Here is a 241287-nt window from a genome sequence, read left to right on the forward strand (position 1 = left end):
AGCCCCATGCCAGCTCCTTCTGCAATCCCCCACTCTGGCGTCCCCCAATAGTAGTGTCTTACTCCTAGCTAAATGCCCTGGGCCAGGGGCTGCTGGGTACTACGGTGACCCTAGAGAGGAGGAATTGAAAGCTTGGCAGGTGGGGGTGCTGGTCACCTGCTGATTAGGCCCCTGCCTGGCCCTCAACCCTGGGCCTGGGGGGTGGCTGGTTGCTCCCAGCTCATCATGGCCAGCATGGTTCCAATGGGGGCAGCGCCAGTGCCGAGGTCTCTCCTGTGACACTCAGACCTGAGCCAGCATCTGGGGACAAGGATCCTGTCAGAGAGCAGGGCCCAGGCAGCAATGACTCTTGTTTCCAGGCAGGGGGCCAGGAGGCCTGTGGTCACATTCTGCCTGGGGCCTGGGCTGCAGCCAACCATCAGCAGCCGAGATTGTTGGGTCATTTTTATTTTAAATGAAAAAGAATTTTGAGTGGAAACACGTGTACCCCCATCTTTCTTTCTCTGTCTCATCCTCAGATATTTCTCTTTTGTGTACCTCCCTTTTCTCTGTTTTTCTTCTCTCATTCTCTGTACATCTTTCCATCTCTCTCACTCCCTCTCTCTCTCCATCCCCTTGTGAAAGAGATCGTAAAGGAAACAAGTTTCCTCTGAGTTTTTTCCTGCAGTTGTCAGGAGTCAGGAGAGGTACCAGATTACCTTCCTTGGTGTGTGGCCCAGGCCCCTGCCATAAAATCCCAGTCAGGCCATGGCCCCGTTCAGGGGCTCCATCCTAGCAGGGTAAGGGATGTCTGAGTAGAGGCCCCAGGACTGGACCCCACCTCCCCCGAAGTCCAGCTGCCCCTAGATCTACCCCTCTTCACTCTGTTTTCTATACCAGTCATCTAGAAAATAAGTCTGCAACTTAAAACAAGTCTTTAAACACTGGTCTGGTCCAAACCACCCCATTCTGTCGCCAGAGACTTATGCCACGGGAGTTCATGACCTACACAAGGCCACTAACTGCTCACAGAAGCTGGACACTCCTAAGCAATGTTACACTCAAACTCACTGTCACTGCACTTCTTAGGTCCTCAGCAGAAGGGTGGTTTGCTTCTTGGGAGATGAGGTCCACTTCTCTAAGGTGGTCACCTGGGGTAAGGGTCCCCTGAGAACTGTCAGGCCTTGGCTGGTCACCCTTCCCACCAAGACAGCTATGTGGTTGGACCCCCACCTTTCAGCCTCTTCTGCCAGGCGGCAGAGAAGACAGAAGAGAGATGGCCATCCAGGGACTGAGTCTAGGTCTCAGCTCAGCTGCTCAGTCCTTTGTGTGACTGTGACATGACCTTTCCCTGGCTGGCCTCGGTTTCCCCATCTTTGTAACACAGAAGGCTTGCCTTTGCCACTGAGCACCTTTCTGCTCTAATATTTTACTATGTTCTCCTCTCCTTTCAGAAAAGGAATTCTGTCTCCCTTCCCAATGGGAGAACGAGCCTCTCCAATGTGACCAACCCCCCTTAACGTTAGGTACCCTATCTCTTGCGTGCAAGGGCCCTAGATGCCACAACCAAGAGGTGAGATGCCACTGTGATCTGGCACCTTATCAAAAGTGGACCCTCGGGCGGCGCCTGTGGCTCAAGGAGTAGGGCGCCAGTCCCATATGCCAGAGGTGGCAGGTTCAAACCCAGCCCCGGCCAAAAACCACAAAAAAAAAAAAAAAAAAAAGTGGACCCTCTTCAGTGCCCAAGGTCATGCCAGGGCTCAGGTAGGGAGAAGAGGGGCTGCCTGGGTGGTGAAGGGGAACTTCCCCCTCCTCCCTCAGTACCAGGAGTTAAGTGAAGGTAAAGGAGTGAGATTAGTAAGACCAGGGCAGGGAAGCCTGTCTTTCCAGGCTTATGCAAACCTTGCCTCCAGCCCTGGCTGCTTCCTCCTCCCTCCCCTCTACCCTGTCCCTGTTGGGCTTCTGAAAGTGGCCAATAAAGAAGGGTGGGGGGCTTCAGTGGACTAGGCTCCACTGGTCAGGAAAGAAAAATAAGTTGTTCAAGAGCCCAGGACAGAAAGGGATGAGCCAGTGGCCCACAGTGGGCAATGCTTATTTCTGCCCTCTGGGACCCCTGACATCTACCTCCCTCAGGAGCTGGAAGATGGGACCTTCCAAAGTCCTCACCAGCCCCGGAGGTAGGAACCACTGTCGCTTACTTCACAAGTAGAAAAATGAGGCACAGGAGGGGGAGGCTTGCCTGGACTCACACAGACCCTGCCTATGCTGAGCCACCTCTTCCTGGCTCGCAGACAATAGATTGTTAACTTTTCATGAATTTTGCAAGCCTGGGTTCCTTGAAATCAGATGTGGTGAGAGTAAGTTACACCACAGCAATCAGCAAATGATCCAAACCAGGGCTTTTCTATTCTTTTTTCCTTTCAGAGAGCAGATTGTTAAACATTTATCAGCTCACCACTGGCTAGAGGCCACAACGTTTATAATGTCTGCAGGTTAGAAAGTCTGAGAGCTTAGGAAGACCTGTGATAGGATTTGTGATAGATTGCAAGACTCCAAAACCAAAGCAATTCATTCCTTCCTTCACAATGCCAAGACTTAGCTTCCCTTTCTACTCCCCCATGAGGAGTAGAATAGAGTGGACCCTCTTTCTTGTCCAGGGCAAGAAAGTGTCCTGACTGTCCCTTTGGGGCAAGGATTAAAGGTAGCAAAGATTGGGGCGGCGCCTGTGGCTCAATGGTGTAGGGCACCGGCCCCATAGGCTGGAGGTGGTGGGTTCAAACCCAGCCCCGGCCAAAAACTGCAAAAAAAAAAAAAAAAAAGGTAGCACAGATTCAGAGCTCCCGGCCAGCGCACCCTGCCCTCTGACAGTGCATGGTCCACGTCACAAATATTTACCAAGCACCTCACTTAACCTCCCCAAGCCGGTTTCTTCCACTCCAGAATGGGGCTTGTCAACCTGACTGCATTTGTTCACTCATCCATCCATCCCTTCACTCAGTGGCTCCCCTGTGCCAGGTGGCATCTCAGAAAGATAATGGAATTTAGATTCTATTATCATTACTATTATTATTTTTGAGACAGAGTCTCACTTTGCCACCCAGAGTAGAGTGCTGTAGTGTCAAAGCTCACAGCAATCTCAAACTCCTGGGCTCAAGCAATGCTCTTGCCTCCGCCTCCCAAGTACCTAGAGCTATAGGTGCCCACCACGATGCCCAGATAAAAATAAGAGATGGTGTCTGGCTCTTGCTCTAGCTGATCTTGAACTCCTGAGCTCAGGCAATCCATTTGCCCAGGCCTCCCAGAGTGCTTGGATTACAGGTGTGAGCCACCACACCTGGCCCAGAATTAGAATTCTTGCTTTGAGTTCTGCCTGTGCCAATGGTCTCCTCATTAGCTTGGGCCTCAGCTTTCCCATCCGTACAATGGCATCTGTGTAAGGGTCCCTCTCAACTCCTCTTCCTTTCTCGGTTGGGGGGTGTTGTAAGATCTCAGGGGGGAGGGCTTTGTTCCTCAGGGTAACCAGTATAGCTGGGACAAAGTAAGACTCTGTCTCAGCTCACACCCTGGTGACAAAGAACACCCATGTGATTCACACCAGCAGTGGACTCTATTTCTGCTGCCTGGAATGGGGCACAGTCTGATCACTGCAGTGTTCAGAAAAACAAGGAGGCTGTAATCCTAGCACTCTGGGAGGCCAAAGAGGATGGATTGCCTGAGATCACGTGTTCAAGACCAGCCTGAGCCAGAGTGAGACCTTGTCTCTAAAAATAGCTGAGCGTTAGGCAGTGCCTGTGGCTCAGTGGGTAGGGCGCCAGCCCCATATACCGAGGGTGACGGGTTCAAACCCGGCCCCAGCCAAACTGCATCAAAAAATAGTGGTTAGTCCCAGCTACTCGGGAGGCTGAGTCAAGAGAATTGCCTAAGCCCAGGAGCTGGAGGTTGCTGTGAGCTGTGTGATGCCACAGCACTCTACCAAAGGGGGATAAAGTGGGACTCTCTCTCTACAAAAAAAAAAGAAGAAAAATAGCCAGGCATTGTGGCAGGCGCCTGTAGTCCCAGCTACTTGGGAGGCTCAGGCAAGAGAATCACTTGAGCCCAAGAGTTTGAGGTTGGCTCAGCAGCTGTAGCTAAGTGGTTAGGGCACTGGCCACATACACTGAGGCAGGCAGATTCAAACCCAGCCCGGGCCTGCTAGACAACTGCAACAACAACAACAAGAATAGCCAGACATTGTGGCGGGTGCCTGTAGTCCCAGCTACTTGGGAGGCTGAGGCAAGAGAATCACTTAAGCCCAAGAGTTTGAGGTTGCTGTGAGCTATGATGCCACAGCACTCTGCTGAGGTCGACAAAGTAAGACTATGTCTCAAAACAACAACAACAAAAGAAACACAAGCAGGTGTAAGATACTCAGGCAAGACTTCCTGCTTGACACGCCAAGTTCAGCTGGTATTATTTAGGTAGTGGCTCACAGGAATACAGGAGTTAGGAACAGGTCGTGTTTTTTGAGCTCTCACTGTGTGCCAGGGCTTACGCTAAGAACATGCTTTATCTCAATTAATCTTCATAACAAGCTTGCCAGGTGGGAACTGGTATAATACCCATTTTATAGAAGAGGAAGCTGATGCCCAGACAGCGGAAGTGATTTGATCCAGGTTATTCATTTGTTCACAAAATATTGACTGATGGGGAGTTGTTTGTGGGGACAGAGTCTGTTTAGGATGACGGTGGTGATGGTTGCACAATAATCTCAATGCACTTAATAGCCACTGAGCTATACACTTTAAAATGTTTAAAATGGTCAATTTTATGTCGTGTATGTCTCGCCACAGTAAAAAGACAAACTAAAGAGATATATGGCTCCTCAGTGTTTCCGGCACTGCGCCAGATGCTGTGGATACAGCAATGAACAGACCAGAAAAATATCTCTGCCTTTGTGGAGCTGACATTCTAGAACAGCACTGTCCAGGAGACCTTTCCAGGAGTGAATGACGGGTGGATGGAAATGCTCTCTTGTGCCTGGCACAATAGGGTAACCTCTGGCCACACGTGGCTGTTGAGCACTTGAAACGATGACTGGTGTGACTGAGGGCCTGACTTTTATTTTATTTCATTTTAATTAATTTAAATTTCAATAGCCACGGGTAGTGTCTACTGAACTGAATGGTGCAGTTCTAAATGGTCAGTCACATGCGAACCGGAGAGCCAGGATTAGCACCAAGTTTACCCGGCCTAACTTGGTGTTCTTCAAGCTTTCATGCACGGTCTTTTAGCAGTTTGGACTTCCTGCTTTAGAATCCCCAAGGAAGCTAAGACTTCAGGTCACCGGGTTCCTCTCAAACCTACCAAATCAGAATCTCAAAGGCTGGGGCTCACTGGTCTGTGTGTGTTTTAATTTGTACTTTTTTGCAGTTTTTTTTTTTTTTTTTTTGGCCGGTTTGAACCCACCACCTCCAGTATATGGGGTCGGCACCCTACTCCTCTGAGCCACAGGCACCGCCCCTATGTGTGTGTTTTTGTCAGACTCTCCAAGTGATTCTTTTTTCTCATGGTGGGGGTAGAAATGGGATCTTGCTCTGTTGCCCAGGCTAGTCTTGAACTCCTGGCCTCAAGTGATCCTTCTATCTTAGCCTTCCAAAGTGCTGGAATTATAGGCATGACCCACTGTTACTGCCTCCAGGTGACTCTGATGCACAAGAGGTCAAGTTTAATACCCAAACACTGCTGTATTTGTTCAACTCTCCCAGCTAGGGAGAAAACTTGAATGAGGTCTGACCTGCGTGGGACCTCTTGGGCTCAGACCAGGCCTAGTCAGGGGAGTGTATCCTCTTCAGGATTCTCCAACTCGGCTAGCCCAGCCTTGGAGATAACTAGCTCTAGTTACCAGCCTGCCCTGGTAAGAGCTGGCATTTCCATCCTCCATCCAGAGAGGCTGGGAGGGCTCCTGAGTGGTCCTGTACCATTCCCCTCTACTCTGGGGCTTCCAATCAGCTGCCTCAAGGTCCTGGTTCTCATTGATGGGCAGTAGAAGAGAGACTTGGCTTGGTGCCCACCCCAAAGACCAGCCTAGTACAGCAAGCAGAGGAAGGAAGCAAAGGCAGCCGGCCCGGCAGACACAAGAGTAGGGGTGACACAGGGCTCAGGAATTTGAAAACAAACATTTAGGCAGGGAAGGAAGAGGCTGCTGCTGGTTGCTGGGCCAGGGCCGGCTGGTGCCCTCCCTCCCAGGGCAGAGGTGAATCCCAGCCCTGGCGACAGTGGCCTGGGCCTGGAACCAGTGCCTGGTGGGTTTCCACTCTACTGAAGAGATGGGACAGGCACGGTGGCCGTGGCAGCCCCAGGTTCTGCCCAGATACCAGAGCATCCTGGTAGGGGATGAGGCCATGGTGTGCGTGTATGTGTGGGGGGGAGAGCCTAGCAGGAGGGTCAGCTGTGGCAGGATTCCTCTTCAAGCATTTAATGAGCACCCATGGTGTTCCAAGAATTCGGAGCTGCCTGGCTGAGGAGAGCAGGAAGAGGAGAGATAATGAGGGAGATAATAGTGAGAGAGGCCCAGGGCCTGGGGGCCCTCCTGGAGGAGGTGACACCTGAACTGAGCCCTGAAGGGCAAACTCTGACACGGTAGGACAGAATCTTATTAATCTCATCCCTTTCCATTTCCAGAGCCAGCGCCCAGTGAGTGGATGAGTATGTGGGTGACCGGCAGATACGCAGAATGAATGATGAAGGGAGGGATAATGTGAAGTCTGAAGTCTCAAGGCCCAGACTGCAAAAGGGGAGAGTATCTTCCTATCCCCTGAGCTATTAACTCTCTTCACTTAACCTGAAGAGACTCTGAGGCCAGGCTGCCTGGGTTCCAGTCCCAATTCAGTCACCTACCAGCTGTGTGGCTTTGGACAAGTTACTTAACCTCTCTGGACTTCTGTAAAATGGAGTACTAATACTGCCTACTTCGTGGGGTCTTTGTCAGAACTGAGAGGGTTCACACAAGTAAAGTGCTTAGAACAATGCTGGGCATACAGCGAGAGCTACACCAAGTGTTGGCTGGTATTATTTAGGTAGTGGCTCACACATTTGTTAACTCACGCGCTCACTCACTGATTGGCTCCTTAAGCAACCCCAGGCAGTTGTTGCGCAATCCCCATGTGCCAGGCTTTCTCCTCCCTGACTTCCCATCCCCCCCGCCCCCGCCAGACAATGGCCGCAGTGCTGACAATTACTGAAACAATTTTATTAATTCCCCCCAAGCTCAAAACAAATAAGAAAGAGCTGTCTGGAGCAGGGATGGCATGCCACAACCAGAACCAGGGTGTGACATTAGACTTCTAGGAGGGACTCCTTGGCCAGCCAAGGGCCATCCCAAAGATGACCCAGTACCCTTGCCTGTAGGTGCCCCGTGGATGCCCTCTGTGGCAGCCTCGCCCTTTCCCCTCTAGGACAGGCCAGATTCTCCCACATCCCCACCTCCTCCTCCAATACTTTAGGCTTCATGCCTGCCAGGAGCCCCAGCCCTGGTGCAGGAGCCAGCTCTGCCAAGCCAGGAGCCCACGGGCTGGCTGAAGTGAAAGCCCCAGAGCTCAGCCCATTTGTCCAATGAACAATTAGAGCTGGGTGATGGTGAGATGACTGCAGGTTGATTAATGTCAAATAGCCAAGCAGAAGATCCCACATTCTTCCCCGGCCCAGGAGAACAGGTCCTGCTGGGCAATGGTCGGTCTATCAGCATCCCGTAAAAGCCATTTCCTGAACACCTTCTGAACACCTCCTGCCCGCCGGCCCCTTGCTAGGCAGTTTATAGCCTTTAACAGCATGACACAGTGTGAAAGCTGACTTGCCTCTCTCTCATGATGGGAAACAGGCTCAGAGAGGTAAAGAGCCTTGTCTAAGGTCATACAGCCAGTAAGTATAGTCCTGGAACTCAAACCTAGGCCTCCTGACACCTCATCCCACCCCCAGGGACAAGGGAGGGCAGCATCCATGGAATTGGAGAGAGGCTGGAGTTGGGCATGAGGTGATGTTTGGGCCACAGGGTGGGGCAGGAGACAAGGAGAGTGAGAGAGGCAGGAACAATGATGCAGGGCAGGGCGGGTAACGGGATCGGAGCCAGGTCCAGGGCTCCTGGACAGGCCCTGCAGGCTCACCCTGTAGAGCTGCCAGGGTGATACCAGCCTCGATCCCCTGACTCAGCGATTATATCGGCCTTTTCCTGGAAAACAGGAGACGCGACAGGGGTGTCAGGGAGGGAGGCACCTGTTTGGGAAAGCGTGTGTGGCACCCTTGCCTGCCCTCAGCTTCTCCACCAGCCAGTCTGCAGGTACCCAACTCCAGGTGCTCCCAGAGCCTCCTACCCTGTTTCCCCGAAAATAAGACCGTGTCTTATTTTAAGGTGTGCTCCCAAAGATGCGCTAGGTCTTATTTTCAGGGGACGTCTTATCTTTCCTGTAAATAGGTCTTGTTTCGGAGGATGTCTTATTTTCGGGGAAACAGGGTACTACACACCCAGAGCCACTGGATCCAGAAGTGAGAACCAGCTGTGGTACTGAGTCCAGGCTCCAGGCTGCCACCAGGGTGCGGGGCAACCAGTGCACCAGCCACCACCTCCACCAAGCAGCACAGCCTCGCAGGGCACGTCCCCACTTGCCTCCTGCAGAGCCTTGTTTTGCCCCACCCTGAAGGGGCCAGGTGTAGATAGGCATGGAAGCAAGGTCTATGTGTCACTCTTCTTTGAGGCAGTATCAGTGCCACTCTGCCATGGAGCACAGCTTTAGAGGTGCCAACAGCCTCCACAGAATTGGGTCCAAGGCGTCCTACCTCCCAGGTGGGTTCAATAGAAGGGCTGTACTCAGGAGCACCCCCAGTCCTCAGGCACAAAGTCGGGGGACAGTGGGCCCAGAAGGGCCTGTCACCCACATTTGTCACACCCTGGAAAGGATAATAGGATCAGCTCTCAGCTGCCTCAAATTTCATCACCCCACGCCCAGGCAGAGGGAAGGCAGAGGCTTCGGTTGGGCCAAGCAGAGGGCCTGAAACCCTGCAGGGGATGCAGTGGGGGATCTGTGGGCATTTTGGTACCATCACTGCTCTGCTACGTCGCAGTGGCTCTTATTCACACTGCGGTGAGCTGGTGAAGGATTCGCAACCAGTTTTGGGGTCAGATGGGACAGGGATAGGGGAGCTGATTTCTGTGGTGTTAATGCCCCCACTGTGGTACCAGGTCCCGAAGATGGCAACGTGACTTCACCCCAATATAGTGCTGGGAAAAGCCACCCGTGAGAGCTCATCAGAGTGCCTGCATGGCACTTGACACATCCTGTCCCTGCTCTGACTGCCTGCCTCACAGTGCTGCAGGAAAGATCTCGAGGGGCTGGTAAATGTGCATGTGCTTAGAGCTGTTCACTGCAGAACCAGGAGGAGATCTTGTGATAGCAAAAGCCTTTAGACTAGGCCCTGGGTCAGATGGGCCTAGGATTCAAAGAGGCTCTTCCCCTTACTTGCTGTTCGACCTCAGGTAAGTCACTTCCCCTCTCTGAGCCTCGAGTTTTTTCTCCTTTGTAAAATTTGGATGATACAAATAGAACCTACTCATAGGGTTGTTACAGGGATTAAAAGAAGTAATCAGTGCCAATGAAGTGGTCAGCAACACTCAGTACATGGTGGTGGCCATTTTTTTTTTTTTTTTTTTTGTAGAGACAGAGTCTCACTTTATGGCCCTTGGTAGAGTGCCGTGGCCTCACACAGCTCACAGCAACCTCCAACTCCTGGGCTGAAGCGATTCTCTTGCCTCAGCCTCCCGAGTAGCTGGGACTACAGGCGCCCGCCACAACGCCCAGCTATTTTTTTGATTGCAGTTCAGCCGGGGCCGGGCTTGAACCCGCCACCCTCGGTATATGGGGCCGGCGCCCTACCGACTGAGCCACAGGCACCGCCAACATCTTTCAGTCTTAAGAACCCTTAGCGCTGAGCCCAGGACTGGGCATGTGCTCCTATTTTTCGGGTCTGTGCCCCTTGCTTGCCCCTGCCTGGCCCACTGCCCTGTGCCCCTGTCCCGTGCCTCTGCTCCCCCAGCACAGCCATTGGGAGAATGGGGAATGGGCAGGGCACCCCTCCCCGACCCCTCCATCCCAGCCCTGGGCTCTGCTGCCCCCTCGTGGCTGGACTTGGAAGGGTGCTGCTCCCACTTGGGGAAATCAGTTAAAGAACAAACAGCAATTATACCCTAAAAAGTCAAGTGCTGCTGGGGCTGGTACACATCACATTATAGTTCCCAAAGTAGTACCTTCTCAGTCAAACTGAGGGTGCCCCACACAGGGTGCAGGGTTCTGGACTGAAATGAGACGGGAATTTAAGTCCTGAGTCAAGTTCCAAGTGATGATGTGACCTTGGCAAGTCATGTCACCTCTGTGAGGCTCAGACTTCTCCTCTGTAGCATGGGATGGCAAAAATAGGGTTGTTGTAAGGTTTAAATGACCTAACGCCTGGCACATACGTTGAACTAAAGACGATACACCGCTATGGTTACTTAATGACACTTGCCTGGTCTGTCACCCTTGCTTCATACGAAGTTCTTTCCCAGGGGTGGGGAGCTGATTTCCAGGGCATAAGGGTGTTGCCTTCTTTAGTTTGCATTATTGTGCCCATGTAACAGATGAGGAAATTGAGGCTCAGGAAGGGAAGTAACCTGCCTGGAGCATCATGACATGTAAAGCAGAACTCGATCCAGCCCCCTGTGCTCAGCTTCCCCATATCTTGCTTTGGAAACTCTAAGGTACCCTAGAAATCCCCATGTCCTTACTGTTTCATTAAAGTAAGCAGGCCCAGCCGCTGGCCCCTTCAGCACCCCTCTCTACTCCTTCTCCTCCCATGCCCACAGCAGCACCTGGAAGGCCAGACCCCTTCCTTCTTCCTGATCAGCTCTCCTCAGGGCAGCTCTTGCGCTGAGAGCTTGTGAGCGGCTTCCTGAGGTCACCTTGTCTGTGCTGTGCACCCCACCCAGGCAGATGACTGTTCATCCTGCTCTTCATGCTGCTCAAGGGGAGATTCTGTAATTCTGTTTCCTCCACCGCCCAGATGTCTGAGACGGTTCCCACAGTTGGCAAACTCTACTTGATGTCCAACCAGAGTCCTTCCTGCTGCAGTTTCAGCCCATTTCTTTGTGTTTTTCTCTCCCAGTAGAAATATGATCTGGGGAGGACACTTGAGGCCCAGAGGGAAGAACCCTGGAACGGGGAAGGGTCACTCAGGGACAGGAAATAAGAGCTGAGCCCAGGTTCAAATCCAGGTCAGGTCAGCAAGAGTGGCCCAGCAGGTCTCCTGGTGCCCAGGGCAGTGTCAGCCCAGGTGGGGCAGCTGTACCCATAGCCTGAGGGTAGCCAGGCCCACCCTCTTGCCACACTGGTACCAGGTGGCTTATGGAGGGGGCTGGCAGGGGATTGAGGGAGCAGAGAGGGTCTGAGGGAGTGCTGAAGAGCTTGAGCTCAGAATTCTTGCAGAACCAGTTTCAAATCCACCAGGAAACATTCACTGAACCGCCCCTGGGTGCCAGGTCCTGCAGATGGCAACAAGGCCACAGCCCTGGGAAGACAGCCAAAGTTCCTGCCTTCATGGGCCTCATGGTCCAAAGGGGGAGATGTCAGAAAACAGGACAACAAATGAATTAACGAGGCATTGCAGAGTGGTCACTCCACTGCCACCACCATTTTGGCCTTCAGGATGTAGTTTCAGTGGTACCACCTCCAAGAAGCCTGCCCCGATCTACAGGGAGAGCCAACTGCTCCCTGATTTGTGCCACAACAGACCCAAGATTTCCCCCACCAGGGCAGTGGTATGCTTTCCACTGAAGTTTAACTCACATGCATAAAAGCCCACAGATCTTAAGTGCACAGCCCACTGTCCAAAGGGAACAACCCTGTGTAAACAGCATACCATCCCTCCCTCACATGTTCCTCCTCCCCACCCCCATCCCGCCCCAGGCCTTCCGCTCCCTGGCCTCTATTCCAACAATTAATCTTGCCCGTTTTTTTGGTACCATTATGCAAATACAATCACCTAAGAAATAGCCTTTTTTTTTTTTTTTTTTTTGCAGTTTCTGGCTGAGGCTGGGTTTGAACCCGCCACCTCCGGCATATGGGGCTGGCACCCTACTCCTTTGAGCCACAGGCGCCGTCCAGAAGTCTCCTTTGTTGTTTGGCTTCTCACACGTTACGTCTAGATTCCCCTGGGGCAGACGGAGATCTATTCTCATTACGTTATGGTGTGCTGCTGTGTGAATACACCAGGATTTTCATTTTGCCACCGATGAGCATTTGGGTTTTCTCTGGTATTTTAGCTATTAATGTATAGTACTGAGAACAATGCTAATTCATATCTTTCGGAGCACATACTGATTCTGCTGGGTGTCTACCCAAAGAAGGCAGTGGAATTTCTGGGTCATTGGGTAGACATGCACTCAGCCTTAGCAGAAGCAGCCAAACTGTTTTGCCAAGTAGTTGTGCCAATTTACACCCCCGCTGATGGTACAGGAGCCTTCCTGATGCCCCACGTCCTAACAACTCTGTCTGGGGTCCTGTACTTCACCTGTTTACTTCTCTGTTTCACCCTTTGGGGAGTGGCACTGAGGCTGGGGATGCTGCCTGTGTCCCTGGGCCCATCGTGGACACGGATTAGAGAGGAGAATGAAAGAGACTGGAAAAATGGAAAGAGGAAGGAAGGAATGAAAGAAAGAAAAAAGGAAGGAAAGTAGGGAGGGGAGAAGGAGAGAAGAGGGAGGGGATCAACAGGTCAATGCACAACCGTCCTGGCAGGCTGCCCAGAGGTTAAGTGTCTGCTGGGGCTGAACTTGGGCTCACTGGTTCTCACAGAAGCTTCACCGTGCCCTGAAATAAGTTTCTTCTTCAACAGTTTCATTTCAGGGCAAAATCTTCTAAACAATAGTTTAGAGTTTGGGGACAAGGGATGGGGGAGGCAGGGTGCTCTTGGTCGCCACAGAAAAGCGTGTCAGCACTGGGTGAGGAGGGGGGTCCTGAAGGTCTGTGGCTGGGAGGCTGGCTGGGCAGACAGCCTGAGAGGCCAAAACCTCAGCCCCAGACATGCCCGCCTCCACTACTGCCCTGCTCAATACCACCCCACACCATCCTCCTCCTCCTGCAACAAGCATGGACAGGGCCCTGGGTCTGTGGCCAAGGCCCTGCCAGTGCAAGGCAGCCCTGAGAGAGGGACTCCTCCAAGATACCTGCTCTGGATCTACCCCCTGGGCAGGTGGGGAATGAGAAAAGTGGGCCTAATGAGACTTTGTGCCACCCTCAGCTCTTTGCTAACAGCACAGCCCCAAAGCCAGCCCCTGTGGCCCCTAGCAGCCTAGTCCAGACTCAGGTGCCAGCCAGAATCCAGATGCGTCAGGGCAGGCTGGATGCAGGAGGAAGGCTTGTTTCCTCTGCTTTGCTAACCTTGGCTCTCCCCATGCAGACTCAGCGCTGGAAGGAGCACAAAAGCCCCTAGGTCTTTACGCAGTTCAGGAATCCCATTCCCAGACTTTCTGAGTCCCTTAAATCCCCATGCTCCATACAGCTCTGATACAATAAAAGCCACCACTTCGTTGTGACTTCTTTTTTTTTTTTTTTGCAGTTTTTGGCGGGGGCTGGGTTTGAACCCACCACCTCTGGCATATGGGGCTGGTGCCCTACCCCTTTGAGCCACAGGCGCCACCCTCGTTGTGACTTCTTATGGGCCAGGCACCACGTCAACTGTTTGCAGACTTTATTTCACAGTGGCTCCGTGAAGTAGGTACCATTATTGCCATCCCCATTTGCAGGTGGATTAACTGAGGCTTATAGCCTTAAAGAGACTTTAAACGGGCTTGGTGTCTTGCCCATAATCACAGGGCACCTCTCCCTGGTGAGAGGCCTTGGAGAGGTGACACCTCAGGAGCGATGAGCACACCCACACCCAGATCTTGGTTTCTAAACACCATTCTCCAAAATAAAGGGAATCACTCTCCTAAGAGAAATGGCTGACTCTACGTAGGAAATACACAAGATAAGTCTGGAGCATCTTAAAGTGCCAGAAAGCAAAGAAATGCTCAAAACACAAAAGAATGGAAGCACGTCACACAGACACAGGAGCTAATGTGAAAGAGTTCCTAATGGCCAACAGAAATGTGAACAATAAAATAAGTAACATAATATTGGATTACAATGCAAAGTATAAAATAAATATTTGCGTAGGTCCACGCTGGTAGAAATGTAGACTTGCACAATGTAATGACATTTCAGTCAATGACAGGCCATATGACAGTGGTCCCATAAGATTATCATGGAGCTGAAAGATTCCTATGGCCTAGTGATCCGTGTTACCATTGCCTGCAGTTCTCGGTACAGTAATGTGCTGTCCAAGCTTGTCCAAGTTTCTACCCTAGGAGCAATAGGCCAAACCATCAGCCTAGTTGTATAGCAGGCTCCTCCGTCTAGGTCTGGTAAGTGCATTCCATGATGTTTGCATAGCCATGAAATCTCCTAACCCCATTGTTAAGCTATGCATACCTGTAAGTAACTAATCAAAGAAATGGAGGAAAAGGAACCAAAATTTCCTTACAGAAGAATTCCAAATTTTACATAGATGTAGATACTTATATTCCACCAAGAAGTGAAGTATACCCCCCCTAACTTGAGTGTGGGCTCCACTTGCTTCCAAAGAACAGACGGAAAGGGGAAAAGACCAACTTCACGAGGAGAAAAACCTCAGTCAAGTCATTGAGGCTAACATCACCAGTGATGAGTCACGTGGACATCACATACTTCCTAATGTCATGTGACCAGAGGCATTTTATTTACCTCTGTGGTATTCTTCCCTCAAACCCGTTAACTCCTGTCTAGTCATGAGAAAAATATCAGATGAACCCAAATTGAGGGATAGTCTATAAAATACTGACCAGAACGCCTCAAATTGTCAAGGTCATGAAAACCAAGGAAACACTGAGAAACTGTCACGGACCAGAGAAAGACCTAAGACGTGACAACTAAATGCAATGTGGGATCCTGGACTGGGGCCCAGAACAGAAAAGGACGTTAGTGGGAAACCCGGTGAAATCTGAATAAAGTCTGGAACTCAGTTAATAGCAATGTTCCAGGGTTGGTTTCTTCGTTTTGACAACTACACCATAGTCATGTAAGATGCTAACAATGGGAAAAACTGTAAGAGGAGCATATGGAACTTTCTGTACAATCTTTGCAGCTGTTCTGTAATAATAGGTTCAGTTTTTTAAATCATGTGGGGTATCAATGTCAGAACCAATTCAAATTCAAATGCGTCTACTCCCTAAGCCCGTACACCCCACACCTCCCTTGGAGAAATGGTCACATCCCTATACTATTCCATGTTCAAAAGTAATTCCCAAAGAATCCCTGATCTGAGCTTTTCCCCCCTGCCCCTGGAACCACCCTGACTCATCTGTTTTCTTTTCCCTGCGACCTGTTTTTGAGGGCTGAAAGATGCTCCCATCCCCTAGTGTTCACATCTCATTATTTCCAGGTCTTTCCGCTGACTTGAGTAAGTTGTATTTCAGTAAACATCGGCCTCTCTGGCAATGCCCCCCACCCCCCTTTTGCAGCAGCCACCAAATTCCACTTGGGGATCCATGAGATTCCAGAGAAGACAACACCCCAGTCTAGTTCCAGGGATAGAGCACATGACTTAGGCCAGGCCTATCAGCACACACCATCCTCTGACTGCCATGATCAGCCCAGAAGTCCAATCAGAGAGAACCCCAGGACTTGGGGAATGCTGAGACAAATTCTCTTCTTCCATGTTTGGTGTTTGGAAGCCTTAAGATAAAGACAAAACTAAGGACAACAGAGTAGAGAAATGGAAAGAACTGGATCCTCAATGACATCAATGGGCCACTGGATCACGCCTTACCTGAAGCCCACATTTCCTCTATGCTTCTCAACTACGAGACCTGTAGTAGGCTGAAAAATGATCCGCAGAAGATAGCCTCTAATCCTTGCAATCTGTGTTACTTTTATGACAAAAATGATGGGGTGAGCTTATGTGATTTAAGGATCACGAGATGGGGAGATTATCTGGGTAGGCTCTAAATGCAATAACTTGCTTATAAGGGGAGGCAGAAGATTTGATGCAGACACACAGAGAAGACAGTGACCACAGAGGCAGAGATTGGAGTCATGTGGCTGCAAACCAAAGAGTGCTGGCAGCCAGTGGAGGCCATGAGTCCAGGAACGATTCTCCCCTAGAGCCTTCAGGTGAAGCGCAGTCCTCCCAACATCCAAATTTTGGCCCAGTGATACTGATTTTGGACTCCTAGACTCTAGAACTGTTTTTTCTTTTCTTTTCTTTTTAGAGACAGAGTCTCACTTTCTCACCCTCAGTAGAGTGCTGTGGCGTCGCAGCTCACAGCAACCTCTAGCTCTTGGGCTTAGCGATTTTCTTGTCTCAGCCTCCTGAGTAGCTGGGACTACAGGCGCCGGCCATAATGCCTGGCTATTTTTTTTGTTGCAGTTTGGTAGGGCCTGGTTCGAACCTGCCACCCTGTATATGGGGCCAGCACCCTACTCACTGAGCCACAGGTGCTGCCCAACTCTAGAACTGTTAGAGATATTTCTGTTGCTTTAAGTCACCCAGTTTGTAGTAATTTGTTATAGAAGCCGTAGAAAACAAATATAAGAACTAATAACATTTGTTTAATATTTAAGCCTATTTGAATCTGACATTTTCTTATTGTAGCTGGAAGCAGACTAACAGATATTTTGCCCCCAGTCTCCCTCCTATGGTTAAACTCTAGAGAAAGCCGACCCCCTGGGAAGCAAAACCCCATTCCCCCATCTTTACCTGGGGAAATAGGGTTGGCAGGGGTGGGGGCCACAACACCAGATGGCTCACAGACTCTAAGCAAAGGCATTATGAGAGTTTATTTACAGACAAGTCACAGCAACCAGTACCCTCTCAGGGTTCTGGCCAGGAGAGGTGGTAGTGAAGACCCCACAGACATATAGGTCCCAGCATCTACCACAACCAGAGCACTCCCTGGCCAGGCCCCTGCCAGAGAAACCAAGAGTCATCCAGGGTCAAGGGCATGGAAGAGAGAGGGCCCCAGTCCTTGCCAGATATCAGCAGTCACCTGTTGTGGCCCCCATGCCAGACGAAGAAACTGCCCTCGGCCCTGAAGTGAGGATGTTTAGAGCATGAGGACAGGGGAGACCCTTTGGAGCCCTCCATGCCAGGGTCACTGAACAGAAGTGCAGGCAGCGGTGGCCTGGAGCATGGAGACTGCTGACCCCCTCCAGAGCTGCTGTCCCAGGCCATAGCCACCCATCAGGCAGGGGGCTCCCCCAGTTTGGTGGTGGCACTCGTGATCCGTTTGTTCTCCCGGAGGTTTCGGAGGCGGGCACTGAGGCTGCTGATCTCTTCCACGTAGGCTTGGGGTACCCACCCTTTCTCGCCATCTGCCAGGCGCACCCCTTCCAGCCAGCCTACGGACACACAGGCCAAGAGCAGCATCAGTGGCATCAAAGGGGCACCAGGGCCCGAACTAGGAGGGAACACCTCGGCCCCTGATGCAAGCCTTGTCTGCACCCCTGGGGCCAAGGTGACAACATCTCAGCATCTCCCAGCTCCAGTAAGGACCCTGCCTCTAGCTGTCTTGTAGATGAACTTCTGACCTGTTTTTCCTGACATCCCCTGAGAAGGGTATTTCCCACTCTCCCTGTCACTGTTCATCCTACAACTTTACAAGCAGGAAGTGACTCCTCTTGTCTAACCTGATTCCTGCATGCTGTGGTTGATCAACACTTACGTAACTTTTCCCTGTGATATCTTAGGCATCAAACTCCCTCCTGTTTTTTTTAATCACCCAGTTTATAGTAACTTGTTACAGAAACCATAGGAAATAAATACAGAACTAATTAAATCACTTCTCCTGAGGAGCCCCTTTGGGGAGGCCTCTCCAGAAGGCCCCTCTTACCATCACTAGTCCGGGTCCTCACGGCCAGGATGTCAGTCTTTTCCAAGGTCAGCTCATCTGGCTGCAGTGCCTTGTATGTCCTAACACACTGAACCTGGGGGTGGTCTGACAGTCCAAGGGCAGGGTCAGGTAGTCGCAGGGGCAGGATGGGGCAGGGAGGAGCAGTAGTGGGCAGCACTGTAGCTTCTTCTCCTCTGCCCCTCCCACGCTGCAGGTCCACATGCAGGATGTCAGGCACCTTCTGCCCACCCTGGCTGCTCTTCTCCCCTCTTACCCTAATCACAAGTGCTAGAGGACCCCAGTCCCAGTTTCAGTTGCTGCCTCTGCCCCAATGGTTCTCTCCTGCCCAGATGAATCTAACACCTTGATTTTGACCTTCAGTTCCCAATGTCCAACTGCCCCTCATCCCACACAAAATGCAGTAATGGCCCCTCCTATGCCCTCTGCTGCTCTCTCAGATCCATCCTTCCCTACTAGGACTCAAGCCACATCAACTCCCTGTTTGAAACCCTCTAGGACTTCCCATCCTCTTGGGAAAAAGTCCAAAGTCCCATCCCTCCAGGGTCCACAAAGCTCTGCAGGGTCTGGCACTGTCCCCTTGCTAACTTCACTTCCTCCCTTCTCCCTCTCTCCCCTCACTCACAGAGCTCCTGCCACTCTGGCCTCCCTGCTGTTCCTCAACACTCTAAGCTCCCTCCCACCTTTGCAGGGTCTTTGCATTGGCTGTTCCTCCTGCCAGGAGTACCCTTCCCCCGATTTTTTCATGACTACTGTCTTCTCATTCTTCAGGGTCAAGTGTTATTTCCCAGGGGTCTTCTGACCACCTGTCTGAGACAGGGAGCTCATCCTAGCCCAAATGGAACTCCCAGCTTGAGCCAGAGAGACTGCCTCATTCCAGACATGACCAGGTGGGCTGGCCCTGGCTTGAATCCAGCTTGGCCACCTATTGGTTGTGTAACCATGAGCAAGTTAGCAAGTTACTTGAAATTTCTGAGCCTCCATTTTCTTTTTCTTTTCTTTTCTTTTCTCCCTTCCTTCTCTCTCTCTCTTTTTAACTTTTTTTTGTTTTTTTGGCCGAGGCTGTGTTTGAACCCACCACCTCCGGCATATGTGGCCGCCCCTTTGAACCACAGGCACCGCCCCTCTCTCTCTCTTTTTAGATGTTGCCCTAGGCTACAGTGCCATGGCATCAGCCTAGTTCACAGCAACCTCAAACTGCTGGGCACAAGTGATCCTCCTGCCTCAGCCTCCTGAATAGCTAGGACTACAGGCACCTGCCACAAATGCCCTGCTAATTTATTTTTTCTATTTTTTTTTTTCTTTTTTTTGTGGTTTTTGGCTGGGGCTGGGTTTGAACCCGCCACCTCCGGCATATGGGACCAGCGCCCTACTCCTTGAGCCACAGGCGCCGCCCTATTTTTTCTATTTTTAGTAGACACAAAGTCTCACTCTCACTCAGGTTGGTCTCAATTTCCTGAGCTCAAGCAATCTTCCCACCTGGGCCTTCCAGAGTGCTAAGATTATAGGCGTGAGCCACCACGCCCAGCCTGAGCCTCCACTTTCTCAGATAGGAAAAATAAAGACAATGAGTCTACCTCATAGGGTCGCCATAAGAATTAAATAAAATAAATGCAAATAAAAAGCCCCTAGGCCTGGGCCTGGCACAGGGCAGGTGCTCAGTGGTAATGAGTTCCCTTCCTTCCCCTTCACTACCTCCCTTCAGCCCTAACTTGCTTAAAAACCTTCACTAGTTGGGCGGCACCTATGGCTCAGTCGGTAGGGCGCCGGCCCCATATGCCGAGGGTGGCGGGTTCAAACCCAGCCCCGGCCAAACTGCAACCAAAAAATAGCCGGGCGTTGTGGCGGGCGCCTGTGGTCCCAGCTACTCGGGAGGCTGAGGCAAGAGAATCGCTTGAGCCCAGGAGTTGGAGGTTGCTGTGAGCTGTGTGAGGCCACGGCACTCTACCGAGGGCCATAAAGTGAGACTCTGTCTCTACAAAAAAAAAAAAAAAAAAACCTTCACTAGTGGGCAGCGCCTGTGGCTCAAAGGAGTAGGGCTCCAGCCCCATATGCCGGAGGTGGTGGGTTCAAGCCCAGCCCTGGCCAAAAACTGCCAAAAAAAACCCCTTCACTAGTTACCTAATGCCCAACAGATCAAGGCCCTCTATGATTAGGGTCCCACTTCACACCCCAAGGAGAAGCCTCAATCTCTATTCAGCAGATCCTTCGTCCTGCAGCACTGTTATCACCAGCCCTCCCACCCTGACCACTCTCATCCTGCCCACTTTGTACCTGACACAAACATAGAGATAGACCTGGGCTTCAGTCCCAGCTCTGCCACTTACTAGCTGGTTGAACTTGGCCAAGTCATTTCACCTCTGGATCTCTGTTCATGGGGATGAAATGGGTGCCTATAAAGGCCTTTATAATCTCCAGAGTGCTGTTCATGCACATGGGGTTGACTGTCCTTTGTAAATCCTGCCCAGCCTTCAGGGTTCCTCAGAGCCATCCCTGCCTGCTCACTGCCCTGCCAGCAACACAGCACCCAGGATGGGAGGAGACAGGGAGCCAGGCAACCCAGCCCAGGGAATGGCTAGGGGTGGGCTGCTACCTTCCCCCTCACTGATGACCTCTTCATCCTCCTGGGGGCTCGAGGGGCACAGGGCTGAGATCCATCGCTGCTTCTCACTTCTAGGGAAGGGGGGGGACTGAGTTGTCATAACATGCAAAATGCAGTCATCCAGGGAAGGGTGCTGAGAATTGGGTTTAATGTCCAGACCTAGCACCACCCAGGTTACATCTGCCCCACACTGTGGCCCATCTCCCATCCTTGTACCCAAGTCTGTCCCCTGCTCAGCTGAGCATAAGAACAGGCCCTGTCCTGCCTAACACCTCTATCCTAAAGTCTGAGGTAGAAGGGTACAGGGGTTTATGTCCAAGAGAGATGTCCAGAGGCTGAGGAGGAGATGGACAGCCCCTGGGTACCACCTGCAGGGTACATACTATTGTTCTGACCACCCAACCTTCCATCCCTGCTCATGTTAGGGAAGAGCGGGATACTTGGGGAACACATGTAGGGATTTCACAGGCACCTCTAGGCCTTGTAAGTACGTTGGGGGGATCCTCTCCCCATACCCAGGCCTACTCACTCAGTCCGGGCCCTCAGTAGGAACTGGTGCTTTGTACGTTGCCCATGGAGAAGCTGGAGGAGGAACACGTGGCCAGGGATGCCCTGCAGCTTGAGGCTCAGGTCCCTCACCTGCAGCTCAGCCATCTTGGCGTGGACAAAAACAGCAAACTTCCCTAGCCTGGAGGATCAGGACAGGGAGGTCAGCCCAGCCCGGGCCCGGCTCTCAGGGCCCACCCTTGGGAGGCAGGTTCTGATGGAAGGGAGGAGATGGGGTTGCCTTCTCCTCCAGTGGCCTTCCCAGGGTTGTCCTTCTATACAAGGCACTGCTTCCCCAGTGGCCAGCAAAGTCTCCATGAGGATCCAGAAGCTCCTTTCCTGCTGGCTCACTGACAGAGGCAGGAGGGGATGGCGCAATCTCTGACCCCCAGGCATACTTTCTAATTCTCTCTGAACCTCTCCCCCAAGATCCGGTTCTGAGGCCAACTAGACAGCTCCCTGGCCTGTACATAGGCCCCATGAAAGATGAACCTTGATTTTTGCTGCTGTATCTCAGGGTCTGATGGTGCCTGGCCCCAGTTTGGGTTCAAACTGGGAAGGACAGGTGGATGGCAAGTGGAGGGTGCTCCACAGCTTCCTTCATCTCAACACGTCTAAACAAAGCTCAAACTGATCCCCTTCATGCCTGTCTCTTCCAGCGACAGACTTCACCAGTTTGCCCAAGAGGAAACTCAAATGACATGTACACCCCTTTCTATCCCGTCCCCCAACACTCAACTGGCAGCTCTTTCTCCATATTGGTCCTGGAATCCACCTATCTAGAAGCATCCTATCACCTCTGGAGCATCTACCCTCTCCTGAGAATGACCTTCTGATTCTCCCCCTCCCATCCATACTCTAAACTGGCCAGGAGTCATATGCCACCCCTCTGCCTAACTCTCTCCAGGCTCCTGGCTGCCCTCTGAAAAACTCCAACCCAGAGGAAAGAAAAAGAGAAAGAAGGAAAGAAAACATCTAATCTCTCTACCATGCCTTTCAGCATCCCATTCCCTCTCCTGCCCGGCTTCTTTACAAATCCAGCCACATTAGGCTTCATCATTCCCCAAAGACAGTTTGCTCTTATATGTTATTATGGTTTCACTGTACCCCCCCAACCCCTCCTCCAAACTACCTCTCTACCTGTAAAACTCCTACTCATCCTTCAAAACTTAGCTCAAATGTCCCTTCCTCCATGAAGCATTACTGATTTTCGCCCCACACCAGGAGCTACCATAGTACATCCTCCCATCAAAACCCTGATAATGTGGCTGTCAGGATATATTCTTACTGGTCTGAGAGCTCCTGTGAGCAGAGAACATTTCTTATTCATATTTATGTCCTCAGCACTCAGCGGATGGCTTAGTACAGAACAGGGATTCAACAACAGGTTATTGAATGAACAAATGAATCAGGTCTCAAACTCCTGGCCTCAAGCAATTCTCCTGCCTCGAAAGGCTGGGATTACAGGCACAAGCCACCAAGCACAGGAAGCAAATAAATTAGGAATAAATTCTTATGGCATAAGATGTCCGTCCTTATCCCATCCAGACTTAAGACTTACCTCATCCTGCAAGACTTCCTCCTCCCTCACTTATAATATTCACAGCTACATGTTCACTATACATGAGGCACTGTGCTAAATTCTTTTGATGTGTTATTTTATTATTATTATTATTTTTGTAGAGACAGAGTCTCACTTTATGGCCCTCGGTAGACAGCTCACAACAACCTCCAACTCCTGGGCTTAAGCAATTCTCTTGCCTCAGCCTCCCGAGTAGCTGGGACTACAGGCACCCGCCACAACGCCCAGCTATTTTTTGGTTGCAGTTTGTCCGGGGCCGGGTTTGAACCCGCCACTCTCGGTATATGGGGCCGGCGCCTTACCGACTGAGCCACAGGCGCCGCCCTTGATGTGTTATTTTCACACTGAATCTCTGTATGTGGTGGTCTCTACACACGGAAGGCAGGATAGTACAGTGAGTAAGAGCTTGGGATCTAGCTTCAGACAGACGTGGCTTCCTCCTGGATTCCCCCACCTATCAGATCCACGATCTGAGAATAACAAGGGAGTCTACTTCCTAGGGAGGTATTTGGAGGATAAAAGAGGATAATGTACACAGCATGCCTGACATAGAATAGGTGCTGAGTAAATGTTGGCTGTCAGCATTGCTATGACTCAGCGCACAGTTGGGACTCCAGGGTCGTGCTCTTAATCTCTGCTCTAACTGGCTTAAGCTCAGAGCAGCTTTAAGTCATCTGCACACAGTCCAGCCCTTGACTCTCATCCGGAAGATGGACCTTCAGCACATTTCTGCCTTTGCGTCAGGAGACTTCTAGGTTCCCTATGCCCTGGCAGCACAGCCTGGCACAGGCTAGGGCTTCCATGACCAGTGGTGGGGAAGAAAGGAGCCTGGCTCTGATCTAGCTACTCCCATCCCTGCCCCGACTCACTCCTTCCGCCGAGAGAGCAGCAAGCAATCATTGAAGAGGTGCAGGTAGACTGCCTTGCTGGACAGCTTCAACTTGGCAGGGGGTGCTGCGGGTAGTGGTGCTAGCTCCACCAGCTCCCCATGCCGAACCAGCCAGCGGGCCTGAGAGATGAGCGGGAAGATCTGGGGGGATGAGAGGAGTGGGTAAGGGGAGAGAGGACAGGTCAGACTCAGAGGCACCAGGCAGACAGCACAGGGTGGGAGATTGGAGGGTGTGGGCAGTGATGAACTGGCCTGAAGTCCCCCCGGCAAGGAGAGAACAAGAGCTGTCCCTTCATGTGCCCCATCCTGAGTGCACCTTGCCCTCAAAGTGGATCTTCTTGCTCAGGTGGATGAGCTCCTCTGTCCTCTTCATGGACTGTACACTGGCGTTGCACTCTTGCACCAGCTGCAAGGCCATGAGTGGGTCACCTGCAGCCCCTTAACTCAGGCTCCCAGAGCCCAGCCTCAGACTCCTACCTAGGGACCAGAGACTGATGGCTGAAGGGTCTCTTAGAGATATGCTAGGGGTCCAGGGAGGCCCTCAGGAGCCAAGCAGCCCCTGCGCTGCTGAGCTCACCTCCTTAAGAGCATTGAAGGCCTTGGTGGCCATGTCTTCATCTTCAGAGCCCTGTGCTGTCCTCTTCAGAATGTTCTGGAAAGTGGGATCAATGCAATGAGGCAGGCACATCCTCCCCCTATGACCTTGCCCATGCCCACCGTGGAGGTCACCATGGCACAGCTTGCCCAGCCATCACTGTAATCTAGTCCTCCCTAGTTACCTCCACCAGCATCTTGAGCCGGGTGATCCTCTGAAAGGGCAGGATGAGGAAGGAAGTGAGGGGTAGGCGTTGGCACACAGGAGACTCCTCCAGGCGAGCCAGGATGCTGGGGAACCTGGAGTTCTCTAGGCTGGAAGATGGGAAGGGTTCTGGAGTCACAGGTGGGCCTGAATTCCTGGGACCCATAACCTCAGCTACTCACTGGCTCTCCAGGTACCTTCTCAGCACATCCTTTCTACCGCTTGGGGTTGGTCTCACCTTACCCTGGTTGCAGAGACCCTTTCAGGGACATCTCCCGTCCTAGTGTCACCCCTCCTTACTCAGTCTTCTGTGCCTATACCTGCCTGAGACTCCCTCTATCCTCCCCTCTTCAGATCTCCCAGGCCTACAGCAGGCGTTGGTAGGTGCGCTCCTGGTAGGCCTGGTTGGTGACATAGGGCAGGTAGACTCGGCGGAAGGCTGGGCAGTGGTCCAAGACCACATCGCACACACTGAAGCACAGTACATCTGCCTCCAGCCGCTGCTCCAGGTCCTGCAGGAACCTGCAGGGTCATCGAGGAGTCAGAGCCAGGACAGAGGTCCCAGATGTGAGAGCTGGTCACCAACAGCCTTGGTTCCGGCCCTCGGCCAGGCCACACTCCTTCCTCACCTCTCGCTGGTGCTCTTGACCTCAGGCAGTTTGGAAAACAGCCACTGCTTGTCCTGGGCCCCTAGACACTCACTTAGCTCAGTAGAGCCTAGGAAGTGTCCCACGGCCACTGACAGGCTGTGGATGTAGGAGGCCTCGGATGTGATCAGCTCAAACTTGGCCTAAGGGAAGGTGGACACCAGGTTGAAATGGCTGAACCCAGCCCACCCCAGACGCCCTGGCTTCGCATCCTCTAGACACAGCCACACCCTGCGTCCCCGCCTCTTCTCTAGCCTCCACCCCTAATCTGGCGCAGGGCGAGTCTGGGGATCCATTTCTAGACGCGGGCAATTGTACAAACCCAACTGGAGTCCTCGACCTCGCCCCTTACTCTACTTCCAAGTCACCCTGGTGCCTGCCCCGTCTGCGGTGAGCCCTTCCATTAGCCCCGCCCCTGATGCCCCGCCCCGCCCACCTGGTCTCACGCCCACCAGGCGTTTGCCCTCCCAGTGGCTCCGCCCCTGGCCCTGCCCTACCCTAGGCCACGCCCCATGGACCCGCCCCTTTCCCACCCCTGCTTAGTTCTCCACTTGCTCTGGGCGCCCCTGCTCTGCCCTCGCTTCCACCCAGCACCAACTAGTGAGGTCCTAGCATCCACTCTCCCAATCGACAGGGCCACCGGTGTCCCCTGTTTGTGGCCCCGCACCCTCCTGGCCCGGATCCGGATAAGTCCCCCATTAAGTACTTACCCCCCGCCCCTTCAGTTGCCCCCACCCTCATCTGAGCCCCAGGACCACACCCTCTTCCAGCCTTGCCCTCCGTGGCCCCGTCCCCTTATGCCCAGTGTCGCCGCTGGGTCCCGGGATCATATACTCCGGGCCGGTCCCTTCTGTAGCCCCACCCGCTCCGGGCCCCAGGACCGCCCCCCGGCTGGTACCCCTGGAGGCCCCGCCCCGCCCGGTCCCCGCGCCCACCTCCTGCAGTTTGCAGTCACGCAGGCTCAGCGTGGCCAGCACGCCGCTGCCGCGCACGTCGGGGATGTCCTGCCACAGGGAGAAGGTGGAGCCGCGCGCCGACCGCTGCGCGCGGAAGGAGCTGCTTGGGGAGAGGTTGGCGCGAGGCGGCCCGGGCCCCTCCTCCGCGCCCTCGGCCTCGTCCCCCGGGCCCTCCTCCTCGCGCTGCTGCCGCCGCAGTTCGCGGGCGCTGGCCACGTCGCTGTATTCCTGGTAGAGTACGGCTGGGCGGGAAAAGGAGAGACGCGGCGGGATGGGGCCGTGGGGCGCCCGTCGGGCCTCCCAAGGACCCACCTCACTTAAGCTTTTGCGGAAGTTCAGATATCTCGCCACAGTGAATTCATTCATCCCATAAACATTAATTGAGCAACTGCATGCTAGTCCCTGTGCTAGATACTGTACTGAGACTTCCATTCTCTCCTCATACGATCCCTACCTCTTAACTTTCCAAACCCCAGTTTCCCCGTTTCCACATCCCAGCCGGTTCCTCTGTGACCCCCTCCCACGTACAGTTAAGGAGGAATCGTGACTGGCGCCGTTCGCTGGCGCTCCTGGTACCCAAAGAAGGCTCTTCTTGCGTGTCTAGCCTAGGAAACAGAGAGCGTCAGGGCCCTTCTTTACCTACACCCTGCCTGGGACCCAACCCCAGAGAGGGGGGTGGTACCTGGAGCGCTCGCTTGAGTCGACAGGGTCAGGCAGCGACACACGGTCCAACCGCATCTCTACACCTCGCGACTCCCTTCCAGATGCTTTTCCTGGAGAGAGTGAGGGCTGGATGCGGGTAGTCCAGAGAGTGGCCCTGGACACGGGGGCACCACACCCCAACTGACCAGCACCCTGGCGGTGTCGGGGCCCCGGAAGGGAGCTGGTACCTTCCCGGGCTGCTTCAGTGCCAGACGCAGGAGTGGGTGCCCTGGATGCTGAATTCCGCCCCAGGCGCAGCGAAGAGTGCAGACGGGTCATCAGCTCAGACGCTGAGAAGCGCCTTCGCTCAGGCCCTTCGAGGCTCGGTCGTGTGCATGCAGACAGCTCCCGGGGTCTAGGCTCATCTGTGCTTGGGGCCTGCTCCTGCAAGGTCTGGCTGGGCTCCAGGAAGACATCCTGAGCCTCTAGGCTGCCCTCGACCTCCTCACGCTGGTACACCCGCATCTTGCGCCCTGGGGGTAGGGGTGTGTGAGAGCACAGGCCACCCACTGGGGCCCTCCAGCCTCCTCCCTGAGCATCTGAGGTTCACCTATCAGGCCTGGGGAAGAGGCCGGGATTCTGCTGGCAGCTGGTCCCCAGAGCAATAGGGTTAAAAAAGGTGTGAAGAGAGCAGTCCCTACTGCAGTGGGCAGAGGGTGGGTGAAGAGGGAACCCAGGACAGTGACTTGCTATGTAAGTTGGACAGGTCACTTGCCTTCCTGAGCCCTAGTTTCCTTGTCACTAAAACCTACTACTTGTCCTGACTTTGGAGGGAACTTAGGACTTAAAGGCGTCTAAAAGAACCCCCCAGTGCCTCCCTATCCATCCCATGGGGCCACACCTCCCCCAAGGTGACTCACAGGCTGACTTCTTCTCAGAGCCATGGCTGGCCCGGCGCTGTGGCTGTGGATGCTGGGGACTCCAGGGGCCCTCCAGAGCTGGGGGCGGGGCAGCAGGACAGTGTGGCCAGCTGCCAGCCCTGCTGGGCCGTATTCCTCCACTGGTGGAGATCTCTGCCTCTGCACCTCCTAAGGATGCTGGCCATAACAGCCCTTGGAGGGGGGCAGGGGTCCCCAGGGACCAGCGGCTGCCAGGAGCCCACAGCTCCTCTGGGGCAACAGGGAAAAGGTCCAGACACACAGGGTTTGGAGGCTGCAGGGTGGGCAGCTCCACAAAGGACAGACTCTCTTGCTGGCACACAGCTACTGGGTGGCAGGCAGTGCCAGGTGGCCCAGCCAGGTGGGGCTGGAGGGTAGCAGGTGGCCCACAGTCCATTCCTCCTTTGCTTAGCCACCCACCTGGGCCTGTAGGAGAAAAGGGATCAGACCCTAGATATAGGACAGCAGGGCTGGCCAGTAAGCCACTACATCCTGGAGGCCTGGATGAACGCTTGTTTACAAGTGTGTACATACATTTGTACAAGCACACTCACACACTTAGTTATATAATAATAGCTCATGCTTACCTGGCACTTCTTGAATGACATGCCAAGTACTTTACACGTATTATCTCATTTCATCATCATGAAAACCCTATGAGTTGATGCTGTTATCACCCCTATTTTACAGGTGAGGAAAGTGGGGCACAGAGCGCTTGTTATTTGGGAAACAGCAAAGCCAGGATTCACATGCAGCCATTTCAGCTTTTGAGTCTATGGTTTTAACAACCTTGTGCATTCTCTAACACACAGACATGCAATCACACATGCAGATACATACACTGTCACATAAATTCATGTTCCAAAATATATAAGCACACATTTTCTCCCAAGTACACATATGGACATGCACATTTTCACAGATACACTCAGACATCTCAACCTCAGGCTCACACATTCACAGACACTCATTTTTATACAACTAAATACACTTTCTCACAAACACACACCGACTCATTTGATATTTGTACACATATACCCCAAGCTTTCTCACACTCCGTTCTATTTACATACACACACCAGAACACACAAACACACAGGCCCACAAGTCCTAGCTTGGGTGATGCCCCCCCTACCATGCCCAGAATTGAGGCCTTCAGCGCTGAGTGGTGCCCACACCCATGCCAAGCTGGCTGGGAAGGTCACAAACTGGCAGGCAAGCCACCACCCAGATCAGGCTGGGCCCTCCCAGAGAAAGGCAGGGATGTCACCCAGCCCCCCAGCTTGGAGGAAAAGAGGGGATTTTCCCTATCCCAGCTCCCAGCCCCTGTGTGGACCAGGCTGAAAGGGTCATGCTCCCAGGGGGATCAAGAATCAGGAAGGGACTGATAATCCCAGAGTGGTCCAAGCCCACAGCCTTTGCTGTGTGGCCTTCCTCTGGGTGCCCTCCAGTAGCCCCTCACCTCTCCAGCCAAGGCCCGCTGCTGATCGGCTGCTCCGGCAGGGGAAGCCCTCTCTCTGCCCAGCTGGCTGGGGGAGATCCCACCCAGACAAAGAGTTTGATTCATCAAACCCTGTGGTGAGGCAAGCAGCAGGGAGGGAGGGAAGGAGGGAGCAGGCAGCGGGCTGGGCGGGGGCCTACCCTAGCCTGGCCTCGCTGTGGGCAGGCCGGGCAGCAAGGACCCCCCCCCCCAGAGGCTCTCTCAGGCCACAGGGGCAGTTCCCAGCCTGGCAGGGCCAGGAGACCTAGGAGACAGAGATTGAGACAGACCTAGAGAAAATAGAGATCATTTAGACACCAACTCAGAAACCGAGACCCCAAAGCACTCCAAAACAGAAAGACCACAGATGCTAAGACATTCAGGGACCCAGAGATGGAGATGGAGACGAGAGACACTGAATATTTCATCCAGACCAGATATTCAGACACAGACATGAAGCCCAGAAAAACCCAGGGAGACAGATGGACAAACATTTCAAGAAAACAAAAATTTATAAATTCAGGCTGGCAAGAGCCAAGCCAGAGGAGCCATCAGAGTAGGACACTGGGCTCAACTCAACCTGAGGATTCCAGGAAGGCTTCCAGGAGGAGGTAATAGCTAACTGCTGCCTGGCTGAAATGCCCAGGGACTCAGTGCTCATGGAGGGAGAGAGCCTTGGCCTGAACAAGTCAGAGACCCATGGAGAGAGAGAGGAAAGAGAAGACCCAGTGAGGGACAGCTGCTGGGGGCTGTACTCTCTCTACACGGCCCCTCAACTGCTGGGAAGTCCAAAGAAGGGGCTGACTGCTCCTAAGGGGCCCTCCTTACAGTGGGAGCTCTAGGTAACCTTGTACCTTTAGCCTCTGCCCCTCAAGCCTGAAGAGTACCCATCTGAGCAAGCTTTCCTAGCCTTAGTTTTCTCATCTGGAAAAAGGATGGTCAGCCAGCTTCCCAACACGAATGTGAGAGTTGCCATTAATGCATATAAACATCTGGTGCATGCTGGGAGTTTGTCATTGATAGTCACCCTTCAGAATATTCTTAATATCCTCAGTCTTCCTCTAGTGGGGTGGGGCAGTGGCTTGGGTCTTCACACAGGTGGGGAAGATGAAGCAGTGAGGGAGAAACACACACTGCACCATAGGAACAGGTGGAAGGAGGCACAGGAGGCCACTACCCATCAGATAGGTCTTTCTCTCTCCAGGAATCAAAAGTCCCACTTACTTCTGTGGGTGCACGTGTGCAAGCATGTACACGTACCCCTGCTCCCTGTATTCTTGCAGATTCTATGTGGGATCTGGAAGTCCCTGGAGGGCACAGAGGGATCCCCATCATTGGCAAGGGTAAATAAGCAAAACAGTGAGCCCTTGGGGCAGGTGCACCTCCATTAAGGTCTCAGAGGAGAGGGCTAGGTGAGTGTGGGGAGAGGGTAGGAGGAAGCCTCTCTGAGGAGACAAAGCTGGAGGCAGGTCTCTAGTGGGGGAGGTCAGGAGTATATTGACCTCCACCTATGCCCAGGCCAAGGAGCAATGAGAATGACCCATCTCGCTGGGATGCCTGCCAGGGACGTGGCCCACCTTGCCTCAGTGTTGGGAATTTAGGTGGGGCAAAGCTGTGTTCATATTGTGTGTAGCTCATCTCTGTTAGAAAACAAAACAAAACAAACCTGAGGAAGAGAACGGGCTCCATGTACAGGGACATAATCACAGGACATACTCTAGTGCCCACGAGGTCATTCTAGAAACTAAATGGAACCTGCCCCAAGTTCAAGGCCTGGTATTGACAATGACCAGCTGCATGGCCTCAGGCAAGTCCTAGCCCACCCCTTAGTTTCATATCCCTATCTGTAAAGTGGCTCCTAAGGGACCACCCCCCCATGCCCTGTCTAAGAAACCTGTCATCCTAAGTGTCCCTATAAGCCCAGAATGGGGGCAGGGGCTGAGGAGAGGACCACCCAGTTGGCACTGCTAATTATAGAGGACAGTGGGCCCACTTGGCCAGTATGCTAGAGAGGGTCCCTGAACACTGGGTCCAGAGAAGTGCTGCTGGCCTTCCATACTCAGCTTTTCCCTGCACCCTTCCCTGGTGCCCCTTGCCCTGCTGCCTAGAGGAGCAGAGACCCTGCCAGGGTCCCTCTGCCCCCTAACAGACAAAGCCAAGTGGGACGTCATGGCTAGAGAGGAGATCCAGATCAAGCAGTCTACAGAGCACCAGGAAGCCACAGGGGATCAGGGCCAGGATCAGAGGCCAGGCAAGCAGCACAAAGGACTTTGAGAAAATTGGCAGTAGGAAAATGGGGCTGCTGGCACCCGGTTGGGGCCCTACCTCAGCCAGGGAGCTCCGTCCAGCTACCAGCACGGTCCAGGGCTTCAGGACACCCTGGGGGCTCTGGGGTTGCAGCCAAGTCCTCAGGGGGCGATGTCAGCACGGCCCTGAGCAGGGCCATGCAAGCTCCTGGTATTGTGTGGGGCAGGGAGGGGGTTGGTGAAGGTGGAGGGAACCTCGCAGAGAGGCAGGCGGCTGTCTCAACGTGCCTGCTCCCCGCCCCCCTTCCCCAGAACCGGTTTGGCCAGTCTGGGGTACAAGAGGGGGGCTGGAACAATGGGAGTCCTATGCCCTGGTGAGGCTCTGAAAGACCCTGGAGCTCTATCCTAAAGATGGGGAGGAAGACTGCTCCTGCTCCTAGGAGACAAGTCACCCCTTTCTGGAGCTTCCCAAATGTGAAGCATGCTCAGGGGACTTCTTGGGACTGGAGAGCATCCTGGGAGCTTCACGGAGAACCTCCCACATCCTGGACACCTTAGGGACCCTGAGAACTCTAATGACTCTGAGCCTTTTACTGCATCTGTAAAATGGGAACACTCATCTCTATGGTTGGGAAATGGAAATCAAATCTGAAAGTTGGCGATATGACATAGGGCATCATCCTGGACGGCCGTTCCAGCACAGCCACTCCTCACAAATGACCCATGCTTTCCTGCTGCCTGGAGTGACCCTACCATCTCCAGCAGCCTCCTCTACCGTAAAGCCTTCCCAGAGTCTAGTCCACACTGACTGAGCCCTCAATAAACCAATGCAAATAGCTGCTCTGTCTGTGCCTCAGGCAATCTTCCCAAGCCCAAGAAAGGGGAAGCTGCTTTTCCCCTAATACTACCTGTCATTTATTTGAACAGCTGGCAATTCCAGACACTTAATATAAATATGTATACAAATATCAGTACTTGTAGAGCTAATAACTCTTCTTATACACTTACTACCTGCCAGGCATTGTTCTGAGCACTACACATGTATTTATTCATTTAATCTCCACCATGACCCTGTGGGGTAGACACTGTTACGGTTCCCACTTAGCAGGTAAGTACAGTCCTCTCTTGGTATCCATGCAAGATCCGCCCCAGGACAGCCTCTGTACCAAAATCCTTGGATGCTCAAGTCTCTGATATAAAATGGTGGCGTATTTGCACACCACCTACTTACGTCCTCCTATATGCTTTAAATCATCTTTAGATTAATTACAATGCCTTACACAATGTAAATACCGTGTACATAGTTATATTCTATTGGTTTTTCATTTGTACTTTTTAAATTTTTGTTTGTACTATTGTTTTCTATTGTTTCTTTCTTTCTTTTCTTTTTTTTTAGAGATAGGGTCTCGCTCTATCACCCAGGCTGGAATGCAGTAGCATCACCAAAGTTCACTGTAACTTCAAATTTCTGGGCTCAAGGGATCCTCCTGCCTCAGCCTCCTGAGTAGCTGGGACTACAGGTGTGTCCCACCACACCTAGCTGCTGATATGTCTTGTTTGTTTGCAGAGATGGCGGGGGGGGGGGGTGTCTCACTATGTTGCCTGGAATGGTCTTAAACTCCTGTCTTTAATTGTTTTTCCTGCCCTGGTCTCCCAAACTGTTGGGATCGTAGGCATGGGCCACCACACCTGGCCTCTTTTTAAAACTTTTTTCTTTTTCAGGCGGCACCTGTGGCTCAGTCGGTAAGGCGCCGGCCCCATATACCAAGGGTGGCGGGTTCAAACCCGGCCCCGGCCAAACTGCAACCAAAAATAGCCGGGCATTGTGGCGGGCGCCTGTAGTCCCAGCTACTCGGGAGGCTGAGGCAGGAGAATCGCTTAAGCCCAGGAGTTGGAGGTTGCTGTGAGCTGTGTGAGGCCACGGCACTCTACCGAGGGCCATAAAGTGAGACTCTGTCTCTACAAAAAAAAAAAAAAAAAAAAACTTTTTTCTTTTTCTTTTCTTTCTTTTTTTTTTGAGACAGTCTCAGTTTGTCGCCTTAGTAGAGTGCCGTATAGTCAAAGCTCACAGCAACCTCAAACTCTTGGGCTCAAGCGATCCTCTTGCCTCTGCCTCCCAAGTAGCTGGGACTATTGGCACCTGCCACTACACTCACCTAGTTTTTTTTTAGAGATGGGGCCTTGCTTTGGTTCAGGCTGGTCTTGAACTCCTGAGCTCAGGCAATTCACCCACCTCGGCCTTCCAGAGTGCTAGGATTACAGGCATGAGCTACCATGCCTGATCTTTTTAAAAAATATTTTCTATCGGGCGGCGCCTGTGGCTCAAGGAGTAGGGCGCCGGTCCCATATGCCGGAGGTAGCGGGTTCAAACCCAGCCCTGGCCTAAAAAAAATATATATATATATTTTCTATCCAAGGTTGGTTGAATCTGAGGATGTGGAACTCAGGGATATGTTAGGTCAACTGTATAAGACACTTGTACAAGCTAAGTCATGAGCATTATCTTTAAATCTCTCATCAGTTCTATGACGTCCTATTTTACAGATGATGAAATTGAGATTTGAAAGGGGTTCAGCAGTGTATCCAGAGACCAGGAGAAGCTCAGGCCAAGTTTAATGAAAGGAAATTGAGATGGAGGCTGCAATGAGGAGAGTTCTTTTTATAGTGAGTGTAGGAGGAGGAAGATTCCACAGGTTGCTGAAAGGCTTTAGTGGGCTAGCATCTTTCCTGCAGAAATCTTAGGGCGCGGGGCCAGGGAGGCCTTTTGTTTTGGGAGGAAAGGTGGGAGTAGGTTTAGGCTGCTAAGGTTCCCAACTCTTGTTTAAAGGGGTGATGGGGTTGAAGGTCAGTCTTCCAGAATTGCTTCTTGCTGGATAGGGCCATAGTTGTCCTCAGCAGGATGAATCAGATGTTAGTAGCCCTGCACGGGTTTGGGGTACATTGGGAGAGGGTTTGGGGAGTAATAGGAATAGGATTGCAACTGCAGCTGACACCTTTTTTATCCTGTCTTTAAAAGATGAGGACAGGAATCAGATGATATAAGGGGCAATGGTTGGGCGGCGCCTGTAGCTCAGTCGGTAAGGTGCGGGCCCCATATACCGAGGGTGGTGGGTTCAAACCCGGCCCCGGCCAAACTGCAACCAAAAAATAGCTGGGCGTTGTGGCGGGCGCCTGTAGTCCCAGCTGCTTGGGAGGCTGAGGCAAGAGAATCGTTTAAGCCCAGGAGTTGGAGGTTGCTGTGAGCTGTGTGAGGCCATGGCACTCTTTCGAGGGCCATAAAGTGAGACTGTGTCTCTACAAAAAAAAAAAGGGGGCAATGGTTAATAACAGGATTTCAGTGAGGGACCTCCCTACCATCCTCATGGGCTGTCAAATCAGGATCCCTCATTTTAGGGATTAAATAACTTGCCCAAAGTTACACAGCTGATAAGGGGCAGAACTAGTATTAAAACCAAAGTCTGTCTGACCCCACCACCAACCTGTGTCCTTAACTACCGCCTGGTACTGCCTCAAGAAGCTTTCCGCAGGATCAGGTCTCATGTGTGCCAATCTGCCGGGAGATGTCTCAGCTACTCTAATCCCTTTCATTAGGCACGGCCAGGTGGCTCATGCCTGTAATCCCAGCACTATGGGAGGCTGAGGCAAGAGGATTGCTTGAGCTCAGGAGTTCGAGACCAGCCTGAGTAAGAGCAAGACCTCATCTCTACTAAAAACAGAAAAACTAGTCATGTGTAGTGGCGCACACCTGTAGGCTCAGCTACCCAGGAGGCTGAGACAAGAGGATTGCTCAAGCCCAAGAGTTTGAGGTTGCCATGAGCTATGACACCACAGGCAGGCTTGATGAGCATCCACAGCCCAGACCCCAGGGAATTCTCCCCCAAAAGTAGTTCCTTCAGCCACCATATGATGACCATCTAGTCCAGAGTAATTAGGGTCCTTCTGTTCTCTAATATGCACCTCGGCTGCCCAGAGCATCATCACATAGTGAGGCCCCACTCACCTGGGCCCCACCTACCATCTGCACAGGGTGGGTGGGGACCAGGCAGCCATGGAGAAGTGGCACGCTGGGGCACAGAGACAGGTTTATTGCCAGCATTGCACAGAGGATAGGAGGCAGAGAACACGGAAATGGAAGCAAGGGAGGACTGAGATCTTCAGAGAGCTCCAATCTTCTCATGCCAGCTCCCAGGCCAGCTTTGGAGCACTGCCCAGACACCTAGCAGGAAGCCAGAGGACTCCAATCCCCAATCAAAGGCACATCCTGGGAATTCCTAGGGTCCTGCAAGGATAGTCCTGCCTCACTCACCTCTGCATCGTGGGCTCCCAAGACAGCGCCCATGCTGCACAAACAGAGAGCCAGGATTGGTCACGCTGATTAGACTAGGCCACTAAAGCAAAGCCCTCCCCAGAGGCGTGCAGATATAATGAACAAAGGGGGCGTGGTGTGGGCGGAGTTTGATGAAGGGCGGGACCAGGCAGAAACTACCGGAATCAGACCAAGCCAGAGAGCAGAGCTACAGGGAGGGCTGAGCTAAGGCCTGCGGGCGGCTCAGGCGGTGTGGGTCAATTTAGAGGGGCGGGGCCCGAGTCTTCCAGTCTAGGCGACTGAAAATAGCACCTCCCGGTCGTCAGCCAGCGCCTGCTAGGCCAGGTAGCGCTCGCGCTTTTTCTTGATAGCCAGGGTGGCTGGCTCATGGGCATGAGCCAGGCGATGAGGCGCCGGAAGAACACTACGTGCTGGAGAGAAGGGAGGCTAGAGAAAGAATAATTGCTTTAGCAATCTTAATTTATGGAGCACTACTCTGAGGGTTTTCCGGGCAGTAATTCATTTCATTTTTACAAGAACTCTATGAGATGGGCATAATATAATTCTGTCCTCAGTTTACATGTGAGGATACTGAAACGTAAAGAAATTGTCATTTGCCTGTAGTCCCAGCTACTCGGGAGGCTGAGGCAAGAGAATCGCTTAAGCCCTGGAGTTGGAGGTTGCTGTGAGCTGTGTGAGGCCACAGCACTCTACCGAGGGCCATAAAGTGAGACTCTGTCTCTACAAAAAAAAAAAAGAAATTGTCATTTGCCCAAAGACACAGAGGTATGATTGGTATGATTCGAATCCTGTAACAAAAGGAACTCTGTTAGAGGCAGGGCTAGGGAAAGAGGGTCTTAAGCAAAGCTGAAGGGAGAGTGCTTCCTGTCTTTTCTCCAGGTCTCTTGTCAAGAGATAATAATAATAATATCAGTGATATGATTTCACTGAGCACTACAAAGTGCTAGGCACTGTGCAAGTGCAAAGTAAATCCTATTATATTATATTATGTTCCCCCGTTTCCAACCAGTCCACTGCAGAGCGTGAACTTGAAACCGGGTCTGTCCAGGACCGAAGATGATGATGAAGCCAGCAGCTTCCAGCAGAAAAGGGTGAGGTTCCCGTGAGCGTCGCAAAAGGCCTTTTACTTGCCTTGCGGGTCCAGAGAGGTTCTCTTGACTCCCAGCCCAGCACTCTTGCCCCTACACCCCTGCTCTACCCGCTTCAACACTCACCCCAGCCGGCTCTGCGCAGTCCCCAGACTAAGCTTACCGCCCTTCCAGCTAGGCCCCGCCCCACCCTCACTCAGGTCACCACCCTCCCTATGGCCCCGCCCATTTGGCTCAGCGTCCCGCCCCTCCCTCCAGGTCCCGTCCTCCAGAGCTCCACGCTGGGTCCCTCCGCCGCTCCCCTCCAGGTAGAAGGCTGTCCTGGCATGAAGTTGTCACAGCCGCGCAGCGGGTACAGGAGATTCGGCAGAAGGTCCGAGGTGAAGGCGATGAGGAAAGCCTCCAGGGCGGGAGGGCGTTCAGGGCCCAATCCCCTAACTCACCCCTACTCGGGTCCAAACCCACTCCCACGACTGGATGAGCCTGTGGCCGGAAGCCCAGCACTCTGCTCCCTGTTTTCCAACCTCTGACGCTGACGTCCAGCGCCAGCTCCCTATTTCCCTAGTCCTGAGCCACCTTCCCCAGTCTCTGACCTCTATTTCCCGGACCCCGTATTCCCCTCCTCTACAGAGCTCACATTCACCATAACTGAAAGGTGGACCGTGGCCTCCAGGAGGAGCAGCCAGATCCTGATGCCCTGTGCCTGTTTACCTACTGGTCGCTGGTGCTCGCACATGAACTTGTGGGCATCCAGTCGGATCTCCACCCAGTTGCTCATCAGAATGAACAGGGGCGCCAGCAGTAAGGCCACCATGAAAATGGTGATGAACCTAAACTGCAGCACTGTGAGGCCCCCTCCCTTGCTGTGCCAGTCTCCCAAGGGCCCCTCTCCTGCCCAGGGCACACGGTCATCCTTACATGTTCATCCTTGGTCTCTGGAATCCCCTTCCCTCCACAAAATCGTACTAGAAAGTCCTCCATTTACAAGCTCTTTCCTGTTCAACATCTCATAATCCTTTCAACTCTCTGAGGGGGTATTATCATCCCTATTTACAGATGCGGAAACTGAGCCACACCTCTGTCTCCTGAATCCCAGTCAGGGCTTTTTTCTTGCTTTGCTCACATAAAAGCCCTTCCTACAGCAGACACAATGTACTTTGGTTGAGGCTTAGGAGCAGCCTAGGGGTGACCCCCCACCTCCCCACCAGCGCGTGGAGCTGGCCGGAGCTGGCCACCTACTCCTGCCACCCATGCTGACCTCTACCAGACCTGAGAAAGGGATGACCCTCCACCCTCCCCCAAGAGCCAGCTACCCAGGGATACTCAACCTTCTCATTCCTCGTGCTGAGCAATGTGCTGCTCTGACCAGGCTATCCCACAAACCTGAAAGCCCACTGCCTCTGTTGAACCTCCCTAACTGGAGCCAAGCTGCAGCTAAACTCCATACTCAGGCTGCTCCCCTCTGCTACCTTGCTCCTGATCCTCTGGCCTCCCCCTCACTGAGAGCTAACCCTGCTAACAGCTGATGGAAGGCCTTACCCACCACCCCGAAACTTCCTCAGCCCTGCTATGAACATGGCCTATATCTCCTGCTCAACCTGTGACTCGCCAGCGGGAAGATGGAGTCATGTGCTGGTGAATGGGCTCTCTTGGTGAACCTCCCTCCCATTCTGCCAAATGACAATGGCATTACACAATAACATCACCTACTGGGACTCCAACCATTCCTGATGCCTAACTTGTCCTCAACAAAGATTGGAAGCTCCTGGAGGGCAGAGACCAGCTCTGGTCCATTTTTGTGTCCCCAGCACCCCACCCAGGGTATACAGCAGGAAGTCTCCCCGCAAAAGATGGTGGTGAACTCAAACTACAGCACTGGGAGTTGATGCTGTCAGGCCTGGGACCACTCGGTGAGGGCCGAATCGAGGACCAAATGCAGAGATTAGATTTTCACTCTTCCTAGTGATTTTCTGGTAGGTTACAATTGAGAAAACTCTAACTCAGGGAAATCAAGACCTAGTTTCAAGGATGGGTTTGGTGGCTCATGCCTGTAATCCTAGCAATCTGGGAAAGATCTCTTGAGATCAGGAGTTTGAAACCAGCCTAAGCAAAGTGAGACTCTGCCTCTACTAAAAATAAAAAAACTAGGCCAGGCACAGTGGCTCACATCTATAATCCTAGCACTCTGGGAGGGTGAGAACGGTAGATCTCTTAAGCTCAGGAGTTCAAGACCAGCTTGAGTAAGAGGCAGACTCCATCTCTACTAAAAATAGAAAAACTAGCCAGACATAGTGGTGGGCACCTATAGTCCCATCTACTAGGGAGGCTGAAGCAAGATCCCTCAAGCTCAGGACTTTGAGGTTGGTGTGAGCTATAATGCCATGGCACCCAACACAGGTAACAGAGTGAGACTCTGTCTAAATTAATTAATTAATTAATTAAATAAAAATAAAAATAGAAAAGCTAGCTAGGCACCGTGGTGCATGCCTTATAGTCTCAGCTACTCAGGAGGCTGAGCTAGGATGATTGCTTGAGCCCAGGAGTTTGAGGTTGCTATGAGCTAGGCTGAGGCCATGGCACTCACAGAATGAGATTCTGCCTTAAACAAAAAGAAAAAGAAAAAGAAAAACAACACAGTTTCAAGGCCAACAGCAAGACCTGGGTAAAGAGAGATCTGAAAGCCAAAGGTTTTGCTGGTCTACAGCAGCCTTGAGGTTGAGGTTGGAAGTGGGCCTCACCTGCCTTTGAAGAATGCCATGTAGAAGGAAAAGGAGCAGAAATTGACAAGCTGGAAAATGAAGACTTTGTTTTTTTTATTTTTTAATTTTTTGTAGAGACAGAGTCTCACTTTACTGCCCTCGGTAGAGTGCCATGGCGTCACACGGCTTACAGCAACCTCCAGCTCTTGGGCTTATGTGATTCTCTTGCCTCAGCCTCCTGAGCAGCTGGTACTACAGGCGCCCGCCACAACGCCCAACTATTTTTTTTGTTGCAGTTCGGCCAGGGCTGGGTTTGAACCCACCACCCTTGGTATATGGGCCAGCACCCTACTCACTGAGCCACAGGTGCCGCCTGGAAAATGAAGACTTTGAAGGTGAATGTGTCTTCGTGGGTTGTATGCATCTCTAGCCAAAGGGAAGAGCTGGCCAGAATTCTTTGGGTCAGCCCCTGTGCTCCTGTGCCCAACTCACTATCTCCTAATGTCAGCCATGTGCCCCTGGCTACCCTCATTTGAGGATGGCTGGGGACACCAAGGCTGGAGCTGAAGGCTCTTGAGAGGCAGGTAGCCCTGCCTTAGGGCTCCTAGCTCCCAGATGACACCAAGACAGCCCTACTACCTGTCACCTTCACTCACCCCATCTGGCGAGCTGGCCCAAGAAAAGGAGTAGCACCTGGCTGAGTGTGGTGCTGCTATTGGCAACTGTTGCCAGCCTGGGTAGAGCAATAGGCTGTCACCTGGAGCCCACCCACGTGGAGGGGTGAAAATAATCTGAGGGTGTCCAAATCAGACCCGGAGTCTGCAACAGTCCTCTCACCCTCCATCACCCCAAGGGACACTGACTTGGGACACTCACGGAGTTTCCAGTGTGGAACATTACAATGCTGATGATGCCCCAGTAAATTATGACAGATACCAGGAAAATCGTCACCATGCAGAGATGGAGGACAGCAGAGAGGACTGTCAGAGCTGAAGGGTGGCTACCAGGGAGGGTCCCAGCACATCTTAGAGTGGCTTGTCCTTCCCAAGCAAGGGCCCAAAGCCCCCCTACTACAATAAGGATGGCTGCAGAACTGGTGAGCCGGCAGGGAAGGTGGCTGTGGAGTGGGAAGGGCTCCTTCAGAACTGTCATCGATTTCTGGGCCATCTGCAGGGCCAAGGCAGCAAACTCTGGGCACTCCTGTGAGAGGAAGCAACAGAAATGTGCATAGGGCCAAGAGGCTGGTGTCATGACCAGGTAGGGAAGGCTCCCTGCCTTTTCCTGTCTGCACAGGGAGCTCTAAAATGCAGGAATGAGATCTGGCTTCTTTTTGGTGTTCTAGGGCCTGGGTAAGCGGCTGCAGTGCAGATGGATGGCTAGGTGGGCGGGTAGATACAAGACTGGTTAAATGGTCAATGAACATGGCCATCCGTATGGGGGGAGCATTGAAAGTCTATTTGGATGGTTGATGGACATGAGGATGGGCAGATGGGTGGATGAGTCGGTGGATAATTTGCTTAGTCAATAACTATTAACTGACTATGTACTATGCTGTGGTAGATGCTTGATACGCCATAGGGAACACGCTGGACAACACGCACAGGACTTGCTACATAATTTGCAGGGGTCAGTGGAAAATGAAAATGCAGGGCCCTTGTTCAAAAATTATTAAGAATTTCAAGATAGCAAGAGCAGAGCGTTAAACCAGGCAGGGGCCCCTCTGAGTGCACGGCCCCATCTGACAGTGCAGGTCACAGGCAATGACGTTGCCTTGAGTACAGGCACTGGCCACACACTCTTCTCACCTACTCTCCACAGGGCCTGCCCGAGAGGCATAGCCATGGGCTAGTAGAGGAACTAAGGCTCTGCCCAGTTCTGCTCTGTGGTGGCAGCCCCTGGGGGGTGGCCTGCTAAACACTGAAGTGGCACTGGGGCTGGGCTGGATAGAGCCCCTGATGGCAGGTGGTTGGTGGCTTTCTACCTTATCTTCACCCAGGGAGACACGGAGGGAGTCATTCACCTCTTGGTTTGGGGTAAAGGTGGGCAACCCAGCAGTAGCTGGAAGAAAGCTGGCCTGCCTTACACTGGCTCCAAAGTAGCTTTTGGGCTCTGGGCTTTTGGGCTTACTCCTCCAAAGTAGCTTTTGGGCTCTTGGCTGAGCTGGTGCCAAGAATGGGAAGCCTCCTTCCCAGTGGCTGGGATGTGAGGTAGCTGGTGCTCAAAACACAAGCACCTGTAGCCACAGGTTTGCAGCCGGGCCAGGATGCATTTGCCAAGCCTTCCCCTGCATTGTGGCTGCCCAGGTAAGGCAAGATCCACTAGAGTTAAGGATGAGGGGAACCTCTGGACAGTTGTGGTTGGAAGCAGGCCTGAGGGCTGCAGCGGGAAGGCCTGAGAGCAGGAGCAGCCTGCAGACCCTGAGGCAAAGGTCCTGCGCCCGGCCCTTCCTTCTTGGGATACAGGATAAACTCTGAGCCTGGGTTGGAAGTGAGGAAGAGCTGAAATCAATCCTGCTCCTGGCCCAGATCTTGGAATGGTTGATAAACCTGGGGGCAGTGCCCAGGGTGGACAAACTGGTGTTTGGATGTCACGACAGGTGACATGGCGCCATGGGAATGAAGAAGGTGAGCCTCTGCGTGCTATGCAGTGCTGGTGCTGGCGTGTGTGAGCTGGTGATCACCCTGTGGGGTGCGGGCCGTGTAGAGCAGCTGGGCCAGCTTGGGTCACCTGGCCTTGGGGTCACTATGCTTGGGGTCAGACTCAGGCCAGGGTTCAGCCCAGGGATCCATCTATAGGGCCAAGGAGAGTGTGAGGGTGAGAGTGCAGAGGTGCCCTCACCCATACACCACTGGCCTCTTGCACCAGTGTCTCCACTGAGTCCCCCTGTGCAGGCCAGACCCAGGCTGGGACTGCTCACTCACCTGCTGGCTCCTCTCCTAGCTTCCCAGTGTTGCTTTCTTTTTTTTTTTTTTTGTAGAGACAGAGTCTCACTTTATGGCCCTTGGTAGAGTGCCGTGGCCTCACACAGCTCACAGCAACCTCCAACTCCTGGGCTGAAGCGATTCTCTTCCCTCAGCCTCCCGAGTAGCTGGGAATACAGGCGCCCGCCATAACACCCGGCTATTTTTTGGTTGCAGTTTGGCCGGGGCTGGGTTTGAACCCACCACCCTCGGTATATGGGGCCGGCGCCTTACCGACTGAGCCATAGGCGCTGCCCCCGGTGTTGCTTTCTGATCCCTGGGCTGGCAAGGTCCCTATCCTAAGCCAGACCTGACAGCTTCATGACCTGGCAAGGCCTGGCAGAGGGAAGGCTTTGCCTCCCAGATCCACAGGCACACTATTTCCCAGCCTCCCCACAGCTCCATGTGACCATGTGGCTGGTGCTGGGTGGCCTTTGGGATATGAGCAGAAATGAGGCGCCCCCACCCCAGGCCTGGTGCACAAAGACATCCCAGGTGACTTCCCACTTCCCCTTGTCCCAGTCTGTTGACTGGACACTGATGCCCCAAGGCAACCTGGGTCTCTGCATGAGTGCTTGCAGCAAAGCCCCTCACCCACCCTTACTTCCTCCTGAGATGAGACCTGAGCAAGAAAAACATTTCTGTGAATTTCAGGTTTATCTGTTACAGCAGGTGGTTTCACCTCAACTAATTCAGGGCCTGGACTGAAGCTGCTAGAGGACCAGAGGCCTGCTGAGGCACCCAGCTCCCTAGGTACCCTCCACGGTGCTGATGAAGGTGAAAAGGCAGCAGGAAGAAAGGAGACCCCTGCCCTGGGGGCTGTGCCCCCACCTCACTGCCAAGAATTCTGCAAGGAAAGCATTGCTGGGGCCAGAGTCTTCTTAGGCCATAGCCTCCTCTGGCCAGTCCTCAGCATGGGGTCAATATTTCTGCACCAGCCTTAGGCCCTAGGCCCTGCCCTTCATCCTGAGTCACCTGAGGATTGACAGTGGGGCTCACTCATGATGCCACCACTCTTCACCTAGGGGCATTCTCTGGAGGGTTGGGCAGCAGGCCAGCTGCCACTTGGTCCTGGTGCCATAGTTGCTCAGCAAGGCCATTGAGCACATGAGCAACATCAGCCAGCCCAGCCCGCCCATCCAGTGTGCGCCCATCAGCCAGCCGCCGCCCTGGCACACTCTTCACCCGCAGCAGGGGCAGCTCCCAGGCCTGCCGGAAGGCCGTGAGGTCACGCTCTGGCACATCTGTGTGCATGTACTGGTCAAATCTGAAGGATGGTCAAGGAGCCTGGAAGGGCGCCTCTGGTCAACTCCTGCCAGACCCAGCCTTCCATCCCCCTGCAGCCCCACGCCCATGGGAGACCCCTACCACATGGGGTACAGCCACACTGTATCCTGTATATAAAAGCCCATGGGCTGGCCCCCACAGCTGGGCAGAAGCCAAGTCCTTGTTCTTGTGCCTTACCAAGGGTGGCCTCTGACAGTCCCAGGGGTCACTCAAAGGATACTTGGTGCCAATGACCATCCTGACAACACCAGGGGCCTCACCGGCTACGCGGGCCAGCTGCCCAGGGAGGTCTTCGAAGGACGCACGGTCGGTGAAAGAGAAGAGGAAGAGGAAGGCATCCGCGTTCTCCTTGCAAGCCTGGGACAGAGACACATGTCACCATGTGCCCATAGGACCAGAATCCTCCTGTTAGCTATAGGGCCCTAAGAAGGACCAGTAACAGATCCCTTTCACAGATCGGGAAACTGAGGCCTTGATCAGGGAGTGGTAGATCATAGGGTGGAGTATCGGCTGGACTTAGTTCCCAATGCCAGCTTAGAGCTCTACCACCCAAGGCAGTGCCCTTGGCTCACTAGCACCCAGCTCAGGTCCCTGCACACAAGGTGGGCCTGATTTAGACATCTGTACTCAGTCGCTCACCTCGAACAAGCAGCCCCTCCTGGAACCTACCCCCCAGGCCCCGTGACTGCTCACCGGGAGCATGTGATTGAACTTTTTGAGTGCAGACTCCCCACAGTCCCAGAACTCAAAGCGGAACATGATGACACAGTCGTTGGCCCGCAGCTTGGCCGGCCAAAATACCACGGTGGTCTGGATGCCTGAAGAGAGTCGGGGGTCAGCCACTCAGCATGGGAGAGGTGGACGTGGAGAAGGGTAGGGGGGTAGGAAGGAAGAGGATGGAGGGGTATATCCCTGCCCTGGCGGGTTCCCAGTCTGATGAGGAAGGCATAGCCCTGATGTGGGAGAATTCATAGCTTACTAGGGAAAGAGAGACCCAGCCTGGAGGAGCCTTGGGATACCAGGAAGATGGCCCTGGGCATGACAAAGCATTTGTCATATGTATAGGGAGACCCAGAGGCCTGGGATACTGGGCATGGTGCAACATGATGGATCTATGAGCATCAGTGGAAAGAAACAAGAAAGGAAGACTTGCACTTCTTGAGCACCTACCTTGTGCCAGCTGGATGTCTGGCATGTGAACACCACTACTCTGGTATCAACCCCACAATGGCTTCATGCGGTTGGTCCTATCATCCCTTTGGGACAGAGGAGCCCATGTAGGCTCAGAAAGGTGAAGTGACTTTCCAAGGCACTAAGTGGTGGATCTGGGCATCAAACCTGCTTGTGTGGGCCAGGGCCAGGTTCTTGCATCTACCCAAGGGAAGCCCTCCCAGGATGGGAAAGGGTTGGGGCTGTGCTCACCAGTGGTCTCATGGTGCACCACAGGCACCTCCAGGCCAGCCAGCTTGGCCACCATTGCTGTCTTGCCCACACCACTCTTCCCAGACACAAAGATCTTGTAGCTGGCAGTGTCTATGGCCACAGGTGGGGGCAGCACTGGCCGCTCAAGTAGCCCTGGGGCAAAAAGAGAGCCAGGTGGGGTCAGAGGGTGCTATGGTTAAAAAATACTCCTCAAAGTCCATGTGTTAGAAACTTAATCCCCAATGCAACAATGTGCCTAATAAGAGATGGGAGGTCAGGAGGACTCTGCTTTCACACTCACAAATGGATTAATATCATCTCAGGAGTAGTTATCTCTCTCTCTCTTTTTTTTTTAAGAGAGTCTCACTTCATTGCCCTCTGTAGAATGCTGTGGCGTCACAGCTCACAGGAACCTCAAACTCTTGGTCCTAAGTGATTCTCTTGCTTCGGCCTCCCAAGTAGCTGGGACTACAGGCACCTGCCACAATGCCCAGCTATTTTTTGGTTGCAGCCGTCATTGTTGTTCGCGGCCCGGGCTGGATTCAAACATGTCAGCTCAGGTGTATGTGGCTGGCACCTTAGCCACTTGAGCTAAAGGTGCCGAGCCCTTCTAATTTTTAAAATAAAAAACAAAAACAATTATGGGGGCAAGACATGATTGCAAGAGGGACTTTACCTAACAATTGCAATCAGTGTAACCTGGCTTATTGTACCCTCAATGAATCCCCAACAATAAAAAAAAAAACAAAAACAAAAAACGAAGAAGTGGCTCAGCTCCGTAACTCAGTGGTTATACTTGGGGTGTCAAGTTCAAACTCAGCCCCAGCCTGCCAAACAACAATGACAACTACAATAAAAAAATAGCCAGGTGTCGGGCGGCACCTGTGGCTCAAGGAGTAGGACGCTGGTCCCATATGCCGGAGGTGGCGGGTTCAAACCCAGCCCCGGCCAAAAACCACAAAAAAAAAAAAAAAATAGCCAGGTGTTTTGGCAGGAGCCTGTAGTCCCAGCTACTTGGGAGGCTGAGGCGAGACAATCACTTAAGCCCAAGAATTTGAGGTTGCTGTGACCTGTGACGCCATGGTACTCTACCAAGGGCAACATAGTGGGACTCTGTCTCAAAAACAAAACAAAACAAAACAAAATGAAGTGAATTGTTCACAAATATTGGTCCTTTAGCTGTCTCATTTTCTGGTCTTAAGCCTTCTGCCGGTTTCTCCTGGCCTGAGCTGAGTTTCACAGCTGAGGGGATTCCAGACTCCTCTTCTGGCCCATAAGCCAGGCACTGCCTGGGTGAGTTGGCTTCTTAGACAGCAAGGTGTGGAAGAGTCTCCCCTCTGTTTACAGGACGGGTAGTGTTCTTGGCTAAGGCTGCGAAGCGTGCTGTGGAGAGGTTAAATGGGAGTTCATTGTGTAAAGTGCCCAGCAGAGGGCCTGGCATCAGGTGAGGGCTCCACCAACAGCATCTCTTGTGACAATGGCTGCTGGCAGGGTTTCGGCTGTTTCCATGTTGGTGGCTCTGATGATGCAATTAGCTCTAAAGAGCTTTGGGGCTGGGGGCCCCAGGTACAGGGCTTCCAGGAGTCCTCAAGCCTGAAGAGTGCAGTGGAGGAGGCCCTCATCTCCCAGCTTCTCTGCTCTCCCAGAGAGCAACAAGTGACATTATTCTCCCCTGGGAGAGACAAGTGACAGTCTAGGGGAGGGGCACTTACCGAACACCCGCCGGCGGTTCTTGCGCAGGATGCAGACCAGGTACTCCTTGCCTTCGGCACTCTCGTGCCAGTTTGGGACAATCACTGAAGCGGGCGCGGGAGATCTGGCCATGGCGGAGCACTCCGACGGGGTAGGAAGGTGGCAGGATGCTGAGAGCAGGGAGTGGAAATAGAGGGTAACTGTCTCAAGCCGGGCCTGTGATCCCTCTTAACCTCCAGTTCCGTGGAGCCCCAGCTCCCCCCACCCCCAGAAGGTGCAGTTCCAGAGCCCCCTCTCCCGTACTGGTCCTCGGACACTCATTCCATTATTGTCCTAGGAGGGTATTTACACAGCCGGTCTCCCCCGGCCACCTCCGGAGGCTCAGCCTGCTTGTCCTCTACCTTCTCGATCCCGACTCCTGAGGCTACCCAGCCCCCACTGTCAGCAGTTCCCGCGGGCCAAACAGCCCCAGCGGAGAAGGTCTCTTTAAAAGTCCGCCCCGCGCTCGGGTCGCCCAGCCCGCCGAGGCTGCTTCCGCCAGGGTTGCGTCAGGCTTCGGTGGGCACCGCCAGCCCCCGCGCGGGTGCAGCTGCGCATGTGCAGAGGTTGTTGCCATGGACACGCTGGGGGCGGGGTTGGGTTGCCGGGTTCGGGGGCGTGTTCGACCCTCCTGTAACATCCGCAGCTGGTACTGCGCGGCTACGCGGACCCCGGGCCTTACCCTCTGGGCGGTGGGTCTTCTTCACTATCGCCTCCGAGCCCAGTCTTTCCTCCAAAACTTAATCAGATGCCCCCCTTCTCCTGGAGCCTTCATCCCACTGTGTCTCAGTTTCCTCTTTTATAAAGTGGACCTGCAATGCTCTTCCCTCTTATGGTTCATTACAACAGTGCCTGGACCATAGCAGAACTCAATAAATTTGTTATCCTTGTTGCTATTATTAATATCATTGCTTTATTAATCCTGCTTGGCAAGACCTCGAGACGACTTTAACATCTCTGGCTTCCCGGATGGGGAAACAACTCAAAGAGATCAAAGTCTTAAACATGAGTCGGTGGCTGCCTGTTTGTACCTTCCATTCATTCAGACATTCATTCATTTGTGCATTCATTCGTTTGTTCTTTCAACAAACAATTACTGAGAACCTACTATGTGCCCAGCCTGTCCCGGTGCTGGGGATACAATGGTGAAGGAGAAGTCCCTGTCCTCTAGCAGCTGGTTTTCCAGTACTGAGACCATTGAGCCCCCACCTCTGTTTCAGCACTGGGCACTGGGCCTGTTGCCCAGAAGGTTGGGTGCTCAGTAAATACCAGTTAGTGGGACAGGGTGCAGCTGGGTCATTACTGAGAGGCCACCTATTACATTTAATTTTTACCATTGTTTCTTGCATTGCCTTCAAGTAGGACAAATTGTGGTTTTATAAGGAGTAATCCATGAGTTAACCTTTACTAAAGGCCGCCTGAGAGCCAGTGGGGACTTAAATAGAGGTTACCTCCCTTAATTCTATAAGCAAACCTGTGTAAACGGTATTCTTCTTTTCTTTCTTTTTTTTTTTTTTTTTTTTTTTTTGTAGAGACAGAGTCTCACTGTACCGCCCTCGGGTAGAGTGCCGTGGCGTCACACGGCTCACAGCAACCTCTAACTCTTGGGCTTACGCGATTCTCTTGCCTCAGCCTCCCGAGCAGCCTTCTTTTCTTTCAAATGAAGACACTCAGAGATGGGACATGACTGAGCTGAAGTCACACCGCACTGCTAATCAGTGGGAAAACTAGACTCAGGACCCAGGGTTATCTGGCTCTAACATACATCTGTTTTGCCAGATTGAGTTTTGTGTTTTTAAAACTTTGCACCCAGCCACTAAAAGAACTGTTCCTAGTGAAGCAGAAAACAGCCAGAGGGCCATGAACCCACAGATTTTTGAGGCCCATTATGTTTAGGGGATCAGGGAAGAGACAAAAATGTAAGGGACAGGGTGCTTTCCCACCACTTGCTCACACTGAAGATAGGCAGAAGTACAATGAGATGAATAGCCGTCCCTACAGGATTCTGCACCTAGAATCCGCTGCCCACACTCTCAGGTCATATGGTTCCTCTTCCTACAGCTCTTACCGGCATCTGCCCAGAGTCAGGGTTATTCACAGCTGTGCACAGCTCTCTCTGTGGGCCAGCAGTGCCTCAGTTCAGGGCTCAGATCTGAATTATCCCTGAGTTTCCAGACTTCATATCCAGCCCTGCCCTGGGTTGGCTTATGGAAGTTTCGGTGAGGGTGTGAGAAAATGAAACGTGGCAGGATGAGCTTTTTTTTTTTTTTTATTGAGACAGAGTCTCACTTTGTCATTTTCCGTACAGCCCCGTGGTGTCATAGCTCACAGCAACCTCCAACTCTTGTGAGTCTCTTGCCTCAGCCTCCCAATAGCTGGGACTACAGGCGCTTGCCACAACGCCTGGCTATTTTTTTTTTTTTTTTTTTTTGTAGAGACAGAGTCTCACTTTATGGCCCTGGGTAGAGTGCCGTGGCCTCACACAGCTCACAGCAACCTCCAACTCCTGGGCTTAAGCGATTCTCTTGCCTCAGCCTCCGAGCAGCTGGGACTACAGGCGCCCGCCACAACGCTCGGCTATTTTTTGGTTGCAGTTTGGTGGGGCTGGGCCTGAACCCACCACCCTCGGCATATGGGGCCGGCGCCCTACCGACTGAGCCACAGGCGCCACCTTTTTTTTTTTTTTTTTTAATTTAGCAGGCCCGGCAGGGTTTGAACCTACCAGCCCCAGAGCCATGTGGCTGGTGCCCTAACCACTGAGTACGTGCTCCCAGCCAGGATGAACTTGCTAGATAACCTGGACAGTGGATGAGAAGTAATGTCCTCTTGAGCACAGAGAGGGAGGCTAGTGGTCAGAGGAGCTAGTAGCCAGGGGTTGGGAGACTCAGTATTTACTACTCAGTGGGCTCATGGAGAGGACAACTGACAGCATCAGCCTCTGACCCCCAGAGATTCTGCTTCCGGAGTGGAGAGGGGGCTGTAAGCCTGCACAGTTAACAAGAGCACTGCAGTTACAAAGCTGAGATCTGTATGAGTCAGCCCAGACTGCCATAACAGAGTACCATAGACTGGGTAATCTAAACAATACAAATTTCTTTCTTTTTTTTTTTTTTTTTTTTAGAGAGTCTCACTTTGTCACCCTGGGTAGAGTGCCGCAGCATCACAGCTCACAGCAACCTCCAGCTCTTGGGCTCAGGTGATTTTCTTGCCTCAGGCTCCCGAGTAGCTGGGACTACAGGCACCCGCCACAACGCCTGGCTATTTTTGTTGTTGTTGTTGTTGCAGTTTTGCTGGGACCGGGTATGAACCCTCTACCCTTGGTATATGGGGCCAGTGCCCTACTTACTGAGCCACAGGTGCTGCCTCCCTCTTTCTTTCTTTTTTTTTTTTGTAGAGACAGAGTCTCACTTTATGGCCCTCGGTAGAGTGCCGTGGCCTCACCCAGCTCACAGCAACCTCCAACTCCTGGGCTTAGGCAATTCTTGCCTCAGCCTCCCCAGAAGCTGGGACTACAGGCACCCGCCACAACGCCCAGCTATTTTTTGGTTGCAGTTCAGCCGGGGCCAGGCTTGAACCCGCCACCCTTGGTATATGGGGCCGGCGCCTTACCAACTGAGCCACAGGCGCCGCCCTTTTCTTTCTTTTTTAACAGAGTTCTACTTTGTTGCCCTCAGAGTGTGGTGGTGTCATAGCTCACAGCAACCTCAAACTATTGGACTCAAGTGGTCCTCTTGCCTCAGCCTCCCACATAGGTAGGACTACAGGTATCTGCCACAGTGCCTGGCTATTTTTAGAGACAGGGTCTTACTCTTGCTCAGGCTGGTCTCAAACTCCTGAGCTCAGGCAAGCCACCTGCCTTGGCCTCCCAGAGTCCTGGGATTTTAGGCGTGAGCCACTGCACCCAGCCTAGAAATTTATTTCTTCACAGTTCTAGAGGTCAAAAGTCCAAGATCAAGGTGCCAGCAGTGTTGGTTTCTGGTGAGGCCTCTCCTCATGGCTTGCAATGGCCACCTTCTCAGTGTATCCTCACATGGCCTCTTTTCTGTGCTTGCCCACTCATGGTGTTGCTTTTTTTTTGAGACAGAGCCTTACTATGTCACCCTCAGTAGAGTGCTGTAGCATCACAGCTCACAGCAACTTCCAGCTTTTGGGCTTAGGTGATTCTCTTGCCTCAGGCTCCTGAGTAGCTGGGACTACAGGCACCTGCCACAACACCTGGCTATTTTTTTTTTTTTTTTTTTTTTTTTTTTTTTTTTTTTTTTGTTGAGACAGGGTCTCACCCTATGCCCCTGAGCAGAGTGCAGTGGGCGTGGTAGCTCACCACAACCTCAGACTCGGGCTGCGGGCACCCCGCTGCCTCAGCCTCCGGAAGCCGCTGGGATTACAGGCGCTCGCCGCGGCGCCCGGCTGGGTTTTTCCATTTTTTTCACGAGTCGGGGTCTCACTGTCGCTCAGGCGAGTCTCGAACTCCTGAGCTCAAGCGATTCTCCCTCCTCAGCCTCCCACAGTGCTGGGATTACAGGCGTGAGCCACCGCGCCCGGCCTGGCTATTTTTTTGTTGCAGTTGTTTAGTTGGCCTGGTCCGGGTTCAAACCTGCCACCCTTGGTGTACGTGGCTGGTACCATAACCACTGTGTTACAGACATGGAGCCCATAGTGTTGCTTTTGTATGGACACCAGTCCTGTTAGGTTAAGGACCCAACATTATAACTTCATTAACCTTAATTACTCCTTTTTTTTTGAGACAGAGTTTCGCTTTGTTGCCCTGGGTAGAGTGTTATGGTATCATAGCTCACAGCAACTTCAGACTCCTGGGCTCAAGTGATTCTCTTGAATCAGCTTCCCAAGTAGCTGGGATTACAGGCACCTGCCACAATGCCTGGCTATTTTTAGAGATGGGGTCTTGCTGTAGCTCAGGCTGGTCTCGAACTTGTGAGCTTGGGCAATCTGTCCACCTCGGCCTCTCAGAATGCTGGGATTACGGGCATAAGCCAGGATGCCTGGCCCTCTTAATTACTCCTTAAAGGACCTGTCTCCAAATACAGTCAAACTGGGAGACAGGGCTTCAATATAGGGATGAGGGGGGCACAGTTCAGTCCGTAATAGGGTCCATAGGCCTCAGTTAGATAAACACTGCTGCTGGGTACAGGAAGCCAGCCAATTACAGGGGTTGGGGAATGACATGATCAGAACTGTGTTTCAGAAGGATGCTGCAACACACACACACACACACACACACACACACACACACACACACACACACACGAGCTGGGGTGAGGGCCGGTGAGACTGAGGCATGGGGAGCTCTGCTTGAGGATCCTAGAGGGAGGTATAGGATGCCAGGCTTATAGCCCTCTGGTGGCTTCTCATTGCATCTAGAGTCCAACCCTTCCTTCACCATGGCCTGGCACAGGAGTGCTCATAAATATTTGCCGAATACTCCTCCTCCTACACACAAGCCTAGAATGCATGCTCTGCCTCCTACTGGTCTGTCTATCAGGCTCGCCCCCTTCAGGCCATTCTGCAAGCTGGAGCCACAGCCAACTAGTCAACTCAGGTCAAGGGCACCAACCTTGTTGCCAAGTTCAGTGGCCAATTCTCAGTCCCGAGATCGCCTGTCACAAGGATGACTCCTAGGTGACTAGACAGATGACAGTGCTGCTAAGTGGCAGGGAAAGCATGGAAGAGTAGGCCAGAGGGTCAGAGGAGGAGCCCTGGGGGTGTGAGGGCTGATTGGTGGGGGCTGTTTTGGGGCTGCCTGGAGAGGACACACAGATGTTGGCATGTAAAGCACAGGTGATTATAATTAAAACAAAGCATCATGAGAAGCAAAAGAAACATTTTAAAGTTAAAAAACAATAAAAGTAAAGCACAGGTGAGGGCCTGAGCAGAGTTGAACGCTTATCAGCACTGGAGAGAACAAGCCTGAAGCGATAGGTGTGGGTAGATGAGACCCCCAAATGGAGGTGAACAGACAACAGAAGTCCGGATGCTGTCCAGGCAACGACAGCCACTAGGTGGGCCTGGGAGGGGTAGAGAAACCTGAAGCCTCCTCCTGCAGTCCTGGGGCTTATGTTCAGTGTTGGGGGAGGCTTACACAAATGCCAGGGAAGGATGACTAGGGAGGGGGCACCCACTCCTTGGATGCTGTCTCCCGTGGGCCATCTGCTGCAGATAGAACTCTCCTCTGGATCTCCAACCATGGTCCCATCAGTGTCAGTCTCTGTAAGTGCTCTCTCCTCTATCATGTGCTTTAGTCAGAAGTTTCCTTCCTTGCTACAGCTGAGGGGAAAACCTTGTCAAATCCACACAGGTCACTCTGCATTCTGACCAGTGGCTGCTGAGACCTGTAGGCTTATCAACACCTGCATTGCTGAATGCCAGAAGGAGGCCTAGATCACACCCACCTGAGAGCCTTGGAAAGGCCCTCTCATCTGCCTCTGTTATAGTTTAGCAGGGTGAGGCCAAGTGCTATGTACCTTAGGCATTGACTTAAGATGTTTGCTTAGCTTTGTGCAGCTGGCAGGGCCTACAGAGCCTGGCCTCATAGGGGAGACGCTGACTTTCCCACAGACAGGGGCTGGGGCAGAGAAGGCAGGTGGGTCAGCCGGGAGATGGTGCTGGACAGAGGTCAGGGAGTGGTGCTACCGAGGCTTTGCTGACAGGGGAGAGATGGGCAAGCATTTTCCTCCTCCTGCCCATCCAGTTTGCTTCTCAAGACTGCCTCTGATCACTCAGGCAGACTTGAAGCCTTTTAAAGAGTGCCCCTCATGGCCTTTTGGGGAACCACATCCATGAAATGGATTAATAATTCTTGGCTGGGGTGGTGCCTGTGGCGCAAAGGAGTAGGGTGCTGGCCCCATATGCTGGAGGTGGTGGGTTCAAGCCCAGCCCCAGCCAAAAACTGCAAAAAAAAAAAAAAAAAAAAAAATGGCTGGTTCCAGCTAAATTGCTAACCTGTGAGGCTCAAAGAGGTAAAATGACTTGCCACAGTGCAAAGCGACAGTGCCAGCTTTTGATCCCAGCTCTATCCTGGTCCAAAGCCTGTGCCTATGTCCCCACCCTGCTGCCTTTCTTCTAAGTCCCTTCCAAGTCCAAGAACCATGTCTCAAGAGTGGAAAGGACTGTAGGAGATCCTTGGTCCCCTTTGAGATCTGATGCATCTATCAGCTCTGTCGTCTCCCATGCAAGCAATCAGTCCCTGTATGACACTTCCAGCCATGGTGAAACTGTCCCTTCACACAGTGTCCCCAAGAGTGCTGGCAGTACTGGGGCAGTAATGGCCATTGACAGTAAAAGGAAGACCTTAGCTGGGGACACTCTCTTGTGCTTCAGAGGAGGAAAATAGAATTAAGGGTAAGCCCCAGTCAGGACTTTTTTTTTTTTTTTTTTTTTTGCAGTTTTTAGCTGGAGCTGGGCTTGAACCTGCCACCTCCAGCATATGGGGCCGGCACCCTACTCCCTTGAGCCACTGGCACCTCCCCACCTCCCCCTTTTTTTTTTATTTTTTATTTTTTTCCCAGTCAGGACTTTGGTGGATGCCTCCTAACCTGCCTGGACTGAGGGTGCTCAAAACCCACCACTTCCAGGGGACTTTTTATTTTTGGAGACACTGTCTCACTTTGTACCCTTGGTAGAGTGCCATGGTGTCATAGCTCACAAACTCTTAGGCTGAAGTGATCCTCTTGCCTCAGCCTCCTGAGTAGCTGGAACTACAGGCGCCCGCCACAACGCCCGGCCATTTTTTAGAGGCAGGGTCTCACTCCTGCTCTGGCTGGTCTTAAACTCCTGAGCTCAAGCAATCTACCCACCTTGGCCTCTTGAGAGTGCTGAGGTTATAGGCGTGAGCCACCATGTCCTGCCCCAGGGGACCTTCTTAAGGCTCCTCAGGGGAGGGGTGCTGTGGGGCTGGGTAGTGACATGGGTCAGGGATTCTGGCACGGCACTGCCTGCCTCCATAGCCCTGGCAAGGTTCTGTAATTTACACTTAAATGTGTGTAGGCCTCTGGCCCTTTATTATTCGGAGAAACAAAACTCTGGCTAGAAAGTGCTGAGCTGGGACTGCAATGGAAGGCAGTGGCTGCCAACTTACCAGGCACTTTTCAGGAACAATTTCGAAGAATCCTCATGGTCCTTTAAGGCAGAAGCAACCACTTTTATCCAAGGTTAAGTGGTAAGAAGGGGAAAGGGTTTCAGACGAGTGTCCTCAACCACCATTTGCTATGCTACTTCACCACCATGGGGCTCTGTGTCCTCATCTTTGCTTAGAAGGCCAGGGACAGTGCAGACCCTGGGCCTCTACTTTAAGCTCCACACCTCTCTTGGGTCTCCATCGCAGATGGTACGGACGCTCTGAATCATCAACCCTTCAAGCATGATGGAGAGAGCTGCTTTATTTATTTTTCCAGACAGTCTCACTATGTCACCCTTGATAGAGTGCTATGGAGTCACAGCTCACAGCAAACTCAAACTCTTGGGCTTAAGTGATTCTCTTGCCTCAGCCTCGAGCTGGAACTATAGGTGCCCATCACAACGCCCAGCTATTTTTTTTGTAGAGACAGAGTCTCACTTTATGGCCCTCGGTAGAGTGCCGTGGCGTCACACAGCTCACAGCAACCTCCAACTCCTGGGCTTAAGCGATTCTCTTGCCTCAGCCTCCCGAGTAGCTGGGACTACAGGCGCCCGCCACAACGCCCGGCTATTTTTTGGTTGCAGTTTTGGCCGGGGCCGGGTTTGAACCCGCCACCCTCGGTATATGGGGCCGGCACCTTACCGACTGAGCCACAGGAGCCACCCAACGCCCAGCTATTTTTTTGTTGTAGTTGTTATTGCCAGTTAGCTGGCCCAGGCTGGGTTCGAACCTGCCACTCTCAGTGTTATGTGGCTGGTGCTATAACCACTGTACTATGGCCGAGCCAAGAGAGCTACTTTATGGTGGTGTCCTCAGCGAAGGGCAACTCTCCACCTCTTCCCTAAAACACAGCCCTTCTAGAGGAGGAGTTTCTTTCCAATTACTTTGCTTCTAACTCCAATTTCCAACCTCAATTGCTTCTTATCACTAGAGTTTTTCTTACTAATAAAACAGTTAAGACATTTGTCCATTTTCTTTTATTTGTTAAATTGCTAAAAAGTCATTAGGGGAAAACATTAACAAAAAATGAAATTGACAGATTTAAATATCAATGAAGTTCATTTTCATTCCTATATTGTTATGTGCCTAAAATGACTATCTCAGGGTAAGCCACCTGGCATCCCTGAGTCGTATGGGAAACATCACTCACAGCACCAGCTTGGCCAGGGCACAATGGGCGTGCACTGCCGTGAACCCTGGTTGATGGGAGGGGAGCAGAGCGAGTTAAGGAGTACAATGGAGCCAACGCCTAAGATTTGCGCTCATTTGACAATGAACATGGTGAGAAGGAGCCACATACTGGTGACCATGCAGAACATGCCTTCTGCAGTTCATGAGGAGGCTATGTGGGACACAGGCCTCGAAGTTCAGCTTCCTTGCCCCTGGGTGTGTTCAGGTCCTCCCCACTGACTTGTGCGCTGGTAAGAGACCACAGATAATACAAAGCAGAGCATTTCACAATGCCAGGATCATCACAGGACAAGATCAGACAGACAGACCAACCAGGATTATCACTTTTAAGGGGAAGGGAAAAAGCAAAACAGAAGGAAACCCAGAAAGAGAAGGTGGAAGGACAGGGAAACATCTCTTTGTTCTCCGTGGGCTGGTAGATTTCTGTCCTCCAAAGTCAAGACTTCTTAAGTTGGCTTTCTTTCTTCCTCTTCCCCTCTTCTTTAAAGAATTCCAACACAGTTCCTAGATAGTTCATGGTTTCAGCTTTCGCTATAAAAATTCAAAAATTAAAATTAAATAAATCCACAGAGGGCTGTGAGGAGAGTAAGCCCAGTACTGCCTTAAAATGAAATTTTAGCTTGTTTCAATACCTAATTGGTGCTCCCAAAATAGGGTAGGGTGGAGTTGTGTAGCTTACCACCCAAGCGTGGAAGAAGGGCAGAAATATGAATGAAAAAACAGAAAACTTTCTGCTGCATAACCTGTGAAATGAGAGAACAGGAAGCTCTGTCCAAGAGAGTAGTAGGAAGAGACTAAAATTCTTACATGAGGTCAACAAGGAGGCGGCCGGCGGCGAAGTCACTGGCTCTCCAAGGCACACTTGCAGGAATGGAAGGGGTTTAAAGCTTCAAGTAGAAACAAAATGCATTTTAAATACTTAAATACTGACAAGTATTTGCATTAGGTGCTCCTGAGGGTTTAAAAAATTTTTTTTGTCTCATTTTCTCAGTTAAGACAAAATTGGTATCATGTCAAAAATGAGACTGTGTTTAAATTTGATCTAACTGAAGCATCCACATGTTGTGGTAATGCTCACCTCAGATGAGACACCTGAAGTCTCATTGCACATGTGGCTTCATAAGGCCTGAGGAGAAATCAGCTTGACAGTGTTAAGTTGCTTATTCAAGGTACACACCCATAGTGCCTTGGAGCTGCCAAGACCTACACCACCAGGTGTAGACAAGGCAGACTTTTCTCACAGAGATATAAGCAGTGTGGGTCACACTGGAATGGCAGAGTTCCGAGGAACCAGATGACTTCCTAAGAGAATCAACATCTCTGTTACCTGGCCCCTCGGGGGAAGAAGAAGGAATCAACAGGTTAGCAGCTGGCTTTAGAAGGCCACAGGACAAAGGGAAAGACTATGAGATTGAGATTCTGGACTTTCAGGCTTCCGAGTACAATATAATATTGAAATAGGAACTGAGTTTAGAGGCACTGGCCATGCACAAATGCAATGTCATAAAGATCAAACAACAAGAACGCCTACATTGCTAACCTTTGGGGCTAGCTTTCCTTTGTAAATAAGGACCCCAACATGATTGAATAGTCTTTGCCAAGCAAGGGCTGGCAACAGTGCCAGAGGACCAGAGTCTGGGAAGCAAAGTGTGAAGCTTCAAGCAGCTGGACACAGCAGTAAGCAGGCACAAGGTTGTTTCCTCATCTAAGGGAGCATGAAGAGCAGCTTCTGGAACACAGATTCCCCCCGTGAGCTGGCCCTTTCCTGGGCTTGGCACCACGGCTGCTTTCCTACCAAGACTACATGGTAAAAGCTAATGGCTTCCTAAAGGACTTAGCATGATGTAATGGGAGAAAACACACTCATGGGACAGACTGCTAAGTGCTGGCTGAAAGCCAGGACCCAGGGCCAGATGCAGCAGACTGGTGCCTGGGAGCACTAACAAGGAAAAGGGAAGAATGGATGGGAAACGTGATATTTCAAAATTTAAATCCTGATGGCAAAACAAGAATCCACTTTCCACTGATGAGAAATCACCCCCCCCCCAAAATCCATATTTAAATGGTGCCATTTGGAATAAACTTATTTTGACATCTCCTATGTCCAGGCTGTGGTCTGGAGACTAGTAACTCATAACTTTCTGTATCACCCAAAGCAATGCTCAATTTGGCTATACCTAATCCCAGAAATAAAGTGAAGGTAAAAATCTAGTCCCTGTTTGGATGACACATGAACAAGACAAACACAAAGGGCAGAGCTGCTCCCAAGGTCAGCTATGCATCATAAAGGTCAAGTACATGATATTCGACCTCGTCACCTGTCAAACAGCCAGGAAGAGGAATATATGTCACAAGGGAAGAAAAAATCATTTCTGGAAAGAACGTTACTGGGATTCCCTTCTATGATCAATTCCACATTCCACAAATATGGGATGGGTGTGCCCAGTGTGCTTTGGAAATAAAAAAAAGCCAACAAGGAAAAAACAGTATCTTTTGATGCTTCACAGACATCTTTTTTTTTTTTTTTTTTTGTAGAGACAGAGTTTTACTTTATGGCCCTCGGTAGAGTGCCGTGACATCACTCAAACTCCAACTCCTGGGCTTAGGTGATTCTCTTAGCCTCAGCCTCCCGAGTAGTTGGGACTACAGGCGCCTGCCACCATGCCCGGCTTTTTTTTTGTTGCAGTTCGGACAGGGCCGGTTTGAACCTTGCACCCTTGGTATATGGGGCTGGCGCCTTTACCGACTGAGCCACAGGCGCTGCCCTGCTTCACAGACTTCTCACAATACTGGCATCTTGGTGATATACCTACTGGCCCGTAGTGATATCAGAGAAAGGGTTCCAGAATTATTTCTAAGAAGCATCCAATTTCTTTAGGCACATGAGCTTTGTAAAAGAAATAGAGAGCGAAAAAGTTTTAGGGGCAATAAAACTCAAAACAAAAACAAAACAAAAAACTAGAAAGAAAGAAAAAAGAAGTAGACTAAATGGAAAAGCAGCTTCCAGGGACCAAGTTCTAAAGGAAAAAAGGAGAACAAATATGGTTTTGGCAACTTGCAACCAAATACGATTGTCAGAAAATTCCACAGATACCAAAATGTTTTCTGAGATATGCAGGAAGCACTCCAAAGACCAAGTAGACAGCTGATGGTTTCATACACATTATCTCATGATGACCTGGCACACAAACATGGATAACTTTTCTTAATGGAGATTTGGTCCCTCACTGGGTAACTTTCCTCAACCGTAAAGGGCAAAAGGGGGCCAGGCACAGGCATTTCTTCAGCGTTGTAACAGGTTCTCTTGGTTTTAAGAGGAGAAGGGGAAGAACACTTTTTTGTAGGTTACTTTCACCCTACCAGCACCTGAAGCATGAGACTAAAACCTCCACCTTTGCATCTTATATAACCCTTTCGTTTTTTTAATTCTGAGAAGGCCACATAGAAATTTACAGGGGGCTCTTCAGTTTCTTTTGGAAAGTTAACTGATATTAGTCTGTTCCTTAACTTCTTGGTCTAGTTACCAGCAAAGTAGAAAAAGGCAGCACAGCCTCTGCTAAAACACAGCAACAATTTTATCTGAACCAGGACAGAGATCTCTCCCTTTTTGTAAACAGAGTTGGCTATATAATATATATATGTACATATATATATATTTATATATAATTTTTTTCTTAATGGAGATTTGGTCCCAGCCTGGAGTGACTTAGGTTGGGAATTACAGTTTTAATTTATGGGAATAATTTTGTTGTTTTCCCAATTCTCAGTCCAAATGCTTACACGCTGGAAAATTCCAAAGTAAAAGCCACAGAAAGGGAAAGGGTGTAGAACACATTATCTCTTTGCTCGCACAAAGTACAAGGCATTTGTTTTTGGATAGTACTTCACATTCTGTTTCTTATCCATAAGTCCTCCGAATATGATGAGTTCACCTCTGCCTTGTACCACTGTGTGTAGGCTGGTTTCGGGAGGCCCGACCACTGAACTACTATTAAATACTTTCCATTTGACCCGCCCCTTCTCCTTGGTGTCTTTAATGTCCAGCACGTACATCTGCATCGGCTTGCAGTTCATACTCTGGTAGAGGGGTTTGCCAACATTTAGGGACTGTGGAGGGTGATGGCCCAGGCGGCGGGCAATGGGAGGTAAGGAATGTCCATCTCCTTGGGCAGGCCCTGGGCGGGGGATGGGCACTGTTTCTGCACTGCTCAGGCTCTGGCTCCCAGGGGACCCTGGAGACGAACCAAGAGGAGGACTTAGTGCTGCAGAGGTGGAGGGGCCTTTGGATGACATTGCTTTGACAGCTTCTAGACTCCGACGCAGGGCACCTGGGGAGACAGCCCCTGCAAGGGCACTGGCCACGTGTGGTGGAGTATGCACACCATTCATCTGTTCAGGAGGGTGTCTCACACTCCCCCCGACTGTCCTGTTGTCCATGCCATCCATATGATTGCTACTGGAAGCAGGTTTCAGATCCCAATTCAGATCTATGGATCCTAATCTCAGATCTTTCTGATCTGGTAGTGACCCTCTTCGAGGAGCCACAGAAAGTCCCATTTTTAGGTCATATCCTTCAGCAGCAGACGGAGTACTTGGAGATATGGCCTGTACAGGACTGTCCAAGGAAGACCCAGTGACAGCTGCTGTTCCTGGAGATAAACTCCCACCATTGAGGATAGGAGAGCCATCTCCTCTGGCTGGGGAAAGACTCCCTTCCCGGGAACCTGAAGGAGTCTGCCTTTGAGCCCTGGGCCTCAGTGTTCCCCAGCGGCCGTTAACACAAGGAGCTTCATCCATACTTCTTACTGGAGATTGAGAACGGTACTCTCGGGTTTCAGGAACCAGGGCTGGAGGAGTAGCACTGATGGGTGATGGACGAGAGTTCAAACTGGGGCTTAGTGGGGCTCTCCCACTAGGAGCCTGGCTGAAGACCACCACACACTGTCCCACCTGGAAGACAAAGGATCTTTCCTCACAGACTCTTCGAAAATTTGGATCACTCATTTTTATTAAACATTTTATCACGAGCAATCTGAAATATGCCAGGCATTTTGTAGGTACCTGAGACATACAATGAAAATGATATAGTCTGCACTCTAGGCTAGAAGGGAGACAGGCACAGGAATAATTGTCGCTTTAGTGTGAGAGACATGTGTTATCATTAGAGCTACCTGTATGAAATAGGGGTGAAATATAGGGAAGCATCAATTTTTGTTTGAGTGACTCCAAAGACAGTTTCACAGATAAAGAGATGTTTGAAGTTGGGACTTACAGATGAGTGGGATCCACATAAATTTCCCCATCTAATGGTTCATTTATGTGAAAAATGCCAAAGGAGCTATGGTTAATATCCACCTTTTTTGTGACACAAAGGTGTTTTCTGTTTTTCTGCAAGTTTCCTTAGAGATCTGATAAATTAATATGGTTTTCCAGTTTAGGACTTCTCTTCCTTCTGGCCTGTCAGCTCTCTGCTTACCCGGCAAGCTGGATGGCACCACAGTTCTGGGGCCCCATGCTCTTCGTTTTCTACCTTGAGTGGCTGCCAAGCCCAGGGTCCTGAGTGCATGTGCAACAACCAAGCATCCTTGAACAACTGTAAGAGAGGAACCAACAACAGGACTCAGGTATGACACATGTTTCAAAACACAACACAGCTGCAGTCTCCAAGCCACGCTGTCTAGTCCCTGGAGCATGTGGACTCTTCAGAAAGAACATCAAATCCTCAGTTAATCATTCGGTTGTGCGTGCCTTCATTTATGCTTTCATTCATTCATATATTACTACTTGCCTGCTACACAAAATTGTGCTTGTGACTCAAAAATCAACTGTAGGGGGTTTTGAATCTTGCCCACAGTTTTATCATGTGTGAGTGTTTCGGGGGTTGAGAGAGAGTAAACAATGCATATCCACAACTTTCTGAATTTGCACCCTTAACTTCCACGTGCACTCTGACAGTTACCAACTTGCTTTCCTGCCCCAGTGCCCGCTCCCCTTTGAAAGAATGATAGTGGCAAACCTTACAGCCTAAAGAGGAAGTAGGAAAAGGAAGAACATAAAGAGAATATTCAAGAGACAGATGTCTCTGATTAAAAGCATTTCCCAATCCTAAAAAAAAGGTAGAACAAAAGGGCCAGAAAAATACAAAGGCTATATATACCCAAGGTAGAAAAGGTATTCCCTAAATGAAAATGCCATGGAAATAGTCTTGTATACTCCCGTAAAATAAGATAGGGGAAGTAAGTTTTGGACACTCAGCATGTGCATGGGAATGCCACATAAGCAATACTCACAGCATTGGGGCCGCCACACCCTCCGAGAATTAAGATAGTTGCATCATCTATGACAATCTGGGGAATGGAAGAAATTAAAAATAAACCTATGAAGACACAGGTATTTGACTTTCTTTGGCTCAGTGGTATATGAAAATAGCCTACCTAGCTCCCAAATGAGAGTGTTCTAGTTACCACAAGCTCTCCATTCTGCCAAACCATGTCAGTTCTGAGCCCTGTGAACATATTACTGATAATTCATCTAAAGGATACATTCTCTGTTGATCAAATACTAAGAAGAGTTAACCATATCAAAAGCAGTTTCCTTAGGCTGGGCGTGGTGGCTCTTGTCTGTAATCCCAGTACTCAGGGAGGCTGAGGCGGTTGGACTGCCTGAGCTCACGGGTTTGAGACCAGTCCAAGACAGAGCGAGACCTCATCGCTAAAATAGCCAGGTACCTGTAATCCCAGCTACTCAGGAGGCTGAGGCAAGAGATCGCTTGGGCCGAGGAGTTTGAGGTGGTTCTGAGATATGACACCACACCACTCTACTGAGAGTGACAAACTCAGACTGTCTCAAATAAAAAAAAAAAAAGGCAGTTCTCTTGAGAAATGAAATAGCAAAGGAAATACTTTGGGAAAAGACACAATGTAAAGCCACTACAAGTAATATGACCCATTAGAAGCTGAAAAAGTAAATATCAGCAAAAAAGAATGATAAATTTTCTTTGGCATAGTGCACATTGGCATCTTCCCTGACTCCTTCCTCCCTCCCCCGTCCTAACTGAAAGATGCTACAGTGTTTGTTGAATAGTTATTTTAATTCCTGAGCACCTGAGATTGGCCACCTCGAGGATGAGGACTGGGGCCGGAGATGTTCGGTTTGGACCACGCCCACTGCTCAAGGTCAAGGACCCAGACATCGTTGCTCCTGTGAGATAAGGACAGAAGGATGAAGGGAAGTGGGAACTCCCAGGGACCACAATGGTGGCTGTGGAGTTCCACATTCCTGTGCCCAGCTGACAAACTTGAACAATTTTCACTTTCACACAGACCACCTGGGCTGAGGAGGTTCAGAGATGGCCTACTTAAGGTTCGGGGACTTCAGAACCAGAAAGATCATGTTGCCGAATCCTAGCTCTGCAGCCAGAATAAATTACTTATGTGTGAATGCCACATAAGCAATACTTAAATTTCTCTAACTCTGGATTCCTTATCTAAAAAAAGAAAATAGTGCTATTAAAGAGCTGATACAAATGAAGTCACCTTTATAAAGATGCCCAGCAGAGTACCACACTCCTAGTTGGCCCTTACACTGCCTTGTTTTTCTCTAACTTTTTTTTTTTTTCCTCTAACTTTTTTAGCAGTCATCTTGAGACCTTTAAACCTCTACTCTTTCCACTGACCCATAAAGCCTCATTTGAGCTATGACTATAGCCACACAGTAGTACCCGAGGTAAAAATTGATGACAGATGGAAAGAGCTACTGGTCAAGTTATAGTCTTTCAATGACAAAACACAAGGAAGAGAAAAAAAATGACTTGAAAGACACCTTCATCATGGTCCGGGATTTAAAAGCTTTATCGATTCCAGCTACAAAGAGTAATTTCACAATAGCTAATGAAAGCTGCAGTTTTATCAAGGATAAACTGGCATCTCCAATTCTCAAGGCAAGGACAAACTCTTGGATGGCCATCTCTTTTTTTTTTTTTTTTTGGCCGGGGCTGAGTTTGAACCCGCCACCTCCGGCATATGGGACCGGCGCCCTACTCCTTGAGCCACAGGCGCCGCCCAGGCCATCTCTTTTTTATGGTCACCTCCCTAAGGTCATTTATTTATGCACAGGAATACAGGAATAATAGCTCCAATATCTTCAATCTTAAATGCTCTCATCTAAAAGCTAGTTCCTAGGGTCTTGCTCCACAACATGTTTCAAAGTGTAAAGATAGTGTTACTCTAAGAGAGGACAGAGTTTGGTCTGGAGTGGCCAGAACACAGAGGGAATGATCATGACTGTTGCTACCATGAAATCAGAGAGTGATATACCTAGAATGCTCTGGCTCTTAATTCTAGCCTGGGCTGGCCAGTTATGGCCAGAGGTAGGGGGATAGCCTCATCCTATCCACTCCCCAGCCCATCTCAGTTGGAGTGCCTATGATTTCCACCGGTCCTATCAGTCACCCTCTTTTCCCCTCTAATGCCCAAAGGGCTGGGTAAAAGAGCAGAGCAAGTACAAGCATCGCCTTCCAGAAGCAGACCTTTGGGTCTTCTGTAAGAATTTGCTCCTGTTAAATAGAACCACAAGGGCTGGGCATGGTGGCTCATGCCTGTAATCCCAGCACTCTGGGAGGCCAAACGGTTGGATTGCCTGAGCTCAGAAGTTCAAGAGCAGCCTGAGCCCAAATAAAACCACATCTCTTAAAAAAGAAATAGCTAGGAATTGTGGGGGCACCTGAGGCAAGAGGATTGCTTGAGCTCAAGAGTTTGAGGTTGCTGTGAGCTATGATGCAATAGTGCTCTGAGGGTGACAAAGTAAGACTGTCTCAAATAGAAAATAAAACAAAAACGGAAGTACGTGTCACACAGGAATTCTCATAACCTGGATTTTATGGAGTCAGTTTTTCAACTTACTGGTCTGTACCTTGGGGATCAAAGAACAGAATGCTAGAGTGAGATAACTAATTGGATTAATTAGACTCATGCTCAGGAATACTGACCCTGACTAGTTCACTTTGCTGACTTTTTATTCCCAGAAGTATTTACCTTTAGGTTAATACAGAGCAAACCAAATATACTTACATTTGTCGGGATCCTAAAGATCCACCAAAAACAATCATTTTATCGTCTATCACACATGAGGAGTGGCCAGCCATAGGAGGTGGCCCATGGGTTGTCACGATGCAGTTCCACCTAATGTAAGAAGATAGGAGGAAGCCAAGAAGTCAGTACTATCTTTTGTTTTTTTTAAATTTCAGATTAATGTAAGGATACATACAATTGGGTTACATTGTTTGCATTTGTTAGGTAGCATCCAAGTTACAGTTGAGTCCTTCATTTAGGATGTGTGCCGTATTCGTATGCCTCTACACCGTACCCATTAGATGAGAGCTTACTAAGTAAGCCCCTTACTGTATAGCACCATCTATTTCTTTTTGTTGTTGTTGTTGAAGTTTGGCTGGGGCCGGGCTCGAACCTGCCACCCTTGGTATATGGGGCCGGCACCCCACCCACTGAGCCGCAGGCACCGCCCACCATCTATTTCTGATCTCATATGTTTAAGGCAAAAAAACAGTAAGAAGGCATCCATTTAAAATGACAATCCTATTATTTCCAGAACAAGTATTGTTACGATAATAACTAGAAGATGACAAAAGGTTTTTGTGCCTTTTTTAACATACTTGCTTAAAGTTACATTCACTTTCAAGTTCTCAATATCAGATGGTTTAGAAATAGTGTAGAGAGATGACAAGACAGTAAGAAGGGACAAGATCAAAGCCTCTCGCTGCTTCAGCCTGGTCTGCACCACCTGTCACTTCTCACTACAGCCCTGATCAGTAGCAGCTTCCAGGAGCCATGTACTAAGTATTCCATTACAAGGAACAGGGGTATCTGTCATCTAAAAAATACATGTAAATTACAAACAATGGGAGTCAGTCTTGGTGAGAGAGTAGGGAGTAAGGAATCATCCAGATCTATAATACTTCTGTGGAATTAGCAGCTAAAGCTGAAGAACTCCTTGTTCTTCGGCTGGCTCATTTATTTTTCTTGGAAGAGGAATAAATCTCTTCTACTTTTTCTCTTTGGAATAAGGGTTTTGAATTTAGGGTGGTAGTATATGTACCTTTTTCTACTTCTGGGAAAAGAGTCCATAGGCTTTCATCAAATACTCAAAGGGATTCTTTTTTTTTTGTAGAGACAGAGTCTCACTTTATGGCCCTGGGTAGAGTGCCATGGCCTCACACAGCTCACAGCAACCTCCAACTCCTGGGCTTAAGCGATTCTCTTGCCTCAGCCTCTCGAGTAGCTGGGACTACAGGCGCCCGCCACAACGCCCGGCTATTTTTTTGTTGCAGTTTAGCCGGGGCTGGGTTTGAACCCGCCACCCTCGGTATATGGGGCCGGCGCCTTACCGACTGAGCCATAGGCACCGCCCTCAAAGGGATTCTTGATACACAAAAAGATAAAGAATCCACTGATTTAAAATCTTTTCTTCCAGATTTAAAGGAGCATATCTTCATGACTTACCAATTTTTAGAGGGTGAATAAGTGTGTATTTCATCAAAGAATCTCTCTGGTTGGTGTAGGGGATAAGGGCTTGGCCGCGTCCAGCCACCAAACAGCACTAGCAGGTCCTTGTACACAACCAGAGTCGCTCCAGCTTTGGGAGAAGGATAAGACCCTAGGAGAAGTTAATAACATCATAGTTAGGATTCAAGATCTCGCAACAATCCATAGGTAGGCTACCTATAGATCACCTTTCCCTGGAAGAGTGACAAACTGGGAACCAATACTAGAAAGCTATAGGGGAAAGGGAGAAATAAAACTGGGTTTGCAGGTCTGAAGAAATTGCCACCAATTTATATATTTATTTTTAATTTTAATTTTTTGGGAGACAGAGTCTTATTTTGTCACCCTTGGTAGAGTGCGTGACATCATAGCTCACAGCAACTTCAAACTCTTGGGTTCAAGCGATTCTCTTGCCTCAGCCTCCTGAGTAGCTGGGACTATAGGTGCCCACCACCATGCCTGGCTATTTTTAGAGAGGAGGTCTAGCTCTGGCTCAGACTGATCTTGAACCTGTGAGCTCAGGCACTCCACCTGCCTCAGCCTCCCAATTTATATATTTTCATAGCTAACACAGAAAAACTGGAGTTAGAGAAAAGTTACTTAGCCACTCACAGGTTTAATTTGCTAACTGGAAATTAGGGATGATAGTACCTGTCTCAAAAGACTGTTTAGAGTATTAAATAACACATTCATAGATCAGCTTTGGCAAGAATTTTTCTTTTTTTAGACAAGAGTCTCACTTTGTTGCCTTGATAGTGTGCCGTGGTGTTTTAGCTCACAGCAACCTCAAACTCTTGGGTTCAAGTGATCCTCTTACCTCAGCCTCCCAAGTAGCTGGGACTACAGGTACCCATCACAACGCCCAGCTATTTTTTGTTGTAGTTATGGTTGTTGTTTAGCAGGCCTGGGCCAAGTTCAAACCCACCAGCCCCGATGTATGTGGCTGGAGCCCTAACCACTGAACTACAGGCACCAAATCAAGAAAAAAAATTTCTTTAAATACATTCAAAGCACCAAACACAATGCCTGACACATAGTAGGTGCTCAATAAATGTTGACTTTCTTTTCTATCCCTTTAGCTAACAAATGACAGAAGGGAAAGAATGTAAGGGGATTCAGGGATCCCCTACAGAAGATAGCAACCTGGATGCAACTTAAAAATAACTGCTGGTTGGGCGGCACCTGTGGCTCAAAGGGGTAGGGCACCAGCCCCATATGCCGGAGGTGGTGGGTTCAAACTCAGCCCCAGCCAAAAACTGCTGGCACCAAACAGCGGTAAACAAGAGGCAGAATACAGTTCTTATTTCTTCTGAGTCCAATGTTAACATTGTGACCTCTAGGCCCCTAGCTATGGACCTCACATGGCCAGACAGCCTCAGACCTCAGACTAGCATAAATGGGGCAGACTTTAAAGGCTTAATGTTAACAAATTTCAATGAAATTGTAAGCCTTACACCAAGGGTTACTAAGGCCATCCAGGGCTGGACCTCTGAGCTACAATAACCAAACTTTGAAGGAAAAAAACCCAGAAATTTGATTTATGCTAGAAAACTTTAGGAATAACAAATACCTCATAAGAGCATAATTTTCCAAAATCTTTTGTCTTCAAAATAAGAATCTATTTCCCTCAATTGGTCACTCTGCCTGTCACCTTTAGTTTATTCAAGACCAAAGTAATGCCAGGCGCGGTGGCTCACACCTATAATTCTAGCACTCTGGGAGGCTGAGGCGGGTGGATTGCTTGAGCTCATGAGTTTGAGACCAGCCTGAAAAAGGGTGAGACCCCATCTCTACTAAAAATAGAAAAACTGAAGCAAGAGGATTGCTTGAGCCTAAGAGTTGGAGGTTGCCATGAGCTATGATGACACAGCACTCTACTGAGGGTAACAGCTTGAGACTGTCTCAAAACAAACAAACAAAAAACAAAGTAATTTGATCCACTATCCAAGTGTCAATAAATACTAGAATATTAAAACTTTTTTTTAATAAAGCTGTAGGTTTCATTTTCTTTTTTATTTTTAATTTCAGTGTGCTTGTTCATTCTTCTTTGTTTGAAGTACTCCTTTTTTGTTGATTTTCTTCTTTCTCCTGCGGTGCTGGCTGTTTTTGATGTTGTTGGTAGAGACGGGGTCTTACTCTGGCTGACTGCTGCTCATATGGGTTTTGAACCTCTGAGCTCAGGCAATCCACCTGCCTCGGCCTCCCACAGCGCTGGGACTACAGGCGTGAGTCACCATGCCCGGCCTGTAGGTTTCATTTTCAAAGGATACTTAGCAGAAGGAATCTGAAGACTATGTTAACCTAATAGCAGCTGAGGTGTGCCAATTTAGGTGGCCAGCTTAGTTTCCCCCCTCAGCAAAGGGCTACGGGAACATGGTTTGAAAGCTCTGTTTGGACTGTTTCAATGGTATCACTTACAAAGTCTCAAGGTTGAGGAGGTGGGGCAGAGGAGGACAGTTTTCCTTGTGATCTAATTTAAGCATAACTTCATATTTTGAGGTACCACTCCTCAAAGTATAGAGCGAGCATCTAAGAACACTGTGGCATCATCTATTTTGAATACTCTTCTTTTTTTTTTTATTTATTATTATTCTTTTAAATCATTTTATTTATTTATTTATTTTTTTTTGTAGAGACAGAGTCTCACTTTATGGCCCTTGGCAGAGTGCCATGGCATCACATAGCTCACAGCAACCTCCAACTCCTGGGCTTCAGCGATTCTCTTGCCTCAGCCTCCCGAGTAGCTGGGACCACAGGTGCCTGCCACAACACCCGGTTATTTCTTGGTTGCAGTTCAGCCTGGGCCAGGCCTGAACCTGCCACCCTCGGTATATGGGGCCGGTGCCTCACTGACTGAGCCACAGGCGCCGCCCGAATACTCTTCTAATAGAACAGAACAATCCAGTCCAAAACACGGGGTCTGACCACAGAGCTGAGTCTTCTCTATCTTGTGTCAATCCGCACTGGCTGAGGTATTCCATGAGTTAGTTCTCTCTATTCTCATGTCCCGCCGATATCACCACTAAGAGGACTACTTGTGATCTGTTGTCCTTCACACGATCTTACTGTTTTTGGTTAAAAACTTTTGCCTTGGGCCAGACGTCAGTACCTCATGCCTGTAATACTAGCACTCTGGGAGTCTGAGGCGGGAGTTGCCTGAGCTCAGGAGTAAGCCTGAGTAATACTGAAAACCCCTTCTCTAATAAAATAAAAATAGGTGGGCATTGTGGAAGGCACCTGTAGTCCCAGCTACTCAGGAGGCTGAGCCAAGAGGATTGCTTGAGCCCAGGAGTTTGAGGTAGTTGTGAGCTATGATGCCATAGCACACTACTGAGGGCGACGGAGTGAGACTCGGTCTCCAAACAAAACAAATCAAACCCCCAAGACTTTTGCCTCCTATTGGGTACAATGTATTCTGGTGACAGGCATGCTAAAAGCCCTGACTTTAGCATTACACAATTCATCCCCTTCAGGAACACTTGTAGCCCCTAAACTTTTGAAATAAAAATTGTTTAAAATATCAAAAACCAAAAACAAATTTTTGCCTCCTTAGAAGATCTACCTCCAAATTCAAGTAGAAAAGCTAACATAATCGGCTAGTTAAAACACTAGTGTCACTCTAAAATGACTTAATTTGTGAAATACCAAACAAAGCTTCAAGTTCTTGCTCCTAACTTAGAGATCTTAAGTACTATAAAATAGAAAGAACAAAACAAGCTGTGCCAGGGATGGTGGCTTGTAAATTTAGCACTTTGGGAAGCCAAGATGGGAGGATTGGTTGAGCCCAAGATTTTAAGACCAGACTGGGTAATAGCAAGATCCCATGTATACAAACATGGGAATGTGGTATATGGTGGTATATGCCCAAATCCCAGCTACTAGGGAGGCTGAGGCAAGAGGATGACTGGAGTCCATGACTTGGAGACTCCATGAGCTATGATGATGCCACGCATTCTAGCCTAGCAATGGAGCCTCTTGTCTTAAAAATAAACACAAAAACAAACAAAAAACCCCCACAAAACAAATAAAATGAAATATACAAGGGCTGTCTGGAAATTATCTAGCTATGCACTTGAAAAATATGAAAGATAATGGCCAGATACCTTCTGGACAGCACTCACATAATAGGCTTCAGCAAAGTAGTAACATAAACCTTCTAGACCGTGGATTTGGATTTGAGATACTACAAACCCTGATTTTTAAAATCAAATGTATAGGCTTAGAGCCCGTGGCACAGTGGTTACAGTGCCAGCCCAAACCTGGTGGGTTGGAAACCGGCCCAGGCCAGCTGAACAACAATGACAGCTGCAACAAAAAATAGCTGGGCTTTGTGGGCACCTGTAGTCCCAGCTACTTGGGAGGCTGAGGCAAGAGAATCACTTAAGCCCACGAGTTTGAGGTTGCTGTGAGCTGTGACGCCACAGCACTCTACTGAAGGCGACACACTGAGACTCTGTCTCAAAATGGTAATAAAATAAAATGTATAAAGCAGAGGTGTCCAACCTTTTGGCTTCTCTGGGCTACACTGGAAGACAAGTTGTCTTGGGCTACATGTTAAATATATAAACACTTAACAAAAGCCGATGAACAAAAAACAGAAAGGGCTGCGCATAATTTTTGTGATATCTGCCACACAGATAAGCAAAAAAAATCCTCACAACCTTCTTAATTATGCAGCAGCCCGTTCAGAGTCTTTTAAAATTGTTAAGCAGGTCCCAAGTTCGCAATCACCAATATAGAAAATGGACAATATTCAAGTAATAAAATAAACATCTTTGGGGCTTTTCAATATTTTTTATTATAAAAGTAAAAAAAAAAAGTGGGCAACAAACATAAAACTAGTGAAATATCTGACACTGTCTTTGAAAAACATGCATTAATACCTAGGTTGATGGAAGTAGTTGCAATTCTTAGTGAGTTCTCAAGGTACTCATCAGATACTCTGGTTCTTTTTCTTTTTTTTAGAGACAGAGTTTCACTTTGTTACCCTTGGTAGACTGCTGTGGCGCCACAGCTCACAGCAACCTCCAGCTCTTGGGCTTATGCGATTCTCTTGCCTCAGCCTCCCAAGTAGCTGGGACTATAGGCACCCACCACAACACTCGGCTATTTTTTTGTTGCAGGTTGGCTGGGGCTGGGTTCGAACCCGCCACCCTCGGTATATGGGTCTGGTACCGAGCCACAGGCGCCGCCCCAGATATTCTGGTTCTAATTCTATTTTTTTTTTTTTTTTTTTGAGACAGTCTCATTTTGTCACCCTGGGTAGAGTGCCATAGCGTTATAGCTCACAGCAACCTCAATTCTTGGGCTTCAGTGATTCTCTTGCCTCAGCCTCCCAAGTAGCTGGGACTACAAGTGCCCACCACAGCGCCCGGCTATTTTTAGACAGGAGGTCTTGCTCTGGCTGAGGCTGGTCTCTAACTCCTGAGCTCAGGCAATCTACCTGCCTTGGCCTCCCAGAGTGCTGGGATTATAGGCATGAGCCACTTCGCCCAGCCTCTAATTCTACTCTCTTAACACTCTTCATTCTTGAAAACAGTTGCTGACAAATATAGGTGCCGCCAAAAAATGATAACATGAATAAGGCATGATTGTGAAGCAGGAAATATTTGTTTCTGAGAAGATAGGACCTATAAAAGTCCAGTAAGGAGACATGATGATTTCTTTTTTTTTTTGAGAGTATATCTCACTTTGTTACCCCCAGTAGAATGCTGTGGCTTCATAGCTCACAGCAACCTCAGACTCTTGGACTCAATCGATTCTCTTTCCATAGTGTCCCAAGGCACTGGGACTATAGATGCCCACCACAACACCCGGCTATTTTTAGAGATGAAGTTTCACTCTTGTTCTGTCTGGTCTTGAACCTGTGAGCTCAGTCTACTTTGGCCTCCCAGAGTGCTGGGATTACAGGCATGAGCCACTGCGCACAACTGATCAAATTTTTCTTTAAGATAAATGTCAGATAGCTCTAGGCCTTCCATTTGAAAATTGGTAGGTAGCAAATTTCTGTACACTGAAAATGGAGTCACAAATGTACCAAAATATTATTTTCCTGGAAATCTTGAAATCTGTTTTCAGAATCTTGAATCAAATTGAAAAGCAAGGTTACATATTTTTCTTTCTTTCTTTTTTTTTTTTGAGACAAGAGTTTTACTTTCTCACCCTCAGTTGAGTGCTATGGTGTCATAGCTCCCAGCAACTTCAAACTCCTGGGCTCAAGCAGTTCTCTTGCCTCAGCTTCCATAGTAGCTGGGACTACAGGTCCTATATGCCCAGGAAGCTAAGGAAAGGTCACTTTAGCCCAGGAGTTTGAGGCTATAGCGAGCTATGACTGCAACACTGTACTCTATCTAGCTCAAGTGACAGTGCCAGACTTTGTCCCTAACAAACAAACAACCCAACCAGGATTTTAATCCACTTAGTCTGGCTTTAAAGGTCATTCTTTTGACCATTATACTATGCTGATCTTCATGCCCACAGATACGCTGCCTCTGAGCAGCTGCCACAAAAAGTCAGATATCTTAAAGGTCTGAGTGTTTCAAAGCTGAAGCTCTTTCCTAAATCTTAATCAATCAGGTATACTGAAGACCTAGACTAGTCAGAGAGATAAATAAATTGAACAGAGGACCTCTTTTTATCTGTGAGGCTTTGGGACACACTCCACCTCTAATATAGGACCATTTACTTATTATTATCTAGACCAGTGGTTCTCAACCTGTGGGTCACAACCCACAGGAACTGTATTAAAGGGCCGCGGCATTAGGAAGATTGAGAACCACTGCTCTAGACTCTAAGGAAAGGTTAGACCGGTAATAATGATAAATTAATATAAAAGATGCTTAAGGATTACCTTAAGTAAGAGCTTTCCAGAAACATGTTTCAAATATCTTGACCTTTTAGAAAGCCAAACTCTTCCTTCTACTTATTATAAGGACTTCAATATCTTTTTTTTTTTTAATTGCCCTCGGTAGAGTGCCATGGCCTCACACAGCTCATAGAAACCTCCAAATCCTGGGCTTAGGTGATTCTCTTGCCTCAGCCTCCCGAGTAGCTGGGACTACAGGTGCCTGCCACAATGTCTGGCTATTTTTCTGATGCAGTTTGGCCAGGGCAGGGTTTGAACCCGCTACCCTCAGTATATGGGGCCGGCGCCCTACTCACTGAACCATACGCGCCGCCCAGGACTTAAATACCTTGACAACTAAGTAGGGTCATACTAAAAGTTAATCTGGCCCCCTATCTGAGTTAGTTAAGTGGGAAAAAATTCTAAAACAACAAGTTGGGGTAGAGTTGGAATTCAACACACAACCTTGTCACAGCTAGTTCTGCAGCCAAAAGTCAAGGGTACTGAGGTATCAAACCAATTATGCATATAATGTTTGACTTCTTTGTTGCAAACTGGATACTTTTTTCTTTTTTTTTTTTTTTTTATTGTTGGGGATTCATTGAGGGTACAATAAGCCAAAAACTGGATACTTTTTTCATACTGCTATTTTAAGAATCAATATTATAGGCTGGGTGGCAAAGAATCAGTATTATAGACTGGGTGGCATGGCTTATGCCTGTGATCCTAGCACTCTAGGAGGCTGAGACTGGTAGACTGCTGGAGCTCAAGAGTTCAAAAACAGTCTAAGCAAGAGCGAGACCCTGTCTCTACTAAAAAAAGAAAAACTAGGGGTGGCGCCTGAGGCTCAGTGAGTAGGGCACCGGCCCCATATACCGAGGGTGACTGGTTCAAACCCAGTTCCAGCCGAATTGCAACAACAAAAAATAGCCAGGTGTTGTGGTGGGCGCCTGTGGTCCCAGCTACTCGGGAGGCTGAGACAAGAGAATTGCCTAGGCCCAGGAGCTGGAGGTTGCTGTGAGCTGTGACACCATACCAAGGGCAATAAAGTGAGACTCTGTCTCTATAAAAAAAAAAAGAAAAAGTAGCTGGGCATTGTGGTGGGGTACGTAGACCCAGCTACTCGGGAGGCTGAGGACAGAGGATCTCTTAAGCCCAAGAGTTTGAGGATGCTGTGAGCTATGACGCCATGGCATTCACTCTACCTAGGGCAACAGAGGGAAACTCTTGTCTCAAAAAAAAAAAAAAAAAAAGATAAAGAAAAAAATCAATATTGTAAAGTCTTTATAAAGTGCTAGTTTACCATTTCTAAAAACTACTTATTTCATATTTTGAATTTGTTTAAAAAAGATAGTCCTTAATTGCCTCCCAGTTGTCTTAACACAAAGTCTCCAAATAAAATGAATTAAATTTAGGGTGAGGTTAGAGACCATGGGGATCCATGAACTTTGGCAATTTCTATACCTTAGACTAGAGAATAAATGTACTCTTTAACCAAGTGGAATTGTGGAAAACAAACAATAAGGCTTAACTAGAATTTTGAGAAAAACACGAAAAGCTGCATTCAAATGATATATCTTTATTCATTTTTTAAAAATTTCAGGAAAAAGAGAGAAAAAAAAAATTTCAGGAAAAGCAAGCCATTTAAACAGTGCTTATAAATTTTCTTTTAAAATACATGACCATATAGTATTAGACTAGGGAATACCTTTTAATTGGCTAGTCCGAGATGAAATGTCAGATCCAACTTTAAAGAACTGCCCCTATGTGTATATAATTCACTTCAAATAGCAGCTACAATGATACCACATAAATTCAGTAGATTTTGATTCAAACATACCCATGTACCATAGCAGTAACTGATTAATTAGAAATCTAGTATAATCTAGCAGACACTCACAGTTAAAAAAGGCTCATCATCATCCTGGTGATAAATGATGAAATTAAATACCCCTTCCTCGAGAAAACAGAAGCTTTTATACTCATTAGTACTTTTCTTGGCCTGTCTTCAAAATAATGAGCCCCCGGAGCTCTAAAGACAGTCTTAAGTATACATTTTTCCACAAAGGTGATCGAAGAAAGAGTGCCACTGCAGTTGAGGTTCCCCTTAAGTAGCAAAGGACCAAATGTGCCTTTATAAACAAGCATGGAAGGATGTCACTTGATCCTTTTCCCCCAGAACAAATAGTCATCCTCACAAACTTCATTCCCCAAACATACCAAAGGCCTAATCACAAAGCAGATATATCAATGGAGAGAATTTCAAACAAAGCACAAGCCCCCAAACTAGATAATCAAACAGGCACCCTATACAACAGAATTAATATTCATTCCCTAAAATTGCTAATTGGTTCAGATGTTTTCTAAGGTTCCTATGAAATCAGAAGAAAATTTCACATGTGAAAGACAGTGGTAGAATTGCAAGGCATTCTTGTTTATTTTTACAAATAAGCTGGTAAAAAGTGAAGCAATTCCAAACTCTGGTTTCGTTTCTATGCCACTTTCCCACAATTGTAGTTTCAAGTCACACAGAACCCAGAACTACAAAAGCAGCTCAACTATTTAATAATAAAACAAGCTCCTTTTAAAACTGGGGATGCTTCTATTTCATGCATCACTAAAAAAGTACTACTGCAGCTCCATACTATTATTATTTATTAATATTATTAGTTTATTAAGGCATTATAAATAATGCTTACCATTTATGTGTACGTTATGTGCTAACTACTAAGTGCTAAGCATTTTATATGCATTACCTCATTTAGTCACTGCAACCTTATAATGTAGGTATTATTACTGGCCTAATTTTACAGATGAATAAATAATAACAGTAGTAGAGCTAATGCATAATGCTTACTATGGGTCAGGTACTGTCTATGTGCCTCATGAAAACCAAAAAAATTAAAAAAAAAAAAAAAGAAAAGAGTAAATTCCATGTTTTGAGTCATCAAAAAATCCAACCTCAAGGGTCACTTAATAAAAGAAAAATGTTAATCCCTTGTCTTTGGAAGTTTAGGTTTAGATTAAGAGTGGCCAAGCTTGATGGTTCATGCCTGTAATCCTAGCACTCTGGCAGGCCAAGGTGGGAGAATCCCTTGAGCTCAGAAATTCAAGACCAGCCAGAACAAAAGCAAGACCCCATCTCTACTAAAAATAGAAAAACTGAGGCAAGAGTTTGAGATTGTTGTGAATTATGATGTCACAGCACTCTACCCAAGGTGACAAAGTGAGACTTTGTTTCAAAAAAATAAATGCAGGTGCCTGTTGTCCCAATACTTGGGAGGCCAAGGCAAGACAATCACTTAAGCCCAAGAGTCTGTGGTTGCTGTGAGCTGTCACGCTATAGCATTCTACCCAGGGTGACAGCTTGAGACTCCGTCTCAAAAAAAAAAAAAAATAAATAAATAAATAAAAATAAAATAAAATAAAAAGCGAAAGCCCAGGCAGTGCCTGTGGCTCAACGGAGTGGGGCGCCAGCTCCATATGCCGGAGGTGGCAGGTTCAAACCCAGCCCTGGCCAAAAACTGCAAAAAAAAAAAAAAAAACAAACAAGAGATTTAAAAAGCAAAAGCCTTTCTCATCTCCTGGAAAATGCATTTTGCGCTACTGTCAAAGTATAGTTTTTAAAAACATTCAAAACATATCTTTCATATGTATGTATGAAAGAGCAAGTAGGAAGCAGAGCTAGTCCAAAGGAGAATTTTTTTTTTTTTTTTTGAGACAGAATCTCACTCTGTCCCCTGGATAGAGTGCTGTGGCAGCATAGCTCACAGCAACCTCAAACTCCTGAGCTCAAGAGATCCTTCTGCCTCAGCCTCTTGAGGCTGGTTTGAGGACCAGCTTTTGAGAACCATGTCCTAGACAGTTTAATAATATTTAAGGTAAGCCTATAAAATGATGCTCTAATATGGGCTGGGTGCAGTGGCTCACACCTGTAATCCCAGCACTCTGTGAGGCCAAGGTGGGTGAATCGCGTGAGCTCAATTCGAGCTCAAGTTCGAGACCAGCCTGAGCAAGAGTGAGACCCCTGTCTCTAAAAAATAGCCAGGCATTGGGGCAGATACCTGTAGTCCCAGCTACTTAGAAGGCTGAAGAAAGAGAATCACTTGAGCCCAAGAGCATGAGGTTGCTGTGAGCTATGATGCCATAGAACTCTACTGAGGATGACAAAGTGAGACTGTCTCAAAAAAAAAGATGCTCCAATAGGATAAGAGAGCATGCAGTCATCCTTTTTGCCTTATTTCCAAGTTTTAGATGATTTTCCTTTTTCTTTTTCTTTTCTTCTTTTTTGAGACAAAATCTCATTATGTCATCCTCAGTAGAGTGCCATGACATTGCAGCTCACAGCAACCTCAAACTCTTGGGCTTAAGCAATTCTCTTGCCTCAGCTTCCCAAGTAGCTGAGACTACAGGCGCCTGCCACAACGCCCGGCTATTTTTTGTTGCAGTTGTTGTTGTTTAGCCTGGCCCAAACTGGGTTTGAAATTGCCAGCCTTGGTGTATGTGGTGGGGGCCGTAACCACTGTGCTACGGGTGCCAAGCCTAGATGATTTTTCTTAACACTGATCCTAACCAGACTCTTTTTTGGGCATATACTGTATATGAATATATAGAACTCTTCATTTTGATAGTAGAATAGGGACAAAGATCCAAAATGGGTTTCACTTGATAATTAAAGGGATGCTGAAAAGAACTACTTTGGTACTGTCAATATACAAACATTCCCCTAGTTGTCATTCTCTAAAGGTCACTGAACTCACATCGCATAATAAATGAAAGGAAAAAGTTGATTGTTTTAGCTACTACCCAGGGTTCCCCCTGACTCTGAAAATAGAATGCTCTAGGACCAGGAATTGGGGACTTATAAGAGGTAAAGTTTGGAGGAGAGATGGGTGGCCTGCCATGGGTATCCATGGTGATAAGAGTCAACAGGAATGTGACTGTGTTCTAAATGAATTCAAACATGGAAAAGCCCCTATTCTGATTGCTACAGATGTGGCCTCCAGAGGGCTAGGTGCGGAAGATGGGAAATTTGTCATCAATTATGACTACCCTAACTCCTCAGAGGATTATATTCATCAAATTGGAAGAACTGCTTACAGTACCAAAACAGGCACAGCATACACTTTCGTTACTCCTAATAACATAAAGCAAGTGAGCAACCTTATCTCTGTGCTTCGTGAAGCTAATCAAGCAAAGTTGCTTCCGTTAGTCGAAAACAGGTTCAGGTCGTTCCAGGGGTAGAGGAGGTATGAAGGATGACCGTTGGGACAGATATTCTACCGGCAAAAGGTGTGGATTTAATACCTTTAGAGATAGGGAGAATTATGACAGAGGTTATTCTAGCCTGTTTAAGAGAGATTTTGGAGCAAAAACTCAGAATGGCGTTTACAGTACTGCAAATTACACCGATGGGAGCTTTGGGAGTAATTTTGTGTCTGCTAGTATACAGACCAGTTTTAGGACTGGTACTCCAACAGGGACTTACCAGAATGGTCACGATAGCACTCAGCAGTATGGAAGTAATGTTCCCAATATGCACAAGGGTATGAACCCACAGGCATACACTCATCCTGCTGCTGTGGCTGCACCTATGACTGGCAATCCAGTGCCAACAGGATATTCTCAACAAGACTTTAGAAGTATATGTAAATGTCTGCATTCATAATTGCTCTTTATATTGTGTGTTATCAGATAGACAGTCATTTAAGAAACATGGAAAATGCAGAAATGACCGCACTGCAGCAGTAATTATGGTGCACTTTTTCGCTGTTTAAGTTGGATATTTCTCTACATTCCTGAAACAACTTTCAGGTTTTTTTTTTGTACTAGAAAATGCAGGCAGTGTTTTCATAAAAGTAAATGTATGGTGATTTAAAAATACAATAAATGAAGGCAGTGCATGGCCTTCCAATAAAAAATATTTGAAGATTGAAAAAAAAAAAAAAAGAGGTAAAGTTTGAAAACAAGAAAACTGTGAGTATGACACAGTGAGATTCACTAGCATGCCAATGAATTCAGAAGAAAAGCACTGGGCAAAATGTCCACTTAGGTCATGGAATCCCAGAATGTTTTAGTGTGTGATTTCCTTCTTTTTTTCTTTTTGTTTCTTGAGACAGAGTCATTTTGCTGCCCAAGCTAGAGTGTTATGGCTTGAGCCTATCTCACAGCAACCTTGAACTCCTGGGCTCAAGTGATCCTCCTACCTCAGCCTTCCAAATAGCTAGGACTATAGGTGCCCACCACACAACCCCTGGCTAATTTTTCCATTTTTAGTAGAGACCAAGTCTCCCCCTTACTCAGGCTGGTCTGGAACTCCTGAACTTGAGTGATCCTCCTGCCCCAGCCTTCCAGTGATAGGAATACAGGCAGGAGCCACTGCACTCAGCTAGTGATTTGTTTTTTAAAGGGGGTGCAAGCATAGTCTAAATTGCTTTTAAACTAGCAAAAAATTATCCCAGATGTTTTTATTTTATTTTATAGTTAAGATGACAAAAGGGACTGTAAAGAATGAAGTAGAACTGAGGTTCAAGTCACTCTCCCATTTTGTATTAACAACTCTGCAGACAAACTCACTCTCTCAGGGTAGGTCCAATGAAAGGCATTCACACTTCCAACTCTGCAGACAGTACTAGTCCTTCTCTGATAAAACTCACTTTAAAGGCAAAATAAGATCAGATAGACCAGATTAACCAAAACCCTACCACAGAATTGCTTTAGTGTGGGTACATTTTTGTGGTAGTGAAGAGCCTCAAGTTGTTATGTGCAGGGAGGATGGGAAGGATGAATTTTGCTGATAAAAACCAAAACTGGTCTTGGAAAGCTCTGATTAAGCCCTTCGGTTGGTAAAGCTGTTATTGTGGTAGTGTGTGAAGTGACTGACCTTGACAGCAAGAGTTCAGAGGTTAGGAGGAAAAATAATTTGGAGAAGTGCTTTTTCCAGAATACCATATTAGCATCAGAATCAGAAAACCTAGGGGGCATAAGAGGATAGGTTGGCACTTATAGCTTCAGAGATAACAGATCCCTTGAAGAAAACTACTGGAATTATAATTTTATAACTGCTTATTCTAAACAGTTTACATTTCTAAACTGTTTTGATTTTGCAGGTAATACTTCATAATGAGAACAACAAAAAAGGATATTTTATAATTTTGTGGGCTGGAGGAGGACAAAAAGAAAAAGAGAAAAACACTTCAAAATTCCTAAGTATAAAGTCTGTCTTGACAACGAGCATCTTAAAGACAAATAACTATTCAGAAGGGTCTCCAAAGTATGCAGCCCAAGGACCACAGGAGTTCTAATCTGGAATAGATACCAAGTTTCTCTTCTGATAATAAAAATATTTCCAATTTAATATCAATGTGGCTAATAACAATTACAACAAGCCTTTGCATTTATATACATGTCCACAGATTACATAAGAATACAATACTTTAAAGAAAGAAAGTCGGAGGTAGGCTTGGTGCCTATAGCTCAGCAGCTGGGGCGCCAACTACGTACACTGGAGCTGGTGGGTTCGAATCCAGCCTGGGCCTGCCAGACAACAATGACAATTACAACCAAAAAATAGCCGGTGCTGTGGTGAGCGCCTGTGGTCCCAGCTATTTGGGAGGCTGAGGCAAGAGAATTGCTTAAGCCCAGGAGTTTGAGGTTGCTGTGAGCTATGATACCATCGCACTCTACTCAGGGTGACACAGTGAGACTCTGTCTCAAAAATAAATAAATAAATAAATAAGAAAATAAAGTAGGAGATAAATACAAAGTCAGAGAACCCCTGAACTCCTGCTCTCCAAGACTTGGTTCTATCCAAAAGTGTTTTTTAACTGAAGTTCAAATCAGGGATATTGATGTTATCCATTTAGAATTTCCCAATAAGATTATACTATTTTAAAGGGCAGGGATTATTTCTTTGCTGTACTGAAACCAACTGTGGAAGCCAAATGTTTAATAGATCTCTCAGAAGCTGCGATCAGAACTGGTGCCCCTAATCACAACATACCCTGGAGAGAGGCATCAGCAGACCTTTCATCAGGGTTAACATCAATAATTTTCTTTGGGTGTCCCCCTCTCCCTACTCCATTTTTTTTTTCTTCCTATGTTATTCTTCTTCTGGCAGCAAAGCCAGAAAAGTTACTAACTGATATTAAAAACTCACTGAGATCTCTTGTTGAGATCTCAGGCTTCAGGGTATACATTTTTATTATTATAACTATACCCACATCTTTAAAAATATTACTTTCTTGGTTATTTATAAAACTTCAAACAACAGGAACTTTTCTAACAGGCATGAGAAACTTTTAGATTCTTTATAACTATATATGCCACAGACATATGTGAACAAAAAGAAATTCTCTCTCGACATTGTTTTCACTTCTAAACAAACCCACATGAAAGACCACTTGATGTGCGGCACTTAGCAGCTAAAAATTATCAACATGAAAATCAGTAGTAGTTCCTTGTTACCATTTCAAGAAGTCTTTTAATGACTTCTGGGGGGTGAAAAGGAGATCCAGAGTCTCAGTTTAATCTGATAATTTGTTAAATGCATTTCTAATCAGGGGTACTCTTCCAAGTGGCTGCATTTAGAAGTGAAGATAATGTGGCTAGCCATAAAGTTTCTAGCCTGGTGTCAAAACAGGAAAAGCCTATACAATCTGGGGGGAGAGCCAAATTGAAATATGGTAAAATCTTATTTATTCTCTCCCTTGCAGGATCAAAGGTTACCCAGATCTGTGCTATGCAAATTTTCCCACTCTTCTCCAGCAGGAGAGAATGTGTACCCACCTTAGAAAAGCATGCATTCTGGAAAAATCCCAGGATCTGAACTTTATAAATAAACAGGAAGGATTCCTTCCTTTCCTAGGAGAACCCACTGGTTCTGCTCTCATTCACATGTCCCGAGACCACCACAGGTCCAGGTTGTTCCAGGACTGCACAGGGCTGGAGGAAACAAGGAAAAATCACCACCTAATAAAGATTAACCAAGAATAGGTCTATGGGTCAGGGAGGACCTAATACAACAAAGAATTTAAAGTATTCATTTAAGTAACATCCTATTCCTTCTTAATAGAGGTTAGCCTATGCAAGTGAAATCTATACCTTGGGGTGCTTCACTTCTGCAAAAATAGAAAAATGTTGATGGATACTGAAATACTTCATAGTCATTTTAATCAAAAGCACATAATCCTTAATAAGAATAAGTAATCTGCCTTAAAAATAAATAGTAAAAAATTGTGAACAAAATCCTAATTCATTAATTTGCCACCTTTTCCCCCTCATAGGTCAAATTTCCTTTAAAGATCCATCCATCCACATAAGTCCTGCTTCTATGGACAGTTTCTTTTCTTTGAGTGGGGGAGATAGGGTTTATGTTGCCCAAGCTGGACTTAAACTCCTGGCTTAAGTCAGCCTGAGACTCTTGACTCCTATAGACATTTTCTAACTTATTGTACCCCATCTGCTTTCTTGTACCATCCAGTTATTTTCTTCTTAGTTCCTTATATTTTCTTTGTATTGATTTGTTTATTGTCTGTCTTTCCCCAGTAGACCCAGCTGCTTATTCACACTATGCCTACAGTACCTAGAACAGCATTGGGCATATAGTAAACACTCAATAAATAAAGGAATAAAAATAAGTAAAGGAATGAATGCAGTCATATTTTTCAAGCTCTGGAAACACAAGGTTCTTCAGGCAGTAATATTTCATTATCCATACTAATTTCCAATCTAATTTCAGAGAAATAGGTTACCAACTCACACTTGAGTATATACCACTGTGAAATTAAAGTGCCTAAAGTTAGAAATGGGCTGTATTTTCTGCTCATACCCACCCTCCTTAAACCTAATTTCTTTTCTAGCCTCCAGCCACTCCTCTTGGTTAGTCTGAGACCACAGCCTGAAAGCCCCAGTACTGCACACACCAACCCCCCTGGGGATTGTTAAGGCTTCTGCTGAATTTGGGGAGGAGATTATCAAATTCAGCTCCTGCTGCTTATCCTTAAAATAAAAAAGTAAAGAAAGTAAAAATCTTTGTTTTCCTTTTTTGAGACAGAGTCTCAAGCTGTTGCCCTGGGTAGAGTGCCGTGAAGTCACAGCTCACAGCAACCTCAAACTCTTGCGCTTAAGCGATTCTCTTGCCTCAGCCTACCAAGTAGCTGGGAGGACAGGAGTCTGCCACAACACCCGGCTAGTTTTTGGTTGCAGTTGTCATTGTTGTTTGGTGGGCCTAGGCTGGATTTGAACCTGCCAGCTCCGGTGTATATGGCTGGCACCCTAGCCGCTTGAGTTATAGGCGCTGAGCCAAAATCTTTCTATTATATCAAATATGAGTATAAAAATGAATGTGTGGGCAAAAGGTTTCATATACTTGTGAATAAATGTATTTGGATTACATGCTACAGTAGCCTACTAAAATACTGGGCTAACTGGTCTGTTTATCCAGAGTATCAAAAAAACATTTTCTCATAGAGGAAAGGGAAATTAAATGCTAATATCCTAATGCCATTTTACATCAGAGGGTATACATTTACATGATTATGTGGAATCTCAAGTTAATGTTTTTTTAAGATTGATACACCCTTATGCCTACTTTGAATGGATTCTGATAAGTAATATCAATGAACTGTAACTCCGTAAAATGTAAAAAGAAATATATAGACCCTGGATAATGAAAACAATATAGAGAAGCTCCATTCTAATTAGACTGAGTTTTAAATGTTACATGGACATATTTTTTTCTTTTCTTTCTTTTTTTTTTTTTTTCAGACAAAGCCTTAAGCTTTTGCCCTGGGTTGAGTGCCCGGCATCACAGCTCATAGCAACCTCTAACTCGTGGGCTCAAGCGATTATCCTGCCTCCACCTCCCAAGTAGCTGGGACTATAGGCACCCACCACAAAGCCTGGCTATTTTTTGATTGCAGCTGTCATTGGTGGGCCTGGACTGGATTCGAACCTGCCAGCTTAGGTGTATGTGGCTGGCGCCTTAGCCACTTGAGCCACAGGCGCCGAACAGACACATTTTTTTCTGATGCTCTTATTTTTGTACAACATAAACAGAGGAAAGAAAATGTAAAACTTGTTTTCTACTCACCAGGGGCTCCACCGACCTGCTTGTACTAGGAAGGACTGTCAGTAGTTGACCAAAACACAGACCCATCTCAGGCAAGGTACCTGGATGCCAGGCCAGACACCTCCTGCTGCTACTCCTCAGACTTCCTGCTATAGCAGGTCTCAGAATTTCTGCCTCCTTGTGGGCAGATTCCTCTGTATCCATAGGAAAGTGGAAAAAGGGAACAGAGGTACAAGATTCTCTCTTTCAGATACGGCCTATAAGAAAAACTGGGGTGGATATCCTGCTATGAACCATCTCTTAGTCCATTTTCTGTTACTTTTAACAGAATACCTGAAACTGGGTAATTTGTAAAGAGAAGGAATTTCTTTCTTTCTTTTTTTTTTTTTGAGACAGAGTCTCACTTTGTCGCCCTTGGTAGAGTGCCGCATCATAGCTCACAGCAACCTCAAACTCTTGACTTTTGGGCTCAAGCGATTCACTTGCCTCAGCCTCCCGAGTAGCTGGGACTATAGGCACCCGCCACAACGCCCAGCTGTTATGATTTTTAAAAATTTTATTTATTATTATTATTATTATTATTGTTATTTTGCAGTTTTTGGCCAGGGCTAGGTTTGAACCTACCACCTCCGGCATATGGGGCCAGTGCCTTACTCCTCTGAGCCACAGGCACCACCTCCAGCTGTTTTAAGAGACGAGGTCTCGCTCTGGCTTAGGCTGGTCTCGAACCTGTGAGCTCAGGCAATCCATCCGCCTTTTTCTTATAGGAAAAAGAAGGAATTTTTTCTTATAGTTACAGAGGCTGAGAAGTCCAAAGTCAAGAGGCTGCACTTGGTGAGGGCCTTCTTGCTGGTGGGGACTCCTGCAGAGTTCTAAGGTGGGTGTAGAGCATCATATGGCCCTAGGGGCTGAGTATGCTAACTCAGGTCTCTCTTCCTCTTCTTATAAAGCTACTAGTCTCATTCCTGTGATAACCCACTAATCCATAAATGTATTAATCTCGTGAATAAATTAATACACGAGAGTCCTCATGACCAATCACTTCTTAATGGCCCCAACTCTCAATACTGTCACATTGAAGATTAACTTGCAACATGAGTTTTGGAGGGGACAAGCATTTAAACCATAGCAAACTCTGTTGCTTCCAATATCTCTGTTGGATGGAGTTAGGCAGTATTAAATGGAGAGAACCATTTAATAAAGTCCACAACTTGGTGCTACGTGGTTAATATTTGTCTAGAAAATAATCCCCAAATGAAGGCTGGGGATGAATTCATAGAATATGATTGTGTCCCTTCTTTTCATCATCCTTTGCTTATTCACCAAAGCCTTCAAGACAAAGTTCAAATCCCTTACTCCATTTTTTAAGTACCTACCCATGTGTCAGGTACTAGGGTCAGTAATGAATAAAATAGATTGAAATACCAAAAACAGACAAAAATCACAGACCTCAGGCAGCTTACAGTCTGCTGAAGTGGGAAAAAAAGTTAGATGGTGGTAAGTGCCAAGGGAAAAAGAGGAAGGAGAGAAGGGAGTCTGGGGAATTGCTGTTTCAAACAGGGTAGTCAGGCCAGGCCTCCTAGAGGATGACAGGTGAAGCAGTTAAAGTAGAGAGCCGTAAGGATATGCAGGAAGACTTGTTTTAGGTAGAAAAAAATAGCAAGTACAGAGGCTCAGATATGAGGCTAAAACACAGTGAGGACAGAAATGCAGCATGCAATGAGGTCAGAGATATGGAGGAGGGGAAGCTGTGCAGTGTAAGGCTTTGTTGGCCATGCTTGATCCCTAACAACCTTTCCAATACCTACCACTTTCCCCTTACATTTCCTGGTAAGGAAACACTAACCTATTTGCAGGTCCTTTTGAACATACCATACTCTGTTACTTCTAATCCTTTGAAATGCTATTTCCTCCCTTCAGCCAAGTAATTCTTATTTATCCTTTAAGACTCAGTTGTCTACAGAGACTGCTGTAGGAAGCTGCATGGGTTAATGCAATTTCCAGTAGTGAACAAACCAGCTGAAGGAGCAAGGGTGTGGACAAGAGACCCAAGGTGGCAACAAGTAGGATGCTTTGGATAAAGGGACATCTTAGTCATCAAAACTTGTGTACATAAAAATCCATAACCTTTTCTGATGTTATGTAACAACTTCTAGCCTTGATGTGGGCAATGTCTGGCATTTGATGAAGTCTTTTTTTTGGAGACAAGGTCTTGCACTGTTGCCTGGGCTAGAGTGCAGTGGTGTCATCATAGCTCATTGTAATCTCAAACTCCTGGACTCGAGGAATCCTCATGTCTTAGCCGACCAAGTAGCTGGAACTACAGGCACCTGCCACCAGGCCCAGCTCATGTTTTGTAGAAATGGGTTCTCACTATGTTGCTCAGGCTAGTCTTGAACTTCTGGCATTAAGTGATCCCCCCACCTTTACCCCTAATCACTAGAATTGGCTGCATTTCATGAATTCTCACCATGACAGATCACGTTCATGAAAATTTCAACAGGGTCGCATATGTGATCATAAAAATAATCTTGTTGTATGGATATAAAGCTCTGGCCTAGATTCATTTGGTTTCTTCTAGTTTCCCTAAAGACAAAGCCAGTTTGCCTGACCTCTTATCTGAAGAACTCTGGATAAGTATAATCACTTTCTACTACTTAGGTAGTGACTCAATATATATAAAGATGTCTAACTTCATCATCAGTTCCCATATTCCATCTCCAACTGAGTATTGTAAATCTGAATGAAAACTATGAAAGGTAGATATTACCATCTATAATGGTAATATCTTACCAGATTAGTAATTCCTATTTACCCTTCAAGACTCAGTTGTCTACAGAGACTGCTGTAGGAAGCTGCATACGTTAATGTAATTACTAATCTGTAATATCTTACTAATATCTGTAATTACTAATACTTTACCTAAAAATAAAGCAACTGAGGTTAAATAACCTGCCTAAGGCCACCACAGTTATTAAACGAGAAAGCTCAAATACAAACCTGTGTCTGCCTGGGACAAAAATCACTCTTTCTTTTTTTTTTTAAACAGAGCCTCAAGCTATCACCCTGGGTAGGCTGCCGTGGCATCACAGCTCACAGCGACCTCTAACTCCTGGCTCATGCGATTCTCCTGCCTCAACCTCCCAAGTAGCTAGGACTACAGGTGCCCACCACAACGCACAGCTATTTTTTGGTTGTAGTTGTCATTGTTGTTTGGCAGGCCCGGGCAGGATTCCAACCTGCCAGGTCTGGTGTTATATGGCTGGCACCTTAGCTACTTGCACTACAGGTGCGGAGCCAAAAAATCACACTCTTTGTAAGACCAACTAACCTCCCTCCCTCCAACAATGTACTTCATCCCATAGCTTTAGGTCATAGGCCCCTTTTATAATTAGCCAAATGGTTTTTCCTTTCCAAACCTCTGTAATACTTAGCTATAACGTCAGATCTCAACTACCTGGAGCAGGACTAAGAGAATAGAGCTCTTGGAATACTTACCAAATCTAGAACATTTTTTAAACTTGAGAAGTAGCTCTCAAAAAGAAAGGAGTACATGGACTAGTGTAGTACCTCATGGGATAAAAAAAAAAGAACTAAGTGCATATATCCACCCAAACTTACATAAGAATGTTGACAACAGCCATAATAATTCAAAGTAGAAATAATGGCCCGGCGCCCATAGCTCTGTGGGTAGGGTGCCAGCCACATACACGGAGGCTGCCGGGTTTGAGCCCGGCCGTGGCCTGCTAAACAATAATGGTAACTGTAGCCAAAACATAGCTTTGCGTTGTGGCAGGCACCTGTAGTCCCAGCCACTCTGGAGGCTGAGGCAAGAGAATCACTTAAGCCCAAGAGATTGAGGTTGCTGTGAGCTGTGACGCCACGGCACTCTACCAAGGGCAACAACTTGAGACTCTGTCTCAAAAGAACAACAACAACAAAGTAGAAATAATCCAAGTATCCATCAACAAGTGAACTTTTTTTTTTAAGTGGTGTATTCATATTATGGAACACTCACAGCAACATAAAGGATTAAAGCACTAACAGATGCAACCACATGGATGAATCTTAAAAACACATAGAAGGCTGGCTTGGTGCCTGTAGCATAGTGGTTACAGTGCCAGCCACATACACGGAGGCTGGTGGGTTCAAACCTGGCCTGGGCCACCTAAACAACAATGACAAATGCAACAACAACAACAACAAATAGCCGGGCATTGTGGCTGGTGCACTTAAGCCCAAGAGTTTGAGGTTGCTATGAGCTGTGATGCCATGGTACCGTACAGAGGGCTATACAGTGACACTCTATCTCAAAAAAAAAAAAAAAAAGAGAGAAAGAAAGAAAGAAAAAAAAACAACAACATGTACTCTTATTGTTATCCTTTCCTAATGGCCAGATGGCTTAGTTATTCCCCTAAAATTCATGGAATGTCAAGGCTTGAGGTCAACTATAAATGACAAGAAACAAAAATAGACTATAAAAAAGAATTAAGCCAGGCACAATGCTGCACATCTGTACTCTCAAGGAGTAGGTAAGTTGAGGCGGGAGGGTCATTTGAGCCAGGAGTTCAAAGCCTGTCTAGGCAATGTAGTAGGATCTTGTCTCAAACAAACAAAAAGAAAAGGGAGAGAAAAGACTAACTTTATAGTGGAGAAATCTAATAAATACTATCTCAACTAGGTGAACAAGGTTAACATCAACAACGACAAATCATGTTGCCAACAGGTACTCTTAATTGAATGTGATGAGAATAGTACCCTGTCTCTGAGGTCTTCTTTCCTAAAACTAGTAATTTCAGTCTAAACATAAGAAAAACATCAGAACCAACCCAGCTCCAGTGTATGTAGCTGGCACCCTAGCTCTGAGCTACAGGCACCGAGCCTCTCTTCCCATTTTCTTAACACTATTATAAACAGGCTTTCTCCTTACCACTCACTGAACATGTCCTTACAAAATCCAAGGTCATTTCTCAGTCCTCATTTGACTTGTCTCTTAACTGCACATGACACAGTTGATTATTTCCTCCTCTCCTGGAAACACTTTCCAAGAATACTGGCTTCAGAGATACCATCAGCTCCTGGTGTTCTACCCCACTGGGTGTTCCTTTTCTAGTCTCCTGATGGCCAAATGCTCAAGTCACCCAGACTTGGCCCTCACATCTCTTATCTTCATGCACTCCCTGGGTAATCCCATCTAGTCTCACTACCTTTTTTTTTTTTTTTTTGAGACAGAGTTTCACTATGTCGCCTCGGCAGAGTGCTGTGGCATCATAGCTTATAGCAAGCTCAAAGTCTTGGGCTTAAGTGATTCTCTTGTCTCAGCCTCCCAAGTAGCTGGGACTACAGCTGCCTGCCACAACATGCAGCTTTTATTTATTTATTTATTGTAGAGACAGAGTCTCACTTTATTGCCCTCGGTAGAGTGCAGTGGTGTCACACAGCTCACCGCAACCTCCAAATCCTGGGCTTAGGGGATTCTCTTGCCTCAGCCTCCCAAGTAGCTGGGACTACAGGCACCCGCCACAACACCTGGCTATTTTTTTGTTGCAGTTCAGCCGAGGCTGGTTTGAACCCGCCACCCTCGGTATATGGGGCCAGCGCCCTGCTCACAGGGCACTGCTCACTGCCTCCCTGTGCAGCTTTTTTTTGTAGTTGTCATTGTTTGGCAGGCCCAGGCCAGGTTCGAACCACCAGCCCCAGTGTATCTGGCCTGTGCTGCTGAGCTACAGGCACCAAGTCCAGTCTCACTACTTTAAATCCACACTATACTAAAGAACCCACTTGGCTATCTCTCTAGCCTGTGGGTCTCCCTCCCCTAAACTCCAGATCCATCTAGATGTCCTAATTGGCATCTCAAACTTAGTATGTTTCAAGTGGAGTGTCTCATCTCTCCTGATCTTTGTCAACCTTGACCACTGTCTCTTCATTTCAGTTAACAGCAACTCCACCTTTCCGAATGCCCAGGGTACCTGAAGACTCATCCTCGATTCCTCTCTCCTTCGCATTCTCCATTCAAACCAGGAGCATGTTACTTTGGCTCAATCAGATCCATTCAGTTCTTATCTTTTGCTACCTGTCATTTTTGGCCTTGATTATTGATACTGCCTCTTAACTGGTCTCCTTGCTTCCATACTTGCCTTCTTGCACAGTCTCTTCTCAGAATCCTAAACAATCAGCCATTCCACGCAAAGAATATGACCGAATTCTACAAATATGACCTATCACAACAGCCAGACAGCACTCCCCGTTTCCTTCTCCTTTGTTTACTCAGCTCCAGCCCACTGCATTCCTCATTATCCCTTGACTATCCTAAGCACACCCTCATCTCTGGACCTTTGCACTGGTTTATCCTCTCTGTTTGGAATATTCTTTCCTTAGATAGTTACATGGCATACTCCTTACACCCATCAAATCTTTGTTCTAATGTCACCTTCTCCCTGATCCCTCTAGTTATAATACCCCCAGCCTGTAGCTTTTCTTCAACAGCACTTTTCATCTTCTAAACTAACATATTATATATTTGTCATTTTCCCCTGATTTGACTGTAGTCTCCATTAGGCTGGGATTTTTGTTGGTTATTGACTCATGTATCCCTGGCATCTAGAACAAATATTTGTTACAAGAATAAAGGAAGGCTGAGACAAGAATTTACCTGAACACTATGCTGTCATTTAAGGCAAGTCAAGCCCTCTATTTTAAATGCCAAACTCTCATAACTATTTACTGATACTATCATTGTAAAATGTTTAATAGGGATCAAAAACTAAACTTCCAAATGTTTCTTTTCCACTTCAGCAAACAGCCCCCACTATCTATCTAGCTTAGCTGTACAAGCCTGGAACTTAAGTTATATCTGATTGGCCCTCACACCCTCCCCTATCCAATTCATCTAGAAGTCTTGTCAATTTTTTTCATAGCCTCCTTTCTGTTCTGGCTTTACTTTCTTGTCCTCCTTTATTTCATTTCCTAAACAGCAGCAAAATGTTCTTTAAAATGTAAATTACCCCAATGCACCTTAAAATCTCAAATGTTTCTCTCTTTTTTTTTAGAGACAGAGTCTCACTTTATCATCCTCGGTAGAGTGCCTTGGCATCATAGCTCACAGCAACCTCCAACTCCTGGGTTTAGGCAATTCTCTTGCCTCAGCCTCCCGAGCAGCTGGGACTACAGGCGCCCGCCACAACGCCCGGCTATCTTTTGTTGTTGCTGTTGCAGTACCCTACTCACTGAGCCACAGGCACCGCCCAATCTCAAAGATTTCTGAATCCCTGCCTTGGCCTGTGAATGAAATGGGTTCTGCCTACATCTCAACTGTATCTGTGTCACCATCCCCTATTGCTATTATGCTACATCCACAAAGATCTACTTTCAGTTCCAATATGTCCTTTGCTGCCCCAGGATTTTTGTACATGCTATTCTTACTTCCCTCAATTCCTTTTTTATTTTTTATTTTGAGACAGTTTCACTATGTCACCCTCAGTAGAGTGCCCTGGTGTCACAGCTCACAGCAACCTCAAACTCTTGAGCTTAAATGATTCTCTTGCTGCAGGCTCCCAAGTAGCTGAGACTACAGATGCCTGCCCCAACACCCAGCTATTTTTTTGTTATTGTTGTCATTGTTGTTTTAGCAAGCCCTGGCCAGGTTCAAACCCACCAGTCCCAGTGCGTGTGGCCAGTGCTCTAACCACTGAGCTAAGGTGCCAAGCCACTTCCCTCTATTCTTTATCCTTTAGGTCTCAGGAAAAAAAAAAACTCTCCTGTTCTCCCCTTCTTATTTCATATGTCATTCCTTGTTTGTCTCCTTCATAATTTCTAACAATTTTCTGACTTGTTTTTTGTTTCTTCCCTGTTTAATACCAGCTCCATGAGGATAGAGGCCCCAGAGCAGGAGAAGGAGGTACTTAGACTGAAAAAGTCTAAGAAGCACTAGCTATAGGTCTCTTTCAGCTGTAACATCTGCCATAACCACCCTTCCTCCAGATGGAGCACTTCTATAATTTTGAAAGGAACTAAAGGGACAAACCTTCATTGGCAAATCACATTAAGCCCAACTGGTACAAACTGAACTGTGTCCTCTTCAAATTCGTATGTTGAAGCCCTAACCCTCAATGTGAAGGTATTTGGAGATGGGCCTCTGGAGATGATTAGATTTTGATGAGGTCATGCAAATAGGGCCCCTATGATGGAACTAATTCCCTTATAAGAAGTGGAAGAAGTGGAAGAGACACCAGAGTTGTCTCTGCACTACGTGAGAACACAATGAGAAGGTGGCCATCTCCAAGCCAGGAAGAGAGACCTGACCAGAACCCAACCATGTTGGCACTCTGATCTTGGGATCCAGCCTCCAGAAGTGGGAACAATAAATCCCTGTTGTTTAAGCCACCTGGTCTGTGATACTCTGTTATGACAGCCTGAGCTAAGACTCCAACCAAAATGAGAATATTTGTTCATACTCATGTGCAACATAACCAGACCTAGGTGTAACAAGACATGTGACGCGGTCGCGTTCTCTATCAAGACACTTTACTCCCAACCAAAAGTCCTACTGCTTGCTTCATGCTCTTCCTTCTCCAACTTGTGAAGACCGAACACTGTTAAAGCTACTATCACTACCTGCACATACTCAAATGCTGGAAGACTGCCTCGCAACTGACACCAAAAGGAGGTAGGTAGCACCCTCCCCCTCAGCCACCCTCCAACCTACTTGCCTCAATGCACTAAAAGGGATGAGTCAGGCACACCAAGACACATGAACAACGGTGTTTTGTTCAGGAAGACTCACTGATGTTTCAGTTAGGACCTGATTTTGGTTGGGAATCATGACAGCATACAGAAACATTTCCTCAGGGCATCTTCCCATGGGATTTCTGCCTAAATGAGAACCTCATAGGGCTCTTTATTACACTATTGTTTTTTAAAATAGACATTTCAAAAAGCTCAGTTTTTCCTTCATCTAAAACTAGGCTATAATTGTGGATTAGGGTGAGGCAGTAACTATATTCTTTGAGACATTCTGCTAGAAAATTACTTTAAATGTTCAGGAGCATATATGTTTTATCAAAGGAAACACTCTAAATGTTTTATTTTTAAAAATTCAGATTCTTTAGAGAATGAAATTACCAAATTAGTTATTTCTCTAAAAAGCAGTCTTTAAACTTAGTGGCTTAAAAATAAAAAATTCCATGTCCATCTTACAGGGAGAAATAAGCAAAGTAGTTGGCAGCATGCTATGAAAGTCCCAAAGCCAGAACTCCACTTTCTTTTTCTTTCTTTCTTTCTTTTTTTTTTTTTTTTTTGAGACAGAGTCCCTGTTGCCCTGGGTAGAGTGACGTGATGTCACAGCTCACAGCAACCTCAAACTCTTGGGCTTAAGCGATCCTCTTCCTCAGCCTCCCAAGTAGCTGGGACTATAGGTGCCCATCACAATGCCCGGCTATTTTTTTGTTGTAGTTGTCACTGTTGTTTGGCGGGCCTGGGCCGGATTCGAACCCGCCAGCTCTGGTGTATGTGCCTGGTGCCCTAGCCCCTTGAGCTACAGGCGCCAAGCCCAGAGCTCCACTTTCAAAAGAGTCAGCAACACCCATGCCAAATTATCAAAGGCATAAAGCTTGGTTACAAAATAAAGAAAAGCAGTATTCATATTTTGTGATTGGAACAATTAAAGCTGCTTTGAGGCGGGGCTCAGTGGCTCACATCTGTAATCCTAGCACTCTGGGAGGCAAAGGCAGATGGATTGCCTGAGCTCAGGAGTTCAAGACCAGCCTGAGCAAGAGTGACACCCTGCCTCTACTAAAAATAGAAAAACTAGCCAAGCATCATGGTTAAGTGCCTATAGTTCCAGCTACCTGGGAGGTAAAGCAAGAAGATAGCTTAAGCCCAAGAGTTTTCAGTTGCTGTGAGCTATAATGCCATGGTACTCTACCCAGGGAGACAGAGTGAGACTCTGTCTCAAAAAAAAAAAAAAAAATTTATTAAATTAATTAATTAAAGCTGCTCTGAAATGGAGCCTGGACAAAATATGAAGTATAGTGATAACAGTATGCTTAAACTGTAAAGACCTGTTACCAGTACATTTTAGAATCAGTGCCTCTAAATATTAATCAGTATTGCACTCAATGCAACAGGGGACCAAAAAGGACTAGAAAAAGGAGACCCTCTAAAGTACAAAATTCTAAGGGTCCTAAAATAGTACTACCATTCACACTTTTTATATAAGACTACCATTTTGTTATTTTTCTGGTAATTTTTTCTTTTTTTTTTTTTTGAGACAGGGTCTCACTCTACTGCCCAGGCTAGAGTATAGTGGCATCACCATAGCTCAGTGCAACCTCAAATTCCTGGGCTCACACCATCCGCCTGCCTCAGCTTCCTGAGTAGCTAGGAATACAGCACACACCATCACACCCGACTAATGTTTCTATTTTTTTGTAGAAACCAGTCTCAATATATTGTTCAGGCTGGTCCCAAACTCCAGGCCTCAAGTGAATTTCCCACCTCAGCCTCTCAAAATGCTTGGATTACAGGCAACCATACCAAGTCTTCAATAATTTTAATAAAGAACTTCATCTACACAAAACCCAGCCATTCCTGTGAGTATCCACTGTCAGTTTGCTCCTACAGCTTTGAGGAAGCAAAATGCATCTTCTTCTTATAAGTAGGTTTACACCCCTGGCCTATACATTAACAGCAGAGGTTATAAAAACAGAGAGAAACATAAACCAGCTTTCTCAGCCTATTTAAAAATAGAATTATCTAGTCCTACCCCACTTTTATTCCAGGGTGGTGCAGTAACTTGTTCATAGTTACACAGAGAACTGGTGATTATGCCAGGAAATGAAACTCATGTCTCCTCCCTCGTTTGTCCAGTGCCCTTTCTAATAGGCGATGCTGTCTCTCAACTCATCTAAATAGTAAAGTAAGGCCTAAATAAATAAGGAAACTGCCCAAGGAAAATCCAAGTCTCCAAAGTCCTAAGGCTGAGCTTTCACCTTGAAAAGCCAAATGAAGAATGTTTTGGGAAAATCTTGCCAAAACAAATCTACGTGAATACTTTATGCTCAGCAGACTCTCATTTCTTATACTACCAGTCCCTCCATTCCTATAACTGTGCCTCTTCAAACTGTTCTGTCTCACGAGTGCGAAGACAATTATTTTTTTTTCCTTAGAAAGGATTAGGTCAGAAAAAAGAAAATAATGTCATTTCTTTCTGCCAGATTTCTGGCATAGTGGGACTGTGTAGGAATGTACCTACTATGGAATCTTCCCACACCTCCGAGCTATTGAGAGGAACTAGCAGAGACATGTCCCATACACTCCCCAAATATCTGAGCTGGCAATAACAAAACTCAGAGACTTTAGCCCTGGGACAATAACTTCTGTCAGTCAACTACAGTTCTCACGACTCTGTGTTTCTGTTCTTACTTCAACCTCATACCAAACAGCATATCACACATGTACAAGTACTTGAGAAAACGATGCAAATGAATTCACACAGTAGTACAGCAATTTTGGCAGTACAACGATACTAATGATAAAGTATGTATTTTTTTTACAAAGTCAAAGACTTACACAAGCACACTACTCTTATCATTTACACAGCAGCTTTGACAAAGTACCTGGAACCTCAGTAACTTATCCTTGAGACCAAAACCAAAAAGGATCAAGTGAAGTTTCCATGCCAAGAGAATTACCTGGTAAGAAGGCAAAGCCTTTCCTCTCTTACCTGAAGCCAAGGGTCGGATCCACTCTTTGCTATTTAGGTCAAGTCTCCAAAGGTCATTGAAGGCCGCATTGCAGCTGCTCTGGGTACAGCCTCCAAATACATACATAGACTGATTAGCATCATAATAGCAAGCACCTAGGAAAAAAACATAACACAAGAATGGCTGCTGTTTAGTTTAGTTTTTTTTTTTTTTTTTTTTTTGAGACGGAGCCTCAAGCTGTCGCCATGGGTAGAGTGCCGTAGCATCACAGCTCACAGCAACCTCCAGCTCCTGGGTTTAAGCGATTCCCTTGCCTCAGCCTCCCAAGTAGCTGGGACTATAGGCACCTACCACAATGCCTGGCTATTTTTTGGTTGTAGTTGTCACTGTTGTTTGGCAGGCCCAGGTTAGATTTGAACCCACCAGCTCTGGTGTATGTGGCTGGCACCTTAGCCACTTGAGCTACAAGCGCCGAGCCCTACAACACTTTAACCATAGCCCATATTTTTCAGAGTTAAATTATTGCAAACATTCAGCAACTTTGTTACCAAGTTCCAAAGTGCTAAAACCACCTTCTTAACTTCAGGTTGATAGATATCACATTAACCTTTAAAGCAAGGCCCAAAAGGTAAAAATTTTGTTTCTGAGCACACTAAGCAAATTGGCAATGATGTCATTAAGGCAGTACAATTCCAGCAAGAACACATAAAAATTCAGATTAAGAGTGCTCAAGGAGGGAGATTTCAGCACAGTTATACAATTAATCTAAATCTGCATCATTATCCTCAAGTCCAGGCAAAAATAGTATGTTAAGAGATGCACTATGTCCTCTTACTGTTTTTGTTTTCAAATGGAAATCTAAAGCACAAATGAAACACAATGACAAAAAACAGTTTTAATCAATGCCATTAAGTAACCACACATAAAGACCAATGTGACTGAGGGAATGCAATTTTTATGAATTCCAAAAGGCAGTTAGCTAAAACTCAGAAGTACTATAGTCTTACACTGGTCCCAAAGTAATGGGAAAAAAGCAAGGATCATCAATGTCCCTAGGTATATCCAAAAGCTATAAAGGCATGCTGATTGGTACTGACTAGAAAACCAGAGAAATTAAATTTAAAAAGCACCAATGGGCCGGGCGCAGTACTCATGTCTGTAATCCTAGCACTCTGGGAGGTCAAGGCCAGTGGATTGTTTGAGACCTTGTCTCTACTAAAAATAGAAAACCTGAGGCAAGAGGATCACTTGAGCCCAAGAGTTGGCGGTTGCTGTGAGCTATGATGCTACAGCACTCTACCCAGAGGGAAAGAATGAGACTGTGTCTCAAAAAAAAAAAAAAAAAAAAAAGCACCAATGTCTCCAAGAAAAGCCTTTTTTTTTTTTTTTTTTGAGACCGAGTCTATGTCACACTCAGTAGAGTGCTATGACATCATTGCTCACAGCAACCTCAAACTCTCAAACTCTTAGGCTTAAGTGATTCTCTTGCCTCAGCCTCCCAAGTAGCTGGGACAACAGGCGCCTGCCACAAGGCCCAGCTATTTTTTTGTTGCAATTGCCATTGTTGTTTAGCTGGCCCGGGCCAGGTTCAAACCCGCCAGCCTCAGTGCATGTGGCCAGTGCCGTAACCATTGTGCTATGGGCACTGAGCCTAAGAAGAACCTTTTTGATTAGATGATTACATACACATCACTGGGCAACATTCCTAAGAAAAAAATACAATGACTGCGAAAAGGGCTGATCCCCACAAACCTTGGCAAAGACCAAAAAGCAAAGACAGAGTCTAGACAAGAGGCTCGAGCTCTGTCCTTTGGATAAGATTACCATACTCTTTAAGTCATGCATTTACTATCTTGGATTTCAGGAAGAGGCCCACGCAGAGCTTTTCTTGCTATCCATTTCATGTGTGCTACAGAAAAAAAGATTTCTCAATGTTCACGTGAAACAAATAATTGAGCCTCATATAAAAGGAAGGGAAGGCAGGGCGGTGCCTGTGGCTCAGTGAGTAGGGTGCCGGCCCCATATGCCAAGGGTGGCGGGTTCAAACCCGGCCCTGGCCAAACTGCAACAAAAAAATAGCCGGGTGTTGTGGCGGGCACCTGTAGTCCCAGCTGCTCGGGAGGCTGAGGCAAGAGAATTGCGTAAGCCCAAGAGTTAGAGGTGTGACGCCACGGCACTCTACCCGAGGGCGGTACAGTGAGACTCTGTCTCTACAAAAAAAAAAAAAAAAAGGAAGGGAAGGCCAGGTATGGTGGCTCGTACCTGTAATTCTAGCACTTTGGGAGGCTGAGATAGGAGGATCACTTGAGGCCAGGATTTCAAGACCAGCCTGAGCAATATAGGAAGACCCTGTCTCTACAAAAATTAGTCAAGTGTGGTACCACATGCCTATAGTCCCACGTTCTTGGGAGGGTGAGGCAAGAAGATCACTTGATTCAAGGCGTTGAAGGTTACAGCGAGGTATGATGATGCCATGCACTTTAGCCTAGGCAACAGAGCAAGATCCTGTTACAAAATATTTAAATTTAAGGAAAAAAGGCCAGGCACAGTGCCTTTGGGAGGTCGAGGTGGGTGGACTGCCTAAGCTCAGGAGTTTGAGGACCAGCCTGAGCAAGAGTGAGACGGGGTCTTAAAAAAAAATAGCCAGGCATTGTGGTGGGTGCTATAGTCCCAGACACAAGGGAGGCTGAGGCAAGAGGATCATTTGAGCCCAAGAGTTTGAGGTTGCTGTGAACTATGATGCCACGGCACTCTACCAGGGGCAGGAGCAATATAGTAAGACTTTGTTTCAAAAAAAAAAAGAAAGAAGAAGAAGGAGAAAGGAGAAAAGGAAAAAGAAAAGGAGAAAAAGGGAAAGGGAAAAGAAATTCAGAGACTCACTGCACTAGTGCATATTCATCCAACTTATCTGTGGGTCTAGCTCAGTTTAACACCACCACTGTTCCTGAGATCTCCTCTGAACTCTGGCATTACTTAGTCAAGCTCAGAAAAGGGGAAATGTTATACTATGGACTCAACCAATGTCATACATCATACACCTATGCAGTATATAATCACCTATGTAATATAACCTTTCTGTGAGAATAACTCCTCTTTTCTTAACTCAGCCCACCTTTTAGGCCGTTGGGATACTCCGAGCAGGTGTACTCAAACTTTTTAAACAGGGGGCCAGTTCCCTGTCCCTCACACTGCTGGAGGGCCGAACAATAGTTAAAAAAAAAACAACAAAAAAACTATGAACAAATTCCTATGCACACTGCACATACCTTATTTTGAAGTAAAAAAACAAAACGGGAACAAATACAATCACATCGCCTAATGTGGCCTGCGGGCCATAGTTTGAGGACCCCTGATCTATAGTATGGTGGTTCTCAACCTTCCTAATGCCGCAACCCTTTAATACAGTTCTTCATGTTGTGGTGACCCCCAACCATAAAATTATTTTCATTGCTATTTCATAACTGTAATTTTGCTACTATTATGAATCGTAATGTAAATATCTGATATGCAGGATGGTCTTAGGCAACCCGTGTGAAAGGGTCGTTCAACCCCCAAAGTGGTCATGACCCACAGGTTGAGAACCACTGTGTAGGAAGTCCAAGTCAGAAAATTGGCTGAGTTAAGAGATAATAAAAGCAGTGTGTTTAGTCACTTAAACCCAGTAATTTCAGAAGAAGTAAATCCAAATTATCTGACCTCTAACAATGTGCAATAATGGAGATGCAGGCTTTTCAAATTACCAAAGAAATTAGTGAAAATAGATGTGAAGAAATCAAATGCCATCTAATCATCAGTAGCTCACACCTGCAAAATATTTACTATATCCCCAGAACTCAAAACACACTACAATTGTATATGGAGTATGAGGATCTAAATGGTCTTGCATCTTCCACTAACTCTGTTTGCCTGTAAAAATAATTTCTAATCTATATCTCAATCAGTTTTTTAAGCCACATCCCAAGAAAGCCTATTAAGAAGTCCAGTTCAATTCATAATTGCCAAGTTGTGGAAGCAACCTAAGTGCCTATCGACCCATGAATGGATCAACAAACTGTGGTATACATATACCATGGAATATTATTAAGCCATTAAAAAAGATGGAGACTTTACATCTTTTACATTTACCTGAATGGAGTTGAAATACAGTCTAAGTAAAGTATCGCAAGAATGGAAAAATAAATACCCAATGTACTCCAAACGAATATGAAATCAATATATAAACAATTACATGTTCCTAAGAATAATAAAACACCATTATAGTCCAGTTCAGGGGTAGAGGGAAGCAGGAGGGGGGAGGAGGGAAGACGTATAGCAGAAGGAGGGAGGGCATGAGGCGGGATCCCGCCTAATATACACATTGTGAGCGTGTATAGAACACCCCCCGAGTGAGGGGCTCTCCTACAAATGGAACTTTACTGTGGAAGTGAGAACAATGTAACCTAAATATTTACCCTCATATTTATTTGAATAAAGTTAAAAAAAAAGTCATAGCTGTGTACATTAATGCAATCATGAGGGTACAATGTACTGGTTTTATATACAATTTGAAATATTTTCTTTTTTTTTTTTTTTTTTTGTGGTTTTTGGCCGGGGCTGGGTTTGAACCCGCCACCTCCGGCATATGGGACCGGCGCCCTACTCCTTGAGCCATAGGCGCCGCCCAATTTGAAATATTTTCATCAAACTGGTTAACATAGCCTTCACGGCATTTTCTTAGCTATTGTGTTAAGACATTTATATTCTACATTTAGTAAATTTCACATGTACCCTTGAAGGATGCACTCCATGATTACATTAATGTACACAGCTATGATTTAATATAAAAAAAACAAAAAACAAGTAAAGTCCAATGAAATTTCATTGCTCTGGCTGGGCGAGATGGCTCATGCCTGTAATCCTAGCACTCTGGGAGGCCCAGGCAGGTGGACTGCCTAAGCTCACAGGTTCGAGACCAGCCTAAGCCAGAGCAGGACCTTGTCTCTAAAAAAATATCTTGGCATCATGGTGTGCGCCTATAGTCCCTCCCTTTGGGAGGCTCAGGCAAGAGAATCACTTGAACCCAAGAGTTTGAGGTTGCTCTGAACTATGTCACCACAGCACTCTACCAAGGGTGACAAAGTGAGACTCTGTCTCAAAATAAAAAAAAAGTTATTGCTTATGTCAAATTTGCTAAGAACTGCAACTAACAAAGCATCAAATAAGAAAACATTAGACAAACAAAATGATAATTACTGGAGCCACATTTTAGTCTCCACTAAAGAAGCTCAACTCCAGATATCTGGGTCTCTTTTGACCTATCTTGATCTAAAAATCCTGACAAATGGGGTATTTTAAACTGAACTGAGGCAACTAGTGCTAGGCACGAAAGAACATTCTTCTCCCTTGATAGTCCAGACCTCCAGAACAGAAATTAGCAATGTCCTCTGGTTCTGAAACCATAATTAGTATTCAATATAACAATGTTTAATAAAACAAGTCCATGATTTCATAACTAAAGGAGTCAAGGGCTTGTTTATACCTCCCTGTTCCACATAGATAAATTCTTGGCAGTTGTCTCCTTGGTGTAGCAAAAGAGCATAGTGCCTATATTTTTCAAAGAAGCAGGAAACATTTTTCTTCTCTATTTGGATTGAAAACCCAGGCACAGTTGGGCCCCATGAGATCTTTACCACATGTATTTTAATCCTATACTAAAATAGGGCAATTGGCATTTTCCTGCTTCTCTTTGAGCAAACAAAGACTTCTGGAAGAGGAAGGCACAGCCCAAAGTAGGCAAAGCTAGTGGAAGTAAAATGTCAAGTTTTCACATACTACTATATTTTCAATGACCAGCAGTTAAGTACCAAGTTGGGAGAGGAAAGGAGTCAATTTCGGCAGCTATGTTAAAAACTGAGATAGAATGGAATGAGAAAATAACTATCAATAATTCACTGAAGTATTTTAAGCATCTTATTGAGCTTTGTGTATTGCCTATTTTAAAGATACCTATGTGTTGATCTTAGTAGGGGGTGGGAAGGAAAACCAAACAAGTTCAAAGGAGCTTTTTAAAAAAAATTAAGAATTTGAGCAATTTCCAGTGCTCAAGTAGTCATTTCCCTTTTCCCAAGTTCTCCACCCAAATAGAACATTTTACTCTCAGAACATATAGACCACTGGAATGTACTATATGAAGCTCGTAGTACAGTATGAATACTGGGCTAAGAAATAATATTTAGAATGTTTATTTCAATTACCCAATCTCTTCAAATTTTCTGAAATGGGCTTAAATGCTCCATGAACAGCCATTACAAGATTGTATATCTCAAGTTAATACCTAATAATCACTATTCGAATACAAGTAATGGTCACAATTACACACATAGCAAGCAAACAGTTCTTCACAGTTCTGAATACTATAATCATCTGAAGTGCAAGATCTTCCAATAGTTGCATATTTTCCATAGTGCATGGAGCATTCAATAAATGCTCTCTGAATGAATGGTACACTCCAACTTTTGTACCTTCAGATGTTAAATTATCTTTTGTTTTCCCATTTGTCTCCAGTGAAAGGTCCTAAGACATTTATCCCATGCTTAAAGAGACTTGTCATGTGCCTCACATCTACAAGCCAGGACATATTTGATAAGGTCTGTAATTACATAACTATGGAATAAGCAAGGATGATTATCCAATCTGGGCCTGCTGGCTCCTGCAGGAGCACAATCAGCATTTTGTATGGAACTACTTGACTATATTTGAAGCCTAACACTAAGAAGTTTTCAAAGCATGATGTTGGGGATCCAGTAGACCCCTACATCAATCTGAAAAGGACATCCTACATTAATCAATGTAGGATGATTGATTCACCATGCACACATCAAAAAGCTAGGAAAAATGGCCTGTTTACTATACCTACCTTTTTTGTCCTAGACTTTTACATAGTAAAGATACTGTATTGAGCCTATCTTTGTTGTACTTAAGTCCAAAAAACTTACTAGATATCGAAATTCATTGACTTCAACTATGAATAAAATGGTATAAGGACCTCTAAGTTATGGAGCTTGACTGTTTTGAAGCAGACAACAATCTTGTGAAGGAGACATCATCATCATCCCACCTTTTTACAGCTTGAAACATATTTTACAAGTGTTTCCTCAATCACATTTTTCAGCAACCCTGTGGCTGAGAATTTGTCACACATTATACAGAAGAAGAAATTATGGGTCAGAAGAACTAAGACACTTTCTTTTCAAGTACAAAGTTCTTTCCTTTTCTGCATGTAGTCTCTTTCACACAGATAATAATGATAAAAGACAGATGGTATGAATAAAGTATTCAGGGAATATGAGCAGAGAAAGAAAAGAGCTTAATCTCTACAGCAGGGAATTTTATAACAGTTTGTAAAGAACGTGGCTTTGGCTTTGATATGAGTTTTAGTGGATAGGACACTTTCAGTCAATCAAGAAGGGAAACAACCCAGCTTGGGAGGGGGAGGCAAGAGGATTGCTCAAGCCCAAGAGTTTGAGGTTACTGTGAGCTGCAATGACACCATGGCATTCTACTCAGGGCGACAGAGTGAGACTGTCTCAAAAAAAAATATGGGCAAACAATTATAGTAATGAAAAAGGAATAGGACAGAAGGAAAGGCTGTATGGGAAAATGAAATCAGGGCTTCCAAGCAAAACCATGAAGAAGGGAAGTGTAAGGCACAAAAAGAGGCTCATTTTGGCTGAAGCCCAGCTGTATAAGGATGCATCAATGAGTTATACTGAAAAGGTAAGGTGGAGTCTTGAAACACAGGCGGAGTAGAAACTTCTACATGCAACACAGCCTTTTTGGCTGGTTTATGTTTCAGACGTTCAGTGTTTCCTGATGGGGGCTCTTGTCATTTTGGGCAGAACACTCTTTGTGTGTAGGATTCTTCAAGTCACTGCAGGATATTTAGCATCCCTGGTCCTTGCCTACTAAATGCTTGTAATGCTCTCTAGTCACACAATAAACGATGACCTCACACATTTCCAAAAGCCCTAGGAGGTGCCCTATCCCCAGTTTTAGAGAAAATTGCGAATAGCATCTAGTCCAGGTTTGAAGGAAAAAAGAATGAAGGCAAGAAGACTATTTAGGAGTGCACTGTGATGATTCAGAAAAGATGCAGTAACTAGATCTTAAATTAGGGTAATGGGAAAACAAACGATACGAAGAAGATTGCACAGAGAACAGAATCAACGGGATTTGGCTCTTGTTGAACAAAAGTGGAATAAAGGATGAATCCAAATTTTAAGTTTATGTGACTGAGAATGATGATCACATTAACTAAATGAGGAAAAAGAGAAAAATATGGGAAAGTACTTAGTTCCGCTTCTACCTGACTGAATATGAAATATGTGAGCTGCACAGTGGCTCACACCTGTAATCCTAGCACTTTGGGGACTGAGGAGAGAGGACTGCTTGACAACAGGAGTTTAAGATCAGCTTAGGCAACATAGTAAGACCATTTCTCTACCAAAAATGAAAAATACTAGCCAGGCATGGTGGTAAGCACCTGTAGTCCCAGTTATTTGGGAGGCTAAGTCAGAAGGATCACTTGAACCCAGGAATTAAAGGCTACAGGGAGCTGTGCTTACACCATTACACTCCAGCCCTGGTGACAGAGTAAGACCTTTCTCAAAAATAAACAATAGAATCAGTGAACTTGATGAGTGAAAAAATAAACAAACAAACAAGCATGTTTATCTTTATCCCATTATAAGAATTAGAGGCTCAGCACCTGTAGCTCAAGTGGCTAAAGCACCAGCCACATACAACAGAGCTAATGGGTTCGAATCCAGCCCAGGCCCGCCAAACAACAATGACAACTACAACCAAAAAATAGCTGGGTATTGTGGCAAGCGCCTGTATAGTCCTAGATACTTGGGAGACCGAGGCAAGAGAATTGCTTAAGCCCAGGAGCTGGAGGTTTCTGCGAGCTGTGATGCCATGGCTCTCTACCCAGGGCGACAGCTTGAGGCTCTGTCTCAGAAAAAAAAAAAAAAAAGAATTAGAAATACGTATTTTTAGCCGGGCGTTGTAGTGGGCGCCTGTAGTCCCAGCTACTCGGGAGGCTGAGGCAAGAGAATCGCTTAAGCCCAAGAGTTGGAGGTTGCTGTGAGCTGTGTGAGGCCACGGCACTCTGCCGAGGGCCATAAAAGTGAGACCCTGTCTCTACAAAAAAAAAAAAAAAGAAATACGTATTTTAAGCTCAACATGAGTTGGGGATGAGAAAGAAAACTGAGATCTCAGGAGAAATACGTAACAGAAAGAGGAAGGAACTAAGAAAAGAAATGAAAGGAATTCCTAGTCTGAAAACCATACTTTTTTTCTGTAATGGTATTCTTCAGGGTTTTTTGTTGTTGTTGTTGTTTATCTGAGACAGAGTCTTACTCTGCCACCCTGGGTAAAGTGCTGTGGCATCCTAGCTAATAGCAACCTCAAACTCTCGGGCTCAAGTGATCCCCTTGCCTCAGCCTCCCAACTAGCTGGGACTACAGGCCACAATGCCCAGCTAGTTTCTATTTTTAGTAGAGACAGGGTCTCACTATTGCTCAGGCTGACCTCAAACAATCCACCCACCTCTCAGTCTCCCAAGTGCTAGGATTACAGGTATGAGCCATCGCACCTGGCCATGCTCTTCAGTTTGTCAGTTAGAGCAGAGTACGTACAGACAGATGGAAAGAAAGGAGAGACTGACCAAAAGAGACAACGGGACAGGTGGAGACAATGACACAGACATGTTTTAAAAAGAGAATATCTAGGGCACCATTTTTTGAATTTTAAGACTGAAAAATATTTTAAAATAAAAACGATTATCCAAATCCACTAACCTCTGAGCTTCTGTGGGCTTACTTATTGTACTATCCTTTCCATTTCTCCTTCAAACAACTGTCTCTATTTTGTGCTAATATTAATTTCAAAAGCTAGTTAACTGAGAAATACTTTCCCCTTTTCTCATAAGAAAGCTGAGCTGGCTTGGCACCTATAGCTCAGTGGCTAGGATGCCAGCCACATACACTGGAACTGGCATATTCGAAACCAGCCCAGGCCTGCCAAATGACGACGACAACTGCAACCAAAAAATAGCCAGGCATTGTGGCAGTTGCCTGTAGTCCCAGCTAGTTGGGAGGCTAAGGCAAGAGAATTGCTTAAGCCCAAGAGTTTAAGGTTGCTGTGAGCTGTGACACCATAGCACTCTACCCAGGGCCACTCCGTCTCAAAAAAAAAGAAAGCTGGGCGGTGTCTGTGGCTCAATGAGTAGGGCGCCAGCCCCATATACTGAGGGTGGCGGGTTCAAACCCAGCCCCGGCCAAACTGCAACCAAAAAAAAAAAAAAATAGCCGGGTGTTGTGGCGGGTGCCTGTAGTCCCAGCTACTTGGGAGGCTGAGACAAGAGAATCGCTTAAGCCCAGGAGTTGGAGGTTGCTGTGAGCTGTGTGAGGCCACGGCACTCTACCGAGGGCCATAAAGTGAGACTCTGTCTCTACAAAAAAAAAAAAAAAAAAAGAAAGCTGAGCTAATGCTGTGATAATTGCTCACCCTAGAATATTTCCCAATCTGGTTTCTATTTTGCCTAGACTGATTATATTTCTCTCAAGGTTTAAAACTACTTGTTTTAAAAAGTTTTCGGTCTTTAGAAAACTTATCTACCTCTTACTCAAATTTTCTACAGGTAAGTGAAGTTACCCCTCCCCATCCACAATAAATATTGGGCCTAATATGGACCCTCCTATAATTTCATTAAATACTCTTAGTAAAGGGCCAGGCAAGGTGACTCATGCCTGTAATCCTAGCACTGTGGGAGGCTGAGGCAGGTGGACGCTTAGAGCTCATGAGTTCAAGACCAGCCTGACCAAGAACCAGACCTGGTCTCTAAAAAGTAGCCAGGCGTTGTATCAGGCACCTGTAGTCTCAGTTACTCAGGAGGCTCAGGCAAGAGAACTGCTGGAGCCCAGAAGTTTGAGGTTGCTGTGACCTATGATGGCATGGCACTCTACCCACGGTGACAAAGTAAAACTTTGTCTCAAAAAAAAAAAAAAAAAATACTCTCAGTATTTTCAGTGATTCTCAAAGTCTGTGGACTCCTCAGAACACATGAGACCCTCTCCAAACTATTTTTACATAACAACACTTGCTTTCTTCATAGTGTTAGCACTGGCACTAATAATACAAAAGCAATGGTGAGTAAAACTGATGGAGTCTTAGTATAAATCAAGGCAATGTCACTGAATTATTCTGGTCATCACTGTGTTCTTCAATGTTACACACACACATAGTTTAAAGTAAACAAAAAGTGAGTTCTGATTTTGAGTGCCCATGGATACCCTCCTCTCCAGACATCCAGGAGTCACTCTTTGAGACCCACTGCTCTAAGCAGTTTATTTTATTTATTTATTTATTTTTTGTTTCTTTTTTTTTTTTGAGACAGTCTTACTATGTCACCCTCGGTAGAATGCCGTGGCGTCATAGCTCACAGCTACCTCAAACTCTTGAGCTGAAGCAATTCTCTTGCCTCAGCCTCCCAAGTAGCTGGGACTACAGGCACCCGCCACAGCCCCTAGCTATTTTTTTTTGTTATTGTTGTCATTGTTGTTTGGCAGGCCCTGACTGGGTTTGAACCTACCAGCCCCAGTGTGTGTGGCCAGTGCCCTAACCACTGAGCTACAGTTCTCAACCTTCCTAATGTCGCGACCCTTTAATACAGTTCCTGTGGGTCATGACCCACAGGTTGAGAACCTCTGCTCTAAGCAGTTTATAACAGCAAAAGTAAAAACAGCAGAGAGAGAGAGAACTAAACACACAGCAATAGTTTAACCTATTCCTTTGACCTACTCAGATTCAATTCAAAGACAATGGTAAGTTATAATTCTTTTTTTTTTTTCTTTGAGACAAGAGCCTCAAGCTGTTGCCCTGGGTAGAGTGCCGTAGCATCACAGCTCACAGCAACCTCCAACTCCTGGGCTCAAGTGATTCTCCTGCCTCCGCCTCCCAAGTAGCTAGGACTACAGGCACCCGCCACAACGCCCGGCTATTTTTTGGTTGCAGCCGTCATTGTGGTTTGGCAGGTCCGGACTAGATTCAAACCCGCCAGCTCAGGTGTATATGGCTGGCTGGTACCTTAGCCGCTTGAGCCACAGGCGTCCAGCCAATATAATTCTTTACTGAATTTACTCCTCTGGATACAAGATTATATCTGGGATAGCCAGCCTCTCATAATATTTTATTTATTTATAACTTCACTGTTTAAATTAGTATTTTATAATCAATAACTTTCACCTTCAAAGTTTGCGAGGCTCTAGTCACAGACAGTAGCTGAATATATACTATGTTAAAATAAATAGTCATTCTAGGACTTAGTACTAAAATCCGGCTACTTCCTAAGCAGGATCTTAGAAATACCACATATGCCTTTCCCTTGTTTTCCCCTTACATGTCAGGTGTTTAAAACTCTAACTCTAAGCATAACACCTTAAACTCCTTGGAGTAGAGAAAATGAAAAAGCAGAATATAAAATTATTAACAAAGTGCCTATAACATAATATATTTAGGCTAACACTTTCCTCTAATTCTAGTTATAAAATATAAACTTGCATTTTACATTCTCGTCATTAAACAGATAAAATACATGTCTCAGAGAAGTCTGTGGAAATGTGACCGCAGGCAGGGTGGAATCTGCTTTTACAGTAAATACTTACTGTGTGAGAACCTCTGCGTGATTGGAGTTCCAGGATAAGGATAAGTTCGGCTCTCCCACTGAATGTTTCCCTCCTGGACAGCCTTCATGAAACCATGATAACACTGGTGGGCTACACCTAAAGACAAAAAGAGCAAATGCTTCAGCCTGAACACTTAACTTGTAAATCAATTATTAAAACTGTGTCTTATTGGGCGGCGCCTGTGGCTCAGTCGGTAAGGCGCCGGCCCCATATACTGAGGGTGGCGGGTTCAAACCCGGCCCTGGCCAAACTGCAACCAAAAAATAGCCGGGCATTGTGGCGGGTGCCTGTAGTCCCAGCTACTCGGGAGGCTGAGGCAAGAGAATCACTTAGGCCCAGGAGTTGGAGGTTGCTGTGAGCTGTGTGAGGCCACAGCATACTACCAAGGGCCAGAAAGTAAGACTCCGTCTCTATAAAAAAAAAAAACAAAACTGTGTCTATTAACTATTTTGTCACTTTTATAAGATTTAAGTTTTTTTGAGGAGCTCGAAATTTCTTTGATTTGCATTCAAATAAAGGAAACAAAATCATAGAATTTCAAAACTGGAAGATGCAATTATTTCACTTTACCAAAGTTCAAGAACATTGAACTCAGGGTAACAAAATCAGCTCTCACTGTAACTCCAGTCCCCTTTATATCATGATGTGACCCATCAAGACAACTGGGACATATATTATTATTCCAAAGCAAAGGGGCTCAGAGATAATTTAGCCTTGTGAAAGAGTATGATAGAACAGTACAATAGAACCTCTGTAAGTTGACCACCCAAAGGACTACAACAAAATGGTCAACTGGCCTGTAGTGCATGTCTCGTCTATGAAAATTAAGTCAACTTAAGGAAATGGTCAATGTAGGTAGGTAGTCAAGTATGGGTACATTCCAATACATTCCATAGGTGGAATATAACAAGTACTCAATAAATATCTATAGTTAAGGCTGGACATAGTGGCTTAAACCTGTAATCCCAGCACTTTGGGAGGCTGAGGTGATGGATCACCTGAGTTCAGGAGTTAGAAATCAACCTGAGCAAAAATGAGAACCCCTTCTCCACTAAAAATAGAAAAAATAGCCAGGCCTTGTGGCAGGTGCCTCTAGTCCCAGCTACTAGGAAGGCTGAGGCAAGAGGATCACTTGAGCTCAAGAGTTTGAAGTTTCTGTGAACTGGGATGGCATAGCACTCTATCCAGAGAACACAGTGAGACTCTGTCTCAAAAAAAAAAAAATAAATATCTACAATTAGACCACAGCAATAAAGAATTCTTCATCTTAAATACAGATAACAATTGGCTTAGAATGGATTATGAAGTGATGAATGTATGATTAAATAGAATCCCTCCCTCCTTTCTTTCTTTGAGACAGAGTCTCACTCAGGTCCTCTGGGTAGAGTGCCATGGTGTCATAGTTCATAGCAACCTCAAACTCATGGGCTTGAGGAATCCTCTTGCCTCAGCCACTCAAGTAGCTGGAACTATAGACATCCCCCACAATGACCAGCTAGCTTTTCTATTTTTAGTTGAGAGGGGTCCCAGGAGTTGAAAGCTTATATCCAGCCTGGAGCGGTGGCTTACACCTGTGATCCCAGCACTCTGGGAGGCCATGGTGGGTAGATTGCCTGAGCTCATGAGTTCGAGACCAGCCTGAGTAAGAGTGAGACCTGTGGCTCAAGGAGTAGGGCACCGGTCCCATATGCCGGAGGTGGTGGGTTCAAACCCAGTCCCGGCCAAAAAAAAAACCACACACACACACAAAAAAGAGTGAGACCCCATTTCTAAAAATAGCAAGGCATTGTGGTGGGCACCTAGAAGTCCCAGCTACTTGGGAGGCTGAGGCAAGAGAATTGCTTGAGCTCGAGAGTTTAACGTTGCTGTGAGCTGTGATGCCACAACACTCTACTGAGGGTGACAAAGTAAAACTCTTTCTTAAAGGAAAAAAAAAGAGAAAAGAAAATGTAGTGTTGGCTCGGCGCCTGTGGCTCAAGCAGCTAAGGCGCTAGCCACATATACCTGAGCTGGTGGGTTCGAATCCAGCCTGGTGGGCCTGCCAAACAACAATGACGGTTGCAACCAAAAAATAGCCGGGTGTTATGGTGGGTGCCTGTAGTCCCAGCTACTTGGGAGGCAGAGGCAGGAGACTCGCTTGAGCCCAGGAGTTGGAGGTTGCTGTGAGCTGTGATGCTACAGCACTCTACCCAGGGCAACAGCTTGAGGGCCTGTCTCAAAAAAAAAAAAAATGCAGTGTTAGGGCGGTGCCTGTGGCTCAGTGGGTAGGATGCCAGCCCCATATACCGAGGGTGGTGGGTTCAAACCCAGCCCCGGCCAAACTGCAACAAAAAAATAGCCGGGCGTTGTGGCGGGTGCCTGTAGTACCAGCTACTCCGGAGGCTGAGGCAAGAGAATCGCCTAAGCCCAGGAGTTGAAGGTTGCTGTAAGCTATGTGAAGCCACAGCACTCTACAGAGGGCGACAAAGTGAGACTCTGTCTCTCCAAAAAGAAAAAGAATGCAGTGTTAATTTTCAAAAACTAAATTTTGTAAGAATGCTTTATAAAGCATTCTTCATCTTAAATATAGATAATAATTGGCTTAGAATGAATTATGAAGTGATGAATACATGATTAAATAGAATTCATCACAATACATTTAAGGAAGAAAACAGAAAATGAAATTGGCAATCTAAAAATAAACCATTCTTGAGCTAGCCACTGTAGTTCAGTGGTTAGCATGCTGGGCCCATATACCAGGGGTGGCGAGTTTGAGCCTTGCCTGGGCCCGATAAATAAAGATAAAAATAAACCATTCAATGAAATTTGAAATAAACTTTTCTCCTTTCCACAATACCTTTGATAAGTCGATACCACTGTTTGCAGACAAGGGCTGCAGTTTTGTGTTCCTGGTATGGTGACAGAAAGGACAGGATATACTCTAAAACTTCTTCTGGCAGCTCTGACATGGACCTATTATGTCTAGTCTCCTCAACCTCCAATAATGGGCGGGGCTCCTCATCTTGTTCCATTGTCCCTTCCAGCACAGTTTCTTCTTGGTCCACAGCCATGAAACTGTCATCTTCACTGTCCGAGGAGCTGGCCATGACATTCCACTTGACAGCTATAGTAGGTAAGAAACAAACATCAGTATTCAACTGTAGATGCTTAGAAACATTCAGGCATGTGTATTCAAGCTTTTCATATCCCCCCCCAGTATGAAAATCTGCTTTCCAGCACTTTCCCATACTAGCTGTGCACCACCTTAATTTGACAGGTATAAGATATCTCTGAAATATTCTGATTACATTTTTCTCCACTGAACCAAAAGCTAAGTTCTAGTATAACTATAAAAATGAAAGTTTGTTTTCCAATAATTCCTCTAGTTCAAGGATCTGACAGATAGACATCAAAGGGAATAGCAGCTAGCCTCCTTGGCCAGTAACAAGGATGAAGACCTCAAACTTCAAAGGAAAAACTAACTCTGGATCCTGCCAAGAGTAATAAGAATATTCTGAAGCACCTGCAATCCTAGCACTCTGGGAGACCAAGGCGGGTGGATTGCTTGAGCTCACAGGTTCAAGACTAGCCTGAGGCAGAGCAAGACCCCGTCTCTACTAAAAATACAAAACACTGAGGCAAGAGGATCACTTGAGCCCAAGAGTTGGAGGTTGCTATGAGCTCTGATGTCACCATGGCACTCTACCCAGGGCGACTTGACACTCTGTCTCAAAAAAAAAAAAGTATTCTGAAGATACGGGTTAAGAAAAGAAATAACAGGGCGGCGCCTGTGGCTCAGTGAGTAGGGCGCCGGCCCCATATGCCGAGGGTGGCGGGTTCAAACCCAGCCCCGGCCAAACTGCAACAAAAAAATAGCCGGGCGTTGTGGCGGGCGCCTGTAGTCCCAGCTGCTCGGGAGGCTGAGGCAAGAGAATCGCGTAAGCCCAAGAGTTAGAGGTTGCTGTGAGCCGTGTGACGCCACGGCACTCTACCAGAGGGCGGTACAGTGAGACTCTTGTCTCTACAAAAAAAAAAAAAAAAAGAAAAGAAATAACAGTCTTGGCTGAGGAGGGCAAATTGCTTGAGCTCAGGAGTTCGAGACCAGCCTGAACAAAATCAAGACACTACCTTTACTAAAAATAGAAAAATGAGCCAGGGGTAGTGGTGCATTCCTGTAGTCCCAGCTACCTGGGAGGCTGAGGCAAGAGGATTGCTCAAGAATTTGAGATTACTATGAGCTATGAGAATGCCACGGCATTCTAACCAGAGGAACACAGTGAGACTGTCTCAAAAAACAAATAAAAAACTATGGTACATGGGCGGTGCCTGTGGCTCAGTCGGTAAGGCGCCGGCCCCATATACCGAGGGTGGTGGGTTCAAACCCGGCCCCGGCCAAACTGCAACAAAAAAATAGCCGGGCGTTGTGGCAGGCGCCTGTAGTCCCAGCTACTCGGGAGGCTGAGGCAGGAGAATCGCTTAAGCCCAGGAGTTGGAGGTTCCTGTGAGCTGTGTGAGGCCACGGCACTCTACCGAGGGCGATAAAGTGAGACTCTGTCTCTACAAAAAAACAAACAAACAAAAAAAAAACTATGGTACATTCATGCAATGAAATATTATACAGCAAAGAATAAGTATACATATATGAATAAATGTCTGAAACATAATATCAAGCAAAAAAGACAGACGAGAACATACTACATGATTATACTTCTATCAAGCTCAAAATCAGGCAAAATTAATTTATGCCGTTAGAAGTAAGGACAGTGGTTACATAACCACTGTAGGATTCTGAGGTACTGCTAAAGAGTTATGTTTCCTATTTAGGCATAGGTTACACAGATGTGTTCTGACTGTGAACAATTCAACTGAGCTGAATATTTGAGTATTTATGCACTTCTTTAAAAGTTTACCAAAATAGGGAGGCGCCTGTGGCTCAGTGAGTAGGGCGCCAGCCCCATATGCCAAGGGTGGCGGGTTCAAACCCAGCCCCGGCCAAACTGCAACAAAAAAATAGCCGGGCGTTGTGGCGGGCGCCTGTAGTCCCAGCTGTTCGGGAGGCTGAGGCAAGAGAATCGCGTAAGCCCAAGAGTTAGAGGTTGCTGTGAGCCGTGTGACGCCATGGCACTCTACCCGAGGGCGGTACAGTGAGACTCTGTCTCTACAAAAAAAAAAAAAAAGTTTACCAAAATAAACCATTGACTTCCAGTAGAGATATTATAAATAATATTTTACTTCTTCCTTGTGTTTATCTGTATTCCCTAAATTTTCTAGGAAGAGCATTATGCTTCCTTTTTTTGTTTCTTTTTTTTTGAGACACTGTCTTATGTTGTCACCCTCGGTACAGTGCCATGGTGTCATAGCTGACAGCAACCTCAAACTCTTGGGCTTGAGAAATCTGTTTGCCTCAGCCTCCCAAGTAGCTGTGGTTACAGGTACCTGCCATAACACCCAGCTAGATTGTCTATTTTTAGTAGTGATGGGGTCTTGCTCTTGCTTAGGCGATCCTCCGCCTCAGCGTCCCAGAGTGCTAAAATTAAGCTGTGAGCCACCACACCTAGATAAAAGAGCATTATGTTAAAACATACACATAGAGGCAGACAATTCATTTACACCACTCATGCTGTTACATGCAAAGCCTGAGGTAAAAAAATAGTAAAATTAAGGAAATACGATGATTTTTGTAAGAATTGTGATACAGGGGCGGCGCCTGTGGCTCAGTGAGTAGGGCACCGGCCTCATATACCAAGGATGGCGGGTTTGAACCTGGCCCCAGACAAATGGCAACAACAAAAAAAGCCAAGTGTGTGGCAGGCGCCTGTAGGCCCAGCTACTGGGGAGGCTGAGACAAGAGAATCGCCTAAGCCCAAGAGCTGGAGGTTGCTGTGAGCCGAGGGCAATAAAGTGAAACTCTGTCTCTAAAAAAAAAAAAGGAAAAGCAAAAAAAAAAAGAATTGTGATACAGGTTATGTTCTCCAGGAAGCAATGCTAAATATAATCCAGAATGAAAAGGTCTACTAGGAAGTAGCTTCTGTTAGAAGTGTAGAAGCAGCAGGATTGGGTGGGAGGAGCCATCAGACCACCATGCAAACCTGACAAAACCTGTCCAACAGAGAGCTCAGGAGCAAAGATGGCCAGTTAGAGGAATCTAGCACTGGGAGGAAAGGTCAAGGCTCTTACATCACTCAAAACCCCAAAGTATATTTCAAGATCACTTTTCTCTTTCTATCACAGTAGAACCTCTGTAAGTTGACCACTCGAAACTTAATAAATTGGTCAACATATGGAGGTGGTCAACATAATGAACTAGACCTACTATACTGGTATGTACATATGATGCATTTTCTATGAAATTAAGTCAACTTAAGAAAGTTGTCACTGGGTGGCGCCTGTGGCTCAGTCAGTAAGGCGCCGGCCCCATATACCGAGGGTGGTGGGTTCAAACCCGGCCCCGGCCAAACTGCAACCAAAAAATAGCCGGGCATTGTGGTGGGCGCCTGTAGTCCCCTACTCGGGAGGCTGAGGCAGGAGAATCGCCTAAGCCTAGGAGTTGGAGGTTGCTGTGAGCTGTGTGAGGCCACGGCACTCTACCCGAGGGCCATAAAGTGAGACTCTGTCTCTACAAAAAAAAAAAAAAGAAGGTTGTCACTGTAAGGAAATGGTTAACTATGGAGGTTCTACTATATGAAGTAAAAAGACCAAGGTGATGACCAATATATGCAATAGGGCAACCTTTGGTGTAAGAAAGAATATATGTAGATATTTGCTTATTTTTGCAAAAAGAAAACATAAATGGACAAAACAAACGCTAATAAAAATTAGGAGGATGGTCTAAGCATCAGCCATGTGATGATCCTGGCAATTCCTCCTCATGGTCCCCGCTCTAAAGCAGCAGTAGTTATTTGAGGTGGTGGCCCTCCTTCATATTCTTAAAGTTCTGGTAATACCATTCTCTCCTTTTTATTCCCCCCAACCCTTGAGGTGAAAGTTTCACAGTACAGTTACTAACTCTAAGTTACCCTACTTCCATAGTTTAGATATGGTTTATTCATTCCCATATAAATTTACGTTGAAATTTAATCCCTAGTGTGAGGTTGTTAAGAGGTGGGGCCTAGTGGAAAATGCTTGGGTTATGGGGGCAAACTCCTTTATGATTGGCTTGGTACTATTACAGAAGTAGTGAGTTCTGGCTCTCTGAGACTGGATCACCTATCGGGGAACAGATTAGTTCCTGGGAAAGTGAGTTGTTATAAGGCCAGAACATCCTTCAGGTCTTTCCCTGTTCTTCTCTTTTGTCCTTCTCTGTCATGTTATGACACAGTAGGAAAGGCCTTGTCAGAAGCCAGGGCCAGGCCCTTGAACTTGTCAGTGTGAACAACAAGGAGCTAAATAAACTTCTTTTCTTTATAAATTACCCAGTCTCAGGTGTTCTTTTACAGCAACACAAAAACAGACTAAGATACACACCCTACTCTTTCTTGCTTTTTTTTTTTTTTTTGCAGTTTTTGGCCGGGGCCAGGTTTGAACCGGCCACCTCCGGGATGTGGGGCTGGTGCCCTACTCCTTTGAGCCACAGGCGCTGCCCTGCTCTTCTGTATTACACAAATGTAATCAACCCCCTGTATTAAGTCTCCCCTGAAATATCTAGTAGTTTTCCAGTTTTGGTCTAGATCCTGATGGATATTATGCTCTAAGGATAAAATCAGCCATAGTGGCTCACACCTATAATCTTAGCTGGGAGGCAAGAGGATTGCTTGGGCTCAGGAGTTTAAGACCAGCATGAGTAAGAATAAGACCCTATCTCTACTAAAAATAGAAAAACCAGCCATAGGAAAATAGTAGGGTGTTATGGCAGGTGCCTGTAGTCTCCACTACTCAGGAGGCTGAAACAAGAGGATCTCTCGAACCCAAGAGTTTGAGGTTGCTGTGAGCCATGATGCCAGGACACTATACCAAGGGTGACAAAGTGAGACTGTCTCAAAAAAAAAAACAAAACAGGGCGGCGCCTGTGGCTTAGTGAGCAGGGCGCCGGCCCCATATACCGAGGGTGGCGGGTTCAAACCCGGCCCCGGCCAAACTGCAACAAAAAAATAGCCGGGTGTTGTGGCAGGCACCTGTAGTCCCAGCTACTCGGGAGGCTGAGGCAGGAGAATCGCCTAAGCCGAGGAGTTGGAGGTTGCTGTGAGCTGTGTGACGCCACGGCACTCTACCGAGGGCGATAAAGTGAAACTCTGTCTCTACAAAAAAAAAAACAAAACAAAATAAAGCAAAACAAAAATTCGAAGGATGAAAAAGAACTACAGGTTGAATTCTGTAGTGGCTCACACCTATAATGCTAGCACTTTGGGAGGCCAAGGTAGGAGGATTGCTTGAGGTCGAGTTCAAAACAAGCTTAAGCAACTTAGTGATACTCCATCCCTACAAAAATAAAAATAAAAATTAGCCAGACATGTGCCTATAGTCCCAGCTACTGGGTAGGCTGAGGCAGGAGAATTGCTTAAGCCCAGAAATTTGAGGTTGCAGTGAGTTATGATCACACTACTGCCTTCGTGTCTGGGCAACAAAGTGAGACCCTGTCTCAAAAAAAAAGAAAAAGAGAGAGAACTGCAAAGAAATCTTAAATTTGTCTCTCTGATTTTGTTAATAGTAATACTGATATGCTATTTTATTATTTATTTTTGACACAGAATCTCACTCTGCCACCCTTGGTAGATGCCCTGGCGCCATAGCTCACAGCAACCTCAAATTCTTAGGCTCCAGTGATCCTTTTGCCTCGACCGCCTAAGTAGCTGGGACTACAGGCGCCTGCCACCAACACCTGGCTAGTTTTAGATATGCGGGTCTCACTCTTGCTTAGGCTGGTCTCGAACTCGTGAGCTCAGGCAATCCACCCACCTCGGCCTCCCAGAGTGCTGAGATTACAGGCGTGAGCCACTGCACCCAGCCTGATCCTCCATTTTTAAATCTTCTTATATATATGTAGGAAAGCAAATAAATGTTAACACTATTAAAACCAAAATTTTAAGTGTAAGAGACAAAGGAAAAAACTTGTAATATGTTAAAATTCAAATGTAATATCTACATAAAGTTTTGATTTCTAATTAACATATTTTCTGGTTCTGGCTGGGTGCCTGTGGCTCAAGTGGCTAAGGCGCCAGCCACATACACCTGAGCTGGCAGATTCGAATCCAGCCCGGCCCACCAAACAACAATGATGGCTGCAACCAAAAAATAGCCGGGCTTTGGGGCAGGCACCTATATTCCCAGGTACTTGGGAGGTGGAGGCAGGAGAATCACTTGAGCCCAGGAGTTGGAGGTTGCTGTGAGCTGTGATGCCACAGTACTCTACCCGGGGCAACAGCTTGAGGCTCTGTCTCAAACAAACAAACAAAAACATATTTTCTGGTTCTACCTAGTAAAAAAACCTAGAAAAAGAAAATAAAATATGGGCGGCGCCTGTGGCTCAGTGAGTAGGGCGCCGGCCCCATATGCCGAGGGTGGCGGGTTCAAACCTCAGCCCCGGCCAAACTGCAACCAAAAAATAGCCGGGCGTTGTGGCGGGCGCCTGTAGTCCCAGCTACTCCGGAGGCTGAGGCAAGAGAATCGCTTAAGCCCAGGAGTTGGAGGTTGCTGTGAGCCGTGTGACGCCACGGCACTCTACCCGAGGGCGGTACAGTGAGACTCTGTCTCTACAAAAAAAAAAAAATAAAATAAAATATAAAAGCCGGGCGTTGTGGCGGGCGCCTGTAGTCCCAGCTGCTCGGGAGGCTGAGGCAAGAGAACCGCGTAGGCCCAAGAGTTGGAGGTTGCTGTGAGCCGTGTGACGCCACGGCACTCTACCCCAGGGCGGTACAGTGAGACTCTGTCTCTACAAAAATAAATAAATAAATAAATAAATAAATAAATAAAGTAAAATATAAAAACCTAGAAAATCATGAAGATCCCATAGCAACGACTATCTCTTGCACGCAGAAGTTGGTTTCTAATGACACTAGGGCACTGGGGCTTCTTAGAAAAATGACTGATTTCACTTCAAGGACAGAGAATGCCAGCTTGTGACACAAAACAAGGAGATACTCAAAGACCAATGGGGACATGTCAAAAGGACACAATACTTATGGATGCTTTTACTGGCCAAATTTCAGTGTCAGCAAGACAAATGGCTACAACTAAGCATAAAATAATGAATAAATTAAAATCCATGTGCCTACAGTGATACAGAGAGTAACAAAGAAACTTAATTGGCTGGCACAGAGGCTCATGCCAGTGGCTCACGCCTGTAATCCCAGCACTCTAGGAGGTCAAGGCAGGTATATTACTTGAGCTCAGGAGTCTGAAACCAGTCTGAGCAAGAGCAGGACCCTGTCTCCACTAAAAATAGAAAAACTAGCCAGACATAGTGGTGCACATGCCTATTGTTCCAGGTACTTGGGAGGCTGAGACAAGAGAATTACTCAAACTCAAGACTTTTAAGTTGTTGTGAGCTATGATGACGCCATGGCACTCTACTCAGGGTGACAAAGTGAGAAGTTAAGACTCTTTCCTCTCTCTTTCTCAAAAGAAAAAAAAAAAAAATTCTAAAGGCACATTAGCCAGGTGGGGTGGCTCACGCCTCTAATCCTAGCACTCTGGGAGGCTGAGGCAGGTGGATTGCTTGAGCTCACAAGTTTGAGACCAGCCTGACCAAAAAAGCAAGATGCCTCTACTAAAAAAAAAAAAAACTGAGGCAAGATGATCACTTTAGCCCAAGTTAGAAGTTGCTGTGAGCAATGGCGCCACGCACTCTACCCAGGGTGACAGCTTAAGACTATGTCTCAAAAAAAAGTACATTACCCCTAAAACTAAAACTTGTTTGCCTTTACAGAAATTAAATGAACTACTTCAAATCTATTATTACTAGAAGAGAAAATGTTGCCATCTAAGGTACTGTTCAGAATAGTAGAATTTTACAGGTGACTGTTGTTTTTTCTAATACCTATGTATTTATCAGATGTACATAGTATACATATATAAACACACGTGTGAGTATGGCTCTATATCAAAGCATCACAAGATACTTTTATCTTTGAAGCAAAACATACAGCAGCAACACTGGAAATAAAAAATTGACAGTGTCTTACTCTATCACCCCAGATAAGGTGGAGTACAGTGGTATCATCATAGCTCACTGCAACTTCAAATTCCCAGGTTCAAGCAATCCTCCCACCTCAGCATCCTAATTAGCTGGGACTATAGGCCAACACTACCATACTTAGCTAATTTTGCTATTTTTCTTGCAGAGACAGGGGTCTCACTATGTTGCTTAGGCTGGTCGTGAACCCCAGGCCTCAAGCAATCCTCCTGCCTTGGCCTCCCAAAGTGCTAGAAGAGAAACGAGCTACCACTCCCAACCTGGAAAAAATTAAATTAGATGTTTAGAAGAAAACTTTATAAATTCAAAAGTGGAAATTTATTATAGAAGAATCAAATTCAAATCAAATTTGCTCTCTAATGCATGAATAATTTTACAAGGCTTTTAGGAAAATGTCACAGGAAGCAACTTTAAAAATAAGGTGTATTGGCTCGGCGCCTGTGGCTCAAGCAGCTAAGGCGCCAGCCACATACACCTGAGCTGTCAGGTTCAAATCCAGCCTGGGCCCGCCAAACAACAATGACGGCTGCAACCAAAAAATAGCCAGGTGTTGTGGCGGGCACCTGTAGTCCCAACTACTTGGGAGGCAGAGGGAGGAGACTCACTTGAGCCCAGGAGTTGGAGGTTGCTGTGAGCTGTGATGCCACAGCACTCTACCCAGGAGGACAGCTTGAGGCTCTGTCTCAAAAAAAAAAAAAAAAAGGTGTATTATAAGCTTAATACTGGGCAATGTTTAAATGATTTGTCTATAGGTTATATCTTTGTACATGTAGTAAACTGTCACAATGTGTAAAATGAAAACGTCACCCTCACTTTTACGTCAGTCACAACCTTAGGGCATCCATTTTTAGTTAAAATACTGATGGCACATGTTCAGATAATAACTGTGGTATGTTAAGATTCTACTCAATACAAAAATTTATTAAGTTTTACAACGTAGGTAAAAACATGCTACATTCATTATGAAACAACTACGGCACTAGAGTGTATGATGCATATTCAGACACAGAAGTTTAGTATCAGAGATACGTAAGTAACCCCAAACCTCCTAAATAGATTCTATAAAATATTTCAGCAGGATTCTGACTTAAGCTGTCAGCTTCACATCAAAATGAATTCTGACTTTCTCATTCTATTTATTACTGGGAAAAAAGGAGACAATACTAATAATCACCTATAGTCAATACTGTAAGGCACGGCAACTAAACATTTACTGTATTAACGTGATCAAATTAAATGTACAATTCCTCTTGTGCTAGTCTACAAAACAAAAACAAAAAATTATCATCATGCTAAAGCTGTCACCACTTAGTAATCTGAGATATTTTCATTGCAGCTGCAATGTTTGTGTTTATTGGTTGTGCATATGATTCACTCAGAAAGGTTCTCCCAAGACTGTTGGATTTGGGGGAATGCAGAAACCATAACTGGGGCATACTGTGTGGGAAGTGTCAAGACAGTGAATGAATAAAAGGGAAAAGAGAATTTTTTGAAGTTTTTATAAAAAGCAAGTCACTCACAAAAGGCAAACTTTGCAGAACAGGAAAGGGTGGAAAAAAGCTATACCAGCCCAAAGAAGCCTTCCTCAACTCTCTTGGTTGGTTCAGTGCACTTCTTATACTACGATATGCTTAAAGGGTTCCCTTGTCTGCCTCCCCAACCAGACTATAGGCAACTTCAGACCAAAAGCTGTCTTGTTTTACAATCTTACTTCCCAAAATGTCTAGCACAGAAAAGGCCTTTTCTTTCTTTTTTTTTTTTTTGTGGTTTTTGGCCGGGGCTGGGTATGAACCTGCCACCTCCGGCATATGGGACTGGCGCCCTACTCCTTGAGCCACAGCGCCGCCCAGAAAAAGCCTTTTCAATAAGGGGTTCATAAAATAGGCATAATCAATCTTATCCTTACTTTACATTTTACAAAACACTTTCACAAACAGTATCTTTTCTGATCCACATAACAATCTTGTGAAGCGGGAAGGGCATTATTTAACCAAACGGTTTCTGGTTTTATAAAGAGTTGTTAATTCATTCACTAAAACAACCCTAAAATCAGAAAGGCCATCACATATTTGTTCTTCTTTGAGATAGTTTCTCCTTGAAACCTAAATATTCTCATAAAACTCAAAGGTTTTTCTAGTATTTTCTTTGCTTGCTCTTCATAATAGGTAGAAATAATTACACAGCTCTAAATCTTAAGGAAAAGTTTAAACTACCTAAAGCAGTATTAAATAAAGGCCTTTTTAGAAACAAGACATTAAGAAGAAGCATCCTAAACTATTTTTCCTGATTCTGTTCTTTTTGTAACTGAGAGAGGTAAGGAAGTGCAAAAGCCAAAATGCTGTACAGAAAATGATGTCATGGATGTCATGAAGTTGCAGCAATACCTGACGATGATTTAGCACAACAATGCAACATATTATGCCAAGAAGCATAATGTCAAACCACCAGGACATTTTACTGCATTAATTTCAAGACTCTTTATTAGCAAATTGATATGCAAAGTGGCTCTCCAATTTTCTATCACAGAGAAGTTGCTGGTTCAGGCTTACATTTTAGAAAAGACACAAAGAAAATCTATAAATTTCTATGGAAAAGTTTAAAAATAGAAAAGGAAAAAATAGTCAAAGAATGAGCTAATGTTAAATTAAAAAGCTGCCACTTTAACAACTAAAAGCTTTTTGAAGAACACAACACACTCAAGGACCAATGTAAATAGGATAATATAACAATACTGGGCCTGTCAAAAGCAGTTACTAGGTATAAAGTAAGAAATTACTTTCAATCAGATTACACACTTGAATACTCTCAAAGTTAGCAAATTGACAAAGAGCATCACTAGTCACTGTAAGAGCTACAGACTAAAGTCTAAACGTTCAATTCTAAATGATGGTATTTCCTCCCAAATTCTCCTCGTTCCTTTAAATCCATGATGTCATCATTCTTAAGCAAAATCAATTTGTTACAAAAGGTATTCATTGTGTTCAAGTGAAAGCAATTGCCTCAACAATTCCCTACAGCACAATCCTAACTGAAGGCATCACTCTTCAAGGAAGAGACCACAGGCTTCAATCCGGCTTTCCCACACCAGAGTAAGTCAAAGTCTCAAGCTTAGCATGTGAATAACAGAAAGTTGTTCTTAAAAAGGAATTAACAAGCACAGTACAATGTCCCTGCCCACATGTGAAAACTGGTAAGGTGTCTGAATCTTCATCTAGATCGATCAGAATCCCACCACAGAAAAATCCAGACTTTGACAATTAAGAAATGAAGCATTTATTCACACACCCCCACCCCCAAATCGGAAGATTTAACAGACAAAGCAATTGGGCTTTCCAAAGCGCTGAAGTGACTCGGCTGAGACTATCGAGAACTCACAATTGTTTTCTCTTCGTCCACAAATTCGTTCTCACCCTCCACCTTTGCACACAATTCTCACCCGGGGAAATCTTCCACAGTTACAGCGTGGACTGCCGTCTCAGGCAAGGAGATCTGCAGCTCCATTTCTCTAGGGAACACTCAACAAGCGAGGGGATGGGAAAAGCTGCTAGTGTTTTTATTTCGCAAACCGACTCCAAAATCATCCCTTTGCAGCTGCAGCTTCAGAAATGCTGGCCCCTAGCCGCAGCCCCAGTTTTGGAAGGCACCCCACTCTGGCTTCTCTCGCCAGGAGTTACAGGTTTGGGGGTTGGCTGAAAGATTATAGTATACCCTAAAGCTATCCCTTCCCTGCCACACACCCCTTCGTGGCCCCGAAAGGACGAGAACCGCCCTGCTGAGGCGAGAAGACGGGTTCGCTCCCATTCCAAGGGCTGGCTGCAAAGGGGCTCGCCTCCTCCTCGCCTAACCCCGGAGAGACCGAGGACGGCGACAGCAAGGCTCCCTGACCAGCCAGGACCGAGCCCCACGCCAGACCTGGGGCGCCCGCTGCCTCCTTCGGGCCTGGGGCATAAAGGGCAGGAGGCGCCGGCTCCCTGCCACGGCCCCGGGAGGGGGAGAGGCCTCACCTGGCCCAGCCCGCTCTACGCTCTCGGGTTCGCTCCGCTGGCGACCGTGATGAGGGAACCAAGGACAGGGTCAGAGCAGACTCGCTCTGCCTCCCGCGGGGGTCCTCACAGGTAGCGGGACCCCAAGTCGCCCTGATCCGCCATCTTCGTCCACTCAAACGCCGCCGCGGCTGCTGCTCTGACCGGGAGAAGACAGCGCAGAACGCGCATGCGCCGGGGCCCGGCGCGGAGGACGCGCGCACACTCACGTCAGCACGGCGGGACGGAGCGGGGCGGCCTAGGGGCTGTGCTGTGCTGAGGAGTGTCGTGGTCTCGGGCCAGAGGTTTTCTGGTGGGTGAAGCTTTCGCGATTGCCTTGCCTGTGTCCTAGAGTTGATCTCAGAGCTGCACCCTCCCTCCGCCGCACTGTCGGGACAACTGGGCGGTTTTCCTAATGGGTATGAGACTGACATAGACGTTAGCGAGGAATTAACTCACCTCTACCGGTGGGACCCGGATGAGCACAGAGGAGGGTTGTGGAGGATGGAAGTGCCCTTGGTTATCGCCGGGAGGAGGGAAACTCAGTGCCTGAGGTGTGCGAGAGAAGCCTCTCTTTTAACTATAACAACCCCTATGAGTTGTTACCAGCTGCTCCTTTCAAATGAGGAAACATGCGCAGAGAATTATTTGCCCAGAGCTGCACACCTAGCAGGAAAAGGGGCTAGAAGAGGGGGAGATGGGATTTGAACTCAGGCACATCTGGTTTGCAGATCTCTTTACTTCCCATTATAATTATCATCGGGGGGAAAAATCCCCCTTCTCAAGGTAGTAAACTGGTGTGCAGGTGAGATCCTTCCCAAACTCATCTCTATAGCGTGTGGTCTAAGGAAATGGCCAGAGATACCGAGATCGAGGGCTTCAGTCTTCACCTTCTTGTGCCTAAAACTAGAGCACACTTGAGCTGCCAGCACACCGCTCTCGGATATCTTATGGGACATAGGGCTGGGTCAGAAACCAAGTCCCCTCTCAAGTTGGGAGGGCAATGCGCTATGGAGCAGACTTGGGTTGGCCTTACTCTAGCAACCAATATGTTCTTCAAACTTGAATAATTCGAAAGACCCCTGGGGAATACACTCAGGGAATCAGTGTGAGAAACACTGATTAAGGAAATTTTATGTTTTCCAATTAGGAAATGTCACTGCCAAATAAAAATTGGCATTTGCAATTTCTAAAAGAAATATTTAAATCATGTAATTAAAAATATCATGCTAAAAATTGTCACAGAACTTGTGGCCAACTCTTCCCCCTCCAAATATACTGTAGCACTCAATGTTAGGAACACTGCACCAGCTATTATTGTTTCTTTTTTTTTTTGAGACAGCATCTCATTCTGTGTCACCCTGGGTAGTGTGCATAGCGTTATAGCTCATAACAACCTCAAGCTCTATAACCTCCCAAGTAGCTGGGACAACAGGCACCCATCACAACTCCTGGATAGTTTTTCTGTTTTTAGTAGAGAGGGGGTCTTGCTCTTGCTCAGGCTGATCTCAAACTCCTGAGCTCAGTTGATCCACCTGCTTCAGCCTCCCACAATGCTAGGATTACAGGCATGAGCCACTGCACCCAGCCCTGGGCAGTTTTAAAAAAAGTCTGAAGCAGTGGTGTGAGGTGGGCCTTAGAACTTGCATTTTTTTTTTTTTGGTTTTTCGCCGGGGCTAGGTTTGAACCCGCCACCTCTGGCATATGGGACCTGCGCCCTACTCCTTGAGCCACAAGCACTGCCCGCATTTTTTTTTTTTTAAAGGAAACACTTATTGGCCCATCATATTGGCTCAGAGCTATAATCCTAGCCTTCTGGGAGGATGGTCTGAGCTCAGGAGTTTGAGACCAGCCAGAGTAAGAGTGAGACAACTCCCTACCACAACATCTGTACTAAAAATAAAATTGAAAAATAGTGGGCCGTTGTGATTTGTGCCTATAGTCCTAGCTACTGAAGAGGCTGAGGCTGAGGCAAGAGGATCACTTGAAGCTCGGTGCATGTAGCTCCGCGGCTAGGGCGCCAGCCACATACACCAGAGCTGGCAGGTTCAAATCCAGCCTGGGCCTGCCAAACAACAATGACAGCTACAACCAAAAAATAGCTGGGCCTTGTGGCGGGCGCCTATAGTCCCAGCTACTTGGGAGGCTGAGGCAGGAGAATCGCTTAAGCCCAAGAGTTTGAGGCTGCTGTGAGCTGTGATGCCACAGCACTCTACTGAAGGCGACATAGTGAGACTCTGTCTCAAAAAAAAAAAAAAAAAAGAGGATCACTTGAGCCCAAGAGTTGGAGGTTGCTGTGAGGTATGATGCCACGGCACTCTACCCAAATTGTCTCACTCTCCTCTCTGTCTCAAGGGGAGAAAAAAAGCTGTCCAGGGATTCAGATTCCAGTCAGGATTGGAATGCTGGATCATGTTAGAACAAATCCATAACCACTTTACTGTGTATCTCCTAGCTCAAGAACTGCAGGGATTTTTTATCTGTTTTTTTGCTCACTGCTTTACCACTAGCATCTAACATAAAGACTGGCACACAGTAGGGGACCCCCTAATTATTTGCTGAATGAATGAATGAACTGAGAATTGAGCAATCGAGAGGGCATTTGGTAAGTATTTGATGAGCACCTGCTATGTGTCAGACCCATATGATATGTATGGTAAAACATTTTGGTTTTTTGTTTTGTTTTGTTTTTGAGACCGAGTCTTGCTTTATTGCCCAGGCTGGAGGACTGTGGCCTCAGCCTAACTCTCAGCAACCTCAAACTCCTAGGCTCAAGCGATTCTCCTGCGTTGGCCTCCAGAGTAGCTGGGACTGTAGGTGCCTACCAAAACATGTGGCTAATTTTTCAATTTTTAGTGGAGATGGGATCTCACTCTTAGCTCAGGCTGGTCTTGAACTCCTGAGCCCAAGTAACCCTCCTGTCTTGTCCTCCCAAAGTGCATATCACAATTTATAATTTTTTTTTTTTTTTGAGACAGAGTCTTTCTTGGTTACCTTTGGTAGAGTGCTGTGGTGTCTTAATTCACAGCACATTAAACTCTTGGGCTCAAGTGATTCTCTTGCCTCAGCCTCCCAAGTAGCTGGGACTATAGGCGCCTGCCACAACACCCAGCTATTTTTTTTTTTCTGCAGTTTCTGGCTGGGGCTGGGTTTGAACCCGCCACCTCTGGCATATGGGGCCGGTGCCCTACTCCTTTGAGCCACAGGCGCCACCCACACCCAGCTATTTTTTTTTTTTTTTTTTTTGTAGAGACAGAGTCTCTCACTTTATGGCCCTCCGTAGAGTGCCGTGGCCTCACCCAGCTCACAGCAACCTCCAACTCCTGGGCCTAAGTGATTCTCTTGCCTCAGCCTCCCGAGTAGCTGGGACTACAGGCGCCCACCACAAGGCCCGGCTATTTTTTGGTTGCAGTTTGGCCGGGGCCGGGCTTGAACCCGCCACCCTCCGTACATGGGGCCGGCGCCCCACCGACTGAGCCACAGGCGCCGCCCACACACCCAGCTATTTTTAAAGAAGGAGTCTCGCTCTTACTTAGGCTGGTCTTGAACCTGTGAGCTCAGGCAGTCCACCTGCCTCAGCCTCCCAAGTGTTAGGATTACAGACATGAGCGACCGTGCCCGGCCCTACACAAATTATAATTTCATATTGGTTTATTTGCCTTGTTTATTGCCTCTCGGTCTCCCAGAGTGCTAAGATTATAGGTGTGAGCCACTGCCCCTGGCCTGGTAAAATATTTTAAAATAAACTAATGAGATCCCTGCCCTCATGGAGGGCTCCTGTAGTCTACTAGGAGAGAGAGGCAATGAAAAAGGTAAATAAGGCATTATAAAATTATAAATTGTGATACCCACAAAAGCATTAAAGCAAATTCTTTAGTAATAATCACAATTGATGATTATTGAGTACCTTTATTAGATACCAAACACTGCTAAATAGGTGCTATTATTGTTCTTATTTTAAAGATGATGAAACTGAGCACATGCGAATTAAGTAGTTAACCAATAGTAACAGCAGGGTGACCCAGGTGATCTCACTTCAAAGCTTATCTTGAATTCTACAGAACCTTGTTTCTGACAAACAAGGAGATAAAATTGAGGCCAGTTTATATATGGACTGGAATATCAGGAGGAAGACTGGACATTACCTCCTAGATTGTGGAAGTTTGTGAGCACAGAGGATATACTGTATGATAAAAAAGGTGTTTCAGAATAGTCTCTCTACAGTGTGAAGGCCGATTGGGACATGATTAGAGAAGGAGATAAGGGATGAGGTTGGATGAGAGGGGTGGGTGCAGTTTAAGAAGTTCAAACAAGGGGCTGGGTGAGGTAGCTGATGCCTATAATCCTAGTACTCTGGGAGGCCCAGGCAGGTAGATTGCCTGAGCTCAGGAGTTCAAGACCAGACTGAGCTAAAGCAAGATCCCGTCTCTAAAAATAGCCAGGAGTTGTGTCAGGAGCTTGTAGTCCCAGCTACTGGGGAGGCTGAGGCAAGAGGGTCACTTGAGCCCAAGAGTTCGAGGTTGCTATGACCTATGACGCCACAGCACCCTACTGAGGGTGACAAAGTGAGACTCTGTCTCAAAAAAAAAAAAAGTTTAAAGAAAATCCAGAATCCATCCTAGTCATATCCTCACATGCTACATAATGATGCTCAACAACAGACCACATACACAATAGTCCCATAAGATTTTTTTTTTTTTTGAGACAGAGTCTCACTATGTCACTCTCAGTAGAGTGCCATGGTGTCACAGATCACAGCAACCTCAAATTCTTGGGCTTAGCGATTCTCTTGCCTCAGCCTCCCAAGTAGCTGGGACTACAGCCGCTACAACGCCCGGCTATTTTCTTGTTGCAGTTGTCATTGTTTAGCTGGCCTGGGCCAGGCTTGAACCCACCAGCCTTGGTGTGTGTGGTTGGCGCTGTAGCCGCTGTGCTACTGGCACTGCGCCAGGTCTCGTAAGATTTTAATACCATGTTTTTACAGTACCTTTTCTTTTCTTCCTTTCTTTCTTTTTTTTTTTTTTTGAGACAGTCTCACTTTGTTGCCCCTGATAGCGTGCTATGGCATCATAGCTCACAGCAACTTTAAATTCTTGGGCTTGAGTGAGTGATTGATCCTCTTGCCTCAACCTCCAGAGTAGCTGGGACTACAGGTGCCTGCTATAACATCCAGTTATTTTTAGAGACAGGGTCTTGCTGTAGCTCAGGCTGACCTTGAACTCCTGAGCTCAAGCAATCCACTCGACTCGGCCTCCCACAGTGCTAGGATTAGAGACATGAGCCACTGCGCCTGGCCTTACAGTACCTTTTCTGTGTTTACATATGTTTAGATACACCAATGTCATTGTTTTACAGTTGTCTTCAGTATTCTGTACAGTATCATGTACAGTATTCTGTACAGCTACTGGTTTGTAGCCTAGGAGTGACAGGCTACATGACAGAGCCCAGGGTGTAGTAGGTGCCACCATCTAGGTTGGTGTAAGTACATGCTGTGTTTCCACGGTGACAAAACCTAACAAATGACAGATTTCTCAGAAAGTATCCCTGTCATTGAGCAATGCATGGCTGTACTAAAATTCATTTCATGTGTTTACTTATTTATTTATTTTTTAAAAATTAAATTTTTTTTTTCTTTTGAGACAGAGTCTCACTATGTCACCCTCAGTAGAGTACTATGGCATCACAACTCACAGCAACCTCAAACTCTTGGGCTTAAGCAATTCTCTTGCTTCAGCCTCCCAAGTAGCTGGGATTACAAGTGCCTGCCACAACGCCCGGCTATGTTTTGGTTATAGTTGTCATTGTTGCTTAGCAGGCTGGATTTGAACCCACCAGCTCTGGTATACATGGCTGGCACCCTAGCCGCTGAGCTACAGGCGCTAGGCCATGTTTACTTATTTATAAAAGATAATACGTACACATGGTTCATTCAAAAGGTACAAAAAGACATGTAATAAAAATTAAGGCCAGGCATGGTGGCTCACCCCTCACTTTGGGAAGCTGAGATGGGAAGATTGCTGGAGGCCAGGAATTTGAGACCTCCCTGGGCACATAGCAAGACTCTGTCTCTCCAAAAAGAAGAAAAATTAGCCCAGTGTGATATTGCACATCTGTAGTCCTAGATACTTGGAAGACTGAGGCAGGAGGACTGCTTGAGCCCAGGAGATGTGCCATCTCACTCCACCCTGCGTGACGCTGGAGACCATGTCTTTAAAAAAAATTAAGTGTATCCTATCAGCAACCTCAGAAGCCCTTCCTTTCCACCAAAGTAAATACTGTTACAAGTTCCTTATATTCTTCCAGAGATGCATACAGAAAACCATACACATAAATAAAATAAACCTGCAAATAGCAACATACTATATACACTTGCTCTGTGCCTTCCTTTTTATAAAAAATTTACCTATAGTTCTCTGAGATCACTCAGTATGAGTACGTTTAGGACCATGTAAATTTTGGTAACAATTGCATTCTATTCCCTTATATGCATGTTACATAATTTCTTAAAACAAATTTCTTCTGATAGACAATTTGTTTTCAGTCTTCTGTGATTATAAATAAAGTAGCAATGGGTATCCTTGGGGTCAAAAAATATACACATTTTAAATACTAGCAAATTCCCATTTAATTCTTAACACAACTGTCCACATAACTTCAGCTTGTGCATTAGGTAGAAAGTTACCTCACTATTGGCTTTGCTCTTGTGTTCCCATCACATATTAGAGTGTTTTATGTGGTACATCAAAGGTTCGTGCTGTTTTGAGTGCAGGTCTCTAACACAGAAGCCCCAAACGTGGTGTCTCAAACATCTTTTTTTTTTTTTAAACTTTATTCAAATCAATATGAGGTTACAATATTTAGGTTACATTGTTCTCACTTCCGGGGTAAAGTTCCAATTGAAGAAGAGCCCCTCACCCACCCTCACAATGTGCACAGGAGGTGAGATTCCGCCTCGTGCCCTCCCTCCTTCTGCCGTACGTCCTCCCTCCTCCCCCCTTCCCACTTCCCTCTGCCCCCAAATTGGACTATAATAATGTTTTATTGTTCTTTGGAATATGTAATTGTTTATATATTGATTTCATATTAGTGTGGAGTACATTGGATATTCATCTTTCCATTCTTGTGATACTTTTAGGAAGAGTGTATTTCAACTCCATCCAGGTAAATGTAAAAGATACAAAGTCTCCATCTTTTTTAATGGCTGCATAATATTCCATGGTATACATATACCACAGTTTGTCGATCCACTGAGACATATTTCATAAGAAAGAGATACTCATGTATTAGAGTCTCTACCAACACCTGTGTATGCTGCTGCCTCAAGTAGGACTTATCTCTGAAGGAGGATATTGCCACTACTTTCTCAATTTTAGAGTTTATTTTGTCCCATCCTTCATTTTACAGATAAGGAAACAGACCAAAAGAGAGGAAAGGACTTGTCCAAGGTCACAAAGGATTTATGATTGTAGGACTGGCGTCCTGATTGCCCATTTTGTAAAACAAAATCTATTTCCTTTGCAGTATCCTCAAATCATTTCCAAGCTGTCATCTTTCTGGTGTTGAAAATTGTAATCCTAGCATGTAGGGAGACTGAAGCAGGATTGCTTGAGGCTCAGAGCTTGAGGTTGCAGTGAGCTATGACCATGCCACTGCACTCTAGACCAGTAGACTGGGCAACAGAGTGAGACCCTGTTTCCAAAAAAAAGAAAGAAAAAAGAAAATTCAGCCCCAGGAATATCCCACTAATGCCTTTGTTAAGTCTCCTTGCCCAATAATGGCAGTCCCTGGGTTACGAACGAGTTAGGTTCTGTAGGTTTGTTTTTTAGTTTGTATGTAAGTTGGAACAGGCACATTTACCTTTTACCTATGATAACCCCTGTTAGTGAATTGTAAGTCAGCCAGATGTTTATTTTAACTGGCGGAATGCGTGTGTAGCAAAATTGTAAGAGACTATCTCCCTCTGCTGGTAAAATGGTGTGATTACAAACCCTAAAACTACTGGGAGTGGATTGCATTTAAGAAAAACAAATTAGGCTCTAAGAAAAAGACTTAGGTTGATGTTTGAGAGTTTCAACCTCCGTACTGTTGCCAAGACCCAGTTAGGATAATTCACTTCGAAGAATGTATGTCAAGTAATATAGACCTAGAGAGTGAATAAGACAAAAATCCTTTATCCTTGAAGTTGGTAAGGTAGTTAACAGAATTAGTTGAGTTTTAGAGATTTTTTTTTTTTTTTTTTTTTTGAGACAGAGCCTCAAGCTGTTGCCCTGGGTAGTGTGCTGTTGCTTCATAGCTCACAGCAACCTCCAACCCCTGGGCTTACGCAATTCTCTTGCCTCAGCCTCCCAAGTAGCTGGGACTACAGGCACCCGCCACAGCGCCCGGCTATTTTTTGGTTGTAGTTGTCGTTTTTTTGGCAGGCCTGCGCTGGATTCAAACCCGCCAGCTCTGGTGCATGTGGCTGGCGCCTTAGCCGCCGAGCCATAGACAGTAGAATAGCCACATGGAGATGACAGTAAGAAGCCCAGCTTAGGAATGAGAATCAGAAACATCAGGTCAGTTCACAGCTAGAAGTTAACTTTAGGAGTCTTCAGCCTACAGTGGGTGGCTTATACTTTGAGCATCTAGGTAAGAACAGTGGGCTGAGGACAGAACCTAGAGGTGAACTGTATTTCAGAGACAGGAAGCCATGAAACCAGAGAATTAGTAAGCATGTCACATAAACTTTTAAATAAAGACTGGTAACATTTAACACATGATTCCCATTTATAATAAGAATACAAGCTGCAAAATATCACAATAGGAAGATGGTACTTAAGAAAGATTAATGGCATATTAAAAACACGAGGAAAAAAAAACACATTCCAAAGAGGGAACTTGAATATAGCAGCCAAGTGCATGACTACTGAATGATAGGGGTTTTTTTTGTAGAGACAGAGTCTCATTTTATCACCCTCCGTAGAGTGCCATGACGTCACAGGACTCACAGCAACCTCTAGCTCTTCGGCTTACAATGCCCAGCTATTTTTTGGTTGCAGTTTGGCCAGGGCTGGGCTTGAACCCGTCACCCTCAGTATATGGGGCCGGAGCCCTACTCACTGAGCCACAGGTGCCGCCCTATATGGTTTTTTTGTTTTGTTTTGTTTGAGACAGAGTTTTGCTTTGTTGGCCTCGGTAGAGTGCTGTGGCGTGACAGCTCACAGCAACCTCAAACTCTTGGGCTCAAGCGATTCTCTTGCCTTAGCCTCCCAAGTAGCTGGGACTACAGGCACCCGCCACACACCTGTCTAATTTTTTTTTTTATTGTAGTTGTCATTGTTGTTTGGCAGGCCTGGGCTGGGTTCGAATCTGCAAGTACTGGTGTATGAGGTGGGCGCCCTAGGCGCTGAGCTACAGGCACCAAGCTGGGATGATACCTTTTTAAAACTGAGAGGACTGCAGGAGCATGTCAGTAAGAATAAAACATACAGTGTTTGCTTTTTTCCCTGTTTTTGTGTTTTGGGAAAGAAAGTATAATTACAGAGAGAATAATAAATCTTCCTCAGTCAAAACACTCCCATAAATGACAATAGCTGATACTCTTACAATGGGTCAGGCACTGTTACCTTTTTTTTTTTTTTGCAGTTTTTGGCCGGGGCTGGGTTTGAACCCGCCACCTATGGCATATGGGGCTGGTACCCCACTCCTTTGAGCCACAGGTGCCGCCTTGTTCCAGGTTTTTAACATAGTAACTCATTTAATCCTTATGCGCTATCTTTGAAGTAACTACAATTGTTATTTCTGTTACACTTGAGGAAACTGAGGCAAGGCACGGAAACCTTAAGTAACTTGTGTAAGATCACACAGCTTGATCAAGTTGGCAGTGCCTGAAGTTGAACATCAAAGTCCAAGGTCTCTATTTCTATAGTAGAGAAAAATAAGACAGGAACACCATTCAGGAAGAAGCATAACAATAATATGTTATTGTATTTATATAATTAAAGATCCAGAACTTATTTATTTTTAGAGGCAAAGTCTCCTGTCTTCCAAGCTACAGTGCAGTGGCTTGATCATAGTTCACTGCAGCCTGGAACTAATGGGCTCAAGCGATCCTTCAGCCTCAGCCTCCAGAGTAATTGGGATTGTAAGTGAGTGCCACTATGTCTGACTTTAGGAGAACCTTAGTAGCTGCCAGTCCCACTGGTTGTCCCAGCATAGATGCAGTATTATCAGCTAACATATTTATCTTAATAGATGATTGGCAGGAAATATTGTAATCACTTCACCTTAACAGATTTTTTATTTCTATAATAAAAATGTTTTGTTTTTTTTTTTAGAGACAGAGTCTCACTTTGTCGCCCTGGGTAGGGTGCTGTGGTGTCACATCTCACAGCAACCACCAGCTCCCTGGCTCAGCAGCTTAGCCGATTCTCTTGCCTCAGCCTCCTGAGCAGCTGGGACTACAGGTGACTGCCACAATGCCGGCTATTTTTTTGTTGCAGTCTAGCGGGGGCTGGGTTCAAACCTGCCACCCTTGGTATAGGGGGCCAGCGCCCTATTCACTGAGCCACAAGCGCCGCCCAATAAAATGTTTTATGTATCAGAAGGTATTTTTCTTCCTTTGTTGAGGTATAAAAATGTTTTCAGAGGCTTGGCGCCCATTGCTCAGTGGTTAGGGCGCCAGCCACATGGCCGGGCCTGTTTAAAAATAAAAAAAAAAAAAGCCAGGCATTGTGGCAGGTGCCTGTACTCCCACCTACTTGGGAGGCTGAGGCAAGAGGATCGCTTGAGCCCAAGAGTTTGAGGTTGCTGTGAGCTGTGATGCCACTGCACTCTATGAGGGTGACAAAGTGAAACTCAATAAAAAAAAATAATAAAGTTTTCAGAATCCTGAAGAAATTATTATCTACATTTAGGAAAACTACGACTCACTGTAAGAAAAAGAAAGTTTTCAGTAATTGCCTGTCCTTAGAAAGATAGTTTCAAAGAAGACACTTTCCGCCCTCAAAATGAAGAGTTCCCTGGAATTCCCATTCTATACAAGAAATAACACGTTGCCCCTAAAGAAGATGGCAGCTTTTTTGCCTTCACTGCCCCCTTCCAAGATGGCTGCATTAGTGCTCTTGGGCCCTGGCTTGGAGTCTCTTCCGGGCTTGGCAAGAGGGCGGGGTCCATTGAGTAAAGCCTTGCGTGCCCGAGCCCGCGACGGAGGCGCGCTTCAAGGCGCAGGCGCGGGGAGGGGGTTGGGGAGGAGGGAAAGTGGCGAGTAAGATGGAAGATGAGGAGGTCGCTGAGAGCTGGGAGGAGGCGGCAGACAGCGGGGTAAGGAGGAGCCGCCGCTCCGGGGCAGGGCCGGGCGGGACCTGGCGTGAGGGAATCGTCCGGGGAGTGGGTCGGAGGATGGTTCTCCCCAAGGAAGGGCCGTACACGCCGGGCCGGGGGTGGAGGAGAGGCCCCCCGTCCCTGAGCGCCGTGAAGGCCTCTTAAAGGGGCCGCGTTCCATTTCTCTCTCCACCTTTGCCCGGTGCACTTCCTCTGGCTCCCAGATGTGCGTGTCACCCCGGGCGCCCCACCCGCCTTTCGGGACTTCTTTTGCTGGCCCCAGTGCCCGCTCGCTCGCCTCGGGCCCCTTGGGCCCCTTTGACCCCTCCTTTCTGTCGGGCTCCCCCGCCCGAGGCACCATTTTAAAGTTCATGTGCTCTGTTGAAGGGACACACCATGTGGGTGGGGGGGCTTGCGCGGACCGGGCGGCTTGTCGGGCTCCGGAGAAGAGCAGGAAGAGGCAGTTGAGGATAGGGGGGAATTGAGTGCTCTTTGGGCCATTCAACTTTATGCTAAAATTCCCCACTACCCGCTACGGTGGGCGAATCTGGGCTTTTTTCTCTTTCACTTTCACTCCGAGAGCCCGTGGCAGGCGGGTCTCCCCGGGACCCCGGCAGAGCAACCGAAAGCTAATCGGGCAGCCCCTATCCCCGGGGACCCACCCAACAATCTGAGCCCCGGGAAGGGTCTCAGATTGTGCTCCTCAGGGAGGGGCGCGATATGTAAAATACCCGCATTCCTGGGAGAGGAGGGGGAAATGGACTGTTCTACTTGTTTTTGGAGTTTTTATGTTGACTCTAAAAGCTGTAGGAAAATAGTTCATCTCAAACAGGAGCTGTCAGTTCTATTAGGGTCGTGATTAATTTGTTCAGAATTTGTGGTTCTATAGTGGCCTTTTGTGAAGATGGGGAGATGCCTTTTTGGTCTCCTGTTCGTGTCTGCAGTGATACTTGGGTTGACACCCACCCTAAAGTTTTATGTGTGGAGAGTCGAGAGTACCAGGGTAGAACAGGAGCTGGGCTTTTCTTTCCCTAGAGCCTTTTGAAGGTGCTTGTGAGCCCTGGAAGAGGCCAGGAAATTGACCTTCGAAGCGGCGGTAGGTGTATCTCTATGGGAATGTTGAAACTTGACTTCAAAGATTTTTCCGCTGGTTCAGCGTTACTGCCACAGTTGTTTATGTTTTTCTGCTTAGCATAATTGAGAATTTGAAGGATTCATTCGTTTAGAGTGTATGTAGTGGAGAGGGTTCTTATGTACTGCCCATCTTTATTGAATTTTGGCTTCAGTAAAGTTATAGGGAGTAACAGGTGTCTCCCAGTTGGATATTCATTCATTCAACATTTTTGAGGGTCCACTATGTGCTAGGCAGTGTGCTTAACAGTGACTTCGTGTCAGAGAATGCAAAATTTCCAGTAGAGGCATTTATTGCCTACTGCTAATCTGAATGAATCATCATGTCACCCCCTGCAAAAAAGCTTGGCCTGCAGTTTTAAATGTGACTTAAATGGTAAGTTTCATAGGTATCTTGGACTTTCTTTGGTTTTCCTCACCTATTTTGAAGGGTTCTGAGTCTCTTGTGTTAAAGATTTAGTAAGAAAAATGAAAGGATCAAAAGTGAATAAAGTGTTCAGCAGAAATTAGGAATTACTTTAGGTTTTCAGAATGGGTAAGTCACTTAGAGATCAGCTGGGCCAGTTGAGTAAACCCAGAGATGTAAGATTTAATTTAGCTCTTTCAGATGCTTGTCTAGTATTTTTTCTACTATTTTTTACTTTAGCAAAACCCTTTAAAAGTGCCGGGTACAAAGATGGAACACAAATCTTGCCTCATTGACTTAAAGAGCAATTCTGCCAAAATGTAGGTTCCCTTATATGTCTTTTATTTATTTAAATCCTTGAAACATCCTGTTGAGGCATTGTCCTCCAAACCTCAGACAAGGAGACAGAGGTTTAGGGAGTAACCTGTTCTGCTCAAGATCACACAGATAGTAAGTGGAGAAGCTGGGACTTGACCGCAGGCCTGTCTGACTGTAAAAGCTGGACACTTTTCTCCAGTATTTTGCTGTCTCCCTTTCTGGGGACCCATGCAGTCTTGGGACTTGGGCATTACCTTTCATTCTTATTTTAGTTTATTTATTTTTGAGGCATTCTTTTTTTTTTTTTTTTTTTTTTGAGACAGAGTCTCACTATGTCGCCCTGGGTAGAGTGCTGTGGCATCACAGCTCACAACAACCTCAAACTCTTGGGCTTAAGCAATTCTCTTGCCTTAGCCTCCCAAGTAGATGGTACTACAGGCGCCTGCCACAACACCTGGCTGTTTTTAGAGACAGGGTCTAGCTTTTGCTCAGGCTTGTCTCCAACTCCTGAGCTCAAGCTATCAACCAGCCTCAGTCTCCCAGAGTGCTGGGATTATAGAAGTGTGGGATTACAGGTGTGAGCCACCACATAGACACCACCTCAGGCCCAAATATGTCCCTTTGAAAGAGGGAAGCCACATAGAGGAGTTGTCCATGTCACTGGGAAACAAATCAGCTGTAGACTATACATCTTTTTCATATGTAGGCTGTACATATGTAGAAGTCTTAGCTTCCTGTTATCCTGTCTTCCTCCTGGTAATGAGCTTTAAATACTCCATCCCTAAACAAAACAAAGCAAAACAAAAATTGGGTGAAGACTAGTAAGTGGGGGTTGACTAATTCTAAAAGTCAACATACAAACTCCACATAATTCAGAGGCATTTCTAATACTTGAAAAAAGGCTTTTGGTGATCCCCAGCCCTCCAACGCTACAAACAAAATTTTGACATCTTGCTAGAATTTTTTTGTGTGTCGGTACATCTGAGGTCATTGTTGCCTGTATATCTTCAGAATATTCAGTATCAAGTCCTATTGTGTCCTTTGGGGTAAGACTGAGAAACACCTTGAATATTCTGCAAATGGGCTGCTTTTTGTTAGTATTGTGAACATTTACCTACTGTGAAGTTGTATCTTTACTTGTTTCTACCAGTCATCCATACATTGTCCCATCAGTGATGTTGGATGGTGTGTAAGTCCATAGGAATACCTATTGTGTACCAGTCCTGGCCTAGTGGAGGAGTCAGACAGGTAAGGCTATGCTTTCTGTGGCAGAGGCATAAATGGGGTACCAGGCTAAGATCAGAGAAGGTCTTATAGGGAAGATAATGTCCAAATTGTGATTTGAAAGAACAGTAGTTCTAGTACTCTGGGAAGCCAAGGCAGGTGGATTGCTTGAGCTCATGAGTTTGAGACCAACCTGAGCAAGACTCCTTCTCTACTAAAAATAGAAAAACCAAGGCAAGAAGATTGCTTGAACCCAAGAGTTGGAGGTTGCTGTGAGCTATGGCGCCATGGTACTCTACCCAGGGCAACAGCTTGAAGACTCTGTCTCCAAAAAAAAAAGATTTGAAAGAATAGTTGAATTAAGCAGCAGTAAGTTTGGTAGTGACCGGTAGAATGTAGGGCCAGTACCTGCATAGATGAGGCTGTGAGCATTGCAGCATTGAGAGAGCTAAATGTATTTCCTTCTGGCTGGAGGGAAGGGGGTTGGCAGGGCTGAGTGGAAAGAGATGAAGCCACAGAGGTATGCAGGGGCCAGATTGGGAAATGTTTCCTTGTGCTTGGTTGTGGGAGCTTGGACTTTGTCCTGAAAGCAGTGGAGAGCTTTGAACCCTTTTTTTTTTTTTTTTTTTTTTTTTAGCAGAAGAGTGATAGCTTTAATTTAGGAGATAAGAACTTTGATTTACTTGTCTTTCTTTAGAGAAGAAGCCCCAGTGCTTCCTGTGGCTACCATCATTATGGAACATGTACAGTGGATATGGGTAGTGGGGAAAAAAATTACTTGAGTTAGTTTGGTGTTACTTGGTGCAAATTTGTTTGTCCCTACAGTTAAGGCATTTAAGATTTGTAGTATCACAGAAAGCACAAATCTAGGTATACCATGCCCGAAGGGTCCTGGTCTCAGCTGTTCCTGGTCCTTTTGGAAAGGTTGAGTCCCAGAGACGGCAAAGGACTCAGAAGGGACTTTCTGTAAAGCAATTGGCCAGTTTAGGCATGATCATGCTGAGCAGTCTGTCCCTGGGACTGTGGAAAAAAGATCTGTTTCACTGTGGCTTCAGAGAAAGGAGGATAATGAGCTTTTCACTACTTCTCAGCTCTTTTCACTGGGCTGCATGGGGGCCTGTTCCCAGCCTGCTCTAGGTATCAGGAGAGCTGCCATGGTTTCCATAGACTGGAAATTTGGACAGGACTGGCTTTCTTGCTTTCACTTCTATAATAGGAGAGGATTTAGTGTGCCATTCCAAATCTGCTGGTAAAATCCTGCAAGAGAGGCTTGGTGCCAGTAGCACAGTGGTTACAGCACCAGCCACATGCACCAAGGGTGGTGGGTTCGGACCCAGCCCCCGGCCCACGCCTACTAAAACAACAATGACGGCTTGGCGCCTCTGGTTCAAGCGGCTAAGGCACCAGCCACATACACTTGAGTTGGTGGGTTTGAATCCAGCCGGGGCCCGCCAAACAACAATGACAGCTGCAACCAAAAAATAGCTGGGCATTGTGGTGGGTGTCTGTAGTCCCAGCTACTTGGGAGGCGGAGACAGGAGATTCGCTTGATCCCAGGAGTTGGAGGTTGCTGTGAGCTGTTAGGCCACTGCACTTTACCCAGGGCGACAGCTTAAGGCTCTGTCTCAAAATTAAATCAATCAATAAATAAAACAGTAACAACCACCACCACCACAACAACAAAATAGCCGGGCATTGTGGCAGGCACCTATAGTCCCAGCTACTTGGGAGGCTGAGGCAAGAGAATCACTTGAGCCCCAAGAGTTTGAGGTTCCTGTGAGCTGTGACGCGACAGTACTCTACCCAGTGCTACAAAGTGAGACTCTGTTTAAAAAAAATCCTGCAAGAGAAAAGTCACTGTTGTTCTTCATCTTATGTTGCAAACATTCTAGATAGAAGCCCAGCCCATCTCTACACTGCAGTGGGCCACCTGCAGTTAGCATCAGTTTCTGGCTGTCTCAGGTAGCTAGTAGCCTCCATGGATGTGTAGGGTATTCGTTCTATAAATTTTCCCTACAGGAATAGACATTTTTTTTCTGTCAGGACAACTGCCAACTTGTTGGTTTCCTAGGAGAAGATTGCATTTAGCTACTTAAATCTTTGGCCAAAGCATAGAATAAAACAATTTTTTTCTAAGTAGTAACCATAGAGATTTCTCTTCCATTATGTTTTTAACTCTGTTAGCCTCTGCCAGGCATCCTTCTCTTTTATTTTTGTATTTTTTTTTTGAGACAGAGCCTCAAGCTGTTGCCCTGGGTACAACCTCCAACTCCTGGGCTCAAGCGAGTCTCCTGCCTCCGCCTCCCAAGTAGTTGGGACTATAGGCACCAGCCACAACGCCTGGCTATTTTTTTGTTGTTGTTGTAGCCATCATTGTTGTTTGGCGGGCCTGGGCTGGATTCGAACCCGCCAGCTCAGGTGTATGTGGCTGGCGCCTCACCTGCTTGAGCCACAGGCGCCGAGCTGGCATCCTTCTCTTTTAATATCTTGCTCTGTGCAGGATGATGATTAGGGTTACAATCATGCACCACAAAAATTGACAGCAAATCCCAGTGATGGTCTGTATGTAGAAATCTTATCTCTGAATTTCAAAATGTCCCTCACAGTAAGATGGCCCCTCCCTGCATGCAAAATGCTTTTCCTTCTAAAAGGAACACAGGAAATAACAGTCATTCCTTTCTAAAAGGAATAATAAATATGTACAGTTGCATTCTTTTTTTTTTTTTTTGTAGAGACAGAGTCTCACTGTACCGCCCTTGGGTAGAGTGCCATGGCATCACACGGCTCACAGCAACCTCTAACTCTTGGGCTTATGCGATTCTCTTGCCTCAGCCTCCCGAGCAGCTGGGACTACAGGCGCCCGCCACAACGCCCAGCTATTTTTTTGTTGCAGTTTGGCCGGGGCTGGGTTTGAACCCGCCACCCTCAGCATATGGGGCCGGCGCCCTACTCACTGAGCCACAGGCGCCGCCCCCTACAGTTGCATTCTTCAGGGGCCCTTATGATGAGATTATGGAGAAGGACAATCATGACTGGGTTTGGAAAGGTCAGGACTGTCATCATTCTTCATTGACCTTGAGAACTAAATTTCCAGACCTCATCCTCTGGCTGTAATGGCTTATAAAATCTTTTGTGACTTTCCAGTGGTGGGTTGTGTTTCTGCTACCTAGTTGTATACTCAACTGGTAAACAAATACTGCTTCTAAGCCTGCAAGCATCCAAATCCCATGTGGGCCCTTTTGGAAAGTTTCCGTAAGTGTATTGTTGGGCTTACACCTGGCCAGGAGGGGAGCATTTTTACATTTGTTATCAGTGATATCTTGTGAGTTATAAATGCAAATATCCTGGTCCTGGAGAGGAAATCAGGTGATCTGTCCTCAGGGACCTTTTTGAAACAGTTTGTTTACATTTGACTCTCACAAGTAATTAAGTGCTTCTGGATGCTAAGTTGCTAGTTCCTTGGAAGAGTTTTGTTTTCACCTGGGTTGACTACCTACTTCTGTAGTCTGATGAGCCAGTAAATTTTGTGTCTGTGAGAAACTTGAATTCAGTGCTCAAAGGCCAAGTGGGTAATGCTGCTGCTGTAGATGCAATCCTAAGAACAGTGACTGAAAGTGAGATGCTGATAGACATTAAATGGGAAACAAATTTTTGTATTTGGCCAAGTGGAAAAAAATAATATAAAAAATTTTTGCTCAGAATATTAAATACTGAATTTTTTTTCGGGACCGAGTCTCCTTTGTGGCTCGTGGTAGAGTGCCATGGCATCACAACTCACAGCAACCTCAAACTCTTGGGCTCATTGATCCTCTTGCCTCAGCCTCCCAAGTAGCTGAGACTACAGGCAACTGCCACACGGCCTGGCTATTTTTAGAGACAGGGCCTTGCCCTTGCTCAGGCTGTAAAATACTGAATTTGACTGCCTTTTACTGGATTTCGGTTGTGCTCCTCTGCTGTAGATATAGCTTTACAAACTATTGTGTTACCCCTTGTGTTCCATTTTTCCTGCTTTAGCCTTTGGCTCTGCAGGCGTGGCCTTTGCTGCCCCTGCTGATGAGTGTCATGTGTTCTAACTAGCCTTTGATGAGAGCACCCTTGGGTGTTGAAATAAAATAGGAGCTTGGGGATGGGGTAGTAGTGACTTTGGTCCATCCTTCAAAGTCAGTATGCCTGAGTTTTTTCTTCTTCTTCTTCTTTTTTTTTTTTTTTCTGGTGAGTGGAACTTTGCTGTCTGTCTTTATTAAAGGTCACTGGAAATGATAGGTTCCCTCTGTGAGTTACCAACCCACTTTTTTTGTTTTTGTTTTTGTTTTTTGAGACAGAGTCTCAAGCAGTTGTCCTGGGTAGAGTGTTGTGGCATCACTGCTCACAGCAACCTCAAACTCTTGGTCATAAGCAATCCTCTTGCCTCAGCCTCCCGAGTAGCTGGGACCACAGGTGCCGAGCCTACCAACCCACTTTTTCTCTATCAGTGGCAATAGAAGTAAGAAAATTGGAATTTAAATGCCAGGTCTGATTTGGGGGCAAATCACTATCTTCCCTTCTCTAAGGCTTGCTTCTAATTTGTGAAATTGAATTAATAGAATTATAGAATTTGCTTTGCTTGGTGGTGAGAGTTAAATAAAGTACTTAGTAAAAGTGTCTTTCAAAGGTAGATGTTGGAGCAGAGAGTGCCATTGATCTTAGTGAAGGCATGTTATCCAGCCGTTCAACCACTGACACTGCAGCCTCTATCCAGGTAGGTTCAAACTTCGTAAGGGTCTCTTTTCATTCTGCCCCAGAGGACTAGTGTACTGTTTATTCTAAGACTTGCACTGCTTAGTGTTGTATGAAAAGCAAAAGGGGGAGCTCAGCGCCTGTGGCTCAAGCAGCTAAGGCAACAGCCACATACACCTGAGCTGACGGATTCGAATCCAGCCCGGGCCCACCAAACAACAATGACGGCTGCAACCAAAAAATAGCCGGGTGTTGTGGTGGGTGCCTGTGGTCCCAGCTACTTGGGAGGTGGAGGCAGGAGAATCACTTGAGCCCAGGAGTTGGAGGTTGCTGTGAGCTGTGATGCCACAGCACTCTACCTAAGGCAACAGCTTGAGGCTCTGTCTCAAAAAAAGAAAAGAAAAGCAAAAGGGAAAAACAATACAAAAACACAGAAAATGGGAACCCCATCTCTCCCTGTTTTATTTCCAAGGCAGGGCGCCTCTCCATTCTCTCTGTTCCTATCTATCCCATTTCTTTTTTTTTTTTTTGAGACAGAGTCTTAAGCTGTTGTCCTGGGTAGAGTGCTGTGACATCATACCTCACAGCAACCTCCAGCTCTTGGGCTCAATCAATCCTCTTGCCTCAGTTTTTCTATTTTTAGTAGAGACAGTTTCTCACTCTTGCTCAGGCTGGTCTCTAACTCATGAGCTCAAGCAATCCACCCACCTAGGCCTCCCAAGATGCTAGGATTATGGGCCTGAGCCACCACACCCCACCTATCCCATTACTTTAAAGGTAAAGAGCTTTATGGATTCCCTCTCCCAAGAATGTTTGAACAAGCACTCAAAGCAAAACAATACATTGTCTCACAATAGCAATTTACAAAGTTTCAGAGGCCCTCTACCTAGCCTGGAATACATGTAAATTGCTAAGGCCAGTTTTCTACTGAAGAATCATTTCTTTTGGGTACTTCTTCATAGCTTTAAGATCTCTAGGCATGCTCAAACTTTTTAAACAGGGGGCCAATTCACTGTCCCTCAGACGGTTGGAGGGCCGGTCTATAGTTTAAAAAAAACAAAAAACTATGAACAAATTCCTATGCACACTGCACATACCTTATTTTGAAGTAAAAAAACAAAATGGGAACAGGTACGATCATACCACCTCATGTGGCCCGCGGGCCGCAGTTTGAGGACCCCTGAATTCTAGACCTTGGAAGTCAGCTCTGGTCTGCCACTGCTAGGCCTTCCTTAGGAACCTGGGATTGTACTAAACTGGCCAGGCAGGGTGGAGCCACCTGTCAATCTGCATCCTACCTTATTAGTTCCTGCCATTCTGCTGAATCTTTCTGCTTCCTCCTCTTGAGGTTTAAGGTTCAGTTCTGTCACTTACTAGGTGTGTGGCCTTAGGCAAGTCACTTAACTCCCTAATATGCAGCAAGACTGATGTACCGTCCCCACAGGTTGTGGCAGTGATTAGAGGTGGTAAAGAAGGACCTGGGATATTACCTGTGCCTGTGGCCAATGCTGCTCCTACTGCCACTGTCAAGAAGCACCTAAACCTTAGCTCTCGTTTTGAATATGGATAGTGTCACTTTGGACCCAGATAGACCTAATTAAAATTCTGGCTCTGCTTCATACTAGCTGTGGAACCATGGTAAAGTTAAGTAACCTCTCTCAGTTAATTCCTTTTCATTTGCGAAGTCAAGATATTTCTGTAAAATCCTGTTCCATAGGATCTTTCTTTTTCTTTTAGAGACAGAGTCTGTGTGTCGCCCTCGGTGGAGTGCGATGGTGTCAGCTCACAGCAACCTCCAGCTCTTGGGCTTAGGTGATTCTCTTGCCTCAGCCTCCCGAGTAGCTGGGACTACAGGCGCCTGCCACAATGCCCGGCTATTTTGTTGTTGTTGTTGCAGTTTGGCTGAGGCCGGGTTCGAACCTGCCACCCTCGGTATATAAGGCCAGGGCTCTACTCACTGAGTGAGCCACAGGTGCTGCCCTAAAAGTGCATTTCTAGTGGAGCAAATGCAAAGGCCTTGAGGCTAGAGCATGAATTTTTTGTCTGATGAACAGTAAAGGGCCAATGTGGGGTAGGGAGAGTGGTCGGAGATGAAGTCCGAGGTAACAGGGAGCCAGATCTGGTAAAGACTAGTAGGCAGTGGTGGGTATCACCTTGAAATAGGAAGCTGTGGCAGTGTGCTGAGCCGGGGCTAACTTGGTTTTTAAAGGGCTCACTGGCTTTTCTTGCTATGGGGAACATAAACTCTAGGGGCAATGGTAATGCTGTTAGTACGGAGACTGACCAGGATGCTTTCGGAAATCCCTGTTCAAGGGCTAGTAGTGGTTTGGACCTGGATGGTAGCAACAGGAGTGTTGAAAAGATTCAGGATATGTTTTAGGAGTAGAACCAACAAGATGTGCAGAAATAGAATGTGAAAGAGGTGTCAGTGATTGATGACTCCCAAGTCTTTGGAGCTAGAAGACTGGAGCTGCTGAGATGGGAGTGAGAGTGGAGCAGACGTGAGGGCATGGGCACAATCACACGTTTGGGTTTGGATGTGGTAAGTTGGGTACCTTTTGAAATCCAAGTGGTAATCGGGTCAACAGTGTATGTCTAGAGTGTATCCAAAGGATTCCCTCTTACTGGAAAGACACAGAGAGGTCCTGAAAGCTGAATGGACTTGGGAAGAAAGCAGGGGATGTTTTTCCCCTTACAAACTTTGATCTATGTAACATACCACACCCAAAGCCTTTCATGGTTTTCTGGTAACCCTGGTTTCTTCAAATTCATATCTTATTGGCCCCAGGAATTGTTGCTAATTTTCTGCAGATAAAGTAAATGCAGGTGATTTCTCAGAAGCAGATTAAAAGAAGAGGTGGCATCCTTGTGAAGTACCTTTCTAGATTTGAACTTATTGGTCTAGGACAGTGGTTCTCAACCTTCCTAATGCCTCGACTCTTTAATACAGTTCCTCATGTTGTGGTGACCCCCCCACCATAAAATTATTTTTGTTGCTACTTCATAACTGTAATTTTGCTACTGTTATGAATCATAATGTAAATATCTGATATGCAGGAGACCCCCAAAAGGGTCGTGCCCTCCCCGTGGAACCTTAAGATGACACTGGCCTGTTAACACCTCAAAGGTAACGCAGCGGTTTTCAACCTGTGGGTCGCGACCCCTTTGGGGGTCACCTAAGACCATCGGAAAACACATTTCCGATGGTTTTAGGATAACAGTAGCAAAATTACAGGTATGAAGTAGCAACAAAAATAATTTTATGTATGGGGGTCACCACAACATGAGGAACTGTGTTAAAGGGTCACAGCATTAGGAAGGTTGAGAACCACTGGTCTAAGAGGTATCTTATTTTTTTCTTTTCTTTTTTTTTCTCTGTTCATGCTTTTGTTGTTGTTGTTTTAAGAGAGAGGGTTTTGGCGGCTCCCATAGCTCAGTGAGTAGGACACTGGCCACTACACTGAGGCTGGCGGGTTTGAGTGCGGCCCTGGCCTGCTAAACAACAATGACAAGTGCAACCAAAAATAGCCGGGCATTATGTAGTCCCCGCTACTCTGGAAGCCGAAGCGGGAGAGTCACTTAAGCCCAAGAGTTTGAGGTTGCTTTTAGCTGTGACATTACAGCACTCTACTGAGGGCGACATAGTGAGACTTTGTCTCAAAAAAAAAAAAAGAGAGAGAGAGAGGGTTTGGCTCTGTAGCCCAGGCTGGAATGCAGTAGGCCAATCATAGCTTGCTGCAGCCCAGAACTCCTGGACTCAAGTGATCCTCTCACCCAGCTTTCTGAGTAGCTGGGCCTGTTAACACCTCTTATGTACCTTTTCTTCTCTTGAAATGCATGTCCTGTGAGGCCCTGGAGTTTTCCCTGACTTCTCATGGCAGGATTTCTCAACTCTCTACTTCTCTTTCCGAGATATAGTTCAACCACAAATAACAGCTTCTGTGACTTATTTATCTAACTTTTCAACAGCAAAGGTTGCCTTCCTCACTTATGGGTCTCTACTTTAGAGTAGGCTTGCTATAAATGCTTGTCTCCAACTTGTTTTTGTCACAATGGAGCAAAATAAAAATGACTTTGAGGCACATTAACAAAGCACAGACTTCCTTAGACAAGCAATTTTAGAACTATATCCTGTGTCCTATTTAATTAAAGTGGAATGTTTCCCTGGTTGTGGGAGTACAAAAGAAGGAATGTTTTGTGGGAAATGGAACCCTAATACATACTAACCTGAGTCTGCATTAAAAAGGCAAAACTTAGGCAAGGTGGTGGCTCACATGTGTAATCTTAGCACTCTAGGAGGCCGAGGTGAGTGGATCAGCTTTTGAAGACCAGCCTGAGCAAGACCCCACCTCTAAAAAAAAAATAGCCAGGGAGCAGGGTGGCGCCTGTGGCTCAAAGGAGTAGGGTGCCGGCCCCATATGCCTGAGGTGGCGGGTTCAAACCCAGCCCTGGCCAAAAACCGCAAAAAAAAAAAAAAAAAAGGCCAGGTATTGTGGTGGGCACCTGTAGTCCCAGCTACTAGGGAGGCTGAGGCAAAAGAATCGCTTAAGCCCAAGAGTTTGAGGTTGCTGTGAGCTGTGATGTCACAGTACTCTACAGAGGGCAACATAGTGAGACTGTCTCAAAAAAAAACTGGAGTGCCCAGCTTGCCAGCCAAGACTGGTCTGCACCTCCCGCTGCTCAGGGCACAGAATGGGTAGGAACAACCACTGAGTGATCTTATGCTGTTCTTCCACAAGCTCTTAAACAAGATGGAAATAAGGTTGGAGGAAAATAAACATCAGTTTTTAAAAAAATACTTCTTAGGGAGATGGAAAAAAAATTTTTTTTTTTTTTTTTTTTTGAGACAGTCTCTATAGCCCTAGGTAAAGTACAGTGACATCATAGCTCACAGCAACCTCCGACTCTTGGGCTCAAGCGATTCTTTTTGTTTGTTTATATCCAGAGCCTCAAGCAATTCTTTTGCCTCAGCCTCCCGAGTAGCTGGGACTACAGGCGCCCACCACAACACGCAACTATTTTTTTAGAGATGGTATCTTGTTCTTGCTCAGGCTGGTCTTTTTTTTGGAGACAGAGTCTCAAGCTATCACCTTGGGTTGATTGCGGTGCTGTCATAGCTCACAGCAACCTCCAACTCTTGGCCTCAAGCGATCCTCTTGCTTCAGTTTTTCTATTTGTAGTAGAGATGGGGTCTTGCTTTTTGCTTAGTCTGGTCTTAAACTCGTGAGCTCAAGCAGTCCACCCGCCTTGGCCTCCCATAGTGCTAAGATTACAGGCGTGAGGCACCACACCCAGCCTAAAAAAGGCAAATCTTTTTTTTTTTAGAGACAAAGTCTGACTTTGTCATCCTCGGTAGAGTACCGTGGCATCACAGCTCACAGAAATATCCAACTCCTAGGCTTAAGAGATTCTCTTGCCTCGGCCTCCCAAGTAGCTGGGACTACAGGTGCCCTGCAGAATGCCTGGCTATTTTTTTGTAGCAGTTTGGCCAGGGCCGGGTTCAAACCTGCCACCCTCAGTAGATGGGGTCGGCGCCCTACTCACTGAGCCACAGGTGCTTCCCAAAAAAAGGCAAATCTTTTGTGCAGTACCAATTACTCTGGAGGCTGAGGCAGGAAGATTGCTTAAGTCCAGAAGTTTAAGACCAGCTGGGGCAATGTAGTGTGACCCCTCCCCCATCTTTTTTTTTTTTTTTTTTTTTTTGGAGACAGAGTCTCATTTGGTTACCCTTGGTAGAGTGCCATGGCATCTTAGCTCACAGCAATCTCAAACTCTTGGGTTCAAGTGATCCTCTTGCCTCAGCCTTCCGAGTAGCTGGGACTACAGGTGCCCACCACAACACCTGCCTATTTTTTAGAGACGGGGTTTTGCTCTTGCTCTTGCTCAGGCTGATCTTGAACCTGTGAACTCCAGCAGTCCACCTGCCTCAGCATCCCAAGTGCTGGGGTTATAGGCATGAGCCACCACACCTAGCACTTCCTATCTTTTTTTATTTTTATTTTTATTTTTTGAGACAGTCTTATGTTGCCCTCAGTAGAGTGCTATGGCGTCACAGCTCACAGCAACCTCAAAGTCTTGGGATTATGTGATTCTCTTGCCTCAGCCTCCCAAGTAGCTAGGACTACAGATCCCTGCCACAACTCCTACCTAACCCCTCATCTTTTTTTCCACACACACACACACACACACCCCCCGCCCCAAGACACAGCCTCAAGCTATCACCCTGTGTAAAGTGCCATGGGATCACAGCTCACAGGAACCTCCAACTCCCGGGCTTAAGTGATTCTCTTGCCTCAGCCTCCCAAGTAGCTGGGACTACAGGTGCCACAACGCCCAGCTGTTTTTTGTTGCAGCTGTCATTGTTGTTCAGCTGGCCCAGGCTGGATTCAGACCCACCAGCTCTGGTGTATGTGGCTATTGCCTTAGCCGCTTGAGCTACAGGCACTGAGCCACTGCCCCGCCCCCCACCATTTTTTTTTAATAGGCAAATCAGTAAATGGGCCTGGCTATGTCCTATAGATCTTGTGTCTCAACCTTTGAATTATTTTTGCTTTTTTGACTTATCCCATTATGTGTGGCCAGGAGTTAATTTTTTTTAAAAACCTGGCAGTGATCCTGAAGTATCCCTATAGAATCAAACTTGAGTGATAGGACCATGAGCGCTTCCCTCCCTTGGGTTAACCAGGGGAGGTGGAATAAGCAGGAGCATTAGAGATTACCTTCTCTACCATAGTAGCACACTGTCACGACTGTGCCACTGATCCAAAGAAATAAGGCAGGAATGAAACAGTTAAATCAGCATGCAGGTTGTTTGAAGAAATCTATGGATTACATTCTGGACTTGAAATGGCTAGTGATGCATTTTAAAGGTACAAAGACCTTTTTATCTGACAGTTTTAGGCCAGATTTTGCCATTGTAGATTGGTTCTACCTATGAATTCTTTTGCTTGATACTAAATGAAACTGGAGCCCTCATGAGAGGAGCCAGAATATCATCCAGATTTGCAGTATGGGAAGCATAAGGTACCTTGGTTGGGAATCGGCTCTGTGAAGAGACCCTGACACAGGTGGCTCTGTGACCACCAATGAGATTAGGCCCAGCACTGGCCTGCGGTGGTGGGATTTCAAGGCCAGAATGTCCTGTCTGCTACCCTTTCTCAATATCTTTCTCCTCTTTGCTTTTTTCTAAAATGATGCCTTTGTGTTAATGAGGCTCTGGTTCTGAGAGAAATCCTTGTTGTACTCTCCGTGTTGCTCTCTCTTCACATCTCTACAGGGTCCACTGTAGACTTGTGCTTCCCAACTCAGTGAAGCTAGAGAAGACCAGGTGACCCTGTGGGACATAGCGGTTCACCAGGAGCTCAAAACAGTTATCATTTTTTGAATTTGAGAGGAGAATCAGGAATGTCATCTTCTGAAATGAAAACTAACAGAGAGAAGCAAATTATTTGTGAAAAGTTACTTAAATAGTAGCTTTGTTGCCAATAAAAAGAGTTTTTCCTGATTCAGAGCCCAGTATCTCTCATATCTCCGTTTAGCTTAAGCTTGCTTGACTTCTTAGGTATTGTGTTGATTGTTGTGGTGACCGAAGAGAGGGGTGCTGTGTTGGAGAACAGTTTACTTTTGTCTCTGGAGCTGAGACATGGGACAGGGCTTAGGGCTGGTGGCTCTGGGGAGTGGGCAGCAGCAGGTCAGGCACCAGGAAGGGTGAGACTCCCTTTTCACAGTATAACAGATGAGGATGTTTGGTCACTCTGTCTTTTGTGAGTTTGTCTGGTTTAAATCAGTCCCCCAGGGCTTCCTCACCCCTCGGTGAACTGAAGAGACACAGCTGTAATAGTGCTGTGCTTGCTGTTCTTCACACCAAAGCCCAGAACAGCCTATTTCTCTCCTCAGCCTTTCTCCCTCTCCTCTCACCTTCTCATCTTTCTCTTTCCTTTCTTATCCACCTCTTAATGTTACAGGAGTGAACCTGTTATTGTAATCTGCCCTGCCTTGCAGACACACCACTATCCTCTGGGTTCCCTTTGTAATTTATAACTGTGTAAAAACTATTTTAAGTGACCCCTTCCCTGCTTTCCTCCTTTGGAAAGATGGTATCCCTGTTACGCTCTGAGGCTCCCATCTCCCAGCTGAGGGCTCACACAGGCACATCCATTCCAAGGTTAAGGGCAGCAGCAGCCAATAAAGCTGTACTTCCTCCTCTGATGAGTTAAATTCACAGATGTTGATGTGTGATTTCATTCCTCTTGTGGTTGTGGCCCATAAAGCACCAGCCTTGTTCAGAACCCCCCTCCCTCACCATTCTGGTTCTTCATGATTTCCCGCCTCTCTACTCTTTAATTATTTCTGGCTTTGCTTGTTCTCTCAGATCAGGAAGTGTATACCTCATTTTTGTAGAGGTGTAGTCCCAGTACAAGTGGAACCTTGGTTTGGCAAAAACAGATCTTTTGCTTTGGATATGGACCAGTACAACACATAGTGTCATCTTCTGTAGTCTGCTTTCTGCTGTTTGGCAAAAAAATAAAAAGACTTCATAGGAGGACAGAGAAGGAAGAGTCATAAGAAATCCCTCCCCTGTGATGTGCTTATGCCCTTATGCCTCCAGAGCAGAATCACAGAGTTTATAGCCCTGGAAGTCAGGCTTCTAACACAGGAGCTTGACCTTGGCCAGGGCTTTGTGCATCCTTATAAAAAGAGAAGGTACCCTTGGGTAATGTGATTCCTTATTTCAGGCCCATATCTGAGTGCTGCTTCACACAGCATAAATTCTGAGGCCTGTTTAATTCCATTGAGCTATTGCACCCGTGGAGGAGAACCCACATTCTCCTTGTCCATGTGCCCTATAGGAAAGTTTTGACTTGGTCCAAGCTTTCAGAGCATAAGTCTGAGAGCAGATTGATTGCAAGGCCTTGTCGGAGGAGAAAATGGACTGACTCATGATACCTGGACAGACTCCAGAGCGAGATGCAGTGCCCTCTGCAGCTGCTGGCAGAGCGCACTCTTCTCTTGCTTGGATGGCTCTGAGCATGCTGGTGTCCAGCTGGCCATCTGGAGGTGACCAGGATCTGCTTTCCACCAGAGCTGCTTGAGTTTATGTTCCATTCTATAATCTGATGGAAGAATCCTTCTCCAGCTCTGATAAAGCCTTCACACCTGACATGAAGGAGTTGGGAAGGAGTTTTAGTTTTTGGTGTGCCAGAGAGCAGTGTGGGATCAGGGGAGATGGTGGAGAGATGATCATTGTCTTATGGCTTTTTTTTTTCAAAGACAGAGTCTCACTTTGTGGCCTTCAGTAGAGTGCTGTGGCATCACAGCTCATAGCAACCTCCAGCTCTTGGGCTTAGGCGATTCTCTTGCCTCAGCCTCCTGAGTAGCTAGGACTACAGGCCCCCACCACAACACCCAGCTACTTTTTCTTTTTGTTACAGTTTGGCTGGGGCCGGTTTTGAACCCGCCACCCTCAGTATGTAGGGCTGGCGCCCTGCTCACTGAGCCACAGGCACCGCCCCTGTCTTATGGCTTTTACCAGCATTTACAGGGATATGAGCAATTGTGGGATGGTGTCAGCCTGGAAACCTCAAAAGGCTAGTTCAAAAACTTGCCTTTTTACAGTTTACTTCTTTCTGGCCTTGGGTAAGTTCCTTAACTTCTCTGGGACACACTACCCTCATCTAACAGAGAAGGACCAAAGCTGCTTTGTCTATCAAACAGGGCTAGTGTTAGCAGAAAATGAATGTTTGCAAAGTACATCGATAGCCATAAAGCATTATATTGATGTATGGCATTATTTTTATAACCAGTGGCATTATATTATGTGCCAGCTCTGCTGGTTATGTTCTGGTTTGGGGACAGAGACACATTTACTCAGACGTGGCCCATAATGTTCTCTGCGGGCGCTTTTTTCTACCCAGGCTTCACATACTGGGACGGGGCAGAGTCATCTTCCATAAAGCCCTAGAGAAATAAGCAGTTTGCTCTCCTGATAGGAAACTTGGGAGACCTGTCAAATTTAGCTAACATATTAATATAATATTAGTCCCATTTGCTTCTATGTTTTATTTGGCCCTCACAGTGATAATGAAAGTAAGAGTTTATGTAATGAAGTTTAAAAATTGAGAGCTTTCCCATAAACATCTTGAATTCAGTTTCTTCTGAAGTGGCATATGTAGCCCTAATCAGCCAAGGTTTGGCGGTGGCCTGTCTAGGCAGGTGAGTGCTCTTGCAGCCCCTTCACATCCTTGGGTGTGCCCCCTGCATATGGAGTTTGGCTCTTGCCTCGCCTATGCAGGCATTTAGGTTCAACCCAGTTCAAAGGCATCTGAAATCCTACAGATGTTAAACCTTGAATTTATGATGGAGAAACTTGAATAGGCAGTCTCATTTTCAGGTTGGAGCAAAGTGATCCAGTGTGGAACTTTAAAACAAGAAGTCATTCGTGAAAAGCCTTGAAAAGCTCTTAAAAGGTAATGGGCATTAGATTAATGTGAGACAGTGTTTACTCAGGCAATAACTCTGATATTAATAGATTTAATACAATTCTGACACAAAGTATGCAGTGGGCATAAGATTCTGTGTGAGTGTCTGTGTTTGTCCACAGAAAACATCCAGGTCATTCTCTTACCATTGTACCTTTCCCATATGGTCACTGAATGTTCATTGAGTGCCAGCTGTGTTCCAGGCTTGAGTGAGAGGCTTTTGTTTTGGTGCTTCTTAGCCTCTCGAGAGTCTGACATATTGTAAATATATTTTATTTATTTATTTAGAGACAGTCTCATTTTGTTGCTCTCAGTGGAGTGCTGTGGCATCACAGCTCATAGCAACCTCCAGCTCTTGGGCTTTAAGGCAATTCTCTTGCCTCACCCTCCTGAGTAGCTGGGACTACAGGCACCCGCCACAACTCCCAGCTATTTTTTGTTGCAGTTTGGCCGGAGCCGGGTTTGAACCTACCACCTTCAGTATATGGGGCCAGTGCCCTACTCCCTGAGCCACAGACGCTGCCCTATAAATACATTTTAAACACAAGTCAGCACCAACCTGAATGAGTGTCAGTGGAGACTGGATTTAAATCTAGCTTCATATGACTAATCTATAGTTCATATTGTTTACAAGAGACATGAATTAAGGACATGGGAAGGTGAGAAAAAACACGTTCCAGGAAGTGCTAACCAAAAGGAAGCTGGCCTAGCTTCATCAATATTAAACAGTAGATGCTGTGCCTGCTTCAGCAGTACATACACTAAAATTGAAACAATACTGAGATTAGCATGGCCCCTGTGCAAGGATGACAGGCAAATTCATGAAGTGTCCCATATTTCAAAAATAAATAAGCAATAGATGCTAAGACGAGATAACTTCATAATGACATCTGACTTACAGGAAAAAGTAATTCTTGGCCAGGCACAGGGGCTCACACTTGTAATCCCAGCACTTTGGGAAGCTGAGGAAAGAGGATTGGTTGAGACCAGCCTGAGCAACATAAACCTCATCTCTATAAAACATAGAAAAATTAGTGGAGGGCGGCGCCTGTGGCTCAGCGGGTAGGGCGCCGGTCCCATATGCAGGAGGTTGCGGGTTCAAACCCAGCCCCGGCCAAATTAAAAAAAAAAAAAAAGAAAAATTAGTGGAGTGTGGTGACGCATACCTAAAGTACCATCTACTCAGGAGGCTGAGGCAGGAGGATTGCTTCAACCCAGGTGTTTGAGGTTTCTGTGATCTATGATGACACCACTGCACTCCAGCCTGGGCAACAGTGACACTGTCTCAAAAAGAAAGAAAAATTATTAGTTTTTTCCATATTCAGTAATTCAAACAAATCAGTAAGAATTTACAAGATTTTAACAATGTGGGTAACCAGCTTGAACTGTACCTATCCATTACAGGGTACAGTCCTTTCAGGATATACAGAACATTCCCGGAGTCAGGCCACACGCCAGGCTGTGAGGTGGATCTCAGCACATTTCAAAGCCTTCTTATTATAGCTGTGGTTCTTAATGTTTGTGAGTGATGGACTTCTTTGAAAATCCCATGTCTCTTATACATCATGGTTTCTCAGTCTTGGCCTGTTGACATACGGAGTTGGATAAATCTTTGTGGTGGGGACTGTCCTCTGCATTGAGGATGTTTGGCAGCATCCCTGGGCTCTTCTCACTAGCTGGCAGTAGCATCCATTTTGCCCCAGTAGTAACCATCAAAAATTGTCTTGACATTGCCAAATGTCCCCTGTGGGGCAGAATGGAATCTGGTTGAGAACCACTATTATAGACCTCTCCAAAGAAAAATATAATTTTTCTCCCTTTTGGGGCTGTGCCTGTGGCTCAGTGGGTAAGGCACCGGCCCCATATACCAAGGGTGGTGGGTTCAAACCTGACCCTGGTCAAACTGCAACAAAAAAATAGCTGGGTGTTCTGGCGGGCGCCTGTAGTCCCAGCTACTCAGGAGGCCGAGGCAAAAGAATCACATAAGCCCAGGAGTTGGAGGTTGCTGTGAGCTGTGTGATGCCATGGCACTCTGCCAAGGGTTGACAAAGTGAGACTGTGTCTCTACAAAAAAAAAAAAAAAATTTCTCCCTTTTCCATAGTGGCCAGGTGGCCCTGCCCTCACTGAGAGTGAGTGAGATAACCAAGAAGCTGGGGGTTGGTCTTTGTGCACAGTTTCTCTACAAGCCCTCCCCCAGGGTATGGACACTCACACAGGAAGGTGTGCCACAGAATTCCTGTGCTGAACACTGGGCTTGGGTTGCCATGGGCACTGATGTCCCGCCCGAGACTTGGAGAGGTTAGGCCCAGCATAGTGGGGGTTGAGGGCCAGAACGTGTTGGAAGGTAATTCTGCCTGCTACTCCTTCTCAGCATCTTTCTTCTTTTTGCTTTTTTCTAAAATGGTGGCATTGTGTTAATCAGGACCTGTCAGGCTCTGGTTCTCAGAGAAATCCATGTTGTATCCTCAGAGTTCTTGTCTCTTCTTCAGATTGCCCCACTGTCCACTGGTAGCCTGTGGACTTCAGGTCCACGAACATTGGCTTCTGTTTTACTCTAGGCCTTTTTTTAGGTGTGTTAGTCACAGAGAGCGCAAGTCCTTAACGGTAGAAAATAGATAATAAAATATTTGATGCATGTGACCACAAAGGAATGTAACAGGGAGAGTTTACCCTTGAGGAGCAGAGAAGACTTTACAAAGTAGAGGCATTCATCCGAGCTGGATTGTTTAGGATAAATGCGACTTTGCAGGGGGACAGGACATCGTAGACAGGTGGAACAGCACACTGGGTTCTGGGGATTAGTAATAGTAAAACAAGAACAGAAGGTAAAAGAAGGTATGGGTGAGGCTTACTTAGCAACTTAGATTTGGTTCCATAAGCAGTGGAGTTCTGAGTGGGGAAGTGGCCTAAGATTTATGTTTAGAAAGTTGATTTGAGTGGCTCTATAAAGGACAGGTTGAGGTAAGGAAACTAGTTGGAGACCAGGCAGAGGTTACAACCGTTGCGGTGGCCATGGGGGTAGAAGGGAGATGACCCAGGTGTAGTCCACATCCATTACCTTGAAAAACACAGTCATATCTGTGGCTAGAGAGAGGGCACTGCCATTAGATCTGAAAATAAAGACATAAGTTTTTATTTGAGAGAGATTTTTTCCACTTTTTATATACATTTTTTTCCTCTAGGAAATAGACAGACGGTTGGAAAAAAAACTGAAGATCACACAAAAGGAGAGGTAAGGCTGCTGTCTGGTCTGAGGACTCGTGCTCTCTTCTGTTAAGAGAGCTGGGCAGGCAGTGGTGTTCTCCAGCTGGCCGTTAGGTTTAGCAGATCAGGCTCCTGGGCAGTGGATCCTTCCCTCCAAGTTGGAGACCATGACATGGTGGCTAGGCTTTGGGAGTGAGGCTGGGGTGTTGCACTTGCCTCTTAATCTTATGGGGCCCCTGTATGAGGGAAGTGGGGAGGTGACAGGTTGGAAGACTTGTGTTAGGCCTGACTGTGCCCCCCAGTTGCCCTGAAGTTTGGGGTAGGTTTCTCTAATACGAGGAGTTTGGACAAGCGACTGCTCTAGGCCCCCAGTGACTTGGTGGTTTAGGGTCTTGTGAGGGTATCCTGGAATAAAAGACTAGGAAATTCTTGAAAAGACCTCTAAGGATAGCTTTGTTCCCCACCCAGACAGCAGAGAAAGGTGAGTTTCCAGAGCAGGTGAAAGTTGACTCCAGCTTTTTGTCTTTGGGCTCAGGTAACCTGTTGATTTTCCACAGAGAGAGCGATAGGAAGAAGGGAGGATCTCTTTGGATTTGCGCAAGGTGCCACCTGGACGTTCCCCAGGGAACTCTGGGGTGCTCTGCCAGCCCGCTAGCTTTCCTGGCTCCTTGTCTGTCTGCTCATTTCAGCAACTGCACTAACCCCTGGTTACAAGTCCCCTTTCCATGCCTTCCTGTTCCACCTAGGACTCGTTCCAGTTCATCCTGGCAGCTGCTGAGTCCTATAGTTCTTGTCCCTCCTGACGACTAAGGCTCTGAAAACAGGCCCCTGTGGACCTGTTTGGTTCTTAAGAAAAGCTAGTTGACTGCTCTAAGGAAGGTCCTGGTGGCTAGTTTCAGAGTGGCCATTCCTTACCTGGAGTCCTTTCTTCTCCTGTGGCTTTTGTTTCTTTCCCTTCCTGTGTTGTTTTCCCTCTTTGTTTTTTGTTAATTCCGCTTCTCCTGTGGACACATTGCCTTGATGTGCATGTCCAACAGACTTGGACAATGCCTCTCTTTTGAGCCTTGCCAAGCACTGTTTCTGGGATCATCCTTCACCCCAGCCCCGCCGCTGTCCAACACACCAGAGAGCCCTGGTGAGGGAGGTTTCTCTGCTCAGAAGCTCTTTTGAAGAGGCAATTCAATTGTCTGGTGTGGCTTGTCTCTGAGAGGAACAGGTCACTGTCACCAGAAGGCTGAGGCAGTTTTGTAAATCCTGTCTTGATGCCAGGCAGGGATGGCATTAGCAGGCTCCTTTGTAGTGTCTGACTGGTTTGAGCACATCATACAAGAAGCTGGCTAAGGAGCAAACACTTTGCTAAACCCTAGTCTCACAAGCCGGTCATACTCTGGTCTGTGTAAGAAAGTTGGGAACTTAACTGAAATTATTGGATTCTGGACATGAAAATGTTTTTGCCATAGGGGCCAAATTGTGGTTGATGGCACTGTGATAACTGGGGATAGAAGTCCCAGAATGAATTGGTGTTCCAGCCCCCTCACCAGGGGTTAGTGTAGAGGAGGGGTTCCTGGGGACTGCCAGAGCTGGTGGAAACTTGCTTTTTTGAGAAAACCCTCTTGAGGAGTGGAAGTTTTGCTATCTGGTCAGAGGCCAGAGAGTAATGGATAAGAATTAGTTGGTGGGTGGGGAAGTGATGAGGGTGGTGGTTAGGGGATATGGAGGGGGCCTGTAGTCAGGAGTAGGATTTGTGAAGCTGTGTTTGCTCTTTGTCAGCAGGAAATCCAAATCTCCTCCCAAAGTGCCCATTGTGATTCAGGACGATAGCCTTCCCACGGGGCCCCCTCCACAGATCCGCATCCTCAAGAGGCCCACCAGCAACGGTGTGGTCAGCAGCCCCAACTCCACCAGCAGGCCAGCCCTTCCAGTCAAGTCCCTAGCGCAGCGGGAGGCGGAGTACGCCGAGGCCCGGAAGCGGATCCTGGGCAGTGCCAGCCCCGAGGAGGAGCAGGAGAAACCCATCCTTGACAGGTGAGTGTAGTTGGCAGGGGCTGGCCAGTGACCACTGTTCCAGTCCACCCTGAGGAGGAGGAGCGCAACCTGGCTGCACATAGAAAGTGAGAAGCAAGCAGAATCAAGGCAGGAGCCTGCTGGAGCTACTTCCCTGCCTGAGCCACATCACCTGGGGACCTCCTTGAAAGCCTGGCAGGATACTTGGAGGTAGTGGTTTGCTGGCATGCTGCGTCTGTGGTCTGCAGACACTGGGGGCAGTGTTGCGTAGAGGTTATAGGCATGGACTTGAATCAAAGTCTGCCACTTACCTCTTTTTTTTTTTTTGAGACAGAGTCTTAAGCTATTGTCCTGGGTAGAGTGCCCTGGCGTCATACCTCACAGCAACCTCCAACTCTTGGGGGTCAAGTGATCCTCTTGCCTCAGTTTTTGTTTTGTTTTGTTTTTTCATTTTTATTAAAGATGGGGTTTCGCTTTTGCTCAGGTTGGTCTGAACTCTTGAGCTCAAGCAATCTACCCGCCTTGGCCTCCCAGAGTACTGGATTACAGGCGTGAGCCACCGTACCCAGTCCACTTACCTCCTTTTTTGTTTGTTTGTTTGTTTGTTTGTTTGTGGCAGAGTCTCAAGCTGTTGCCCTGGTAGAATGATATGGCGTCACAGCTCACAGCAACCTCCAACTCTTGGGCTTAAGCGATTCTCTTGCCTCAGCCTCCCAAGTAGCTGGGACTACAGGCACCGCCACAACGCCAGCTATTTTTTTGTTGCAGTTATTTAGCTCACCTGGGCTGGGTTTGAACCTGCCACCCTCCGGTGTATGTGGCTGGCACCCTACTCACTGAGCTACTGGTGCCTCTCAACACTTTTTTTTTTTTCTTTTGCAGTTTTTGGCTGGGGCTGGGTTTGAACTCACCACCTCCAGCATATGGGGCCAGCGCCCTACTCCTCTGAACCACAGGTGCTGCCCCTTATCTCTTCTTAATTAACTAATGTAACCTCTCTCTGGGCCTTAGTTGCCCAGTCTGAAAAATGGGATAGTGATAGTACCTACCTTATCGAGTTGTGCAGGTCACTGAGTAATTGAGCACAAGGTGCTGAGAAACCTGGCTGGCAGTGGAAAGTGCCCAGTTAAGTGCTTCTATAATATCTGCAGGGTCTCTAGTAGCCCACTATAGTGTTCTGTGAATTTTCTAAGATTTTTTTACTCTTGGCTTTTTTTTTTTTTGGAGACAGAGTCTTAAGCTGTCACCCTGGGTAGAGTGCTGTGGTGTCATAGCTCACAGCAACCTCCAACTCTTGGGTTCAAGAGATCCTCTTGCCTTAGTTTTTTGTATTTTTAGTAGAGACGAGGTCTCACTTTTGCTTAGGCTGGTCTTGAACTTGTGAGCTCAAGCAATCCACCCACCTCAGCCTCCCAGAGTGCTAGGATTACAGGTGTGAGCCACCACGCCTGGCTGTACACTTGGCATTTTTTCTCTGCAGTAGTATTTCTCTACAGAGGTTGCATTATGTAAGTTTGTCACTTCCTGGTAAAGTAGTGCTTGTTAAAAGGGCCTCTTTCTAACCTTGAGAGACCTTTTTGGTTTGTTATTCTGGTAGTTGAAAAACGAATCTATGTACTTTCTGTCCTTTCATAATTTTGAAGGTTAGGGCGCCGGCCCCATGTGCCGAGGGTGGCGGGTTCAAACCCAGCCCCGGCCAAACTGCAACAACAACAACAACAAAAAAAAATAGCTGGGTATTGTGGCGGGCGCCTGTAGTCCCAGCTGCTTGGGAGGCTGAGGCAAGAGAATCGTGTAAGCCCAAGAGTTAGAGGTTGCTATGAGCCGTGTGACCTCATGGCACTCTACCCGAGGGTGGTACGGTGAGACTCTGTCTCTACAAAAAGAGTCATAATTTTGAAGGTTTATTACTGTCTCTGGAGTGCAAAAAGTATATTTCCTTTATTTAGTCTTCTGCACTGATTTGAGTCAGTCTTTAACCACCACATGGTTTGAAGAGAAAAGCAGGAAGATAGGAATGGCAGGTCTGTGTCCCTTTCCTGAGCTCTTGGCCTGACACTTTGGACAGTCTGTGTGCCACATGGTTATGTGGAAGATATGCTGTACTTAGTCATTGCCTCTGGGGAAAATGGGGCCTTGAGCGCTCCCCTACCTACAAATGAATGATGGTGACCCAAACTGTGGAGTAGAATGCTGTGGCTGCTGGAAGTGAGCATGGATTTCTGGCCCTACCTACTCACAGGGACCTCCCAACTTAAGAGATACCCTGAGTCTGCTTGCTAAAGAAGCAGACTCGTGGAGCCAGAGTTGACTGACAGCCACTGTGACTTCTGCCCTGGGCTGCAAGGATGGTTGATTAAGATTGGTGACATTGGCGGCGCCTGTGGCTCAAGGAGTAGGGCGCCAGCCCGATATACCAGAGGTGGTGGGTTCAAACCCGGCCCTGACCAAAAACTGGAAAAAAAAAAAAATGGTGACATCTTTTATATCCTTCCTCTGATCATCTTCCTTTCAGGCCAACCAGGATCTCCCAACCTGAAGACAGCAGGCAGCCCAATAATGTGATCAGACAGCCTTTGGGTCCTGATGGGTCACAAGGCTTCAAACAGCGCAGATAAATGCAGGCAAGAAAGGATGCTGCCGCTGCCACCATCACCGCCTCCTGGGTCGTCCGCCACGGGTTGCACTGCTGTGGCAGACAGCTGGACTTGAGCAGAGGGAACGACCTGACTTACTTGCACTGTGATCCCCCTTGCTCCGCCCACTGTGACCTTGAACCCCATGCACTGTGACCTCCCCCCTTCCTCCCTCTTCCCACTGTGATTGGCATGTCGACAAGGGCTGTCCCAAGTCAATGGAAAGGGAAAGGGTGGGGGTTAGGGGAGGGTTGGGGAGACCCACCAAGGACTCAGAGTAGAGAGTCAGGCAGTGCCACTTGGCCACTTGGGGTAAAGCTAGTGCCAGCAATAACAGTTTATCATGCTCATTAATTTGGGATTTCAAAACACAAATGAGAACTCCTGCCTACCTACCCCCAAGTGCATGTCTTCATCACTTAAAAAGTAAGTTCCATTTGAAAATATCCTTTCTTTTTTTTTTTTTTCCTATTTTTGTTTGTTTATACAAATATCTGATTTGCAAGAAAAAGCGCATGGGAGGGGTTTTAGCAGTTTAATGAATTTTTAATTGAGAAAAGGTAGTTTGGTAGTCTACTTAAAAATGTTTCTAGGACATTCACTAGAAACATTAACCAATAGGATTTTGATGAACTTAGCTTCTATGTTCCTACTGCCGCCCAGAAAAGGGGCAGGGCTCTGTAGCCCCCAGACAGATGAGCACCCCATGCCTATACCTCCCTCCCCCAGCTAAGTCTCAGGACATCTTGGCCTTGCCTGGAGACTGGGCTGGCTCTGTAGGCTCAGAGAGCCTGGGGAGGGTGCCAACCCCACCTCTAGTATTTTGGGACATAGGGAAAGTGTACAGACTTCCCCTTCCCATACCCCTCAGGGTGGTTCCCTACCAGCCAGGCTTGCTGATTCTAGAAGAAAACAGGGATTATCAGGGAGTGAGACTGCACTCCTGGATTTAGAAGTAAAGGATGTGAGATTGTTAAGTATTATGCTGTCAGCACAGGAAGAGCAGGGGAGAGTCTGGCTCCAGGACTCTGAGCCTTCTTCCTTAAGTGGTCAGAAGGTAGCTAGATCCTCCCACTCCAGCAAGGCTTGAACTCTTAACTGTCTGTGGTGCTCCATCTCTGTTGATGGCCCCAGCTCAGTAACTTTACTTGGTACATTTCCTGTGTGAAATCAGTACCTTGGGAGCAGACCATTTTGAATAAAATTGGGAAAAGAAAAGCTTTGCATTGCAAAGATTGATAACAGACTGGTTCCCCATAGACCTAGGCTATCCTTCACCCCTTTTTCCAGAGCAAGGGCCTGGAATGAAGGTAGTTCTTACTCTGTCCCTGGAGGTGGAAAAGGCAACCGCCTAGAGCAGCGCTCAAGCTCTCTGGTCCCTTCTGTTGCACTGCACCTTATCCCTCAGCCAGCCAGACGGCCACCCCACTCCTGACCAGCAGATAAGTCTTAGAGTAGTTGATATGATTTTGTGATTAGGGCAGCACACGGTGGCCAAAGTGGCAAGCTCAGTTTCACTGACTGGTTCACTCCGCTTTCGGTTCACCTAGCTCTCAGCCTTGTGGGAGCTGTGGGAATGGTAGGCCAGACCAGCAAACCATGTCCCACTATAATTTCCCCTTGGGAGGAAGGGCCAGCTGCCAGGTGAATCAGTGACTAGTCCATAGCACAGCCTTATAGCCGTGTGAAGCCAGGAATTTTCCTAAAGCAAAGCTGGAACAAGGCTTCAATAAGTAAGAGGGAGAATTATCTCCAGGGGTAAGCAAGGAAGAAAGTTGGCTGCTATCTTTATAGTTCCACTGCCCTGACCAGGTGTCCACGTTCTAAATGTATAGTGTCCATCCCTCAAGTAATAGTGGTTTCTGGCCCAACAAGATACTGTCCTTTCGATTGGAGAAGGATGCAGAGGTAGTCCTGGTGGGAAGTCCAGGAGTGCCGTTGATCAGCCATTGGGACCACCTGTTCTTAACCCACCCCCTCCAGTGTGAGCCGCATGAAGGCGGGCTGGTGGGTGTCTGGATTGAGGATGTGGCAGGGACTGGTGCTGCCACCTCCCTCCTGCCAAAGATGGGGCTCTGCCCACTGTGTGCCTGTCACCACCCACCAGCAGTTATGCCCTGGCTTCTAGATGGAGAGGTGGCAAGCAAAATTTTAAAAAGAAAACAGGAAACTTTATTGTGTTGGGGGGAGGCGGGAGGGAAGATGAGAAAACAGTTTGGATTTTGTGTGGGGTTTTTTTTTTAGTAGTTGTCTGTAACTTTCCTTAAGTGCTTTTGTTTTTCCTTTTCTTTTTTAAAGTAAGTTGCAGGCTTTGGCTTGGAAAACCCCGGGGGAATGGGGGGCAAAAACCTGAGGCTGCTGCCCCTTTATCTGCCTTCACGGTACTGCCCCCTTTCCCCAGCTCCTCCCTGACCCCATGAGCCAGGCCTCAGACCTTCCAGCTAACCGCTTCCCATGAGCCACTACTCTGATGTCAGCCTATAACCAAAGGAGCTGGGGGTACAGGCCTGGTGACCAACCCTTCTCAGCCCACTCAATCAGGGTGCTCCCCACCTGCAGGCAGGAGGTAACACCCTATCTGCTACCATCAGCCCCTTCCAGAGCCCACATGCCCCGCCCAGCCCTGCCCTGCCCAGCCATACCCTGCTCTGCCCCATCTGGGGGTGCTCTGCTCAGGGATGGGCCGGCAGGGCTGCACCCAGCCTCCCTGGTAAGCAGAGACTCAAGAAGCCTCTGGGGTCCTGTTTTCTTGTGTGATCCCAGGGGTGCACATGGGCCCTGTGGGTGTCTGAACAGAAGGGCATGGGAGGGAAGGCCGCACCCCTGCAGTCTTGCTCTGCTGCTGTAGCAGGCAGCTGCCCACCCCCACCACACCCTGCACCGCGGGCTCCTGAGTCGGCAGATTAAGCATTTTATAAATTGTATTTTAAATACACGTTTTAAACTTGTCAGATGCTTGTCCTCATTTTAGTTCCTGGCCTCCTCTCTCTTCCTGTGGCTGTGTGTTTAACCCTGTGAGCTATTAGTTCCAGGGAGAGACTCTTTGGTAGAGAAATAGTGTGGGTGGTGTGTAGGTTGGGGGGAAAGACCCACTCCTTCAGGCTATAAAGAAAGGAGACCCCTGAGTCTTGGGGCTCTGTCATGGAAGAGCATGGCTGAGGCCACCTCTGATCTTTGCACAGGGCTGGATGCTTTCAGGGGCTGTATCTCTCCCTTATGTCCACTGCTTCCTTAGAGCAAGTTGGGAGAGAGAATTTCTGCCTTTTTCAGCTTCCAGTCCAAAGGGGGAGACATTCATATGAGGAGGGGGCCGGCTGTGTTCTTTGAGGGTGTTCAGAAAGTCAAGACTTTGTACCCAGACACACCTGTAGCAGGAACCCCAACTCTGGGCAGGGCTTTGAAGTGAGTCTTGCATGGGGATGGGAGGGTCCTGGAACCTTGTACTCTGAGAGCCAAGTGGTGGGGTGAAGACCTGGGGGCCGGCCTTGGCACCAGGCATAGAGGCTGAAGTTCTTGGTGTTTATTGGCTTATTGGGCCACAAAAGCAAACTCCAGCCATAGCCCCTGCCTGATGACCATCTGTCTGCAGGCCTTAAACAGCTGCCTAGAGTCAGGACTCCAGACGGTCAGTGAGTTCGAGCCGGCACAGAGCTGAGCCACTTTCTGCTGTTAGAGTTGTGTTCCCTGGGGAGAGGGTGGGCAGAAGGATGAGAGATGTTTGGCCCTCTCCTACAGTCTTGCCAAGACATAAGCCATTCCTACATGCCCAGGTGGGGAATAATAGAGCCAGTACTGATTCCAAGTCCAGGGCTCTTTTCCCTTTGAGGGTTATAGGAGGGGTCTGCTGCAGAGAGAACACTCTCCTCTGCCCAGGTTAAGCCAGCTACTCCTAATATGGAGCTAGACTGGGACAAAGGCACTCTCTGTAGGGGAAAGGGAGAATAGTGCCAGCCTAAAAAAAAGCACATACTCATGCCCCTGAGTCCTGAGGGCACGAGAACTCTGGCTTTGGTGAAACAATCTATCTGATATACAAACCCTCAACAAAGGTTAGTTTTATTCCCATCCCTCCTTTCTCCCTACTAGAGTAAGTAGTCACCCAGCTATCATCTCTTGGAAAGATGAGTTGCCTGCGCATTAGGCCAGAGGCCTTTGAAGGAAGGAGGTGGAAGGGCCAGGGCTGGGGTCCTTGCTGTCTGGGCACCCACCTGCCTTCTTGAGATCCTGATGGGAAGAAGAGGCTTCCGATATCAGGACCTAGGCCGGTGGGGGCAGTCTGCTCTAGCATGTACTGGTTGCCCTGCTTCCGTCGGATGGGCTTCTTGTCCAACCGTGGGCAGGGCACCTGGACATAGGGGCTCTGCAGGCTGGCAGCTGGTGGAGAAGGAGGCAGGAGGGGGAATACTCCAGAGCATGCCTGGCCTTGGGAGGCAGGCAGACGCAGATGAAATCCTGGCTGTGCCACATAATGAGCTGGGTGGGTTTGGGTAAGCTCCACTTAACCTTTCCCTGAGGCTCTAAGCTGGAGAAAATAGTGGTTCCCACCTCACAGAGGTACTGGGAAAGGTTATAGATAGGGGTCAAACATGCAAAGCACTCAGCTAAGCGCTGAGCACAGAGTAAGGGCTGGTAACAATTTCAAAAGGAGCAGATGTTTTTGTGATGGGTCCTGGCGGAGTCTGATAGGCCCACTCTAGAACAGTGATTTTCAGTGAGTGTTCTGAGGCACACTGGTGTGCTGTGAAGAATTTTAAAGATCATTAATTCAATTTTTTTCAATAGAAGTTAAAAGCACAAGAAGTATTTTCGTTTTTTACTCTTTTGGGGGGGGGGGGGGAATCAACATAATCTAAGTGTGCCACAGAAGATTAACTATAGTATAGGTTTAAGTGTGCCATGAGATAAATGTTGAAAAACACTGCTTTAGAAAGACTGCAAAGCTCCTGTCCCATCACTTGGCACACAGTCGGAGCCTAATAAGTGGTACTTGGGAGGCAGGCTTGCCCAGTGAAAAGAATATAGTTTTAGGGGTCAGACCTTTGGTATAAACTTCCCTTTCTAACACACTAGTTGGAGACAACTGGGCAAGTTGCTTAAACTTCATCAGTTTCAGTTTTCTCATCTGTAAAATGGGATAAAAACATGATTATGAGGATTAAATTATAGTTCATCTGTGCAGGGCCTAGCACAGTGACTGACCCCAGAGGGTGCTCAAGCTGGGTGCTCCATACAGATGCTCCCTTCTCAATCCTAGTTCTTGGGACCAACCTGTGCAGGAGTCCATTGTTACAAGGTGCAATGTGGAATGGTGATGGTCAGCCCATTCACTGCTGCACACAGTTAAGCCCAAGTGGGAAACCAAGCCTCTCAGCTACCTGGGTCTGGATGTGTAGACAACCAGGTAGGCGGGAGAGCAGAGTCCCCAGCCCAGTCCACCTTGCCCGGGGCCCTCACCATAGTTGTGCTGCTTTAGTCGGTTCAGGATCCTGAGGACCCTTCGTTCTGGGACTTCAGAGCTCTCTGCCTGCTGGGGATTGTAGGGAAGCTTCTTCCTCAACCGCAGCTGGCCTATGGCTGATGCCATCTCTTGGGCCTTGTAGGTACCTTCCTTCAGCTTCTTTTGATAGTAGCTGGGGAGGGAGTACCCATCCAGCTCAGCCTAGCTGTTTAATTCACCCCACTCCTATACCCCTGTTCTTTCTGTCCAGCTCTGGAGCAGGAATACAAGCCCAGGAGTTAGGAAACCTGGATTCTAGTCCTAGCTCTGCCTTTAATTTTCTGTGACCACAAGCAACTCACTGCCCTGGTTTGGGCCTCAGTCTCCCTATGTAAAATGGGGTGGGGGGGAGGGAGTGGAATGGTTATCTCTCTCCGGTAGCTGCAAGTCTGGAAGTCACCTGACTTCTCTGAGCTTCAGGTTTCCCTGGGTAAAAGGGATCAAATAGTCCACATGCTATAGGATTAAATAACAAGGCCCATCAGGTACTCACCATGGTGTCTGGCACACACAAAGAACTTGGTACGTGTTACCTATGGTTTTATCACTGATATTTTTACTTAGATGTGCAAGTGCTTTGTAAATCAGGTGTGCCATTAACTCCTGCTCATCTTCCAGATTTCAGTTTAGGGAACATCTCCAGAAATCCTCTGTCCTCCCCTCCCTGCCAGATCAGCTAGGCTTCTGCTGCCAGCCCCCTGACAACCTGAACCTCCCCCCATCCTAGCCTACAACCCACTTGATTTCCTTAACTCATTAATCCTTGCCTTTTCCCGCACTAGATTGCAGCACCTTTCATTCAGCAAACACTCATTAAGGTTAACTGTGTGCTGACCACTCTTCTAAGTGCCTGGGAAAGAGCAGTGAAGGAGACATCCACACAGGGTTCCCGTATGGTAATCTCAGCCCCACCTCCTTGCTCCAGCCACTGCCCCAAGCAACCACTTCCACACAGGCTTCAACCAGTTCTGTACAAGGCTACCCTTGAGGTCTTATCTCAGATCTGAGGCTCTTGCTTCCTGCCCTGGGGCTTCTCTGACACATGTGCCGCCCAGAAGTGCAGAGGAGTTAAACACCGTGAGGCCGCCCTTCACCAAAGGTGTCAGTAGATGAGGGACAGAGGCATGTCTTCCCCTGACCATTGTTATCCCACTGTGCATTGAAGATAAATCACCACAGAAAAACCTTGAAGCTTACCTCCTCCCTGGAATCACTTCCTAAATCAACTACCTGGACACAAACCTAATGGGAGAGTCAGACCATAAACAAAAAGAGGTACGATACCAGGGCCCAGCACAGTGGCTCACCCTCAGTAATCCTAGAACTATGGGAGGTGGAGGCGGGAGGGTCCCTTGAGCTCAGGAGTTCAGAGACCAGTTTCAGCAAGAGCAAGACCCTGTATCTACTCAAATCTACTAAAAATAGCAAACTAGCTTGGGCATGGTGACAGGTGCCCATAGTCCCAGCTACTTGGGAGGCTGAGGCAAGAGGATCTCTTGAACCTGAGAATTTGAAGTTGCTGTGAGCTATGATGACACCACCGCATTCAGGGCAACAGAGTGAGACTCTGTAAAAAAAATAAATAAAAAGCCAGGCACAGTGGCTCACTTGTGTAATCCTAGCACTCTGGGAGGCTAAGGCAGATGGACTGACTGAGCTCAGGAATTCGAGACCAGCTTGAGCAAGGGCAAGACTCCATATCTACTAAAAACAGAAAATCTAGCTGGGTGCTGTGGTGGTCACTTTTAGTCCTAGCTACTTGGGAGGCTGAGGCAAGAGGATTACTTGAGCCTTAAGGATGTGAGATTGCTGTGAACTACAATGACACCATAGCACTCTACCCAGGGTGACAGAATAAGACTCTGTCTCAAAAAAAAAAGAAGCTCGGGTGGCGCCTGTGGCTCAGTCCGTAAGGCGCCGGCCCCATATACTGAGGGTGGCGGGTTCAAACCCGGCCCCGGCCAAACTGCAACCAAAAAATAGCCGGGCGTTGTGGCGGTTGCCTGTAGTCCCAGCTACTCGGGAGGCTGAGGCAAGAGAATCGCTTAAGCCCAGGAGTTGGAGGTTGCTGTGAGCTGTGTGAGGCCACGGCACTCTACCGAGGGCCATAAAGTGAGACTCTGTCTCTACCAAAAAAAAAAAAAAACCCCCCAAAAAAAAGAAGCTCCAGGGCGGCGCCTGGTGGCTCAAAGGAGTAGGGTGCTGGCCCCATATTCAGGAGGTGGTAGGTTCAAACCCGGTCCTGGCCAAAAACTGCAAAAAAAAAAAGAAGCTCCAAACAAATTTTAATGATTTGCTCCAAACAAATACTGACTTTTAGTTAATATATACATGTGTTTCCTGAGGTATTTAGAAAGAAATGACTATAATTTACTTTGAAATGAGCTAAAGAATTGAAGGATAGGGGTTGGTACCTGTAGCTCAGCAGCTAGGGTGCTGACAACATACACCAGGGCTGGCAGGTTCGAACCTGGCCTGGGCCTGCCAAACAACAGTGACAATTATAACAAAAAAATAGCTGGGTGTTGTGGCGGGCACCTGTAGTCCCAGCTACTTGGGAGACTGAGGCAAGAGAATCACTTATGCCCAAGAGTTGGAGGTTGCTGTGAGCTGTGATGCCATGGCACTCTACCGAGGGCTACATAATGAAACTCTATCTCAAAAAAAAAAAAAAATGAAGAATTGAAGGATAGAGAAATGGATAGATAGAAGAGAAATAGTAAAATGGTAATGGTGGAATCTATATGATAGGTATGTAAACAATTCATGTAAAATTATTTTAACTTTGGGGCGGCGCCTGTGGCTCAGTGAACAGGGCACTGGCCCCATACACCGATGGTGGTGAGTTCAAACCCAGTCCCAGCCACACTGCAACAACAACAACAACAAAAAAATAGCTGGTGCTGTGGCAGGCGCCTATAGTCCCAGCTACTCGGGAGGCTGAGGCAAGAGAATAGCCTAACCCCAGGAGTTGGAGGTTGCTGTGAGCTGTGATGTCATGGCACTCTACCAAGGGTGATAAAGTGAGACTCTGTCTCTAAAAAAAAAAAAATTAAGGGTGGCGCTTGTGGCTCAAGGAGTAGGGTGCTGGTCCCATATGCCGGAGGTGTGGGTTCAAACCCAGCCCCCGCCAAAAAAAAAATTATTTTACCTTTGCTATATATTTGAAATTTTCATTAAACAATGAGGGAAAAAATAAGCAATGAAATTAAAAAACATTAAGGGGGAAATGGTTCTTATTTGGGGGAAAAGTATTTTGTGATTTGGGTGGGGTACGCAAGGGCTTCAGGGTTATTAGAAATGATCTTTATTTATTTTCAGACAGTCTCACTCTTACCCTGGGCAGAGTATTGTTGCATCATAGCTCATAGCAACCTCAAACTCTTGGGCTTGAGCAATCCTCTTGCCTCAGCCTCCTGAGTGGCTGGGACTACAGGCTCCGGCCACAACACTGGCTGTTTTCAGAGATGGGGTCTTGCTCTTTTTTTTTTTTTTTTTGTAGAGACAGAGTCTCACTTTATGGCCCTCGGTAGAGTGCCGTGGCCTCACACAGCTCACAGCAACCTCCAACTCCTGGGCTTAAGCGATTCTCTTGCCTCAGCCTCCTGAGTAGCTGGGACTACAGGTGCCCGCCACAACGCCCGGCTATTTTTTGGTTGCAGTTTGGCCGGGGCTGGGTTTGAACCCGCCACCCTCGGAATATGGGGCCGGCGCCTTACCGACTGAGCCATAGGCGCCGCCCTGGGGTCTTGCTCTTGTTCAGGCTAGTTTCTAACTCCTGAGCTCAAAAGATCTACCTGCCTCAGCCTGCCAGAGTGCTAGGATTAAAGGTGGGAGCCGCCACACCCAGCCCTGGAAATGACCCATTTTTAAAGTGGGTAATGGGGCTCAGCGCCTGTATCTCAGCTATTAGGGTGCCGACCATATACAACAAGGCTGGGGAGTTCCAACCAACACGGCCTGGGCCTGCTAAGAACAACAACAATAAAAAACAATAGCTGGGCGTTGTGGCGGGCATCTGTAGTCCAGCTACTTGGGAGGCTGAGGCAAGAGAATTGCTTAAGCCCAAGAGTTTGAGGTTGCTGTGAGCTGTGACACTACAGCACTCTACCAAGGGCAACATAGTGAGATTCTGTCTCAAAAAACTTAATCATAAAGTGGGTAATGGGTACTGGGAGTTTGTTTTATGGCTTTTTAAGTGATATGTTTATATTGTATATATTTTGAGTGAATTACAAATACTGGGAGGAAAAAGATCTCTTGTCCTTGGAGTTGCCAAGCTGATGTTACTGGAGCAGGCTGCAATCATTCCTCTTCTTCCCACCCCACAAAGAAAAAGCCTGGTCTGTGGTAGGAATAAATGAGCCCAGCTTACTGAATGGGAGAGACAAGCCTCTGTGTGATAAGTGGAGAGAAGATCCCAGTGGCCTGAGACACTGGTCCCTGCAGATTTGATTTTGTGAGTTACCCTTGTATCCCCTGTCATTTACATTGAAGAATCAAGGAAATAAGCATCCATTTTACAGATAAAGAAACCGAGGCTTAAAAGAAGGTGACTTGCCCAAGGTTGCTGTACTAGTTAATAAGAAGCACAGAACAGAGCTCCAAATTCTTTCTTCCTCCCACCAGATCCTGGGGTTTTCTCTAATACAGTTATAAAAACTGTGCAAAGCAGTCGACAAAGGGCCTTTGCATTCTGATCTCATTTGACCCTCACAACCACCTCTGCTGGAAGCTAGCTTTTCTGTTTTTTGTTTTTATTTTTTTGAAACAGAGTCTCACTCTATTGCCCTGGGTAGAGTGCCATGGCATCTTAGCTCACAGCAACCTCAAACTCCTGGGCTCAAGCGATCCTCCTGCCTCAGCCTCCCGAGTAGCTGGGACTTCACCTGTCACAATGCCTGGCTAGTTTTTCTACTTTTAGTAGAGACAGACTCTCAACTTTTGCTAAAGTTGGTCTCAAACTCCTGAGCTCAAGCAATCCACCTGTCTCAGCCTCCCAGAATGCCAGGATTAGAGCCACCTTGCCCAGCCCTGAAGCTAGTTGTTGTTGTTGTTATTATTATTATTTTGAGACAGAGTCTCAAGCTGTTGCCCTGGGTAGAGTGCCACGGCATCACAGCTCACAGCAACCTTAAACTTTTGGGCTTAAGCAATTCTCTCTCAGCCTCCCAAGTAGCTGGGACTATAAGCACCCGCCACAACACCTGGCTATTTTTTTTGTTGCAATTGTTGTTTTAGCTGGCCCAGGCCAGGTTCGAACCTGCCAGCCTCAATGTATGTGGCTGGCGCCCTACCCACTAAGTACAGGCACCACCCCTGAAGCTAGTAATTATTGAGGAGCAACTATTAAAATAAGTTTATTTCAAAGGCAAGAAATGGAGGCTCAGGGCTCCTTCAAGGCATCATGGCTTGAAACTGCTGGTTGGAGATCAGTGGGCTAGTCTGCCTTCACCTTTGGCTCTAGAACTGAAAAGTTCATGTTGTTTTCACCTATGGCCATCTCCTCCTTAGATGAACCACTATCTACCTGCCTACCTACTCTCTATGCCCTAGAGACAGGCGCGCTTTGTGTCTCCTGGCACCAGGCAGGGTCTGTAAGATTTCCTTTTCTGTGATTGCTACCTGAGTCCTAGAGGAAAGAATTCCTCTTTCATACCAGGAGGGTATGACTATGGGGCTGCTGGTTGCCACCCCTAACCCTGTGAGGACAACCTAGCTGAGCTCGAAGCCAATGCACCGAGATGTACAGATGGCGAGATAAAGCCTTTACTGGTATTATTTGGACTCCTGGATCTAGCCATTCCTGAGACCCTAAACAGTTATTTAAGCCAATACCTTTGCTAAGCCATTTTTGTTTGAGTTTCTTCCACTTTATTTATTTTTAAGACATTTATTTGTTTATTTCTCACTCTGTTAACGTGGCTAGAGTGCAATGGCATCGTCATAGCTCACAGCAGCCTCAAACTCCTGGGCTCAAACAAGCCTCCTTCCATAGCCTCCTGAGTAGCTGGGGCTACTGGAGCCCACCACAATGCCCACCTGATTTTTCTGTTTTTAGTAAATATGGGGTCTCACTCTTACTCAGGCTGGTCTCAAACTCCTGAGCTCAAGTGATCCTCCAGCCTCAGCCTCCTGGAGGGCTGGGATTCCAGGTGTGAGCCACTGTACCCCACCAGGTTTCTTTCACTTGTGATGAAGAATCTTAACTAGCAAAAGTTCCCAAAGTGCCACCTCAGTGTCCACAACCATCCACCCCCAACAACCAGCCCCACTCACTTTGTGATTTCCTCTAAGGCTGCCTCTGGTAAAGCCAGCATCTCCACCAGCAGGGACAGGATCTCAAAGAGTAGAGTGTGGGGGTTTGGGAGAGCCACGTCCATCAGGGCATTCTGTTCTGGGGACATGGGTTGGTGGCTGCCATTACCATTTGGTGGTCCTAAATGCCCCCTCCCCAGCTTTGACTGCCCTGGGCTCATCCCCACTCACCCACGGAACAGAAGAAGCGCCTAGTGTCTGTCATCACATCCAAGAAGTCTTTGAAGTCCACGTGACCATCTCCTGTGGAGGCCAGAGGAGTTACCAGGAGGGCAGGGGCCTTCCTGAACAGGTCCAGGCACCGCAGCCCAGGCATGTTTACTAGCAGTTACTCATTAGGTCTAATTATAAAAATGATGCATATTCAATGCAGAAAATGGCACATGAAGTAGAAAATGAAAATTAAAATCTCCTGGAGGATCTGCATGTCACCTATCTCCAGCCTCACCTTGTGCCAAGCTTGCCCAGCACCTGCTCTCCTACCTGAGGCCATGTTCTTCCCTGCTCAAGCCCTTTGCACATGGCTGCTTCCTCTTTCTAGAATTCTCTCCACTAGTCTCCAACTCTTTGACTTAGTAAACATCCTATACGTGCTTCCATTTGACCATCCCTTCCTCAGAGATTCAGACCAGACCAGCTCAGATGTCCCATCAAACACTCTTATAAAATCCCCGTAAGATCTGGAATTGAATGACGATTCTGAAAGGCAGGGACTGATTCTGTTTTGTATTGTGTCGTCAGGGCTTAGGGCTTAAGACAGACAGGTGCTTGGTAGGTGCTTAGTAGATGTTCTCTGATCCTTAAAGCAGCCATCCAAGGATACTGAGTACTCCTTTGTTTGTTTGTTTTGCAGTTTTTGGCCAGGGCTGGGTTTGAACCCACCACCTCCGGTATCTGGGGCCAGTGCCCTCCTCCTTTGAGCCACAGGCACTGCCTTCCTTTTTTTTTTTTTTTTTTTTTTGGAGACAGTCTCACTCACCCTGGGGTAAAGTACTGTACAGCAACCTCAAACTCTTGGGCTCAAGTGATTCTCTTGCCTCAGCCCCCCTGAGTAGCTGGACTACGGGGTCTTGCTTTTGCTCAGGCTGGTTTCAAACTCCTGAGCTCAAGCAATCCACCCACGTCAGCCTCCCAAAGTGCTGAGATTACAAGCGTGAGCCACTGTGCCTGGTCCTGATGCTAAATACCCTTTTTTTTTTTTTTTATTGAGACAGAGTCTCACTTTGTCACCCTCAGTAGAGTGCTGTGGCCTCATAGCTCATAGCAACCTCAAACTCTTGGGCTCAAGTACCCTCTTGCCTCAGCCTCCCTAGTAGCTCAGACTACAGGCGCCCCACCACAACGCCCAGCTATTTTTTTGTTTTTGTTTTAGCAGGCCCTGGCCAAATTCGAACCCACCACCAGCCCCAGTGCATTCAGCTGGCGCCCTAATTACTGAGCTGCAGGCGCCCAGCCATTGCTGAGTACTCTTATCCCTATATCCCACATGAAACCTGAAGCACAGAGAAAAGAAAGCTCGGGAGGCACCTGTGGCTCAAAGGAGTAGGGCGCCAGCCCCATATGCCAGAGGTGGTGGGTTCAAACCCAGCCCCGGCCAAAAACTGCAAAAAAAAAAAAAAAGAAAAGAAAGCTCTTACTTAGGACACACCAGGCAGAGCTGGGGTCAATTCCTGACTTGCGCAGTGATGGGGGGAACAGTCATGACGCCTGGTGGTCAGGAGCCCAGGCCCCGCACAGGTCCACCGTTCTCAAACCCCACATCCTTCGCTGCATCTAGCCACAGCAAACCCCATGGGATTCCCCTCACCCTGCACTCTCTTCCTGTGTACAGGCTGTATCTGCCACCAGAAACACCGTTCTTCCTCCTCCTTTCCCTGCCTGCCTCCTCCCTCCTGCTTAATCTTTCACAACTTGGCTCAGCCATCACCTACCTCCTCCTGCAAGCCTTCTTGACCCCTTCTCCCAGGCCACTTTATTTATTTATTGACAGAGTCTTACCAGGTAGAGTGATGTGGCATCATACATAGCTCACAAGAACCTCAAATTCTTAGGCTTAAGTGATCCTGTTTTTAGATAGAGTTGCCCTGGGTAGAGTGCCGTAACGTCACAGTTTACAGCAACCTCAAGCTCTTGGGCTTCCAGAGGTTCTCAACCTGTGGGTTGCGACCCACAGGAGCTATATTAAAGGGCCACAGCATTAGGAAGGTTGAGAACCACTGGAAGCGATTCTCTTGCCTCAGCCTCCCAAGTAGCTGCTGGGACTACAGGCACCTACCACAATACCTGGCTTTTTTTTTTTTTTTTTTTTTTTTTGAGACAGGGTCTCACTATGTCATCCTTGGTAGAGTGCTGTGGCATCACAGCTCACAGCTACCTCAAACTCTTGGGCTTAAGCGATTCTCTTGCCTCCACCTCCCAAATAGCTGGGACTTATAGGTACCCATCACAATGCTCAGCTATTTTTGTTGTTGTTGTTGCAGTTGTCATTGTTTAGCAGCTCCAGGCTAGGTTCAAACCCGCCAGCCCCAGTGAATGTGGCCGGCGCCCTAACCACTGAGCTACGGGCACTGCCAACACCTGGCTATTTTTAAAAATGGGGGGCCGGGATCTCACTCTGGCTCAGGCTGGTCCTGAACTCATGAGTTCAGGCAATCCACCCACCTCAGCCTCCCAGAGTGCTAGGATTATAGGCATGAGCCACCATGCCCGGCCTCCTAAGCCACTTTAAACTCTGCTTCTGTATTGGCAGCTAACATCTCCTGGTTTTTTTTTTTTTTTTTTTGTAGAGACAGAGTCTCACTTTATGCCCCTTGGTAGAGTGCCGTGGCATCACACAGCTCACAGCAACCTCCAGCTCCTGGGCTTAAGTGATTCTCTTGCCTCAGCCTCCCGAGTAGCTGGGACTACAGGTGCCTGCCACAGCACCCGGCTATTTTTTTGTTGCAGTTTGGCCGGGGCTGGGTTTGAACCCGCCACCCTCGGCATATGGGGCCAGCGCCCTACTCACTGAGCCACAGGCGCCGCCCACATCTCCTGGTTTTTGCCTGGATTATCTCATTTCATCTATTTATTTATGTATTTACTTTAAGGCAGGGTTTCACTCTGTTGCTCTGGGTAGAATACCCTGACATTGTAGCTCACAGAAACCTCACATACTTGGGCTCAAGCAATCCTCCTGCCTCAGTCTCTTGAGTAGCTGGAACTATAGGCACCTGCCACAGTGCCCAGCTGGTTTTTCTATTTTTAATAGACACAGGGTCTCAGGATCTTGCTCTTACTCAGGCTGGTCTTGAACCTCAGCCTCCCAGAGTGCTAGGATTATAGGTGTGAGCCACTGTGCCCAGCCTCATTTTATCTCCATAGCAGCCTGATGAGATAGGTACTATTATCAGCCCCACTTTACAGCCTGAGAAATTGAGACTGACTGAACTTCAGTGACTTGCCCAAGGTCATACAGCTGGGTTTTTTTTTTTAATAAATTCCATTTTAACCAATCTATCCTTTTATTTTTATTTATTTATTTATTTAGGCTGGGGCTGGGTTTGAACCCACCACCTCTGGCATATGGGACCAGCGCCCTACCCCTTTGAGCCACAGGCATCGCCCTACAGCTGGGTTTACTGAGTCATGGCAGAGCTGGAGCACATGTGAGAGCCTGCAGGGAAGGGAACCTCTGAGATCACTCACACCTTGGGGTCAGGAGGTAGGTCTTTGTCATCTCTGGGTCCCCAGAGCTGGTGCTGAGTAAACACTCAGGGAGCGTAAACTCCTGGAGTCAGGACCAGTTACATAATGTATGGGACTCAGCATAAAGTGGAAATGCCAGACAGGGCTCCCTTGTTAGAGACTATTAGGAATTTCTAGACTGTGATGACAGAGCATCAGATAAAGCACAGGATTCTCCGAGCGCAGAGCCCCATGAGACTGCACAGGTTCTGCACCAGAGAAGCAGAGCTGCTTGGGGCTCAGAGTGAGCCCACTGTCTCCTCTCCCCTACTTACCATTGACATCAGCACTCATCAGGGCATCCTTCACCTGCTCCGGCGTCAGGGAGAAGCCCACCCAAAGCAGGATGTTCTTCAGGCTCTGCGCATCCACCTCGCCGGAGCCATTGAAGAGCTCGAAGTAGCTGCGGAAGGCTGAGGGGAGGCCGGGGTTAGGTGGGGTGGGGGCATTCTTGCTCCCCACATCCATCCCATTTCCCCAACTTCCCTCCTGCCCACCATCCTAGAGAGGCAAAGATAATTAAAGAGTGAAAGCAAAGGCACATGGTCCTCTTCACTCATCTCACTCTGTCCAGGCCAAGGGTTTGGCTGGGATAACAAGAGCTAAGATAACTAGTGGCCTCTGCCTGGCCCCAGAAGCATACCCACTTTAGGACACCCTACTAAGTGCCAAGCACTGGGCTAGGCTTTTTATAGCCATATTCTTATTTATTTATGTACTTATTGATTGATTTTATTGAGTCAGAGTCCCTCTCTGCTGCCCAGGCTAGACTGCCATGGCATCATCACAGCTGACAGCAAACTCAAACTCTTGGACTTAACTGATCCTCTTGCCTCAGCCTCCCAAGTAGTTGGGACTTCAGGTGCCTGCCACAATGCCCAGCTAGTTTTTCTATTTTTAGTACAGATGGAGTCTCATTCTTGCTCAGGCTGGTCTAAAACTCATGAGCTCAAGTGATCCACCTGACTCTGCCTCCCAGAGTGCTAGGTTTACAGGTGGGAGCCATGTGCTCATTAATCAAGCACAGGTGGGAGGCAGAGTCAGGTGGATCACTTGAGCTCATGAGTTTTAGGATATTTGTGAAACTTAGTAAATGTAGAATGTAAATGTCTTAGCACAATAACTAAAAAAACGCCAGGAAGGCTATGTCAACCAGTGTGATGAAATTGTGTCAAACGGTTTATGAAGCTAGTGTATGATGCCCCATGATCATATCAATGTACACAGCTATGATTTAATAAAAAAAAAAAAAAAACCTCATCAGAGTAGAATTCTTAGTCCCTTTGTAAAGATGGGGAAATTAAGGCTTACAGATTAGGTGGCCAGAAACATCTTTCTTAGAGAGGGGGTCTCACTATGTTGCCCAGGCAGGATTTGAACTCCTGGGCTCAAGCAATCCTCCTGCCTCAGCCTCCCGACTAGCTGGGGCTACAGGCAGGCACCACCATGCCTGGCTCCAGAAAGGCCTTTGAATCTAAGTCCATGCCCTAGACCTTGGTGTCTGTAGTCACTTATCCAGATGGACACAGCTTCTGGGATATCTTCAGTTGTCTGGACCAGAGCAAAGGACAGGAAGGATGGCAAGAAAGTCCCAGAGTAGCGCCCACTGGTATAAAAGCCACATACTAATCATAACGTGTGGTGTCTGGTTTTTCAGCCACAGCAAAATCTGAGCATCAACAGAGCTTAGTGACTGGCTCTACCACAAAGCAGGGGTGCTGGTTTGTGTCCCCCAAATTCTTACGTGGAAGCCCTGAGCCCCAGTACCTCAGAATGTGATTGTATTTGGAGATAGGGCCTTTTGAGCGGTGATTTAGGTTAAAACAAGGCCTTTAGGGTGGGCCCTAATCTAACCTGACTGGTGTCCTTATACAGAAAGGAAATTTGGACACACAGAGGGATGCCAGAGATGCATGTGCACAGAAGAAAGACCACGTGAGGACTCAGTAGGAAGGTGGCCCTCTGTGAGCCAAGGAGAGAGGCTTCAGGAGAAACCAACCCTGCTGACACCTTGAGCTTGGACTCCAGCCTCCAGAACTGTGAGAAAATAAATGTCTGTTGTCTCGGCCACCCAGCCTGTGGTCCTTTGCTATGGCAGCATGAGCTGACTAGGATGGTTGCCATGGGCAAGCCACTGCAGTTCTCTGAGCCTCTATTTCTGTATCTGTATGATGGCATAACGACAGGACACCCCCTTGGAGTTGTGGAATTAATCCCGCGCCTGGTGCACAATAGACTTTGTAAGTCTGTAAGCCTCTGACAAACAGCGCTGAACTGTGGAGAAGAAGTAGGCCTAGGATTAGTGTTGGGGCGAGTGGAGACCTGCCACAGGCAGGCATATCCCAAAAGGAACCAAAAAAATCCAGAACTCTCAAGCAGACGTGGTCCCTCAAAAGTCCTGGAAGTTTAACTTTTTTTTTTCTTTTGAGACAGTCTCACTATGTCACCCTCAGTAGAGTGCCATGGTGTCATAGCTCACAACAACCTCAAACTCTTGAGCTCAAGCGATTCTCTTGCCTCAGCCTCCTAAGTTACTAGGACTACAGGTGCTAAACCAATGCCTGGAAGTTTAAGCACCATCGGAGCAAGGCTGTCAGCCCTTCCCTGAGTCTAAGTCAAAGTGGCATGTTTTCGGTGACCTGCTGAAGCAGGCAGGGCAGTGCTGTGCGCAGGACGGTGGCTAGGGGGTTTTAATGCTGCAAGGAGTGCACTTCAAGGGTGAGGTCACAAAGGGCCAGTGAGAGGACCCAGGGAAGGCAGGGGAAGGGGCTCCTGTAGCCAAGAGGGTTGGGGTGGGGGGATGGGAGCGGAAGGACACATCCCTAGTCTTCTAGGGCCAGGACGATGTGCTGAGGAGTAGGGTCACGGAGCTAGCCCCAGGACAACAGAGAAAAGGGCATGGCTCCTCACCCAGGGTGGGTGTTCAAAACTTTTTAACTTTCTGGCAGAGGTGGGATGTGGTGGGAATGGGGACATGTTCAGGCTGGTGGCCTTGTTAAACGGTGAGGGGCTGTCTGGAAAGGAGTCCCAGACCCTGTCTCCCATCCAGGCTGCTCTAAAGAAGACCAATAGAGTGTGGGCTTGGGTTGAGGGAGGCAGAAACACCCCCAAAACTTAAAGCTCTTTGCAGGGCTCCCATCCTTCTCACAGAGAGACAGCTCTGGAACTAGACCTCGAGGCAGAGGACACAGCATAAACTCTGGCTCCCTCACCCAGTGCCTGCTGTGCTGTCCCCTCAGGCCAATTGCAAGGCTGTGGTGGTCCCTGGGGCTGCTGATCTGCACAATACCCCACCCACCATGCACCTGCACACCCCACAGAACCAAGGGTTCTGCCTGAGCGGGACTCCCTGCCCTCACCTTCCTCCTGTTTCAGGGTGAGATGTTCCTCGGGCCTCTCCTCCCAGTTCTGATACCCCTTTAGGAGGCTGTGCTCTTCCGGCTGCTGCCTGCAGAGGACAGAACCCCGGCCCAGGACAACATCCAGCCTTTCTCCCTTGCCCAAAGCTGTCACTGATAGCTAGGGAGGGCCAGGAGAAGATTTGGAAGACAGGAAAAGAGAGTGACACAGAGAAGAAGGAAGGCAGAGCAGAGGGGGACTAGAGGAGGAGAGACCCCTTCAGAGGGAGTCAGAAGGAGAAAAGGGGTCAGAAATGAAAAAGGGGACAGAGAGAGGGCGATACGGAAGACACAGAGCTGGGACAAATGGAGAGGGGCCAGAGTGAGGAGAGAGAGACACACAGGATAGAACAAGCAGGAAGTCATGGAAGAAGCCCAAGGGACCAGAGTCTAGGTCAAGGCCCTGGCCTTGGGGAGCCTTTCAGAGGTGGGTGGGTGAGTGGGTGGTGGCTCCTACCGTGCGTTGGCGTAGCTCAGATTCTTCTCGCTACTCTGGTACAAGAGTTCTGTCCTTCTCCAGCCCAGGTCCAGGACAGGGACTGGCAGTACTGGGCCAGGCACTGAGGCTGGGACAGGGGCTCCCATAGGGGCAGAGACTGGTCCTGGGGCTGGTGGCCAGCCCCATGGTGGGGCAGTGGCAGGAGATGACGAAGGGGTCTGAGACAGGGTCAAAGGCAGGCATGGGGCTGAGTTGCTGAGAGGGACTGCAGTGGGCACAGGGGTCAGGATCCTGGGGGACTTGCGGGATGACGACGCCCTGGCCTTTGAAGTCTTCCGATGGGCGGTCTCTGCCTCCTCTACCTCCAGTAAGCACTTCATGAAGCCCTGCCGGAGACTGCTGGAGTTCTGAGTCCCTGCATCCACCACAGGCTCCTGAAGCTGCCTCTGCATACAGTCCAGCTCCCGCCTCTCTCCAGCATCCCTCACCTCCTGGGGACAGGGGAAGGCATCCTGGAGGCCTGCAGCTGGCCTGACTCCCACAGAGCTTCTCCCTGCTGCCCACTCTCTAGGGATCCTCAAACTGCTCCCTGCTCTCTGAGCCCTTGGAGGATATACCCTAAATCTCACACACATCCCACTGGGCTCCCACCCCGTGTCCTCCCCCCCACACTGGACCTGGCACCTCCCAGCTCTGCAGTCTTGAGCGAGCTACTCCTGGTCCCACCACTTGACTTGTTTGACCTCCAGAACAGAAGGTAAGCACCAGGTGGACAGGACGTTGTCTGCCTCATTTATCCACATTTACCCAGCAACCAGCACACAGCAGGCACTCAATAAACTCCTTTCATTCAGCAAACCCAGACATTTCCTGCATCTATATGCTCCCATCAGAAGAATGGGCCTTCCTCAGCCTGCCTGTGATGAGGACAAGCCTAGATTCTCCCAAAGACTCTGCACTTGCCACACACTCTCTCTTCCTAAAGTGTAAGCTTTACTTTCTCCACCAATATATTAACTTCCTTCTTTCAAAACAAAAACGAAAACAAACCTTCCTGACACCAAACTCCCTCCAGCTACCACCCCAGGTCTCTGTTCCTTTTTTATCACAAAATTCCTTGAAAGAGGCCAGGTGCAGTGGCTCAGGCATTCTAATCCTAGCATTCTGGGAGACCAAGGTGGGAGGATCACTTGAGCCCAGAAGTTTGAGATCAGCCTGAGCAAAGGCCCCATCTCTACTAAAAACAGAAAAATGAGCTGGGCAAGGTGGAGTGCACCTGTAGTCCCAGCTACTTGGGAGGCTGAGGCAGGAGGAAATCTGGAGCCCAGGAGTTGGTGGTTTGAGCCCAGTGAGCTATGATGATGCCACTGCACTCTGTTGCCTGAGCATCAGAGTGAGACTCTGCCTCAAAAAAAAAAAATTACTTGAAAAGAGTCGCTTGTTCTCTGACTTCACTGCCCTCCCATCTCCCATCAGGCTTCTGTCCACAATCCCCAAAACTGTTCAGGCCAAGGCCCAAGGCCACGATCAGATCTCTGCCCTCATCTGAGCTGACCTCTCAGCAGCATTAGACACAGATGACCACTCTGTCCTTCCGGAAATGCTCTAGATACCCACCCTCCCCGGCCACTCCCTGGTCTGCTTCCAGGGTTCCTCATTACACTTGCTGTGGAGACCCAGGACTTGTCTTCTCTCTGCTCCCTGATCCGTATCCACCCCCCACACCTCCCACCCAAATGTCATCCTCCTTCCTGTGACTCCATTTTCTCCATGTTTCTTTGTCCTTTCTAACACCAGACATTCTCCTTGATGTCCTTGGGTGTCTAGAACAGGACCAAAGCAGAAGTGTTGGGTTCCTTCTACTGCTGCCTCCCCAAGTCACCATCTCAGTAAATGATGCCACCTGTCCTTGGGCCCCAGATCTAGAATCCTTTTTTTTTTTTTTGAGACAGAATCTTAAGCTGTCACCCTGGGTAGATTGCTGTGGCATCATAGCTCCCAGCAACCTCAAACTCTTGGGCGCAAACGATCTTCTTGCCTCAGATTTTCTATTTTTAGTAGAGACGGGGGTCTCACTTTTGGTCAAGCTGGTCTTGAACTCTTAAGCTCAAGCAAGCCACCTGCCTTGGCCTCCCAGAGTGCTAGGATCACAGGCATGAACCACTGTGCCCGGCCTAGAATCCTTTTTTTCTTTTCCAACTTTTTTTTTTTAATTGTGGTAAAATACATATAACATTTATCATCTTTATCATTTTGTTTTTTGTTTTTGAGACAGAGCCTCACTATGTCACCCTCGATAGAGTGCTCTGGCGTCACAGCTCACAGTAACCTCAAACACAATAACCTCAAACTCTTGGGCTTAAGCGATTCTCTTGCCTCAGCCTCCCATGTAGCTGGGACTACAGGTGCCCGCCACAATGCCTGGCTATTTTTTGTTGCAGTTGTCACTGTTGTTCAGCTGGCCCAGGCTGGGTTTGAACCTGCCAGCCTCAGTGTATGTGGCTGGCACCGTAACCACTATACTTTGGGGCGCCGAGCCCCTCTTTATCATTTTTAAGTGTACAGATCAGTGGCATTAAATACCCGCAGCATATGCACCCATCACTGCTGAGTCTCTCCACAGCTCTTTTCATCTTGTAAAACTGAAACTTCATACCCATTAAACAAACCTCCCTGGGGGTTGCCCATAGCTCTGTGGTTAGAGCGCTGGCCCCATGTAGCAGGGGTGGCAGATTCAAACCTGGCTTGGGCCTGCTAAGTAGATTAAAAAAAAATAAAGCTAAACAAACACCACCACCACCACCCCCGTTACCACCTCTCAAGTTCCTGGTAACCACCATTTCCACTTCCTGTCTCTGTGAATTCGCCTAAGTACCTCCTAGAAGGGGAATCACTGTGTCTTTCTATGATGGGCTTATTTCACTTAGTATAATGTCCTCAAAGCCCATCCATATTGTAGCATGCATCAGAATTTTCTTCCTTTTTAAGGCTGAATAATATACTGTTGTATGTATGGACCACATTTTGTTTATCCATTCTGTCAATGGACACTTGGGTTGCTTCCATGTTTTAGCTATTGTAAATAGCTATTGGACACATGAGAGTACAGATATCTCTTTGAGACCCTGCTTTCAATTCTTTGGGGTATCTACCCAGAAATGCAATTGCTGCATTATATGGTAATTTAAAAATGAAATTTAATATTATTTATTTATTTATTTTTGGAGGCGGCGTTTCATTCTGATGCCCAGGCTAGAGTGCAGTGGCACCAGCCTAGTTCACAGAAACCTCAAACTCCTAGGCTCAAGTGATCCTCCTGCCTCAGCCTCCCAAGTAGCTAGGACTACAGGCCCACCACCAGGCCTGGCTAATTTTTTCTATTTTTTGTAGAGATGGGGTGTTGCTCTTGTTCAAGTGGGTCTCAGACTCTTGGTTTCAAGTGATCCTCCTGCCTCAGCCTCCCAGAGCACCAGGATTATAAGCATAAGCTCTTACAACTGGTCTAATTTTAATTTTTTTTTTTTTTTTTTGAGACAGAGCCTCAAGCTATCGCCCTGGGTAGAGTGCCGTGGCATCACAGCTCACAGCAACCTCCAACTCCTGAGATCCAGCGATTCTCCTGCCTCTACCTCCTAAGTAGCTGGGACTATAGGCACCTGCCATGACGCCCAGCCATTTTTTGGTTGCAGCCGTGATTATTGTTTGGCGGGCCCAGGCTGGATTCGAACCCACCAGCTCAGGTGTATGTGGCTGGCACCTTAGCCTCTTGAGCCACAGGCACTGAGCCTCTAATCTTAATTTATTGAAGAACCACCCTACTATTTTCCACAGTGGTTATACCATTTGCATTTCTACTAGCAGTGAGTGCACAAAGGTTCCGATTTCTCCACATCCTTGCCACCTGGGTTATTTTCTTATATATTTTTAAAATTCCTCTTTCTCTAACCTACCTCTCCCACAGGGAGCCCACTGACAAGTCCTATGAGTACCACCTCCAGAATCCCTGTGCACTTTCTCCCCCGCTGCTGCCCTGGTCCAAGTCGCACCGCCATCCAGTGGTACACGTCCACAGTCTCCACCCTGGCTCACCCCCAAGCTCCCTGCTGCTAATTCCATGTGTTTCTGGCCCACATCGGATTATCTCTCACTCTTGCCTAAAACTCTTCAATGGCTTAGCTTAGACAAAAATTTATTACCAAACCCTCACCCTGGCCTTTGAAACCCTCACTAAGCCCTCTGCCCCATTCCCCCACTGGGACTCCTGCTGGGCTTGGTCTTGACCAGTGACTTAGTGCTGCTGCTGACACTGTCTAGAACACTCATGTCCCCTCTTCTGTCCAGTGGCTCACTTTTTGTCATTCAAGTCTTTTTCTTTTTCTTTCTTTCTTTTTTTTTTTTTTTTTTTGAGCCTGAGTCTCACTTTTAGAGTGCCCTGGTGTCACAGCTTACAGCAATCTCAAACTCCTGGGCTCAAGTGATCTTCTTGCTTCAGCCTCCCAAGTAGCTGGGACTACAGGCACCTGCCACAATGCCTGGCTAGTTTTTCTATTTTTAGTAGAGATGGGGTCTCACTCTTGCTCAGGCTGGTCTTGAACTCCTGAGCTTAAGCAATCCACCTGCCTCAGACTCTCATAGTGCTAGGATTACAGGTGTGAGCCATCACACCTGTCCACTCATTCAAGTCTTGAAGAACTGTCATTTCTTAACTTGAGTCTGCTTGGTCCCCTCTCTTCAAGACTGCTGAGTATCCCTCCACTGCCTCCCAATCGCTCCCTCTTAGTGGCTTGATTTTCTCTGACACATTATCGTTTAAGGCAAAGCTGAATTTATCTGTTTACATGTTAGTCTGTCTGCCCACTGGACTATAAACTCCATTCACCCGTCACAACTGGGTTTGGTATGCTGTCCTCAATAACTTTGTGTTCTTTGAACGCTGATGATTCCATTCTTCTCAGTGACATCCAAGAAGAAAAATAATAGCGCGGATCAAGTTCTCAGCAAGAAAATAATCAGCCCAGATGGGAGATGTACCTTGCTTCCAAAGTCTCCTTTGATTATTTTCCTGAATGAAGGGCAAATGGGCAATTTCAGTCAAGCTGAAGACAAGTGCTTTAGTTCTGGGGCTCTCACTCCATAGTGAAGGAGTCCAGTCTCACAGTCATCACCTCTCCCATGGCCCTCTGGGGACCATAGGGCTGCAAAGTCCTAGGCCTCTGGCCCCCCCTCTCAGAAACTGAGCCCCAGCGCAGGTGGGGGTCTGTCTCACAACGTCCACCGTTATCCCAGGCCCTGCCACCAAGCCTAGCTCCCAGCAGGCTCCCAGCCTGTGAGCGAAGGATGGTGTTTAGGCCCTGATACATTTCCAGCTTCTCAGCCCCTCACACCTCCGGATTCCTCTCTCTGTCTTCCCCAAGCTCCTTCCACTGGCAACACATGTCCTGGACGTGCTGTCGTGCCAACCTCTGTGCTGCCCTCTCGGCACTGCCCTGCTACCCCTCAGCCTGCAGAGGTCCCTGGACCTTCAGGAACCCTCTGTCTACCTGTGCCTCATGTAGAGTCACTCAAATGCAGGGGTGCATGAGTCCACCTCAGCCTCAGTATCTATTCTCAGGCCCTTGCCTCATGCAAAGTGTTAAGAGGGACACTGGAGCGCCAAGTCCAAACACCTCACTCCAGTACTGTGCAGGACTGTTCTCCCTGTGGCTGTGGACCAACTGGTTCTCTTCCCTTTCACACTGGAAGTTCTCAAAAAGAACTGTAGAATGTGCTGGGAATGCAACATCCTGAGATAGGGAAGGATTGGCTGGAACACCCCCGGCTCTGGTCCACTCTCTGCGTGAAAATACAAGGTCCTTCAGGCAGCGCCTGTGGCTCAATGGAGTAGGGTGCCGGCCCCATATGCCAGAGGTGGGGGGTTCAATCCCAGCCCCGGCCAAAAAACTGCAAAAAAAGAAAAAGAAAAAAATACAAGGTCCTTTGATGCTTTGGCCCAGCCCCGAGTGGGCTGCTTTCTGAGGTCCCCCAGCAATGGAGCACACTTGACAAGCCTCCTTCTGTCCCAGGCAGTGTTCCTGAGCCGTGGAGAACTGGTTCACAATGAATCCCAGGCTTCTGTCCTCCCTCCATGTAAGTGATAAGCCTGAGTCATGTAACTTGCGTGTGGGTGCTCTGCCTCACCAGCCTCAGACAAGTCGGAAATCAGTGCACAGTGAACCTGCTTCCCATCTTGGAGGCTTCCTATGATGGCCCAGCTGAGCTTTCCGGTGCCCTGTTATAGCCAATATAGCCAACATTCTTGTCCCACAAGGCCTTTTCCCCCATTGTCACCCCTTGCTCCTTGTTCATTTCCATCTCTGTACCTTTTTTCTTTTCTTTCTTTCTTTCTTTTTGAGACAGAGTCTCACTGTGTCACCCTCAGTAGAGTGCTGTGGCATCACAGCTCACAGCAACCTCAAACTCTTGGGCTTAAGCGATCCTCTTGCCTCAGCCTCCCAAGTAGCTGGGACCACAGGCGCCTGCCACAACGCCTGGCTATTTTTTTGTTGTAGTTGTCATTTTTTTTTTTTTTTGAGACAGAGCTTCAAGCTATCACCCTGGGTAGAGTGCCGTACCATCACAGCTCACAGCAACCTCCCAACTCCTGGGCTCAAGGGATTCTCCTGCCTCCACCTCCCAAGTAGCTGAGACTACAGGCGCCCGCCACAACGCCTGGCTATTTTTTGTTTGCAGCCGTCATTGTTGTTTGGCGAACCCAGGCTGGATTCAAACCTGCCAGCTCAGGTGTATGTGACTGGTGCCTTAGCTGCTTGAGTCATGGACACCGAGCCGTTGTAGTTGTCATTGTTGTTTTGGCAGGCGCAGGCTGGGTTCGAACCCGCCAGCCCAGGTATATGTGGTTCGGCACCCTAGCCACTGAGCTACAAGTGCTGAGCCTTCATTCATTTTCAACGCATGAATATATTTGGATTTAAGAAAGTCAGTGACTAAGAAATATCCTGGCAAAGATGATGATATTCTATGATTTTTTTTTTTTTTTGAGACAGAGTCTCACTACGTCACCCTCAGTAGAGTGCAGTGGTGTCAGAGCTCACAGGAACCTCAAACTCTTGGGCTTAAGCGATTCTCTTGCCTCAGCTTCTCTCGTAGCTGGGACTACAGGCGACATCTCTGTATCTCTGCTTGTGCTGGTCCTGCTGCCTGGGTCTGCTTTATACTCCCTGGCTCTGTCCATATTCCATCCCCTGGCACGGGCTAATGTCAGCCCTCCTCTCCGGAAAGCCTGCTTGATGACTTCCAGTCTCCTTCTCTAAAAGCCTGCAGGATCTCTTGCCCAGGTCCCCTCATCTTTTCTAGTCCTGCCAACTTAGCTACACCTGGTGGAGCAGGGCCCTGTCGCCTACCTTACTTGCCTCGTCCCTCCTATCCTCACCCTATCCCTTCCAGCACACAGCCAGACATGCCACAGACCCTCAGGACGTACTTTCAGAATCCATCATGCCCTCTCCTCTCCTCCCGCCCAGTCTCCAGCCCAGGCCAGGCATATGTTAGGGAAAGAGAAAGAGGAAACACATACACTGAGAATATTCCTTCTTATCAGTGCAGAGAAGCACCTTTTATTATTCCCATTCATTCAGCTATCCAGCGAATTCCTACTGAGTACCTATTATGTGCTAGGCATTGTTTTAGCAAAGAGTAGTGGATACAATAGAGAGGCTGCCCTCATGGAGCTTTTATGCTCTAGATTATGAATAGCTTGACAAATTAATAAGATCATGTTGATCAAATTATAGGTTGATCAATCATAGGTTGATCAAATTAATAAGACCCAGATAATAAAACAAGGTAATATGACAGAGCAAATGTGACTGATAGGCTATTTGAGATCAGGTGGTCAAGGCCTTGCTCAGAAAGTGGTATTTACCTAGCATTCAGGGAGGCCGAGGCAGGTGGATTGCCTGAGCTCAGGAGTTCAAGACCAGCCTGAGCAAGAGCAAAACCCTGCCTCTAAAAAATAGCCGAGTATTATGGCGGACGTCTGTAGTCCCAGCTACTTGGGAGGCTGGGACAAGAGAATTGCTTGAGCCCAAGAGTCTGAGGTTGCTGTGAGCTATGGCACTCTACCAAGAGCAGCAAAGTGAGACTCTGTCTCAAAAAAAAAAAGGAGTGGCGCCTGTGGCTCAGTTGGTAAGGCGCCTGCCCCATATACCAAGGGTGGCGGGTTCAAACTCGGCCCCGGCCAAACTGCAACCAAAAAATAGCCGGGCATTGTGGCGGGCACCTGTAGTCCCAGCTACTCAGGAGGCTGAGGCAAGAGAATCGCTTAAGCCCAGGAGTTGGAGGTTGCTGTGAGCTGTGTGAGGCCATGGCACTCTACCGAGGGCCATAAAGTGAGACTCTGTTTCTACAAAAAAAAAGAGACATCTAAGTTGATACATGAATGATTCCATGGGGTCAGCCATGAGAATATCTATGGGGAGTATTTCAAGTGTTGGGGTAGCATTTGTAAAACCCTGAGGTGGGAATAAGCTTAGCACATTCAAGGGCTGGAAGTTGGACTGGAGTGGGTAGACATAGGCCTTTTGAGCCTCAGTGAAGATTTGGATTTCGTTCTAAGAGGATGAGGCTTGGACCAGGGAAATAGGAGAGGGAGTGGGGAAGGGATGGATTTGGGATTTATTTTGTAGGTAGTGCCAGACAGAGCTTGTTGATGCATTGGGTGTGAAGGGATTGCAGAAGGACAAAGAGGGATCAGAAGTGATTTGGAGCTGCTTGGCACGAGCCCCTGAGTGAAAGGCAATGTCATTTGCCAGATGAGGAAGACTGCTCTGGCCAAGTCTTTGAGAAGTGACTCAGCTAGTAAATGAAAATCAATTAGGCCATTGGAATATGAGCCTGGAATTTAAAGGCACAGCTGGCCTTAGAGATACGGATTAGGGAATGACCAAAGAGATTGGATGGGCTCAGCCAAGGAGAGAACGGAGATGGGAGAGGAGAAACCAGCAAGGAGGGGAGGGGGAGAAAGCCACTGTGTCACCCAAGTCTTTGAGGAAGGAAGGCTCTGTAAGGATGGTGCTTTTCCATTTCATTTAGCCAAAGGGAGGTTGTGATGACCTCATAAGAAACCTTATATCGGGATAGGAAGACTGAGGAAGGACAAGCAGGTGGAGCTGGTGGAGGAGGTTGACTCCTGAGTGTTGGGCTGTGATGGGCAGCAAAGAGGTTAGTATGGACAGGGGGAGGGGCTGGTGTTTGACTTTTAATAATGCACACACCAGGGTGGCACCTGTGGCTCAAAGGAGTAGAGCACTGGCCCCATATGAGGGAAGTGGTGGGTTCAGACCCAGCCCCAGCTAAAAACTAAAAAAAAAAAAAAACAAAAAAATGCACACACTAACCCATGTAGGGGTTGCCATGGGTATGATCCTGCAGAAACAGGGAGATAGATCATGTGTAAGGAATGGGATCTAATGAATGAAGGAGGGGAACCAACCATTGGTGGGGATAGGAACACCCCGCCACGCCACCACCCCCCCACCCTGGGCACAGCTTCCATTGTAGCCAAATAAAGGGAGGGGAAGTGGATTTGGGACTGGCTTTTCTCATCTGATTCATTTGTCTTTCAGTGACACACAAGGGGAGATGCAGCGCATGGGGGTGCGGTTTGGAAGGGACATCCTGGGGTAGAGGAGGATGGTGTGGCAGGGAGCACCAATGATTACCAAGAGCATCGGGCACAGATGATCATTGTTGCAAAATGAAACCCATCAACAAGGCTCAATGCCCGTAGCTTAGTGGGTAGGGCGCTGGCCACATACACCAGGGCTGACAGGTTTGAACCCAGCCTGGGCCTGCTAAACAACAGTGACAACTATAACAACAACAACAACAACAAAAATAGCTAGGCATTGTGGAGGGCGCCTGTAGTCCCAGGTACTTGGGAGGCTGAGGCAAGAGAATCACTTAAGCCCAAGAGTTTGAGGTTGCTGTGAGCTGTGACGCCAAGGTACTCTACTGAGGCAATATAGTGAGATTCTGTCTCGAAAAAAAAAGGAAAAACCCATCAACGACACAAAGTCTTCTCCAACTGCGCGGAGCTGCTCTCAGGGTACGTAGCTGGCTGGATTCAGCCAGGGTTGGGGTTTTGCAGGTACTGGCAGGGTTTGGTCATGACCTTGTATATTTGCAAGTTGCCGAAGCCAGACAAGGTGACTCATGCCTGTAATCCTACCACTCTGGGAGATTGAGGCAGGAGTTCGAGATCAGCCTGAGCATGAGCAAGGCCCCGTCTCTACTAAAAATAGAAAAGAAACCCAAACAAATTTAGCTGGGCATTGTAGCAGATGCCTGTACTCCTAGCTACTTGTGAGGCTGAGGCAAGAGGATCACTTGAGCCCAGGAGTTTGAGGTTGCTGTGAGCTAGGCTGATGCCACTCCAGCCTGGGCAAGAGTGAGACTCTGTCTCAAGAAAAAAAAAAAGAAAGAAAGAAAGAAAAAGGAAAGAATTAGAAAGTGACAGAGCTGCGGGAGGAAAGGATGGGTGAGAAGAGGTTGGGAAGCCTCCCAGGTGTTCAAGTGTTCAGGGAAGCTTTGGATTGAGTGGCTGTGGCTGAGGGCAAATAGGTGGGAAAAAGCCACTCTGATGTGGAACCAGGTGCCACCTGGGATGAACCTAAGGGCTCCAGGGCAGGGGTCTTCAAACTGCGGCCCGTGGGCCACATGAGGCGGTGTGATTGTATTTGTTCCCGTTTTTGTTTTTTTACTTCAAAATAAGATATGTGCAGTGTGCATAGGAATTTGTGCACAGTTTTTTTTTAAACTATAGTCCAGCCCTTGAACGATCTGAGGGACAGTGAACTGGCCCCCTGTTTAAAAAGTTTGAGGACCCCTGCTCCAGGGTGTAAGAGCATCTTTGACCCTCTCACTCAAAATACACACGTGCATGCACTCGTGCACACACATACACACACGCACATACATGTGCTTACGCTCACACACCTCCCCCAGTTTAACTCCAAATCCTGTCCCATTTCCACCTCTGTCCTCTTCCTCCTCCTGGGTCCCCACAACCCCCATACTCCATCCCCATCCCCACTGTGGCCCTACTTACCGACAGAGGAAGAGCTGCCTGTGCTGGTTGGGTCTCCACAGCCTCGCCCCTAAATAGGAGAGAAATTCCCAGGTAGGGGAGGACTCCGCCCCAAGCTCGCCCCTCCTACCCACCTCTCAGCCCCCAGGGCACGCAGTTCCATCATCCCAGCCTCATCCACTACCTCTCATCTCAGAGGGGCTCCTCAATCCCCAGTACACAGGCCCAAGGGACAAAGGATTCTGATATTAGAACTATTATACAGATGGGGAAACTGAGGCCCAGAGAGGCATGACTTGCCCGAGGTCCTACACTAGATCAGGACTAGAACTCACCTCACCTGTGACTTTTGGCAGAAGAGCAAACTTGGTGGGAGCAGGGAGTGAGGAAGGGGGTGTCATTGGAGAGAGACTTACCCTTCTTTGGGTATTTTAGGTCCTGGCATGGATGGCAGGAAGTGGTTTTTTTCTGGAGTCACTATGGGCATTAGTGGAGGTGCTTCCTGGGAGCTTTCTTCCTGTTCCCCTGGGCTGAGCTCTGGCAGAGCTCCCTGGGGCCTGCTGTGTGGGTTGGCTGCCTCCTTGGAGGGTTTGTCTCCCAGGGGCTGTCCACGGCTGTCCAAGGTGCAACAAGGCTCTGTTGGCTGTATCGTGTCTGACCTATTTGCTGCCTTCTCATCTAAGGTGGAGTGATGCTCAGAGCCCTGCCAAGGACAAGGACACCTAGGATGGTGAACCCTGTTATGGTTCCCAGGTGAATCTCAGTCACCCAGAACCCAGTTAATACATGCTTACTAGGGTGCAGTTACTGCAGGCATTATCTAACTGAATCCTCCTAGCACCTCCAGAAGGTAAGCACAGATACCCCTATATTTTGAGGGATGAGAAAATTGAGGCCCAGAGAAGGTGTGGTCTACCCAAAGTCATGATCCATGTGGAATGAGAGCCTGCAAAAGTGAGATGATCCCTTTTAAATGGGGGTTTCCAAGGGATGTTTCAAAGAACCATAATCCTTCATGACACTCCTTAAAAGGTAGAGGGTTACACTAACTGACTTCACAACTCATGATAAAGCTACTGTCATTGAAACAATGTGGTACTGGAATAAGGAAAGATAAATAAACAAATGGAACAAAGCAGAATCTAGAAACAGACCCACATATGTGGTCAACTGATTTTTGACAAAAATGCAAATATGGTGGAGAAAGGATAATCTTCAGTGAATGGTGCTGGAATAACTGGATAGCCACAAGCCAAGAAAAAATAAACTTGGGTCTAAAACTCACACCATATACAAAAATGAACTCAAGATGATCACAAATGTAAATGTTACACCTAAAACTATAACACTCCTTGAAGAAAGCATAAGAAAATCCTATGTGACCTTGGGTTAAGCAAAAATTTCTAAGATATGACACCAGTAAAAGAAAAAAATGGTAAATTAGACTTTATCAGAATTAAGAACTTCTGGTTGTTTTTTTTTTTTTCTTTTTGAGACAGAGCCTCAAGCTGTCACCCTGGGTAGAGTGCCGTGGCATCACAGCTCGCAGCAACTTCCAACTCCTGGGCTCAAGTGATTCTCCTGCCTCTGCCTCCCAAGTAGCTATAGGCGCCCACCACAACACCCAGCTATTTTTTGGCTGCAGCCGTCATTATTGTTTGGCGGGCCCGAGCTGGATTCGAACCTACCAGCTCAGGTGTATGTGGCTGGCGCCTTAGCTGCTGGAGCCACAGGCGCTGAGCCAAAAACTTCTGTTTTTTGAAAGTCATTGTTCAGAGAATCAAAAGACAGCAGTCTGGGAGAAAACATCTGCATAGTCTATGTCTGAAAAAGGATTTGTATTCCAGAATAGATAAGAGCTCTCAAAACTCAATATTAAGAAAACAAACAAGCAATTTTTTTTTTTTTTTTTTTTTTTTAGAAAGAAGCAGAAAGTGAAAAAAACCTCTACAGGGCGGCGCCTGTGGCTCAAGGAGTAGGGCGCCAGTCCCATATGCCGGAGGTGGCGGGTTCAAACCCAGCCCCGGCCAAAAAAAAAAATCTCTACAAATATAGGAGAAAAAATCATATGCCCATGGGTGGCCCCTGTGGCTCAAGGAGTAGGGCGCCGGTCCCACATGCCGGAGGTGGCGGGTTCAAACCCAGCCCCGGCCAAAAATCACCAAAAAAAAAAAAAATCATATGCCCATAAGAGTCTGGTGTCCAGGATATAAAAAGAATTCTTATAACTCAACAATAAAATGACTAATACAATTAAAATAGTGGGCAAAAAAAAAAATAGTGGGCAAAGTATTTGATTAAAAATTTCTTCAAGGAAGATATACAAACGGTCCCTAAGTGTGTGAAAAATTGCTCTCAACATCTCTAGTCATTAGGGAAATGAAAACTAAGGACACAATGAGACTCCAGGACACACTATTTGAAAATTAAAAAGATTGGGCAACGCCTGTGGCTCAAAGGGGTAAGGCACCGGCCCCATATGCCGGAGGTGGTGGGTTCAAACCCAGCCCCAGCCAAAAACTGAAAAAAAAAAAAAATATATATATATATGAAAATTAAAAAGATTGACCATACCAGTTTTAAGGGCGGAGCAGCTGGAATTCTTGTACATTGCTAACGGGGATGTAAAATGGTCCAACCACTTTGGAAAGAAGCGTGGCAGTTTCTTTTCTTTCTTTTTTTTTTTAGAGTCAGAGTCTCATTTTGTCGCCCTCAGTAGAGTGCGGTAACGTCACAGCTCACAGCAACCTCCAGCTCTTGAGCTTAGGCGATTCTCTTGCCTCAGCCTCACAAGTAGCTGGGACTACAGGTGCCCTCCACAACACCCAGCCATTTTTGTTGCAGTTGTCATTGTTGTTTAGTTGGCCAGAGCTGGGTTCAAACCCGCCAGCCCCAGTGTATGTGGCTGGTGCTGTAACCACTGTGCTATGGGCACTGAGCTTTCTTTTTCTTTCTTAACCCAAAGACAGAGTCTCACTCTATTTTTCAGGCTAGAGTGCAGTTGTATCAGCCTGGCTTACAGCAGCCTCAAATTCTTGGTTCAAAGGATCCTCCTGCCTTAGCCTCCAAAGTAGCTGGGACTACAGGCATCCCTTGGCTAATTTTTCTTTTTTTTTTTTTATTAAATCATAGCTGTGTACATCAATATGATCATGGGGCACCATACACTTGGTTCATAGACCATTTGACACATTTTCATCACATTAGTTGACGTAGCCCTCCTGGCATTTTCTTAGTTACTTTGCTAAGACATTTACATTCCACATTTACCAAGCCTCACATATAGCCTTGTAAGATGCACCACAGGTGTGATTAATTTTTCAATTTTTAGTAGAGATGGGGTCTTGCTCTTACTCAGGCTGGTCTTGAAATCCTGAGCTCAAGCCATGCTCCCACCTTGGCCTCCCAGAGTGCTCCCCGTATGGTTAGGTCATTCTATTCCCTTCTGCCCAGGTCTCCTAGGGGGTTACCTGGCAGCTCTCAGGGGGCTGACCCTTTGAAGTCCGCGGGTTCCGTTGTTGTTTCACCTGCTGGTCCTCAGTCTCTTTCCCCAAGCCTGGCTGCTGCAGCCCCTGTGGTACGGCAGTAACCCTGGAAGGTAGCAATTCCACCTCACTCTCAGGCTTAGCCTGCTTGCCGCTCCCCAGGCCCTTCCTGGGGAGCCCAGGATGACTGCTTCTTACTGGGAAAAACCGATAAGGGACACCCCACCTCCCACACTGAGGCATTGTTTTACGTTCTTGTTCTTCTTTCTTTTTAGAGACAGTCTCACTTTATCGCCCTCAGTAGAGTGCTGTATCATCAGAGCTCACAGCAACCTCCAACTCCTGGGCTTAGGCAATTCTCTTGCCTCAGCCTCCCGAGTAGCTGGGACCACAGGTGCCCACAACAACGCCCGGCTATTTTTTTGTTGCAGTTAGGCCAGGGCGGGGTTTGAACCCGCCACTCTTGGTATATGGGACTGGCGCCCTACCCACTGAGCCACAGGTGCCGCTCAGTTTTACATTCTTATACAGTTAGACACACCATAGGTGCATACTTAATGCCCAGGACAACAAATGAAGGACTCATACGATTCCCCAAACCACAAACACTTTGCTGCGAACATTTAGGGAATTAGGACTTAAGTTTTTTAGTATTATTTATTGTTTTTCAGAAAACAAAAAAACAGAAAAATCAGAACTGGGCTGCAGAGAGGTTGAGAGACTTTGAGCCCAGGGGTAAAACTAAAGGTAACAGCTTAAAATTTGACTCTGTTTCTCTGATTTCACTTTAATATTCTGCAGTATTTCTCCCAGGCTTCTTCCTCTGGGTATACATACATATTTTTAATAGAGATTTATTTAATAGCCATCTTCAAATAATTGCATTATTTTATTTTACAGTTATTAGTTTGTTGAGACAGAGTCTCACTCCATAGCTCTGGGTAGAGTGCCATGGGGGTCATACCTCACATCAACCTCAAACTCGTGGGCTTAAGCTATCTTCTTTGCCTCAGCCTCCCAAGTAACGGGGACTACAGGTGTCTGCTAACACACCTGGCTATTTTTGTTGTTGTTGTTGCAGTTGTCATTGTTGGTTTAGCTGGATGGGGCCAGGTTCGAACCTGCAGCCTCAGTGTATGTGGTCGGCACTCTTACCCACTGAGCTACGGACACCGTCTGCATAATTTTAAATAGTTCTAATCACATTGCATAAATAATTTTGTGATCTACTTTTTTTTTGCAGTTTTGGCTAGGGCTGTGTTTGAACCCGCCACCTCTGGCATATGGGGCCGGCGCCCTACTCCTTTGAGCCATGGGCGCCGCCCATGTGATCTACTTTTTTTCAATTAACATGTAGCCCATATTTTTCCCATGCAAAAATCCCTTCAGAAACACACTTTTTTTTTAATTGCGACAGAGTTGCAAGCTGTCGCCCTGGGTAGAGTGCCACAGCATCATAGCTCACAGCAACCTCAAACTCTTGGGCTTAATTGTTTCTCTTGCCTCAGCCTCCCAAGTAGCTGGACTACAGGTGCCCGACACAACACCCAGCTATTTTTTTTTTTTTTTGGTTACCATTGTTGTTTTAGCTGGCCTGGGCCAGGTTCGAACCCGCCAGCCTTGGTGTATGTGGCCAGCACCCTACCCACTGAGCTATAGGCGCTGCCAGAAACACTCTTTAAGGTATATATGAAATTCCATACTTTATAGAAAACCATCATTAATCATTTCCCTATTGTGTGGACATTTTGGGGGCTTCCAATTTCTTAATATTTAAAATAATGTGACAGTGAAAATCTTTGTGGATAAAACTTTGCCTGAATCACAAAGTGTTTCCTTAGGGCGTATTTCTAGAAATGGATGAGGGTTAAGACAATTTATTTATTTATTTATTTGTTTATTTATTTATTTATTTTGAGACAAAGTCTCACTATCTTGCCCTCAGTAGGGTGCTGTGCTGTCACAGCTCATAGCAACCTCAAACTCTTGGGCTTAAGCTATTCTCTTGCCTCAGCCTCCCCAGTAGCTGGGACTACAGGCGCCTGCCACAATGCCCAGCTATTTGTTTTTTTTGGTTGTCATTGTTGTTTTAGGTGGGCCCGGACAGGGTTCAAACCCGCCAGCCTTGGTGTATATGGCCGGCGCCCTACCACTGAGCTACAGGCGCTACCAGAAACACACTCTTAAAGTAATATATGAAATTCCATATTTCATAGAAAACCATCATTAATCATTTCCCTATTGTGTGGGCATTTAGGGGGCTTCCAATTTCTTAATATTTAAAATAATGTGACAGTGAAAATCGTTGTGCATAAAACTTTGCCTGAATCAGGTGGCACCTGTAGCTCAAAGGAGTAGGGCACCGGCCCCATATGCCAGAGGTGATGGGTTCAAACCCAGCCCCGGCCAAAAACCGCAAAAAAAAAAACACTTTGCCTGAGTCACAAAGTATTTCCTTAGGGCATATTTCTAGAAATGGATGAAGGTTAAGACTATTTATTTATTTATTTTGAGACAGAGTCTCACTATCTCGCCCTCAGTAGGGTGCTGTGGCATCACAGCTCACAGAAACCTCAAACTCTTGGGCTCAAGCTATTTTCTTGCCTCAGCCTCCCAAGTAGCTGAGACTACAGCCACCGACCACAACGCCTGGCTATTTTTTGGCTGCAGTTTGGCCGGGGCTTGGTTTGGAACCCACCACTCTCAGTATATGGGGCTGGTGCCGTACTCACTGAGCCACAGGTGCCGCCCTTAGGTTTTTTTTTGTTTGTTTGTTTTTTGAGACACAGTCTCACTCTGTCACCCTGGGTAGAGAGGCATGGTGCCATAGTTCACAGCAACCTCAAATTCTTGGACTCAACTGATCCTCTTGCCTCAGCCTCCGGACTATAGGCACCTGACACAACGGCCAGCTAGTTTTTCTATTTTTAGTAGAGATGGGGGGGGGGCTTACTCTTGCTCAGGCTGGTCTCGAACTCCTGAGCTCAAGCAATCCACCTGCCTCAGCCTCCCAGAGTGCTAGTATTACAGACATGAGCTACAGCACCCAGCTGGGACCTTCTTTTGTTAGAAAGAATACATTCTTGGCCAGGTGCAATGGCTCACGCCCATAATCTCAGCACTTGAGAGGAAGAAGCAGGTGGATTGCCTGAGCTCACAGGTTCAAGACCAGCCTGAGCCAGAGCAAGACCCCATCTCTAAAAAAAGAGCCGGGCATTGTGGCGGGCACCCGTAGTCCCAGCTACTTGGGCGGCTGAGGCAAGAGGATCACTTGAGCCCAAGAGTTTGAGGTTGCTGTGAGCTAAGACTCTACAGCACTCTATCAAGGGTGACAAAGTAAGATTCTGCCTCAAGAAAAAAAAAGAAGAATACATTCTTGCTGTAGAATAGATTAAAAATATATACAAAATTTAGAAAACAATAACAATAATATCATGCACACCTTTGTATGTTTCTGTGTCTCTTAGCCTCTTTGTTCATCCTTCTACTAATTCAGTGAATCAATATTTATTGAGTATCTACTACGTGCCAAGCACAGTACTAGGCATGAGGGACTTGTGGCCAAATGGGACATAAAAATGTACCTTGAACAAGACAAATATGAGTGGCTCGGTGCCCGTAGCACAGTGGTTACAGCGCCAGCCACATACACCGAGGCTGGAGGATTCGAACCCGGCCCAGGACCTCTAAACAACAATGACAACTGCAACAAAAAATAGCTGGGCGTTGTGGTGGGCATCTGTATTCTCAGGTACTTGGGAGGCTGAGGCAAGAGAATCGCTTAAGCCCAAGACTTTGAGGTTGCTGTGAGCTGTGATGCCTGGCACTCTACTGAGGGTGACAAAGTAAGACTCTGTCTCAAAAAACAAACAAGCAAAAACAAAAACAAGATACAAAAGAGAGGCTTAGTGGGGGAGCTCCGATAAAAGGTTAACACAAGTAATGTTTCGTGCAAGTAGTGCTATGGAAGAGAAGCTCAGGACGCTGTGGCCAGGATCTGCCTTAGTCTGGAGTTCTAGATTCTCTCTTCCCTCCAGGTGGGTTCCAGGGGGATTCTCTCCTGGTCCTGTTCCCTGAGAAGCCCCCGGCTCACCTTCGTCTTGCTGGAGGCCTCTGCTCCTGGGTCCTGAGGTCTGGGGGCCCCTCCTCCGATGCTTCTCTGTGTTCACGCCCCTTCTCTGGCCTTCCTGGAGCTGTTAAGGGCTGCTTCCCACTGCCCACTTCTGCAGCATCTGGAAACACAACCTGGACAGAGATGCCCAGGGCACTGGCTCAAGGCTGGCTTTGAGTATCAAGGAGGGGTTCCCCCGATCCCCTCAGGCATCCACCTGGTGTCAGGGACAGGGAGATAGTGTACCTAAGTTGGGGAAGCATTGGAGATAGGTGCGGGGGGAGCTAAGAGGCACGGAGAGGGAAGCTGGAACTCAAGGCCAGGCCCAGGCCAGAAGCTTTGGCACAGCACTCTGCCACAGACCTAGAGTTCAAATTAGTGCCTGAGACAGGGGATAGTCCCAAGGACAGCTTGAGAAAGCACCTAGGGGACTCCAGGATCCCCACAGTGTCTGCAAGAGGCTTTCCCCAATTCTGCTACTTCAAAACTCAGGCTCTGTAAGTGGGATTTTTTTTTTTTGAGACAGTGTCTCACTTTGTCATCCTCGGTAGAGTGCTGTGATGTCATAGCTCACAGCAACTTCAAACTCTTGGGTGTGGGCGGCGCCTGTGGCTCAAGGAGTAGGGCGCCGGTCCCATATGCCGGAGGTGGCAGGTTCAAACCTAGCCCCGGCCAAAAAAAAAAACAAACTCTTGGGTGTAAGGGGATCTTTGCCTAGGCCTCCTGAGTAGCTGGGAATAGAGGCACCCATCATAACACATGGCTAATTTTTCAATTTTTTTTTAGTAGAGACAGGCTCTTACTCTTGCTCAGGTTGGTCTTGAACTCCTAGGGGGCTCAAATAGTCCTCCTGCCTCAGCCTCCCAGAGTGCTGGGATTACAGGCATGAGCCACCATGCCTGGCCTGGAAGTAGGTTTTGATCCCTATCTTGGTCATTACTCTCTAGGTCTGGAGGGATCTAGACACAGCTCCAAGCCTCACCTGAGGTGGCAACCTCCAAACAGCCTGGCTCCATTAATTTACTGATATTAATGATTATAATAAACAATTCTTTTTTTTTTTTTTGTAGAGACAGAGTCTCACTGTACCACCCTTGGGTAGAGTGCCGTGGAGTCACACGGCTCACAGCAACCTCTAACTCTTGGGCTTACGCGATTCTCTTGCCTCAGCCTCCCGAGCAGCTGGGACTACAGGCGCCCACCACAACGCCCGGCTATATAATAAACGATTCTAATGTGAGCTAACAATGATGGGCACCTACTAGGAGGCAGGGCCTATGCCAGATGCCTTCCAGGGATTTAACTCAGATAGTTCTCACCATGAGACAAAAGACACTGAAAAGAGTGCAGTGACATGCCCAAGGTCATACAGCTGGTTAGGCAGCAGGACTGGGACCCTGTCACTACACTTATTGACAAACTAAACAGGTGAATGAAAGAATGTCTGAATGTTTGTCCCAGCCTCCCTCTAAGGCTCCTTCCTACCAGGCCCTCTTTCAGCCCCAGGGGAAGCCAGAATTTAAACCAGAGGTTACAGAGGAGGGCAATACTTAACTCAAGGGAATGTTTACTTTTTTAATGGCAACATTTGGCCTTGGGAAAACTGGATGGGGAGGAGAATCTTCTTTATGCTCTTCAGTTCATTCTACTTGGCACTTTCAAAAAGAAACATATTTAATCGCAAGGGGCTGAAAGGTGATGGAAGCCTAAGGATGCTAGGTTGGGGCTGAGGAGGGGAACGGATAGAAGCTCAGAGTAGCTGTCAGGGCAATAAAGGGGAGCTGGAGGCTACAAGGGGGCCAAAGGCCATAGAAGGCACCAAGTAGAATAAGGAGGCTGTTGTGGGTTTGCTCGCCCAGCTTTGCTCCCTGTTACAGAAGCCAGCATTCTTTTCCTTCCCTTCTTCATTTGGCCCATGGGGCTCAGTGGTGCCATCTATCACCTCGTCTTCATTGTACCTAGAGGTCCAGGCCACACCCCCTGCCATGGTGACTGGTTCAGGGATGAGCATGTGATCACTAACTGGGCCAATAACGGTGATGCCAGAGACATGCTTCTGACTATCACAAACAGGCTTTCTTCCTGCTAGGGATGCTAGGCCAGAGGATATAAGATGGGAACATGTAATCCCACAGCAGCTGGGTCAGTCCTTGCTATCTGGTGGGAAAAGCCCTCCTGAGAATGAGTACAACACAGGGGAAGGTAGAGCCAAGAGATACTCGTTTAGCACCTTGATTCATCCATACCTGAAGTCTACCAGGGATTTGCCAGTTACCCAAACTGGTATCTTCTCACTCCTGCTTAACCCAGCTTGAATTGGGGTTTGTGTCCTTGTAACTCAGAGGCTTAATTAAAAAGCAGTCGGGGAGGAAGTCCAGGCAAGGAAAGGGAAAGGTGCTGGCTGGGAGTGGGGGGGTCAGAACATGAGGTCCCTACCTGGCTGACTCCTGATATGGTGGGCTCAACACCGGCCATCTTTCTGGTGATCCTCAGACTGGGACTTGACTGGGCCCCTGGAAACTTGGTCCTACCCTCTGTCTGCATCTTGGTGTTTCTGTTGTCCATCATGCCAAGCCAACAAGGCTGCCAAGTAAGGGGCACCAGCTGCTGTGCTCCCACAGGATAAATCTGCTCACGGTCCCGCCGAGCCCATCACCTAACTGCCGCTTCAGCAGCCCATGTGGAGTCTGCAACGTAAGAAGCCTGGCTTAGGAAAGAGGCAGGGCCAGGCCTGGCAAGGAGGGGCAAGTACATATTCCTCCTAATTCTCACAATGACCCCAAGGAAAAGGAGGCTCTGGAAGGCAAAGAGACTCGCCCAAGGTCCAACACCTACTAGGTCACAGAGCAGGATGTGAACCGTGGCCTGTCGGATCCCCAAACCCACACACTTCCCCCTGTGGTAGCATTTGCTAAGTGCCTTGTTTGGAATCTTGGTCCCTTGAGATGCTCCACAAAGTTCAGAGGCTAAAGGCATTTGGAAAGTTCTAGGTTAAACAAAACGAAACAGGCTCTTTCCTGCAAGACTTCTCAATGTCTTTTTTTTTTTTTGCTGTTTTTGGCTGAGGCTGGGTTTGAACCCTTCACCTCCGGCATATGGGCCCTACCTCTTTAAGCCACAGGCGCCACCCATACTTCTCAATGTCTTTAAAATACTGATGTTAATTTTTAAAGGAAGCCCAAGAATGTCACAGCTGCTGTTGCTATCAATGAAGCTCCATGTTCTTAGGTACAGCTAAGGAACAGGAATTGGGAATATCTGTCCGTCCGTCTTTGTACCCCCAAAGTCCCCATTGCCAATCTACACTTCATCAAAGCACGCACACCCTTGCCTGGACACATCCCTTCCTGGACCTGCTTAGCGTCTCTCCTGCCTTCCTCTCCAACCTCATATTCAGCTGCATACCCACCCCTTGCACCAACTTTCTGTTCTAATCCAGGTAGACTCCTGTAATACTAATGCCACAGACTCCCAGCCTCTGTGCCCACCTCCCACTTTCTATATCTCCAACAGTCCCCACCCCATCCTTCAAACCCCCGACCCCTTCTCCAAACATCCAACCACCTTAGCCACTGAATTCCTTTGAGGCAATGTCAACACCATTTCTATGGGTATGTCATAGACTCCTTTTTACTGCTAACCAGTTTCCAGGGGCAAATCCTATTCCCCGCCCCCAGTGAGACCATATGACCTTGAAGATTTTGATGGTGCTTCTTCCACTTTAAATCATGACAGGCCAGCCAGCATCCCTGGAGAAACCTTCTATTTTCTGGGCATGTTTGCAAACTGTATTCTCCTAACAGCCCTGTGAGGTCAGTGGTTTCAGCCCTATTTTAAAGACAAGGAAACTAAGACTCAGAGAAGTCCAATGTCTTGTCCAATGCCACATGGCCAGTCTGCAGAGGAACTGGATTCAAACCCAAGCCTCTCTGATTTCCTAGATAACTTGTCTCAAAGGATCATAAGCCTGCAAAGAAGCTCAAGTCATGTACTCATGCCATCAACAGCTGTTTAATGACACGGGGATGTGTTAGGCACCCATTAGGCCTTTGGGGACACACTGTGTGTTCTGATGGCTCTCATGATTCACCAGGGGCACAGAGGAGGTTTGTTTATGTATTTATTTATTTATAGACAGAGTCTCACTCTGTTGCCCTGAGTAGAGTGCTGTGATATCATCAAAGCTCACAGCAACCTTAAACTCCTGGGCTTGAGCAATCCTCTTGCCTCAGCTTCCTGAGTAGCTGGGATTACTGGTGTGTATCACTACACCTCGCTAGTATTTTATTTTTAGCAGAGATAGGGTCTCGCTCTTGCTTAGGCTGGTTTTGAACTCCTGATCTCAAGCAATGTACCTGCCTGGGCCTTCCAGAGTGCTAGGATTACAGGCGTGAGCCACCATGCCCAGCTGGCCTAGAGGAATACATTTGATAGCTGCTGACTCAAATCCCCGCCTCCTCCTCCTCCCCGCCAGGTTCTTCCTGCAGCTAGACCTGCATCCCCACAGCGCAAGACCTCACTTGCCAGGTGACCTGTGCCCCAGATGCAGCTCTGGTCTCCTAGAGGCTTTCACTTGGCACAGAGAAGTCAGGGCTGTGGCCAAGTCCCTCTCTCTTCCCTCGGAGTTCCTCTCTTCCCCTTCACCTCTCTCCCACTAGGGTTCCCTTAACTATTCCCTATTTCTCTGAGCCATCTGGGGGAACTCTCCCTCCCACCCACCTGACCCCTCAAACACGCCCTCCATTGTCCACTGTCTCCACCTCAGAACCTGCAGTCTCAATTTTGGAATTTTGGGGCCCCAATATTCTACACACTAAATTTCTAAGGGGGAAGGGGGAATCAAGGCCCCTATCCATTCCTGTTTGGAGCTTGCTAACTGTGAGAATTTAGACAAGCAAGGGGAGCCCCAACCCTAGCAGAGGGGCATAGAATTCCAGGTAAGATTTTGGAGAGGGCTTGGCAAATACAGACTATGTCCCCCTTTCAGATCATTTGATACCCTTTTTTGTTAAAAGCTTTATTGAGATTTAATTCACTAACCATAAACCATACAATGTACCCATTTATAGTGTACAGTTCAATGGCTTTTAGTATATTCACAGAATTGTATAACCATCACAATTTTAGAACATTTTTATCACCTCCAAAAGAAACCCCACGCCCATCACTTCCAATGTTCCCACTGTGCCCTCCCCACCTCCCAGCCCTAGGTAACCACTAATCTACTTTCTGTCTTTATAGATTTTCCTATTCTGGAAATTTCATATAAATGGAATCATACAATATGTGGTCCTTGGTGAGTGGCTTCTTTCATTTAACATAATTTTTTTTTCCTATTCTATTCTTTTTCCTGATCAAATACCTCAGATTGTATGCATAATGTTTTCTATGTTCATCCATGTTGTAGCACGTATCAGAATTGCATTCCTTTTTATGGCTGAGTAATATTCCATTGTATGGACATACAATATTTGTTATCTATAATATATAATATATTATAGATAACAAATATTGAGACAGAGTTTTACTTTGTCACCCTCAGTAGAGTGCCATGGTGTCATAGCTCACAGCAACCTCAAACTCTTAGGCTCAAGTGATTCTCTTGCCTCAGCCTCCTGAGTAACTAGGACTACAGGTGCTTGCCACAAGGCCCAGCTATTTTTTTTAGAGACAGGGGCTCGCTCTGGCTCAGGCTAGTCTCAAACTGATGAGCTCAAGCAATACACTCACCTCCATCTCCCAGAGTGCTAGGATTTCAGGCATTATCTATTTATAAATTGACAGGAATATGAATTGTTTCTGCTGTCTAGCTATTATGAATAATGCTGCTATGAATTTTTTTTTCTTTTTTAAGACAGAGTTTCACTCTGTCACCCTGGGTAGAGTGTAATGGCATTATAGCTCACAGTAGCCTCTAACTCTTGGGCTCAAATGATCCTCCCGAGTAGCTGGGACTACAGGTGCCTACCAGAATGCCCAGCTAGCTTTTCTGTTTTTAGTAGAAATGGGGTCTTGCTTTGCTCAGACTGGTCTCGAACCCCTGAGCCCAGGTAATCCACCTGCCTGAGTTTCTCAGAGTGCTAGGATTACAGGCATGAGCCACCATGCCCTGCTGCTATGAACTTTTGTGTGCAAGTGTTTTATGTGAACATATGTTTTCATTTCTCTTGGGTATACACCTAGGCGTGAAATTACTAGCTCATATGGTAACTCTGTTTAGCCCCTTGAGTAATAATAAGCTTTTCCAAAGTGTTCCAATTTTTTTTTTTTTTTTTTTTTTTTTTTGGTTTTTGGCCGGGGCTGGGTTTGAACCCGCCACCTCTGGCATATGGGCCGGTGCCCTACTCCTTGAGCCACAGGCGCCACCCAGTGTTCCAATTTTTTACATCCTTTCCAACACTTATTACCTTTCTCTTTCATTATAGACATTCTAGGGGTTATAGGTGTAAATTCTTACCTCATTGTGATTTTATTTGCATTTCCCTAATGGCCAGTGATGTTGGACATCTTTCCATGTGCTTACTGGCCACTTGTCTATCCTCTTATGGAAAAAAATGTCTATTCACAGTCTTTCCCCATTTACATTGAGTTTTCTTCTTATTATAGCTTGGTAATTGTTCGTTATAAACTCTAGATACAAGTCTCTAATGATACATATGATTTGCAACATTTTTCTCCCATTGTGTGAACTGCATTTTCAGTTGTTTTGTCTTTCAAAGCACACAAGTTTCTAATTTTTGTCAAAGGCTCATGTATCTTTTTTTTTTGGTTGCATGTGCTTTTAGTGTTGTATCTAAGAATCCATTTGAACTTTTTATTATAACATAAATCCAAAGTCATGAAGATTTATGCCTCTATTTTCTTCCAGGAGTTCTATAGTTTTAGCTCTTACACTTAGGCCTGATCCATTGAAGTTTTTGTATATGGTTTGAGGTAGGGCTCCAACTTCATTCTTTTGCAAGGGAGTATCTCATCCCAGCACCATTTTTTGAAAAGACTATTCTTTCTCATTGAATTTTCTTGGCATACACCTATATATATACACACATACACATATATATTTCTTTTAGTTTCAAAATATTAAGTGATCAATTGACTATGTGAGGATTTATGGATTTCCAATTCTGTTCCATTAATCTATATATCTATCTTTATACCATATACTACCCTATATTGATTACTGTAGTTTTATATTAAGTTTTGACATCGGGAGGTGTGAATCCTCCAACTTTGTCCCTTTTCAAGATTATTTTGACATTGAGTGCCCTTTTCTAAGTGATTTCCTTACCTGAAAAATTGGGAAATTTCTCTTGGAAATGTCTATGATGGCAGAAAAATATAGCAGAGGAATATAAGTGACTGGGCGGCACCTGTGGCTCAAGGAGTAGAGTGCCAGTCCCTTATACCGGGGGTGGCGGGTTCAAGCCCAGCCCCAGCCAAAACCGCAAAAAAAAAAAAAAGAAAGAGGGGGCAGCGCCTGTGGCTTAGTCGGTAAGGCGCCGGCCCCATATACCGAGGGTGGCGGGTTCAAACCCAGCCCCGGCCAAACTGCAACCAAAAAATAGCCGGGCGTTGTGGCGGGCGCCTGTAGTCCCAGCTACTCGGGAGGCTGAGGCAAGAGAATCGCTTAAGCCCAGGAGTTGGAGGTTGCTGTGAGCTGTGTGAAGCCACGGCACTCTACAGAGGGCCATAAAGTGAGACTCTGTCTCTACAAAAAAAAAAAAAAGAAAGAAAGAAAGATAAGTGACCTGTAATAAATACTTCTGGCGCTATGGGAGGCCGAGGTGGGTGGATTGCTTGAGGTCCTAAGTTCAAGACCAGTCTGAGCAAGAGCAAGACCCCATCTCTACTAAAAATAGAAAAACTGAGGCAAGAGACAAGAGAATTGCTTGAGCCCAAGAGTTGGAAGTTGCTGTGAGCTATGAGGACACCATGGCTCTACCCAGGGCAATGACTTGAGACTCGGTCTCAAAAAATAAAATAATAAATAAATAAATATTTGTGGAGGCTGCCAAGAATAGCCTGTTCACATCAGACCCCCATCTTGGCCCTGGACCTACCAGAAAGCAGCTGGATGAATCACAGTGAGATTTCCCACCGCTGCTCACCTCCTCCCACACAGGATAGACTCTGTCTGAGCCTATACTCTGCCTGTTGGCTTGAATTGAATTCGCTTGGCATACAAGGTTGGGCATAGATGTAGATCCAATTATTCTCAGAAGGAGAGGTTTAAAGATGCAATTTGGGAATGTCCAGCCATGTGGTTAGGGTTATGGCAAAGGACTGTCTGACCTCCTTCAACTACAAGATAGTGTCATTTCCCCTGCTTTGTCACTATTTCAGTGCCTCCCCACCCCATCACACAAGAAGGATAACAATCGTTGCCCTGCCTACCTCACAGGGGTTATAGTGCCAAGGTAACCTTTCCCAGAGATCTCTGTTCCCAGATTGAGTGAGGGGTCATCTCTTTGCTCCTACAACCTCTTATGAGTTTGCTTCAGGGTAGCGCCTTTTATTCTACATTAAAATGACTGCTTTTCTCTCTGTCTCCTCTGGCCTGTGAGCTCCATGACAACAGAAGCTAAGTGGGCCCAGAACTTAGCACATGGCGTAGGGCAGGTGCTCAATGCCCATCTTTGTTAGACAAGTGGAACTGAGAGAGCTCTGAACACGTAGTAAAAGCTGGCTGCCCCAGCACAGAACGATAGTTCTCTTTGCAGCCCACGAGAAGGGACGTTTCCCACCTGTGGCAGCTTATAGTCACAGTTGGCTGCCTTCTTGCTGCTTGGATTCCAGAGTGGAAGTGACAGAACTTGGTGCTAAGGGTGGACACCGTCCCAAAGTTCAGCTCCTGAGAGCTGGTCCTAGATACTCTCCCACCTGGAAGTTTCTCTGACTCAATGGCCACGTGTTTTACTTCTTGGATACCCTATTTTCCTCTAGGTCGTTCAGTACACACTGACGTAAGGAGTCAGAACATGAAAAAGAAAAGATGGTGGCCCGACCCCAAATTGCCACTTGCCTTTAGAATGTAGGCAGTTGAACACAAACACACACACCCTTTTATTCATTAAATCACTATGGTAGGCTGAATACAGGATCCAAAGGTGGCAGGGACATAACCCTGTCCTCCAGAAGCTCACAGTCCAGTGGGAGAGTGGCCACATTAAAAGAATGATGAGAATGTGGATAGATTTTCTACGTGGGAATGTGCTCTTCTTCCGTCTGCTCTCAAGATCTCTCCTCTTTCACCCTCAGTGGGGTTTTGTTTTTGCCATTCTAGGGCTTTAGAAAAATGAGAGGCAGGACTAAAGAGCAATGAGGAAGAACTCTCATTTTCTGGGTCGTTTCTGAATTTCTCCCTTGTAGCAAATGAACACAGTAAAGAGTAAAGTTGAAAATGTTATTATTATTATTTTTGAGACAGAATCTCACTTTGTTGCCCTCAGTAGAGTGCTGTGGGGTCACAACTCACAGCAACCTCAAACTCTTACGCTCACACTTGTCTCGGGCTCCCAAATAGCTGGGACTTCAGGTGCCTGCCACAACATCCAGCTACTTTTAGAGCTGAGGTCTTGCTCTGGCTTAGCCCAATCTCAAACTGGTGAGCTCAGGTGATCCAACCCACCTCGGCCTCCCAGAGTGCTAGGATTATAGGCATGAGCCACCGCACCTGGCCTCAAAGTTGAACATTAGAGATTAAATCAATTCACATAAAGAGAGTTCAGCTTCACACCCACTCTGATAGCCATTATTTTTAAAAATGGGAAATCACCAGAATTGGCAAGGATGTGGAAAAACTGAAACCCTTGTGCAATACTGGTGGGGATGCAGAATGAGGCAGCTGCCGTGGAAAAGTTTGGAGGCTCCTCAAAAAGCCAAAGCCAATTGTCATATGGCCAGCAGTTCTACTCCTAGGTATACGCTCAAGAAAATTGAAAACAAGGGCTCAGCACCCATAGCTCAGTGGCTAGGGCGCCAACCACATACACCAGGGCTGGTGGGTTCGAACCCAGCCCGGGCCAAACAACAACAAGAACAACAATAAAAATAGCCGGGCGTTGTGGCGGGCGCCTGTAGTCCCAGCTACTCGGGAGGCTGAGGCAAGAGAATCACTTAAGCCCAAGAGTTGGAGGTTGCTGGAAGCTGTGATGCCACCGCACTCTACCGAGGGCGACATAGTGAGACTGTCTAAAAAAAGAAAAGAAACAAACAAAAAAACCCACAGAAAATAGAAACAAGGACTTGAGGCTCGGTGCCCGTAACATAGTGGTTATGGTGCCAGCCACATACACTGAGGCTGGAGGGTTCTAATCCAGCCCAGGCCCGCCAAACAACAGTGACAACTGCAACAAAAAATAGCCGGGCGTTGTGGTGGGCACCTATAGTCCCAACTACTTGGGAGGCGGAGGCAAGAGAATCGCTTAAGCCCAAGAGTTGGAGGTTGCTGTGAGCTATAAGGCCACAGCACTCTACCGAGGGTAACAAAGTGAGACAAAGTGTTTGTCTCAACAAACAAACAAACAAATAAACAACAACAACAAAAAACCCCAAGGACTTGAATATAATGTTCATAGCAGCATTAGTCACAATACCCAAAAGATGGGCGGCGCCTGTGGTTCAGTGAGTAGGGCGCCAGCCCATACACTGAGGGTGGTGGGTTCGAACCCAGCCCCAGCCAAACTGCAACAAAAAAATAGCCGGGCGTTGTGGCGGGCACCTGTAGTCCCAGCTGCTCGGGAGGCTGAGGCAAGAGAATCGCCTAAGCCCAGGAGCTGAAGGTTGCTGTGAGCTGTGATGCCACCGCAGTCTACCAAGGGCAACAAACTCAAACTTAGTCTCTAAAAAACAACAACAACGAAAAATACCCCAAAGGTGGTAACATCCCAAATGCCCATCAAATAGATGAACAGATAAACCAAATATGGTACATACATTCAATGGGATATTATTCAGCCATTAAAAAGAATGAAATTCTGTTTATGCTAACTGTAGATAAACTTTGAAAACATTTTGCTAACTGAAGCCAGATACAAGGACGAATATTGGGTGGTGCCTGTGGCTCAGTGAGTATGGCACTGGCCCCATATACTGAGGGTAGCGGGTTCCAAGCCAGCCCCGGCCAAACTACAACCAAAAAATAACCGGGCATTGTGGCGGGTGCCTGTAGTCCCAGCTACTTAGGAGGCTGAGGCAAGAGAATCGCCTAAGCTCAGGAGTTGGAGGTTGCTATGAGCTGTGACACCACGGCACTCTTCCCAGGGCGACAAGGTGAGACTCCATCTCTAAAAAAAAATTTTAAAAGGATGAATATTGTACTATTTCACTTACATGTGATTTCTAGAATAGGCAAATTTATAGACACAGAAATTAGAATAGAGGTTACCAGCGGTTTGGGGGGATAGGGAAATGGGGATGTTATTGCTTAATAGGTACAGAATTTCTGTAGCGGATGATGAAAAGTTCTGAAAATCATGGTATGATAGCACAACTTTGTGAATGTACTCTATTTCACTGCATTGTACACTTAAAATGGTTAAAATAGTAAAATTTATGTTATGTATATTCTGCCAAAATAAAAATTTAAGAGGTTAAAAAAATTAAGAGGTTAAATCTATCCCGTAATAAAGAGCTTATACAAACTGGACATGGTGGCTCATACCTGTAATCCCAGCACTAAGGGGTAGGGAAAAGGAGGAGGTGCAGACAGTTTGGGAGTATTCAGTACATCAAAGATTTGGGATCAGCTATGTGCCCCACCTAGGGCCTGGTATGTTGTAGGTACCCAATTCTTGGAATGAATGAGAGATTTGTAGGGAAAAAGAATTTTGAGAATTTCTGTGGTTAAACATATACTGCTTAGAATATTTTGTGAGAAACCCACGTTAGGACTAGAATTCTTTTAAAATGATTTTATCTTACTAAACTTTACTTCTCTGAATACGACTCCTTGTTAAGCCTAGGGCACACAGGGCCCTGGGCACGTAAGTGGATTCCCATAAGGGGAATCGTGCAGAGTGGCACCCACTTAGTTTCGAGGGTCAGGTGAGATTTCTCTAGGAGAGGCCCGGGTTGAGCCTTACAGAGCCAGGAAAAGGAAGAACATTGCGGCAGAGGAAGCCGGGAGGCCAAGGCTACAGGAGGGATGCTGCGGGCTTATCCATACAGCTTTGCATCTCAGCCAACTGGGCCTCAGACCTGAAAATTGAGGCAATGGGAATGACCTACAACAAGATCACCGACCGCGTGGTGTCTTTATAGAAGCTTCCTCTGCGGCCGAGGGTACGTGAAAAAGAGAAGTCCCCAGAGTGGTCCTGCGAAGTCAGTGCCAGGGACTTGTCCACCACGTGTCTTGAGCAAGGTTGTCCAGCAGAGGGCGCATCGGCGAGGAGGTACTGAGGCCCACGAGTTGCCGCTCTAGCCAGAGTCTGGTCATAGAGTCGCACCGCTTCCGGCCCTGCGGGGGCGGGGCGGAAAAAGGAGCCGGAAGTTCGGTGGGCTCCGGACGCCGAGATGGAGGAAGGCGAGTACGAGTCAGTTCTCTGCGTTAAGCCAGAGGTTCACGTCTACCGCATCCCTCCGCGAGCCACCAATCGCGGCTACAGGTGACCTCCCGCCGCCGGGCCAGGCTAATCCCGATTTGAACCCTTTCCCGCCACCCCGACACACCCACTGCGGGAGCCGAGGACTGCCCTGGCCAGTTTAGGGGCGAGGGGGGGGTGATGCTGCGGCTTCTTCCAGTTGGAGAGCTGAACAAGGAAGGGGACCCAGAGTTTTGGTCGTCAGTACGACGCTTGGTTCTCCTGCCTGCAGGGAAGGCATGAAAGCCATGTCCAGCGGCTGGGGACCCCGGTGGGCTGCCGGGTACTCTGAACTTGGGCGCGGATGGTGGTGCCACAGACCCTTCTCTTTCGGCACTAACGGGTGGCCATGAGGGGGAAGGGACATAGTCACAGAAGGAAATCTCTGATGGGAGGGGACGGAGCCCCGAACCGGCTAAAAAGGACCTATCCCAGGGAACTTGAAGCTGACAGCTGAAGTCCAGGGTCCCCTCCTTAGCCAGATCCCTTCGCACGAATTTCAGTCTTGATCACAACCTGTAGCAGTTGGGAGGAATCCACACTTCTCTGGTGTAATCTTCACCTGAGTTGAGTAAACATACAGTTATTTGTAAATTGAGTATCTCTGGAAGGAAACACAGGAAACTGCCTTAGGGGAGTGGCATCGGGAGACTTCCTTTCACTCGGCATCCTTTTGTACTGTTTGCATTTTATTACCCTGTGTATGCATTACCTGTTAAACACAAGGCAAAAATATTAAAAGAAAAAAGATATACTTAATATAGACAACCTGGTTATGGCTGTTTGTGCCAATGAGTGGTGGTGGGTTGTTCATAATTGAGAGGAAGGGGTGGCTCTTGAAGGAATTGTTTGTCCAAGCTGTTTGGAAATACAGGATTGGCTTGCCTTACAAGAATGATAGCATGTCCACATATCTGTCCCTTTATTGCTTTCCAATTGTATTAACGTGAGCTCATAGTAGATTTTCCAGGGAACTAATGTTTTATTGAACACTTTATTAGATCCATGATGTAATTTAAAAATAGTGTGAAAACAATAATAACAACAGAAATAACATTTGCTTTCTATCATCTACCTAGACATGGATCTTCAAACCAGAGATGGTTGTCTACCCTCATTCCCCTGTCGGATCTTTAGTAGGATGGGTTTGGTTCCCTTAGAGCTCTTCTTACTGTGAAGGCCTGTTCAAGGCCTGTTTCTCCAGGAAGAGGAACCGAAACTGGGACTGCTGAGTTATGAATTGAGAGTCTGCAGTTTGTGTGACCCGCCAAAACAACCTGTGTCCAGAGTTCTCGGGAACTGACATGTGCTTAGGGACTTCCAAAAAAAGCCTCTTGGAAACACCCGTGGTTCTTGCTATTTGGGGGTTTTACCTAGCAACTTCTTAGAACTCAAATGAGAAGTTATTGTTTTGAAAGAACCAAACAAGATTATGGCTGTGGGTCAGTGGTTTCCTGGTTTTCTTTCTGCCTGGGATACCTTTGTTTTTGTTTTTTTTTTTTTTGTAGAGACAGAGTCTCACTTTATGGCCCTCGGTAGAGTGCCGTGGCCTCACAGAGCTCACAGCAACCTCCAACTCCTGGGCCCAAGTGATTCTCTTGCCTCAGCCTCCCGAGTAGCTGGGACTACAGGCACACGCCACAACGCCCGGCTATTTTTTTTTTTGGTTGCAATTTGGCCGGGGCCGGGTTTGAACCCGCCACCCTCGGTATATGGGGCTGGCGCCTTACCGACTGAGCCACAGGCACCACCTGCCTGGGATACCTTTGAAAACGTATTTCTTAAACACCCACCCACTTTTCTCACATGTACTATTGCTCTCTTTCTCTCTCTCTCTTTCTTTTTTTTGAGACAGTCTCATTTTGACACCCTCAGTAGAGTGCAGTGCTGTCATAGCTCACAGCAACCTCAAACTCTTGGTCTCAGAATGATTCTCTTGCCTCAGCCTCCCCAGTAGCTGGGATTACAGGTGCCTACCACAATGCTCAGCTAGTTGTTTGTTTTTTTTTTTTGTTTTTTGTAGAGACAGAGTTTCACTTTATTGCCCTCGGTAGAGTGCTGTGGTGTCACACAGCTCACAGCAACCTCCAACTCCTGGGCTTAGGCGATTCTCCTGCCTCAGCCTCCCGAGTAGCTGGGACTGCAGGCGCCCGCCACAATGCCCGGCTATTTTTTTGTTGCAGTTTGGCCAGGGCTGGGGTTGAACCCGCCACCCTTGGTATATGGGGCCGGCGCCCTGCTCAAAAGGCGCTGCCCTTTTTTTTTTTTTTAGACAGAGTCTTTCTCTTGCTCAGGCTGGTCTCCCAACTCCTGAGCCCAAGCAATTCACCTGCTTCGGCCTCCCGCACTGGTAGAGTAACAGGTGTGAGCCACTGTGCCTAGCCTTTTTTCTCTTTCTATTAATGATTGGTCCTCTCTGTATTTGTCCTCCAAGATAGTCTTAGGTCCCAAATGGTCGTTCTAACCGTAATAGCCTAGCAGTGTCTTAAACAGAAATAGGCCCCATAGCTACTTCCTCTATAGAAAGAAAACTAGAAGCACATCTGACTCGGGGAAAGTCTCTGTGGTCTAGAACAGGGGTCAGCAAGCTACAACTTGCTGTGTTTTCGCCCACAAGGATGGTTTTTACATTATTAAGTTGTTGATAATTTTTTTTTTGCTGTTATTTGCATTTTTTTGTTGTTGCATCTATTCCTGTGCCGTAATTTTTTGTTTCTTCTGGGATATCTTTTTCTTCTGTGCTACCTCTTCTGGTTTGGGAAAAATTTGTTCCTTCTCAGTAAGGATCATCTCAGTGTGGCAGGGGGATCTCATGGATAGGTTCATGCAACCATGAACTCTGTTAAGTTCGGCGACGCATCACGGGTGTTTTATTCACTTGGATATGCTCAATGACCAGAGAATATCCATCTAAACCCTTAAATTCAGCATTCTTTTTAGACCACCAACCCTGTGTCCAACCCCACTGTTTGGCCTGGGCACACCTACCAGCTCCACCATGGTAACGTCAGAATGATACACACTGTTTCTTTAAAGTGACATCCTTTAGATACTTGGTGGCTTTTCATATATGCACACCCTTGATGGCCTGGTAAGTTTCACGTGTGTTCTTAAGTGAACACGAAGATTTGAGCCTCTTGCATGACTTTGTGGGGTTTTCTGGGTCAGGTGACTAGTGAATCATTTTCACAAATCACCTCAGGCTGCTTAAGGGAAGAAAGCTTTTGGTAAATTTTTATTTTTTTATTTTAGAGACAGGATCTCACTTTGTTACCCAGGCTGGAGTGCAGTGGTATGATTATAGCTCATTGTAACCTTGAACTTGGGTGCTCAAGCAATCCTCTCTCACCTCAGCCTCCCAAACAGTAGGGACTACAAGCAGGTACCATCATGCTCTGCTAATTTAAAAATTTTTTTGTATAGATGGAGTCTTGCTCTGTTGCTCAGACTGGGCCCAAAACTCTGGCCTTGAGCAATCCTCCCACCTCAGCTTCCCAAAGGGCTGGGAATATTGTGCCCGACAAAGGACAAATTGTGAAAATGATAGGAATTTCAGATTTTAGTGTCTGTATAATTCTATTAAAGTACAGCTACTTCTGGGCGGCGCCTGTGGCTCAAGGAGTAGGGCGCCGGTCCCATATGCCGGAGGTGGCCGGTTCAAACCTAGCCCTGGCCAAAAACCACACACACAAAAAAAAGAAAAAACAAACCCCTCTGAAAATACAGCTACTTCTACAGAGTGGAAAATACTCTGTTAAAATACTTAAAGCACCAATATGTGCAAAGAGTCTACTGGTTTCACTCTCTAACAGCAGAGTTGCCTGCAAAGCCAAAAATATTTCCTGTTTGGCCTTTACAGAAAACATTTGCCAACCCTTGGTCTAGAACAAGCAGCCTTTCCCATGCTTATCCCCAGCATTGGAGTCATGGAGCAGAAGCCTCTCGCAGAAGCTCAGTGGTGTTTGTACCCTTAGGGCCGCAGAGTGGCAGCTGGACCAGCCGTCATGGAGTGGTCGGCTAAGGATCACTGCAAAGGGGCAGGTGGCCTACATCAAGCTGGAGGACAGGACCTCAGGTAAAGACAAAGAGGGCCACACTGGGCTGAGGTGCTGCACCTCCTGTTATAAGAAAGAGAAGGCAGCCAGGGCCTGGCAAGGCTGCTCAGGGGTCACGGGAACCTGCCTGGAAATCAGACACAAGAGTACCCTTAAGCTGCCTTCATTCCCCCACTTGTCGTCAGGTGTTACAAGGAGTATCTCTTGTCAATCACATGTTCCTTTTGGGAGTCCTTAGGAAAGTAGTAACTTTGGAGGCCAAGGAGAGGAGCTTCGCAGATGGTCCCAGTAGGAAGTAAGAAGCCCTTCCGTTTGCCTCAAAGATAAGCTGCTGAGCCCTGGTTGTTCTTCAGGGATTCTGTTTATCAGCTAAATGTGAAGTCCCCAGAGCCGACTGTGCCCGTTAACTGATAAGAGGCTGGGAATTGTCCTAGTCAGCTCTTTTCTTTTTTTTTTTTTTTTAATTAATATTGAATCACAGCTGTGTACATTAATGCGATCATGGGGCACCATACACTGGTTTTATAAACAGTTTGACACATTTTCATCACATTGGTTAACATAGCCTTCCTGGCATTTTCTTAGTTATTGTATTAAGACAATTATATTCTACATTTACTTAGTTTCATATGTACCCTTGTAAGATGCACCACAGGTGTAATCCACCAATCACCCCCCTACTCAGCTCTTCTGTGGCAAGAGGCCAAGCCAAGCTGGGCTGTGCTGGGTTCGGTTATACTGGAGAAGCCTCTCTGGAGGCCTTGGCCCACCAGTGCCTCTGGTTGTGCTATAGAGGGGTGGTTGTTTGGAATAGTCCAGCCTGAGACCCTCCCAGTGGAGATCAGGCCCATTGCCTGCTCAGTCAGGTGCCACAGCATTGGGTCATTTGTTTTTTTCTGATGCAGATTTTCCTTTGGAGCCGAAAAACATGCAGAGATTTAGGGGCAGAACTGGCTGCCTTTTCTCAGAACTTAACACCACTTCTGCCTGAGCTGTTGGGCCTTGGACAAGCCACATGACCTCTGAGCTTTGGCCTCCTTTGTATTGAAATGAGTATCACATTAGTTCCTCTTCACAAGATTGTTGGAAATAGGGTGGCGCCTGTGGCTCAAGGGGTAGGGCACCCGTCCCATATGCCGGAGGTGGCGGGTTCAAACCCAGCCCCGGCCAAAAAAAAAAAAAAAAAAAGATTGTTGGAAATAGGAAGTGAGCAGATCTATATCTAATTGCTTTGTGAACCTGCTCAAAGCATTGATTTATTCTTCTGGAGCATGGGTAGACAGGGTAGGTTTTGGTTGCAGAGCACTTTGAAGAGGCAGCCGCCATGGTTAGGGCAGAGAATTGCTGAGATATCACTGACCCTGTGTCCAGCCCCACTGTAACACAAGGAAATGGCAACATCTTTTGTTCTCCGGGGAGTTTGGAAACTGTGTCTATAACATGACTGCCTAATGTGAAAGCCACCGCTTAGGCCTGAGCCTCATCTGCAGGACCTGCCCCAAGATGTTGGTAGCTCAGGGCTGTGGAGTGAGGCAGTGAGGACATTACTCTAGGCCAGGGATTCTCAGCCTTTTGACAGTGAGGCCAGATGAGGTTTTGTTGTGAAGAGCTGTGGAATCCAGTGTGAGATAGTTAGCAGCATCCCTGCGCTCTACCTACCAGATGCCAGTAGCACCTCCCATGTTGTGGCAACCAAAAATGTCCCTAGACATTGCCAGGGCCTCTTGTAGACAAAACTGCTCCAGGTTGAGAACCACTGCTCTAGGCTGAGGCATCCAGGTGAGTCTAGAGTGGAGGGCAGATGAACTACCAAGGAGCTGCAAACTCTATAGAGCCATCAGCTTTAATTCAGTTCAGCCTTGATTACACAGTAGTCATCTCCAAACCACAGGCCTTGGGAAATATTTGGTTAAATGTTTAAAGCACCAACAGAGGATCACACATGCAAAAATGATGCCAGTCATTAATGCTTACAAAAGTTGTGTGTTGCGCTGCACCTGTACAGAGCCATAGTTGATAACCAGGGGATGCATTTCACAGGGCCCCTTTTAAAGCCAGTCACTCTTTTGCCCTAAGATTGAATTAAGTCATCCCATTTCAGATTCTTCCTTGGGTACAAGAATGACCTCCCTTTTTCCCACTGGGCTCACTGACCCTTCTTACAGTCCGCCTCAAGTACTAGGCCTTTTCTGAAGATGTGGTGTGTTTTACCTGTGCCAGGCTGTTCATGGTCCAGGCAGGTAACATGAGAAAGTAAAGCAGATGGAATGGGTAGGTGGCAGTTCTGGCCTCTTCATCTCAGGTGGGGATGGATGCCCAGCACTGATAGAGCGTAATTGTAAGGGAAGCAAGAAATTTGGATTGTTTTCCATGTGATCTCATTTTGAAATGTTTGGCAATTAGGGCGGCGCCTGTGGCTCAAGGAGTAGGGCGCCGGTCCCATATGCCGGAGGTGGCAGGTTCAAACCCAGCCCCGGCCACAAAACCACAAAACAAAACAAAACAAAAAAAAAGAAATGTTTGGCAATTAAATAAAACATCCTGAACTGTGGGCTGATTTGACCTGTCAGCCATCTCTGACTTAAACATCTTTTTTTTTTTTTTTTTTTTTTTGTGGAGACAGAGTCTTACTTTATCGCTCTCAGTAGAGTGCTGTGGTGTTACACTGCTCACAGCAACCTCCAACTCCTGGGCTTAGGCGATTCTCTTGCCTCAGTCCCCCGAGTAGCAGGGACTACAGGCACCTGCAACAATGTCCAGCTATTTTTTTGTTTGGCCGGGGCTGGGTTTGAACCCACCACCCTTGGTATATGGGGCCGGTGCCCTACTCACTGAGTCACTGGCGCTGCCCGACTTAAACTTCTTTTTTTTTTTTTTGAGACAGAGCTTCAAGCTATTGCCCTGGGTAGAGTGCCATGGCATCACAGCTCACAACAATCTCCAGCTCCTGGGCTCAAGCCATTCTCTTGCCTCTCCCAAGTAGTTGGGACTACAGGCGCCCTCACAATGCCTGGCTATTTTTTATTTTTTGTTTGCAGCTGTCATTGTTTGGTGGGCCTGGGCTGGATTCGAACCTGCCAGCTCAGGTGTATGTGGCTAGCGCCTTAGCCATTTGAGCCACAGGCGCCGAGCCCCGACTTAAACTTCTTATTAGTTCTATTTTTGTGTCTTCGTTCCACAACAGTGGATTTGATTTGAATCCCAGAGTAAGGTTTGCCCATCTACCTCAGCTCACCAGAGTTGCTCTGCAGGAAAAAGGCCCCAGTAGTGTGATAGCAGCATTAGGCTGGGAGGGGGATCGAGGCTCACCCTAACTTGTCCTTTTAGGGGAGCTCTTTGCTCAGGCACCAGTGGATCAGTTTCCTGGCACAGCTGTGGAGAGCGTGACAGATTCCAGCAGGTACTTTGTTATCCGCATCGAAGATGGAAACGGTACGTGTTGGTCTTGGTGCTCCCTCCTCCTGAGAAAGGTTTTCTCTGCTGTGGAAAGTGGGACTGATCATGTGCTGTCCTCCAGGGCGACGGGCATTTATTGGAATTGGCTTTGGGGACCGAGGTGATGCCTTTGACTTCAACGTTGCATTGCAGGACCATTTCAAGTAAGTGGTTCTGGGAGACATGTGCTCACACCTCCTTCCTTCTTTCCCTGGAGAGAGAGAATGATCTCCCAGGTTAGGGTTGTGTGTGACTTGTCTGCTAGCAAAGCCTCAGGAGAACACAGTTCTCCTTTGGGGTAGGCTGCCTTCTCTCTGCTCTGCCAGTCCCCATGTCTGCTGTGAATTTCCCTTCTCCCAAGGCCTGTCTCTCCATCACACTCAGCTAGGCCAGACTTCAGGCTGTCACATCTGTGCCCTTACCAGGACCTTGTTAGGCTCCTTTGACTTTTGGGGGGCTGTTGTAGTAAATGGTGCTTTGATACCCAGGCCACCCAGCAGATACTCTTTATGAAGCTAAAAGGGCAGGAAAGTCCTTCTCTGCCATCTGTAGGGCTCTGACACTTGCTGCTAGGGAGCAGGCAGTCCCAGCCTCTCACCTGGGTGCCTCTGTACCACGTGGCTGCTGGACGGTGTTGCATGGAGGGTGGGAGACCTTGGTCTTGCCCTCTACTTCTCAGCATCTTTCTTGCCTCTCATCTACTTAGGAGCTTTAGTGGGGCAGTATAGAGACCGTGTCTTAGTTCTTATGCCATTGTCAGGGAGGAAAGGGCCAGGCTGTCACATTTCGTGGAGACAGTGTTAGAACCCTCTACTTAAGTGGTCTTCCTGAATTCTCACAGCCATCTTTAAGACCTATCGAATTTCCAGCTTATTGTGCTGCTCAGGAAACAGATGTGCATGCAGCTGCTTAAGTGTCAGAACCAGAACTGGAATTCAGGCCCACCTCCCAAGCCGGCACTCTTTCTGTCACTCAGCCTGGGCAGGTGGCAGGCAGCAGTGAATGTGGGATAGTTGGTTTCTTCCTTCCTCACTGTTTTCTTCTGGTTCTCTCCCCAGGTGGGTCAAACAGCAGTGTGAATTTGCAAAACAAGCCCAGAATCCAGACCAAGGGCCCAAACTGGACCTAGGCTTCAAGGAGGGCCAGACGATCAAGCTCAGTATCGCAGTGAGTCCCACCCTTGCGTGGCTGTGGTGGCCGTGGTCATGTAGTCGTTGTGACCCCCCAGCCCACTCGCAATTCAGTTCCATCAGTTCAGCAGATGTTCATTGGTCAGCTGCCTTGTGCCAGGTCCTACACTAGGTGACCAAGAGGATTCTTGGTCTTAATAGAGCTCAGAATTGAGTGGAAACAGGCAGGTAGAGTGTGATTACAACATGGCTGGAGAGGTTCTCCCACTGAGCGGAGCCTGGGTCCGATGGGCTCCTAAAGGAAGGGCACACATCCATAGTTGGGGGAACCACGGAAGGCTTCCTGGAAGGAGCGACTTATAAGTAAGGGAAGGGGGCTCAAAGGTGGTTCAGCAGTGCAAAACCTGAGTTGCGAAGGAGCATCAGTCATTTGCCGCCAGAGATGGTGTTTCTGTCCTGGTTCTAGAGGGGTCAGGATGCTCATTCCAGACTGCATTTTGGCCTTGTGCCTTGAGCAAGGAAGATTTGGGAGAGTTCTGGGCAGGAAGGTGTTGAGATGGGCGCTGGGGGTCATGGCCAGCTTCTGCCGGTGGTGGTGTCCTGGCTCCATACCTTTCTTCTGAGCTGCTCTGCATCTGGCTCTTCCCTGTTAGCTCCTGTGAATGGGAGCAGGTTGAGGTGGGTTGCCAGGGCTTGACTTTAACCTGGGTACAGGGCGGTGGAGTGGGGAGACGGAGTTAGAATCCTACTTTGGGAGAACCAAGGACAAAATGAGTTTGTTGTTTTGAAGAGACTTTGTAACTCTAAAACAATGCCTTTCCTCTTTACTTACCATCTCTTTCTCCTCTTTTCTGCTTTATGCTGGTGATGATTTGAGACCCTTGAAGTCGGCCAGCTGGCCCTTAAGAGAAAATACAAATCCAATCCAGTGGACTGGTTGGGATGTGATTCTTTTTCTTGCTTGGAGGAAACTAACATTTAATGAGCATCAGCTGTGGGCCAGGTAGTATTTTTTTTTTTTTTTTTTTTTTTTAGGCATTTCTCATATGAAGTAACCATCTTCCCCGTTCTCTATGTTACAAGGAAATTGAGGCTTAGGCTAAGGGACTTACCCCAGGGTCACAGAGCGTGAAGTAGCTGGCCCAGCTGGACTCACAGGAGGGTCTTTCAGGTCTTTTGACTTCAGGGCTGAAGTGATTGCTTAAGCTGCTGCTTCCTTATAAAGAGGGAACCACATTGTTTTCATCTGTGTACCTCATGCTGGTTTCTGACTCATGCTTGCTGCCCTGTCTTTAGGAAAACCTTTTATCGAAGTATCATATGCATGTGGAAAAGTGCACACATCATAAATGCAAAACTCAGTGAATGTTTAAAGCCAGACTTATAAATATATAAACCTGCACCCCTGTCAAGAAGAATACCGTCAGCACCCTGGAAGCCCCTTCCCGATCCCTGCCAATAACTCCCTACCCTGAGCAACCATATCCTGACTTTGCGTAGCCTCCCTTTTTATGTTCTGAACTTTCGTGCATTGTGTGGTCTCTTGATACAACTTCCTTTGCTCAGTGTGTCATTTGTGAGCGTAGTCCATATTGTTGCTTTTATTCTGTTCCTTCTCATTGTTGTGGCACGTGCCACTGTGAGAATGTTCCCAATTTATCTGTTTTGCTGTTGATGGATGTTTGGTAGTTTGCAGTTTGGGGCTATTATAAATAGAGCCTCTGGGAATGTTTGACTTCCTGTCTTTTGGTGCACATGTGTATGCATTTTTATTGTGATAGGGGTCAAATCGCAGGGTCATAAGTTTCTCTGTTGAACTTTCAAATAGTTTTTCAAGGAAGTTTCACCAGTGGTGTGTGAGTGGTTGCTCCCTATCACTGTCAATACTTGATAGCCTCTATTTTAGCCATTCTGGTGGGTATGGGATGGAATATCATTGTAGTTTAAAAGGTTTATATTTCCTTGATGATTAATGAAGTGCGGTGCTGGGTTTTAATATGAACCATATTTGTGACAGATTCAGAATTATGATGCATTGAATATAGCTCTTAACAATGAAGGTGCTAGATAGGACCATCTTTTGCTTATGTAGATGTTGGGAGTCCAGGAATTACCTCGGCCTCCCATAGGACCAGTGGCAGTGGGAATGTAGCAGAATTGACTGATTTGGATTCCCCTCTTCTCTTTAGAACATGAAGAAGAAGGAAGGAGCAGCTGGGACTCCCCGGGTCCGGCCTGCCAGCACAGGAGGGCTGAGCCTGCTCCCCCCGCCTCCAGGGGGCAAAACCTCCACGCTAATCCCTCCTCCTGGGGAGCAGTTACCTGCTGGGGGATCCCTCACCCAGTCAGCACTTGCTCCCGGTTCAGGTCGGTGCTCGGGGGGAGACTGCTAACTCTGCTCGTGTGGGTTCCTTTCCTTCCTGACAGCTGGGCTCCGCGTTTTCCCTCCTTCACACACTGATTCGTCATTTAATCCCTGTGTATGTCAAATGGAAGGTGGGCACCCCAAAGCTGATCCTACACACCAGATAAGGTGTGTATTCCCCTATTCTCCTAACACCTTCTGCTTACCCTTTATGGTGTTTGTACTCCCATGAAAGGCAGGAACTGGGACTGGCTTTTTACTGTGACATTATCACATAGAGGTTTCCTGTTCTCAGCGGCTCCTCAGTGGGTATTGAGTGAGTGTGTGATGGAGACATAGTCTCTGCTCACGTGCAGTGGGAGAGATGAATCACAGGCACAGGACCAAGTGTATGAGGCCTAGACTCACTCATAGCTAGTAGACTCACTCCTAGCTAGTGTGATCTGGGGAGGCTTTCTGGAAGAGATGACATTGATCTAGACCAGTGGTTTTCAACCTTCCTAATGCCGCGATGTATTTTCATTGTTACAAAGGGGTCGCAACCCACAGGTTGAGAACCGCTGATCTAGACCTTGAAGGATGGAGATTGGGGAAAGGGAAGTTGGTATGCCACACAGAAGAGCAAGAATGCACCTCAGACTTTTAGACACCTGGTATGTGTAGGGAGATGGAAGCAGCATGAGGCGTATCAAAGTGAGTGGTGGGAAATCCATTTGGAGATGTAGTTTGGAGTGAGCGCCACATCAAAGCATCGGTGCTGGGAAGCTGCAAGGCCCAGCAGGCTGTGCTGATGAGTGCTTTGGAGATCCCAGGATTCCAGAAATTAGTGTGTAAGGTCAACCTCTGAAGTGCTGGGGCTGCAGCCTTTTGCTTCTGGCAGTCCCTCCCCCCGCCACACCCAGTTTGATGCTTAGCCTAACCCAGCTGGGAGATTGTCCCCAGCCAGTTTCCTCACACAGCTCTCACAGCCACCTGACAGGAATTTTCCTGTTTTCCTGACATTGGCTCCCTTATCTGGAGGTTGAACTTCAGACTTTAGCCCTGTAGGGAATATTCCAGCCAGGAGAGTGGCAAGAGTAGCAACCGTGAGCCTCTGCCCTGGCACCAGGATTGTTTTTTTTATTTTTTAATTTTTCTTTTTGAGACAGAGTCTCACTCTGTCACCCTGGGTAGACTGCTGTGGTGTCATAGCTCAGGCTTGAGGAATCTCCTTGCCTCAGCCTCCTGAGTAGCTGGGACTACAGGCAGGCACCACTGTGCCTGGCTAGTTTTTTGGTTTTTTGTTTGTTTTTTCAGTAGAGACAGGGTCTCCCTTTTGCTCAGGCTGGTCTGCAACTCCTGAGCTCGGGCAGTCCACCTGCCTTGGCCTCTTGGCATAAGCCACCACAGTGCCCTGCCTGCATTCTTATTTTTATTCTCATTTGTATGCCCACTAAAGTCTGGAGCCAGGGTCTTAGGCCATCCCTCAGTTGCTGTGCATTTCTAACAGGTAATGTGGAGCACCTGTTATGTGCCAGGTGGACTTTAGGCACTGGGATACTGTAAGTACAGCATAAAGTCCTTGCTCTCAAGGGCTTGTGTTCTGATGTGTAAGACAGATAGTTAGCGTGTCTACAGACAAAATGGTACCTATAAGTTGGGAATAACAACAGCCTTTATTGGGGCCAGGCACGGTGGCTCACACCTATAGTCCCAGCACTTGGGAGGCCAAGGCGGGTGGATTGCTTGAGCTCAGGAATTCAAGACCAGCCTGAGCAAGAGCAAGACCCCATCTCTAAAAACTACCCGGGTTTTGTGGCAGGTGCCATAGTCTTAGCTACTTAGGAGACTGAGGCAAGAGAATCGCTTAAGCCCAAGAGTTTGAGGTTGCTGTGACACTGCGGCACTCTACTGAGGGGGACAAAATGAGACTCTCTCTCAAAAAAAAAAAAAAACCTTTATTGAGCACTTGCTGTATGTTTCAGAGCTAGACTGGTTTAGTTCAAATATCAGCTTACCAGTTTTATGATCAGAATATTGCTTGCTGCTCTGTGCCTCAGTTTCCTCATGTATAGGGTGGGGGAAGTAATGATACCATAACATAGGTTTCTTGTGAGGATCAGATGGGCTGATGAGTACACAGCACTTAGAATAATTTCCGGAACGTTGTAAGTGCTCACTGAACGTTAGCTTTCATTTTATTAATAGCGCTGTTATTGTTCCCATGTGCAGGGCCTGTTCTAAGCATTCATGCATATTTATTTAATCTTCCTGTCAGTCCTGTGAAGTACTCATTGTTACTGTCCTCCTTTTAGAGATAAGAAAACTAAAACTTAAGTGACTTGTACAAGTCGCACGTTCCCACCTATTTTCCCCTAGGGGCTGTGGTGAGGTAGATGAGATAATGTGCCGGAAGCACTGAACTGGAAAACTTTTTAATCATTGAGGGCCCTAGTTTTATCTGGTCTCCCACCCCAGAGCAGATTAGAAATAGCAAATCAGTGGGAAAGCCGAGGGTGGCAGACACAGGACCTTCAGAAGGGACAGTAGGCAACACTGGGGAAGGTGCCAGAAAGGTACAATAAAAAGGAGGCTTTGCAGCCCCCTCACACCACCCACCTCTGTGAAGAGATAAGAACAAGGATCAGCTTCTGTGGTACCTCTTCTGGAAGGCTCTTCCCAACCCTAACTAGTTCGGGGCCTGGGACTTGGCACGTGTCTGGCACATTGTATTTTCAGCTGGTTGATCCAGGCACTTGGACTGCAGGCTTATAGAAAGATGATTTTGCAGGTGGTGGGCATTCACCATTCAAGAAGCCTGGACAGGATATAGCAAATTTCAAACAGATTTCAGCAAAAGCAATTGAAAATAAAATCAGTCAGCTTCAGGTAGGAAAGATAGATGGCCCATGACTTGCCCTCACTGGTGCTCTCCTTCCACCTTGTACGTGCTTTATTTTATTTTATTTTTTGAGACAGATTGTCAGACTGTCACCCTGGGTAGGGTGCCGTGGCATCATGGCTCACAGCAACCTCCAACTCTTGGGCTCAAGAGATCCTCTTTTTTTTTTTTTTTTTTTTTTTTGAGACAGAGTCTCACTGTGTCGCCCTGGGTAGAATACTGTGGCATCACAGCTCACAGCAACCTCAAACTCTTGGGCTTAAGCAATTCTTTTGCCTCAGCCTCCCAAATAGCTGGGACTATAGGCACCTGCCACAATGCCCAGCTATTTTTTTGTTGCAGTTGTTTGGTTGGCCTGGGCTGGGTTCAAACCCACCACCCTCAGTGTATATGGTGGCGCCAAAACCACTGTCCTGCGGGTGCTGAGACTCAAGATATTCGCTTGTCTCAGATTTTCTTTGTTTTTTTGTAATGATGGGGGTCTTGCTTTTGTTCAAGCTAGTCTTGAACTTGTGAGTCAAGCAATCTACCTACCTCTGCCTCCCAGACTGCTAGAATTAGAGGTGTGAGCCACCATGCCCAGCCTCTTTTTTTTGTAGAGACAGAGTCTCACTTTATGGCCCTCGGTAGAGTGCCATGACATCACACAACTCACAGCAACCTCCAACTCCTGGGCTTAAGCAATTCTCTTGCCTCAGCCTCCCGAGTAGCTGGGACTACAGGTGCCCGCCACAACGCCCGGCTATTTTTTTTTTTTTTTTTTTTGGTTGCAGTTCAGCTGGGGCTGGGTTTGAACCCGCCACCCTCGGTATATGGGGCCGGTGCCTTACCGACTGAGCCACAGGCACTGCCCCTCTTTTTTTATTTGTTGAGACAGAGTCTCCTGTTGTCACCCTGGGTAGAGTGCTGTGGCATCATAGTTCACAGCAACCTCAGTCTCTTAAGCTCAAGCAATCCTCTGTCCTCAGCCTCCCAAATAGCTGGGACTATATGTACCCACCACAACGCCTGGCTGTTTTTAGAGATGAGGTCTCACTCTTGCTCAGGCTAGAACTCCTGAGCTCAGGCAATCCACCTGCCTCGGCCTCCCACCTGTTGGGATTACAGGTGTGAGCCACTGCCTCCTGCCTGTACATGGCTTTTCTGCCTTTTCTCCAGGAGCCCTTGAGGGCTGGTGAGAAGATGGTGAAAATGTGGCAACCCTTTGTTTTGTTGCCCTAAATAGCTTGTTACTGAATCTCATGATTTGGTCATTGAGACAACAAAAAGAGAGGTCTCTGACTCTCCTGTCCCCTTTTCTTCTTTCCCTACCTGTTGGTCTCGGGGGACATCAGTAGGTGGTGCCACTGTATCCTGGCCCCCACCCAAGCCTGCCACCGCTGCCACCGCAGACATCTGGGGAGACTTTGCCAAGTCTACAGGGTAAGAAGAGCCACGTGTGGTGGGGCTGGGGCAAGGGCTGTTCATTTAAAAACCTGAGATTGCTCTGTGTGCTTTTCTCCTGGTTTTGAGAGCAGTAGCTCTTTGATTTGGGCATTTTCAAGCCAGCCAGAGGATAGGAGCCCCAGAGTGCCTGCTTGGGTGGCACATTTCTTTCCATGAGGCTTTTTGCTGCTCTCTACTGCTAAGTGGCCTGGAGCCACCTTTTGCAAATCCGTCTGGTTCTTTAACCATCTCACCAAGTGCTTTGCTTGTCCCCAGTACCTTCCTCTTCTTTCCCCACTGTCCCTAGTGTTCCCAGAGCACTGGGCTAGGTCCTAACCTTGGCCCATGCTGTGGGACCTCCGAGGCAAGGTGGCTAGCCTTCTCTGATCATAAGATTTAAAGCCTTCATTTGGGGTCAGGGTGAAAAGATGCTAAATTCCTCTTGCACCATTATTTATATGGACGGATTCTAGGACAGGGGTCAGCACACATTTTCTGTGAAAAATGAGATAGCAAATAGTTTCCGCTGTTCAGGCTACGTGGTCTTTGTTCTAGGTACTCAATTCTGCTGTTTTAATACAAGGGCGGCCACGGACAATGAGTAAACGAATTAGGGCATAACTGTATATCAAGAAAATCTTTTTTTTGTTTTGTTTTGTTTTGTTTTTTTGAGACAGAGTCTCAAGCTGTGGCATCACAGCAACCTCAAACTCTTGGGCTTAAGCAATTCTCTTGCCTCAGCCTCCCATGTAGCTGGGACTACAGGCGCCCGCCACAACACCTGGCTTTTTTTTTTTTTTTTTTGCAGTTTTTGGCCGGGGCTGGGTTTGAACCCGCCACCTCCAGCATATGGGGTCAGCGCCCTACTCCATTGAGCCACAGGCACCATCCAACACCCGGCTATTTTTGGTTGTAGTTGTCATTGTTTGGCAGGCCGCTTGAGCGACTAGTGCCATAAAATCTTGTTACAAAAACACAAAGAGGCATGATGGAACTCATTTAAGAGTCTTTTATAAATAAAGTTTATTTTTATTTATTTATTTATTTTAGGGACTCACTTTGTTGCCCTCAGTAGAGTGCTGTGGCGTCCAACTCTTGGGCTTAGGTGATTCTCTTGCTTCAGCCTCCCGACTAGCTGGGACTATAGGCGCCCGCCACAATGCCTGGCTGTTTTTTGTTGTTGTTGTTGCAGTTTGGCCGGGGCTGGGTTCAAACCCACCACCCTCAGTGTATGGGGCTGACACCCTACTGACTGAGCCACAGGTGGCACCCTAGTTTATTTTAACAATAAGAAAAAACAGCCGCTTGGTCTCAGGACCATAGTTCGCTGACTGCTGCTTTAGAACATTTAGGAACTGGCTGCTGAGAACTTTTTTCCCAGAGATAAGTCAACTTATAAAACTACTTTGTCTCCACTCAGTGCCTGTAGCTCAAGCGGCTAAGGCGCCAGCCACATACACCTGAGCTGGCGGGTTCGAATCCAGCCTGGGCCCACCAAACAACGACAGCTGCAACCAAAAAATAACCAGGCGTTGTGGCAGGCGCCTGTAGTCCCAGCTACTTGGGAGGCGGAGGCAGGAGAATCTCTTGAGCTCAGCAGTTGGAAGTTGCTGTGAGCTCTAATGCCATGGCATTGTACCCATGGCGACAGCTTGAGGTTCTGTCTCAAAAACAGACAAACAAAAAAAATCACTACTTTGTCTCTTCAGACAGCTGACCCTAACCTCTCTGTCTTCCCTTTACAGGTCAACTTCCAGCCAGACTCAGGCAGGCACAGGCTGGGTCCAGTTCTAACCTGAGCACAGTTTCTTTTTCCTCATGTGACTTCTGGGAAGGAGCTGCTCATCTGGGTCAAAGGAAGGAGGACAAAGCACTCCCTGGCTGGCCTCTGTTTGAAGCACCACTTTCCTCTCCTTCTTGCCTGGCTCTTGACAAACTCCATGTGAGGCAGTAAATTAGCACCATGGCACACTATTTCCTGGGATTCAAGTATGCACCAGAATACTGGAGAAGAAAAGCTCCTGGGGCCCTATCCCCATCTATCCTCTTAACGTGAGAAGACTCTGAGACTAGACATCTTCCATCACAATGACCCATGTTAAGCACAAGCCCTCCGAACGGGTTGAGTTTGCTGCCTGGATTTAGATCAGCCCTCTCAAGTGTCACATGATCACTGCTCAGCGGGGAGTTTCTGCACCCCCATTGGCTGTAGCCTCTTCAGTCAGTCTGCCTTCCAGAGGAGGGAGGGATTCCTTCCTGATTGCTACCGGACTTATAGGCTACAGCTTGAACAGACAATCAGGAGGGAAATTTGAAGGACTGAGCAGCTTTTTAAAGTGTTTACCTATTTTGCTTTGCTAACATGCTAATCTGCACTAACTCATCTTTGCAAAAGGAACTGCTCCTGCAGCGTGCAGCAGCGAGGCCTCTGAAGGCTTCCTCACTGTCAGCAGCTGCTCTGGGCTTAGGCAACGTGCAGCAACGAGGCCTCTGAAGGCTTCCTCACTGTCAGCAGCTGCTCTGAGCTTAGGCAACCGTGCTCACCTCTGCCCAGGTGCCTGTTTTTCACATCTTCAGGCAGGTAGGCACTGGAAGCGAGATGGAACAGTGGGGAGAAACAGTGTTGTCGCAGAGGTGGGCTCAGCCTTCCTGTCTGCTGGCGGCTTTCTGGGCTTGCAGATTCACAGCACAGCTCCTGGCAGACTTGGGTTTTCTCTTTGGTGGTTTCTGAAGTGCCTTATCTACAGACAGCCATTTTCTTTTCTCCTTCAGGGACTGTGAATGACAGAAGGAGCTCAGTGAACTGGAAGTCCAGGTTTATAGACTTAAGAAATTATTTTTATCTGAGCACACCTCTGAAATTGCCTTTCTCAACTTACCTCTCAATCGAAAGATTTCTTTTTGAAGGGTCAAGACCATGAACTGAAAAAAGTATTGGCCTCTTTGTGGGACCAGATTTTTAAGATAAAAAAATAAATATTTTTACTTCTGTCAGCATATATCAAGGGTGAATGTTTTTGGCAGCGTGACTGCTAAACTCACCAGGATGCCACATCTAGCCTCGCAGCTACCTTTCATACCGCTGGCTGTGTGTCTAGACAAAAGTCCAGGGATAAGGTGTCAAGTCAGGAAATTTGCCCTTAACTGCTCCAAGGTAGTAAATAACTTCTGTGTTTCTGTGAGAGTATGGTCCTTGGATGATGTGAAAGTAGTTGCTTGAAATCACTTTTCTCTGGGGCTTAATTTTTGGAATCTCAGGTGATGCAGGCTATGCTAAACAGCTTGACCCCTTGCCTCTGTCTCCCACCAAGACCTACCCGTGGAAGCATCTTCTTAAGTAGTAGGGCATGCTGATGTCCAGAGGTCAAAAATAACATTTATTTTATGTCGCCCTCAGTAGGGTGCGGTAGCATCACAGCTCACAGCAACCTCACAGTCTTGGGCTCAAGCAATTTTCTTGCCTCAGCCTCCCAAGTAGCTGGAACCATAGGAGCCTGCCACAATGCCCAGCTATTTTTTTGTTGTAGTTGTCATTGTTTTTAGCAGGCCCAGGCTGGGTTTGAACCCGCCAGCTCGGTGTATGTGGCTAGCACCCTAGCCACTGAGCTACGGGCGCCGAGCCCAAAAATAAAATTTAAAAGATCGGGGCGGTGCCTGTGGCTCAGTCAATTAGGCACCGGCCCCATATACCCAGGGTGGCGGGTTCAAACCCGCCCCAGCCGAACTGCAACAAAAAAATAGCCGGGCATTGTGGCAGGTACCTGTAGTCCCAGCTACTCAGGAGGCTGAGGCAAGAGAATCACCTAAGCCCAGGAGTTGGAGGTTGCTGTGAGCTGTGTGATGCCACGGCACTCTACTGAGGGCCATAAAGTGAGACTCTGTCTCTACAAAATAAATAAATAAAAGATCACAGCACTTTTTTTTTTTTTTTTTTTTGCAGTTTTTGACTGGGGCCAGGTTTGAACCTGCCACCTCTGGTATATGGGGCCTGTGCCCTACTCCTTTGAGTCACAGCCACCACCCCCTTTTTTTTTTTTAGAGACAAGAGTCTCACTTTATTGCCCTTGGTAGAGTGCTGTGGCATTACAGCTCACAGCAACCTCTAGCTCTTGGGCATAGGTGATTCTCTTGCCTCATCCTCCCAAGTAGCTGGGACTACATGCGCCCACCACAATGCCAGGCTATTTTTTTGTTGCAGTTTGGCCAGGGCCCAGTTCGAACCCACCACATCAGTATATGTGACTGGCGCCCTACTCAACTGAGCCACAAGCCCCAATCACAGTACTTCTGATACTTGAGGATTGTGTAAGAAAGATGCAATTTTATTTTTATTTTTTTGAGACTGAGTCTTACTATATCGCCCTTGAACAGCAACCTCTAACTCTTGGGCTTAAGCAATTCTCTTGTCTCAGCCTCCCAAGTAGCTGGTACTACAGTCACCTGCCACAACACCCAGCTATTTTTTTGTTGTAGTTGTCATTGTTTAGCTGGCCTGGGCTGGGTTTGAACCCACCAGCTTCGGTGCATGTGGCTGGCGCCATAACTACTGTGCTACAGACACCGAACCGATGCAGTTTTTATTATTAGCTATGGAAACAAGCACTTTGGTTAAGAAACGGTGTAAGAAAGGAGAAAGAAAATGGAAATTGAGGATCTTCTTGTCTGTAAAGCTAAGGAGATTGCATCAAGGGACCTTCAGGAGTAGTAACTTTTTTGTGTTAGTTTCACCTCATGTAGTGAATATGTCATGCTACTTCTGAATAAGTCTTAAATGCTTGGAAGATAGAAATGAGAAAGCTTAGACTCAGGAATCTTTTAATTAGAAGTATATACTGTGGCTTGGCGCCTGTAGCTCAAGCAGCTAAGGTGCCAGACACATACACCTTAGCTGGTGGGTTCAAATCCAGCCTGGACCCGCCAAACAACAATGACGGCTGCAACCAAAAAATAGCCGGTGGGTGCTTGTCATCCCAGCTACTTGGGAGGCTGAGGCAAGAGAATTGCTTGAGTCCAGGAGTTGGGAGTTGCTGTGAGCTGTGATGCTATGGCACTCTACCCAGGGTGACAGCTTGAGGCTCTGTCTCAAAACAAAAAAAAAGAAGTATATACAGAGGCTGGGCATGGTAGCTCACACCTGTAATCCTAACACTCTGGGAGGCTGAGAGGGTGGATTGCTAGAACTCAGGAGTTCAAGACCAGCCTGAGCATGAGTGAGATCCCATCTCTACTAAAAGAACAGAAAAATTAGCTGTGCATCATGGCAGGTGTCTATAGTCCCAGCTACTCGGGAGGCTGAGGCAAGAACTCTTGAACCCAGAAATTTGAGGTTGCTATGAGCTATGATGCCACAGCACTCTACTAGGGTGACAGAGTGAGACTCTGTCTCAAATAAATAAACAAAAATATAAACCATCAAAGATCAGCACTTGGATTCAGGACACAGTCCTGGACTTTAGATCTGGGCTGTCCCCTAGTTAGATATGTGACCACAGACTTCTTTAACCCATGTGTCACTCAGACAAGGCATCTAAAGCACTAGCAGGTGCCCACCATATAGTTTTACCTTGATTACCTTTCCCTAGAGTCAGGTGATATACCCAGAACCACCAATCATGGTGATGAGAAGGAGGTGGCAGTGGACAGATCTAACAGCCATCGAGGTTCTAACCTGAGAAGCACCTTGAGAGGTCTGTAGGGACAGTCTGGTGCTCTCCATCACCAGCTGGAATCAAACCTGAAAAAAACCTGTTGCAAGACCAGGGTCCCCAGGGAAACCTCAATCCCATACCAAGCACCTCTTCAATCATCTTTGATTAGAGCTTACAAATTGGTGGGGTTGGCTAAAACAGATAGTAAAAGATTTGGGAGTATGTGAAACCTCAGCTGCTCTCTACACAAGGGAAGGCCTGGATTCACTGGGAAGTGTGGCAGACAGACTCAGAGGTGGCCACCATGATCCCCACCTGTGTGTAATGCCCTCTTGAGTGTGGGCTGGGCCTGTGACAGTAGAATACTGCAAAGGTGACGAGATGTCACTACCATGTGAGGAATTCTTTCTTGCTGGCTTTGAAGAAACAAGCTGCCATGTTGTGTGAGCTACTCTAGGGTCAGTTGGTGAGGAACTGAGGGTGGCCTCCAGCTGACAGCTGACAAGAAACTGATGCTCACTCTGCCAGTCTGCAAGAAAGTGAATGTTGCCAACAACTTGGAAGCTGATCTGTCCCAGTTATGCCTTCAGATGAGACCCCAGGCATGGCTGGTACTTTGCAGCCTGCAGAGGACCTGGCTAAGCTGTGCCCGGACTCCTGACTCATAGAAACATAATAAATGTGTTGTTTTAAGTTGCTATGATTAGTAATACTGTTAAGCGGCAATAGGAAACTAATATGAGTGAGCAAAGGGTATTGGAGGTACGAGTCTGTGGAAAAGAGAGAATCTGGACAGACTCAATGGCCTTGGGAAGTCACTTAACATGCTCCTTTGGGACTGGGCGCGATGGCTCTCACCTGTAACCCTAGCAATCTGGGAGGCCCAGGCAAGTGGATTGCTGGAGCTCCCGAGTTTGAGACCAGCCTGAGCAAACCCGAGACCCCGTCTCTACTAAAAAATGGAAAAACTGAGGCAAGAGGATCACTTTAGTCTGAATTGATGTGAGCTATGATGCCACAGCACTCTACCCAGGGTGATAGCTTGAGACTCTGTCTCAAAAACAAACAAACATGCCGTTTGGGCATTACTACCCCTTTTACTATGATAACTAGCTATTGCTTACATAATGCTTGCTCTCTGCTAGGCACTATTCTATGTGCTTAACCTGTAAAACTCATAGCAACCCTAAGAGGTAGGTACTTGGCTTAGTCCATTCAGGCTGCAGAACGGCATAGCCTGGGCAGCTTATTGACAGAATTGATAACTCACATTTCTGGAGGCAGGGAAGTCCAAGATCAAGGTGTTGGCAGATGTGTTGTCTGAGAAGACTGTCTTCTGGCTGCATCCTCATGTGGTAGAAGTGGCGAAAGAGCCCCCTGGGGCCTCTTTCGTGAAGGCACCACTCTCATTCATGAGGGCTCCACCCTTGTGACATAATCAGCTCTCAAAGGTCCGACCTTCACACGGGGGTTAGGTTTCAACATCATTTTAGGGGCACGCAACTATTGCAGTTCTCATCCCTATTGTGAAAATAATGAGAGAAGCACAGTGAGATTTTGTATTATAATTTGCCCAAAGTCACATTAAGTGGCAGAACTGAGACCCACCGGCTTCAGCATCCGTGCTTTGAGTCAAGGTGGGCTACTTAAACAGTGCTGCCCACAGGGCCAGCTTAATTCCTAAGCCCTGCCTGATACATGGAAGGTCCTATTCGCTTCACATGGATTAAGAAAGCCATAACATGGCAAGTATCAATGACAGCCCAAGGGGTGATGGGAAGCTACTGAAATGCATCACAGGCACACAGTCGGTGCTCAGTAGCTGTTGATTTCTCTGAGCTGGGAGTGAGAAAGATACGTACTCTGGACAGTGGACTAGAGTAGGGAAAAGACCGATTTTTCCTCATTGCAGCTTGAATTCTTCCTGGTGACAGATATAATGCAGATATGAAGACAGAAAAAAAATAATTACAATCAGGCTCGGTGTCCATAGCTCAGTGGTTAGGGCACCGGCCACATACACTGAGGCAGGAGGGTTCGAACCTGGCCTGGGCCTGCTAAATAACAATGACAATGCAACAACAACAACAAAAATAGCTGGGCATGGTTGGTGCCTGTGGCTCAAGGGGTAGGGCGCCGGTCCCATATGCCGGAGGTGGTGGGTTCAAACCCAGCCCTGGCCAAAAACCAAAAAAAAAAATAGCTGGGCATTGTGGCAGGCGCCTGTAGTCCCAGGTATTTGGGAGGCTGAGGCAAGAGAATCGCTTAAGCTCAAGAGTCTGAGGTTGCTGTGAGCTGTGACACTACAGCACTCTACTGAGGGTGACATAGTGAGACTCTGTCTCAAAAAAAAAAATTACAATCATCTGTAATATTGTCATAACAAAAGATGGGCAGCATCCTTCATATCTCCTGTGTATTATCTATTTCCGTGTAACACTCCAAAACTCAGCAGCTTGAAACAACACATTATTTCAGTTTCTGTGGGTCAGGAATCTGGTACAGTTCAGCTGGGTCCTCTGTCTCGGTGCCTCTAGCAGGTTACCATTGAGGTGGTAACAGGCCACAGTGTCATCTTAAGGCTCCATGGGGAGGATGGTGCCCATAGCTCAGTGGGTAGGGCACCAGCCAAATACACCGAGGCTGGCAGGCTGAACCCAGTTCAGCTAAAACAACAATAAGAACTGCAACAAAAAAAAAATAGCTGGATGTTGTGGCGGGTGTCTAGTCCCAGCTAACTTGGGAGGCTGAGGCAAGAGAATCGCTTAAGCCCAAGAGTTTAAGGTTACTGTGAGCTATGCCCTCACAGCACTCTACTCAGGGCGACAGGTTGAGACTCTGTCTCAAGGTAAAAAAAAAAAAAAAAAAAAGGCTTCAGGGGGAAAGGCTTTTCTTCCAAGCTGGCTCTTGGTTTCTTGGTGGTCGGCAGAATTCTGTTCATCATGGCTGATGGGTCAAGTCACTTGTATTTTCCTGCCACACGGATTCTGCATAGTTTACAACTGAGTAGTTGCTTCATCAAAGTGGTCCAGCCCACAAGTGCCGAAAGATAGGAACCATAGTCTCAATCCCAGAATGGATCTCAATACAGGTCCTACCCACACTAAAGGGTGTGGGTACCAGGAGGGAGGGAGAGGTGAAGGCCAGCTGGGAAGTCCATCTACCTGTTAGTTTCCTAGGGCTTCTGAAACAAATTACCACACACAGGGGTCTCTCCCAGTTCTGGAAGCTATTATAGAATCCGACATCAAGATGTCAGTAGGGCCATGCTCTTTCCAAAGGATCTAGGCCAGCGAGTCCTCGCCTCTTCCAGCTTCTATTGGCCCAAGCATTCCTTGGCTCCTGGCAGCATAACTCTGATCTCTGCTCCCACCCTCATGTGGCCACCTCCCTGCATCTCTGTGTGTTTTCTCCCCTTTTCTTATTTAGGACCTACCCTAAATCCAATACCATCTGCAAAGGCCCTATTTCCAAATAAGGTCTTGTTCACAGGTATTGGGGATTAGGACTTCAATTTTTTGGGGTGAGGGGGACACAATTCAACCCATTATATCTACCTGCTACATGCCCATTGGTAAGGGGTAGATTATATAAATTTAAGTACATCCAATGAAATACTTGCTCCCTGGGGAAAATGAATTATAAAAAAGCTCTTGGCTATGGGTGGCGCCTGTGGCTCAAAGGGGTAGGGCACTGGCCCCACTTGCTGGAGGTGGCGGGTTCAAACCCAGCCCCGGCCAAAAACGGCAAAAAAAAAAAAAAAAACACACACACACACACACAAAAAAAACTCTTGGCTGTAATCCCAGAGCAGCACTTAGAGAGGACAAGGCAGGAGGATTGCTTGAGGCCAGGGTTTGAGACCAGCCTGAGGAACATAGCAAAACCCCTGTCTCTACAAAAAATAAAGTTAGCTGGGTGTGGTAACGTGTACTTGTAGTCTTAGTTACTCGGGAGACTGGGGCAGGAAGATCCTAGGATTTAGATGTTGTAGTGAGGTATGAGACCACTGTACTCTAGACTGGGTGACACAAAAAAACGGAAACCAAATCTCTTTATATATTGATAAGGAATAAGAAATGATCCTCTAAGCCAGCGGTTCTCGACCTGTGGGTTGCAACCCACAGGAACTGTATTAAAGGGCCCTGGCATTAGGAAGGTTGTTTTATACCTAGATGCACAGGCAGCAGCATCAAGGTATAAAACAAAGTATATACATAATACACTCTTACATAAAAATGGGACAGGAAAACATATCCATTTTTGTGCATAAAATATCTCTGGAAAGATTTATAGGAAACAGCATCACACAGGTTGCCAGCAGGGTGATACCAGGAAAGATTTATAGGAAACAGCATCACACAGGTTGTCAGCAGGGTGATACCAGGTAACTAAGAGACAGTTTTTTTTGTTTTTTTTTTTTTGCAGTTTTGGCTGGGGCCGGGTTTGAACCGGCTACCTCCAGTATATGGGGCCAGTGCCCTACTCCTTTGGGCCACAGGCACCGCCCTACTAAGAGATGCTTCTACTTTGTAACTTCCTGTACTATTTGAATTTTGAACCCCGTAAATATACCATCTTTTCAAAGAACAAAATCTGCATTTAAAAGGTCATTTGTCATACCAACACCCTAAGATAGAACATGATTAACATTTTTGTATCTTCTCATCTTTTTTCTATTATATTTATGTATAACAATGTAGAAATTATTTTTCTTTTCTACGATGGGCTTATTCTGTATTACTCCTCTGAAAGCTTTCACTTAACAAAATTTTTTTTTTTGTAGAGACAGAGTCTCACTTTATGGCCCTCGGTAGAGTGCTATGCCGTCACAGCTCACAGCAACCTCCAACTCCTGGGCTCAAGCGATTCTCTTGCCTCAGCCTCCCAAGTAGCTGGGACTACAGGTGCCCACCACGACGCCCAGCTATTTTTTGGTTGCAGTTCAGCCGGGGCAGGGTTTGAACCCGCCACCCTCAGTATATGGGGCTGGCGCCTTACTGACTGAGCCACAGGCGCCGCCCTCACTTAACAAAATTTTAACAATTTCTCCAATCATTAAATGTTCTTCTATAACATGTTGTAGTATCCCATTATATGAATAACTCATTATTTATTTATTTATTTATTTATATTTTTGACAGAGTCTCACTTTGTCACCTCTGATAGAGTGCTATTGCATCACAGCTCACAGCAACCTCAAACTCTTGAGTTCAAGCGATTCTCTTGCCTCAGTCTCCCAAGTAGCTGGGACTACAGGCGCTGCCACAACTCTGGCTATTTTTAGAGATGGGGTTTCTCTCTAGCTCAGGCTGGTCTTGAAGTCGTGAGCTTAGGGGATCTGCCCACCTCCGCCTCCCAGAGTGCTAGGATTACAGGCGTGAGCCACTGCACCCGGCCTAAATATAATTTATTATGCAAGTCTTCTATTACTGCACATTTAGATCTTTTTTTTTGCTATTAAAGTCAGGCATTATAGAAAGACTGCAAGATAGCCTACAAATACCCACAAAAACCAGTTAACCAGAATGCCCGTCCTCTAAGCCTCCTGGTTAATGTGGTTTAGCTGATGGTAGGCAGAGTCCACATACCCTAGCCTAAGAGGCAAATTTAGCAGGCACTTGGCTTTAGCAACCTGGGGGAGGTAACTCCAGTCACTTGTTTCTCTGTTACCTGAGCTACAGAGTTTGAACCCTCTGCAGTGAGCAGGTGAGCATCTTGCATAACTCCCTTCTAGTGGCTGGTCCTGGAGTCACTGGCCTGGACACCACCTGGTTACAAGGTAGAGTGATAGGTGAACAGTGGCACTGGGGATTCAAATGACCACAGGTCAGGCTGAGCTAAGCTGGAGTTAACACAGCAGGACCCAGACTCTTCTTAGAGGGGAGTTAGAGGCAGTGCCTCCCAGCAGCAGGTTCCTGTGTGCTCTGGGGTGAGATGGTCCAGGAGAGAGGAGCTTTGTTTGCTGTCCCTCCCAAAAAAATCTCAAGTGAGGCAACATGGTGTAGAGGAAAGCACATGAGATTGGAAGCCATTGAACTTGCTGTATGTCCTTGGGTGAGTGATTGCACCTCTTAGAGCCTCATTTTCCCATTCGGTGAAATTAAAATAATCCCAGAACCTGCTCCGCAGCCTGGATCCTGCTTCACAGAGTTGTTCAGAGAAGACAGGACAGAATGGGAAAATATAGAAGCAGCCCACACAGAGTGGTTTGCAGCCAATGCAGGCTGCCTGGGAGGTGCAAGTCCTGGTAACTAAGGGAAATCTGGCAGGCCCAGGCAATAGGCAGGTCCCCTGGAGGGAGCAGCAAGTATGGGGGCCTTAGCCCAGACCCTTGGCTCCACAAGGACAGGCAGCATCAGAACTGAATTGGTGAGGCCATGAGCCCACCAGGGCCTCAGGCGGGATGGGGAGCCAGAACCCAGCAGGTCTGGGGATTCAAGGGTGACCCAGACCTTGACCATGTTGGAGGACCTGGGGACCAACTGTGCTTACTGGCAGAGGTCAGCCAGTCGGTCTTTTTTTTTTGGCTGGGGCTGGGTATGAACCCGCCACCTCCAGCATACGGGACTGGCGTCCTACTCCTTGAGCCACAGGCGCCACCCAGCCAGTCAGTCTTGTTGCATCTGAACCAGGGACACCTCAGGGAAACTGTGCCCTTGTTCTCCCACCCTTGCCTCCCCAACCCCACACCCCAGGGATTGATCCAAACCTCTCCTGACCCGTAGCTCTCAGTGCTGGCCCGCGTCAGGGGTTTCAGAGTCTGTAGGGCACATTGGCAGTTTCTCAGATGTTAAAACCAGATTCCCCTTTGATAAAGATAAAACTCCCACCATCCTCTCCTACCACAAGGAGAAGCAAACCGTCAGCCATGGGCCTGCTGACTGTTCTTTCTGGGTACTTACCGTTTTCCAAATGTAAAATCAGAAAAGTAAACATGGTTTTTCAAACCAAGTACAGCCTTCCTTAGCCATAGAGATTCAAACTTGGCTTTCCCTTTGAAAATGAATAATTTGATTGATGCCTTCAAGAACAAAAGGGCTTGGGCAGTAAGGAGATGGAATAGACACATTGTTGTTGTTTTTTTTTTGTAGAGACAGTCTCACTGTACCGCCCTCAGGTGGAGTGCCCTGACATCACACAGCTCACAGCAACATCTAACTCTTGGGCTTATGCGATTCTCTTGCCTCAGCCTCCCGAGCTGCTGTGACTACAGGCGCCCGCCAAAACACCTGGCTATTTTTTTTGTTGCAGTTTGGCTGGGGCTGAGTTTGAACCTGCCACCCTCCGCATATGGGGCCAGTGCCCTACTCACTGAGCCACAGGCGCCACCCGGAATAGACACATTGTTTTTTTTTTTTTTTTTTTTTGGCCGGGGCTGGGTTTGAACCCGCCACCTCCAGCATATGGGACCGGCACCCTACTCCTTGAGCCACAGGTGCCGCCCATGGAATAGACACATTGTTAATGTGGAAACAAGCATGGGTTGTGCAGACTGTGCACACCCCCAACTTTAGTCCCAAAGGCTCCGTTCCCTCTGGTTTTATCTCCATCCTATTAGGGGGAAGCCAGGAGCTTGTGGGACAGGAAGACAGTGAATTCAGCACCACTGTTTTGCAAATGAACTGAGGCCAGATTGCCTTATCCAGGGCTGCCCAGTGAGTAAAACAAGGGTAGGTCGCTCCACCTTGTGAGATCACTGAAGCCTCAGTATGGCCACTGTGGTTTCTGGCGGGGCTGGCAGGGAATGTCACTTCCCCCCCTCACCCCACTTCAGTCTGACTGGGAGATGGGTCAGAGTTTAGGTAGGAGTTTTAGGGCCTTTAAGGGCTGGCCAGACCACTGTGAGACACTTCAGTGGAGCTGAGTTGGGATCCTGTCCTGCCACCTTGCAGCTGTGAGCCCTTGAGCGACCTGATTTGTCTACCATTTCCCATTTCTATAGAAGGAGCTAAGTACTTCTGTTTGGTGGCCACAGGGCAGTAATCCGTGGGTGCAAGGCCTTTACCCCAGGGTCACCCTTACAAGAGCTCAAAAAAATGGCTGGGCTTGGTGGTTCATGCCTGTAATCCCCGCACTCTAGGAGACCGAGGCAGGTGGACTGCTTGAACTCAGGAGTTCAAGACCAGCCTG

At 47.2% G+C, this 241287-nt stretch overlaps 6 protein-coding genes and 1 non-coding gene across 19 annotated transcripts; 3 read left to right on the top strand and 4 right to left on the bottom strand.

Moving 5' to 3' along the window:
- Positions 1-16689: 16689 nt before the first annotated feature.
- Positions 16690-33213, bottom strand: ARHGEF19 (Rho guanine nucleotide exchange factor 19). Of its 3 annotated transcripts, XM_053576907.1 has the most exons (16): positions 29029-30278; positions 27549-27992; positions 26877-27161; positions 26669-26759; positions 26515-26591; positions 25966-26228; positions 25013-25173; positions 24753-24905; positions 24364-24493; positions 24162-24236; positions 23901-23990; positions 23565-23725; positions 21097-21255; positions 20559-20638; positions 17948-18052; positions 16690-17456 (listed from the first exon to the last, which is right to left on the bottom strand). In XM_053576907.1, exons 2-16 carry the CDS (start codon positions 27961-27963, stop codon positions 17299-17301), a joined length of 2403 nt encoding a protein of 800 aa, XP_053432882.1. In that variant the 5' UTR covers positions 27964-27992; positions 29029-30278; the 3' UTR covers positions 16690-17298. The 3 variants fall into 3 exon arrangements, 2 of the variants coding, with proteins under 2 accessions (XP_053432882.1, XP_053432881.1); XM_053576906.1 differs by having other exon boundaries at positions 27549-30278; XR_008376974.1 differs by having other exon boundaries at positions 17413-17456; positions 17948-18155; positions 27549-33213.
- Positions 33214-41535: 8322 nt separating this feature from the next.
- Positions 41536-47331, bottom strand: CPLANE2 (ciliogenesis and planar polarity effector complex subunit 2). 2 transcript variants are annotated; one of them, XM_053577349.1, is made up of 6 exons: positions 47169-47331; positions 46788-46937; positions 45076-45228; positions 44347-44471; positions 43874-44010; positions 41536-43633 (listed from the first exon to the last, which is right to left on the bottom strand). In XM_053577349.1, the coding sequence occupies exons 2-6, from the start codon at positions 46897-46899 to the stop codon at positions 43384-43386; spliced, it is 777 nt and encodes a 258-aa protein (XP_053433324.1). In that variant the 5' UTR covers positions 46900-46937; positions 47169-47331; the 3' UTR covers positions 41536-43383. The 2 variants fall into 2 exon arrangements, with proteins under 2 accessions (XP_053433324.1, XP_053433325.1); XM_053577350.1 differs by having other exon boundaries at positions 46788-46936; positions 47152-47331.
- Positions 47332-55891: 8560 nt separating this feature from the next.
- FBXO42 (F-box protein 42) lies at positions 55892-124347 on the bottom strand. The gene is made up of 10 exons (XM_053575091.1): positions 124138-124347; positions 111863-112129; positions 109006-109122; positions 96322-96456; positions 66643-66796; positions 65197-65307; positions 63232-63328; positions 62419-62475; positions 61605-61721; positions 55892-61078 (listed from the first exon to the last, which is right to left on the bottom strand). The coding sequence occupies exons 2-10, from the start codon at positions 112110-112112 to the stop codon at positions 59963-59965; spliced, it is 2154 nt and encodes a 717-aa protein (XP_053431066.1). The 5' UTR covers positions 112113-112129; positions 124138-124347; the 3' UTR covers positions 55892-59962.
- Positions 124348-135180: 10833 nt separating this feature from the next.
- On the top strand, positions 135181-164525 carry SZRD1 (SUZ RNA binding domain containing 1). Of its 9 annotated transcripts, none has more exons than XM_053575095.1 (5): positions 135861-136963; positions 143187-143273; positions 156913-156962; positions 158705-158959; positions 161454-164525. In XM_053575095.1, the coding sequence occupies exons 1-5, from the start codon at positions 136961-136963 to the stop codon at positions 161554-161556; spliced, it is 498 nt and encodes a 165-aa protein (XP_053431070.1). In that variant the 5' UTR covers positions 135861-136960; the 3' UTR covers positions 161557-164525. The 9 variants fall into 9 exon arrangements, with proteins under 9 accessions (XP_053431072.1, XP_053431075.1, XP_053431073.1 ...); XM_053575094.1 differs by lacking the exon at positions 135861-136963 and adding an exon at positions 138390-138559 and having other exon boundaries at positions 158708-158959; XM_053575093.1 differs by lacking the exon at positions 135861-136963 and adding an exon at positions 138391-138559.
- On the top strand, positions 154467-154570 carry LOC128575656 (U6 spliceosomal RNA). The gene has a single exon (XR_008377077.1). It is a non-coding gene; the product is annotated as a U6 spliceosomal RNA (small nuclear RNA).
- Positions 164526-165079: 554 nt separating the features above from the next.
- Positions 165080-202199, bottom strand: SPATA21 (spermatogenesis associated 21). Its single transcript, XM_053575092.1, is given in 14 exon segments — positions 165080-165258; positions 165783-165948; positions 167029-167204; positions 173351-173468; positions 173561-173632; positions 177391-177528; positions 180475-180563; positions 180971-181443; positions 192060-192108; positions 192455-192741; positions 195509-195664; positions 195666-195720; positions 199617-199768; positions 202071-202199. Coding segments are annotated over 14 exon segments (2118 nt in total). The 3' UTR covers positions 165080-165200.
- Positions 202200-212097: 9898 nt separating this feature from the next.
- On the top strand, positions 212098-230500 carry NECAP2 (NECAP endocytosis associated 2). Of its 2 annotated transcripts, none has more exons than XM_053576178.1 (8): positions 212098-212239; positions 216190-216290; positions 219598-219702; positions 219788-219869; positions 220764-220872; positions 223025-223202; positions 227416-227503; positions 229252-230500. In XM_053576178.1, exons 1-8 carry the CDS (start codon positions 212148-212150, stop codon positions 229298-229300), a joined length of 804 nt encoding a protein of 267 aa, XP_053432153.1. In that variant the 5' UTR covers positions 212098-212147; the 3' UTR covers positions 229301-230500. The 2 variants fall into 2 exon arrangements, with proteins under 2 accessions (XP_053432153.1, XP_053432154.1); XM_053576179.1 differs by having other exon boundaries at positions 227419-227503.
- Positions 230501-241287: the final 10787 nt, after the last annotated feature.

Source organism: Nycticebus coucang, chromosome 22, assembly GCF_027406575.1.
Source record: "Nycticebus coucang isolate mNycCou1 chromosome 22, mNycCou1.pri, whole genome shotgun sequence".
NCBI classification, from domain to species: domain Eukaryota; kingdom Metazoa; phylum Chordata; class Mammalia; order Primates; family Lorisidae; genus Nycticebus; species Nycticebus coucang.

Bases quoted from the DNA above. Each gene is read 5' to 3' on its own strand.
- ARHGEF19 (XM_053576906.1), bottom strand. From the start codon at position 28,098: ATGTACACACTTGTAAACAAGCGTTCATCCAGGCCTCCAGGATGTAGT. The intron at 26,592-26,668 runs GTACCACCCCCC...TCTGTTTCCTAG, and splicing joins GACTCAAGCGAGCGCTCCAG to GCTAGACACGCAAGAAGAGC. The intron at 20,639-21,096 runs GTGAGTAGGCCT...CCCCTTCCCTAG, and splicing joins CTACTGAGGGCCCGGACTGA to AAGTGAGAAGCAGCGATGGA.
- CPLANE2 (XM_053577349.1), bottom strand. From the start codon at position 46,899: ATGGCCAGATCTCCCGCGCCCGCTTCAGTGATTGTCCCAAACTGGCAC. The intron at 45,229-46,787 runs GTAAGTGCCCCT...TTTTTGCCCCAG, and splicing joins GAACCGCCGGCGGGTGTTCG to GGCTACTTGAGCGGCCAGTG. The intron at 44,011-44,346 runs GTGAGCAGTCAC...TCTCTGTCCCAG, and splicing joins AGTTCAATCACATGCTCCCG to GCTTGCAAGGAGAACGCGGA.
- FBXO42 (XM_053575091.1), bottom strand. From the start codon at position 112,112: ATGGCCAGCTCCTCGGACAGTGAAGATGACAGTTTCATGGCTGTGGAC. The intron at 62,476-63,231 runs GTGCTCAGGAAT...TCCATTCCCCAG, and splicing joins CTCGAGGTGGCCAATCTCAG to ATTGTCATAGATGATGCAAC. The intron at 61,079-61,604 runs GTAAGCAGAGAG...TTTGTCTTCCAG, and splicing joins GGTGCCATCCAGCTTGCCGG to GTGGGACAGTGTGTGGTGGT.
- SZRD1 (XM_053575093.1), top strand. From the start codon at position 138,494: ATGGTGTGTAAGTCCATAGGAATACCTATTGTGTACCAGTCCTGGCCT. The intron at 143,274-156,912 runs GTAGGTTCAAAC...TTTTTCCTCTAG, and splicing joins ACACTGCAGCCTCTATCCAG to GAAATAGACAGACGGTTGGA. The intron at 156,963-158,704 runs GTAAGGCTGCTG...GCTCTTTGTCAG, and splicing joins AAGATCACACAAAAGGAGAG to CAGGAAATCCAAATCTCCTC.
- NECAP2 (XM_053576178.1), top strand. From the start codon at position 212,148: ATGGAGGAAGGCGAGTACGAGTCAGTTCTCTGCGTTAAGCCAGAGGTT. The intron at 220,873-223,024 runs GTGAGTCCCACC...TCTTCTCTTTAG, and splicing joins CGATCAAGCTCAGTATCGCA to AACATGAAGAAGAAGGAAGG. The intron at 223,203-227,415 runs GTCGGTGCTCGG...GGGGGACATCAG, and splicing joins AGCACTTGCTCCCGGTTCAG to TAGGTGGTGCCACTGTATCC.